This window comes from Maylandia zebra, linkage group LG23 (genome assembly GCF_041146795.1).
Source record: "Maylandia zebra isolate NMK-2024a linkage group LG23, Mzebra_GT3a, whole genome shotgun sequence".
NCBI lineage: Eukaryota > Metazoa > Chordata > Actinopteri > Cichliformes > Cichlidae > Maylandia > Maylandia zebra.
This window is the reverse complement of record NC_135188.1, coordinates 23,169,660-23,446,931: the sequence shown is the minus strand read 5'-3', so window position 1 is coordinate 23,446,931 and position 277,272 is coordinate 23,169,660. Positions and strand designations below refer to the sequence as shown.

At 41.7% G+C, this 277,272-nt stretch overlaps 5 protein-coding genes and 1 non-coding gene across 12 annotated transcripts; 5 read left to right on the top strand and 1 right to left on the bottom strand.

Annotated features, from left to right (window-relative positions):
* Positions 1-62,360: 62,360 nt before the first annotated feature.
* On the top strand, positions 62,361-64,556 carry LOC143414987 (uncharacterized). The gene is made up of 2 exons (XM_076880170.1): positions 62,361-62,846; positions 63,093-64,556. Exons 1-2 carry the CDS (start codon positions 62,439-62,441, stop codon positions 64,554-64,556), a joined length of 1,872 nt encoding a protein of 623 aa, XP_076736285.1. The 5' UTR covers positions 62,361-62,438.
* Positions 64,557-75,879: 11,323 nt separating this feature from the next.
* On the top strand, positions 75,880-75,952 carry trnar-ccu (transfer RNA arginine (anticodon CCU)). The gene has a single exon. It is a non-coding gene; the product is annotated as a tRNA-Arg (tRNA).
* Positions 75,953-79,097: 3,145 nt separating this feature from the next.
* On the top strand, positions 79,098-87,877 carry LOC101465790 (cyclic AMP-responsive element-binding protein 1). 2 transcript variants are annotated; one of them, XM_004562557.5, is made up of 8 exons: positions 79,098-79,288; positions 80,197-80,294; positions 83,300-83,446; positions 83,569-83,669; positions 83,882-84,021; positions 85,503-85,676; positions 85,787-85,940; positions 86,035-87,877. In XM_004562557.5, the coding sequence occupies exons 2-8, from the start codon at positions 80,208-80,210 to the stop codon at positions 86,177-86,179; spliced, it is 948 nt and encodes a 315-aa protein (XP_004562614.1). In that variant the 5' UTR covers positions 79,098-79,288; positions 80,197-80,207; the 3' UTR covers positions 86,180-87,877. The 2 variants fall into 2 exon arrangements, with proteins under 2 accessions (XP_004562614.1, XP_076736883.1); XM_076880768.1 differs by lacking the exon at positions 79,098-79,288 and adding an exon at positions 79,300-79,455.
* On the bottom strand, positions 87,878-89,960 carry mettl21a (methyltransferase 21A, HSPA lysine). Its single transcript, XM_004562558.5, has 3 exons — positions 89,540-89,960; positions 89,333-89,444; positions 87,878-88,321 (listed from the first exon to the last, which is right to left on the bottom strand). Exons 1-3 carry the CDS (start codon positions 89,720-89,722, stop codon positions 87,924-87,926), a joined length of 693 nt encoding a protein of 230 aa, XP_004562615.1. The 5' UTR covers positions 89,723-89,960; the 3' UTR covers positions 87,878-87,923.
* A 429-nt stretch (positions 89,961-90,389) lies between these two features.
* On the top strand, positions 90,390-97,522 carry LOC101466371 (cyclin-Y-like protein 1). The gene is made up of 10 exons (XM_004562559.5): positions 90,390-91,319; positions 91,526-91,600; positions 91,690-91,724; positions 91,868-91,968; positions 92,979-93,014; positions 95,004-95,055; positions 95,137-95,256; positions 95,366-95,532; positions 96,456-96,618; positions 96,809-97,522. Exons 1-10 carry the CDS (start codon positions 91,160-91,162, stop codon positions 96,923-96,925), a joined length of 1,026 nt encoding a protein of 341 aa, XP_004562616.1. The 5' UTR covers positions 90,390-91,159; the 3' UTR covers positions 96,926-97,522.
* Positions 97,523-128,899: 31,377 nt separating this feature from the next.
* Positions 128,900-255,866, top strand: tns1a (tensin 1a). 6 transcript variants are annotated; one of them, XM_024798865.2, is made up of 35 exons: positions 128,900-129,865; positions 158,705-158,819; positions 162,011-162,048; positions 195,718-195,756; positions 201,161-201,202; positions 207,891-207,940; positions 209,389-209,560; positions 209,738-209,788; positions 209,876-209,998; positions 211,333-211,397; positions 211,936-212,019; positions 219,693-219,805; positions 219,953-220,013; positions 220,133-220,208; positions 220,345-220,474; positions 221,103-221,168; positions 222,390-222,515; positions 237,060-238,700; positions 239,743-239,823; positions 240,172-240,335; positions 241,648-241,732; positions 245,889-245,963; positions 246,388-246,414; positions 246,668-246,749; positions 248,389-248,945; positions 249,034-249,120; positions 249,207-249,335; positions 249,426-249,521; positions 249,637-249,714; positions 249,930-250,001; positions 250,983-251,057; positions 251,375-251,543; positions 251,823-251,891; positions 252,075-252,104; positions 252,746-255,866. In XM_024798865.2, the coding sequence occupies exons 1-35, from the start codon at positions 129,770-129,772 to the stop codon at positions 252,873-252,875; spliced, it is 5,094 nt and encodes a 1,697-aa protein (XP_024654633.2). In that variant the 5' UTR covers positions 128,900-129,769; the 3' UTR covers positions 252,876-255,866. The 6 variants fall into 6 exon arrangements, with proteins under 6 accessions (XP_024654633.2, XP_024654629.2, XP_024654630.2 ...); XM_024798861.2 differs by lacking the exon at positions 128,900-129,865 and adding an exon at positions 136,140-136,495; XM_024798863.2 differs by lacking the exon at positions 128,900-129,865 and adding an exon at positions 136,141-136,495 and having other exon boundaries at positions 251,031-251,057.
* Positions 255,867-277,272: the final 21,406 nt, after the last annotated feature.

The window sequence follows — 277,272 nt, the reverse complement described above, 5'->3', positions numbered from 1 at the left end:
TCTCTCTCACTCAATGATTGTCTCATCAGCTGGAGTAATTTGGGTTCCTGGTTATCGCGTCATTTCTGATGCCGACGAGGGGGAGAAACGGGGAGAGACGTAATTACTTCCCTCGTCAGACAGATGAGGAATCGGGGAGTAATTAATAACTGGCTGGTACCCTACTGGAGCGGAGGCTACCTTCCAGCACCGCTGCCACCTCCTCTGAGAGTGAGAGAGAGACTTTACTCACTGTGAGAAACGAGTGGGAACATACTCCAGCTGCAAGCCTGATGGATCAGCAACAGGCATTTCAAAGAGGGAGAAAGAAAAAGAAAAGAAATGGCAAAGCAAGAGTGGAGGAGGCGGGGGAGGCAGCAGAGGGAAGAAGATGAGATGGAGGAGTGATAGGAGCTGAGGAGCGGAGAAAAAGTGAAGATAGGGGATGAAGTGGATGAATGGCGAAGGGACAGATTGGCCTCGGCTTTAGTACAGCTGAGAGGCAGGGGAAGAGAAATGAGGGAGGACTGAGGCGAGCAGGTAAAGAGAAAAGAAGGAGCGGAAAGAGATGCCAGGCTAGTTGAGTAGGTGGATTACACAAAAGTAAGAAAAGGAAAAAAAACAAAAAAACTTCACTTTTGATAAGAGGTTGCCAAATGGGCTTTTCTCTAACTCACTTTTCAGCTGAATTAATCAGGAATATATTACAAAAGGACAGTCTTTTTCTTCCTGACTGTTTTCATTTCCTCACCTGTGTTTGAATAATGTTTGCTTCTTCCGCTCCCATCTCCGGTATGCATAGATTTGTGAAGTTCCCTGGCAACCACATTCACACTGCCGCGCGGGCTTCCTATCTTATCGTCTCAGTCTGAGGCGTGTCGCTTTAGCCTTGACAACACATTAGCCTCCAACACCGCTGAACACACTCTTCTCTTTCTCTTTTCCTCGGCTGAAGTGAGTTGTGAGAAACCTTCAGCAGAGCTGGCCTTGCTGCATAAAAGGGCATCATTTCTTTAGTAATTTTTTTAAATTAAAATCCTTCCCAGCCTACCACCTCTCTGTGTTTTTTAACTCATGATGTGAAAGTTTGTTGAGCTTCCCATTCTCATTCAGTACCATTTCCCTCTCTCTGTCTCTCTTTGTGTTTAATAAGATCTTGGCGACAGTGGCGGCGGCGTTGTCTGAAGTTGGATGCCGACAACAGTGCAAAATGATCGGCGCTGTCAAAATACAATCTGGAGGCTTAGGTGAAGTCAACAAGATGAGAGGTGGTATCTGAGCGGGAGACGAATGGAGGGCCCGGTGATGATGTTTACCTGTCTGACTGGTGTGTGTCACACAAAAACACACGTACACACACTGCTAAAGAGATAGTTATCTACCAAAGCAAGAGTGCAAACATAAGCCGATAGCAATTGCATGGAATACAGTATGTATAGTGGACATGCATATCCATTTAGAACATATGAGAACACACAAACAGCGATGCTTATCTTCCTCACAACAGCACAAACAGAGGCTGATAGCAATCCCAGACACACTCATAGCATGATAGACCATTTTCATAGGAGCTCCTCATGAGATGCGGTGATGAATATTGTGTTAGAGGAGCATTGCTGCACTCTAATATTCAAAGACGAAGCATAAAGGCTTATTGATGATCAGTGCTGATAAAGCCACAGTCAAACAAAGAGGAACTGAAAGGCAGAGGTAAATGAGTTTGAGTGCACTGAAGAGGCTTGCATTGTTACAGGAGTGTATCAATCAATCACACTCATCAGTGTCTCTGAGAGGTTTTATTAACAATTCAGGAAGCAGCCGGACCCATTTTGATCATTAGCGGAATCCTGCTCTACCGCTCTCTATCTGCATCTATTTTCCAGCTTCACTCCTTCATTTTGTCTTATGCCCAACAGTCTCTGAATCCATTTTCCGCACCAATCAGAAGGCTTTCTAAAAGCTAAGATCTGGGCTATTGTAAAACAGAAAAAATTGATGTGTTCTGTGCTGCACTGTGCCTAATCTTCTACAGCCACGCAAAACTGTTAAAAACTTTCAGGTCACTTTCAATTCAATTCATTTCAATTATGTAGCACCAAATCACAACAACCCCAACAATCAGAAAACCCCCTATGAGCAAGCATTTGGCAACAGCGGGAAGGAAAAACAGCTCCCTTTTTAAACTCCCTTTATACTCGCTTTATAAAGCATATAGTGTATATACTGGTTTTTATATTCACCATATAATGAAGCTGCAAATTCAGGTCAGAGCCATGGCAATGAAATTTTCTTCCCTTGTTGGCAACCCATACAACTATGGCTTACCGCTGTTGGGCCTTAAGCATACTCATAGAACAAGAGTTATATATAATAACCCAAATTTTTCTCGCAGAACTTTTTCTCTTCTCATAAATTTTTTCTACACTAAGACATTTAATACCTCAACAGCTTATGTAATCATCTCAAAGATTTATTGAAAAATAAATAAATATTGTACTTCATGTACTTGCACATGAACTTCTACACGCTATTACAGTGCACCTCGTGCATGTGACAGTTTATGGGACAAATGGGAGAGTTTAAACCAAAATTTGCTTGAAGATGGAGATGAAGTAAAAACGGCAAAGCCAGTCCAGCTTATGATACAGGGGTGTTATGGAGAGGAAGCAAAGGCTTAGACAGCCAGCTTTTAAAAGCTCCGAGGAGACTGGGAAGGTATTCCCAGTTGTACTAATTCAGTCTGTCTACCAGGAAGCTGCGAGGTAACCGACAGGAATAATCCAAAGGCAATGAAACAGAGGAGTGATGGTTGGGGAAAATGGGCCTCAGAACACCAATATATTGATTCCATTGTTTTATTATAATAGGTGAAAAGAAATGAGCTTTTCTTTCACAAACAAGGATGTTTCTAAGTGTCCACAAAAATTTAAATGGTCGTATGAAATACATTCTTTGGCCTTTTCACTCTCCTTGTGTTGCATTTCAGAAAAAATGCTGACAAAATTGGCACTGAGACATTGTTCCAGAGCCCTGCGACAGACTGGCGACCTGTCCAGGGTGTACCCTGCCTCTCGCCCTATGACAGCTGGGATAGGCTCCAGCGCCCCCCGCGACCCTGAAAAGGATAAGCGGAAGCGAATGGATGGATGGACATTGTTCCAGAATGATCACGCCGCTATTTTACAAAAGTCTAAACTTGTGTGTAGACTCTTTATACACTCAATTCCTGAGTTGATCTGCAAACACAACCAGGTTCTTTTCTTTTTCAGTAATATCTCTTATTTCCAGCCTGGTGGTTATATACCTGTTAAGCCAGTGTTTGTGCACAGCTAAATCTCCAATGGGTCCCAATGATGACGCCAGGTTTGGTTGCTAGGTGATTTATGACGCAGCGGACTGCAAAGCCTGTGAAAGTGAGCAGGTAGGAGTGTAGGATCCTCGGCAAAAATACAGACTATCGCAGGGATTTGTAAACCTCTGTGAGCTGCACTCCACCAGGTAACAGGAGGATCGCGTGTTTGTTTCCCTGCCTCCTCTTCTTGTATCCTCTATCTGTTGACAACACCTGTGGAAGGCAGCTGGCTGGATAGCAGGGTGCTTTGCATCACATGTGCAGGCAAGCAGAGGGGGCTGGTTAAATCCACTGGGGTTACAGGGATGTTTCACACCATGACAACAGTCAGAGGCCCCGCTGCTGATGCAACTACCCACATGGGACACACAGACAGGGGCAAACAGAGAAAGGTGTTTGCATGTGTGAGTAGGTGTGTGTTTGTCATTTTCTCTGTGTGAGTGCACACTAAGATGGGTACGTGTGCGTAGGTGAGATACCTGCATCTGTTTAAGCTGAAGAATCGGTGGCAAGCTGTATGTGATGTTTCATATCAATAGAAAGAATAAGAGAAAGCAGAATAGTGGGAAAAAGTATATACTGCTACCTTTTGGTTCAAGTGAAATATTATTGGAACTGTATTGACATTGCTCTTTAAAAGGTTCTGCTATAATGCTGTTCGCATAAAAAATGATGGCATATCATAGTATGGCGTCTCACGAAGGTAAACAATGTTAAATAAGCTAATTTAAGATATTATATATGAATATTACCTGGAGTATCAAAACTGGATGTTATCATTAGCATTATTGATATCAAGCTAAACGTTTTTCAGTGAGTATCAAGAGAATCACACCCTAATTTTTGTTGTCACTTTCCATTAAAGGGGTAATTTTATGGACTCTCACCAGTGACCTGGTTGGTGTTTACAAAATTAAAGGATACAAGAACTTCAGTGATGTAGTAACTCACCTGGCTTGTGATTTAATCACAATTCACAGGTTGTTGCCCATAAAACAAAATAATATGACCTCTGCCTTATGTGCAGTTTGAGCCAAGACCCATTACGTGATCACCATGTCTAAGTTTCACTAAAATAAGAAGTAGCGATTCTTGTGAATTGTGGGACTACAGACAGATGCCTTGCAGGTTGTTCAACTAATGAGTTGTTCATCAAAAAATAATAATTGTGCAATAAATAGATTGTTATATAACTTTAAAGGTGCAGAAGAAGTGTTTGTTTTCATTACTGTCAGTAAATGTGTCCTCTTTGTTGGCAAGAAAAACCTCAAAGAACTGTAGCTAATTCAAAATGCTACTGAACTGACTGCATTGCATCAATACTTACTGCCCTTCACACACTTCCCTTCCTAGAGTGCAGAAATGTTGCATAACCCAAGTGCTCTTGAGCTTCAGGGCATGAACTGATGGCCGGACATCCTCCTTCAGGATTTTCTGGTAGAGAGCAGAATTCATAGTTTCATCAATTACAGCAAATCGTCCTGAAGCAGCAAAGCAGCCCCAGACCATCACACTACCACCACCACGTTTGACTGTTGCTGTGATGATCTTTTTATTTATTTTCTAATGAAATGCTGTTAGTTTTATGTCAGATGTAACAGGACTCAAACCTTCCAAAAGGTTCATCTTTTGTCATCAAGATGTCATCAAGCAGGTCTTCTACTATTCTAAAGGTTGGTGGTTCAATGCCTGGCTGCTTCAGTCCCCATGCCAAATATGCCAGATACTAACCCCAAGTTGTTCTACAATGCATCCATAGAAGTGTGAATGTTAGATAGAAAGCACTTAAGCACAGGTAAATGAGGCATGCTGTAAGTGCTTTGAGTGCTCTGGGAGAGTAGAAAAGTGCCATATAAGAATCAGTGCATTTACTGTGTACCATTCTGGTAAATGTGAGATGAGCCTTTGTGTTCTTTTAGGTCAGCAGTGGTTTTCTCCTTGAACTCTCCCATGGACGCCCAATATTAAAATTAGTTTGACGACCTGAAACATGCAAGTGTGATAAATATGGACAATAAATGAGAAATCAGGAAAGGAGATACACATACTTTTTAACAGCGCTATAGATTTTTTTACGCTTCTATTTGACCTTTCTTAACTAAGAATCTTACATATTGCACCTTTAGTCCTAATTTATAACATCTTGCATAGTTTGCTTGTCAGCTCAGTGTGTATGATATAAGTCTGAACATAAATATGAGGTTGTGCTTGTTATCAGGTTTCATATGCAGCTTGAGGTTCAGGGATATATAATAATAATAAACCAGGTGCTCAGCAGGAGAGCTTTGATAGTATTACGACTTGTGCCCTGGGTTGGGCATAAGCCTCACAGGCGCCGATGCATAACTTACCCATGTATGCATTTCATAAAAGACATACCCACATGAACATATGCACGCTTCATATACATGTACCGCATAAAAGCAAATACAGATGCGGAAAACTGACAGATGTATTCGATTTTCATACAGAAAAGTATTTAATTCATGAAGATTTAGAAAACTCTGGAAACAATCACGACTATTCTTTGTTGAAGTATTGCTCAATCCCCGCTCCCCCGTCTGACACGACAAATCCCCCTGGCCGGAAATCCAATCCTGCCTCTATGTGGCCGGGGAGGTAGCGTGACGGATGGCTTGTAAGCATCTCACCATGTTTCATCAAGCCTTCTTCTCTCTTTGTCAGGCCCAAAGACTGAAGACTTCCATGCAGCGCCTCACCTTAGGGATGCTGCTATGTTCAATAATTCAGTGGCTGTTGCTTCGGTCCTGTGGAGAGCACTCATCAGTGACCGATGAACATCCCGAGTGGGCCTCAGCCTGTCAAGGCTTTTTTTTTCCCCCCCAAGTAGTTCAAAACTGATAGCAAATTTAACTGCTAATTACTGTATTCTGTTAAAATTAAATAGAGTTTCTGTTATCTCCTTAAAAAAGAAAGTAATTATTCATACAGTCAATTGTTGCTTTGGTTGAGAACACCTTTCAAGGTTGTGTGTGCAGACTGTGTATTTGTCTTCTTCCTCTCTCTCCCATCTACATTTACACCTTCGTGTGATTATCATAACATTTCAAACTTCAAGATTTAATTAATGAAAAGGAAAAACTTGCCTCAAGCACCTCTCTTTTGGTATTTGATCAAGGATTTCACCTTTTTTAATATCTGAGTGAACATTAAAAGGCAAAAACAATGCCAAACGCTGTTAAGAGTATATCAAATTAACACATGGCAAGGTTAATTTGCCACATGGCAATATAACTCTAACTGTATAGAAATGCTGGCCAATCAGAACACATAAAATAAAAACAGGCAGCACAGTCTGACAACAAAAAAGACACATAGGTACACAGCTTTGACATTAAAAGATGAATTCTTGTACCATTTACCATTAGTATGCACATAAACTAACCAACTAAAGTCTACACCTTGAAGGTGTAGACTTAAAAATCCCTTTTATTTGTTTACAAAGAGCCTCAATACATCAAAAAAGTTACATTTATTGAAATACCCATGTATAAGTAGATTTTAGCTAATTACAGAAATGCTGTCATGTTGTCAGAGTTGTTATTGCTTAGTAGTGTTGGGATCGTTTATGCTATAAGACTGACTCTTACTCTGTTGCTTTGAACAAAAACTTCAGGCCAAAACGTAAAACAACACAAACTATAACACAACCAGCCAGTTTAATTATTATTTTTTATAAAAAGACATACAATGACCGTTAACTGGATTATGTATCTCTTCTTTTCCAAAGAGCCTTTAATGGTCTTTGTCACAGCAGATGTTTGACTTGTCAAACGTCACACCACAGGTGTTACTAACTGTGTTAATTAAGGCTGGCTCTGTTCTGTTCAAGTATCCCAGGCTGTGTTTGAATTGTCCACTTGTTCACTCACTCATCTAATATATTACTATATAGTGGACTCACGAGAGAACAAGAGCAGGCAGCTGTTGATGCATTTTGGACACTATTTCAATATACCACTGAGTTACGCACCGGCTGTTTGTAATTATCTCTGTCGCATAAACAAATGGCAGAACATCTGCACCACATTTAAGACCAAGGACACCTCATTATTGCAATTTCCAGATAAATATATGTTATGAATTGGATATCTCTCAACACTGAAAAAGAAAAGCATTTATATCATAAATTAGCGCATTTTTACATACTTTGGGTGAACTATGACAAAAATGATCACAAGTGTAGCTATAACTGCTGCTCTATCATTAATATACAGTCGTAAAAAAAACTGATATGCTGTGTTTTGTGGCCAAAAATCTCCACTTTGCTTTGCATGTTTGGACATTATTCCCAGTGTGAAGAGTTTTGAGTGAAAAGAGGTTTTCTTCTGGAAACACTTCCAAACAAGCCATGCTGATGTTGCCTTTGTTTTTTAAAGTTTCGTTGTGCATTGCACAGATTGATCTTGGGGTGAATGTACTGGGACGCTCACTCCTTGGAAGATTGTGGCTGTGTGTTAACACACACCTAAATTCTTCAGAGAAACTACCAAAGCAAACTACCAAAACTTCAGCTTTTATAGAGGTGCTCACACTTGTTAATGATCAGTTAGCAGTGTGCAGGCCTTTTCACATGTCCGCAATGTGGAATTCCAGATTGTAGAGTTCATTGAATGATTGATTTTAAGCAGCTGCACTTGAAAAACTTGATAAGATGGCTAAACTAATTGTCATAAAAAGCAACAGCACTAAGCATGCTGACTGATTTTAAGTGTGCAGTACTTAGGTTTAATAATTCATAAGAACTTAATAGTACACTGTACCATAGTAAAGCACCTTTAAGCAATTTTAAATTAAATACACTTTACGTATCATTTCATCCATCCATCTGTTTTTACCTGCTTATCCAATTCAGGGACATGGTGGGACCAGAGCCTATCCCAGCTACCACAGGGCAAGAGGCATGGTACATCCTGTACAGAAATACATCTTTATAATATTTATATTATGTGTTAAGCGACAGAGAATGCTGTTGGATTTATGTGCCCCATACACCGCACAGCAACACTGGAATTGGTTTTTATTTAAGATCTGAACACAAACAGTGACTGGGAGTCATTAATAACCACAGGAGGCTCATAGTCATGACTAAAATTTTACTCGTGAACACTGGAAACCACTCGACACATTCAAAATAATCACAGTCTAAACACAACATCCTTGAAATTATAATGAGACACATTAAGTTTACATTATTAAATGAAACAACTTTGATTTTTCTCCTAACCCTGCAATCAAAGGAGCTAAATGGGAACCACTGCTTTTATTATATCCTGCTGGCGAGTCAAAATGTCCTTCTTTGAAAAATGGCCTGCTACATTTTACTAGCTAGATGATCTGCTAAGCTCCGAACTGAATAACAGCCATGTTACTCATTCATGTCACGGACAATTCTGCAGGCTTCTCAGAGTTTTCCAGACACTCTGTAAATTTTAAGGTGTATTTTCTCACATCACACCTTTTTGAATGTTCTCTTATAGAAAAGATTGTATGGTTTTTATGCTCTTTATATAGTCATTTCATGTTTGTGTGTACAGTGTGAGTTTAATTGTGTGTTACTACAAAAAGTTGAATTCTATTTATTTTAAAATGTAAAAGTAATGTGCTTCAACAAGTGATCACTGATCAGTATGCCTTCTCTTGGAGGTTTTATGTAGAAGTGTTGCCAAGCCTGACAGTAAGCCAAAGTTCATCCTCAATCTCTTTCACTCGCTGAACCTCTGGCGCCTGATTCTCAAGCTACAGGATTAGTGTTTTGTGGGAAAACTGCTGGAGAAGGGGAGGAATCAAAGCTGACAGGCAGACAGAGGGAGACGAATGGAGAACTGGCTGGGCAGACTGGCAGAGGCAGGGCAATGTAGAGGTTGACCAATTAATCGCCACAGGTGAGGTTTGAGTCCTCGGGGGGTTTGGGAGTATTTCGGAGAGCTGGAGGTTAATGTGCATCTGTGGAGAACACAACGGATAAAACCTCCCCCACTGGGAACATCCTGAAAATCAATGCTTTGCTCCACTCACCTCAGTTTGATTCATTCCCTCATTGCCGCTTGACTGGCACTGTGGTCAAAATTTTTTAGCAGTTCTGTCCAAAAGTTTGGTGTACATCACACCTTCCTCCCACGGTGATGATATTCACCATGTGGATAGGGAATTGCTGGCTACTTTCTGTTAGAGAGAGAGAGAGAGAGAGAGAGAGAGAGAGAGAGATACACAAATTTTAGAAATCTGTTGGGGTTCGTTCCACAAGCCTTCAGAATAGCTGCACTGGGGTTAAGGTTAATTCTTAATGATCACATCCTACCTTCTTGGTGCCCATACACACATTTTGTGGTCTTGGTAATAGGGAGCCCTTCCTATTCTCTGACTGTCCTCGAGGGAATTTGGACAGCAGTAACTTCTTGCCTGCAACATTTATGTACAAACCCTTTAACTAGGCTAGCAGCCAGGAAACAGCCAGTGAGGGAACATGGGAGGATTCCTAGGTGACAAGTTAGCGGATCTGCTTCAGGCCTTGTTAACTGACTTCAGGTGAAGAAACATGGCAGAGAATTCAGAAAATGAGGATAATAGAAGATAAAAAAAAGCATAATATACAGAGAAGAGGTTGTGAAGAAAGAGAGGTTAAAAAAAGACGTGTAACTAACAAGAGTAAAAAATGAGGAGTGGGACTAATAATAATAATATAATAAGAATTATTGCTTGGATTCAAATCATGAATCACAGCAAGAATTTTACAAAACAACAAGAAACAAGGATCACTGTCATAGTGAAAAAATAAATTGATCCCAATGAGATGCTTTCCAGATAGTATTCCATCAAAATCAAATGTGCATCATTCATAATTCCATCAGTATTAACAACACCACAACACCAACACCAACACCACTGGCCAAAAGGTTATCTGTTATATGTAAGCAAAACATTGGTTCATTCCTTGAGTGACAGTAGGAGACATTTGTATGACTTATAGTCAGTGTTAAGTGGCTTAACAAACAAACAATATTTGTCTGAAAAAGGACTGGACTGAAAATGTGGGATAAATCAATCAAGGAAACACTTTGAATGACCTTCAGAAAGCCTGGAGAGCTGTTTTTAAAGACTACTATTATAACATTACAGGAAAGTGTAGCTGCTTGAAAACAAAATATAAAGAATGTTGCGCAGTATCACTTGTAGTAACACTGAAGTGTGGAAGTGCATTACTTCAGTTCAGCAGGGTGAAACGACCTCTTGTGAATAGGATAACATCGCAGTAGTTATGGGAGGCTATCCAATGACCGATAACAGCCATGCAATTGCTGATAACACAACTGGATAGTACAGGATATAATGCTTGGATGGGACGCTCGGGTGGAAAAAGACTGGAGTTTATAGCAGCCCAGTTTCCATTCAGTCCTGGGATCCCTGAGATGACTTTTTGTGCACGATTCCTGACAAAAATGCATGACAACTTGACTAAACCAACGTAATAACAATAATTTGTTCCAATCTATAGGAAGCAGCTTTATAAAGGTTTCGACATGCTGAATTACAGCCTTCACAGCAAGACTCAAGTTCTACAGAGAATTACAGCAGCACAAATGATATACATTCAAATGCAGGACGGCGTTCTGAAAACTCTCAGAACAAAAGGGGGGAGAGAACAATCACAACACATTACACTTTATTGTTTTTCTAACCACATTAAGGGTGGATGGTGCCAGACTCTGGAGGTGGGCTGTAGGATGCCCACGTAATTAGAAGTTAGAAATGGTACCCCTGTTTTCAGTGGGTTTAGCCTCCTGCCCATTGTTTGGACCAGCCTAGAGACAGACAAATGTGGATAACATGGATGTAGTTTTAAAAAAAAAAAAAAATACACAAAACAAAACTCATTATTGTTAATTGCTAGTTAAAACATGTACTGTATGTTCATCGTTCCTATTTGGCCATTTGGCACTGACCACTAGAGCCAAATAATGCGGCTGCTGCGGTGCCTGAATAGCCCAACAATAGCATTACAACAGAGTCAAAAAGAAGCTTTGTTTTCACATTACTGCCCATCAAAAGGGTTGCAACCACTGTCAAGCATTTGCACCAAACAATGCAAGAACAACTGCACAGGCATGATAACCATTTCCACTGCTTTGTTCTTTTTCAGCTGCCAATCTCTCTCTGTTGATCTATAGGAGACACATGAAGCATATAAAACATAAGCACACACATTCGTGGGGGCTCTTTGCTCCCTAGTCCAGCAGTGTTTTCTCAGTCGAGGGCTGAGGAAACAGCATGATCTAAATAGCTCATTAACTTTTGATGACTGGGTCCTTTGGCTGTAGATCTTGAAAGCAAATGGGAGCTAGACTCCTTATGGCTATTGATTTAGCAACACCCCCCTCTGCACATCCCAAGGAGGGCTACTAGGGACACCAAATAATTCATGCCAAGATCTGTGCATTTGTTAATGACAGATGGGGACAATGTGCTATTTAAAAGTGCAAACCACATTTGTTACAGCATCACTAACAGCTTTAACACATTATTGATACACTCACGCTGAGACTAAAATAACCCAACAGAGTGTTCTTAGCGATAATGTAAACAGTGGTATTTGGTTTTCAGCTAGGCCAGTGTGCCAAGCACTTTGAATCATAGATCCTCGAAATAGAAAACTTTCCTCTTGTTGCAAGAGCAGTGAGCATTTTCATCAACTCCATGTTGATGAAACCCTGGATTGCTTTTGAATAGAGTGTCATTAGGGGAAATGCCTATTAGTCTTCCACTGATGCAACATACCTGGGGTTGTTGGGAAGACATTAGAGTTGGAGTTGTGTTATCCAGCGATGAAACCAAATGGGTGAGATGTTTGACTTGTAATAATAAAATAAAAACTCGCACATGTTTGGGACTGGAGCCTATCATGTGTCATAGTCAAGATGATTCCAAAACGACAGACTTATGTGGCTTAGTAAGAGCGGTAAAGTTAGGTTGAAATTCCAAACAGAATAAAACATGCACAATCCTAAGCCTGTAAGAAGGTCTTTGATCTTATCCAGGTGACTTCCAGGTTAACTCTTTGTTTTCTATACGACGAAGGCAGTTCACCTCTTATTGGGGTACATTACTATGGTAACATATGCTGTTGACCTAACCTGCTTTGGAACAGATTAGCTCTGCAGGTATGAAATCAACAATCAATTTTCCAAGAAGAAAAGAAAATAGTGCGACCATTCCTGGAACATCCCTAGGACCCTTCTACATGAATAGTGGGAGGGTCTAATGTTTTTCAGTTGTGTCTAATGTATTGACTTTCCCTGATTGATTTCATCGATGCAATGTTATACTGTAATTTTTATCCCTGTTCAGGCAAACAATTTTAGAATGTTTTTGTGCTATAAGCTTTAATACAAGATCCTTAAAAATAACTAACCCTACATGTGAATTTTGTTTTCATATTTAGTTTACTTGCTCTCCAACTCTTAATTACCATCGGGGTTGTAGATGACAGAAATTAACCACAAAACTCGATTATAATCCATTGAATTCTCCTGAGTCTTAATGATAGTGCTGTACTCCTGAAAAGTATTTCAACTTACATTGTTGAAATTTTGCAAGAGAAAATGCCTCCCCTTTCATGCGAATGCACTCGTAGCACGATTGATAACGCATGGGTTGCCTGAGTGAGTCGATAACCAGCTTAACCTGATTTTAAGATAAATGTATTCAGATGACTGCATAGGCTGAACTTGCTTCACCACACAGAGCCCAGAGGAAGCAAACCAGGGAGCACATGAGGGCAGATACACAGACAAAGAACTAAATGGAGACCGCATACACACACAGACGGCTAATCAGAGGAAGTGGACGCAGGACAGAAATGAGTGTGTGCTGACAATCAAGATAGCTGTAGGCAGAAGTAAAACACAAAGCAAGACACGCAATAAATAAAGCAGGAAGTAAACCTGAAGCTGCTACAGAGGTAAGACTCGAACGGAGGGATAGAAGTTATTAAACACTAAAAATAGCTGGAAGTGAAATACAATACGGACCACAGACTAAATGTCCTGGAGTGTAAAGGAAAATTAAAACCTCAAACAGGCAACAGACGTAAGAACATGGAATCTCAATTAAATGAATCAGAAAATACCAAATAATAAACCAGGATATTAAACTCAGAGGAACTCAAAACCCTGGGAAACAACCAACACATCCCACAACTGGTGGTTTAAAGACAGCCTGGGACCAAATTCTAACAATATCAAAAATGTACAGCGATCATCTCACAGTGTGACTGCTGCCTTATCCCGCATCTACTAACCGACTACTAGGAATGCAGAGTGAGGTGTACTCCAGCCGTTGCCTTGACCCCACCGAAATGGGTCATCCAACTGAAAGAAATAACAGAGGAAGTGCACCTGCATGTAGCCTACAAATCAGTATTAGCAGTATTTTTGCACAGTCCACATGTATGAGATCTGATGTTACACTCAGGTTTATTCAAGCTGTGTTGCACAGTGTGGTCTGCAAAAAAACCCTTCTTGAATCTCAATCTGAGGTTCCCTGTACTTAGAATTTTTTCCGGTTTTGCCACAAAGAGGATATATGAGATGCAGACAATGTGTACAATTGAGGTTATCATCTATTCTGACATTCAGGGAACTGGGCAGAAATCACATCGTGTCAACACCCACCATGGGCCTTCGCAATGCTTTGTTTTAATTAAACAGTGGGACTCCCCTGGTCCGCACCAGTTCTAAGTCAGTTGCCGGATGCCGGCTGGTCATGAGATGGGTATCACAGCTGAGGTGATCTGTAAACAGGGTCCAGAGCCACCGCTGGTGGTGGACACTGCCTAATGAAAACCCAGGTCATGTGACTTGCTAAGCACCACAGACATGGTCTCTACAAGGAAGGCCATGCACCAGTGGCAGACAGAGAGGAAGGCAACAAGATGACTGCTCCCCCAGCCCCATTTCTTACCCCAACCCAACCAGCCCAGCCCTTAGCAACAATCTTTATCCCGCAGTGATGGATTTGGCCTGCTGACTTCCTTTAGCTGCCCTGAGGTAACATGCCAGAAGCTTTTCACCTTGAAGACAAACACCTTCACCCCTAAAATTTCCAAGGGCCAGTGAGAGCTCACCGGATACCGCTGGAACCACGACGCAGGACAGATTGTTGACGCGTGACAGCCTCGCAACATGATAAATGTCAGAAAGCCAAAGGATGGATGGACTATTTTGCTACAATCCTTATGTTGTTTCATTATGTCAATGAATGGTGGCATATTTAAATATATAAAATAGGCTTACACAGCATTTCCTTTTTTTAAAAAAGCAAAACTAAATATTTAATGCTCTAATAACAGGTATAAAATTCAGTATGTGGGTTTTCTTATACTGAAAAAAAGTTAATATCAAGAAATACACGTGAAAGTAAAAGATGAAAGGTCAGTTAAGCAAAAATCAACACAAAAAATTGCTTAGCGAAACAAGATTTGAACAAGACCTACTCCAATAAGAGACAGCTGGACCCAGGATAAACTAGCTGAATAAACCATTTTGAGGGCAAAGATGGAAAATAACCATATGGTTGGCCTTGTAAATTGAGTTAAGCCCATTTAGTTGGCCTCTGTATTTAAACCACCTCCACCCCTCAGCCTCCTCTTTTGTTTAAACCAGGAAGGACTGGAACAGCAGACAGGTAACTCCTGAAAACAGAGAAAAATTAATGTAACCTAAAAATCAGTGACAAAAGTGTATAACTTATATGAAAACAAAATATCCACATTAATTAAAGCAACTGTTTGCAAAAATGTAAAATGAGGAGGGAGGGTAAAACCTTAAATCTGTGTCTGATTTATATGAATGTGAGATGTGAATAAATATCACTGAATTTCAGGTGTGTGGTTGTGGACACCACCATCACAAACACACAACTACAAATTTAGCTAAACTCAAAGATACAGCTATAAAAATACACACCAAAAAGGTTTTTTTTTTGTTTGTTTGTTTTTCCTAAACCCACAACCCTGCACATTTTTGCTATTGTTGAGATCTACTGAAAAATGTAATTTTTTTCTTTCCTGTTTTTGCATTTTTATTTAGTTTTTGGCAGTTTTGGATCTCGGGTCAAAACCATGTTTGTATCAGTTCGACACAAAGCCCAGTGTTGGGGGTTTTTTGCATGGGGGAAGGTGGGGGTTCAGTGCTTTTGATGGAATACCAAACGGAAGTGGTGTATGTAAATTTGGATTAAGCGGATAAGGCCCCTGTCACCTTCAATATCCACTGTTGCCATTATGTGTGAGTGTGTGCATTTCTGTTTGTGTGCAGGTGTTACAGCCAGTTGCTTTTGGCTAAAGAAATGCATATAAATGCACTTTTTACCTGCAGCAGCACTTCAATTAAAGGCCGCACTTAGGCAAGCTCATAAATGAAGTGGGCATGTGTTTTCTTCAGGGATACTGAAGTGTGTGTGTGGGCTTTATGAACATATGTCTCTCTATACAAGCCTGAGGGAAAGAACAGTCCGCGGTTTTAAATCACACCTTGAACTGCTTGATGACTGCAGGCTAACAGGGTCCGTGTCCGAAGCTGATAGTGTCGCTCTATGACTCAACCTATATCTGGCGTTTGCGTTTTTCCGGCATCACGTTCCCGCACGGCGCCAGGGGAGAAAGACCAAGGGACCGAGGAAAGCGCTGATAAGACGTGGAGCTTGTCGTGTAGAGGGTCAGTGCGGCAGGGAGATAGGGCAGCTACATGGCAAAAGTAAGCCGAGCGTGACCACTTTCTTACTCTTTCACTCATCCTTTCCTGTCTCCCCACCCCTCCGGTCATCCTCAGTATGGTCTTGTTATCTTGCACAGCACTGATGGCTGCTGTGAGTGTGTGTGTGTCTGTGAATGAATGTGTGTGTATCTTTGCTTGTGTTTGTGCTCCTATTTGTGTATGAATACATGCACACCGCCCTGTCATTTTTTTGTCGCCCTTTTTGTCACCTCTGTATTCAGTCCCCTAAACATCATTTCAGCCTCTGCCGGGGACCGCAACGGCGGGCACAGAGGCATCTTTTCAGCTTGAACAAAAACGTGAGGATGAGACGAGGTAAAGCCCCCGCGTCAATTTTTCACCCACTCTTAGGCTGCAGCTGTCCTTGAATATAAATGATGGTGTTTTAACCCACTCCTCTCTGCCAGGGTCCCAGAATTCTGTATGCCTATCCTAGCAAGGATCTTCCTTATTTTTCCAAGCTTACTCAAAAAAAACCAAAAAAAAAAACCCTGCTCTTCTCACATCCCCAACAGCAACTCCAGGATAGACCTTGACATCTTGTCTCATCACCGAAACTCATTTTTGACACCCAAGAGGGAGGCAAACGGAGAGAATTTGATCTCTGTGAGTCTCAGGGAGCGAGTCCTCTAATCTTTCTCCCGACCAATCCTGTGGGGCAGGGACACTTACTGTACAATTCACTCATCTCCAGCGGTTAGCTTTGATTCTCTCGCTCCTCTCTGCTGATTTCGCATAATCAAACGGTAATGAGGTTGGCTGCGGTGCGCTGGCACGGCCCCGGTGCATGGCTAGCTTGCGCTCGCATGTTAAGGGGGTTTTAGTTAAGAGGAAGGAGGAGGAGGAGGAGGAGGAGATGGAAGTAGAAAAAGGTCTGGAGCCCCCTACTTTGCAAGCACATTTGTTAGAAATACAATTACACAGGCGCACAGGAGCATACCGGACTCTGCAATGATTTCTTCATTCTCTAGCCGATGGAGCGGCTAATTTCCTTAGCAGCTAAGTACTTATAGATTGCTCTGTAACAGAAGCTTGCGACAGTGGACAGGGGTAATGTAACGCATGACTGTTTCCGCCTCATATCTGCCATACAGTGAGGCTGGTTCTGAAGCGTGGGCCACATTACGGCGTTACACACTGAGTAGATAAACATTCAGGCTCAGGCTTTGATTTGCACTCCTGCTTCAGGGGAAACAGGTTAAAATGACAGGAACACCATAGAAGGTAATGCCATCCAATAAAAGTGCAGGGCTATTACGCTTACTTAATTTCAAATAGCCAACACTGGACAATAACTAATTGGATATATATCACATAAGTAGAGTTTTATGGCACATGTGCTTTTCTACCTCGTCCAGCTGAACACTTAGAGCACTGAGCGACCGGAGCATGCTGACTGATGCAGCGTTAATAGTGCAAACAGACCATCATTCCAGCACCACTTTGTCTTCATCAGAGTCAAAATCATTTGCAGTCAAATCAATCTCTGTGCTCCACTTCCATTTCCCCTTCCCCTTCGAAAGTTTGCTCTCCTTGAGAGGAGAAAAAGCACCTTCAGCTGTATATTGCTGCCAGATGCACAATGAACCTTTTCCGGTGCTTAAAACTTCTATTTGAATACAATGAATTACCAACCTTTCTCATGAGGAGTTTCCATCCAAACAAATTCTGAAACTTGTCCCACTAAACAATTCTTTTAGGAGGTTACTGCTGAAATCAGTGGAAAGATTCTCTGAAAAAAAGAAAGAAAAAACAGTCCTTGGTCCACTAGACCTGGTAAAGAGAAGCAGTATGCGACTTTTGTCTCTTTTTCCAGGTTAAAGGTCATGTTACCTAGAGAAACTATGCAGCGTACATCATTCTCTCAATACTTGGGTAACACAGCAGGGTATTAAATCCACTGTTTTTTGCAGTTGGTGTGTCTTTTTTGGGCTTAATGCAGCCCTATTCAAACGATGCATACAAAACACAATTAATTTATTTTAAATTAACATCCTAAAACAGTTGGGCACTGTAGCTATCAACAAGCCTTGTTGTTTGAGCAGGAGTTTAAGCAGATGCAGATAAATACAAATTTAGTGACACCGGGGGACACCACAGTACCCACGTTCATGACTTACTAATGGTCCATTAAGTTCCAACAATATCATCTTTTGAATAAAATTTTGTTTAATTCGTGAATTTCTGTCCCATAGAGGAAGCAAAATCATTTCAACGCACAAAAATAACAATAATTTATTCACCTCTAAATGTGCCTCGTCTTTTCAGCAGCATTTGTAAGTCAGTGTCCTATTTACCAGATGGGGCCACTCTTATTTTATCATTCCACTTAATATGCAGTCAGATCAGTGGGACAAGCCATACACAGGTCTGTGCAGGCTTGTGGGTTTTGTGTGAATATCTCATAACATCACAAGTGTGAGGCGTCCCACTGAGAGTGGACATGAGGTGACGGACCGCTGCGAGCTACTGTCAGACTCTGCGGGGGGTGTCGTTTACCCATCATGCAGTGTTGTGGAAAGTGAGGCATCGCCGACCGTGTCGTTAACCCTTTACATTTGGCTGCATCTCAGCAAGCAGACATCAAATTGCATTTCATTTTGACCAGCGATACAGTGGTACCAATTTATTGGCATGTTGTAATGCAATTCAGTGTGTCAGACCTTATATGTGGCCACAAGGATGAAACTGGAGACTACTTGATTGACTGAGCTTAACCTTTTTGGTGATTTTAGCTCAGAACAAGATGTGTTTGTTATCAGCTATTTATTTAAAATTCACCAACATCTCAAAAATATGTGTAAAATGTTCTAAAAAATCTAGAAAATTATAATATGATTCTAATGGGGTGTAGCATGTTAAACAACAAAATATAACTAACGAAAAAACAAAACCTGCTCTAAAGGGTCAATTCTACATTAATAATTTAATTTAAAGATGACAAGTATTTTTTTAAGCTATTCAGAACATTTAAGATTAGTACATTTCATCATCTATTTCTTATTATCTCCTTTTCCACTCGAGCATCTGTCTCCTCCACCACGACCCTCTCTCCTCTCTTGTGTCTACTGCTCTTCCTGGTTACCTTGAGCCTCATTTCTTCAACTGAAGTCAAGACTCTAACTCATGAAAATACGCAAAAACAAGCTTATTTATTCCAATTATTCCAATTACTCATTTTCAGGAGATTAGACTCTGGGTGGCTGAGGACAAGCCGGCTAAACAACAATAGCTGGTTATAAGCTAACATAATGCTAGCTAATGTTCGATTTGAATGTCCTAAAAATCTCACCTTTCCCTTGATAAACAGTTTGATTACACTCTCACATCCTATGATAGGTTATTCACTAAGTGTCAGAGTCCAACAATGTTAGCTCCACTTCAGAGAAAGTTTCACTAACAGGGGCTAACAGCGCTAAATACACAAGTGCTTACTGTTTAAGGGTTCAACAACTCATCTCTGTATTGCTGTCACTGGAGAGAAGTTAGCTTCATTGACTCACTGACTCGTATTCGACTTGTTTCACATAGTTTTACAGCCTTTGTGATCTGACAGACTACACTCACTAGATGAATGCTAGCTAGCATATCTGTGGTGATTAGTGGATCAAAATGTAAAACATAGCAAAATATTTAATTGTCACACTTTTTAAATTCCAAATTTATTGCAAAGTGTTGATATTATTAAAATATATAAAAAATATCATGTGTAAAAATGTTTTTATGCACAAACATAGCCATTTTACGGTACAGAGTGTGACTATCCCTACTGTACAGAATGATATGAGTAATCTTTGAATTTTTTGTAGGTTTGTTTTGTGTAGCCAGATTGTTCGGGTATCAAAACAAAGATAGTTTTATATCTTTGGTTTGTTTACTACAGTATCTAAAAACTGAATAAATATAATTTAAGTGTGGTATTTTTTTTGTGTGGTCATATAAAAGATGGATAACCAATAGTTTTTAAGCTTTGACTTTTTCTTTGGTTTGTTGATTTTTATGTATTTATTTTTCCTTCTTTTGAGGCCAGACTCAAAGTGCTAAGTTATGAGCTAATGCTACATAGCTTATTTATCAAGGTCCAATCAAAGACTTTATGGGTGCATCACATGGACACAGATACCTGCTAATTAGCAGTAACATGCAGACATAAAACTAGAGCTCTCCTCAATGAAAACCACCCCCAGCCTGGTCTAAGAATACAGTTCAGTGACTCCGATTAACTGAGGTGAAGCCCAGCAGACAGCTGTCAGCACCCACCTGCCAGTCAAAGTAGCCAAGATGTGAATAATGCATAATTTTAAGCCTTAATACAATCTAAATGGGTAGATTAAATTAAATTATAACAAGGGGAAAGGTTAGCTATAGACACCAATGTATATATTTTATTTTATTGTTAAGTATGTTTGTTTGTTTTTAAATGATGTATTTCATGTGTTTTTTTAAATTTGTGTTGTAAATTATTTATATATTTTTATTTTTGTTTAGTTTCAAATTATTTATCAGTGTTTAAACTTGAGATCATAATTTCATAATTCTGTTTTATTGTGCATTGTATGCCATCTTCAGTGTTATAGTCATCAATAGACGGACACAGGCCATTGTCTGCTTATTAGATTTTTCCTTTTCACCAGAAACTAGCAATGACAGGGATAGAAACACATTAGTTAAGAAAAAAAATCAATAAATAATTATCTAAGATGAATTCATTTTCATCATGGTTTGTCCTGTCTTCATCATTGTCACAAGCAACCAAATGTTTCTGAGCCTAATGGCTTTGCCACGCATAAACTTTAAATGAACGCATTTAATTGAGAATGTTAAATATCCATCTGGTTTCTGTGTGTTTTGTTCAGCTTTTTGACTCCAGTGAGAAATTCATTTTTATTATGAAACATGCTGTTTGCAATAAGAACTGTGTTTGACTGACTTGAATGCTCTAAGCTGATTAAAAGCCTCCTACCCAACTACACACACACACACACACACTCCAGCCTACCCCACTGACCTGCTTTCTAAACACAGCAGATACACATAATGTTCTCTCTGCCTTGTTCTTTCTCTTTTCCTTCTTCGTTTTGACTCAAACACACACACACAGATGAGTGGGTGAAGTGTGGAGAGGTCTTGTGGGTGCTCATCACACACACTTGACAGAAGCAGTGCTCTTGGCAGGGAGGAGCTACATGATATATGAAGATGGCCACTTTGAGCCTGCCACACACACACACACACACACACACACACACATGTGCTCCTCACAGGGGCCCCTGCCCTCCAACAAGCTCTTGAGACTCTGATGGTGACATATATGGAGCGCATGCAGACTGAAGCCTTTTAAATATTCATGTCTCGTCTGTGTGCCAGCAAATAGCCGTGTGCATCGCAGACAAAATGGGCATGCTTGTGCATGTGTGTGCATCCATACATTTGCACACATACGTCAGTCCAGGCTCACGGGTGGGTACAGGTAGGCTGCATATTGGTAGATGATTGAATATTTACTGTGCAGTGATGGATACTCTGCAAACGTTTTGAAATTGAATCGCCGTCAGCTGGCAATCCTTTCTTAACATCTAGTCTTGATTGAAAAATTGCTGTGCCAACATCAGAGACAATACCTCGCCATCTGCTGGAAGTCCTTCTTTGGAGAGTCTAACGAGTGAAAGTTTGCATACAAGAATGGTTATTTATTGTTCAAAACAAAGCATTTTACCTTGGGAGACGAGGAAGAAACTCGTGAAAAGAAGCAGATTCAAACTGACTTAAATGCAAGGATGGTACACACATAAACACATAGTGGGTGGAAAAGAAACAATCAGTTCATCATGGGAACCCTGAGTAGCCTCGGTCCATTGCAATGCAATGAGGGGCAGGGATAGCTCAGTAGATAGCGTGGTCACCCCGTGATCAGAAGGTCGGGGGTTTGAATCCACTGATTCACGGCTGCCCACTGCTTCACTGCATAAATGGGTTAAATGCAGAGAGAAGCATCTCATACCAGTTGTCAGTGTGGTGGTAGAGGGTGATGATTTGAGTTTGTTTTACAGCTACAGAACCTGGGCACCTTGTAGTCACCGAGCTGCTCGTGAAGTCCTCTGTATACCGAAGAGTCTAATATGAGGCCATCTGTCTGACAGGTCTGATAATGGCCCCAAGCAAAGCAAGAAATCCACAACTGAATGGCTGAAAGAGTAAATAACCAAAGTCTTGCAATGTCCCAGTTAAAGTGCGGACCTCAACCTGATTAAAAAGCCTGTGGGACCTTTAGAGAGCTGTGCATAAATCAGTGCTGTCATACATCAGTGAACTGATGTGCGCCGAAAAAATAAAAACAAAACAAGGACCCTTGCAATTGCAGGTATTGTTGCAAAAATACAAGTGTTGGAGGTTTTTTTTGCCTTGTAGTACGACTGCTTTTTGAAGAATTAATATCACTGTCTTAGAAGTGTTTGCTGGGTATCTATTGTCCTACATTTCATCTGTAAAACTTCAAGCTGAGTTTCTCAGACCCACTGTACATAGAACCATGTAGTTAACCTTGGAAAGTAAGGGAGAGTTTGCATTCTTCACACTGACAGACTTTATTTCTCTGAAATTAAAGCCATAAATGAAATCTATTGCATTATTTCGGTCCTAACAATGCCCCCGGTGTTAACATTTTATATCTGCCTTTTTGGTTGCTTACTTGTTGCTGTGGGCGTCCAATGTGTTATTACCCCAGTGCATCATGTCATTCTGCCAGATGCCACTAGCAAAGTTGTGTTTCGCGCTGGTACATTGATGGATGCCATGATAATTTTGGACACTGAGAAATATCATTTAAGGTTTAAGGAGTGAGAATCCTATAATTTTATACCAATATGCCATTTACAAGTATTCATACGTGTTGAGGAAATAGTTAAGTGTAAAGTTGTGGTCAGAAGTTTACTTGCACTAATTACGGAAATGAATGTCATGATAATTTTGGGCTTTTATTGATTTCTTTAAACTGTTCTTCTTCCAGTGTGGAATGACTACACAACATATCTTTAATGACTTTAAAATATAAGACTTTGGTGAGGTTTGAATTTAATTTGGATTTTCTCCAACCCACACAGGGTCAAAATTATACGTACAGGTTCAAATATATACATGACTGAACCTCGACCCAGTGCTTTTGGTAATCATCAACAAACTTCTGGCATAATTTAGGATATTTGGATATTTGACCACTATTCTTGGTAGAATTTGTATAGTTTATTTAAATTGGTTGGTTTAAGCGTAGTCCACAAATTTTCATTAGACTTCAGGTTGGGGTTTGGGATCATTGTCCTATTCAAGCAACTTTTTCCAAGTTAGCTGCTGATCTGAGGTGAAGTTGAAGAATTTGGAGGTAGTTCTGCCTTATTATTCCATCCACTATATGCAATGTACCACATATGTACCACTGGCAACAAAACAGCCTTTTACTTAGGTATGGTTATTTGAACCGATGATCTTGGAATCTGCAGTTTCTCAGAAATGGTTCAGAGACCTTCCCAACTTGTGTAAATATACAATTATCCTTAGATCTTCACTGAGTTCCTTGGACTTTCCCATTGTTCTGAGAACTGTCCAAATCCAGTCAGTGCTGTCAAAGAAATCCTTTTTATGCTACTCCAAAGAGAAACTACCAGCTGTAGTCATGCTCACGAACAAAGCGTTAAAGGCCCTTGTCAGGTTTAAAGACATTGCAGAACCTTCGGCATCACAAAAGATTTGTGAGACCCTTTGACCCTGTTAATCCAAAATAAACTCAAAATAAATTCAAAGTTTTGGGTTTTTAAATACATATGCTGTCATTTGAACCTGAAAAAAGACATTTCGAAGAAAGCCCAGTTTTACCATGACATCCATGCACATGATGAAGATATGTGCATTTCTAATCACAAATCTACATCACTTTTACTTTAACCTGCTGTAGTGCATCACAGTGTTACAGCAATGCACAACTTGAGCCTGTGAAATGCAGCAGCTTTGACAGAACAGCAGTAGACAACCTGGGAATGAGGACCTTGCATAGCAATGAGCCATCTCTGTTCTTCAAGCATTCTAACAATCTGCCGTGCTCTAACACATCGCTGAAATAAAACAGCTGCCCGCTTTGGATTTAAATGCCTGTACATGTACTGTTCTCCAAACCACCTTTAATCCATTCGGGTCTTTTGTAAGACACCGTTTTAATGAAAGCTTTCGCCCCAAGCTCTGTTCAATGCCGTAATGTATGTTCAAGTGTCTAGGCCTATTTGCCGTTATAACACTTAAATCTAATCAGGGGATAGGCCACTTTTAGAGTGTTTGGAGAAACCACTTGTGCCCACAGGCAATCAACACCTCATCAGAGGACCCCCTCTCATGTAGAGAGAAGGGGGCACAAAGCCCAGCAGTGAAGAGCACAATTTTACCTCCTTATCTTTCCTCCCCTTTCTTCTTTTTGGGTACTCTTTGTTGTTTTTCTCAGTTCTTGTCAAACCTATTTTGGAAAAATGCAAGCAATACAACAAACTGCATATTATAGTGATCAAATGCAAAACTGTCTTGTGGCTTAAAACTGAGAGTTGATTTGCAGATTTTAACCACCATCATTTCCTAATTTCATTTCTCATGAGGCCAATATTCAGCCAAGATGAGTTGTCTTCCAGAAGGAGTGCTCATCAGCAAATGAAACGCTTGTAATCATCTTCAGAAAAATCTCCTTTTTGATTTGCAGCATGTGAAATTGTGTTTTCTGTTCGTTTCTGCAAGTAAATGCATCCAGAAGAGGTTTAGAGGTGTGTGACACGTGAGCTGAGGTGTGCGCATCCAGTCAGGGCGCTCAAGCTGTCTACATGATATAGCAGTGGATTCAGATCTTTTTTCTGATGTACCACCGCAGACTCAAATCTATCCTTTCAATGTTTAACGAATAAAACTGAACCTTTTAGCTTGCAGTGTTTTGTAACAATATAAGCTGTTTATCCACACTATTAGCCAGATCATTAATATTTTTTGTTTTACTTATCTCGCTTCTTTATTTGGTCTTTAAATCTATTTTCTTTGGCAATGATTACATTTGAGTCATGATCTAACTAATAGTACTGCAGTTAGCAACGATCACAAATAGTAAGCTATTACGGTAAAACTTTTCTTTAATGCAAAATAATCTTTTTATAACAAAAGAAATGATTAAACTTTACTTTTTTCCAAAGCTGGCAAAAGCAAAGTTTTCTGTTCTTTAAAGAGTAACAAATAATTCACTTGAGTTGTTGTACATCAATGTTCACCTGGCATATTTTAACTTACCAGACAAGGGCAGGTGTGACAGATTTAAACAAAGGTACTAGACCACCAACCTCTGTAAGGTTTATGCCACAGCTGCTCTAAATTAACAGTATTGGCAATTACAAAAAATTATTTTGATGTTTCAGTAATGATTACCTAATCAGTATGCAAGAAAATTATTATTGTTCTTATCCATGAATATTCAAATTTGCTGTTTTGCAAAAAAGGGGAGAAAAATAGTTTAAAAAAAAGAAAAAAAGCACATTGTTATTTTTATATTAAGACGACAACTCCAGGCCTGTGTGCCATCTCAAATTTGGGTCTAAAAATTTTGTTGTTTTTTTAATGTGCCTAAAAAATAAAGAGTTTTAATCAATTTTTTAACAGATTTATGTGAAATCTGGCATTATTATTTGCACGTTTCCAATATTGTTATAACTTCACCAGATAACAGGACATCGACCAACTTTTCACTTTCACTCATTTCCATAATTTTCCTCCTAACTGCTTTGATCACAATGAAGCCGCTGCCTCATGACCAGCTCTGAGGTCTGGAAATTTTTAGCCACTTGGCCTTTGTTAGCATTTTTTTTAAAGAGCCTCCACGCTAATGAGGCCATGAGAATGAGCACGAATATTTGTCTGTGTCGCACACTGAGAACATTCGATACTGGCCAGCTTCGGTCTCTAGCTGCTTCACCATTATGTATCTACTTTTTTTTTGTCATAACTTATCATTTTGAATTATTGGTGCATTTATTTTGGCAGTCATCTTGAACTTAGTAGAAATGACTAAACTAAACTTTCAGGTATGCTTCAGGTATTGGAATAATTGAGCTAATCTCTACATTGAGCTGCCTCTGCATTTGCTAAGGAGTGTATTTCCATACACTCCTTAGCAAATGCAGAGGCATCCCCATCATCCACGACTGGGAATTAGTAATATGTTAAGTTGCAATAATGAGTCTAAATGAGAATAAATCACAGTTGCTTGACAAACACTGGGTGTGAGCTCCACTGGGAGAAACCGTACAACTTCGACCAAGAGTGAGATTCACTTCATTTCCACAGAGGCAATAATCTACACTTTCCCCATTGTCACCGAGTAGCTGTGCGTATCTCCGCACCCAGGCCCATTGATCTGCTTCTGAGACATAACAGAGGGAACGTACGATGTCTGTTCTCTCTGAATAGTTTTCCACCTGTTTCCCCACGATTCCCGTCGAGAGAGACAGACAGAAAGGAAGTGGGGGAGAGGGTGAACGAGGTAAGAGAGAGACGAAAGGAGACGTAATACACACAGACAGAGACACACTAATGATGTTGTCAGACAGCCTTCGGGCCTTTGAACGCACTCTCGGTTGTGTTTGCAAGTGCGCTTCTGCTTGCACATGTGCGGACTAACACATCATTGTATTAGACAGGCACTCCATCACTGTCAAGTGGCAAATTTGGAGGGAGAGGCAGCTTCCTGCAGTTGCAACAAATCTCAAAAAGCCCTTTTGTGTCTGTCAGTCTAGAAGTCTTTCATTTTGACAGCACAGAGAACCAACAACATCAGACTTAAACAGCGCTCTTTTCATCTTGCCGCCTGTAAATGGAGGCAAACAAACTGGTTACGTTCTCTGTCTCTGCATCACATAGTCCGATGTTTTATGGAAGCTGCAAATGTCGCACGGAGATTCCTGCCATTTGGATCTAGTGCGATTGTCTGACTGGTGTTAGCATCTCAAGTGCTGTTTAGTGGCTGGTATACAGGATAATCTATTGTTATAGTCTCATTGTTGTGTATTTTACTCACAAACTCAACAATAATTATATAAAATTAGGGTTTTCATTTTACATTATAAGAGTCACACTGTTTCAGCAACCACCACAGCTCATAGAGAACTTTATAGCGACCTGCTCTCGCTAATGTTATTCATGGCCTCCCTGACTGACACATTAATCAAAGCACCATCTACTGTTATCAGACATGATCAAGTGTGAGGCTCTTTGTGTCAAATGCCCCGACCACTTAATGTAGATTTTGTAGTTTAATAGGTGCACTGAGTCGGGGACAAGTAAACACAATCAGTTACAGTGGTGGCACACGGCTAACAGATCAGTATCTGCTCAATGAGAGCAAGGAAAAAATAACTGCAGCCACTACTGCAAATATTACGACACAGTCTCGTGGCACTTTGTGAAATAAACACAAAATTTAATCTACTGCTTTGTGCACAGAAATGGAAACACATTTTCTATGAATATTAAATGTGCCACTAGTATTCTTGCTTTAGTATCTTTAAACCAACTCTTGGGAGACGGCATACCACTTTTAAGGACATTTACTGTGTCACTGCATCACCTTAACGCTTTTTGAACTTTTTTCCCCCCAACTGTAAAAAGATAATCATGTACACAGTCATGGTGAAAAATGTACACTTAAATTCTAGAGTTTTCCATATAAAGAGTAAGTAGCAGCCAGGTGCTTCTCATCAAATACTTGACTGATTGATCATCAGAAAGTGTGAGCACCTCTATAAAAGCTGAGGTTTTTTAAGTCTGCTGGTCTGAAGCATTCAGGTGTGTGTTAGCACAATATCAAGGAGGAGAGACATCAGCAATGATCTCAGAGAAGAAATTGTTGTTGTTCTTCAGTCTCAGAAGGGTTATAAGGGCATTTCCAAACAATCTGAACTTCATCATTCTCCACTGAGAAAGGTTATTCACAAGTAGAAAACAGTTGCCAAGATTGCTGCCAATCTTCCCAGGAGTGGATGTCCCAGCATATTCACCCCGAGGTCAGACCGTGCAGTGCTCAGAGAAACTGTAAAAGACCCAAGAGCTACATCTCAGACTCTCTAGGCCTCAGTTAGCATGTTAGATGTTTAAGATCATGATAGTACGATTAAAAAAAGACCAAACAAGTATGGCTTGTTTGGTCAAGCCAAACGAGACTAAATGGAGATGTTTGGACATAATGCACAAAACCAAACGCAGCCTATCAACACAAACACCTCATACCAACTGACAGAACGGTGGTAGAAGGGTCAGGATTTGGTCTTGTTTACAGCTACAGGATCTGGGCACCTTGCAATCAACCATGAACTCCTGTATACCAAATTAAACTAGAGTCAAATGTGATGCCACAAACTTCAGTAAATCAAACAATAAATTGAGCTGTAATGAAAACTAGGCCAGCACCATACACGAGACTGTTAAAATCAAACAGAAAACGATTACTTCAGCTTATTACTTAAGGTGGTTCTACAAATTATTGAATCACGGGGTGTCTTTAGTTCCTCATAATAGTAAAATAATTACTCCCACAAAGTATATAAAGATAAATATGTCAGTGAAAAACTTAGTTATGGCCATCATGTAGATTTTGCTTCTAATTTTGGTGCATTTTTAAAGAAAGAAGGAAAAAACAAAATCAGTTTTTAATAAAATTTGAAAGCGAGCAATAATATGTACTGCAGAGGAGGTTTAGCCAACCAAAAGTGTAACCGAGAAAATATAAAGTGGTGAAATAATGTAGACAGAAAATAAAAACATCAACAGTGCTGATAATCAAAAGTTCAGGGAAAAAACAACAGAAGTGGCTACAACAGAGACACATGAGAAACAGAAGGAGACATCCTTCTTCTCATCTGTCAGCTTCTCTATCCTTTATTTCTTTGCTCGTCTCTCAGACCCACCCTTTGGAGATGTTTGCTGATGAAGATAGAAGAACTGAGGCAACATCGGTTTATCTTCAAAGTGACAACTTGTATATTTTGGCGCTACTTTTAATTAAATTCTCGCTGTAGTACAGTATGGCAGGATATCACAGCTTTTTTTAATGGCCTATACAAATGCGGACAAGTTGTTTGTACGGTCACTCCATAGTTTGTATATTCCAGTTGTTCAACTCTCTCCGCCAGATGCCTTTTTATGAGGAACTGAGACATCCTTCAACATGGCGTTCTGAGTTACTTCCACTGGCAGGACGACAGAGGATGTTGCAAAAAGCAGAAAAAGGAAACACATGAGACTGAGAAGGTGGTGAAGAGGGAAGGAAATCAGCTAAATAAATGTTCAATTCTTAACAAAATAACATTTTACTACTTTTTAGAAGTTTTGCTGTTGGTAATACTTCCTTCAAATGCCCAACTTTGTGACTAAAGCACAGCAATTTGAGTGCCGCTGTCACGGCTGCTGCCTCAGCTCTGATAATGAGGAGCATATCAGACAGAGGCCTAGAACTTTATGTAAAAAGGAGACGATGACGCCACATTGTTTAATTAGTTTTCAATAATGCAGCAGAGCTGTTAGCAAACCAAATGCGCAACAGAAGAACGACAACAAAGCGTGATACAAATCTGCTATGTTGTGTCTCGTGTGGATGGATTGTTTGATACCCCCACCCTCCCCCGCCACCACACTTCCACACACACCCCCAGTTCATCAACATGCTCGCCACCACCACCCCTCCTCATCCTCCTCATCCAACTTGAGAGACAATCCCTCTGGTCCTTAATGATGTCTGTGTGGGAGGGGCTTTTTTCTCTTTTTTTGCAGCATCAAAGACAAGACACTCAAAGGCGAGTATAAGAAATGACTTAATCATTGCAACAGCACACAATCTCTCTGTCTCTCACCCCCCCTCTCTCTCCCTTTTACTGACACTCGCATTCACACACTTCTCTCCTTCTGTGTAACTTTTGCTAGAGGCAGCGGCTTGGCACCTCTTTCTTTAGAACATTCTCGCACTAATCATTGGAACCCTGTCCTCGCCCTGCACACAAGGGGCACGTGCGGGGCATGAATAAGGCACCAGGGCTCAGAGCAAGAAAATCAGCCATGTTCCCTTTTTCTACCCCCCCCCATCCTGAAAAACATCCCAAACCCAACCCCTTCGCTCTGAGCCCTCGGTGAGACTTTTTGGAAACTGCACCCTTCTTTTTGATGTTTGACAACTGAGAGAGAGAGGAGAGAGTAGAAGGGTTAAGGGATGTTGGAGCGGGTGGAGGGTGGAGGGGCGCGGGGGCTGCACCTTTTATCCGCCGAGTGCTGTCCTAAAGGGAAAGAAACGATGTGAGTATGCGAGTATGTGACTGTGCAGGCCAAGGTCGTGTGAAATAAATTACACAAAATTACACCTGGAGACTGCAAAAGATTGAAATGTAAGCTTCTGAAGCAAATTACCAACAGGTATAATCAGCAAAACTTCCTCCCCCAGTAAATCACAAGAAGAATGGAGGTGAATAGATTTTGCTTTTGATGCTAAAAACTTTCATGAATGATGAAAATTGGGACCTTTTGAAAGCAATACGTGGTAAAGATTCAACAAACTGTCTTTCTGTAGTTTTAACTGCATTTCAAGGTTCTTGCCAGTCAAATCATTGATCAGGACTGTGTGGTGACCGTATCAGAAGGATAGACACTTGTTAATGGGCACTTCATCCTTTCAAGTGGTAACTCCCATGCCTGTAAATTTTTAAGCAATTTGGAAGCCCCCCAAATGAAAATACTTGAAGTACTTTAAGCTAGCTCCAAAAATGAGTCAACTCCTTGGGACTCCCATGCTAAAATAACCAACTTTAGAGCATAAAAAACATTTTCATGAACTGGTACAAAATAGTTTGTGTCTTTTTGGCTCATCTACAGCATCTGTATAAGGAATGAATTAAAAACAGGGGAGAAAAAAACTTGAATCATATTAAGATTTAAAGTTTGTAATACTGGCTCCATGTTCGCGTTGATCATTTGATGTCAACAAAAGTTGTAGCAGCTAGCTGAGGGTCCTAAACTGGACCTTCTAGCCATGTTTATGTTTGTGTTTCATCTTAAAACAATTTTAAGGACAAATGAAATAGCCAACTAAAGATATTTGCTCTAGTTCTGAGCAGTGAAATTCTAGTATTTTGTCTCTTCCTTAACACGAATTACAAAAAAGGCTATCTCTGTGTGATGTCCCAAAAAGTCTACAGCTTCCAAGTTTTGGCTAATAACTTCCTCAAAGCCATAGTTCAGTTTTACTTCTGTTTTTTATTATTATGGTTTTGGTTCATTAGCTTGTTTTTTTTTTAGATGAATTTCGTTTGTCTGAATTACCTCTAAACATCATTACTGTCAACAGGCTAGCATGCTGTTATTTACTTCAATCAAATTCAACTTTATAAAATAGAAACAACTCACAATAACAGTCGACTCAAGGCACTTGATATTGTAAGGTAAAGACCCTACAATAACAGAGAGAAAACCTCAACAAGCAGACAACTACCTATGAGCAAGCACTTGGTGACAGTGAGAAGGAAAAACTCCTTGTTAACAGGAAGAAACCTCTAGCAGAACCAGACTCAGGGTGGGGCAGCCATCTGCCACGAACCATTAGAGGTGATGGAAACCAGACAGGGCAAAAGAGACACTGTGGAATTGAATTTATCTATAGCTATGCAGAAAGAGGTTATTGAGATACAGTAGGCTACTGCAGATGCTTTTAGTGTAGTTTCAGTCTTGGTTTCAAAATTGTTACACCCCTAACAAATATGTTCACCAAGACATTGAATTTCACATGAAACCATGAGAGTGCTGATTGTAGACAGGAATGAAGCACTGTACCATATTCAATTCAATTCAATTCAATTCAATTTTATTTCTATAGCGCCAAATCACAACAAAAGTCGCCTCAAGGCGCTTCATAGATACAGAGAAAAACCCAACAATCATATGACCCCCTATGAGCAAGCACTTTGGTGACAGTGGGAAGGAAAAACTCCCTTTTAACAGGAAGAAACCTCCGGCAGAACCAGGCTCAGGGAGGGGCGGCCATCTGCTGCGACCGGTTGGGGTGAGAGAAGGAAGACAGGATAAAAGACATGCTGTGGAAGAGAGACAGAGGTTAATAACAGATATGATTCAATGCAGAGAGGTCTATTAATGCTTAGTGAGTGAGAAAGGTGACTGGAAAGGAAAAACTCAATGCATCATGGGAATCCCCCGGCATATCAATCACTAGGCAACAGATACACAGCAGGAGTTATAAAAGTATCATTATAGCATGGTAATAAAGCATGGTAATAAAATGGATTCAATTTGAGAAGGTCAGAAGTCATTTACTGTGAAATCTGGGATGTGCAGTGCATTATGGGATGAACAGCTCCTTCATCATTAAAAAGTAATTATGTAAACAGTCAAACCTTTTTCTTTTTAGTTTTTCTTATTTTTGTGAGCCAAATCAAATCTGTTTACGCTCATGAGTCACCTCGTAGCTGGTTTAAGGCTTTTGAAACACCAGTGGAGAGAATAAATGGGAAATTCACTTCTGGAACCGGAGCCCTTAAAACGGCAGGTGGTCCCTATTGAAATCTTTTGTCCAAAAGCCAGCGAGTGTTGTCACAGCGGGGCTGCATCCACCTTTTATATACAACATATATGCCTCTTTTCCACTGGTATCTACTTTGACTCACCTCACCTCGGCTCTACTTGCTTTCAGTTGTTTTACATTACATTGTGAACTCAATGTGCATGAGGCCTAAAACCCAGTGACATCATTTGTATGCAATCTGATGCATGCAATCAACACAACAACTTGGCGATGGTATACTCGCAGCTCAGTCTATGGATTTTGTCAGTTTCTGGAACCACAGTGCTGGTTTTGTGCAGCCAGTTCCTTCATTCCCTCATTCAAAAATGGCAAGAGTCACCCTCATGATTTATTGAGAGGCATGCAACCCCTTGATGTCATGTTTTCTGGTTGACTCATATCATTTGGAGCCGCGGCAGAGGACATACTACAATAGAACCAGATACTAGGAACAACCACCTAATGGAAAACAATAAAAACTAAGTGGAGTTGAGCCAAGTATGTGAAACATTACTGAGAGCAATAACAAATGTTCACTGTGATAGATTAACCCCTTTAGATATGACAAATAAGAAGCTTATATGCTGTAGAATCCCCAAAGAATCTCTCAAACTGGCATACAAACAAAAAAGAATAATCAAAAGTACGAAGTAGCACTGAGTATAGTACATTTGAAATAAATGGCACAAAACTTCACAAAGTTCCTCGGTGCAGGAGAACATCACGCTCACACCACATTTTATGAAACAAGACTGATGTGTCATGCACAGCTGTGTGATACCCCGAGATGAGGATGTTCAGTAATGAACCTCAAAATCCACGTTCGACTGTGTTCTGTGCACAGTGGGGGTGACGACACGCTGGCGCCGTCCCTTCACTAAACAGAAAGCAGAAGAGAATTGAAGTCACATGTGTCCTTGTCCCCAGGTGGAGGCTCTTGTCGTTGTGCAGCAATAGGCCTATGATCTCCCTCCCTCTCTTGCTCGCTAACATAAAGCCCCCTCAGGCTCCTCTTTCGCCCACCTAAGGTTTCAAGGTTGCTGCTCTGCTGTCAAATTCTGACTGTTAGCTTCTGTCTTTTCCCTTTCTTTTTTTTACCTCCTTCCCTCTCCTGTGAAAAGAGTACTCACCTCCCCCTCGCTGACTTCGCTGTAAGCTTATCATTTCACCAAGTTCAAGCTTCTGTAATGTCAGTTCATGTATACAGTTCCTTATTCTGCTATATATTTCTTGACAGAATGTTACACTATCCCTACATTTGTTGCTATAAAAGCAACTCATCTTGTCATCGCACCCTTGATGTCTTTGTAGATCAGCACAAACTGCATTCATGTTGCACAATGCTCAGCTGTCTCGCTCGGAAACATCCCGAACACAATGTATGAGTTATTGCAAGCCATTCTTTATCCACTCCATCCATTTTCTTAACTGTTAATCAAATTCATGGTTGGGGGTGGGGGAGGGGTTGAACCCATCTGAAGCTATCTAGAAGAAAGAAAGTGTACTTTATTGATCTCCGTGGGGAAATTCCTCTCTGCATTTAACCCATTCACTCAGTGAAGCAGTGGGCAGCCATTGGGCGCCCGGGGAGCAGTGTGTAGGGACGGTACCTTGCTCAGGGGTACCTCAGGGTAGCTGTTAAGGGGAATCAAACCCCCGACCTTCCGATCATGGGGCCACCACTCAACCTACTGAGCTATCCCTGCCCTAGGGATAGCTCAGCCCTCTATTATGTTGAACCTGATGTGACATAATATAAAAATGTCAAGATCTCTGTGAACTGCGAGATGCTTTATGGTTTAGATATAGTTTTTATAACTTAAGCTACACCTTTATTGATCCTACACCGCTCAAAAAAAAATAATGGAACAATTTAAAAACACAACAAATCTCAGTGGGAAAAATGTCAATCTGGAGTGAGCACAGTGCACACTGGTGGATGTTGGGTCCTCATGAAGTCTGTTCATAAATGTTGGGTCAGAGACATTCAAACCACTGGTCTGCTGGAGGTCATTTTGTAGTTTTGGCAGTGATCACCGTGTTTCGACGTGCGCAAAAGATCAGATACTCTCAGATACTATCTCCTCCATGCTCTTAAGACTGTACTGGGAGACACAGCAAACCTTCTGGCGATGTTATGTAATGATGTGCCATCCTGAAGGACTACCAGTGCAATTCCTGTGGGGTCCGGGTATTGCCTCATGCTACCAGCAGTGACTCTGACCGTAGCCAAATGCAAAACTAGTGAAAAAACTGTCAGGAAGGATGGAAAGGGAAAAATATCTGTGACCTCCACATGTAAAACTATTCCTGTTTTGAGGGCTGTCTCATTGTTGCCCCTCTAATGCACCAATTGTTAACTTCACAAACACCAGAGCACCTGAAACTGATTAACAGTCCCTTTGCTACTTAACTGACCAGATCAATATCCCAGTTTAACTGGCTTTTTTGAGCAGCCCAAACCAGTACTCCACCTCCACCTTGCTGGCGTCTGAGTCGGACTGGAGCTCTCTGCCCTTTACCAATCCAGCCACGGGCCCATCCATCTGGCCCATCAAGACTCACTCTCATTACATCAGTCCATAAAACCTTAGAAAAACCAGTCTTGAGATATTTCTTGGCCCAGTCTTGACGTTTCTTCTTGTGTGTCTTGTTCAGTGGTGGTCGTCTTTCAGCCTTTCTTACCTTGGCCATGTCTCTGAGTATTGCACACCTTGTGCTTTTGGGCACTCCAGTGATGTTGCAGCTCTGAAATATGGCCAAACTGGTGGCAAGTGGCATCTTGGCAGCTGCACGCTTGACTTTTCTCAGTTCATGGGCAGTTATTTTGCGCCTTGGTTTTTCCACACGCTTCTTGCGACCCTGTTGACTATTTTGAATGAAACGCTTGATTGTTCGATGATCACGCTTCAGAAGCTTTGCAATTTTGAGACTGCTGCATCCCTCTGCAAGATATCTCACTATTTTTGACTTTTCTGAGCCTGTCAAGTCCTTCTTTTGACCCATTTTGCCAAAGGAAAGGACGTTGCCTAATAATTATACACACCTGATATAGGGTGTTGATGTCATTAGACCACACCCCTTCTCATTACAGAGATGCACATCACCTAATATGCTTAACTGGTAGTAGGCTTTCGAGCTTATACAGCTTGGAGTAAGACAACATGTATGAAGAGGATGATGTGGACAAAATACTCATTTGCCTAATAATTCTGCACTCCCTGTACAATGTGCCCATGCTCTGCTTGAAGGCTGCAAATCTGAAAGCATTCCAAGTCCTGTTTTGACCACCTGCACTTGCACCCTTGCTGAGTCAAATCCACCAGCATATTTTGGGAAAGAGGAAGATGTCACGGGGAGCCAAATGTAGCAGAATGGGGCAGGTGGTGAGCGACATCTGGTTTAATATGGTCAAAAATATGTTGTTAGTGAGAGCATAATAGCACCAAACATTTGAACCAAATGTTCTCCTGTAAATGCCTCAGGATGTTTCCAACAGTTAGTAGAGTTCCTTATTTTGGTCAACGAATTTCTCCTTACAAATCTGTAGAATGTGCAGGGACTTGCATCCTTGTGAATGTGCACCATAAGAACCAAAATGGGAATCATAACTTTGGAAAGAGAAGGTGCATTAGTGCAGAAAGGCAACACATTCACATAACGTCAGCTTATTTTCAGACCAGGACAATGAAAGAGAATAAAAAGTAATACCAATCAAAATCAGTGCAGAAATTTAGTTGCTTCAGGTATTAATATTGCATAACGTTGAATATGTAAAAAAATAATAAATAAAAAGAAACTGGCCTAAAACTATTCAATAATGGAAACCTACCTTGCATTTGCAGGTTAATTTAATCCTCGGTATTGTATTTTTCTTGCTCTGCTGAAAAAAACACAATGTTTTGATGTTGAAAACCCTTTAAAGTCTAAAATATAATTTGTCAAAAATGTCACGATTTTGTCATTGTCTGAATGTTCAGCACCCAGTAAGCAATTATTTGCTGGGGGGAAAAAATTCGACACATCAAAGAATGAGGCTGCATGCCTTGAAGATCAGACAAAGATTTATTGCTATATGAGAGTATCTGAGGGCGGATCTGTCTTTTAAGTCCCTCTTAAAGTGTCTTTGTATTGCTCCTCACTTAATAAACCCACTGGAAGCGGACAGTGTCATTGCACTGAATGAATTCAAACAGTTTTTAGGAGTTTCACAAGGTCAGCAAGTTCGGACACTTAAGAGTTAGGACACAGACATGCTCACACGCCATAAATCCAAGCATGTCGGCCTTGGCGCAGTAAAACCAGCAGTCTCTCCTTCTGTCTCTTTATCATTCCTTACAGAGTCGTCACACACCTCAACACATTTGTCCCCTCTCCATCTCTCTTTTTGCCTACTCTTTACCTACATTCACACTGCCCAGACCTTGGAAAAGTCATAACTGAATGCAGTCAGAATACCTTTCTCGCAAGATAACCTGTTGTAGTCAAACCTTTCAAATATTTCAAACCACATCTTGAGCGCTATAAAAACTTTTTTTCAGGATGTCTGCCATACATTTAATTATACAATGAGTTTGGAGAGGCTGGAGGTCATAGAAATTCTTCAACCCAAGGAGAACAGTCACTAAAAACTAGGGCTGTGTCCCAGTTTCATATGAATTCTAAGCAGGTTCTGCAGCCCACCACCTCCTAGAAATTGTGCCCATATTGGACAATTCTGCACCTCATTATTTATATTCAGTGTCGAAGTGCAGCACCAATGCACACAATAGACTGCCCTTTATATAGCAAGTTTAAAAGTAAGACCTTGGAGGTTGGTGTGGTGAATTGGTCCATAGCTTGTCAGAAGTTCAGCAGACATCCCATCACAGAGATGAAGTTATAGTCTGTAATCTTTTCCTGTCGTGGTCATGGTTCTGGACTCAGGCTTTTGAGTTTTGGTCTCTGACTTCTTTTAGTTTTATATAATCGGTTCAGTGATCATCTTTTGACTTTAATGTACTTTGTACCTTTATAATACCAGTTTGTATTTGCAGTAATTTAATCGTTCCTCAGTGTTTGATTTCTTTTAGTTTTATCCTCACAGTTTTATCATATTTCTTAGTTTTCTGTGCCCTCCCCTTAAGTGTTTTAGTCTTAGCTATACTCTGTTTCTGTGAGTATTGTTCTCGCCTCCTGTGTAAAGCTCTCTGTTTTCAGTATGTCAGTTAGATATTTCCTGTTATATTTTGTTAATCAGTTATGTGTTATGTTATTCACCTGTGTTTTCTTCTCACTCTTCCTGTATCCGGCTCTTCCCACTCCCTGATTACCCTTAGAGCAGCGGTCCCCAACCTTTTTTGCACCACGGACCGGTTTATGCCCGACAATATTTTCACGGACCGGCCTTTAAGGTGTCGCGGATAAATACAACAAAATAAACCTAGTACCGGTACCGAAAAAAAGAAAATTTATTCATAACACACGTGAAAAGACCCAGGAAAACCAAGTTAATGATAAAAACGATAACAAAATAACACTGAAAACCAATAAAAACCCTGAAAACCATACATTTCACACCTGAGCCTCAACTCTCGCGGCCCGGTACCAAAGGACTCACGGACCGGTACCGGTCCGAGGCCCGGGGGTTGGGGACCGCTGCCTTAGAGTATATACAGTCCTATGTCCCCTCTGTTGTGATTTCACCTGTGTGTATTTAGATTTCCTGATTACGTTTAAGATTGCGTTCTTCTTTATGGACATGGCCATTTGGCCCAACAAAGAGGTTTATTTTTAGTTATCTAGAATGTTTGTGACTACATTTAGGTATTGCATCCTGCTACAAACCCTGACATTTCCCTATACTTTAACTAAGTCTTTTCGTTTATCGGGCAGATCATATCACAGTCATATGAAAACAAGTTTGGATATGTCTCTAAATAGTCCAATAACTGCAAGTTTGGTTTTTTTTGTCAATTCTCTGAGCCTTGCACTGCTTCACCTTTGGGTGAATTTGCTGGGATGCCCCCTCCTAGAAAGAAATGCATTTAATTAGCACAGACAGGCTGCTACTTACGGCCTGCCTCTTAATTCCTATGTAAGCAGCAAGGTTGTACTTAGTTTTCACATGACTGTATTTTTAAGCTGAAATATTCAAGAAAAAGCATTAAAAACATATATAACAAAGGGCTTTGCTGAACCATCCAATCTTGTATAGCCGATGTGCCTCATAGTGAATGGGTCCATTCATACTTATTAGAGCAGCTACATGTAGCATATTATAAGTACTTGATTGCCATACCGATAACGGTAAAAACACTGAGTGTGTGTTATATGCTCGGTGCTTGTTATTACCGCCACAAAGGGGAGTGACTAACAACCAATTTTTAGATTTGTGATTAGAGGCTTAATGAAATATAAATGTTTGCTAAATGCAGTATACTGCATGTAAACACAGTCAAATTTAGCAAGTATGCTAATAGGTACAGTGTATACAGAAGTGCTTTTCCTAAGAAAGACACGATGAAGAAGGAGTTGCAGTGTGATGTGTACTCACTATACAAAGTGAAATGATTGTTTGATGTACAGTATCTGTGTATGTGGCATGCAGTCAAATAGTTCTCAGTCTTGGTCCATAGAAATAAAAAAATATTCCACAAGAGGATGTCCTTGATGGAAAAATAAATCAGATATTTCTTTATTATTTATTCACTTTTTGCCTGATTTTTCTGTTACACACAGGTATGTAGAATAGGACACATTTATAAAAACTGGGAGCATAAAGCATTATGTTCTAATTCTGTTCACCTCTCTTTGCTGTCTATAAAGACGTAAATCTGCTGGGGTTAAATATATATATGTTAGCTAACCATGACCCCTTAACCTCCTCATCAGCCTGGCTCTTTTGTCAGACTTGTGAAATTAAGCCTGTGATCTCGTCTGTTACTGTTATTTCTTATATTAAATAAACATTTATCATTCCTTACTCTGACATATTCAGTGAAAAAGACTGTTATTTACATGATTGAAAAACTTTGAATAAGGTTTTTCTCTTCATGTCTTTCATTAAATTACAAATTAAAGCTAGATTAGCTATAAATTTAGCTTTCCCGTCACACTCCCCCCCGTGTCCTTTTTCTTTAATGTCTTCATTATATATCTCTTTATATATGTCTGTCCCTCTCCCTCTTGCCCACAGTTAAATGTGCACAGTTGTATTTTTACAAGGACATATACAGCCAGGATGAAATACTGCCAGCAATTTCCTGTTGCCTTGTATCACAGTATTCTTTCTCAAGTACTGGCTAAAGTGCTAATACTCAAGCACCTGTCACATATGGATTTAAAGTGTCATTTGATCATCAGGTATCGAACTTGCAGTCCTTCAGCAACAAAATACCTGTGGGTTCCTCAGTGCATGTGCTGTCAGTAAAAGTGAAAAAGATGTGGAGTAAAAGGAAAGAAAAACCGAGTGTAGAGGAGCTTGAAGGAGGAGTTTATCTATGTGTAGTACATGATATTTTCTTCACTTTAAGACTCTTGAGCTGTCAACATGATGGATAATGTTTTAGGGCCAGTTCTCCTGGGAGTGATCTGTTGTCTGTACCATCAACTGCGGAGAGAAGAGACTCAAAAAGAAAGAAAGAATGAGAGAAACTGACAGAGGGCAGCAGACGGAGAGAGCAGAACCAGTCCTCATTACAGCTAAATCCTGCTGGGGGTTGACCAAACTGGGCCGATTTGAAGTTTAAAGTTTAAAGAATTTCCCCGTCTCTTTCTAGTGCTGTCTTTCTGTACTTTAATAACAAAGAGAGACACACACACACACACATACACGCACATGCACACAGTGCCCTATTGTTGGCCTATGGGAACTCATTATCTTCCCAGACGAGTGGTGCCACAAGTTGCTGAGTTGGTCTCTCGCCACCGTGTCACTTTGTGACACTGGGTTCAAATATATGGGTTGTAGAGACACTTGGGTGGGACGAGGCAGAAAGACAAAGCAACGGTTGACACACAGGGCCTGGTTTTAGTCTTTGGGGGAATCACATGACGCCCATAGAGATTTTGATGATTCATTTGCTGGGCCATTTTCAAAATGCTAATATTGGAAAACAACATGTTCATTTAGATTATTTACAGTGAGGTGCAAAACTCTTGAGCTACCCTTCATTTCTTTTTATTTTGATAAGAAATCGGGCATAAGGTGCAGAAATTTACTGACACATGTGCAAACATGCATAGAAATACAGTACATAGGGCAAAAAATGGCCTGGTAAATGGCCTGTATTTGTTTACTAGTCCCTAAGGACCCCAAAGCGCTTTACACATCCAGTCATCCACCCATTCACACACAAAACCCCCCCAAATCTCTACAATTATAACAAGCTTGAAAGTCAATATTTGGTGTGATTATCTTTATTCTTCAGCACAGTCTGAAATCTATTAGGCATCTTTCTCATCATTTCTTTAAGTAGTTTTCAGGAATAGTTCTCCAGACTTCTTTGGACGCTTCTGCCTGTCCACATGATCCCACACTGCTTCAATAAAGTTGAGGTCCGGGCTCTGGAGAGGCCAATAGTGTGTTTTTCTACCCAGGTATGATTTGTTTTGATTTGGGATCATCGTCATGCTAAAAATTGAAGCTGTCGTTAATCAGATGTTTTCCAGATCAAAATTTTATGGAACTTTTCTGTGTTCAAACTTTCTTCAGCTAAATGAAGACTGAAGTTCTTCTTTGTGCTCCTAAAAATTTTGTACCTAGTGTTATGGAAAACTTGGGTCCACTTGCTACATTTGCAAAACCGTCTATCAGGAGCCTTGGTGTTAGTATTGACTCAGCTCTGACTTTGGATGCCCATGTCAAATCTTTGGTTCGCTCCTGTTTTTATCACTTGAGAAACATTCCTAAGCTGAGTCCCATTGTATCGCGCTCCGAATTAGAAATTGTCATTCATGCATTTGTTTCATCTCGTCTGGACTATTGTAATTCTTTGTTTACTTGTTTATGTAAAGCCTCTTTGGAGCATCTGCAAGTTGTTCAGAACGCCGCTGCAAAGCTTCTGACCAAGTCCTCCAAGTTTTCCTATGTCACACCCCTGCTGATTCAGCTGCACTGGCTCCCCGTTAAATTCAGAATCCAGTTTAAGGTTTTGACCTTGACTTTCAGGGCTCTGCATGGACAAGCACCAACATATATAAGTGAACTTTTACATCCATACATTCCCAGCAGGTCCCTGAGGTCATGTGACCAGGGCTTGCTTGCTGTCCAACACACGAGGCTGAAAACAAAAGGCGACAAAGCTTTTGGGACTGTGGCCCCCAGATTGTGGAACTCTCTCCCTTTGAGCCTGAGATCTGTGGACTCAGTGGTCGCTTTTAAAAAGCAGCTAAAAACTCATCTTTTTAAACTTGCTTTTGGTTGATTTTGATTTTTAGGTTTTAGCTTCTGTGAAGCACTTTGTGATTTTTATCTTGAAAGGTGCTATATAAATAAAGTTTTACTTACTTTACTTACTTCATAATTTATCAATTTTGACAAGATCTCCAACACCACTGACTGAAATGCAGCTCCAGCCCTGGCAGAGCCTCCACCTGAAAAATGAAGCCGTTGAATGAATTTTGAAATTAAGCTGATGGTGTATTTCTTAGTTAAAAATTCCATCAACTTTGACAAGATCTTCCAAGCCACTGGCTAAGATGTTACCCTTCCCTTCTTGACAGTCACCCTTCCACTGAGACCATTTTTGATGGGGGTTCAGTGAACAATAGGTGGGTCAGCTGAAGGTCCAACTGCATTTCTCAGGTTCTCAGGTTTTGTTGGATTTTCTTTCCTCTTTCTTAAGGACATGACTTTCAGATACGCTTCATCTGCTGTAGAAAGTATATGTTCTCCAGTTTCCTTAGTTCTTTAAGGACACACTGACAGTGTGTCACGGCAGGGTACGCTGGTGTGTTTTGTTGAACGGACCCAGAAACAGACACTGAAGAGACGAGTTGCAGGTGAACAAAAGGCGAGCCTTTATTTCTGTTGCAAACAGCAAAAACCATGAAAACTAGACAAACTATGAAAACTGAGGCTATGACAGACTATGAAAAAACTGTGAACACAATGATAAACTATGACTGACTATGAAAACTGACACAGTGACACAGTGGTGTTGAGATCTTCTAAGTTTTTGTCTGAAAGCTCCTTTGGAATCATGTTGTTGGTTAAAAATAATAATAATAATAATTATAATAATAGTGTTTTATACTGCCTGTCAAAGTGTGCTATGGCTGCCATTTTTTTCATAGGTTCAGCTAAGAAATAGGAATTATGTGTCTTTGTAACAGGGTGCAAGCTACAAAATGCCTAAAGGCACAACAACTGGACTGAAAATGACTGACAAAAAAAACCAATGTCCAAAGAAAATCTGTGAAAGACCTTCAGAAAGCCTTCAAAACTATTGCTGAAGACAATGTTTAACATAAAACTACAAGAAAGCCTGGCTCCTTGGAAGAAAAATATAAAGAAATTGGGAGTAGTATAAGGTTTTTGAATATGTAAAGGTAAAAGAATATGGGAATCCATCAGCTACTCTGCTTGCTAAGTCTTACAGGGTAGGGGGCAATTTTCTTTTATGGGACTTCTGGTATAGTGAGCAGCTATTTGGGCCAATGCGTCCTATTCCAGTTGCTGACCCTTGTTAATTAATGCATAAAGTTAATAAAAAGCTGAATACTTTTCAGGTAAAAGCTGACGGTTTCAATATTTCATTCCGCCAAATACTCTTAAGATTTTTATCCCATTATTACTTCTACAGTACATACTATGGCTAAACACCCTGACCCTTAGTATGCTGGATCAGAACCCAACTATTTTACATTGTGATATTGTAGGTAGCACTTTAGTGCGGGTTAGGGTCATTTTAGGCAAAAGTACTCTGCTAGTGTCAACAACGACCGTGGTAATCAAGGTCATGCAACTGCTGTAATCAAGGACATGCTGGAAAACACAAACTAATTTGAAGAGGTAAGAAAAAAACAAAGTGTCTCCCAAACACAACTCAGATTCTCATCATGTTGGTTTTATGGTTGGAGGTCAGTGTGATTATCCTTTCCACAGTCCCACCTGCCTACAAATGTGGACTTGTCTTCACACAGGAAAGTGATGCTAAAGGGAAACCCTTCATGTTTAAACATGATGAGTTGCATACTGACTAAGCATCAGCATGCAGTGATTTAGGTGCGAATGTGCTGGGACAGAAAGCAGCCTTGCCCAAAAGTGACAGGCTGACCAAATTCAGACTACAAACAGAAATCATAAAGCTTCAGGTACAACAAAAATCTTGTCCCCTGCTTACAGATATCTGCATATTCATAGGAGTCGAAAAGTCCTATCTGAAATCAAGTCTGTAAATGAGGGTGCATAATTTGTTTTTGATTTGTGTTTTAATAATTTCTGTTCCACAAAAGAATAATCCAGATTTGATCCAGCACATTCGGTTTTCACTATCGTGTCGAGATAGTTAAAATTGATTTATTGACGCTCAAAATGCTTTAATATTGCCTACAGCAGAAACAAAAGCATCACTCATGAATTCTGCGAAGAGATTAGCTGGATGCTCTTTTTTGGTAATTATGTTTTTCTTTCATCTATGTGTTTAAGGGATAGAACACAGACAATGAGGTTTTTTAAATTGTGTTTGCGCTCCAATTTATACAAAACAGTAAGCCACTAATACTGTGCAAATTGCTTTTACATTACCTATGAGCCCTCAAAAAAGCAAAAGTAACCGTAATTTCTTTTAATTTTCACGATATTATTATTTTCTGGCATGCACATCATCCAAAATTCACCCTTTTATCTCCATAAGAGCCTCTTCAAACCATTGCCAGTTTTTTTGAAAATCTATAAATGACAAGTAAACTCACTATATCAGGAACAGCAGCGAGCTTTAATGCAGTGACCCTGGATGCAGGTTACCAGGTCATCCATTCGCTGTTGCTCAGATGATCTACGTGCCACAGAAGTAGGTCGATAGCATAAACTAAATCCAATAGTAATATTGCCTTGCATAGATTTTTTTTTACCCACCTTGGGAGAATACAAACATTTCAGGTAATGGATGGATCCTCATCCTTGTGCGTGTTTGTATATGTGCACATGCATAAACACATGATGGATAAAACCACCGATGATTGGTCGTTACAGTAGGCGTTGACGAATGCCCTCGTCACCACAGTGAATAGAAATGTAATTCTTCTTGGACATATAGGAGACATAACGCGATATAAGACTATAACTTAGAGTGAGAGTGTTATTATTAGTGTGGCTCACTCGCCCGGCCACTGCTGGGAGACACAGAGGAGAGATATTTGTTAAATGCCACTACTACTGTACCGGGGTCTTAATTGGATTTCCTCTAATGCTCAGAACTTCCTTCCATTTTTTTATGAGAATGACCTCTGAGTATGTCACACTCAGCCACTCTCTCTCCAACAGTCACAGGCACAGTTAAATAGACGTATTCAGGTCTAGATACACATGCAGTCTTACTATGGGGAAAATATACAGGGAAGTACTAGGAAACAAGTTTTATTTTTTTAAATCTCTCAAAAGTTTATTTTTGATATAATGTCTATAGAATATTTGACATGCAAATCTGAGTGTATGGTCAAAGACTTTATAGGATTTGGTCATCATTCTTTGCAGAAATAGCGATGAAGGGTTCAGCTGGTAAACATCACAATGAGTGAATGCTTAATTAATCTGGAGCTGAGGGGATTGCAATATTTGTGTGCTTTAGGATGGTGTAGTGTATAGAAATGCAGGATTCTGATGTTGTCTCTAGTAAGGGTGACCCTTTTGCTTTCTTTGTCTTAATGGGCTTTCACAAAAAAGAGGGCCAGTAGCGATGTGGCAGCCAGAGACCACAATGGCAGGTACTAGCAAACTTGCAAGCAAACATATATCAAATTTGAGCCAAGTGATCAAATTGTCTGCCTAATTTTGCTGACTGAGGTATGACATTGTAGGAAATATAAAAAATTCTAATATATACCCTATATTTACAATGGAAATGTACTACACGATAATGTGCACAACCATATATCCATTATTTTGTGATGGCAGCAGGCTAAGGATGGCTTTCCATATGTCCTTCTCCCCAACAACACTTCCCAGTTCCTCCTGTGGGAACCCTGAAGCATTACCAGGCAATATGAGCAGGTTCTGATCTACCCTGGGGTTTTTACCCAGTTGGGCATCCCTGGGGTCTCTTCCCATTTGGGGGTCCCTGGGAAATCTCTAAAGGGAAGCACCCAGGAGGCATCAAAATCAGATGTGTGAACCACCTCACTTGGTGCCTTTCAAAATGGAGGAGCCATTAGTCTACTCCGGCATCTGCTAGATGTATAATGTTCACATCATATCTCTAAAGCCAGGGTTATACTTCCCACGCTGACGAATTTGCTCGGTTCTGAGTAACAAATCAATAGATAGTGAGTATGGAGGTCCATTCAGATGTCTGTGTTTGTGTTTGTGACAGTGCAGACTTGTCTGCGGAGAATGTGCCAACTATACGTGTGCCCCAGGCAGTGGACTTAAAGCCAACTAAAAAGAAGTATAAGAGGAATGACTATTCGGACATCAGCTGTCCATGTCCACAGTGGAGTATAATCAAGGCTTAAGGCAGAGCCTATACACCCTGGAGGAACTTATACAAGCAGTAAGACTGCCACTTGTATTTGCAATCTTACTCTTTTGGTCATTATCCAAATCCCATTAACATGCAAGTTATATGTTAGTCTCTGTTGCAGGTCTCTGTTGTAAATGACACACTGAGTCTCAGTGGAACTACCTGTATAAATAAAGGTTAAATAGTTCTTTCTTTTTAAAGTTAGGGTTTGAATATAAACCAGCTCTCTCTTCACCAACAACAGGCCAGTGTGAGACAGCTTATGTTCCACCTCACCCTCTTGTTTGTATTTTATTTTTTATTCAACCTTTATTTATACAGGTAGATCCATTGAGACTCAATGTCTCATTTGCAAAAGTAAGGAATAAAATCCTGGGAGACTCCCTCGGTTGGCGCAGCCTCTCTGCCCAAACCCAGAGGGTTGCACCATTTTCTGGCAAAGAACGCTGGCCTCTTGGACTTGCAGGTGCTGACCGAAAAGTCCACTAGCAACAAACGATCATCCACAAAGTGAAGCACAATGAACCTTGCCTCACTTGTGCATGACATTGCTTTTTATGGGGATATGACCTCCAGCTTTCCTCTGTCTAGGTTGCGGTTGTCTGTTTATGGGAAATTTCAGTAGACAGTTTTTTCAAAATGCCTGTTAGCATTGACTTTGCATCCTAGCTGTGCAGATTGTCGTTGTCTTTAACCTTTAGAAAATAAGAAAAGTAACTCTGACACAATTGATCCCGTGTCTGTAGGTCTAAATGTACATTTGACCTTAACGTGACCTTTTATCTAGTATCATAAACCCAACAAGCTTTTCAACTAACAATGATGGTATTTTTTTTTCTTGTCTGCAACTTTTGCTTTCACTCAGTATTTACTTCCACTTTCACTTATTTAAAGATTGGCACAAAAACAAGCACCTTATCCAACTAAACAATGATATGAGTCTGAAACAACCTTTGAAAGTACCTTTGAAATAACCTATTTGATATTTTCATAAAAAAGAATGTGAAAGTCAGCATGAAGAGGCAGATGGGGTTGTGGTGGTGGTAAAAATATAACTTTAAAACTTGATTTGGGGTATAATCCAGGGATATTTTTGTGTTTTACTTTTACTTGTCATTCTGTTAGCTCTAGGGACCAAAATTACTGAATTGGAATTGGAAAAGATTGTGATCAGGGTTAAATGCATGTTTTCAAAATGTTAACAAGATGTCAGAGAAACCTCAATTTTCTAAGCTACCAGGGTGCCAAGCTCCACTCCAATTAAAGGTGATGAAACCAGAGCACATTTTACATGCACTTATTCCCACAGCTGCTAGAGGTCAGTTAAATTTAAAACCCAGGTTATAATAACAGCTTGCACAAAAGACCTATGGGGTCTGCAGAACTGGCTCAATATCGTTCATGACAGCAGGTTCTGCTGGATGTAATAGACAGTAATGAGTGCTCTAGGCAAGCACTTAAAGGTGTGCATGGTTAATAATGTTGCTTAGGCTTATAAATCGCCATGAACAATGAACATGTTTCCACTCAACTTGCATAACTGTGTCTCTAGTCTGATGTACTGAACTTTTAAAAATATCCCTTTCTAATTAAAATAACACTGTTTTCTTGTATTTGTGCAATATCTCTAAAATTAGAAACATCCTGTCTCAGAGTGATGCTATAAAACTAGTTCATGTATTTATTACTTCTAGGCTGGACTATTGTAATTCATTCTTATTAGCATGTCAATTGATCCAAAAAGCTGCAGCAAGAGAACTAAAGACAGCCATACTGGCTTCTCTTCATTGGCTCCCTGTTAAATCCAGAATCAGATTTTATTTTGTTGGAATTTGGCACTATAATAAATAACATAATAAAATTGAATTGAATTGATGTCATTCTACTTTCACTTCTCACTAAATTAACCTGCTTTTTAACAGGTTTAAACGACTTTGTGTCATGATCTGGAGGTATGACTGGAAAATTCCATCAGACACCTGAGTTCCTTGGTCTCCACCCCTGGGCGGAGCCATAATCTCTCCTGCAGTCCTGAACACCTGAAGCTGATTCTGGGTAATCAGTTTGAGGATTAAATCTCCACTCACACTCTCCTTCGCCACTGGCTGCACGTTGATTTTGGTTTTCATGCTCTTGCTACTTGTTTTGTCGCTTACCTTGTTTTCCTGTGCAACAGATTCCCTGGACCTTCTTCGCCACTGCCTTCAACCTCAGGTCTGGGTGAAAATGCCTCATTGATGGCTGATGTCAGAGAAGAAATACCAGATTGCTTTGAGTTGATGGGAAGGCAAGAGTAACTCAAAAACAAACAAATGTACTTGTTACAACCAAGACATACAAAAGAGCATCTCAATAGACGCAGAAGAATACCACTGCTGTTAACCTGAGTGTTGTTGCTGACCATATCCATCACTTTATGACCATCATATAACTTTACAAAGTTCAAATTATCTCCAACTGGTTTCTTGAGCATGAGTTCAGTGCATTCAAAATGGCCTCTGCAGTCATCAGATCTCAGCTGAAATACAATGTGGGATGACAAGAGATGGCTAGGGATTATATGTTGGATACACATGTGCATATATTAACTGCCTACCAATACACTGAAATGATGTTGCCTTCATGCTGGATTACACACATCTTTACTGATGAGTTTGGAAAAACAAACAAAAAAACAGAGAGAAGCCAAATTGCTCTTAAGGCTTTAGTAGCAGCAACCATACCACAATGTTAAAGACAGCAGTACTGCTGTTTAATAACCCTTCCACTGGGCTGGCCTACCAGCAGCTCAGTCATTACAGCCTCATGCTGTGAGGCCAAGCATTGTTCAGTCTGACAGCACGTTATGCTAATGTCTAATAAAGTTTCTAAAGATACCAAATACATTAGGCTTAATTTACTGGAAATGTGTTTAAAATGATGCACGAGACATTTGCATTCTGTCATTTGCTCAAATGGTGCGGCCATTAAAAAAAACTTGGAGTAAACATCACACAGCTTCAGTAGGGATGTACAATACGGCAATAAACATGCTTTACAAACTACAAAGTTGCGTATTGTGGGGGTTTTTATGTGACAAGGGGTCTGTAATGGATCTGGGTCATGTCACAGAGGAGCATGCGCAAGTTTTCTTTGCATAGTGCAATTTCGTCCTAAACTGTGGTTGCATTGAACAAGATCACACAATTCCACATTCAGCAATGCCGTTGTGGCAAAGGGGGTTTTATTCAGTTCTTACATGCAAAAGGTAAAAAGAACAGACAAAAAATCTCAACAGCAACAAAAGGAAAAAAATCCAGGAATACAGTCATTATCCTCATCTGAAGTCTGCCATCTGCAGACTTTATTTGTTTATGCTGTTTTTACTTGCTCCGTCTCATCATCCTGGAAACAAACCTGTCCGCCTGTTTACAGATGGCAGAACTCAGAATAATCCTCATCTGCACCCACACACACTCTGCCTTTTGTACATTGTTTTTTTTTTTCTCTTTCCCCTCTGATACATTTTCAACTCCTACTTTAATAACTGCTCCAGTAATGCAGGCTTCAAAACTCCCACACATGGGATGCACGCATACTCTTGCCATATGTTTGCACTTATAGAAGGTTGAGCTGGTTTTCTTTACAGATCCAATTATAGATGCTGGACACAACGAATCCTGAAGACGTGTAGGCAAAACCACAGGTGCGAAAGATCGGTTTGTTTTCTTAATTAGACTTAATTAATGCTAACGAGGCTATCAACGAGGAATCGTGTGCGTCTGCAGCATTTAATTACCGAGCGAATAAATAAAGTGAAACGTTAACATGAAGTCGGCATATTGTTGACTGTTTATATTTGGACGAAACTGATCCTGCACGTGTGTTCATTTACATACATGATAAGAAAATTGCACTGCTCAGCTATTAGCATGTAAATGGCCTCATTCTCCGTGTAGCCCATTGAGGCAACAATCAAAGCTCTCTGCATGCTGTGAATGCAGGTTTCAAGATGATTTAAATATAGTTTTATGTGGTGAATTTCAACTACGATTGATTCAAGGAGGAGTGATTAACGTGGCAAAGAACGATATGATCTCGGCGGGAAATAAACGGTGGCCGTTTTTACCCCAAATTATTATTCCCTCTGTCTCTTTTCTTCTCTCGCTGTAAGCGAAAGACAGAATGTCACATTTAATATTCACAACAAGCTTCTTGCCAATCCCCCAGAGTTCCCCTGTGCCAGATGACGAGCAGGCTGTCAGGGGTCACCCGGCAAACCGGTCACTCTCTAAACACCCGTCGGTCCTCTGCGGAAGTGACCTAATAACCGTGCCAGGCCCCTGCCATCTCTGTCGCCGGCGCCCTCTCGGCGGCCACAGATCACCATCTCACCCCGCTGCCATCGAGGATTACAGCCCTCCCCTCCCTCCTCTTCTTCGCCCACTTTTTCTCCTGCCTCGAGGAATCCTCACTTTCTCAGATCGGCTCAACAGTTTTACGAGTTGGGTGGTTTTTATGAGCTTCATCTTCTTATCCCCCCCCCCCCCCCCCTTCTTCCTCCTCTTCTTTTTTACTCTAACAGACGTTTCCGCAGACAGCTTTCTCAGCTCATTTCCATCGGATGCCCTACAGGGAATCGCCGAGCGTAAAGTTGTGTCTATCCCTAGACGCCGCTCAACTTCGGCGCCCATAAAGCAAAATAAAAATGCGCTTTAGTGATTTGTCAACTTGTGTCCTCTGGGAGATATAATCTGAAGAAGGGCTATCCTTGGAAACTATTATTTGGAGATGCAGCTGGAGCCATCTTTCAAAAGTGTTGGTGTGCACGCGCTACACTTGTACGCTGTGTTTATCCCTTTTGATATGATCTATAAAGTTGCTACCATTTATGTGTGCACCATGGCCATCGCACATCCTTCTCCTTAACTCGCTCTCGACATGCGTCCAGATGAAAGACAGCTTCTGGTGACCTCCTCTTATCTCCTCCCCCATCCCTGCTCTCCCGTCCCTCCCTCACCGGCCTCTTACCGTCAGCCAGACCGCCACGTGCTGCCGCGCCCCCTCCCTTTTCCTCTCACCGCTCCGCCGGGTGGCAACAATAGAGACAGGGAGATCCAAAATGGCAGCCGCCCATTACTGTCTGGCCCGTCCCCCCCAGGGGGCCCCAATCGCATATCGGCCCAGCCAATCTTAATGCACGTCTTCCGCAACAAATTGGCCAGTTTACTTAAGAGTCTGCTGTGGCCCATGAATATTTGATGTGGTCAGGGCTGTGGAGTGAAGGGATACAATGACAGGGTCTTATCTTATTTAGCCAGACAGAGGAGGTCGGTTCCTGGCCCGACCCAGAACACTCCACTGCTCTCCTGAGATCTGGAAGAGCCCAATCCAGGAGAAGGAGACACCATGAAAACATTTTTTTCCTCCATTTGTCCACACCTTTGAAGTGTAAAAAGCCCAGCTCTTGAAATGGCACCAATCACTGCTGTTGGATGAAAACCAAATTGAGAGCAGAATGCTTTTTTTTTTTTTTTACCCCCCACCCACCCCTGTCTGTGATTGACTTTTGGGGGAATCAGACAATGGGCTTTTAACACATTTAATGGACCCAAGAGTGATATAACACACCCTGGCATGTTCACTGGACTCACTAAATAGAAATGTAAATTTTAAACGAGTATAACAAATAAAAAAAGGAACCATGTCCATGACATGCAGGGACTGCTGGAGCAGTGCAGCACTCGTCTTACATCTTCTGTGTAACACGAGTGCTGCACTGTGGAGATTTGATTGTAAAAGCAGAAGAAGAAAATGCAAGCAGAAGTGTGAAATATGTTATTTCTCCCCCATGATAAAATCCACACAATGTAACAGGGGTGGCAGGGAGAGGAAACAAAGTAAAGGATAGTTTTCCCAATTATCCCCCAACTCCCCCCCTCTCCTCTCGCTGTACCTTCTTTCTGTCCCTCTGGGCTCGGGGTAGCTGTGTGATTTAAAAAAAAGGCCTCTCATATTGCCTTGGCTGTGATGGCTAGTAATACTGTAGCCTCCAAATCAATGGAGCCTGTCCTAGATTTCGCTGCGGTCTCAACTCTCTCTCTATAAAGGGATCTGGAGGGCACTCTATATTTTTATTACCTGCAGAGAAAGATGGAGAGGCCGGGACCTGGATCTCATTTCAAACACTCGCACGTTCGTGTACAGTATGGTGTGGTGTGCTCATTCATAGGCTTGCATGCATCTAGACATCATAATAATGATAATAATAATTTAAAAAAATCACTCATGCATGACCACATGAGCAAAAGAACATGTGTTCAAGCGTGCAAAAAAAAACAAAAAACAAAAACCATACACCAACTGTCCACCTACTGTACCAGAGCACTCTCATTGCTTGGAAAAAGAGACCCCAGCAGAGTCTGTCTCTCTTCATTAGGAGTTGAGTGCACACCCATACAGTACACACACACACACTCACGCACAGTCACTGAGGGGCATGATGCAAATGCCACAGTGGGTTACGCTGACTACTCTGCTGACTGTGCACATTGGGAGGCTGCAGCAGGAAAGGTTGCATCCAGTTTCTGGAGTTAAGGGAAGGAGGCAGAAATGAGACGTGCTGTATGTTGTGCTGCAGCACAGCATCCTAAAACTTTGAAAAAAACAAAACAAAACAATAAACTGCTTTACTTCTTCAGCAGCACACGATTGAGATATATCTTATGGTGTTTGCATACCATGTGTTGTAAGGAAATTCCCTTCTGTAGCATGCTTACCATATGACCTGACAGCGTGAGAGCATCTTTGAAGTCTAAACCCACTCATAGTGTGGCTTTCAAATGATTTTTTGTTAAAGTATTATGAAGTATACAACATTAAAAGATACATTTGTGTCTTTTGTGTTTTTCTTCAAAAACTGACGGTAAACTACTCTGCAAACATCTTGAGTTTATTGGAAATAATTGAAAATTTTGGTTCAAATGATCATCAGTATGTAGAGAGGAGATCAGGAGAGAGGTACAACAGTGAGTGTCTACAGCCATCTGTGATGGCACCACTGGCATTTCAGCCAATATTTTGAATGGCAGCAGCTTCATTTTTCAGCATGACAATGATGCCAAACACACTGCTAATGCAGTAAAATCATACCTGGATAGAAAAACACACAGTGGAGCACTATCAGTCATGGATCGGCCTCCCCGGAGCCTGGACCTCAACATTATTGAAGCAGTGTGGGATCATGTTGACAGAGAACAGAACAAAAGGCAGAAACATCCAAAGACGAGCACTGGATTAATTAATTAGATTACTAATGCATTATAGTGTGAGATCCACGATTCAAGACCAACAGATGACACCACAAACCCACATAGCAAAATTGGTATGGCCCGGATCTGGCCCACACAATGTGCTTACACATGGTCCACGTACCGCAGAGAATGACGGCCCTTTGGTGGCCCACACATGAGCCAGCAAAAGGCTAGTTGTAGACACACTGGTGCTCCTGTGCTGGCCCATGTGTGGATTACCTCTGGCAAACCTGATCTGGGCTACCAAAGGGCCATCATTCTTTGTGGTATGTGGGCCATGTGTAAGTTGTGTGCAGCCACAGGCCAGTTGTAGACACAATGCTGGCCCAGAACAGTTTCAGCTCTGGCCCCAGATGTCAGCCTAATGTGTACCTTAATCGAGCCATGTAATAACAACATGTGTCAGAACATAATAGTGCAAAAGTAACATGACAAAACTATGTTCAGACAGTGAATGATTCTTATATAACGCTTTTCTACTCTCCCAGATTACTCAAAGTGCTCTATACAACATGCCACCTAATCACACACTTGCTCTAAACTGAGTGCGTCTTAACTACATTCAAACTCTGGACATGCAGACTAGAGGAGCCAGGGATCGAACCACTAACCTTCCAATCAGTAGGTGACCTGCTCTGCCTCCTGAACTACAGCCACCCGCTGGCAAAGATGAGTAAACCGTCACTAGGTTTTGGGTAAAGTGTACACTCACAAACCTGTCAAACCTGCATTTGAAATGTTGGCTACCATAGCACTATAGTATTGCAACATGGTATTTGTAGTGCCATCATTGCCAGACCTGGCCCACATCTGGTGGACATACACCGTGCCATGACACCAGTGAGTCAGAAGTGCCAGCTTGATGCCGGATCCGTGTCAGACCTGTTTTCTATGGGCCTGGGCCACATAAACCAAACCGCAATTGAGCTAGATATGGCATGCCACCGCATAGGCAGTGGCATCATTGCCAGGCCTGGCCCATATCTGGATGACATACGTCTTATCATGCCAGAAGTCAGCCAGCAGTGCCGGCTTGATACCAGATCCAGGCCAGACCTGCTTGCTACGTGGGAAGCTGCCTCCATCTTATTTACACCAATCACCCATAACATGATGACCAATGACAGGTGAAATGAATAAACGCTGATTATCTCTTTATATGGCACGTGTTAGTAGGTGGGATACATTAAGGAGCAGGTGAACATTTTGTCATCAAAGTTGATGTGTTAGAAGCTGGAAAAATGGGGAAAAAGTGTAAGTATTTGAGTGAGTTGCAGCACTTGTGGTCAGTATCTATGAAAAATGGTTCAACAATGTTGAACATTGGTGAGGAATGTGGGTGGCCATGGCTCACTCATGCACGTGAGGATCAAAGGCTGGCCCATGTGGTCAGATCCAAGAGATGAGCTACTGTAGCTCAAATTACCAAAAAACTCATGCTGATTCTGATAGAAAGGTGTCAGAATACACAGTGCATCACAGTTTGTTACCGTTTTGGCAGCTAAAGGGGACGAACACAATACTTATACCTGACCAGTATAAACGGTCTGTCTTAAGATTATACTGACATGCCAGTCTGCACATTCAAAGAGTTAATCGGTTGTTCTAAGTACATTGCGGGTCCAAATTAGACAGTGCAGTGCTCAGTGCATCTTACAAAGTTCTGATCACATTAGTACAAATTCCCTCTTTCGATCACCAGATCTTCTGCATCTTAGTAAAGAGAAAGAGGAATAATTACAGTGACTAATTCTACTCCTTTAGTATATCCAGCACACAAGATCAATCCTTCAACGTTCACAGGCTGAACGCATAAAATCAATTTCTCACACAGTAGCAGTGCACGCAAACCTCTGCCAGCTTGTCAGCAAACGCTGCTCACGCTGTCAACATCGACGGGTTGAAGGCAAACAATGCTCGTCTCCCCCAATGAGCCTCTGCACCCAGTCTACCCACCCGACTGCCAGCCAGCCAGCCAGCGAGCAATCCGGCCAACCTTCGTCAGCAGCTAATTAAATCTACCGCTATTCATTTGGCCCTAATGTGCTTTTAATTGGATTACAGGATCGGTCACGGGGAGGGTTCAGGAAGGGGTGAGGAGGACATCACAGAGCGAGGGGTAAGGTGAGGGGACGGGGGAAGGGAGGCTGTTTAACATGAGCGTGAGCCAGGTAACCTTATTATTTCATCTGAGGGAGGTAGTCGGAGCACGGGATACGAGGGAAAGGCTGAAGCTTTCATAACGATGCCACGAGTGTTTATTTTTTTTTGAGTCAGCAGGATGTGGGCCTTACGAGAAACTTGGCACATCTGTAACAGGCTCAGGGGAAGTAAGGAGAGGGAGGAGGGTGAGAAGAAGGAAGGCTGGAGTGGAGAAGATACTAGGCTTTGATGTTGCAATACGAAAGTTACAGTATGTAGGTATGTTTTGGCATTTGTGATTAAAATAAGAGCTGGAAAGAAAAACTCAGTGATAGCCAGAGAGGGAAGAAAAGATCAGAAGAGTAGGTGGAGTGACAAGAATACAGATGGTGGAGAGAGGAACTAAGGGTTTGGTGCAGCAATGAGAAATGTATGAGTTGTTTATTGTCAGAAGTAAAACTCCTCGGGGTCTGGGAGATGCAGAAAAAGCCAGAGTTGCAGCTTTTAACAGTCTTTTTTTTTTTTTTTTTTTTTAACTCTAAAGCCGGAGGAAGAAAGGAGAAACCTGCATCTTCGGCATGACTTGTTTAACTTTTTCCACAATAATAGACCCAAAATTTGACTCGTTGGTATTCAAGTCACTACGTCCAGCAAGATTAAAAGGAGGGATTTTCAAAGAACGGGGTCAATGTTTAATTTTTACTTGAATTGATAAATAAATTACAGTCGGATCGATGGAGTTTTAATCTGCGGCCGGTCTTGACAGGCAGCCAAATCTTGCTCCCCCCTCCCACCCACCATTCACAGCCAGTGTTGGCTGCCTGATTATGAATGAAGCTGGTGTCCGGCAGGCTGACCCTACACATCTTTAGTGCCTGGATCGCTTTGAGCCAGGCAATAAACACAGAGGGAATTTTTTTTTCTGCTTTTCAAAATCTTCAAGGTTGGCGGATTACGTGAAATGCAAACAAGGTAGAGTGTAGTGACAACAGAGAGTCATAACCATCAAATGATCTGGATTGGTGTTCCAGATCATTCAGTAAATGATCAATGAAATCGCATTGGCAGATTAATGCATAATACAGTTAAGTGATATATTTTTTTCCTATACTGCAGCCTGATGTTGCTTTCAGCTGACAGTATGCAGGTACTTGCTCAAGAAAATGACATCCCACAGTCCTGCTTAAACCCTCAACACCTGCCCTTTTACTTCTTGTCCCTGTGATGGTGCAAACGTCAAAGTTGTGTTTGAAGTGTGTACTTCAGTATTTAGCAGAATGACATTTGTTGCAGAATGTAATTTCAAATGGATCATTTAAAACAGCTCAACCAGAATCCGCAAACACAAACTACGTGGACACAGTTCAACAGTGTCACTGAAAAAAAAAATCATGTCTGTTTTTTGTAGAATTTTTGTAAATAAATATTTTTACATAAAATATTTTGATAGATGTACGGGCTTAGGTGTGCTGTGAAGTGAAAGTAAAAATAAAAATTGAATTTACTAATTTATGTCTTTAAAAAAAACGCATTCTCAGTGGGGAAAAAAATCACAATTACGAGATCAAAATCAGGACTGAAGTCATTAAAGCCAGAATTCAAATTTTATTGACTTTTACTCTGAGAAAATTCTGAGATTTGAGATTGAAGGTATTATTCTACAATGCTACCATTAGTTTAGGAATTCTGAAAAAACAGAAGGCTACCACCCAGTATAGTATTGCTTTCTGTTTAAATTAGCGAAACTGCTAACATTCTGATGTAAAGCAATATTGTGCAGTCTGGCTTAGTGGCCCACAATAGAAATGCAATGCAGGGGTTGGTAATTGGTCTCATTTGTTTATTGTAATTAAGCAAATGACTGAATTAATCAATGCAGTAATGATGCATTGATATTTAATAGATAACACCAGAGTCATTTATTTCTGGCTTGCAGACACTAAACAAAGTCTGAGCCCACCAGTGGATTTTCTTTCTCTAGATCTATCGTACATTCACCCCTGCAGGTTTGTCTTACCTCCTAGAGCTCCCAGCCACCCATTGTTTTAAAAAAAATCCATTAATGGGCATCTTTTTCATTTTTCCTATTACAGTGCTACATTACATACTTCTTTTGACTGTCATAACAAAAACTCAAGGCAGAGTGCCAAGCAAATGTAGGTGGAGACGTGCATTGATTTCTTCGTTTCCAGTTCCAGTAGAGTGGTCAATACAAAACGAAATGTTTGTGACTTTATGGATCTGAAGCTAGGTTGGTGAAAATTAAAAGGGTCATCATCCATCAAGTGATGAATTGCATTTTCTCGTGTGGTAACTGCTTTAGTGCACTTTTGAAAACAATGGGAGACTTTGACCTCCGGGCTGGAAGGCTACCCTGCTGTGGGACACATAGTCGAGTAGTCCTCCTCTTTTTCATAGGTTTTAAAAGGGAACAATAATAAGGGTTATATTATTCATCAGCATCAGCTGCATCAGCATTTAAATATTTTAGGGTTAGTGCAAAGTTTTCCTGTGTTATCTGTCATTCTTTTTACAAGTTTCTGTGATAGTGAATTCTCTACTTATGCCTATAAAATACTAGCTTAATAAAATACCAGTACTTTATCTACCTTTTAACTACTAGTGTAAAATAAATGATTTATAAATTATATTTTTAAGCTGCATGAAAGTACTTCAGCTAATGTGTACACCGTCCTGGACTTCTTAACCATGTTTCAGGCATCTTAATGCTAGCTAACCAGCTGATGAATTAGCACTAATTTAAAATTAGTATAAAATGTGAATGGCGCTAGTGGAATGAAAAAAAAATCAGAAGTGCCTTAACCCTGCATTCCATTAGAAGGCCATTAGATGGTGACAGCTATGGTTAAAAAAAGACTTCCTGCTTTGGGCCAGTAGAACCCCAAACCTCTGGGTGACCAGCAAGGCGCAATGTGTCATAGGCAACCTGTCTTTAAGCATCCAACCAGAACCATGAATATTCACCGTCAACCATCAGCTATAACAAGAGCCATTAAGTGCTATATATGTAATAAAGTGGGAATATATAATTTACCCCTAACCACGCCTGTTGCTTCACTGTTCCAAAGATGGGATTACTTCTGTTTTAAAACACCCGCCTGTATTGAGACAATAAGCAGACAAATTCTAAATTAAAGATTTTTTAAATCTAGAACTTAAGAACTCTAGAACTGAGTGGCCAACTGTTAAGGAGTACTCTCCTTTCACTTTAGGTGTCTATCACTTTGCCTTTCCCCTTCCTCTTATGCATAATAAAGTTTCCACAGTTGATGCAGTTAGTCTGTTATCCAGGATTTCAGCTACCTGGGAAAATGTACCCACAGACGAGCGATGGAGATTTAATACCAGGTGGCAGACAGAAATGCATCTTCCTTATAGGAAGCTGATCTAATTGCCAATAGTGTCATGATGCTACAGCAATTACATTGTGAAATCAACCTTTACCTTCATCAGCAAAAACAACTTGTCTGACTTCTCTGTTAAATACGACAGCTTGGCTGTACAGTTGGGACCTCGGTGACCCCATAAGCCTGCTGACACAAACAAGGTGACACTCCGGTCGCCTCGGTTTAAGACCCGGCCTCTAAAGCACATCCAAACCAGATGATGTCAAAATCAATACGCCAATGTCATCAGGCCTTCTTCTGGACGAATGATGGTCTAAACCTGCTCTAAAGACATGCACATGCACACGCTCAAACACCCCCTCGCCGCTCCCCCACTTCTTCATCATATCATCGAGCCCATCAGGAGGCTTAACGGGGAAGGGATCGATGCATCGCGGGGGTCAGGGCGAGCCGGGCAGGGCTCGTGACACCCATGCTAATGGTAACGCAAACTAACACCGCTTCACTCGTCACTGTCTCAACTCTGCCCTTACCATCCATCATCTCCACCCTCAGCTAAGCCACTCAATGTCCCTACAGGTGACCGACACATCAAATGATAACAGACCAAAGGTCAATCCGTCCTGATACCGCTGTGTCTCTAGTTAAGTTTGAAGCAGTACATTCCCAATATCCACATCCAGCTCTTGGTAGATTCTGTTTCTTGGATCAAGTAAACGCATCGGAAGAAGCATGCCCGCTCGGCTTGTTGGCTAGAGTGCAGGTTTATGTTTAGTCTGTCCCCTCGCCCTAACCCCTCATTACAGCCAGTTTATCATGCCAGGAAGAGAGTGGCAAAAACAAATTAGTCCACAGGAGGGGAAAATAGCTGGGGATATCGATTTCCCCTTTTCATGCCAGAGTGGAGCACAGAAAATATTGGGCTATTAAAGGGAAACAAGGATATAAAGCCATTACTGCGCGCACTTAATTGATCCCACTTCCCATAACAAATTAATTGAGCGGAAAATGGCAGATGGCTTTGATGAATGTCATAAAAAAGGCTTGTCAGCAAGCCATGTGTACGCGACCCCCTCGCTTGCTCGCCGTGCCGCATGAAGGAGCCGCTCAGAAAGGAGTCTCGCAGGAGTGTACTATGTGTTTCTTCAAGTATTTACATCTCAGCGATCCGGATGTTAATCATGCTGACTTACTGACATCATTGCTAATTGTCTGCTGCTTTTTTCCATCCTTCTTCTCTGCTGTGTGGTTCTTTTCACCCTCTGCGTTCCCTACAGCAGTCGGCGTACAGGTGTGCGCTTGTTTCTTCCCCGCCTGGGTGCTTGTGTGTGTTTCGCTTCTATGTTTGTACTGACAGGCTGCTGCCCCAGTAGGAGAACAAATGCTAATTTAATCAATTGGCTATAAATCCTACTGGCCGCTGACTCATGCATCTCCGGCCCTGGGGACCCCAACAAAAATCCTGCCAGTGCAGTTTGTTCAGCATGCACACACATTTGCAGACACACACAGCATCCAGACAAGCATCCATCTTTTCCCTCTTGCATCACTGCCACATCAGAGTTATTTCAGAGGAACCGGCGAACACAAACGCATGCACGTGTTGACACGTCCCGATAATTGCTGTTTCTTTTTTATTTTTTTCTGTCGGCTGAAACTTGCAGGTAGAACAAGATCCACACTGGCACTCATAAACACACTCGCACATATTCACAGGGGCATTCATCTCCCAGCTAACTTCCCTGCCACCCATCTTAAACAGAGAATTATTTATTGTGAGCATATATCTCCTCACTCCTATACACACACACACAGCACTGACACACCTGCAGTTTCATGACATCCAAATCTGCTAAAGCTGCTGAGACAGCGTCTTGAGTTGGGTTAGTAAGTGGAAGGTGGAGGGCGGTTGTGAGACTGGTTGGGGAGTGGGGGGGGGGGGCAAAGAGTGACAGAAAAACAGGAATGCAGGAAGTGTCAGAATGACAGAAAGAAAGGGGGGGGGGGGGGCAATGGCAGGAAGAGCAATAGAGCGATAAAGAAAAGTCAGGGGGAAAAAGATAGAAAAAGGGGTGACAAGAGAGAGGGGAGAGGAGCTGGCGTCTGCTGGCAGCATAGCCGACCGGTGCGCTCAGGCTCTGTTCAGAATTCTGCAGGGCCTCCGCGGCCCCCGTGTTCCCCATCAATCTCAGCCCACTCTGGCAGCCGCCAGCAGCTGCATCTTAATCTGCTGGGGCTGGACGTGAGGACGGACAGGTCGCCTGGGCCGCAGAGTAAATAACCCTGCTCCTGACTGTCCCCTGCTATTCCCCTATGCATACATGGAAACGGCAACACAAACACGCACACAAACACACAACCTGGATGCTCTTTCTCCGCACACATATTTTATGATTCCTTTCTTCTGAAAGACGGCTGAGCTGAGCTAAGTGCTTGAGATGGGATTTCAGCATAAATTCTTTGGACATAAACCGTAATTTTGTCTCAAATGTTTTAGTGTTGATTGTATCAGAAGGGTTAAAATGGCCCCGTGTGCATCAGATAATGCAGATGTTTCAGGTTTGCTCATTTTGACACTCTGCATTTAACTGGTCCACGGATTTGTATATTTATATGTGTATGCGCTACTAATTTATGCTACTTACAGGAAAAGGGACTGGTTCTTATATAGTGTCATGGTCCTGGGTCGTTGACCCAGCGTTTTGTGTTTTGTGATTATTTCCCTCTGTTCTAGTTATTCTGTGTCCTCCCCCCTTGTGTCCGGTTCGGGTTCTAGATTTCCTGTTTTGTTCTGAAAGTCTGTGTCTGTTGTCATTGTGTTCAGCTTGTGTCCTCCAGTCATCATGTGTATTCAGATCAGCTGTTCTTCCCTCCTGTGTGCGATTACCCGATTACCTTGTGTGTGTGTGTGTGTGTGTGTGTGTATATATAGTGGGTGTCGGTCTGTGTTCGTTGTCGGCTCGTCTGTGTTTCTTGGTTTCCTGGTCCTTGGTCTGCGTCTCTCTGCTCCGCTCCGCTCTCCGTTTTGTAAGATTTCAGGTTTGCTCTTTAGTTTCTCCCAGTTTAGGTTTCCGTTTGTAATTACTCGTGCTTCATTGCCTGTTTTTGCCACTACCACCCTGTAAATAAAACGTCATTCGTATCATCAGTTTGCTGCATTTTGGGTCCTCCTTTTCCTCCACACCACACGGCTCCCTCCCCCAGCCGTGACAGTACGAGCCGACCAAACATGGACCCAGCGGCATCCGCACCTCCCGAGGAGCTTCGGGAGGAACTAATTGACTCTGTTTCCAGGTTGGTTAACCTATGGCTCGAGCATGAGGGGGAAGAGTGTCTCCGCGCTGTAGAAGCCAGGCTACAGCAGCTCATCTCTGCTCACTCCTGGCTGCTGGACTCTCTTCACCCGCTCGCACAGGACTTCATACTCAACGAACTGCACCTTCACCCACCAGCCGCTACCGCTTCCCAACTCAGCCCGGCGGCGAAGATTTTGCCCGGCCCGGCGGCGAAGATTTTGCCCGGCCCGCCGGAGGTTTTGCCCGGCCCGCCGGAGGTTTTGCCCGGGAGGAAGCGACGATCGCGCCGTCGGCGCATCACCCCACAGCCGAAGACTAGGACTTTGGAACTGCCAGCTGTGGTGAGTGAAAAGGACCCTTTTTCTGTTTTGGACTGTGTGTCTGTTTATTCCGGGGCTGTGTTTTTTGAGTCGGCTGCCCTGCCGGTAGCTCAGTTAGCTGCCCAGCAGCCACTAGCTCAGTTAGCCACTCAACCGTCACCCCCATTACAGTCACAGCCAGACCTATTAGACACTTAGTTACAATCCATAGCTCAGTCAATAGCTCAGTTGACAAGAGACTCATCCGCCTTATTATCACCTATTCAGCCATCGTTGTCACCAACTCCTCCTGCACAACAAGTTAAGTCCATCCAACCCGGAAAGAACTATTTTTCACCTGTTCATGTCAAGCAGAGAGACACACCACATAATATTGTAATCAGTCCTCAAAAGCTGGCCAGCCCAGAGACTGTGACACACTCCAGGGCCTCCCCAGAGGCTGGGTCCCAGCCCCCGGCCGACTCTGGACCCCTGGAGATTAAGAAGCCAGCTGAGGACTGTATCCGGCTGTCGCTGCCCGAGCTGGGTCAATGCTCTGTGCAGCTGCAGTCTGCCTTGTGTTTGCCAGAGGCCCGTGCGCCTGCTGGTTCTGACCCGTACCTGCCAGAGGCCCGTGCGCCTGCTGGTTCTGACCTGTGTGTTCCAGGGGCCCCGGTGCCCACTGGTCCAGAGACTGTTTTCGCTGGGGGGCCCGAGGAGCCCGTCCAGCCTCCTGCTTCGCCTGCTGGGGGGCCCCAGGAGCCCGTCCAGCCTCAAGACTCGTCAGCTGGAGGTTCAGGAGAACCTAGCCAGCCTCCTGCCTCGTCAGCTGGAGGGCCCGAGGAGCCCGTCCAGCTGCCAACTGCAGCCTCATCATCCTCGCCAGCTGCAGCTTCATCCACGCCACGGGCAGCAGCAGCTTCTTCCACGCCTGCAGCGCTACAGTCTCCGGCTTCCACGCCGTCGCCTGCTGCAGCCTCATCATCCTCGCCAGCTGCAGCCTCCGAGCCTTCATCCTCGCCCGGTGCAGCATCGTCATCTGCCTCGCCTGGCCCGGCTGCAGCATCGTCATCTGCCTCGCCTGGCCCGGCTGCAGCATCGTCATCTGCCTCGCCTGGCCCGGCTGCAGCATCGTCATCTGCCTCGCCTGGTCCGGCCTCTGCTTCAGCCGCGCCTGGTCCGGCCTCCGCTTCAGCTTCAGCCGCGCCTGGTCCGGCCTCCGCTTCAGCTTCAGCCGCGCCTGGACCGGCCTCCGCTTCAGCTTCAGCCGCGCCTGGACCAGCCGCTGCTTCGGTCTCGTCTGGTGCTGCGACGGCCACGCCACCTTCGGGTCCCGAACTGCCGCCTCGACATCGGCGGTCATCTACCAGGCCGCTGGTGGAGCGTCATCGTCAATATGGACGACCTCCTAGACGCCGCCGCTGCCTTCCGCGCGGTCGGCCTCCAGACTTGTGTCATCGTCGCCATTGCTGTCCGCACGGTCGGCCGCCTGAACGGTTTCCCCGTCGCCGCCGCTGCCGTGTGCACGGTCGGCCCCCTGAACTGCCTCCACTCCGCCACCGCTGCCTTCCGCTCGGTCGGCTTATGGATCTACGTCGCCGACGTGGCCGGCCTCAGAAGATGAACTGTCCTGGACTTCTGAGTTGTCAGCCTCCGGGCCGGCCTCCTGAACTGTGTTTTGTTCTCGTGCTCCAGCATGTGTGTTTTTGTTTTGGACAATTCTCTCGGTTCGCTGGAGCTTGTGTTTTGTGATTATTTCCCTCTGTTCTAGTTATTCTGTGTCCTCCCCCCTTGTGTCCGGTTCGGGTTCTAGATTTCCTGTTTTGTTCTGAAAGTCTGTGTCTGTTGTCATTGTGTTCAGCTTGTGTCCTCCAGTCATCATGTGTATTCAGATCAGCTGTTCTTCCCTCCTGTGTGCGATTACCCGATTACCTTGTGTGTGTGTGTGTGTGTGTGTGTGTGTGTGTGTGTATATAGTGGGTGTCGGTCTGTGTTCGTTGTCGGCTCGTCTGTGTTTCTTGGTATCCTGGTCCTTGGTCTGCGTCTCTCTGCTCCGCTCCGCTCTCCGTTTTGTAAGATTTCAGGTTTGCTCTTTAGTTTCTCCCAGTTTAGGTTTCCGTTTGTAATTACTCGTGCTTCATTGCCTGTTTTTGCCACTACCACCCTGTAAATAAAACGTCATTCGTATCATCAGTTTGCTGCATTTTGGGTCCTCCTTTTCCTCCACACCACACGGCTCCCTCCCCCAGCCGTGACATATAGAGCTTTTCTCCTCTGCTGGAGCACTCAAAGTGCTTTTCAAACAACATTCATACAAGCACTTTTTCATTGCTAATAGCTTTCTATCTAACATTAACACACTTTCATGCTTCTGAAGCATCAGAGAGCAACCTGAGGTTCACTATTTTGCCCAAGGACACTTTGGCATGCAAACTGGAGCAGCTGGGGATCGAACCGCTAACCTTCCAATTAGTAGATGACCTGTTTTACCTCCTAGGGCCACTCTTACTGCTGTCTTTGTTGGACACTAGTAAAAGAGATTTTTCATCTTTAGTCTAATTTTCAAATAAAATAAACACATTAAACACAATGAAAATAAAACTAAGTGAAATTTGAATGTGTATCTCTTTACATATTATAAAGAAATTTAACCAAGTATTCTCATCTCTGTCAAACATAAGGCATAAGACAACCCCTTGTCCTGAATACATTCTTTTAAATTTACATGATATTTGTGACACTTCCTGCCCCATGGGTACCTTGCTCTCTATTTTAGGGGGGCCATTGTAAAGGCACCTCTTACATCTATCAGTTTTCATGTGTATTTGTCACTCACACACACACACACACATACAGACACACAAACACGCACAAAGCCAGCATCATCCTTGCAAGCAACAGTGGTGACAGCTGCAAAGATCTGACACAAAAGATCCGCTATCTTGGAAACACGGAGGAGGCGAGGTGAGAGAGACTGCGGATTAGAGAGCGGCTATCTCTCTCGCCCAGGGCCGTCTGACATCCAGGAGGCAGTCAGCACGAGTCACTGAGCTCTGAAGCTCTAAGGCCACTCCGCCCACAACCTCTATATGGCAGTCCTCAGCCAGGATCAATTGAATCTACAAGCCTGTGCAGCCTTCCACCACCCACCCCACCCCACCCCTCCTCTTCTTCACTGCTAAGACCTCACTGGGTCAAAGGTTAGAGTATCTTCCCCACCTGCCAAGCGCGCCTGCACCGATGGCTCGAGGGCAGAGCGCATTGTGTTCCCACTGGGGATATGGCAACCTTTGAACTCTGCAGCGAGAGAAGGTGAAGGGATGAGAGCGGGGTAGGTATGGTAACGGCATGAGTGACAGCTTCCCCTCGTCTCTCCACAGACACACAAAGACCGAGTCACATCCAAGCTGTAAAAACACAAAAACCACGTATACAGCCGGTCTAGATGGCGGAGATATACAAGGGCACTGACACACTGCACACTCGTCTCCTCTGCGTGACAGATGACCACACGCCCCGTGTCGTGGGGCTCTGCTGGGAGTATTAGAGTCCTGAATGACACGTTATGACCAAGAGAGAGAGGGGAGCAGCGTATCAAGCGCACACACTCGAAGATCTAGCCCATCATATGTGTGTGGTTGCCTTTACCACTGTCTTGCCCTCCCGCCGGCTGGCTGAAAGAAAAAAGGCAACAGGAGGTGATTGAATGTCGATTTCCACTTAGGAGAGAAAACAAGCTGAAAAAAGTCAGAGATCAGAAGCTGAAAGTATGTAAAAGCACTTCTGTTCTTTCACCGCGAGGATGTTTTTTTTGTTCTTCCTCACATCTCATATCAGATGTATTGAACCGATGTCGAACGAGACATAAAAGACAGCAGGCTGATATCACCCGTTCTAACATGATGTTTCTTCCTTCTTTCCTTTTTTTACTTCGCCAGATCATACAGTATTTTGAAAATGTTGTGTTCATTGGGGTAGAACTTCCTTTACATCCATAAGATTCTTGCAGGGCTTGGACTACGTGTTTTACCTCCAAGCACGCATACCTGTATGAGCAGTCATCTATTCCCACAGAACCCTAATTAAAGAAAATATTCAGGTCTCATTGCGCACTTCTGGAATCTTCACAGAGAGAAATGGCTTCAGCTGAAACTCTAAGTGAAAGAGAAACAACAGAGACTGGCTTCAAACTCTCAGCAATCAAAATTCAAAAACCGAAAATAGGGAAAAGAGAAAAGAACGTGGTTCTTAAAATAAATGAGAATTGGCAACCTTCACTACATATCGTGCTGTTAGGCTCATGTTTTTTCAGGTGCCAGGTGTTTCAGGTGAGATGATGAATGACCGGTTTGACTGTACACATCTGTGACTCTGTGTCCCATAAGAAACTGCAAACCTATTTATAGCACAACAACTTTGGAAAGTTATCACAGTGGCAAATATTTTATCTTTTTTTTTTTTCAGACGTGAGCTCCAGCAAGTGTCGGCAGAATGGGATTCGGATATTGTCCGCATCAGTCCTGTTGTACTAACAGGAGACACCCTGCTTTAAATGCATTCGTACTGCGAGGGGCAGAACACGTGATTACACGTGATGTCTGTACACTGTGAATTCATCAGCCTGCCACAGGTACAACCTGACTTGACTTGTCAAGCAAGTTTATTTATATATATATTATATTTACAACATCCAATGTGAAATCATCGAAAACTATCCAAATGATTTAACCATTTAAAGCACGAAATGGAGTATTTATTGAACCTTCCGCAAACCTTTTTGTAAATCAAATAAATATTAATTTGCATTTATGAGTTTTAATTTTTATCACATTTGCTATATCTGGCTTTTTTTTTCTTTGCAATTTACTGCCTCAAAATCTATTCTACCATTTATTTTGGTTTTTCAGGAAGAAAAAAAATCACTTTAATGGTGTAGAAGTCTCAAAAGCTTATAAAAACATATTTGACATGTAAATCAAATAGCCTAAAATAGACTGGGCGTTGAAGAGTTCAAACAAAAAACTGATAGCAGTAAATAATAAGTGTAAAAGAGATGTAAATTGAACTTCCGGTCGAGTGTACGCTGGCGCGCTTGGCTGCCGCTGCTCACCGGTCATTATTATTATTATTATTACTATTTTACTATTATTACTATTTTTACATTCTCCTACCCTTCCCTCCCCTCAGGTTAAGTTTGGGTGTCATACTTAATAATTCATTCCAGTCTCACATTAATTACATAACCCGGTCTGCTTACTTCCACTTACGTAATATTAACCAACTCCGTCCCTTCCTTACTCCCCATGCTGCTGCCATCCTTGTCCATAGTCTTATTATGTCCCGTATTGATTACTGCAATTCCCTCCTATTTGGTCTACCTAAAAGGTCCCTTCATAAACTCCAACTTCTTCAAAATTCTGCAGCACGAGTCATAATTCGTACTCCGTTAAGAGCTCATATTACCCCAATTCTTCAGCAGCTTCACTGGTTGCCCATAAAAGCCAGGATAAATTTTAAAATCTTACGTCTTACATACAAGTGTGTCCATAAATCTGCTTCTTCATATTTGTGTGACCTGCTCCATATCACCACTGTTTCCCGCCCTCTCAGATCATCATCTGCTATTCATCTTACTGCTCCGTCCTCACGCCTTATTACTATGGGAACAGAGCTTTCAGTCGCTCTGCTCCTCGGCTCTGGAACTCTCTTCCTCCTGCCACAGGAAATATTGACTCCCTTTCCGTATTTAAGTCACAGCTCAAAACACATCTGTTTAAACTGGTTTATTCGCTTTAGTGCTGATTTTATCTGTTGTCAAGCTCTGTTTTGCAATTTTAACTTATTTTATGACTATTGTTCCTTTTATTAATTTTGTTCTTCGTAAGGTGACCTTGGGTTTCTGAAATGCGCCCTCAAATAAAATGCATTATTATTATTATTTAAATGAATCCGTAACTTAAAGCTAGTCTGAATAAAAACAAGTATGTAGTCAGTGTTTTACTGAGGTAAATGACCTAATCTGGCGAGGGAGATGATTCCAGAGTTTTGGGGTGTCACTGGAAGCCAATCGAAAACTCAGAATTTCTAGAAGGTGGTGATCAACAGATGTAAGTAAGCGTCATAGGACATAGGTTTGTAAAAGATTTGTTCAGTCATGTGGAGCGAGCCTAGGGAAGCGCTTATAAGTGATAATTTAGAATTGATCCTGTACTTCACAGGAAGGACAGTGCAACAATTCAGGAATTAGAAAGCTAAATATGATCAAGCCTTCATGCACCTGTCAGGTGTGTAGCAGCATTTTAAACCAACTGCAGTCGTGCTGTTAGTGTTTTGTTTAGTCCAACACATAACGAGTTAAAGTAATCCAATTTAATGTCCTATCTAAATGATTTAGACATCGGCGTTTTCACACAGGCCTTCATCAGGTAATGTCTAGAAAAGTTCAAGGCTGTGATACATGTATGGAAAACAGCGTGATTGCGCTGCACTATGGTTGAAGCTGTGCCGGGTTTAATAGTATATTTTTTACAAGGCTAAATCAGCTTCGATTGCAACAGTCCAACCTTATTTCTCTTTAAACTAGGATGTCTGCTGATGCCAAATACAGGTCCCTTATCACTGCTCTTTTCTCCAAACGTAAAATCGATGCACCTCATTGCATGAAACGGAAATTATTTTTTATCTTTAAACTAAAGCCACGTGTCGATGTAGAAATAAATTATACTTTCAGGCTTGAATAAATGTAACAGCTACTAGAAGGAGTGATGTTTTATAATGAAACTGGGAAGAAGTGTCATTTGTTGTGGATTGGTTTCATCCTGAGCTGCTTATTAAGCTTGGTGCTAATATCAATCCAAGGTACTTATTCTGTGCATTTAATTAGGCATTCTTCCCCCTAGCAGCTGCATTTAGGTTTATTGGCAATGTTCTGACCCTACAACAAACCTCGACATATCACTCCATTAGAGCTCAGCAAGAAAATTCTGTCCATACAGTAAGAGGAAATCCACAAAAAGGACCATCCATTTGAAGGATACCAGGATACCCATTTGATTTAGTAATCTCAGAATCCATTATCTAATCTCTTTGGCTGAGCTGCATCTATGATGGAAGCGAATTGCAGGGATGTAGCGATCAGAAACCATGTAAAGTGAATAACATTTGGTGACTTCAAGCTACTATCGGTGAAATAAAACTGAAGAAGCTACCATTGGAGTACAGAATACCACTGACTGACATATGACCTGGTAGTAAATACACTATTTATAAAAGTTTTACTGACATTCAAACACACACACACACTGGATGCATCTGGTCAGCTCATGGTTCAGGATCTTGCCCAAGAATATTTCAACATGTGGACTGGAGGAGTCCCGGATTGATCACTGACCATTTGATTAGTAGATGACCCCCTCTAACCTCACAGGAAGCATAATGCTTTCAGTGTGCACCTTGCTTTAGCCTTTCGGGACAAACTGGGAGTAACCTCCTGAGAGGAGTACTAGTGGCCACTTGATGGTGGCTCCAAAAGAGAGTCAATGCCCACAGACTCCCATGTGAAAATATTTAACAGCATTAAAAACTCTCCCATTCTAATTCATTTGCTGGGTAACTGAGCTTGGTAGGCAGCTATAGATGATAGTCATACAAGGCCTCATTGAGTCATTAAACTGGACAGAGCCTTTTGTATCATTTTAATGGTTAATCTGACTAATATTGTGGTTTGCTTTGTGTCCATCCACAAAGATATTGCATTAATTAATCAATATGTGTATCTCTGTGCATTGTAAAACTTGCTTCCAGGTCGGGAAAATGAAGAAAAATGAAACCAACAATGACGTGTCTTAAACCTGCATTCTGTCTGAGAACCAATAGCTGTGATGGCAATAGCTATGGTTTCAAAAAGACTTACAGTCCTTTGGAGATTAGTTATGGTCCTAAATGTATGGAGCTACTAGCTTGGTATTAGCTGATAAATTTGTGCTCCACCTTTTCATCCAAATCAAAAAATAACACAGCGGTAGCCAAAATGCTAATGTTGAAGATTCAGAATGAAAAGTCCAAAACCAATAGGCAACGTACCTTTGTCCAGTTTTTTATACTGGCTAAAGTTATTAGCTTAGTATTATCTCACGAATTAACAAACCACTTTCTCATCCTTCAACAAAACCAAAACAGTGGTAGCCAAAATGCTAACACCGAAGCTTAAAAATAGAGTGTCCGAAACCAATCTGCAATGTCACAATAGCTTTATACTGTCTATGAAGTTGCTAGCTTAGTGTTAATGATAAATTGGTGCTACACTTTCTCTTCCACACAAAGTAACTTCTGGTTTAGATAAAAACAAACAAGCAAAAACAAAAACAAAGATATAGTGCTACCCAGAATGCTAACATCGATAGTTTAAAATTCAGAGTCCAAAACCAATGATCATGATAGTTACGTGTATATTTTATACTGTTAGTGAGAATTGCAGCCAGTAGTTCAGAATCAGAATCAGAATCAGAATACTTTATTGATCCCTGGGGGAAATTATTTTTTGTTACAGTGCTCCATTTTAAACCAACATTAAGACAAGACAGACAATACGCTAACTAAGAATAGTACAATATATACATATATATACATACATACATACATAAGTCACTTATAAATAAATATTTGGAAAAGAAACATGTGTAGTTGTAGCAGCAAACAGTGTGTTAAGTGGATGCGTTGTACAGGGAGATGGCCACAGGCAGGAATGATTTCCTGTGTCGTTCAGTGGTGCTTTTCGGTAATCTCAGTCTCTCACTGAACGAGCTCCTGTGACTGACCAACATGTCATGGAGTGGGTGGGAGGTGTTATCCAACATTGTCTTTATCTTGGACAGCATCCGCCTCTCCGACACCACCTTGAGGGAGTCCAGCTCCATCCCCACAACATTGCTGGCCTTACGGATCAGTTTATTAAGTCTGTTGGCATCTGCGACCCTCAGCCTGCTCCCCCAGCATGCAACAGCATAGAGGATCGCACTGGCCACCACAGACTCATAGAAAATCCTCAGCATTTTCTGGCAGATGTTGAAGGACCTCAGTCGCCTCAAAAAATAGAGACGACTCTGGCCCTTCCTGTAAAGTGCTGTGGTGTTTTTAGCCCAGTCCAGTTTATTGTCAATGTGTACTCCAAGGTATTTATAGTCCTCCACAATGTCAACACTGACCCCCTGGATTGAAACAGGGGTCAAGTGTTTCCTGGTCTTCCTGAAGTCCACGATCAGTTCCTTGGTCTTTGCCACGTTGAGCTGCAGATGATTCTGCTCACACCACGTGACAAAGGAGTCGACCACAGCCCGGTACTCTGTCTCATCATCCCTGCTGATGCATCCAACCACCGCAGAGTCATCAGAAAACTTCTGAAGATGGCAGGTCTCTGTGCAGTGGCTGAAGTCTGTGGTGTAGAGGGTGAAGAGGAAGGGGGAGAGGACAGTCCCCTGTGGTGCCCCTGTGTTGCTAATCACCTTGTCAGACACACACTGTGGGAGACGTACATATTGTGGTCTTCCTGTCAGGTAATCAACAATCCAGGACACCAGAGAAGCATCCACCTGCATCGCTGCTAACTTATCACCCAGGAGGATCGGCCTGATGGTGTTGAAAGCACTGGAAAAGTCAAAAAACATGACCCTCACAGTGCTCGCCGGCTGGTCCAGATGGGTGTAGACACGATTGAGCAGGTAGATGATGGCGTCCTCTGTTCCGAGACGAGGCTGATAAGCGAACTGAAGGGGATCCAGATGTGGTCTTACTATGGGTCGCAGCTGGTCCAGGATGAGCCTTTCCAGGGTCTTCATGATGTGGGAGGTCAGTGCCACGGGCCTGTAATCCTGGGGGCCACTGGGACGAGGCGTCTTTGGTACAGGGACGAGGCATGATGTCTTCCACATCACCGGGACCCTCTGCAGACTCAGACTCAGCATAAACAGTTTATGAAAGACTCCACACAGCTGGGGGGCACAGGCCTTGAGGACAAGGGGACTCACTCCGTCTGGTCCAGCAGACTTGCCTGAGTGAAGTCTCCTCATTTGCATCTCAACCTGGTATTGAGTGAAGGTGATGGGTGGGGGAGGGGTGTCAGGAATCTCACAGGAGGCAACATGTGAAGAGAGAGGCTGGCACAGTGGTGTGGCTCTGGATTCCAGGCTGACTGCAGGTGAGGTTGTGGGGGTGGGAGCAGACACTGTGGTGTCGAATCTATTGAAAAACAGATTCAACTCGTCGGCTCTATTCTCACCTCCCTCAGCTCCCCTGCTGTTGGTTGGCCTGAATCCAGTGATGGTCTTCATGCCCCTCCACACCTCTCTCATGCTGTTCTGCTGGAGTTTCCACTCCAGCTTCCTCCTGTAATTGTCCTTAGCCTCTCTGATTCTGATAGTTCCCGTTAATTCTGGAACTACTGCAGTCTGGGCTTCCTGTTCCTGAAGCATGTCATGATTTTGATTTCTTTAAAGCTTATGTAAAACTAAACTGCATTCAGCGGATAGACAGTTGTTTTACGTGTGCATTAATTTGGTCTCCACATGGACCCTTCAACTGCATTCAAAGCCTGCATGATTGCGCATTATTAAGCAGGCTTCAAACAGAAAGGGATAATTAGAAGATACCTTCCCACCCTCCCACCACCCTCATTTAGATATGTGCTTAATTAAGAAGATGGATGGAAAGATGGATGGATAAATGAAACATATGAGCAAACATTCAGTCGGTGATAACTTTATGAATCTACTTACGGCCATGGGATTAGAAATGAAAACATGTAACCTTTAAGAATAAAAAAGCATCAACGATTAGATGGTCAGATGAAAGAGGCGGGGGGAGGAGAGAGAATGAAAAAAATCCTTGCATGGGGGGAAAAGGTGGGGGCGGCTGACACTTTGACGGATCGATTGAGATTGCCCAATACACGGTGTTGCCTACAGCCTAGATTAGCGAGAGGTCCGGGTCAGCACAATCTCTCCGTGTTAGATAACTTTCCTGCCTGGCAGCTGCAGCTTGATACCGCACCTCAACACCACAATATTTTACTTGATATCTCTGAAAGTCACATCTTCAGATTTGCAACCCGCCGCCTATGTGTGCACGATAGAGAGAGCAAGAAAGAGCGAGAGACAGACAGGCTGTGGGGGCCCAGTATCCATGGCAACCCCAGCCAGGTGCTCAGGTTCATATGCAATTCAGGTAATTCAACCTACAATGAAAAGCATGCATATAAGGTCACTGGTATTCAAATGCGCTGCATGTCTTCCTCCCCCCGTATTCATATTCAGCTTCTCCGTGGATGGCGGCCCTCTGCACGCCCCGTATGAGCTGACCTCTCCCACAATGCCCCGGTTGAGTGGCAGGTATGATATTTCCACACAGTTTGATTGAGTACTGCATTTAACAACAGTGTTGACAGACTGTATCAGGCACGGTATTAATTCAGTCAATATTATAGCACCACGCAGAGGAGACATGCCAGGGCTCAGAGGTGTGCTTGTTACACGCACCGCCTCAGGCCGTGGTTTGGTGGGAGTGAGGATGGGAGGGTCATGATTTTTCATACAACTGCATGATTTAAAAAAAATCACACGCAGGTATATATGCAGTGAAACAGAGAAAGAGGTGAAAACAGGCAGGAAAAAAACTGGGCAAAGAGGGAGCGACGTAAGGGCTCGCTGTCGATGGGGGTTTTGGAGACTTGTGTTAAGCCAGGGGCTTTGACAGCTCGGTTTAAGCAAGGAGAGGAAAGGGCTGCGGGTTGAAGTCAGATCTCTACTTCATATTCTGAAGATTGATCTCCCATCCTCCTCCTCCTACACCAGTTTGGACATCTGTGGCATCATTTTACTCTGTTGTTTGTGGGTGTTTCAGCAGTGATTTACAGTCAGGGTCATTGCTGCGGCGAAGCTCTACTTTCGCAACCAAATATTCTGCATTTGAAGCTCACCAGCGTTAACAGCCAGATTCAGATTTTGGTACAATCACCAGGCATGCCGCAGATGAGAAAATGTGATGGCTATGTGACAAAGAAGTGAGCTGTGCAGTGAATGATTGTGCTTGTGCCTGCTTTCAAATTTGATATGGAAAAATTAATGTTTATTCATACAGAGATGAAAGCAGCGAAGGTTAATTGAGTCACAGAAATGTAATCAGTGAGATTAATAAAGGATTGATTCAAATTGTGGATTTGTGGTATTTAAGGCAAAAATACCACACATTTTCTGGTTCTAGCTTTTCATATCTCATTATGTATCTTCTTTAGCTTCATCTTTCACAAAAAGAAAAATTGATCATCTTTCAGATTTGGATTTATGTGTCTTTAAAATGTAGTTTCATGTTCTGTCTGCATTTTTCAATAATAAATGGGACCTTTTATGTTAATTTCAAGTTTTGCATTTTTCTTGGATTCTTCTGCATCAATCATTCATTCATGGGTGGCTGTAGCTAAGGAGGTAGAGCAGGTAGTCTACCAATCAGAAGGTTGTTAGATGGCCCGTGACCTTATATTGCATTATTTTCATTGTAGGTTGAATTACCTGAATTGCATGTGAATCTGAGCACGTGGCTGGGGTTGCCATGGATACTGGGCCCCCCACAGTTAACTCATTGTCATGTTCAAGAAACCACTTTGAGATGATTTGAGCTTTGTGACATGGTGTGTTATCCTACTTGAAAGAGCCATCAGAACATGGGTACACTGTAGTCATAAAGGGATGGACATGGTCAGCAACAATACTCAGGTAGGTTGTGGAGTTTAAACAATGCTCAGTTGGTATTAAGGGGCCCAAAGTGTGCAAGAAACCCCTTTCACTGTCTTAACTCTTTTTGACATAAATGAAGCAAAATGCTTCAAAGATTCTTTAAGAGTTCAAGCTTAATGTAACTAGAGCCGGTGATCCAGAGCTTAGTTACTCTCTGGTCCTCGTGTGGTTTTATGAATCTCCATAGACAACAGAAACACCACCAAACAAATAGCAGCTCCATTGTGCTGCTATTCACAATGGATCAGCTGTACACTAAACAATATGCAGCATGTTTGGGTTCCCTGTGTGCAGCCCCAGTGGCCTAATGGATAAGGCACTGGCCTCCTAAGCCAGGGATTGTGGGTTCGAGTCCCATCTGGGGTGCCTTTCAGCAGAGTGGCGCAGCGGAAGCGTGCTGGGCCCATAACCCAGAGGTCGATGGATCGAAACCATCCTCTGCTAAGATTTTTGACAGCTAGAGTTCCTACATACACTCACATATCATATCTAGTACCTGGTTGGAGTCTCCCTTAACTCTTCTTGCCATAAATTGAACAAGATGCTGGAAAAATTCCTCAGAGATTTTTGTTCCACTACATCCCAAAGATGCCCTATTGGATTGATATCCGGTGACTGTGGAGGCCATTTGAGTACAGAGAACTCATTAACATGTTCAAGAAACTAGCTTGAGATGATCAGACCTTGGTGACATGGTGTGTTATCCTGCTGGAAGCAGCCATCAGAAGATTATCACTGTGGTGATACACTGTGTGATGGACATGGTCAACAACAATACTCAGGTGATGATGCTCAGTTGATGCTAAGGAGCCCAAAGTGTGCCAAGAAAATATCCCCCACACTATTAAATCGCCACCCAGCAAGATGGATTTGTGCTTTCATGTTCTTTACACCAAATTCTGACCGTACCATCTGAATGTTGAGTCTCTTCAAAGCAGGGGGTGTTTTTCCTGTCCAGTCTGATTCTGGTGAACCCATGTAAATTTTAGCCTCGGTTTGTTGTTCTTAGTTTACAGGTGTGACACTCTAGTCTGTTTCTTTCAACATCTGACATGTTTTGTTGTGCTCTTCTGCATACCTTGGTTGTAACGAGTGGTCATTTGAGTCACTGTTGCCTTCCTATCAGCTCAAAGCACTCTGGTTATTCTCCTAGGACCACTGACATCAACAAGGCATTATCACCGAGAGAACTGCTGCTCACTGGATATTTTCTCCTATTTGATCCATTCTCTATAAATCCTAAAGATTGGTTGTGTGGAAAATTCCCAGTAAATCAGCAGTTTCTGAAATGCTCCAACAAAGTCCCTTAAATCTCCTTTCTTCTCTATGCTGATGCTCAGTATGAAACTTAGCAGGTTGAGTTGCTGATGAGCAATTGGCTGATTAAATATTTGCCGGACCAAGCAGTCCAATTTGTCCATGCCTAATAGACCTTTAATGGCATCCACCATTGTAACGACAAGGATACAGATATGAAGGGAAATAAAGTAAAGAGTAACAGATTCCCTGCTAAATAATTAGTCAAGCAACTAATCACCATCATTAAATAATTCAGTTTTTCTCCCTGTCTGTAGCAACATTCAGTAATGTGACTAATACATGTGTCAGAAAGAATGATGCAAACAAGCAAACTGTGATAAAAAAAAAATCTTGGAAATATTCAAACTGTCGTGCACATGCTTGATTTCATGTTCTCTCGGTGCGCTGTGTGTGTGCGTGTCATCTGTTTCTGCAAATGCAAAACAATCACAGGCATATAAAGAGACTCATTTTCTCAGAAACACTACACACAATCCTAAAGATGCACAGCTTGCAAAGCCCAGTGTACATTCATTGATAACTAATGAAGCCTACCTGCTGATGCAGGCTAATTACGGTTTGCTAAGGCTATCCTATGGTGGTGGTCATTATCAAGGGAAATCAATGTCCAATCAAGTCCTTAACGGGGACTCTGGATCAGATAAAAAAGGCCGCTTTGTGACAAATATTTATTACATTTGCTATGAGAGGTTTTAATAATGAATAGGTGACTGCTGGTTCATTACTGGTGCTTGGAAGGTTTTCGCTGGCAGCTTCTATTCGGGCAGATTTTATGGCAAAGGACAGGAGATTGGTTTGGTCAGCAGTGCATATGTTTACACCAGTGGCGTAGTCAATCACTCAATAGGTGAAGATGCGTATGTTTGACATCTGTGTGTGTGTGTGTGCTTGTGCGTATTAAAAGGCCTCCGAAATGACCTCGCACATAGAGATTATAGCCATAAATTGGTCTGAAGTCTCATTTCCCCCACAGGATTTTGACCACCTGCCACAGCTTTGAACCCGTTTCACAACAGCTCCCGTCCCTGCGCTCAAAGTGACAGAGTTAATGAGTACATTTTATGGCAGGAGTCAACGACCAAGGAGAAGCAAATGTGATGCGAATGAGGGCGGTTGTAAATAAGTATAATAAGTAAAGCGGGTACGACAAAGCAGAGTTTTCTCATTAAAATCAAACTGCTGTTTGGTGGTACGAAGCTGAAACCACTGTTAGCGCTAATCAAATTCACAGATAACTAATCATATTGAGCAACAATAAAAGGAAACGTGGCCAAACATAACATTATGGGAGCAGCGTTGATGCTGAAGGTGGAGCTGGAAAAGAAATTAGGAAGGATTTTGCTGCCACCGTGTGCACTGCAAGAGAAATGCAGTCAGTAAACTGTAAATGTATCCATGTTTTATAAATTAAAACGAACATTGAATTTTATAATCAAATGAATAGAAAATAAAACAAATTTAAAAGTAAAGAGACATTTAATTTAATAAAAAGAAGAACTAAAAATAAAAAGAAATTGATTGGTTTGGTCTATCACCTTTTCAAACTTCCACTGAACACATGCGTCATTGTGCTGCTCCCTTTAGGGTGCATTGTAAAGTCCCTTTTTCGCTCTAACTGAGCATGTCTCACTACCCATTCACATCCAAGTGCTTTCTATCTAACACACATACTCAGATGAATGCATCCGGAGCATTCAACAGCATTCATAGAGAGACAGAAGATTTGTCCAATATCAAGAAATCATACCAACGGGTGGACAAAGCTGGTTTGAAAGAGAGCAAAGAGGCACTGAACATGGCAGCACAGGAACAAGCTCTCAGCACAACATCCATAGAGGCTGCGGTCAACCACACCAGGCAAGACCCCAGGTTCATGCTGTGCAAAGATGCCCCTGAGACAATCCAGCACATAACAGCAGTGTTCAAGATGCTAGCAGGCAGCGCAAACCAAATGACTGCCCTTGTATACAAAATGGGATTAATAATATTCACATTGCTATATATGTTGTCCTACGTATTCCATTTTATGCATTTTAATCATCTCTCCAACCTTTTTCTATTAAGCCAGTCGCAAATTCATGAACGGAAAACACTGCGCATGCTCGGACAAGTTCAGGCAGCCGTTTTCCTCGTCAATCTCCGTGGCTTCCTACCCCCTCCCGTGTCCTTCGGTAGTTTCCGTAAACTTCCGCCCCTCGCCGTGTCCACTCGAGTCCTTCCGGAGAAGCTGATTTTTCGTTGTCGTCGTCTCCCTCGTCCTCCTCTCCGTGTTGTTGTTCTCGGTGACGCGACGGAGGTGTAGCCTGACGCGGTCTCTTACGTGTCGGTCTGAATAAAAGTGGAGCTCCGTAGACCCGGGAGTGACGAAGCGAGTCCGTGTTGGTAAGAGGATACGCATCCGATGTTTGCTAAACAGATAGATGGCTGCCCAGAGAGGTTATTTGCGCCAAAATATCCGCACAGAGCCAACAAAGAGATCATGGCGGCGGTGTTGCAGAGGCTCACAAAATGAGTCAGTCTCTGCAAGGCTCGCAACACAGCAGACATAGGTATTAATGTGGGAGTGGGCTTGGATCTTTTTTTTTTTTATCAAACTTCTCTAGAAATAAGTCACAGAAGCAGCTAGCCACTTAAAGTTACAACCACGTCACCTGAAACCAGTGTTTAATATTAATTTAAAAAAGCAACATCAGTGAATTAACTAGTTAGTGAAAGTGGTGTCTCCTAGTTGCAAAAAAAAGCATACAATGCAGACATTTCCCTCCATAAAAACCCACAGCTAGCAACCTAATGGAAATTGCTAGTGCAGACTTGTTTGGACTACAAGTTTCTCCTTTCAGCAAAGCCTTAAACAGCGACAGGATTTGAAATTAAAGAGCCGAAATTGAGACACGATAAATGTGAAGTTTGTGTTGCACTCCCGTTAGCATGTTAGCATGCTCATTGGAGCTCATTCTGCCTGAGAGCTAGCACGCTAACTCTTAACTTGGTAACACTAGCCTTAGCTTTAGCCTCCGGCGTTAACTGCAAGCGTGAGCCTGGATAAACAAGCGGCTCATTTCAGTTCGCGTTAATGTTGTTGAGCCATAAGTATAACGTTCCGTCTTGCGTCATTTTTAAAATAATTTCGGCTAACAAGGAAACAGTTGAAAATGAGCTATATGCTAGCATGTTAAGCTAAGCCACACCCTCCTTTAAGACCGAGCAAGTTTTTGAATGAGTCTGGTGTTCCCAGCATGCTGTTGCATTCACAAATAAGCCGTTTCTCACTTTTGTTTTCCCTCCATCAGCCAGATTTTAAATGACCATGGAAGCGGCTGCAGACACACAGCAAAGTGGTGAAACGGCTGTTTCGGAGTCTGAGGCCCAGCAGATCACCTTGGCACAGGTAGTACTTTTTATTCTCATGCAGAGAGTGCAGAACTAGTGCAAGGAGTATGAATTTAAGTTTTAATGCTCGACCATTTTCAGTTTGCGTGAAAATGCTATGTTTCAAAGTTTTGTGCTGTGAGATTTTGGCTTGTATATCAAATACTACAGGTGAGATTCAGCAAAGACCCCATGATATGATATTGTAGCAGTTTATGCAGTTATGCTGAGCACTGCAATAACAAATACTGTGATTGTGACTGGAAATTATGCCGTCAAAGTTGAAACTTTGTAAATATCTGTATTATCCAGTAAGATAAAATTATCAGTCTGTTATCTGTCTGTAAGTGAATGTGGTCAGTCTTTCTGATAATACAACAGTTAACTGAGATAAATGTGTGTTGCTGTCTACAAAGTCAGAAATTCTGAAATGCTGATTAAATGTAAGTTTGCTCGGCTAGCTTTATCTCAGGATCATGCATGAGATGAGCCTACGGTAGCTCGTAGTGTTCTCCGACTATTTTAATTAATTAAATAAAATATTGATATTTGGTGTCCCTGTATTGATGTTAGGGCTGCACGATTTTGCATAAAATGAGAATCAAAATTTTTTTGGCTTAGAATTGAGATCACGATTCTTTCACGATTTTCTTTTCCAATATAAATATTTATTGCACTTATTAACTGCACATCAACTTCGCAACAGTTGAAACTGAACATAAAAACAATAAATAAACATAAAAACAACAAATGTCTCACGTTTTGTTGTTGCCGCAAAATGTTGTACTGCTTGAAATTCCATCTCAACCATTGCTCGACACTGCGTGTATAGAGCAGGTAGTGCAACAATAGAAAAAATAGTTGCGGGACGGCACAGTGTAGCATTTGTCTAGGGCATGGCTATTCAACTACGAAGTTAGTTGGGCCAGATTTTCAAACCGAGGAATTTATCTGGGCCAGATATATATATATATATATATATTTTTTGAAGCCAGTAAGCAGCAGATCATGATCAATTTCAAACCCACACAACTGTATTGAAAAACAAGTATTTTTTTTTTTATTCCTTTTCTCCTGTAAATCTGGTGACCTCTCACAAATGCACACCAATAGGTCCATTTAAAAAAAGGGAGCTATAACTAAACTATTTTTTGCACATTTGAAATAATAATAACTAAAAACATTTTGATAATTCCTTTTCAAATTAAAATAAATATTTCGCTAACCACTCGCTGTTCCTGCCATGGATGGAGCCCCATCGGTCACAAGTATACAGACACGCTTCATATGCAGACCATTTTCCTCAAAAAGAGCTTAAATCTTCTCAAACATCATTTCGCCAGCTGTGTGTCCCTCTAACGGTAGCAAACCGAGCAATTTCCCATCCAAAAAACAGACATGTACGCACAACTGTGCATTATCAGTTCTGTCTGTGATCTCCTGCTATGGACATTACATCAGTTTTCTTCAGGTCATCTAACAGCATTTCAAACTCCTCTGACGCCAGAACTTCAACTCTACGAATATTTGAACTGTCCTACAGGGGTACGTTTTTAATAGCAGATGTCACACTTACTTTCATTTTTTCATCACTTTTCACTGCATCCACCACGGCCAGCATGCAGTATTTCACTGTTTCAGAATCTGTGAAAGGCCTTTTCTTCTTCGCCAAGAAGCAAACACGAAGGGAAGATGCTGCAGCTCTCTCTTGGGCTGTACAGGACCCTCACCATGGTAGTACAACTCCGGTTGTAAGATTATTAAACTCGGTAAAATGAATAAGTATTTGTCAGTCCAGGCAGGGTTAAACCGACAGTTTTCATTGTCACTTTTGTGCTTTTGGAGTGAGAAAGACATGCTGTTGTCGCATCATATATTACGATGATTGTTTAATATGTTTACATCACGGTGCATTGTGGGTTAAATATTGCTAGGCTACTAGGAGTGTTGCATTCACAGTCTACACTACACTGTAGGAATTTTTAATTTTTTTAAAATTGATTAATGAATTAATTTTTTGCGTTTTCTCTGTGTTTCTGCCAGGACCACAGGCAGGGCCACTCGCAGGTTGCTTCTGGGCTGCATTTGGCCCGCGGGCCGCCATTTGAATAGGCTTGGTCTAGGGTGTTGATCATTTTCCTAAATCCCTGGTTTTGCACAGTGTTGATGGGAGCCATATCTTTGGTCAGGTGATAAGTGATAGCCTCCGTAATTTCTTTGTGCCTGCGGGAGTTCGACGTGTATAGGGAAGCGCTGTATAAGGTTCCCGTTATTGGTGTTTGGGTGGTTGACCGGGACGGATTTTCTCCTGTCACTTTCTCGTCATCCCTGACGTGCTCTCCGTTGATTTTTCCCTGCTAATTTTAGCATCACACGGCACAGCTTCTGTATCACGTGGTATAAGGCTCCGCCCTTGTCATTTGTTGAGCAGGAAGAGTGAGTGCTTGTTTTCATGCAGAGTACGTCCCGGATCAAAATGCGGTACAATCGCCGTCGTCTTTTTTTTTTTTTTTTTTTTTTTTAAATCGTTGTCATTTGGAAATGAGATCGCACATAAGTATGAATTGAGATCGCGATTTTCTAACGATTAATCGTGCAGCCCTAATTGATGTATTATCACCATGCAAACCGTCACAATACTAGGCTGTATCTGCTGTACCAAATTACGTATCCTCATTCATGATTCAAGAAAGTGAAAATTTAAAGCTTTTCTCTTTAGTGGTCCTTGAGATATTCATGTTTAAACACGACCTCAGATTTCAGGGTGTGAAAAAACATACCTGAAGTGGGTCAACAGACCATTTTTAAAATATGTATATATCTTGGAAAGTATTTGGTATCTTACATATCCAAACTTAGCACCACGAATTGTTTATATAGATCTAAGAAGGTCGAGCAGAAGGCCCATGTGGATTTGAGATGGGATTGAGATTGAGGTTACCCAAGAGTAAAATAATACCAGTTGCTGTGGGCTGTTTGTAACTATGCACATGTGTGGTTATACAATGTGTTTTATATTTTCAGGCATCCATAGCAGCAGCCCAGGTGTCCTCCAGTAGTCCCACAGTCACTCTTGTCCAGTTACCCAATGGTCAAACAGTCCAAGTGCACGGTGTGATCCAAGCCGCTCAGCCTTCGGTCATTCAGTCCCCACAGGTGCAGACGGTACAGGTAAGAGGAGAGGGGAAACTTAATCTTGCAAGTAATGACTGCAGTAGGGGATATGAGCTGAACATGATGGCTTTGAAGTTTGTAAATGAATTCAAATTGAATTTGAGATGATTTCCTTACAGATTTCGACTGTCGCTGAGAGCGAGGACTCTCAGGAATCTGTCGACAGCGTGACAGATTCTCAGAAGAGGAGAGAGATTCTGTCCAGGCGGCCTTCCTACAGGTCTGTGTGACACGCTGAGAAACTGCAGATGCAAACAGCATCTCCTTAATCTGTACTGCTTCCATTTTGTGTCTGTATGACGTGTTCAAAGCTTAGAAGACAATGACTGACACTCTTTCATTTTTATCAGCTATAAATAGACTATTTGCAGATATGAAACGAGGAGAAAATAAAAGGTTGCTAAGATTTTTCTGCAAATGTTCCTCTTACAGAAAGATCTTGAATGACTTATCATCAGATGCTCCGGCAGTGCCTCGAATTGAGGAAGAGAAATCAGAAGATGACTCAGCCCCTGCTATCACCACGGTCACCATGCCCACTCCCATCTATCAGACCAGCAGTGGCCAGTACAGTAAGTACTTTGAGACATAGATAGCTGGTGGTTTTTGTTAAAAATAAGTAGGTGTTAACGTAATCGAGCATTCTACTTCTGCTGTCGTGCAATGAGACTATTTAAATTCACTAAATCAAATGACCAGATTAAGCAGACAGGGAACCTATTATGCTTTTTCTACATGCTGTTACAGTGGTGGATGATCATGTTAAACAAGTAATCCCAAACCTGTTTTTCAGGGATTGCCAATCAGAAAAAGGCCACATTTGATGCTTTGATTCAGACCCTGTTTATTTATTTATTTAATTTTTTTTTTTGCCTGTCCCGTTTGGCTCTTTTGCCATCAGAATTGTTGTCTAAAGGCGAAGAAAGATGCCCAACGGATTTACTTTACCAAATTGACCATCCCAGCCTTGCCGTAATGGTCCATTTGATTCACCTTTTGTTTAATTTATTTTTACTTGCTGAATACGGGACAGACTTGACTGGGGGAAAGAAGGGGAGAAAGAAAGAGGGAAAGAAAAACAGCTGAGAAGAGGGACGGGGGAGAAGGGCAAAAAACAAAAACCAACAGAACGGGCAGGGGAAAAAAAGAAAATGCATATATCGATCACCTGGATCACCTGTTGAGAAAGAAAAAAGAAAACAAGCAGAAGAGAACGAGTAATAGAATAAACAACATCACAATGATATATGGGAATATGACAGTAAATACTAAATGTTAAACATTATTGTGCAGCACATAAGATCAACAGAACACAGTGTGCTTTGAGGTAGGAGCCAAAAAGGGTGTAGTTTGTGGGTGTGATCACCCATGTGTACACCTGTGAGCATGGACGCGCTTGTTTTTTTAAAAGGTTCCTTCATGTAATGATCTGCTAGAGGGTGTGGGGGTGTGGGGGGGGGCACAGCCCCGTCCTCCAGGGCATGAAGCAGGTATGGAGGAGATCAAAACTCCAGACATCCAGAGGCCTCCAGAACACAAGAGACCAAGGAAGACCAACAGAGGGGCAGCCGCGCCACTGTCCCAGAAAGAGCTGAGGAGAGTCCCAGATGAGGGCTCACTCAGCAGCCGCGGAGCAGAAGCCAGGGGGGGTTGCAGTGACGCGCCCGTGAGCTCCGCCGGCAGCCAGCTGTGCCTGAGTGACCGAGCCCCAGGCCGAGAGGCCGGGGGCACCCCACCTCCGAAGTGGCCCGAGTGAGCCCCAGGCTCCAGGCCCCGATTCAGACCCTGTCTAATGTTTCCAACATTAAAGACCAGTGTTAAGATTATCCTTGACCTGTACAGACTTAATGCAGTTTAGAAAACCTGTGGATATTGTGAATGAATGATGTTAAGTCCAGTATTTTCCTTCTTTTCCTCCTACAAAAACAGTATTTGTGATATGACAGTTTGTGTGGAGCCCCATATCCAGTAATGTTTACAGTATTGGATGGAGGAGAACAACACAGAAAGCAATTGGTTAAAAGTCCTAATGCACAATTTTATCCTTCTGCAGTTGCCATTACCCAGGGTGGAGCCATTCAGCTGGCCAATAATGGCACGGATGGCCTGCAGACGTTCACCATGGCCAACACTGCTGCAGCCCAGCCTGGTGCCACCATCCTGCAGTATGCTCAGACCAGTGACGGGCAGCAGATCCTCGTGCCCAGTAACCAGGTGGTCGTGCAAGGTGGGAAAATGGTTTCCACAGTGTTTAGAAGTGAAGTTCCACAAAACCTACACTATTTGTAAAGCTTTGCTGAATGAAGCACTGACTGTTTGTCTATCTTTGTTCACCAGCTGCTTCTGGTGATGTCCAGGCCTATCAAATCCGCACAGCCCCCACCAGCACCATCACTCCTGGGGTGGTCATGGCAACTCCACCCACAATCAGCGGATCAGGAGCCACTGAGGAAGTCACACGCAAACGGGAGGTCCGACTGATGAAAAACAGGTATGGCGAGGTTAATTAGTAACTCGTACTCAATTGCTTCTGTAGGTGTCAAGCTGATGTGAGCTTCATGTACCCGCATCCTCTTGTCTCACAGGGAGGCAGCCCGCGAGTGCCGTCGGAAGAAGAAAGAGTACGTGAAGTGTCTGGAGAACCGCGTGGCCGTGCTGGAAAACCAGAACAAAACCCTCATCGAGGAACTGAAAGCCCTCAAAGACTTGTACTGCCACAAATCAGAGTAGAATACACCTGCCGGTGGCTTGACAGGTGATCCCCAGCACTTGTGTACAGAGACTCAGCACAGAGCCATGCATCTGGATGCGCCCTCCTCTTTTCTACTCTTCTGCTTTCTTTTTAAAAACTGCTGAAAAATGTGTGAACGTGACTCACCAGGTATAAAAAAAACAAAACAAAAGCCCCATCCCACTTTGGTAAATTGAAACCTTGTCCCATTTGGGCAATTTAAAACCCCCATCCCATTTGAGCAATTTGAAATCAACCACCAGTTTTCCCCCATTAAAAGGATCAGGCGGTGCTCACAGTGAACGTGGAGGAGACTGCAACTTAAACAGGGTCTGCGTGGCAAGGTGACAGAGCAGGGAAACTAGCTGTTATCGCCAAGGACACCACCGAAGGGAAGCATTCCAGTCACTGGTGCCCGGACTACCCGGGCAACATCACCAGCAATGGGGGAACTGACCGCAAGCACCACCGATAATGATGATGATGATGGAACTTTTTTCTTTTCTTTTCCCTTTCGGAGAGTATAACTTCACGTGAAACATTTCTATCTGTAACTCTCGAATTAACATCTGTTACTTATTAATGCTTATACTTATAGGTGGCCTGTGTCTTGGACGTTTTTATCTTTTAAGATGTGTGTTTTGGTTTGTTCTGAATTAGATTGTGCTTCTACAATGCCATGTTTCTTTTTTCTTTGTTTTACCCAAGTATATTTTTGCTTTTATACAACGTGAACAAAAAACTAACCATTTAGTTGTAAAATGTTTTTTTTCATGTTAACTGCAGCACAGTGAGGAGATGGTAAAAGTTGGGCAGCAGTGAAGTTGGGGGGGGGGACTTTTTGTCTTCATTTTTTTTAAAACTTCAGAGACATTAAGTGGAAAATTGCGTAATGGTGTCCTGTTAATTACCAGATTTTGGTGGTAAAAACAAACAAAGGCAAAATAGGCCTTCGACAGTACAGGAAGTGGGAATAACGGATAAATAAGCTGCTGCACGTTTATCAGAGATTATATACTGTAAGCAAAACCTTTTTCTTTTTTCTCTCTCTCTCTCCATAGACTCATGGATTATTTTTGAACAATAACCAAAAACTTAATGAGCCTTACTTGTTATGCAATGAAAGAGTTTTTAAGCAGAATTCAGAGACAAGTGGATAAAGCACTGGAATCATGGAATTACATCAGAGGGGGGAAATTTGCCATACCGGGCCCCTCTGAGGCCTCGGTCACAGTCTCTTAATTCTGTTTATAGTAATATGAGCTAGCATGTGCACTTTCTTTGCATTTACAATCCTTCAGCATTTCACCGCTTTCTGGGTAAATCTACCACTCATCTGCAGTTAATCAAATGTTGTTGCATCAATGTGTTTGATCACTTCTTTTTTTTGTAAATGGAGCATCAAAGCTCACCAGATACAACTCAACTGCACCCACTTTGTGAAATGACTGTAAGATCAGGTGGTGTTGGTGGTTCTAAAAGAAAATATTTTTGTGATAATGGGATGCCATATTGTATTCTTTAGGTATTATGTATAGTCATGATATAGTATGCTTTTTATGTTGCTTCTCGTTTATTTTTTTTGTATTCACTATTTCTAAATGTCAGCAACAACTTGTATAATAATACAGTGCATTACGTTAGAGCTATTCAGATATGACACTTTTGGCAGCTGTTAATAAATGTGTTTCTGGTAATCTGATTTTAAAACATTTTATTTCATATATTAAAACGAACAAATGGTCACAAGTCTCTCTTCCGTGTCAGTTTGCAAGCTTTGTATAGGTGTATGTCTCTTTGTTTGTCGTAGTGGACTTCTTCGACGGTGAAGTGCTGCTTAAGCATGCCTAGGAAGTTCGTGTCTCGCTCATAGCGGAGCTTGCAGGCCAGTAACACCACAGTGGCGTCTGAGCTCAGGTGCTCCAGCGTTTCCAGCAGAGGCAAAAATGTGTCCTCCAGGTAAATGATATCCGCACCCAGAACCACATCAAACCCTCTGGCTGGGTATCGCTCGAGGCCCTCGCCCCAGGTCAACTCAGAGACCACCACTGATTGTTGGGAATCTGGGGGCAGGTTTGCTTTCACGTTAGCAGAGAGGAAGTCCAGCGCAGGCTCTCTGTCAGTGATGGTCACTCTGGCACCTAGGGAAGGGTTAGAGTAGGACTATCACAGCTTTCCTTGTTCACCCGCCACACTCTCAAGGGTTTTTGATAGTGCTATGAGATACTGCAAATTTTGGTATCGATCTGATACACAGTAAATACAGGGCCAGTATTGCTGATATCAATATGGATACTTTAAACCTATGAAGGGAGATTATGTAGCGGAGAGTAGTGTGTCATGATGAATCCTGAACAAATTTTAATGACCACTAAATCAATTTGATTTTAATTTTCCACAATAATGAGTTAACACAACAAAAAAACACCTTCAGTTTTTGGATAAAGGTGGGCAGATTAATCCAAATATCGATGGTATTAATATCCTTCAATACTAGCCCAATAGGATCGATACATACTGTGACATCTCTGTGATATATAGCCTGTTGCAGCACATTTAAACAACTGAAGCTGACCTACAGTGTTTTAAACACATGCATATTTAAATTCAAGGTCTCCAAAAAACACAGTTTCAAAATACACAAAGTGCTGAAAGGTGTGTTTTTTGTGTTAACTCATTATTGTGGAAAGCAAAAATTTCAGTGATTTAGTGATCATTAAAATGTCATCAGAATCTACTAATTGATGACAATTTATCATAAATAATGACACTGCTCTGACCTTTATATGCTGCCTCCACAGGTTAAAAGTGTCAGCATTGCTGTCTTCAGCATTAGCCCTGTATTTATTTGGTATCACACACGACTAGTTTTGGAGACAAGGAATCCAAATGAGCCTGTCTCTAAAGCATCTTGGGTCAACTTCTGTTGTTTTAATGTGTTATATATGTGTGTATATTTTTCATTATTTTATATTAATTATTTAACACAGTTCTTTTGTGTACATACTGAACTTAAAGGTTTGAAACCAAAGTGCTGATCCTTTTGGGCTAGTATCGATCTGATACCAATAGCAGCATTGGTACTGATACTACTGATGTTTGGAGTGATCCGACCACCTCCAGTTTTTGGTGGTTAGTAATTATGCACTCACCTAGCAGAGCTGCTACAATGCCCACCAGACCAGTGCCAGCTCCCAATTCAATTGCTTTCTTCCCCTTTAGCTCCACTCTTCCCAGCTCCAAGTACATACACATGACCACCGCCTGGGCAGTAACACAAATGCAATAGTAATGTATAAATCTAATGAAACATGGAGGAATTATTGAAGCTAAGCACTGCTGCCACTGTTGTAACGTACCGCATCCCACACAACTGCCGCCACACCGAGCTTTTTCCAGTCCTGAGCGAGTCGGAGGTCGCGGTTGGCAAACCTAAACTGTGCTGATGAATTGTGGAGTTTGGAAAGCGCAGGCAATGGGTTTTCTACATAGGGAACGAGAGCCATGTTTGAAATAAATAAAACCCACACTCGTTTACACATGCGCAGTGCGCTCCTCCTTCTTCTTCGACGTTTTCCCTAGGCTGGCTCATTGATTCGTTTCCGCCATCTTCTGGAGTTATTATATAGCTATTATTTAATTCGTTTGTTAAAGAATGTTCTTAGGGTATATGAACCAACTTTTAGCGTTGATAGTTGGCTTGTTTTCTTTAATAAATACTGAAGCGCAAGAGACCGATTCGCTTTCAGGCAACTGAAGACGGCAACCCGTGTTGACGTCAACGAACAAATTTAGCCAATCACGTAACTGCCCAGCTAAAAGTGACCAATGGGAAAAGAGTAAGTCTTTGCGATGGGCGTGTCTGCAAGATTTTCTTAACGGGGTTGTGTTTTAGCTAGGAGGGGGCGTGGTCTGAAAAAACCCGCAGGTCTGTAAAGGTAGCAACACATAGCAGCGATGTAGCTTCCGGTGTACTGCAAATAAAGGGTTTTTGAGCTGCGTGAAGAGACTCACTCTGTGCTGAGAGTATAGACATAAGAAATAAAAAAGAAAAAAAATACATATTTTCATCGAATATGAAAAGGCTGCACAGTGGTGGGTATTTTCTTAGTAAGAACCTGCCACCAATGGCATCTATTGCAGCTACAGGTCCATGGACGTTTACTTTGAAAACCTTAAGCAGGAAATTACCTCTGAACTTACCTGCTACGGTCGCTTTGACATCTAAAGCTTGTGTCCCGCTAGTGCGACGGGATGAACGCCACCTCCGGCCACCGCTTTGATACCCACTGGCCGTTCACTTTCCCCGTTTCCTCTAAAAACCCTTCCGGCTGGTGAATTCGCCCGGTACTGTCGCTGAAAGGGCTGCAGCGGTGACACAGACTTGAGCCGCAGTGAAAATGGATTGAGTCACGCTGCTGGAGGAGCCAGCAGTGGATTGAGGTGCGGAAGCTAGCGTTAGCCGGCTAGCCATGGAGGGAGGCAGAGGAACGCCTGACTTCGTCTCATTAGACTGTTTTCCGTAAAATGACTTGGTAGCGGTTATTCTCAGCCCCAAACCATGCAGCCCACGCACGCAGTTCATATTAAAGTGCGCCATCCGTGGGTTGCGCACACACCCTGAATATGTCAGCCGTCCTGCACATACCGCAGATACTTACTTGGCTGTCCTTGCATAGATCCCGTTCTGCTCTGAAGCGAGATCGTTCACTTTGCAGCAAAAACACAAGGGCTGTGCTGGTCCACAACACGCACATTTTCAAATAATCCGAACACTTCCAGGTTGTGATTGAACCCGATCTCGCCAAGGCAGAGCAAAACTAGTGTTTTATGTATTTTTCCTAACAACCCCTTGTAAGGTTTGGCTTAAAGATCTTGCAGACCTTCCTGCAGCTTCAGAATTGCCAGACTAGCAGGTGGTCCCTCCTCAATTGTATGGAAAGCGGTGCTGGCTGTTGCAGGACTTTTGCAGGTCAGCGATGGGAGGTTCGGTGTCCTGCTGCATCTCTCCTGGAGAGAGCCCCAAGATCCACAGGAGAGAGGTGGAGCTGGAGGAGTGTCCCATCACCACTACTGAAGATGTGAGCGAGGACACTGGGACATACCTGCAGCACATCAGCGACAGGGAGCTTCCAGATGGTGTGTGGAGATTAGTTTGCTATTTTTGGAGATGTGATTGCATGCAGTGATGTTGTCCTGTCCTGGTGCCGGTTTACTGCAAGTGATTCAGTTTAAATGTTTTACATGCTTTAAGAGCTGTTTAGCATTAAATCAGCAGCAGCGTGGCAGCTCCTAGACAAACACTGTAGTCTTATATGAAGACTTCTAACACTTTCCTTCTACAGAGCTGGCCCAAGAGGCCAACCCATCCGACCACCCCAGAGCAAGCACTCTATTCCTCAACAAGTCTCAGACAGATGGTCAGTATTTCTCTGGTGCTTTAATACTTTACCCCATTCTCTTCTGAAACTCCTACATCTCTTTGATTTTGTTTTTTTTCCAATTTCAGTCCGCGAGAAAAGGAAAAGCAACTACATGAATCACGTAAGTTACGGCTCTGCGTGTTCTTCGTGGGTCTTTTTGTTGCTGAAATGATTCAGTCATACATCTCATTTCTCTGGGGTTGAATGTGTTTCTATAACCCGTTTTCCCCTCCATTCTGTCTCTAAACATGCTTTCGATGCCAGATGTCCCCGGGACTCCTTTCTAAAAAGTACAGCTCGTGTTCAACCATATTCCTCGATGACAGCACCGTCAGCCAGCCCAATCTCAAGAGCACTATTAAATGGTAAGTGACCGCCCTCACCTCAGTACTGCTGCAAGTGCAAGTACAAAAGAAGTTGGGACGCTGTGTAAAGTGTGAATAAAAAACAGAGTTCAATGGTTTGCAAATTCCACAAACACAGTTTTGACTCACTTTAAAACATTTTAAACTTATCATATGTTTATTTTGAATTTGATGGCAGCATCATGGCCACGTTTAACGCTGTGTAGCATCCCATCTTCTTTTAATAAAAGTGTGGAAACTAAAAAGAGAGCTTTGCTGGACATTTGGGAGAGGAATGATGTCCTGATATAAGATTCTAGCTGCCGCTTTCAGCTGGTGAAAAGTTCAGCATCTGGACTTCTTTACCAGGAAGTCATGCTCTTGTAATACATGCAGTATGTGGTTTAGCACTGTTTTACTGAAATATGCAAAAACCTCCTTGAAGAAGCTCTCTGCACGGCAGCATATCTTGCTCTAAAGCCTTCATATGCGTTTCAGCATTGATGATGCTTTTCCAGATGTCCAAGCTACCAATTCAGTAGGCACTGATAGATACTCCTGTTTTTAATGCAGTGCCACCTGAAGATCATGGGCACTGATTTTTAGCCTTGTCTTTTGTGCACAGATATTTCTTCCAGTTCTGTGAATTGTTTAATATCACTATGTACTGAATATTATTAGATATTCAAAGTCTCCTCATCTGTACATGAATTTGTTCCCCAATTTGTACATAGGCTTTTTTGAGATTACTAAACCTTGGCCCATCTTTACTTCTGAGAAACTCCGTCCCCTTTAAGATCCTCTTGTTATACACAATTATGTTACTGACATGTTGTCAGTCTACTGTTTAATTATTTGCAAAATGTTTCTGTTTGTTTGTCCTGAACTGCAGGTAACATTTAAAGTCACCAAATAGCTGCAGTTGAAAAGATCTAAATATCTATTTGTAAAGTAGAAGTAAAAATAAAAAGCTGTAAAAGGGAAAATCCAGCTCTAGTGTTTTATTCTTTGTTGATTTCTGTCTCTTGCAGTGTTGCACTGGCCATATACTACCACATAAAAAACAGGTAGGAAACGTCAGAAGTATTGTCTCTTGGTAGTGCAACGTTTTCTTCATTGTTGTAACCAGTACTTAGATATTTACAAACATTAGTCATCAAGTTTGTAAGAAAGACTGATTTTAGTACTTAGGCTAATTTTTAATTACTTCATCTAAGTCCTATAGGAAATGCTACTTGCCTTGTCTTACTGCTAAATACATCATGCATGAATGACAGACGTATGCAGAAGGTGGATATCAACTTAAGTGCCAGATGGGTACAGCTTTTTAAGATCATCACTGGTAATGAGAGCCAGAGATTTTTAATTTTTATTAGTCCTTTATTTATCCAGGTAAAAAATCTCATTGAGATTAAAAATCTCATTTCCAAGAGAGACCTGGCAATTTAGCTCTGATTGACAAACAAACCAGAAGGTGGCTTGCGTCAGGTCAGAATTGCAAAAAAAATAAATAAATAAAAAAAGAGGTTGTGATTGCTTTTAAAAAAAAAAAAAAATTAACAGTTTTTTTCATCTCATGTCTGCACATAATAGGTTGAAAATTGAGTTCTCTGTTTGCATCATCTCAGTTTGAAATGCAATTTATTTGCATTTTAAATATAGTAACTGTCAAAACATGACTTTAAGGAAAGTAGGAGCTACTTTCCTTAAAGTCATGTTCTTGGAAGTGATCCAAGGATGCAATTTTGCCTAATTTAGGTCAAGTATGGTTTTTGAGTTTTATGGCCAGAGTCATAGCACTTGGTGGTGGCAACTCAAAGAATAGATACAATGTGGTGAAGAAGTATTTGCCCTTTTCTGATTTCTTAGTTTTTTGCATATTGGTCAAACTTACATGTTACAGATCATCAAACTAATTTGAATAATAGACCAACATAGCCTGAGTAAATACAAACAAACAGTTTATAAATGACTTTATTTATTAAGGCAAAAAAGTTATCCAAGCCTACTTCGTCCTCATCCTGTGTGGAAAAAAGTAATTGGCCCCACTTGATCCACAGATTGGATCCACAGTGAGAGCCATTATCCAAAAATGAAGAAAACTCGGAACAGTGGTGAACCCTCCCAGGAGTGACCGGCCTATCCAAATGACTCCAAGAGCACAGCGACAGTTTCACTTTTGGGTCACAAAAAACCTCAGAACAACATCTAAAGGCTGCTTTGCTGTTTCAGGACGACTTGCTGTAATTGATGGAACCATGAATTCTGTTCTCTAGCAGAAAATCCTGAAGGTGGATGTCCAACCACAAGTTCATGGCCTGAAGCTCAAGAGCACTTGGGTTATACAGCAGGACAATGATCAGAAACACCAGCGTGTCCACCTGTGAATGCGTCAAAAAAAAAAGAGAAAGGCTTTCAGCGGCTTAATTGAAATGCTGATTTAAATCAGATGGCGCTACTTTAGCACAACCTTAAACAGGCCGTTCATGCTAGAAGACCCTCCAGTGTGACTGAATTTAAACAACTGTACAAAGAAAAGTGGAGCAAAATTCCTCCACAGTTCTCAGAAACACTTGATTCCCATTCTTTTGGCAAGAGTGACACAACCACTTACTAGGTTTAGGGGTCAATTCCTTTTTAACATAGGACCAGGCAGGTTTGTATTAACTTTTTTCATTTACCGTAAAAACTAGATGTTAAATGCACTTATTATCTTTAACATTAAAATTTGTTTGATTATCTGAAACATTTAAGTGTGACAAATACACAACAAAAAAACTAAGAAATCAGGAAGGGGGCAAATATTTTTTCACAGCAGGTGGCCAAATTAGTTTTTTGGACATCAGTGAGTCAGATACTTAATAATATAGGAAACAAAATGTTTGTTAACATCAATGCACATCAATGGTTGTAATCTACAAAGTATTTGTAGAACTCAACGAAAGATAAATAACTGTTGTGATATCTAACACCAAGAAACCCCAGTGAATAAGCAATGGTAGTTTCAAACCATGAGAAGTTACATATCACGTAACAGTGGCTTGTTGCATCTACAGAGATTCAAACCGCTCGCTGGATATATTCGACGAGAAGAAGCACCCACTGTCGGTGAGTTGAGGTGGTTGATTACACCAAGCAGTGATATTTGCTATATTAGTGGACCGCTGATGATGACCTTCTGCCCAACAGCGAGAAAAGGTTCCAGATGACTACTCTGTGGTTGACCCGGAACACAAACTCATCTACCGCTTCATAAGAACGCTCTTCAGCTCTGCTCAGCTCACCGCCGAGTGCGCCATCGTCACTCTGGTAAGTTCAAACATCCACCACACTGCAGAGAGTGTTGAATGATGCAAAGAAGTATTGAGAACTATCACCCTTTCTGCTTGTGTGAATGGATGGGTTCCTTTTGCCTTAGGTGTATCTGGAAAGGCTGTTAACGTATGCTGAGATGGACATTTGTCCTTGTAACTGGAAGCGCATTGTTCTTGGTGCCATCTTACTGGCCTCCAAGGTCTGGGATGATCAGGCTGTGTGGAATGTCGATTACTGCCAGATCCTCAAAGATATCACCGTGGAGGACATGTAAGTATTACAGTAGTTTTTGTATAGCACTGCCAGATCTACAAAATGACCTCCAGCAGGCCACTCGTGTCAGTGTCTCTGACCAGACCATCATAAATAGACTTAATGAGGGTGGCCTGAGGGCCTGACATCCTCTAGTGGGCCCTGTGATCTCTGCCCGGCACTGTGAAGCCCGATTAGCATTTGCCATAGAGTACCAGAAATTAGCAGGTCCATTACTGGCGCCCTGTGCTTTTCACAGACGAGAGCAGGTTCCCCCTGAGCACGCGTGACAGATGTGAAAGGGTCTGGAGAAGCTGTGGAGAAAATTCTGCTGCCTGTAACATTGTTCAGCATGACTGGTTTGGTAGTGGGTCAGTGATAGTCTGTGGAGGCATATCCATGGAGGAACGCACAGAGCCCTACAGGCTAGGCAACAACACCCTGACTACCATTAGGTATCCTTGGACCCATTGACAGACCCTACGCTGTTGCAGTGAGTACTGGGTTCCTCCTGGTGCACAACAGTGCTTCATGTGGCAAGAGTATGCAAGTAGTTCCTGGAGGTTAAAGGAATTGATACCATTGCCTGGTCCGCACGTTCACTTGACTCCCTGTTTCATTTTCACTTTGAATTTAGCCCTCTGTAGGTTGATTATTTTAATTTCCATCATAGTGGCATTGTGATTTTATTTTCTGAATACCAGTGCATAAGAGTATAGATATCCAGACGTGCTTTTCCCCCCCATTGAGATTGATGCATTTTCAAAGTGTTCCTTTAATTTTTTTAAGTAGCGTAGTTTCTAGTTCACACAGTGCAAACACACGGAAAGTGGGGACCACCTCCAAGAGTTATAGGAAAGCCCTCAAAAGGTTCCTGCAGCCTGGAAAGGACCTTTTGTTTTTTAATAAAAGCTCGTGAACCTTTCCAAACTGTTTTGCAGGAATGAGATGGAGCGTCACTTTTTGGAGCTGCTCCAGTTCAACATTAATGTCCCAGCCAGCGTCTACGCCAAGTACTACTTTGACCTGCGCTCACTGGCTGATGACAACAACCTCAGTTTCCCTCTGGAGCCACTCAGTACCAAGCGGGCCCAAAAACTCGAGGTGAGTAATTTTCCAGGGCTGATTTTATTTTGCAGTTTGGAAATGTATATATTCCGACTGCTGAACTGATTAAGTAAGTGTTGGTAGAACTTGTTATGCTGTGGCTGCTCTGCTTGTTCTGTCGTAACAGTTTGAAACTTCTTCTGATTATTATTGTTTTTTATTGTTCTTATCTTTCTCTTTTTTGTAGGCTATCTCCAGGCTATGTGAGGACAAGTATAAGGACTTGAGTAAATCGGCCATGAGAAGGTCTGTCAGTGCAGACAACCTAGTTGGCATCAAGACTGCACAGGCCGTACTCTCTTAAGTCTGTGACAGCCATCTATCATTGGAGCAGACTGCAAGATCTACAGGATATGATGCCACACATGCTGAGAGACATTTCCAAAGTAGATTGCATTAATATCAGCAGCTGATAAGTTTCATTACAAAAGCTTATGTGCTCATTTTGGAGAGGAACAAACGATTTACCGTAAAGTATCACTACAATATAATGAAATCAGTCTTTATGTGTTCATTACAAGGAACTTTGGCTAACTGCCTTTAAAGCATGGTGATATGGTGAAAAATATGTTGTATTTTAAAGGTGGATGTCTACAGCTGGAAGGAATCAGCATGAAAGCACTACCAGAAGCCACACATAACCTTTTTTCCCGTCTTTTTTTTTTTTACATTATCCAGTCTTTTGGGGAGTAGGATCTGGCTATGGCCGTCTTCTTCCACCAAGCAAACTCCCTCTCCTATATTCAAATGATGACAGACTGTTTTGGAGCTACCCTGTGGTGTAGTTCTGCACATGGACAAAGAGTAGACTTTATTTTGCTTACTATGTAGGCCCCTATAGCTGTGAAATGTACAAGATTTTATTTAATTTAAATAAATTTCACTTGCTGTTTCAAATTCATGCTGTTTAAGTGGGAAAGTGTATCATGGTGGTTTTTTGTTTGTGGAAGATGTGAGATGTGAGCACAGAGGTGGTGACGGTGCAGAGCTTGCCCACAGCTTTGAGTACCAAACATCACATATTAGGTATAAGTTAATAGCGTAAGATATAAGGTCTTGTGTATAATATGTGGCAGCATGTAAGGAAAAAACAGAGTTTATACAGTAATAACCTAAAAGTCAATATTTGGTGTGACCACTTTTATTCTTCAGCACAGTCTGAACTCTCTTAGGCAGCTTTCTTGTCATTTCGTTAAGTCGTCTTCAGGAATAGTTCTCCAGGCTTCTTGAAGGACATTCAAAGCTCTTCTTTGGATGTTTCTGCCTTTTGTTCTGTTCTCTGTCAACATGATCCCACACTGCTTCAATAATGTTGAGGTCCGGGCTCAGGGAGGCCGATCCATGACTGATAGTGCTCCACTGTGTGATTCTCTATCCAAGTATGATTTTACTGCATTGGCATTTTGGTTTGGGATCATTGTTGTGCTGGAAAATGAAGCTTTTGCCAATCATGTTTTCCAGATGATATTGCACGGTGGATCAATATCTGATGGTACTTTGATAAATTATTAATTCAGAAATTTTGACAAGATCTGCAACACCACTGGCTGACATGCAGCCCTGACAGAACCTCCACCGTGTTTCACAGATGGCTGTAGACAGACAGCTGAAAGTCCGGAGGCATCTCTCAGGTCCTGTGTCAGGTCTTTGCTGGGTTTCTTTCCTGTTTCTTAAGGACATGAATTTATATTCAGCTACTGAATATACAGTGGGGCAGAAAAGTATTTAGTCAGCCACTGATTGTGCAAGTTCCCCCACTTAAAATGATGACAGAGGTCAGTAATTTGTACCAGAGGTACACTTCAACTGTGAGAGACAGAATGTGAAAAAAAAATCCATGAATTCACATGGTAGGATTTGTAAAGAATTTATTCGTAAATTAGGGTGGAAAATAAGTATTTGGTCATCTCAAACAAGGAAAATCTCTGGCTCTCACAGACCTGTAATGTCTTCTGTAAGAAGCTTTTCTGTCCCCCACTCGTTACCTGTATGAATGGCACCTGTTTGAACTCATCATCTGTATAAAAGACACCTGTCCACAGCCTCAAACAGTCAGACTCCAAACTCCGCCATGGCCAAGACCAAAGAGCTTTCGAAGGACACCAGGAAAAGTATTGTAGACCTGCACCAGACTGGGAAGAGTGAATCTACAATAGGCAAGCAGCTTGGTGTGAAAAAATCAACTGTGGGAGCAATCATCAGAAAATGGAAGACATACAAGACCACTGATAATCTCCCTCGATCTGGGGCTCCACGCAAGATCTCATCCCGTGGGGTCAAAATGATCATGAGAACGGTGAGCAAAGATCCCAGAACCACACGGGGGGACCTGGTGAATGACCTGCAGAGAGCTGGGACCAAAGTAACAAAGGTCACCATCAGTAACACACTACAACGGCAGGGAATCAAATCCCGCAGTGCCAGACGTGTTCCGCTGCTGAAGCCAGTGCATGTCCAGGCCCGTCTGAAGTTTGCCAGAGAGCACATGGATGATACAGCAGAGGATTGGGAGAATGTCATGTGGTCAGATGAAACCAAAGTAGAACTTTTTGGTATAAACTCAACTCGTCGTGTTTGGAGGAAGAAGAATACTGAGTTGCATCCCAAGAACACCATACCTACTGTGAAGCATGGGGGTGGAAACATCATGCTATGGGGCTGTTTTTCTGCCAAGGGGACAGGACGACTGATCCGTGTTAAGGACAGAATGAATGGGGCCATGTATCGTGAGATTTTAAGCCAAAACCTCCTTCCATCAGTGAGAACTTTGAAGATGAAACGAGGCTGGGTCTTCCAACATGACAATGATCCAAAACACACCGCCCGGGCAACAAAGGAGTGGCTCCGTAAGAAGCATTTGAAAGTCCTGGAGTGGCCTAGCCAGTCTCCAGACCTCAACCCCATAGAAAATCTGTGGCGGGAGTTGAAAGTCCGTGTTGCTCGGCGACAGCCCCAAAACATCACTGCTCTCGAGAAGATCTGCATGGAGGAATGGGCCAAAATACCAGCTACTGTGTGTGCAAACCTGGTAAAGACCTATAGTAAACGTTTGACCTCTGTTATTGCCAACAAAGGTTATGTTACAAAGTATTGAGTTGTATTTTTGTTATTGACCAAATACTTATTTTCCACCCTGATTTACGAATAAATTCTTTACAAATCCTACCATGTGAATTCATGGATTTTTTTTTTCACATTCTGTCTCTCACAGTTGAAGTGTACCTCTGGTGCAAATTACTGACCTCTGTCATCATTTTAGGTGGGGGAACTTGCACAATCGGTGGCTGACTAAATACTTTTTTGCCCCACTGTAAATTCAGAGGGGCCGATGGCGCGATATGGCAGCCTCGCTTCTGTCAGTCTGCCCCAGGGCAGCTGTGGCTACAACTGTAGCTTGCCTCCACCAGTGTATGAATGTGAGAGTGAATGAATAGTGGTATTGTAAAGCGCTTTGGGTGCCTTGAAAAACGCTATATAAATCCAATCCATCATTATTATTATTATTATTATTATTTAGTCCTGATACTTCAAATTTTCCTCAATTTTTTTTAAGAACACACTACACACCATGCTGGGATATAAAATACAATTTTATGTCAAACTTTGGCATTTTTCATAGCTTCAACTAAAGAAATGGAACAAATTATGTTTTCACAACACTGTTTTGAAGAAATGAGCATAGACTTGAGACTTTTGCTCGTGTTTGTACTGCTGTGCATCGTTCACCAAGAGAAGATGATGCATTTCTCTTGCCATAAAAATTTGGTATGAAGGAATAAATATGATTCGTATAAAGCAATTCAGACACTCAAGACATCTGGCTAGCACGCGGGAGTCAAAAGTAAGGAGTTCCTTTGAACAAAAGCAAGAAAGAGAATCCGATGTGAACAAAAGATTGGTACTGATTAGTATCTGGCTGCTGGTTTCATGCACATACTGGCATCATCTTTCCAGAATGCATGCATGCCATCCGTAATTTCTCTACCTGAGAAAATTGTACAGGTAAGGTCTTTTACCCTGGCAGGTGCCACTTCCTCTTAAACTGCCCCTCATATCAGACAGGCCACTTTGCTGTTGCAGGGCCTGGGTAGAGCACTGTCAACTGCTACGGTGGAATCAAGAAGCTACTTAGTGACTGCTTTTTCACCGTCTGGAAATTAAATCAACAGGTTTCTCAAGTGGTTTGGCCATGCTACACATTTTCAGAGTGACTGCGATTTAGAAACGGACCTTCAAACAGCTCAGTGATTCTGCTTTCCAAAGATTTTCTCACAGCTATAAAGGAAAGGCTACACAGTGAGACTGAGATTCAAGTAAATGTATAAAAAAATAAGTGCACTCAGTCTTGACATTTAAACTTTATTCTTGAAATTAATTGTTTAATGACTGTGATATGCCAAATATCAAATTCTTTAATCTCCATTTGTGGTCATGGTGGAAATATCTTGGATTTGAACTGATGAGGGCAGAATCATTTAGGTCAGTCACATGACTTTGCCATCACCACTAAGCTCCTGTTTTGGACACCACAGAACCGAATGTCCCCACAAATTTCTGTTGTCTCGTTTATTCACTTTCTCTGAATTCCCAAGTGGGATATTTAATTAAAATATTTTAAGTTTTAGAACAACACAACTTGAACATGTCTAAAGCTTATGTTAATTGCAGACTTTATGTTAGGCATCTAATGGAAAATCCATAAAGTCCACTGACTTTGAGAGAACAGAACAGGAAATTCAAAAATAACTATATTGGCACCATATGGGGGATTTAGGGCTGCTTCTCTAAATACCAGCTGTCTTTGCTTCTGAAACTGAGACAAGGATAGCAGTGAGAGAGAAGGATCTCTTCTCCGATCTGTTCACAATCACGCCTCATCTATAGTCTTCCCATCCCTGAACTGCATTTTAGCTCTTCGTCTTTAATCCATCCAATATACTACCCATGGCTGTGATCAGTATGGTGGTACGCAGTGTTGGTCAAGTTACTTGAAAAAAGTAATCAGTAACAAATTACTGATTACTTCCCCCAAAAAGTAATCCCGTTACTTTACTGATTACTTATTTTCAAAAGTAATTAATTACTTAGTTACTTGTTAAAAACACAATTTACAACCTGAATAGGTGATAAAGTGATGGCTCTTTCAGCCCAATTCTACTTTTTCTACATAATCCATCATACAAAATGTAATCAAATGGAAAAGTCCCTTTTTAAAACTTGTTTTATTAGTTTTAATATTTTAACTTTATGCATCAAGCAAAAATTTAATTATATGCAACATTCTCTGACTGGAAGAAATTTGTTTAATATTTAAACCTATTTTCTACACATTCCAGCACATAAAATAATTTTTTTGTGTTATTACTCACTCTTTCAAATAGATGCAAATAAAACACAGCAGAAAATAAATAAAGTCAAAGACTTTTGCTCTATTTTCACCTGTAAAGCAGGAGTAGGGTAGGCGGAGGTTTACATGGTGCAGGTGTGCTGCAGCGCTCAGTTCTCTGTGAGTTTCCCATTACGTCGTAGCGCACTCGGTGCTTGCTTGGAAGTTTAGGGGTTTTTTCGCTGTAAAAAGACGTTTTCTTCCCACGCACAACGGACACTAATGTTTTTGTCACTTTTTACGGAATCAAACTCAAAATAAGGTCAGTCCTTCCACGCTTTAAACGCTGCACGCTCATACTCTCTCCCGCACTCGATATATTATCCATTGTTGATCTGCACCATTGACCACAGCTGTTGTCACGAACGTCGCACTTGCTTATGTCACTGTCATGAGACATTCTCGCAAAAAAATCACGGTTTTAGTAACGCAGTAACGCAGCGTTCCTACGGGAAAGTAACGGTAATCTTATTACCGTTTTTTAGTAATCCCTTACTTTACTCGTTACTTGAAACTTACAAGTAACGCGTTACTGCCCATCTCTGGTGGTACGTGCAGCTGCTCTTCCTGAAACTTTCCTTCTTCTAAAAAAAACTTTTTTCTTGTCCTTTTTGTAAGTTTGCTCTTCTCAGTTGAAGTAAATTGATTCCTCTTGGTTCTGACATCTAGGTATAAACAGCTGCTGTGGCGATCACAGTATATATTCTACTACAAAACCTATCAGTTTGTGGTTTGAGAATCAGATGGCCACCCCTCCCCGAGCCTGGTTCTGCTGGAGATTTCTTCCTATTAAAAAAGAATTTCTCCTTCCCACTGTCACCAAGCGCTTGCTCAAAGGAGGTTATTTGATTGTTGGGGTTTCTCTTGCCTTACAACAACAGCACCTTGAGGTGACTGTTGTTGTGATTTGGTGCTATTTAAATAAAACTGAATTGAAGTTGAACTGCATAGCATAGTTTTGTATCCTGTGCTGTATTTTCCTTTCCCAGATGATGGCTGTAGAACGCTAGGTATTCATTTGCATTGGCATCCGACCTCAGGATCATCACCGACTGCAGTGCTCACATTACCATAGGACTCATTTGGATGGTCAGTGTGGCAGTGAGCTTTCACTAAGTGTTGATGCCAAGCAATTTAAAGCATGACTTGCAGCAGCAAACCACCGGACTCCTGCGCAATACTGTCACTATAAAGGAACACATGCCACTTTCTGGACCTCGTACTGTCTTAATTTTTTATTTTTTTTTATTTTGTGAGACTCTCTCTTATTATTGTTTTTGCTGCAGTTGTCATCAAAGATATTTTTTGTCATTTTTACAATGATAGTGAAGAGAACAGCATCCTCATGTAGGATGATCAGTCCCATAGTGGCACCAGTGCTTTAAAATAATAGGTTCTTGCATCAGTATAGCTTTTCTTTCCATCTGGAACCCTCAGATTAGGCAGATAGTCTTTCACCATGAATCCTACTCTGCAGTGATGGCAGAGGTGGAATGACTGCAGCAGAGCAGGCATGCTGACCAGATTCGAAAGGAAACATGTCAAGTTGACCAGAAGAAAGAACTGGAGATGGATAACATGGTGACTACACCTACACAACTAAACCGCTGACAGTCATTAGATGTGTGAATGATTTATTTCCTTGATTAATGCTGTATATAAGGAGAATGATGTTATGGCTGAATGACAGTAATGGACATTCTTGGTTAATGGGACATAATAAATGAATGAAATTACAAAGACAGTAGATTATTTTATTGCCACAGAATCAAATACTTCTGTTTTGTGAAAGCTACTGACATCTATGGAAGCTCGTTTCCAGCACAGAAAAAAGGAAAAACAATTACCATCACCAAGTCAAAGTTTCCAGTTAAATTTTGACTTACGTAGAAATATGTATTTGTCCTTGTTCATTATTTCATCCACTTTGTTAAATGTACCAGTACTACTGGCAGCAAAACAGACTAAAAGCACGATGCTACCAAAGCCTTGCCTTTACTCCTCCAAATACACCTCTTGTATTTGTTGCCAACTTGTCTTATCTGAGCATAAGACCTTTCTCCATAAAAGTCCTATCCATGTGGGCAGCTGCAAATTTCAGCTGGGCTTGATGATGTCAGTTTTGGAGCAGAAGCTTCTTTCTTGGTCGGCACCCTCTCAGCCCTTGATGATGGAGAACTGGCTTCATTATGGACAATGACATTGATGTTCTAGCAGTTCCAAAATTAAGGCTTGAGCCTACGCAGTTTCTAAGTTGTTCCTGAACATCCTAACCAGTTTCCTCTAATCTTGTGAGTTGACACATCAGAATAACTTGTAATGAGATACAGTTGTTTAGAAATGGCTCCAAGAGACCTTCCCAACTTGTGTAAATCTGCAGTCCTCCTTTTCAGATTTTCACAGAGTTCCTTGGACTTTCTCATTGTTCTGAGTATTGATCAGTCCGATGACTACTGTGAAACAAATCCTTTTTATGCTGCAACAAGAAACTACCAGTTGTAGTCCATCATGATCACTAACGAGAAGTTAATAGTCCTTTCAAGTGAAAATACAGTGTAGGACCTTCAGCAACACTTATTAAAAGATTCAGGTTTCTATATGTATATATTTGAATCTATATGCACACATTTGTCCATGATGGGTATATGTACATTTCTTATCATAGCTATACATACATAAATTAAATGTCTTAAATTACATACAAAATATGATTATATGGATGACAGTGCCAGCTGAATTTGATTAGTCCAGCCCTCTTGTCCAGACTGAAATGCCTGCATGGAATGAACAAGTAGTACCCATTTCTGACCTCTAAGGGGCAGTGCAGCAGTGTGTAAGACAGCGGAGCTGACTGCAGGTGTGAGAGTGGTCCATGTGTTAATGCGACATCCTCCTGACTCTGAGTTTTGGTGCAGCTTGCTTGTATCATCGCCAGACCAGAGGATAGCGACTCAACCAGGCCTCTTTCGTCCGAGGAGCAAAAATTTGCTGATGCCTTTTTTTTAAGCATTTCTAATGATGCATTTTTGAAGTAGCATTAGTGACCAATAGGCAGGATGCATGGTTAGATGTTTCCATTAGTATAAGACACATCTTACTTAAAGGTAAATCTTCTACCGGATTTTATTTAGGTGATTCTATTGAAGTCTATTGTTACATCTGCACATGCTGATGAGATTTTTCTTGTATTTTGTTGACTGAATAAGCGCAGGATTCTATATGACAACATTTAACCTTTTCACAACCTGAGTACCATCCTCAGTGCAACCTGTAAAGCTCATATCAGGGTGGGTACTAGAAAACTGTCATAATCTGAGATGAACAGTGTGTGTGCATGTACGCCGATGACTGTGTGTGTGCGTGTGTGTGTGTGTACGTCCTGTAGGGATCATAGTGCCAGTGCAGCTTCATTAATCTCCCAGCATCGTGGGACTTGTCTGAACTCTAAAAGAGGGCTAGAGAGAACACGTCGCAGCCCCAGGGAGTCACTCCGTTTACCCTCCACACACTCAGGTCACTCTTCATATCACACACTCTTCAGCTGTACAATGTCAAAGCAGTGCTGCTGCTGATCTGCACAGAATGTTTGCGACGAGGGTATTGCTGGTGCATTTCTGTGTTTTTCTGTGCGTGGAGTGATAGTGTTGCTGTGATGGTTTCTTCAAGCAGCAAAAGGCAAAACTGTGGCACGACAAGATCATAAATGTTTATTTCCCTTAAATAATGGATATGAAGCTAGGTATAATGATTACATTATGAAATATACTCCTATAAATGTTACTATGAATATCTCAAGATTTGCACATCAGTTAACGTAGAGCAAATCAGAGTTAGACCAACATATTATCAGAATGTTTACCTATTGATGAAAATTGTATGTCTTTCAATGTATTCCTGCTCAAGTACGAATTCATATGCTTTCCTTCCTTTCTTAAAGCACTGCAGATTAATGCCAAGTGTATTGACCACAAATCCTTTTCCCAACAGCACAGTGGAAGCCACTTTCCCATGTGGAAGATAGATGAAGAAATAGATGGCACTGTTAATTAAGCTGGCCTGGGAGGATGTAACTCACACGGCTTCCATGCTGCTCTGATCCACCTGCCAGTCCCTGAAAAGGTGCCTCTGCAATTTGCACATGGCATGTTGGTGTTTATGATAACAGCTTCTTCGTGAATGGTAATTAATTACGCCACAGTTGCATTTCAGATAGGACCTTTATACAGACAACATAGTTTATATGTGTCTGCATGGCTCTATTCTTTTCATTTGCATTGGTGGAAAGCAGACAGGACACTGAATTCAGGCAGAGCATGTAAAGGAGCTGGGTTGCAAAGCAGCTTGTAACTGTGGGCAGGCTAAAGCAGCTGAAATAGTGTGCTTTGTCTGAGATTTGCAGGAAGCTTTTCTGGCCTTGAATTCATCTAACAGCACCAACATTGTCTTTGTCAGTTAAGTACATCATGTGTAATCTGCTAATTATTGTTTCATCCCTTTATTTATACTTTTTGAATTATTCCATTTCAGCAATCTTAACTTTTGTTTTGGAGATTATGTATCGGAATTTCAGGACCACGCCTCCAAACACCCTCCTTCCGGTTGTCATCTATATAGGTTCCCCCAGTTCTGCAAGCTGTTCATTCTCATTTACGTTCCCCACCCTCCCTCCCTCCTTGTTCTCAACTTTAACTTCTTCACTCCTATTGAGTACACGGGGATCTGCCAGGCCTGGGAGCCGTCGCCAGTCCCCTTCGAGGCCTTCCCCAAACCGCAGCTCAATTCATGTCCAAGCATTCACCTTTAACTACTAAAACGCTGTCAAACCTAAAATGAGGAATCTATTTAACTGCCTGTGTTGGGTTTGAGGAGAGGGGTACAGTTGTAGGGGTAGCATATTTTTTGCCGACTGTCAGCTGGGATAACCAGTTATGTTGTGTTTAGGTAGGTTTACCGTAGCTGTTGTTTGATTCTCTTAGTTTCTTGTGTTTGATTTTTTTCAACAAAGATTATCAGTTGTATGGAACCAAAAGTTACACAAAAGTATTGTGGATTATAGTTTAAAAACAATTTTTAAATTGAATTTCATACGAATTTGTTTCATGTTTGGTTTTCTGCATTATTTTGCTTGAGTTTCTGATCCAAACCCATTACATGGCAAGTTCCTTCTCATGGCAACGCTTCCATTTCAACTTTGGCGCCCCACTGTTGGTGCTGCTGAGCTGGCACAGGAATGGTATTAGACTGCTGCTGGTTTGTCTCTCCTTTAATGAGCTTGGTGAATGATTCAAATCTTGTTTTGCACCCCTGGCCTCTGGCATCCAAAAAACAAATACCAGGAAAGCCTGTCTGACGCTGTTAAACCAGACATTAGACAGATGCCAAAAGACAGCTGCATCCAAAGTAGAGTCAAAAGCATTTTGATATTTAGGAGTGGAAAAATTATGGCTCATTTCATGTTAACCCACGAAACCATGCTGCAGGCTTTTACAATAAGAAAGACGGTAAAGACAACTAAAAAAAACCAACGAAAAAACTCTTCCTCTCTTTAAAAATACTAAAGTTTGTACAATTCTAACAAACTTGAAAGTCATTATTTGGTATGACCACCTTTATTCTTAAACACAGCGTGACCTCTTAGACAAGGTTTCTCATAATTTCTTGAAGTAGTCATCAGGAATAGTTCTCCAGGCTTCTTGAAGGACATTTAGTGGTCTTCTTTGGATGTTGGCTACATTTGTAAACACAGCACTGGTATGTGTTGTTATGCTTAAATGGTCAATATTATGTGGTTTAATAATCATAGAAAATGAGTGAAAAAACAAAACAAAAAAACAGCAAATGTCCAAAGAAGGACTTTGAAAGCCTGGAGAGCCAATGCTCAGATCACGTAAAAAATACAAAACCATTTATACTTTAACAAATTCACTAACAAGCATTACTCTAACAACACATTTATTTACCTTCTTCACAGCTAAAGGTTACTATTTTCAGAGTACCCAAGTTCCCAATACATCCATCCACCCATTCTCTTCCGCTTATCCTTATCAGGGTCGCAGGAGGGTCGGGGCCTATCCCAACTTTAATAGGGCGAGAGGCAAGGTACAGCTTTTGGTATCATGTTTAAAAACTTTAACTTCATGTTTTTTTTTAACAGTCATCATTCAATTAGTCAAATGACTATATTTAAATGTTTTGGTCTAATAGCAGAAGCATGGATATATGAGAGACATTGTAAAAAAAAAAAGCCAATTACCAACCATTTAATTCTCTTTTTTCTTCTGCAGTAAGCTGGCCATTGCCAAGGTCATGTTCATGTTTTAGTCCTTGATGTTTTGACATTGGCATCGCATAGGCAGCACAAGGCAAAAATACAGACATGGTAGCTTAAAAATGTTTTACAACACATAGGGATTAAATACCAATTTTCTTACATAAAACCATTTCATTTGAAGATTAATTTCTGCTGACAGTTACAACGGTCCTGACATAATTATAATTAATGTTAAATCATAGAGCATGACCTAGCCTTTAGAAACATTTTGTTCTTTGATTATAAGGTCAAATACCGGTTGTGTTCATCTATGATCTAAGGATGGATAACTGACATCCAAGCACCTTCTGGTCCTTCTTTCCTGTTCCAGTGTCAAGAGAGGTCCAACTGACCTAAAGGTGTGAAGAGAGACTTAGAAAGAGAGAAGTGCTGGCAGGTTTTGGATTCAGTGGTCCCCTGGTGATAAGCAGGGCTTGTGTTTTAATGTTCCTCTGTGCACTGTTATCAGCAGATGCATCAGAGCGATGATAGCATGCTGAGTAGAACAAAACTGTTTAATGGGCTAGAGGCTGAGCTGCTGTGCTTTGCTGGATCAGAGCACAGGGAGGTGCAGGTGAAATGGGAGTGTTTGTTTAACAATGATGGCAAACTGTAAGAAATCCTTTATATATCTGCAATAATCTTCTTGTTGTGTTCTTAATAAATTTGAGTTTATCTACCATTCAAAGTACTATTGAGCATGTAAAGCAAAGCTACTTTTGGAATCTCTATTATTCTTAAAGTATTTGCCGCAGCAGGTAGCCCAAGTATTTTAAGTTAGCAGATTTGTATGCCAGACGACATGACATTCCTCACACAACCCCAAAGGGAGTTGTGTGTCCTTTTTCTTTCACTTCTTAGGCAAATGTGTAAACCACTACACTATGGAGTTACCTAGTATTGAGCATGTGAATGTATCTGCCATGAAACATTGTGTGGCGAACATAGAGGAGACCCAGATGCAAGACTTTCTGCTAGCTAGTAACTATTAGCTATTAGCTAGTAACTAACAGTAACAAAAACAAGGCAGGGCAGGAGTTAAACAGCCTGAAATCTTAGACTCCAGAAAAACAGACAGCATAAGGAGTCAGGGCATGACAGAGAACACAACAAAGAAAAGAACCAAACTGGGGGTTTAAATACACAGGGGGAGATAAGGGCTGAAAGGATACACCTGGGGAACACAGCTGAACAGAATCTAACCATCAGGAAGCAAATCAAACATGGCGAGGGACTATCACAATAAAACAGGAAACAAAGACTAAGACACACGAACTTGGGAACTAATAAAATTAAAGTCATTTATAACTAGAGACATAATATAATACAATAGGGAACTAACACAGGGAAAATAAAATTACAAAAACTCAAAGCACTGGGTTAAAGACCCAGGACCATGACAGCAGCTATATGTGCATGGGATCTATTTAAAATCTCACTTGTTGTGCACAGTTATTTTAATACCGGCTTGGAACTGAGACATTTATAATATAAAGTAAAGAGTTCAAAAGGGGTTTGTAGAACTGTAACATTTACAATTTGGCCATTCTGTTTTAATCTTGTTTCCGTAATAAATACACATAATGATATCCTAAAAATAAAATATTTTCTTTCTAAACATATATTTAACACGGCCGAATGATGAACATGTAAACAATGTCAATAGCATCATGCAGATGTTTATCATATACCATTATTGTTACTACAACAATGGCTGCTATGTCCCTAGCGATTGACTTCTGCTATCTATTGCTAGAGGCATAGCCTTAGCCACTGACGGTAGAGGTCTGTTAGTGGCTTGGGGAAACCCCTAGTGCTGTCCACCAAACATTATCAAAGCTGAAATGGATCTTTTGTTGACCTTTGTGATCAAGTGACTGTACAATAGCCTGATTCTTCAGGTAAGAGACGGTAATAAAGCTAATGGAGCAAAAAAAAAGTAGTGAGAATAGGGGGAGGAGACCAGGGATGCATATTTTTCTAGTCCAGCCTGCTCTCTGTGACATAAAGGCTGCGCGTATATGATATCTTGCCATCCATGTCAGCCTTTACCGGCGCTCTTCCATTTCTCTGTCATCCTCCTTCTCTTCAACTCTCTCTTCTTTCATGTCTGCATAATCCTCTTTTGTATGAATCGTTCATACACTCTGCTTTTTAATCAGGATAATTAGGCTTAGGCTTCTCCCTTGCCATTCCTTTCCTACAGAAGACAGTGGAATGTGTGTACTAAATTATTCTCTTATTACTGAAGGATAATCATCTAAAAATATTTAATAGCGGTGAAGGTTGAAGACGAGGCAGTAAGGAAGGGGTTTATGGTCCATGATGTCTTAGATTGTCCAGAACAAAATCCATTTTACTCACAGCAGTGCACTCGACAGCAGGAAATGAGACGAGGTTACGAGGCTGCGTCACAGGGTTCTGCTCAGATTTGCATGAATTCTGCCTTTTCTCATCCCATTTTCTCTCCTGCTCTTAACAAGATATTGATCAAGTGTAGCACAGGTCAGAATTTTCAGAAGCAAAAGCTTAAAAGAAAATATGTAAGGCAATGGAATAAAAAAAATGAGCTCTCTTTAAGAGCTTAAGGGCACGTCTTTTTACTTTTAATAAGCTTAAAGAGCAAATAGATAGTTTTAACTCTATTTTTTCAAATTCAGCTGATTTTAGAGCAACATTTACTGGTTCATGGCTGTTGTAGTGAAAAAATCATTCAATGAAATGTGTCCTCTTGCTATTTTTCCTTCTCCTCAATCAAAGCCTAACATAATCCCGTTCCATTTTCTCGATTCACTTGTTTCATGAAAATAAAAATAAATCTAAACACTCCGTGAAAGGACTTTTTTTTTCAGTGCATTATTGCTGAACACTTATGCTGCTCAGCAGCCGCAGTAACAGTTAACAGGATTAGGCATGGCTTACATAAACATCTCCCATAGCAACAGTGCACCAGCGCCAGGCGAAGGCAGGGGGAAGAGCCGTCACCGGAAAACATCATCACCATTCTGGTCAGCTGAGCATCAGCTGGACAAATCATCAGATTTGGACACTAAAAAGTGACTCATTTATTATGGTTATACTTAAAAAAAAATACATATACATCTTACATCTCTGATTTGCTAGAAAACTCAATGGCACTCAATGGATGCTCCTTCTATGTTCATGTAGCCCCTGTGTAGTCTCTGTGGACTTGAGTGTTTTGTGGCCTGCCAATGTTGTGACAGTTGGCAGCGATGCCTGAAGATGTGTCCCATTGAATATAGTGGGCCTTTGGAATGGTTCATTTCCCATAATTCCCTCGGGAGAGACACATTTCTCACTGTCTCTCATGGCTTTGACTCTGAAGGATAGTGAAGGTCTCTCTCTTGCTTGCTGTTGTCCATGAAAAGTCTGTAGTACTACTATATTAATTCTGTCAATGAGAGAGGTCAGATGTGATGGAGCTGTTAAGGGGCTCAAATGGAATTTTGTATGGACTTTGCTATCCTGCCTGCATAATTTTGTACCAAAAGTATGCAATTTGTACAGCAATTTGATTGGCTGTTCAGATAGTGTGTAGTGGCTTGCAATAGACATATTTAGAGTTTCCAGTGCCTAAATATACAGGGGGATGTAACCACATTTGGCATTCACATGCCCACAGTTTTGGGGTTATAGGAAGATTAATTAGCTGTCTGAAAAAAGGCCCAAAGCCCACGGAATAATAAACACTTTGTCACCCAAGAATGATGCAGTTCAGGTCACCTTGTTTTGTACTAAGATGAGACACCACATCACATGTTTAAAATGGCAAAACATAGTGATAGAGAAACTATCTTTGAACAAAAACACAACAAAATTCCACACCACTGGTGGGTTAAACTCTCTCTTATGTTCATGTCTCCTTCTTGTGGCTGTGTGATTAATGATGTGACAGTGTTCTAGCACCGCACAGTCTATCAGGGAGGAGCTCAGGTGTTGGGACCCAAGAGATTACCATTTTGTGCTTAAAGCAGAACCTATGTTTCGTCAGGGGTAGCATACGCACCCGTCCACCTGCACAGACCTCTTTTGTAAAAGTATGTGGTAAAACCGATCTGTGGGCCACTCTCGATTGTGCTGTTGTTGTTTCGTCAACCAGCTGCGGATAATTATGAAGCTCTGACACACAACGGCACTGTCTGTGCTGATTATTTTGTAGTTTTTGATCTGCAGTGTTTGTTTTGTGCTTGTCCTGCTCCCAGTGAACTCTGATGTCACACCCTTTCCTATTCTGGCCCATTGTCAACCAATCGGCATTCAGCAGACTCCAGATTTTGGAGACAGACAGACACATTTGGATAATAATGAATGGAAGTCTGAACCTCAACATTTTCCATTTTTTCTTCTGGTGTGTCAGTGATTCTGCTTCCCTGCTGTTTCAACCCCTCCACCACCCTTACATCCACGTGCAGGCTTTCATCACACTTTATTTGTGGCTAGCAATTAACCTGGAGCTTGATGCCAAACTCCAGCTGCTCTTGTAAAAAAGCCAGGTATTTCCAAGCTTAGATGGTGGAGACTAAAAGCGAAGGTAGAAGAGAGCAGGTTTTGGGCTTAGGTAGACACAAACATGACTCCAAAAGAAAGGGTTATGCTGCTCTGTGAATGCCAGATATAGAAAAAAGTGTCCAAAAATAACACTAACTCATTACTTCATGACTTTGACATTTTAAGTGATTTTCCACCAGCATTTTGCCTAACTATCTCATAAAATGTATAATGGTTACCCAGAAAGAAAACAAGGTAACAACGTGGAAAAAGGTCTTTCTCATTTTTATGACACCTTTGGCATTTTTTCTCCTTCACTTTGACTATTTCAGGAGCCTTTTTTCCTCATAACTCTTTCACCCACCTTCACTTTCTGCTTGTTCGCTCCTCTTTAAGCTTTTTTCTCTCTGTTTCTGTCTGCTTTGTCCCGTCCTACCCTGTTTGTCCCTTTGCTTTCTTTCCTCTGACTCTCAGCTGAGATAAGATTTAGAAAGGCTCCAGTGTCTGACGGGTGGGAAATGTTTTGCCTTTGCTTATTTTGTTTTTAATCCATTTGTACCTTTTTGATTAGGAAACAGTCTAATTTCAGTGCCACTGTATAAATTTAAGTCTTGGCCATGTTCAGTATGTCTTCTTTCCCTCATTTACTTTGAACTTTCTTTTTTATCCCTTCTCAAGGCCACAATGTACTTGCTGTTGAAAGAAATTCCAGTTCTGCATCTGTTGTAACAGGAAGGATAGCAAGAAGCAAGAGAGACTTGTTACTTGAAACTCTCTTTTGTGTTGTGGACAAGCTTGTTTTGTAATTAAAACCTGCAATAAACCCTCATCCTACTGCCTGGGGTAAACTTTAGAGGTATATTTTTTTTGTCATATCTCATAGTCACTCACTTTGTTTCTAATAATGTAACATCATTGTTTTCTATTTCTGCTTTCATTAGCACCTTGAACCCAGCCAGAAACATCCAATTCTTCCTTTGAAGTTTTAAAAAATTGAACTATTTCTTCGGTTAATGTTTGCCATGCCATGGGTCATAAATTAGGGTATCACACAGTATCTGTCAGTATTTATAGAGAAGAAAAACTCTTGCTGTTGATTCATTCATTGCCTGCACTGGGGACTTCCCAGAATGAAAGTTATCAGAATGGTGGAAACGGTGATCGATCTACCTGAGATGATGCCAGATCTGCCTGAGACAGCTGGAGCACACATGAGAAGGAGAGCTGTTATTACCACATTGCAAGAAAGTTTCAAATTTCTTTGGATTTAAAAAAAAAAAAAAGAAAGTTGTGGGAGTTAGTGGTTTGTATTGCCAGCAATACGCTAAACATGTTCTAATGGGTGTTGGTGTCTGCTGGGGCTACCCTTAGTCATCATTTATGGGCAGAAATTCTAGCAACTATTTTTAAGGGTAAAGGGTGGAGGGTGTTGGATTCAGTGGTTTTGGTCTGATGTCTGTTTTTTGCAGATAATGTGGTTTTGTTGGCTTCAGTAAGACATGACCTTCAGGCTGCAGTGGGTCAGTTTATAGCTAAGTGTGAAACGGCTGGGATGAGAATGAGCACCTCCAAGTCTGAGGCTGCGGTTCTTAGCCAGAAAAGAGTGAAATGCCCACTTCAGGTTGGGAATGACTTATTTCCCCACGTCTAGAAGTTTAAGCATCTTGGTGTTTGTTCACGAATGAGGAGAGAGTAGACTGGGACACTGACAGATGGATTGGTGCGGTACTGCCAATGATACAGATGCTAAACTGGTTTGGTGTGGTGAAGAGAGAGCTAAGTGTTTGAGTGAATCTGTCGATTTACTGGCTGACCTATAGTCTCCCCTATATCCGCAAGGTCTAGGCAGCAGCTGAAAGAATAAGACCACAGATACAAGGGGTAGAGATGAGCTTCCTCTGAAGGGTATTTGTGCTCTGCCTTGGTCACTTGGGAGGAGCTCAGAATAGAGCCACTACTCCTCTTCATCAAAATGAGTCATTTGAGGTGGTTTGGACATCTAAGCAGGTGTTTCAGGCAGGAGGCCTGTGACAGATGGAAGACATACTGGAGAGATTGCGTCTTTGGGCTTGCTGGTCGCGTGTTGATTTCAGTTATTTTGAATTGGGCCTAAAATGACCCCAATAGGTTCCATCCTTTTACTCATGGACAAATATATCATCCACTGAATCACTGGTTTTTGAAATGGCTTACAATTTAAAACAAGAAATTACATTAGAGCTTTAGGATATGAAGGAACTATTGGCATAAATATGATGGACCACGATGGCAAATGTGTCATTAAGCATGAAAAACAACACACACAGAAACAGCTGGTAGTTTGGGATAAAGTTGCTACTGCGCCAATTTTGGTGAACCCATTTGAGTTGTAGCATCAGCCGCCTGTTCTTAGCTGACATGAGTGGCAGCTGGTGTAGTCCTTCGGCTTTGAGGTTTAACGTGCTGTATATTCAGAGATGCTCTTCTGGTTGCAACAAGTGGCTATGGGAGTTACTGTTGTCTTCCTATCAGCACAAAGACGTCTGGCCATTCTCTTTTGACCTCTGACATTTACTAGGCCTTTTTTTCCCAGAGTACTGTCGCTCATGGGATATTTTCTCTTTTTCAAACCCATCCACTATAAACTCTCGAGATGGTTGTGTGGGAAAATCCCAAAAGATCAGCGGTTTGTTAAATATTCAAATCAGCCCATTTGACACCAACAACCATGCCGTGTTCAAAGTGACTCACTTTTGTTCCCCATCCTGTTGAGTAAACATAAATTTAGTGTAAGGAATATACATTTGCAAGAACCACTAATGAGAGCTGCCATTTAAGGCCTCATTATTATTATTTTTCCAGTGTGTTTCGGCCTCATGCAATCTAAAATGCATGTCCTATGATTATCCAGAACACAGTGGTTTTCTACTCGGTGTTCTCTCCCTCTGGTTTCATGGCTATTTTCTCTAATCTTTATCATCCGCACAGTAAATTGTCCCTATCCTGATGTCACATTGCTGAGTCTTTTTTTTTTCATGGATGAACTGGATTGCGCTGAACTGTCACTTTGCCTTACAGAGTCTCTGCGGTCCCTTCGAATTCAAGGCTGTGATTGGTGATAAATGCGTATAATTAGACTGAGTAAAGGCCCATAGTCTTCCTATCGATTTCTTTCCTCATTTAGGGAATTAAGGGGTCTGCAAATTCCTAAGCACAGCAGACAGGACGAGGGGATTAAATGCAGATCCCATCTTTCAGGGAGAAAAACCAGCCTTCCTGCCTACAGATACTTGCAGAAATTCTAATGTTGGATGTTAGATTTCACAATAAAGGATAACCCAGACCCTTTTTTTCTTTTTTGTTCTGGTTCAGTGCGTTCTTTGTCCCGTCTGACTCTGAATAAATCAATCACAGCTGAGATGTGACTCTCTGACATTGTTGTTTCTGTCCTATTTATTATTACTGCCACATCTGAAGGGGGAGAATATCAGCTGAACACTGTGTTCACCTTGAGATGTCTCCCCTGGCACTGGCGTGTTTGTCGACCACGAGGGGGTCTTTAACCTACATTGGTAGCTACATTAGCGGGGCTAAAAGCACACCACAGACCCTACTGGAGGACAGCCAAGTCAGCAGCGGGATGTGAGCTATGAGTTGGATGTTTGGACATAAGGGGGGGTGGTGGTGGATAACCTCCCTCAGGCTTGTTCCAAGATTGCTCCAAATGAAAATAGCCACAATACAGGTTCCTGCTGTTGTGTTCCAGGCACTCATAAGACGATGAGCTAAAGTAGGTCTTAGAGTAAGTTAGGTGTTCTAAAGGGGATATTGTTTTAGCCATATTGTCAGATTTTTACAGTTAAATAACCACAAGCAGTTTTGATTTTCCCCATTTTAATGTGGTCATTTCATTCTTAGAGGGCATGATTGGGGAGTGGAAGTGATGAGAAAATAATATGTAAACAGCTCTAGCTGTGATAAAACTCAAAATCAAATGTCCTGTTAGTGTAATACTACATTGTAAGGTCCACTAAATGTTCAAACCTAGGCCCTTTTTTCTTCCCTAGGATGGTAAGTGGAGAAGTGAAGTAGGTAGTCTCTAGACTTTAAAGAGGTACAAACCACAAATACTCAAGAGTACCTCAACAGTATCTTAGAGAGCACTGCTGCAAAGGTTCAAGAAGTGACTTTACTTTCCATGTTCCCCACTTCCTTTCTTCACTTTTTGACAGTTTCCAAAAAAGCCTAATAAGAATCAACCTGTTCTTCTGCCCTTAAGCCTCGTCAGGGTAAAAGCTGCACATTGCGGATGATTTAAAGTTATGGAGTGGAGAGCTGGGGTCGATTCTAATTTGGACTCGGACTGCAGCTGATTGCACGATAAAGGTGCTGTTGAGTTGCATTAAGCTACTGTCGTCTGGCTGATACCTGATTGCAGCTTATCAGGGACGTTTGCATCACTGATTACCTCTTGCCTTCAATGGCCAAACCCAAATCTGCTGTCCTTGTCCCGACTGTAAGACAGTAAAACTAAAATAAAGCCCAGTGATGGTAGAGCAGATGACTTGAGAATGTGACGCAGCAATGAAAATGAAAATACAATAGAAGAAAAACAGAACACAGCGTTAGCAGATAGGGAACTCCATATTTAGGGTAAAAGTTAGCAGAGCAGTTTTCCCATTTAACTTTCATCAAAAGTCAATGCTGCACATTTATCTATTATGTAATAGGGAACAAATGATATTGGTAACACTGAGCATACACTTATCCTTATATCTTCAGCATATTTGCCGCACTTCCATGTTTCAGATCTTCAGTATTATATATGAGTATTATTATTAGACAAAGATAACTTGAATGAATAAAAAATACCCAATACAAAAATTCATGGTAGGTTGGCCACTCTTGGGAAGTTTACCACTTTTTTCTCCGTGTGTGGATAATGGCTCTCACTTTGGTTTACTGGAGTCCCAAAGACTCAGAAATGTCTTTGTAACTCTTTCCAGACTGATAAATGTCAATGACTTTGTTTCTCACCTGTTTCTTTAGATTGTGACATGATTTTTGAGATCATTTAGCCTACTTCATTTAACATACAGGTAGGGATGGGTATTGATAAGATTTTCACGATTCCAATTCCATTTTAGATTCTGTTTAACGATTCGATTCTTTATCGATTCTCTTATCGATTCTTTTTAAAAAAGGAGAACACTAAGGTCGATTAGCTTAGAACTTTGTTTTATATCTTCTCTTTGAACAAGATAGAAATTTAGGAGTAACATGGCCTTACAAACCCAACAGTGAGATCTTAAGAGATCCACAGCCTACGACTCTTCAATGGGGTGTCACAGGGTCCCTGGGAAAAAAATTGTAAATGTAAAATAATAAAATAAATATTCTCCTGTAGCAATAACAAAGTATAACATAAATTATTCTGTAGCAATTACACAAGAATATCCAGTAATGTCCCTGCCTACAATTAAACACATTCACTTACTGAAACTCGAGGGCATCTGCTGTGGCAAATGGGTGCAAGCCTTTTACCACAAACTTAGTCACTGCTCGGTGACATTCGTCTATCCTGGCCTGAAAGGAGACGCTACCGGTAGACTGCAGCGAGAACTGCCAGCGAGCGCCAGCCAGACTCTGTCTGTCTCTCTCATCATGGTCACCTAAATGCACAGTAATGGCAGGTTTTGTAATAAGGCAGATCGCGCTAACATAATATGCACTGTTAGTTGATTATTTACCTGCCGCATTAACGGGCAACGGTGCAAACGTTACCGCTGCTGCTGGGTTGAGATTCACGAGTCTGGAGCGGAATTAAAAACACGACATTCATTTAAGGTCATCGTGTGTTTTGTGAGCAAATGCTTTTGCATAATCGTAGTGTTTCCTCCCTTAAATGAAATATCTACTTTGCAAGTATTGCAAGTTGCCCTGTTGTCATCCATTCTCGTAAAGTATAACCAAACTTTTTAGCGTTTGAGCAGCCGTGTTTCCTGCCATGTAAATGACGCTCCGCAACATGGTGACGTCATTCGGGGCGATTGGAATCGATAAGGGAATCATTTGCAAAAATGGCAAAGAATTCCAAGGAAGTGAAACAGTGGGAACCGGTTCTCAACAAGAACCGGTTTTCGATACCCATCCCTACATACAGGTTCTACTTAAGTGATTTCTTGATTCAACAGGTCTGGCACTAATCAGGCCTGGGTGTGGCTAATGAAATTGAACTTGGCACACTGCCAACTATAAATGACAGCAAATGGAAATATCAATCGTCTGTTGACCATAATGGCCCTGATCAATGGTTATCAAATGTACTGTTGATAAGGTTGGTAAAAAGCCTGCAGTTAGCTGAGATTGAAGAAGTCACTTGGATGTGTGATGAAACGTTTCTCCCACTGAAAACGCTACTTTCAGATGAACAGAATCAACTTTTTGGGATTTCCTTACCTGGATAATTGAGCATGCATCAAGATATATTGGTCCTGACTTAATTGAGTTCATTGAACCTGTCTGAACATTTGGGCTCCTTCTTTATTGTGCCCCGTGGGGAAATTGCTCTCTGCATTTAACCCATTCACTTAGTGAAGCAGTGGGCAGCCATTGGGCGCCCGGGGAGCAGTGTGTAGGGACGGTACCTTGCTCAGGGGTACCTCAGGGTAGCTGTTAAGGGGAATCGAACCCCCGACCTTCCGATCATGGGGCAACCACTCTACCTACTGAGCTATCCCTGCCCCCCTTATCCTGTCCCAGATATAATTTATTTCAAGAACTGCTAAAACTTCCTGGAGCTGCCTTTTAATGTTTGCACCACTAATCAGTTTTGTAAATAAAACTAAATGAAAGTAAAAATTGATTATATTGTTGAAGATGTGCTTTGGGAGTGCAGATATACCTCTCTGTCAATAGTTTCATCATCACCTCTCCCATTGTTCCTCCTCCCTTTGGTCATAGGAAAGGTTGGAAGTGCGTGTGTGCACCGGGAGAGGAGGGTAGACGCTTCTAGATAACTGAGTTTCCCTTGGCAGCAGGCCCCGGAAGTGTCACCGCTCATAGACTTCCACTCTAACCGAATCCAAGGGCTTCCCTGTCCCTGCACATAATTTGCTCCTGCTAAAGATGAACCTGTCACCTGGAGGTTTTTCCAAGTAGAGACTTGGACTCCAAACCCTGAGAATGCAATACTACGGGATATTTATCCTCGCTTTCTCCTATCATTATGACAAGATGCAATTATTCCTCAGACAGCTGATTAGAGAACAAAAATGTAACAGATTTAGTATGATCCAGTGTGGCAGAGAATTACTGATCATTTAATAGACTGAATCATTGATCACAGGCCATAAGGGTCACCCCTGCTTCCACAGGGCTTTCTCTTGGATTAGCTGTGATGAAGAGGAACATTTCTGAAACAAGGAGGCGTCGCCATCATTATGTATTACTCTGCATGATGTATGGCACAGTGCACCCCAGGGTCGAGACTGGTATGCCTACAGTGGAAGGACATTAGAGACTGTTACTCCATATAGTGAGATTTAATTACTTTTTTAACACCACAAATGTACCGAACCAGTAAGGAGAAAAGCGGAAATGGGAGAGAAATAAAACACATGAGAGAAACTGGAGTAGAGGCAAACGTGAAAAGAGGTAATTTAAGGACGAGTGGTAGAGAAAAGGAAGGCAGATGAGTCTACGTGTTAGTGAATGATGAGGTGTGTGATGGGAACTAATCTGCTGTCTGCTCAGTACAGTGCCCACTCTGTGCACTGAATGTGAATGGGATGCTGGTGCAGAAAACTAAACCCTGCACCTCCCACTCTCTCCTGTTCCTCTTGCAGCTCATATAGCAGACTGTCCGGTCATTCTTCACAACTGTGCCCGAGCTCCCTCCACTGTGGCCTTTATGACATCGAGCTAGCCAGCAAATTCTGGCCACGAGCTGGTTTTGCTAATTATATTGATTGTGTACTTTCATTAGAAACAGAAGTTTTTCACAAATGCTGAATCATGTTTTCAATCCTTGTAATGGGAAATTGTCTTCGATCAGTCCAAATGATTTCAAAGTCATGTCAAATAATCAGGTACATGCATAAAGTAAATGAAAATATCTTCTAATCAGCTTCTCCATGATTCTCGTGTTTGACATTGTGAAAAAATATCCTCTTAGAGAGAAAGTTTATACCAGTCTCATGTATACTGAAGCTTGCTACCTTAGTTTTGCACTATATTTGGCTTGGCTTTGTCCACAGGTAGCCTAATACGCTGAGTAGTGTTAAACGGTCAACTAGCATCTATGTCATGCACTTTTTCCACATAAGCCCTGTTATAAAGCCATTTATTTAACCCATTTTATTGGGTTAGGTGAGATACAATATGTCACCTTTGCAAGGGGCTTGGATTTTGTGACATTTGAATGGTTTATTAGTTTCAGGTTGGCCATTCTTGTATTTTGCTCGTTTGTGTTGTTGTGTTTGCACATCTCTGTTGCTTGTGGGGCTCGCACACAAGAATTTCACTCGCATGTGCTGTGCCAGTGTGCCTGCACATGTGATGTGACAATAAAAAGTGATTTGATTTGATTTGATTTGATTTGGTAGCAGGCTAGCTGCCCCTTCACAGAAGTTAGCACCAAGTGCTAATTGCTGCTGATGGTATGAATCCTGAGAAAGTACTTTCAAAAGATGCCGAAATAATCCTTTAAAAACTCTTGGGAGGGCATGAGTTAATTAACTTTCTAATCTTCAATTAGGCTTATAGCCAAACAAACGTTTGTGTTTTGCAAAATCATCAAAAACAGATTTAAACATGTCTAACTTTAGCAGAGAAGAGCGTCACATGAGTTGGACTAAGCAGAATTCTCTCAACATTTTTTCAAACTGGGGTCAAATTTTTGAAGCCACTTTGAAATATCATGTGATTTAATAACCAACCTGTGTTACAGAAAGCTTTTCCTCATCCTCTTCTTTTTGCTTCTACCTTTAAGGGTTCACACAGCAGATTATCTACCTTTATCTACCTCCATCGCACCCTATCTCTAGCATCCTCTTCTGTCACACCAACTCTCTGCATGTCCTCCTTCATTACATCCACGAATCTTCTCTGTGGTCTTTCTCTTTTCCACCTCCATGGAAGTCCCAACATCCTTTGAACCTTGCCTATGTATCCACTATCCCTCCTCTGCACATGTCCAAACCATGTCAACCCAAGCTGTCCCTCGATGTACTCATACACTAATCCTGGTCATTCCCAATGAAAATCTGAGCATCTTCTGCTCTGCCACCTCCAGCTTGGCCTCATGTCTTTTTGTCAGAAGTGTGACCTCTAATTATATTCACTCAGATTTTATTTGCATGTTGTAATGAAAACTTGACCCAACCTTGCTCCGAGCAAATACAAAAAGAAGCAGAAGATATGGGTTATCAGGCAAATCTTTAAAACCGAAGATAAATGTGTTATAACATCACATCTACAGTCATTAAAGGTTGTTGTCATTGTATAATGTACACACAGCAGTGTTTAAATGCCGACTTAAATCAAATCAATGTAGAAACGGTAAGAAAAAAAATCTATTTAAAAAAACATCAATTTTCAGACATACAATGCATCATTCAGGTACTTACATGATTTTATATACATTGCTACCAGAAGTTGTGTGAATGTCAAATAAAGTGGTGTTCTGGCTTTTTAAAAATTCTCCAGCAAGTCCAAATTATTGTCCACAGAACAAGCATGACAAAGCAGGATCCCGTTGTATTTACTGTTTACCCCTCACCTACTCAGCCCTTTAAAACACCAATGTGATGACAACGGAAATTCTCACTGGGACCCTACTAAACAATAGCTGATGTTACACCGGCTTGGCCCATGTTTCATACTGACATCTTAGTGCTGACAGACTCATGCCTTGCTGTCTGCCACACCACTTACCTCATGAAAGGCATCAAGTGATGCTAGGAACTAAGGACCTAATTCTTGCAGCTAGCTGAGAAAGCCCACCCTCTCTGGCAGTTTAGGACTGTCGCAGAGACTAAGACCTGCTGCTAAATGTCCACTAGACTCTAAATGGGTCGATCCAGTTCTTCTTATGTTTGACTTTGGACGGACTGGATGCCATAGTCTGTACAAGTATGGATGAGGATCCATATCTTGATGAAACCTTTCCATAAACTTTGACTAGGACAGTGTGAATGCCAATATCTATATGGTGTATACAAGTACTTTATACAAATCCCACAGTCATATATATTTTTGTATTTGGTAGTTCAGTTGAGCACCAAAATGAGGCTCACCATGGGCACATTCATTGACCTTTAGTGTGCGCATGCTATTTTTGTTTAGTTTGTGCATGTTCTCATTTGTTAAATCATGTATTTTAATGGTCAGCGCAATTTTTATTTATTCCCAGTGCAGCTGAGCAGCCGCTGATTATCGATCACTGAAATACGCGGCTAGAAAAATACTAAAAGTCTAGAAAAGTGGAGCAGACTAAGTGACAACAACGTGGGGATAAGAAGATGAAGTTTGTGTGAGCTTCAGCATGTCATGAGACACTTTATGAAGCAACATATTGGATATTAAATCTTCTTTTCTTTTTTTTTTTTTTTGCCTGTCCCGTTTGGCTCTTTTGCCATCAGAATTGTTGTCTAAAGGCAAAGAAAGATGCCCAACGGATTTACTTTACCAAATTGACCATCCCAGCCTTGCCGTAATGGTCCATTTGATTCACCTTTTATTGTTTATTTTATTTTCACTTAATGAATACGGGACAGACTTGACTGGGGGAAAGAAGGGGAGAAAGAAAGAGGGAAAGAGAAACAGCTGAGAAGAGGGACGGGGGAGAAGGGCAAAAGACAAAAACCAACAGAACGGGCAGAGAAAAAAAAATGCATATATCAATCACCTGGGTCACCTGCTGAGAAAGAAAAAAGAAAGCAAGCAGAAGAGAACAAGAGTAATAGAATAAACAACATCACAATGATATATGGGAATATGACAGTAAATACTAAATGTTAAACATTATTGTGCAGCACATAAGATCAACAGAACACAGTGTGCTTTGAGGTAGGAGCCAAAAAGGGTGTAGTTTGTGGGTGTGATCACCCGTGTGTACACCTGTGAGCATGGACGCGCTTGTTTTTTGTTTTTTTAAAAGGTTCCTTCATGTAATAATCTGCTAGAGGGTGTGGGGGGGCCACAGCCCCGTCCTCCAGGGCGTGAAGCAGGTGTGGAGGAGATCAAAACTCCAGACATCCAGAGGCCCCCAGAACACAAGAGACCAAGGAAGACCAACAGAGGGGCAGCCGCGCCACTGTCCCGGAAAGAGCTGAGGAGAGTCCCAGATGAGGGCTCACTCAGCAGCCGCGGAGCAGGAGCCAGGGGGATATTAAATCTTCTACATCTATAATTCATCATTAATGTTACGATGTATATTCATGTTACCTTAATGCATTCTTCATTTTACATATTTATACTGTTTAATCAGTATTGTTCTGGTAAATCTTCCACTATATTAATCTTGACTTAAGTTTTTGCTAGGGTTTGCTAGTTTCATAAAAAGGAAGGATGTTAGTTTGATCCTCAGTCAAAGTATTCTTGGGACAAATACTGACCCTGAGATTCCCTGTTACATTCATCTGAACGTAAGCGTGTCTAAATACTAGACCAGACACTTAAATATAGAAAACACTACTTCTGTGAATGTGTGTGTGATTGGGCATATGAGGTTATGAGTAAAAAACACTTTGAGTGCTCAGTTATAGTAGAAAAGTAAGCAGCAGTCCATTAACGACATAAATCCTGTCCTATGGATATGCATTAAGTGTTACTGTGAAAATTATAATTTGAAACAGTGCGTAGACTTATTTGGAGGGTAAAACTGCTCACATTTTTAAAAAGTAAGACTAAAGTATATTTTTAATAAAACTAAAAGAGGAGAATATATCTAATTGCACTTAAGTTACATAACGTGTATAGTTAATGAAAAGTCTTAGTTACTGATTCTGCTCCACAATACAGCAGGAAGTCACAGGGTGAGATGTTTTTTGGCAGCCGGCACTTTTTCACAGGGTTTCCAGTCAAACGGATAGACATTGTGACAGGCCAGTCAATAGAAGTCAGCAGTGATTATGCAAGTTGCTTATGCCTAATGAGAAAGGTCAGCATTGCCAAGAGAGTGGGACACATGCCCAGTCCCACACTGAGATGTACGGCACACAGTGTTGTAGAATATTGCGATGCACAGATGCATAGTCCTCCTCCTTCATATTCCTCATGAATCTGTCCTGCAGGAAACTGAAATGTTCTCTTTCAAAACACCCAAATAATTCCAGCCCATACATATTTAAATTTTTATTTCAAACTTGTACAAAAGTCAAATATTTGGTTTCATAGCTAAGTGATTTCATGTCTCTGTAGAAATCTTCTAGATGTGTTGCTGCCCTTGCAAAATAAAACAGTTCAGCTTAGAAGCGGAAGGTCCACAGGACATCATCAATAATCTTGATGTAAAGGAGAACTACACTAGTTGCTTTGAAATTCTTGGTCCATTTGCTTTTGGCTGAAACATTTTTCTTGTACCTGCAAACTGGTGGCCAGTCATATGTGCAATGTTACACTGAGGTTTCCCATCCATGCCTCAGTCCATATCCATATATATGTCAGAGAGTGGAGTCAGACAGTCAGACATTCAGGGATTCTTCCTTTGGAGATGCCATTTCTTCTAGTGTCATGCCTTTACAGCAAAAGAAAGTGCTAGTACCTTTTGGAGGATCCATCTATCCTTCTATTCATTTTCTTATGCTTATCCAAATCATAGGGTAATCAGGATAGGCTGGAGCCTATGCCAGTTCTCATAGCGTTATGGGTCACCAATCTGTTGGAGGGCTAACACATACAGAGAGATAATCATTCACACTCATATTCACAACTACAGCAAATTTAGAATCACCAATTAACCTAAAATACATGTCTTTGGACTGTGGGAGGACGGTGGAGTAGTGGCAGAAAGCCTATGCATAAAGGGGGAGAAATCCATCCTGGATTCACCCGTTTGAACAATAGGTAACAGAATTTTCTGACAATTATTTTGTCTTGCTCTGAGGTGTCACTTTTAGTACCAGGAAAATCAACATAAACCTTAAATGGGTGATTCAAAACATGGAAAACAGACACCAGTAGGGGAAGGCATGGTTACGATGCCAATTTTTCTATATACAGTGGGCTGTAAGAATATTACATCCCCACAGGATTGCATTTTTTAATCCTATTTTTCCATCTTCAACAGTAGCCACTAACAGCTCACTCACACTACAGTAAGAGTAGGATGGCAACTTTCTTTGAATATTTGCTGCTGTAGACCGTTTGGAAGTAATTGTGGTAATGAACTGTCCACCCAGTGTTTGAGGGTGCAGCAACCACAACCTGTCTCAAAACAATCAAAGTCAGACAGATTGGCATTTAATTGCCTTCTAATTTATAAACTCAGACATATTGCAAACACTCTGCAATCAGTTTGAGTCTAAGGCTGCACTGACATATGCAATGTTCTGGAAGGTTGCCTACTGGTTGATTTCTGGTTATATTCCTATATAAAAGACAAGTTTGCTGAGCATCTATGTTGTTTTCCAATTAAATTACCATCCTGCATCAACTATGTCGGTGTTGGAGCACAAATCTGTGAGTTTCTGGCTGGAATCTGAATGTAAATAGTCAGTTGTGTTTCTGTTTATGTCGATATATGCAGTTTGCAGACCCAAATGCAAACGTCACTGGTGGAATTCTTAAACCAAGAAATTTATTTTTATCGAGGTGAAGCAAATTATCCATAATAAAGCAATTACTAAATATACTCCAAATCCACTGAACACACACACACACACACACACACACACACACACACACACACACACACACACACACACACACACACACACACACACACAGTGAATGGTTAACAGATAACACAGGATGACTCAACAAGGAACTAAGGCAAACTGAGGATTTAAATACACACATAAGGTAATCAGGGGAGAGGGGAAACACAGGGGCAACAAGACACAGCAGAAACTACTATGTCTAAAGGGAAGTGTGTAACAGAGACACAGACTTAACAAGGGGAAAGAACACTCAGGAGACCAGATGAAAGTAAAATACAAGGAATCAGATGTATAGTATTCTAAAATCAGGTCACAAATGTAACAAGAACAAATTAACGACAGAGTCAGGCAGTTAAACAGAAACAAGAAGCCATAAGAAAGAGTTGTGAGTGGCTCAGGAGGTAGAGTGGTTCATCTACCAACTGGAAGGTTGGTAGGATGATTCCTTGGGTTTCTCTAGTTTCTGGTGGTAGTAGGAAGTCCTTTGGGTGCTTAGTGAGAGAAGAAAAGAATATACCCCTTACACCCACGACATGCTGACAAAATTACAGAATGAAAGAAAACCTCAACTGCAGACTAAGAAGTCTTAACAGAAAATTCAAAACAACCCAACCAGACCCACAGACCAGGACAGGACAGTTTAATATGAACTTCTTGAATTTGTGATTATACGAATCTGTGCTTTTTTTCCACTTTATCGTGGTTGAATGCTACATTATAGCATGTATTTGCAGACTTGACTCCATTCAATTTTAAACTGATAGCAGACTGACATTGTCTTATTGCCATTTTATTGCCATCTTGATGCACCAAAGTTGCTTTGAAGACAGCGACTGACTGCTAGTGGGGGCAGACCTGGTCTGCATCTTCGAAGCATCCATTTCAAAGACAACAAGATAGTGAGTTCATTGCATGGGGTCACAGTGATTTTGGTCCTGCTGCAGTGTGCAAACACTGTTTTCCATGGTGTTACTGTAACATCTGGGAAATATTGCCTTGCTCAAAAGCATCACTTCTTTTGACAGGATATTAATACATTTTATTAACTGTCATGTAGCTTTCTTTATTCAGTAATGCTGAGCATAAAGGCTTACTCTTTTAGATGCACTTCATAGCAAGACCCGACTCAAGATCGATTTCAATCAGTCAACTTTTATACTTATCTTTTATCGCCTGCACATTTGGATATCGCCAAGCAACTATTATTGCTATCCCCCCCCCCTCCCCCTTCAAACATCCAAACATCTATACCCCACCCCTCAGTTTCAGCTAGCTTTGGTTGACAGAACAGTATCCTCTCTACACTTTATCTCCCTCGCTCATTGCTTTGATGTGTTGTGATTGCGTTTGTGTGGCAGTGGTGTGCTGGGTGGGAGGGGTCGGGGATTGGATGGGTTGTGGGGTTTGGGGGGGGGGGGGGGGGGGGCAGCGTTCTGCAGTGAGAATGTGCTCCCACTGAAGCGTAGAGAGACTGCAGCAGAGTGAACGAGCCTGTGCACCACCTGCAGTCGTGTGTGTGTGTGTGTGTGTGTGTGTGTGTGTGTGTGTGTGTGTGTGTGTGTGTGTGTGTGTGTGTACATATGAGAAAAGGGGGAGAGAAAAGGGAAATAATCACCCAAGACACAATGATTCAACACCCTTCTCCTCTCCTGTTCTCTCATCCTCCATCCTTTCTTCCTCCTCTCCTCCCTCCTTTGCTCCGTTCGACCCAGTTCTGCACACACACATGCACACACACACAAAACAATCATCACCCTGTGCCTGCTTTGTATCAGCCTTGCACCGTGACGGCTGCCGCGTGTCCCTTCATGTGTGTGTGTTTGTATATGCTGCGCACTCTCTGCTTTCCCTTTTTTTTATGTCATTCTCTTCCTTCCCCCGATGCCTCCCGTCCATCCATTTTGACTCCTCTGTTCACTCTCACGGTCCTTCCTGTCACTCCTCCACCTCTCGTAGCTATCACTAGTTGATGCGCACTTTCGTTCATACACGTGCACATTACCGCCTTCTCGGTCTCCTCACTGACTCTGGCGTCACCCCTGGAATATAAACACTGAATGAACACACTCAACAGAAAGCCTCTGTCTTATCGTTTTTTTTCCCTTTTTCTTCCCAGTCGTTTCTCCCTTTCTTCCTCCCCTCCTCACCTCCACCTCCTCCTCTTCCTCTTCACTCTTTTGCTCCCCTCCTCCCACTCTGACTGAGTAAGTGCTGCAGCATCGATGTATGTGTGAGAGAGCAGCACAGACCGAGAGAGGTGGACAAGTGTGTGTAAGCGGTGTGTGAGTGCGAACCACCGGGGGATCCTGAGCCTGGAGGGGAGCCTTGTAATGAGAGAGGGGGGCTCTTCTGCCCGTGGATGTATGCACCACCAGGACAGTGTTATTCGCAGGCGAGCGTATGTGTGTGCGTGTGAGAGACAAGTGAGTGTGGGCATGCCAGCAGCAGCGGCAGTGCGCGTGTATGTGTAACAGTGTCGTCGATCAGCGTCGGGCTCTTCGCGTTTTGCAGCCGGCGGTGCTCATCACACTTTGAGGACTGACTCATCTAGACCCGGCTTTGGAAAGCAGGAGAACAGAGGAGGAGTGAGAGTGGAGGTAGTCGTGGGAAAGACGGATGGATGGGAAGACAGGGACTCAGTTTTAGGCTTTTGAATGCTGTGGATCCCTCTAGACCATCTGAGGGTCTAGTCATTTTTGGGACGCCAGTAGCCCCAGTTATCTACCCCACCACCGCTGCCGCCACCACCACTTCCCTTTCAAATTGGAATTGCAGACACACAGCCAGACAGGTTTCCCGAAAACTGCCAAAGACCACCACAGAAGGAAAACGAAATCTCCCCCACCCCTAAACTACATCTGACTTGAAGGAACATTTTCACTTCGCACCTGCTCAACGGACTAGGACGAGAAGGTTTCGTGACTCTTTGTGATCTTTTTCCTCCTTGATATCATTGTTCTTTTTTTTGTGGGAGGTGGGCATAGTTGGGGGTTACAAGATCCTATTCCAGAGCTCTGAGGGGTGGGGGGTGGGGGGCTAGAGCGATAAGAGGCTGGCAGACAAGACGGGACAGACGCAGGCATGGCTCGCCTCAACTGGTGCCTGGCTGCCGTCATCAGCTGGGGCAAGTTCCTCTTCGCCTGCTTCTTTCCTCTGCGGGGGGCCAAACGAAACAAGGTAAGGCTTCATACAGTGAGAGAGAGAGAGAGAGAGAGAGAGAAGGATGCTGGGAATGGGAGACTGAGGAGGAATTCAGTGGACTTAGAGGACAAATTCTGCACATGTAGTCTTTTGTGGCTTGCTTCGACCTTTCTTCTGCAAAGATTGGCAACAAGAGTGTGTCTGAAATCCTCACGCTGCATGAAATATTCACAAGAACAGGCCTTCCTAAGAATCGCCACGCTCAGCTGTAGCATGCACACAGCTGGCTTTGGTTAAACCATCAAATGACGTAGCTGTGAAAATGAGCTTTTGATGACCGATCGTGGACCGCGGGCCTTGGAAGACCGGTTGGTGTGCCTCTCTCTAAGTGCTGTTTCAAGGTCAGTGTTACATCTCCAAGAGATCTCCAGGCAGGTGCTCCAGATAATAATGGTGGCGACAGAGATGGAATCACGGGCATCAGGTTGTGAATTTGCCTCTAGAACCAAGCACTTGGACCTCAGGGTTGATACGGGTCACCTTGCTTTTACAGCAGCAGAATGGTAATGCACCATTATTCAGTGGGGGTGAAAAAGCTCCTGATACACCCCCCACCCCCAATTCATCTAATGCTATTGCTTGCCATCCTGGAAAGGAGGTTGTACGCTTTCATCCATACGACATATTCCGATGGTCATGTGGAAGTTGGTGAATGAGATTGACCAAATGCACACTCAGTTTTATAAGCTGTAACTTCCTTTAGGACATAATCAATCATGTGTAACAACTCTCACATGTTTAAATAGCACTGTTTCCTCATGTCCACAGCCGCACACATGCGAAGACACCACACAAAATGCTTGGGGTGATCTTTTTTTTAAGGTCATTTTCTTTCCCTGATACTTTTTTAAACTGCATAGCAGTTGTCCTAAGGCTAGAAACAAATCAGCGTAACACACCGCATCCTCAGCAGTAAAATTATATGTCTCCTAGCCAGAATGTTCCCATAAGGAGAAGACACCTTTTGGAATTTTCACATGCCCTCGCATCCTTCGTTTCAGTCATCGTCTTTGGCCGAACGTGCACTGTGAAAGCGTTTGATCACAGACACACATCTCAGTCAGAGGGTTTTGCAGCTCGAGCGCTGCAGTGCTGCGCTCCTGTGAGAACATTTAGAGCAGCAGTGGCGTTCCACAGTCTGGTGACGGTGGGGTTTTTTGGTCCTGGTGACACCGTAGATTGCTGCAGCCTCCCATCTCTTGAAGCCCCAACACGTTCCCACCAGCGCCAATACCAGAAACAACCCCCCACCCCCACACCTCACTGCCGCAGCTCCTTATCTCTACACCCGCGCTTACTCCCCCCCACCAACCCCACCACCACCACCGTCGCACTCTCTTGTATGTGTGCGTAAATGTGTGTGAAGCTTGCTAGCGCTTCTACAATGAATCCCCCAATTCATGAGGTTTATTCAGACGCAGTTTTTGCTCAGTCCTGGCAGCACCAGCTGTGTCTTCATTGTAGAGTAAAAAACTGAATGTCTCTCAATCTCAGATCCACTCCATAAATACAATCTATAAATCGGTGAATGAAGATTTTTTTTTTTTTTGAATGACCCTAGCTTTTATTGGATGCAGTTCTTGTATCCGTACTGCAACAGGGGATAAATGCTTGTCATCAGGGATATGATTATGGATTCACTTTACATAATTAAACTATGTCATTCAAATCGTTTCAAGTAATTGAGCAATTAAGCAGAACTGTCTTCTGGACTCTGTAGCAGCGTCCTCTGTATAGACTTATTTCTAGAAACTTCTATCATTAATTGAAAAAGATGGGGAAGGTAGTTTTCACTTATTTTAAGAAAACAGGCTCCACAGCAACCAAATAAAGAAACAATTGAAGATATTGGGCTTTTTTGCATCCCTCATTGGTGAGCAGGTGTGACACAAGGAAGATGTAAGGAAGCTTTAAAGTCTCTGGGGTGGATTTGAATCATTCCTGCTGCAGCAGATATTTTGGGTGCATTTACAGTGTGAGCATGTACTACCTCTTCCTGCCCACCAACTAAGGACCATTATCTTAAAAAAATATGATTACATAATCAATGCATAAAAAATTACATAAATATTGTAGAACAAATCAGTGGCAACAGATATGAATTTAAGTCAGATATGACATGAAAGAAGGAGTTGGGTTGCAGAGTGGCTGGCAGAATCACAGCAACTGTGAGCAGGTGAAGCAGTGTGCCCTATGCCCCACTGGCAATAAGACAGCCAGTTGGGCATGTAGGAGGCTATAACCTAGGCTCACCTTGACATCTTGACAGGGCGTAACTTTGTTCAACATGTTTTACCTGGGAACACCTCCACCTTATCTGAACCTGTAGGCCATCTTGGACTTTTCTGAGCTGTGTTTGCATGTTCTCCTTCTTCCAGCTTGTGTTTCACACAGGTAATTTAGTCCAAGTGTGCTAAATTGGCTGTAGATGTGGTTTGTATTATCCCAGTGTTGTCTCATCTTCTGCAGTCAGCATTCACATTCAGTGAGTTGTTACTTCTGCTGCTGCCGCTCTGCCACTCCAGCTGCAGCACTAGAGCTGGTCATGTGACTGACTGGGAGGTGAAAGTGGAGAGGTATGGCTATGTGCGCCTTACCCCCGAGGGCTGATGTGAGGTTTTCAGTTTCCATGGTAACCCGGCTCACACGGTCGCCGTGGATTGGGGCTGGGTTACTACAGGAGATGCAGCTGGGGATACTGCGGGTTTGTGCGTTTGTGACTGTGAACGTACGATGAAAGAAAGACTCGGGAGAGTGAGGGAAGCTGTGCTGGTCGTATGTGTTACTATGTTTTGTGTTACGCAGCTCCCTCTCATTCACACATATATCCCTTTCTTTCTTTTTTCATTGACTAAACGATGTCTCACTTTCCTAATACCCCATCGTCTTTTCCTCTCTTCCTCCTTTTATTTTCTTTCTTTATGTCCTTCTCCAGTCTCCCATCTCCTTCCTCCTATTTCATCTAGCTATCTTTCTTTTTGCTGCCTCTTCCTTTCCTTCCGTATTCTAAGATTCATCCTTGCATTTTCCTTCCTGTTGATTCTTCTGTCATCTCCTTTTGTCCTCGTCTTCTCCGTCTTTTATTCTCGCCTCTGTTTACGCCTGTGTCCACTTGTATTTATCTCCTCCACCTTCTCCCCCTCCTGTCCTGTATATTTTATTTACTTCCCTTCGAATATGTTTAACTCAAGTCAGCCTGAGCTGTAAATTCACATCAGTCTGTCAGCTCTCTGGGCTCTGCCTCAGTAGGATATGCACAAAAACCTAATTCATTGCTTGTTGCATTTACCACATGCTCCTAAGTTCCACAGCAAACAAACAAAAAAAATGTTGGCCAGCCTTGGTGAACAGCGCACAGGTACCGCACCCAGGGAATTGCAGGCTTTTGCCCTGAATGGCTCTCTGTATTCTGGGGCATTCAACGTGATGGATGCTTTGTTATTCTAGCATTAAAGCTTTAATGTGATGGATTCTCCAGCGACAGAAGAAGAGACTCCAGAGGAGTGTGGAATTCATATCTTTGACTTTTTTCTCTCTCTCTTCTCTCCTTTCCCTTTTGAATTTTTTTTTTGTCATCCGTTTGTTTACATTAGTGGAGCTAGTGATCAAATGTCACCATCATCAGTGAAAATACACATAAATCGGAGTTCCTACAACCTTTAAAAAGGTACAGTGGTACACTAATGCCTTTAGTGTAGTTTTTTAAAGGGAATTTTACTGTCCCATGGCCTAAATCTGCTTTTCCATGGGTGCAATTCAGTGGGAAACAATGTGTGTGTGCGCATGCTTGTGTGCTGCCTGCCCGTCTGCCTGTTTCAAAGAGCTCCGGCATGTTGCAGTGGGAATAAGGGAATAAGAACCTGACCTAACTGTGCAAAAATGTTGTACTGAGAAAATCCAGCACTCCCAGTAGCGGAGCCAAAATCAATGTGCTTCGCAGGTAGTAAAGTATCACTTAAATGGCTACTCTGGCTCCATCAGAGGAGAAAGGAACAACATGAGATGCATGTGTGAGCCCCAAAATTTAAGAAATGCTTTCTGGTGCTCTTATGAGTGTGTCTCAAGGTTGGTTGAAGGCCACTAGAGGCTGCTAGCAACCCAGTTTAGACCAGTCAGCTGGAGGGAAGTGGAAGTTGTCTTGTATCAAACGCAGACACTGAAATCAATTTTTAAAAAAGGAGTTCAGGACAGCCATAGAACACCCTGCAGTATTTCCCCCATGTGTCCTGTTTGCTGACATTATGTTAATAAAATACTTGCAAAGGCAGACCCACACATAAACCCACACACACACGGATTATGTGTCAGGTTAGCCTATGGATTGAGGTAACTGTTACAGTGTAAGTGATGGAGAGCAGCAGGGATCAATAGAGGGTGTTTTCTCAAAATGAATTGGCTCTTAGCCCTTTATGGATCTGACTGTGGAGTGATGTAATGCACCTCCACTGCTGATTTAATGTGGATCCAGTGCTGCGGTTTGCATACACATACATGTAGCAACCCCCTTGTCATGCGCTGTGCAATGTTTACATTCATGCAGATAGAAATGTGTGGCATAAGTGGGGGCGGTTGTAATGGGAAGATGGAAAGCCTGCACAATTTGTTAGATATGTAGTATTTAAACAACCAAAGTACTTCCACCAAAATTTGCTATTCAAATTTTGTGTTTATGGGGGGCAGCCAATCCGAGTAAAGTGGTGCTCAAAGGCGGGGTAAATGAAGCAACAAACATTAGTTTCAGACCAGGGCCTAGCATGTTCGAAAAGTTTTCATAGGATGTACACTTCCACTGTAAGAAAATGGAGCTAATTCCCTATAACAAGCAAATTGTCACAACAACAATGACGATATGTATATATATATATTTGTATGAGCAAGTATGTGCTCGAAACTCTGTATGGATACTTGGGGCTAAATGCCAAGGTCACAGTCATGTAAAGCACACCACCACTGGACCCTAGAGCAGCGGAGACTTGTTCTCTGGAGTGACAAATCACACTTCTCTATCTACAGGAGTCTGGGTTTGGCAGTTGCCAGGACAACGGTAGTTGTCAGACGAACTCTTAATGCTTTAGCATGCCAAGATTTTTTGGACACTTTCATGCTTCTAACTTTGTGGAAACAGTTTGGGGATTGTCCCTTCCTTGACTGGCCTGAACAAAGTTCTGACCTCAACACGACAGAACACCTTTGGGATGAATTAGAGCGGAGACTGTAGGCCAAGCCTTCTCGTCCAACATCAGTGCTTGACCACCCAAAAGCACTTCTGGAAGAATGGGCAGAAATCCCCATAAACACTCCTAAACCTGCGGAAAGCCTTCCCCAAAGAGTTGAACCTGTTATGGCTGCAAAGGGTGATCTGACTTCATGGGATGTCACTCAAGTTTATATGTGTGTGAAGGCAAACTAGTGAATACTTTTGGTATGCTACACCAGGTCAACTAGACTGGCAATTTTAGGACCTTATTACAAGGATATATTAAATTATATATATTTAAGAAAAATCACTGCATTGAAAAGTCTCTTTTAAATACGGTACTATTAAACACTTTTATTGGAATACATGTTAAAAATAGACAAGAACAGACAAGACGAGAAGGGTCTTAAGGGGAAGTGAATTTCTGGTGTCATACTAGTTTGGGCATCGCTCCCTTAGCTGCATTAATTATGACCATTTGTGGGTTTTTTTTCAATGTTTCTTCCATAACTGAACCCAGCTTTGTGGGGAAAATTGCTAGCCTAGCACTTTTGGGGCATCGGAACGAGGCTTAATACTAATTTTGCCACATGTTAACTATTGGGAGCATATGTGCACCTCGGCTCCTGAAGGACGTACGCATGAGGTTGCATGTGCAGCGACAGAAGCGGGTACCTGCTTTTTTTTTTTTTTCCATGTAAGCTGTTTGCCTGGCCTCCCTCAGCTGTGTCATGACAGCCGGTGAGTCCTGCAGTTATTTTGGAGTAGAGAGCGAGAGGATCTGGAAACAGGAAAGGGGGTTGCCGATGAAAAATTGAAGTGACATTAGCGCAGACATGAGCGAGCATGCTTGCAGAAGAAGAGAGGTGGAGGGGGAAGAGAGGTGAGGTATGCCATGTAAGGAAGCTGAAGGAGGGTGGAGGGTGGTCAATGAATAGAGTGTATATGTGTGTGGAGAGGAGGGAAAGGAGGGGTTAACAAGGATCATTTGAGGAGAAGGGAGTTTTGGAAGGGAGAGGGAAAAAAATGAAGACTCACCTCCCCCTTTGCTCCACGGAATAACGTTACCACACTTCAAGAAGGCAGGAGTGAGTGAGAAGGAGCAGGGATAGAAGCAAGAGAGGGAGGGAGCTCACATGAGAGAGACAGACTTAAGGCCATCAGAGTGAGAAAAACGAGAGCAGGGTTTGCTTCCCCGCCCTCGGTGCACCTCGCACTTCTGGCATGGATTTATGCGGCCTGTGTGGAACTGCCGGGAATTTCTGGGAATACTGTGGATTTCAGCTGTGAGGCTGGGGAGCCCCCTCGAGTGGCATCTTTTTCGCAGGATGCCCTCCGTGTCTCTGCCGATGCCCTCTGCTCTGGCAGGGAGGGCCAGGACCTGGGTTTGCCTCTCCTGCATGTTTTGGGTAAGAGATTGGAGAAGGGCATGCGTGCAGGTCTCAGGCGTCAATCTTTCTGTAAGCAACAAAAGAGATGTGATATTTGGCAGAGGTGGTTCCAAACGTGAAGTTTTACTTATCTTTTTTTTTTTTTAACATGCTCTGTGACCTTTCTAGATGTTGTCATGTGGGTGGTTGTGTTTACATGTGGTGGGTGAAGGTGTGGACAGTTCAGCTCAGCTGCTTCCTCTGTTTTATGTGTTTAACATAGCTGGAAGTTGGAAGGTGACTGCTCCAAAATTTAAAGGTCTAATGGCCCTTTAATCCACCCTGAATGTTAGATCCCTCCTCTAGCGTCTTTTATATTTTTTGGTTACTAAAGGTCAAGCTCATCCCATCGGATAGCTGCACGGCAGTCAAACCCACAGCAGTCCGCTTTATGCTGTGATGCATTCAGGGATAATCTAGTTGACTGCTCAGTGGCGACTTACATCGCCATGTTCTTGCGCCGAGTCCACGCGGCCTCGGCATTAGAGCTATTTCTGGGTTCTCCTGTATAATTTAATCTGCTGCTGCTCACTTCTTCTCCTATCATGGACTGACTGAGTGTGTCAGGAACCAGGGGCAGAAACCAAAATACCAACAAAACAGAAAAGAAATTAAGCAAAAGTTGGGCAGGCCAATCCCTGATGTGGGGGAACATTAGAAACAAGAATTTCTCTCTTGCATAGTTGCATAAAATCAGATTAGATTCAAACAGTTCTTCCTAAACATGTGAAATGTGGCGTTTTTGAAATGACAGCTTTTCCATGTTGATATATTGACACATCAGATGCTTAAGCTTTTTACAAACCTAGCTGCAGCACCACCTTTATTGGAGAAGGAGATGAATTTCTTGCTTTTTGGGGGTGTTTGTGTAATGTATACACACTGCTCAATGATTGCACCCAAGTGTTAAATGAGGCATCTGCCCTACTTTTCTGTAGCTTGCAGCAGAGCAGAGAGCCATTTAGATGCAAGGGGAAAGAGGCAGAGCGGAGGAAAAGCTCCCACACACTCAAAGTGAGGCATTGAGTTGTCCAGATGCAAAGCTTCCAATTCCAATATTATCACATCCACAAAAGGAGACGAGGGCTGAAAAGGGAAGGAGAAGGAAACGGAGATGAATGTCGTGAGGCGTGACGTTAGCAGAGGGAGGAAAGAGGAGTAACGAGCAGAAGCTGAGTGACGTGCAAGAAGCAGGTTCTAAGAAAGCTCCTCAAATACACGCTATTAATAATTTATCAGCCCCACGCACACAGGGAGAATATTAGATTTGACATCCTGACAGAAACAGCCACAAATGCGGGCTAGTTCCTATAGGACTGGCCAAACACTTCTGTGAGCTCATTACTGCTCCACAATATGCTAAGGAACCCTGCTAAGAATAACAACAACTGTTATTTGACACAGCAGCCGGCGGTATATTTTTCAACAAATTTGCAGAAGAATTTCCTGCCCGTGTTTATCAGAGTGCAACCAGGGTGCCCCAGGGTTTATGGACAAGCTACTTTGCACTGTTGCACATTGGACTGTAGACCGCCACTCTCTGCTTCATCCTTTGTCTTTGCTAACACTTACAGTGTCTTTACTAAGCAACATCTTGGTATTGCTTTTTCATAGTGTAGTCACTTTGGAGCCAAAGACCAGTGGTTCCAAACCTTTTCATACAATACACCCAATCAGAAAGACTAAAAAACCCTTTCTTAATAACATCTTACTTACTTTTACCTGGAGCTGAACAACTTTCAACTTATTATGTATGAATTATACTCACTTATCAACTAAAAGCTTACCTTTTCATCCACTCACCCACTACTTGTAACTACTGTAACATTTAACAGCGATTAATGTCATTACACCTAGTGGCCCATTTGAGCCATTATGTTTGTTCTTGCTAAACTGGAAGTAGCTACGGTGCTGTCATCCATTGCTTTGTGAAGTCCTGTTTTGAAGATGACCATTTTGACTGTAGCCATCTTGGTGTGTTGATGAAAGACGTAATGAGAGGGATGAAGCTGACAGTATAACTGCCTCCTTGGTGAAAGACAAAATTACCAAACAATGACATGATGAATAATTCAGTAGCACTCTAAATTAGTGACTGAGCTCATAAATACATGTAAGGAAAGTAATTAGAGAGATCAAGTTTATTAAGGACTTTCGTGTCATAGACTTTCATAGAGGTTTTTCATGTGAAGTCAACTGCACATTGCTCAAGAGTTGCCCTCCAACCTAATGTGATACAACCACCAGTTGTGAAGCAAAGACGACTATTCCCAGACTGGTTGGTGAGAGTTCCTGAAGGTTCCTACCTGTTGCCAAGTGAAATCAGTCTCACATAGGGTGGTGCACCTAAAGCCTCCTCCTATGTCACAAATCAGAATTGAACAATGTTCATCGTCGAAGTAAAATCTGTTCCTCACTGGTATAGCTAGGGATGGGTATTGATAAGATTTTCATGATTCCGATTCCATTTTCGATTCTGTTTGACGATTCGATTCTTTATCGATTCTCTTATCGATTCTTTTTTTAAAAAAAGGAGAACACTAAGGTCGATTAGCTTAGAACTTTGATCTTCTCTTTGAACAAGATAGAAATTTAGGAGTAACATGGCCTTACAAACCCAACAGTGAGATCTTAAGGGATCCACAGCCTATGGCTCTTCAATGGGGTGTCACAGGGTCCCCGGGGAAAAAAATTATAAATGTAAAATAATAAAATAAATATTCTTCTGTAGCAATAACAAAGTATAACACACAAGAATATCCAGTAATGTCCCTGCCTACAATTAAACACATTCACTTACCGAAAATCGAGGGCATCTGCTGTGGCAAATGGGTGCAAACCTTTTACCACAACCTTAGTCACTGCTCGGTGACATTCGTCTATCCTGGCCTGAAAGGAGACGCTACCGGTAGACTGCAGCGAGAACTGCCAGCGAGCGCCAGCCAGACTCTGTCTGTCTCTCTCATCATGGTCACCTAAATGCACAGTAATGGCAGGTTTTGTAATAAGGCAGATCGCGCTAATATAATATGCACTGTTAGTTAATGCACTGCCGCATTAACGGGAGAGGACGTGCAAACGTTACCGCTGCTGCTGGGTTGAGATTCACGAGTGGAACTAAAAACACGACATTAGTTTAAGGTCATCGTGTGTTTTGTGAGCAAATGCTTTTGCATATTCGTAGTGTTTCCTCCCTTAAATGAAATATCTACTTTGCAAGTATTGCAAGTTGCCGTTCTCGTAAAGTATAACCAAACTTTTGAGCGTTTGAGCCGCTTAGGCACCGTGTTTCCTGCCAGGTAAATGATGCTCCGCAACGTGGTGACGTCATTCGGGGCGACTAGAATCGATAAGGGAATCGTTTGCAAAAATGGCAAACAATTCCAAGGAATTGAAACAATGGGAACCGGTTCTCAACAAGAACCGGGTTTCGATACCCATCCCTAGGTATAGCTGACATGTTTTGAAAGCCACAACTTTTACTTTGAAGACTAATGATGGTCCCTGTTTCTGGTTTGTGTCACATTTTTCAAAGTTTCACTACTATGGACAACCACAGCAATCTACTAGCCAACAAAGAAATCACGTAGAGATATTTGCCAACCAGTCAGGGAATACACATTTTTCCAAAGCAATGAGTGGTTGTCAGGGAGTAACAAAGTGGTCTGTAGGCCTGTGGGCCTTATTCACTTTACCCTGCATCGTTGCCACCATGATTGTCACGCTAGTGGTGGACAGGTTGAAGGTGGCTAGCGGTCATGCAATTAGCTGTAACTATTAACTCCCCAAAGTTTTGGGGACTGATTATGTCTCTCTGTTTGTACCTGATCGTACTTTTTGCACAGTGATGCAAATGGTAGCCACCTCCACGTGTTTTTCCGCTGCACATTCAAAGTGTAAGTTTTGCGGTCCTCTAGTGGGCCGTACAAAAATATTGAGGGTTGTAAAAAAAAAAAAATGCTTTAAAATATTTACAATACAAGCACAGTATCAGAAAGAAGATATTATTTATATATTGTGTATTGTGTTTTTTCTTTTTCATATTTTCATTTCTTTCTTTCGTTTTTTTGTTGACTGCTACTAAAAATTGTGATTGCAAATTTTACAGAGTACTTTGTAACACATCACATAGCAAACCTTCCATGATTTAAGCACTGCTCAATTTCATTCTGTGTTGTAGTCCAGTACATGGCAGCTGATACACTATAAGGAAAGATGTATGGTAGATCCATCATGCCTCCAGTTGTCTAACAGAGTCCTTTATTGACTGAACAGAATCCCCAGTGAGCTCTGAAAATCAATCCGGCTTTGATTGGACCGTTACTGCCTGCCACGCCTCTGTGTGTGTCACCTCTGTATTGTGTGTGTGTGTGTGTATGTGTGTGGCCTGGTTGTAATAACAGTGTGTCTACTATCCCTGCTTAGTAATTAACATGTGTTGAGTGAGGAGATTCTTGAGAGATTAATCTCTTTCAGCGTCTGTATGTGTGGTATCTAATTCCCCACAGCATAATGTTTAGCCCTTTTATATATACAAGTCCAGAAAAAAACAGGTCAAGCTTGAATAAGGTTTTTAGTCAGACACCAATCTAATAGTTTAAGATTTTTGAAAAAGAGCAACAATGCATTGTGTCTATTGTATAATAAAGACTGTTTCATTGATTATATGAGAATGAAAACTATTACAGTAAACATGAAATACTTTAATAAACCATCAAAAACCATCCTAACAATCCGCTTAATTAAACATAAGTTTGTATGCAGCCATCTCGGCTGGGGCAGCATAAGCCAGAGTTCTCCAACTGTTGATACCAAACCTGGATGGGTGGGTTGCATCAAGAAAGGCATCCAGGGAAAAAAAATCTGTCCCTAATGAAACATTCCAATCATCAAGAGAGTCCTGGATTAAGTAAAACCATCTGGCTAACAGGAAGCCAGTGAAAACTGTGCTACCTTGGCTGAAGACATTTGACCTTTGAAAGTGCTGAGGGAGAAATATGGGGAATGTCAACGGGAGCTTCAGTTTGTCTTTGTGGATCTAGAGAAAACATATTATAGGGTGGCAAAAGAGGAACTGTGGTACTGCATGAGGAAGTTGGGATTGTCAGAGAAGTAAGTGAGGGTGGTGAAGGACATGTATGAGGACAGTGAGAAAGTGGTGAGCTCTGTGGTAGGAGTAACAGATAGATTAATGGGGTTACATCAGGGATCGGCTCTGAGCCCTTATTGTTTGCAGTGATGTTGGACGGGTTGACCAATGAGGTCAGGCAGGAGTCTCGTTGGACTGTGATGTTTGCAGACGACATTGTGATCTGTAGTGAGAGTAGGAAACAGGCGGAAGAGAGCCTGGAAAGGTGGAGCTTTGCTCTGCAGAGAAGAAGAATAAAAGACAGTACAATATGTGGAAATGAGAGGGAGACAGGTCTAACAAGGAGCAGAGGTAGTTAAGGTAGATGAGTTTAATATCGATGATCAACCATTCAATGAAACAGACAGAGAGTTGAAGAAGAGAGTGAAGCAGAGATAGGGTGGACTTGCCCTCCTTGAGGAACCAAGACATGCAGAGGGTTGGTGTGGCAAAGGAAGCTCCAAGGGTTAGGATGAGATGGAGGCAGATAATCTACTCCTAAAGAGAGCAGCTAAAAGATGAAGAATTGTCCTATTTAAAGGGCTTTTCTGTGACTTCATCACCTGCTGTATTATTTGAAGTCATTTCCAAACTCCATTGCTTAAGATCAATGAAAACGTTCCACATGGTTGTGATATTTGCTGTTTTGATGTCGATACCCACCTCCAAATGACATGAAACTGCACTCAGACCTAGTTTTGGTTTAACAGTCTCCAAAGGGACCCCATGTCCTGTTCAGCTGCCACACGGGCTGACTGTCCTCAGCCAGAAATCCCTCCAACCAACTCTCATCGGAGTTTTCTCCATGCTCTCGTTTTCTAACCAGTGCATTTCCACTTGTGTGCGTCTGTGTATGTATATATGCATCGAGGCGTGCGATACTGTATCTTCAAGACTCAGACTGTCCTCAGAGAGTGTAGCTGTCACTCTGGCTAAACAATTCTCTGTGTATCTGTGACCAGGTGATTTATATCCAATGTGACTGGTTGCCTTCCTCCAGGCCCTTGGGCTATCACCAGCTAGCCCTTGACCCAGCTTCAGCACACTTCCCCTGGGTACTGTGCACTACTCTGCCCCCGCTTCTCATCCCTGAGTCTGAATGTCTGCCTGTAAAGTTTAATGGATTCTGGCTGGGATGTTGCAGATCAGTATGTGGATCATTCAAACATCAAAAAGTGTTAAAGGTTATAGGTGGCCATTTGGGAATAAAGATGTAGAAATAGATGAATTAATAAAAGTACTGTATGACAAAAAAGACAGCAAATCAAGCGTGTCTTCCATGTAGCATTTTCATGATGAGTCAGTAGTGAAAACCAGCAAATCCAATGAATTAAATATTTCATAATTAAATAAAAAGAATATCCTAATTCTTTTTTTAAAATAATTGGTTAAAGTGGTCGATATAACATTAGCTAATCATTGCTGCATCGATTGTGAACATCTGGATGGATACCAGTGTTTTCCTACAAAACTATACTAAAACTTTCTTCCTTTGTGAGGGAAACAAAGAAATCTTTAATCTAAAACTAATCTAAAAAATAAGTGACCCACCTTAAACCAGAGTCATGATAAACAATATATATGCGTTTTTTTTTCCTGAGTGGTTTCATCACGTTTACTGTCTAAGGACAGCAAGCTGTGCAGAACTGATGTAACACAGCTACCATATCCACATGGTTAAATGCTGTTTCACTCGCTGGGCCCACGTCCTCATTTGAGGTTTGACAGTGTTTTAGTAGATAAAGGTGAATGGCTTGGAGATGAATTGAGCTGCAGTTTGGGGAAGGCCTCAAAGGGGACTGGCGGCGGCTCCCAAGCCTAGCAGATCCCCGTGTACTAAATAGAAGTGAAGAAGTTAAAGAATTGAAAAGGGGAGGGAGGGTGGGCCACGTAATCTGGGGGATAATATATAGATGAGAACCGGAAGGAGTGTGTTTGGAGGCGTGGTCCTGCTTCTGAAATTCAGGTACTTTATTTCCAATTCACTTGCTAATATTCAACATCCAAAAGCAATATGTGATTAACATATATTGATTCTGTAGATGTTAAAAATAAATCAATAAAAAGTAATAATAAAGATGCAAATTCCCCATCACCCCACATTCCAACATTCTCTAAGTGAATCAAGTAATATCCCCAACACCATTACACCACCAACAACAATATGAATTGCTGATCCAAGGGATTTATCCATGCTTTCATGCTGCTAACACCAAATTCTGACACTACCAGCTGACGGTTGCAGAAATAATTGAGATTAATTAGACCAGGCGATGATTTCTCAATGTTCTGTTGTCCAATTTTGGTAAGCCAATAACTCAGATTCCTGTTCTTGGCTGACAGGAGTGGCACCCAGTGTGGTCTTCTGCTGCCTATCTGCTTCAAGGACTATTGTGTTGTGCATTCAGAGATGCTCTTCTGCATACCTATATGAGTGGATGTTTGGATAACTGTTACCTTCCTATCAGCTCGAAGCAGTCTGTGCATTCTCTCTTTTTTGAGTTGCTACTGTAGACATTGGTGTTTACGGGCAGTTGAACAGGTATACCTGATGAAGTTGGTGATGGGTATACACGACAAACAAAATCAGCAAACACTCACATTTGCTGAGATGAAAATAATATATGTATTTTTTTGATATAACTGCAACAGTCAATAGCTTAAACTGCTAAAGCTACTGCTAGTTGACTAATAAATTAATCAGACATTAATAGCATCTATAAGTAGTAGAAGTAGCAGAAAGCTGCAAATTGAAGGTATATGAAAGAGAGCATCTTCAATAACATGCACAAAGTTGTAATGCGCATTTCCACATTTACATTTCAAAGCTGCATCCTTGTTGTGTTCTTGTCCTGTACTCGCTATGATTACGTGTTTGTTTGCTTTTTAATCCCCAGAGATGGACTCAAAGAGAGGAGAGCTCATTAGCAAACATGGATTCTAAGTTCATTAGCAGCTGACTAATGATTATAAGCAGCTGAGACTTCATGATCACAGCCCAATGATCTTTGTGTCTCTCAGTCTGCCCCTTGTATTGATTGTATCGCGAGCTCGTGGAAACAGTATTCGCCCACAGGTTCACGCACAGATATACATGTTTCTAGGCTGCACACACATAAGCAGTGAGGAGAACGGAGACACATACCCACACACACACACAAGTGTTCCTCAACTTGCTGATGCTTGATGTTGGGATATACTACAATCTGGCAACTGGCCCACAGTGTCAGTGAGTCCGCTGGGGTTGTTGGCTTCAGCAGTATAAATAAAATATCTTGAACTCCTGTCTTTTGTGTGTTCTTTTACATTGATTCATATGCCCACAGTGTATAGAGGTAGACAGGAAAGGATATATTTTGTCTGGTTTTGTTCTTAAAGTGTTGTTTGAGTAAACTATGTCTGTAGATTGTAACAGTCTCTGATTATGGGCACTTCTTTCCTGGCAATCACTAATGTAGCCATAATCACAGTGAAGAAGGCCCCTTGGGGGTTATAACCAGAATAATGACTATCCTGATAAGGCATTTCACGCTCCCTTCTGTTATTTACTATAAAAGGAAATGTTCATAAATGTTGGGGCACGGCACAACATCAAACTGACAAGGATCATGTTGGGAAACCTTAGTTTTGTGCTGCCTAAAGCTGGTGAAAGAAGCAGAGCAAAGCTTCTTGAGGACTGATGATAGCCAAAGTGCTAATTTCAGCTGTTTGATATGCCATCTGTGTGTCTGAGATTGCAGTTTCAGAGAGAGTTCGAGAGCGGAGGCTGGCAGCAGGAGCAGAGTTTACAGTGAGGTGATGCAGAGTTTAAATGTGAACAAAGTCTGACGCTGACAGAAATATTCAAAAGGATTCATGGCTCACCAAAGTTGGACAAAAGGAAATTGGAAAAATCTTGCCTGGTTTGAGGAGGTTCGATTTCTGATTGATATCAGACATCAGATAGTAGGGTCTGAATTCGGAACAAACAACATGAAATCATGTTTCCATCCTGGCTTGTGTCAGCGGCTCAGCCTGGTGGTGTAATGGTGTGAGAGATATTTCCTTGGCACATTTTGGGCTCCTTAGTTCCAACTGAGCATTGTTTATGACCTTTATGGCCAGGATAATACAGTGTACCATCTTCTGATGGGTGCTTCCAACAGAATAACCATGTCTCAAAACTGGTTACTTGAACTTGAAGATGTTTTCACTGTTCTCAAATGCCCTTCACCAGATCTCAGTCCAACAGAACACCTTTGGGACGTGGAGGAACAGGAGATTCACATCATGGATGTACAACTGCGAAATCTACAGCAACTGCATGATGCTGTCATGTGAATATGGAGCAAAATCTCTAAGGAGTGTTTCCATCCCCTTGTCAAATCTAAGCTATGAAGAATTACACTAATAATTACACAAAAGGTGCTGTTTAGCTGAGTCTTAGGAAATAGGAATTTGACTCATACTATGGCCTAAAACTCACAATATCTCACCTGGTACTCTGATGATGGTGACAACTGTTTCTTCTACCTCTTAGGAGAGTGTCACTTTTATGAAACTGCTATGATAAATTGCTGCAGGGCTCTTTAAACAAAAAACAGTGAACAACTAGTCTTTGAGATAAAATGTAGAGTCAGCGGTTTGTTCACACAGTCTCAAAAACAGCAATGTAGAAAAATGTCTGAAATGAAGACCGCAAAAGTGCAAGTGGTTTGCGTCTGTATGATTGGAAAAAAACTGACTAGTTAACATTACATAAAGATCTTAGGTTGGGTTAAAATACACAATTTTATGTTAGAAAGCCGCAAGTACTACCTGTTCTACACACAACAACACCTGAATGTATTTTACATGCAAAAACTCAAGTAATACTTTAGTACCGGTATTTGACTTGCGTAGTGTACTTAAGTACTTAAGTCACATGTTACATGCAGCAGAGTACAAGTATATTTAAAGTATGAAAGCATCAGATAAACAAACGTAAGACTCTGAATTCCGTGAAAATGATCACAAATAGCGTATAGAAGTGTTTCCTGCTCTTCACTCAGATTCTGGTAAAGACATCAGCTTCAGTAAAGAGTTATTGAACAATCCATTGCACCACCATAGCTTTCATGTGTTTAGGAAAACTTTTTTTCTACAATAAGTAATTGCTCAAACCATGTAAATGCTGTCACAGACTCTTATATACAAACATTACAAATGTCATCCTGGTTCTGTAGTTTCTTTTTATGTTTCTCCGTCTTGTTTGCTCCCGCTCTATGTCTCACAAAGGCGCCCATTGTTCCTGACCGAATTTCAATTTGGTTGAAATTGAAAGCAGGTGTGGCTCTGCTTTTTCATCTTGTGGGGGGTGCTGGGCTTTTCTATTTCTGTGGGCCTGTTCCTCATGCTCGTTTCATTGAATCATTGACTGGTTGGTAACCCCCCTCCCCCCACAGTTTGTTTTTTTTTTTTTTTTTTTTTACATATTGAGTCATTTGCTCCATCTGTCCGACTCATCTATCAGCCAGGTAGTCACTCATTCGGAAAATCATGTCTCATTTCTGTCTCACATGGCATTGCTGATAAGCATTCTGCACATTTTGTTAAATATGATGCAGAAAACCCCTAACCTTCGGGTAAAAATGTCTCCAGCTAGTAACTTTAATTTCTAAATGATTGTATTTACTTCACTATTGTCTCTTGGAGATGTTTATTGCGCATAGGGGGACACTTGCTGAAAAATTAATTAGCTCCAGGATTTGTGTCAAATTACGTCATTATCCAGGATAATACTGCACATCTTTGTTCCTTCCTCCAACCATTCTTTCAATTCATGCAGAAAGACTTTCCTCTGACTGTGCTATAAGTGGAACCATATGTGGAGGTCTGCATGAATATGGGAATGAAGCTGGATGTGGGGACATTTATGTTCCTATATATATGTGTGTGTGTATGAGAGAGAGATTCCAGATTTGAACATCCGGGATTTATGCGAAAAGGGTGCCTTCTGAGCTGCCAGATGTAGCAGCTCAAAAGGCACCTTGCATAAACAGGATGTGTCGACTACAAACACGTACCCTTACACTGAGGCTTTCTTCTCTTGACAAATATTGGTATAAATATGTGTAGGCTCTCTGTAAAGGGCTTCTTGAGTTTGGTGCCATACTTTATTCAGACAGAACTGGTGACCATAGATGGGCTATAGATGGCCATATGTTTCATTTTCTTATATCATAATAAATAATAATAAAAACATAGCCAGAAAAACAGGTTCAATATATCTTGATGTAAGAAAGATATAGTAAGATTTAAGCTACGTACCCAACAAAAATATTACCTATGCCCCAGTTGTGTTTCAGCACACGTTAGTAATTTTTTAGTAAATGTAATATGAGAGCTTCCATTTTATTAGGTTTTAAAATGTAGTCTCTTGATAATGTAAATGTAGCATATTCACAGCATTGTTTTTCTTACACTTTTACATTAATATTATATAACGAAGGAAAATTATTTCTATGCTTCCTAACAGATTTTGTAGCTACAAGCTAGCTAAATGTATCAAGGCTAAAATATAGTTTTTAGCATAAACAGCCTTAACATTTTAACTTAATATAGTATTCAAATTAACTAACCTTTAATTACGTTTTGGTTATTTAAAAAACTGTAGTGTCAGTATGGCCTATATACAAAATATGGACAAAGCCACTGTGACATTAGCAATTTGATGCATGGTCTACCTTTTTGAAGCTTTGAGTTTGGCATTTTGGCCAAACTTCGTTTTTAGTAGCAAGAAGTGAGAAAAGGCTGGAATGTTAAGTCATGAGCTAATGCTAAAGTAGCCTGTTGATCCAGGGATCCAAACTGTTCAGAAGGCTCTAAATGGTGCCAACACCTCAAATTGCTAAGCAGCCACAGATTTATGTAGCTAATGGCTGTTAACTTGTTAGCAAATGATTTATATTTTCTGCAAATGATGCAAAGCAATATTAGCAGTCAGCTGGTTTGTCTATCTGCCAATTACTTTCTTTTAGCTTTGTATTTGGCTTAGTTCATAGAAGTTTTTCTTTTTTTTTTCCTGGGCAGATGCAGTAAAGCAAAAAAAAAAGTTTTCACATAACTCAAAACAGTGCTGTAAAAAAAACTATGTACACCTATACTGCCTCCATAGGAATTAAGAGAATCAGTAGTAGTCATCTGCTGGTAATCAAATGTGCTTGTTTCCTGATTATTAGCAAGTGAGATAAATATCTGGTTCATGCGATAAGATGATCACTTCAGCAAATCTGTCACAGAATGGCTGAAAATGAAAACAGTCAAGGTGCTGCAATGTTCTAGTCAAAGTCCAGAACTCAGCCTAACTGAAATGCTGGACATTAAGTGAGCTCTGCATAAATTAATTCAAACCTCAATAAACTGAAGTAACGGTGCATAGAAGAGTGGGCTAAATTTCCTCCACAATGATCTGAGAGACTGATAATGTCATACAGAAAACAATAACTTCAGGTTATTGCTGCTAAAGGTGGTTCCTCACAATACTTTAATATACTCTTCAAGTCCTGCCACGTGTGGGTATCCATGTGAATCACTGTGAATATAAAAGCAAGATGCTTTCTCGAAATACACGAAGCAGTCATCCAAGATACAAACGATACAAATGTGTCTATCACCAACAGTCCAGCATGTGCATATATGTGGATTGATATAAATGACTTTTATGCGTGTTTTCCAGGACTAGTTCATGTTCATGTATAATTTCTGATCAGAAGGACAGAACGATGCCTTTGAGAAAGTCGTCCCCCCTCTCCTCCTCCCACATCTTTGCTCTAAGTGGGGTCGCGGTCGAGGTGGCGTAGTGATGCTTTTCATTAGCTAAGTGCAACTGGGGGAGAAGAGCACACAGCCTTGATTTACTGGGCCTCCTGTCTATATGCCAGGACACACATACTCAGAGAAACCCCTCCTCTCCTCTTTCAGCCTGTCCACTCTGTCCCATTATTCCCTCTATTTTTTCTCCAGATCCATCCATTTCCCTTACCTTGAGCCTCTCTTTTTCTGTCTCGGTTTCTCTGTCTCTCCACATAACTTCCTTTTCCATTTTCTCTCTCAAGCCTGTCGTGGGAGTCTCCTTCTAGCACGACACAGAGGACAGCTTTCTTTCTCTTTTACATTGCTGTCCTCTGCTGTGTGCTAAAAATGTCAAAATGCATTTTTTTAGGGTCATCACAATACCACTGAAAGTAACATCAGCTTTCCATAATGCTGAAAAGAAGGCATTTTGCTTGGGTTCATGTTGTATTCATGAAAAAGCATGATTCAAGTTGGATTTTTTTTTCAACTTGAATCAACTTGAGGTCAGATCACCTCGTGGTTTGTAAAAGGATGTAGACAATGTAAATGCTCTGGTAAACCTTAATGTTTTTATATGCTGGTGCTGTCAGGTTTCGGGAGAGATTACCAACATCCTGAACGTTAATTTCTTGGCGAAACTTTAGCTTCACAGGAAGCAAGTTGTTTCATACCATATGATACAGTCTGACATGGAAGATTAAGAAACTGATGGCATTCATTACTGAAGCAGCTTTTTGATTACATGCCTAAGTGTGAGCTTGAGATATATTTTTCATTCCTAGAAAAGAAAAAAAGAAAAAAAAGAAACTCAGAGAGTCGTTTCATTTGTAAACGCATGATCTCTTTGCTCATTACTAGCCATTTCAGCTTCTGAGGCCCTTCCCCTCTTTCTTCTCTCTTTTTAAAAAAAAAAAAAAAGTTGAATCCCAGATGCTACATGGCAGAAATCCAAGTGCCATTTGCACTTCTGTTGTCTCGATATTCACAGTGGGCCCGTGCGCCAGGCTGTGCATTCATGTTTATACGTGTGTGTGTGTGTGTGTGTGTGTGTGTGTGTGTGTGTGTGTGTAAACTTGTGGTTGTATGTTTTTTCTCCCCCAGCCCATCTATCATTGTTTGACAGGACATGTTGACCCCAGTTGCTGTGGCAGCCAGGTAACCATGGCACCTGACTGTGACACAGCTGGTTACGTCTGATTGGTTTAGCCGCCGGCTTTCTGCCAGTTCATCTTTAACATCGAGACTTTGGAGCCTTTAAAGGCTATTTATAAGCTCAGCGAGTCCCACGCTGCAAAAAATGCCAGTCTTAAGCAGGTGTTTGCTCTCATGTTTAATCTGAATGTCTTTCAGATCCATCCATCCATCCATTCGCTTCCGCTTATCCTCTTCAGGGTCGCGGGGGGTGCTGGAGCCCAGCTGTCATAGGGCGAGAGGCGGGGTGCACCCTGGACAGGTCACCAGTCTGTCTCAGGGCTAACACATAGAGACAGACAACCATTCACACTCACATTCACACCATGGGCAATTTAGGCTACGTCCAGACTAGCCCGGATAGATTTCAAAATGGCGTTTTCGTCTGAAAACGCTCCGCATCCACACTACCGTTTTCAGTCTTTTTCACAGAGTTGCGCGTCCACATTGAAACGGCCGAAAACGCTTACGTTCCAGTCCTGCACATGCGCAAAAGCGAATGAGGATTACATAATTTGAAGAAAAGCTATCTGGAGCATGTACAAACTGATATTAAGTGTAATATGAAATGTTACTGTAAAACTGTTAACTAGCTAATGTTACTACAATTGCTAGCCACTGTAAAAAATTGTCTTGATTTACAGAAGCACTAAAAGGTTTCTTGAATTGCCACCAAAATGGCTTCAAAAGTAAGTCACTCGCCATAGACTGCTGTGTTAACATGTCTAGCTCTATAGCAGAAATAAATGTTTATGCTACAGCATGCTACAAAACCAGTTTCTGTCTCTATAACTTAAAGGCTATTTTATAAAAACTTATGTAATTTTTAATATAAAAACCTACTCATTTTAACTTTATTAAGACTGAACTTACACTATACAACATAAGAGGTGAAGCTTTGAGAGATGAGTAGGTATAGCCACTCTCTGTTAGATAGCGCCTTAGCTCCTTCCCTCCCCATCTCCAGCTGCCTCCCTCTTCCCGCTCCTCCACAACCACCCACACATGCAGGGCCTTGGAGTGGGGGTATGTCACCAGGGTGCAGAGGAGGCTACCCCCCCCCCCCCCCCCCCCCCCTGTCCCCTTCTGGCTGCCTCTGCCTCAATTTTATCCCACAACTTAGACATTCACATTATTCACACTCTCATTACACATACATATAGGATCTTGGGGGTGGGCACAATCACGGAGTCCAAATCACCATCAGGGTGTATACCTCACCCCTGACGTCGTTGCCCACCTCTCAATTTTAAATACACTTAGTCATTGAGGGTTAGCAGGAGGGACTATGCGCTTACCTGCTGCTCCTTGGCAGGTAGCTCCATGCCCTCCTGGGTTTTAATTGCACCTTAGAACACATATGCATCAACACTACAATGAGCGGGTGAAGGGAGGTTTGGAGTCTTCTCCCACCCCCATTCTCTGCGGCCTGCTGGAGCGGGAGGGCTAGTAGGAGGAGTTGGCCGTCCGACTGCGGTCTGGGGTGTGGGGCCTCCCTGCTGCTGCGGAGTCGGGGTGGTCTGCCTCTCCCCACCGCAGGGAAAAGGGTAACACCACCTGGGTCTGGGTGCAATTCCCCCCTCCAGGGGCAAGGGTACCTAGACCCGGTTTGTAGAGTACGCTTGGGGAGTGTGATTGTGTGTACAGCGTCTCTTTATGTCTGTCTCCACGTTGGTTGAGTGTGGAGTGAGTGCATATGAGAGCATGAGGGTGGGAATGGATGTTTGTGTCTGTGTGTGCCTGTATGTCTGTGTCTATATGTCAGGTTGGGTATCAGACGCCACCTCTCTGGGGACACCTCAGGCCCTCCAAGGTTTGGAGGCCTATCTCCACCCACCACCACTTCCCCTGCCGGTGGCGGACTCCCTCAGGTGTCGGTGTGTTGGTGGTTCTTTGTGTCTGGGGGTGGGCGTCCGGGTACACACCGGCTCACTCCTTGGCGGCCGCTTGTCGGGGCCTGGGGCCTGGGGCTCGCTCGGGCCCCTTTGGAGGTGGGGTGCCCCCGGCCTCTCGGCCTAGGGCTCGGTCACTCAGGCGCAGCTGGGGGCCGGCGGAGCTCACGGGCGCGTCACTGCAACTCCCCCTGACTTCTGCTCCGCGGCTGCTGGGCGAGCCCTCATCTGGGACTCTCCTCAGCTCTTACTGGGACAGTGGCGCGGCTGCCCCTCTGTTGGTCTTCCATGGTCTCTTGTGTTCTGGGGGCCTCTGGATGTCTGGAGTTTTGATCTCCTCCATACCCGCTTCACACCCTGGAGGACGGGGCTGTGGCCCCCCCACACTCCCTAGCAGATCATTACATGGAGAAACCTTTGGAATGCAAGCATGCTGATCCACACAGGTATGCACACATGGGTATTCACAGACGCGGACTAAAGCTTTCCTGGCTGCTGCCTCAAAGCACACTGTGCGCTGTCTATCTTGCGTGCTGCACAATATCGTTTATTACTTAGTAAATACTGATATCTATGACTAGCTAGTTTATTGTGATGGTGCTTTGTTTTCTCTATTATTATGTTGCTCTTTGTTGTTTGCTGTCTCCTCTGTTTGTTTGTTTGTTTGTTTTTTTTTTTTTCTCCATACAGGTGATCCAGGAGTTGTTTTTTTTTTTTTTTTTTGTCTCTCTTCCCCACCCTTCTCACCGTCTCTTCTCCCCTTTGGTTTTCTTTCTTTCTCTCCCCCTCTCTCTCTCATTCATTCCCCCTGTCCTATTTATTAAAAAAAAAAAAAAAAAAAAAAAAAAATGACAAAGGATGAACTGAAGCTCTGCCATCACGTAATGTCGCATACTGCTGTTTCTGATGTCATTTAAAAAAAAAAAAAAAAAAAAAAAAAAAAAAAAAGATAGCGCCTTAGCTAATTTGTTTCAGTGGGCTGTGATTGGGGTGTTGGTGCTTTTTGGAACATTTTCAATGCAAAATATGTGGCTCGCTGTATGGTTAGCAGTAAGAAGACCATAGAAAAAGGGTGAGCTTTGAGTTTTGGTGAGTGACATTCAATCATTTAGGTTTTTTTTGCATGTTACTTAGCAACAACCCATTGACTATGTTATGTCCAACTATGGGCTATGCATGTTGAAAACGAAAACCAGAAAGTTTCTAGGACCAAATATTACATCCACTACCTATAGATAATACCAATTCATATGACAAAATCTGTTTATAGCAGGTTTAGCAGATTTCAGTGTGTATGAAATTCACCCCTAGGGTTACTATATATTCTTAATTTTATCATCTTCAAAACAAAAACATCACAGTGGGCCAGAAGCTAACAGTGCTAGCTGTGTGGAGTTTGCATGTTCTCCCCGTGTCTGCAGGGGTTCTCCCTGGGTACTCCGGCTTCCTCCCGCAGTCCAAACACATGCAGTTAGTGGGGATAGGTTAACTGGTCAATCTAAGGCTATGTCCACACTAATCGTTTTCTCTCCGTTTTGGCCTCCCGTCCACACTGAGATGGCGTTTTCCGCTCTTGAAAACGCATACATTTCAAAACGGAGCTGCCCCATCGCACTGTGGACACTCGAAAATCAGACTTTCTAAAACGATGACGCATTTTAGTCATGTGATGCAGTCATGTGACCAATTAAACAAAGATAGCGGAGTGCATTATACAGCAGTTGTTTTGATTGCTCTCAATTTTGACAGCCCTAAAAAAGATTAAAGTCAGTGCAAACAATGTTGAGGAGATACTCGTTATACCACTATCAAGCAATACTTTAATTTTTTTCCTATATCATGTTTTCACCTGGCACAGTACTTTTGAATCTGTCCGTTCAACCAATTCTCCATTAATCAGTACACAGTATATGGATAAAATGTTTAGTCTGCCTCTGTATCAATCTGAGCTGCTGCTGTTGAGCAGAACAAACAAATGGAAGAAACAAGGTTGTTTGAGAGATAGATGTTGCAGTGGTTCATAATTAATTTTTTACATGAATTATCACCATGCATGTAGCATATTGTTTGTTTGAAGTTACCTGTTCTAATATGCTGTGTGTGCTGCTGGCTAGCCAAGGTCAGCCAGGATTCCTCTTTGGAACTTATAGCGAGAGTGTCACAGTGTGACAAAAGCCATTAAGATTTAGGGAGATATGGGAGCGAAAACGCTGAGAAACACACTTTTGAAAAGAGCTTTGAGCCAAATTGACTGCAGCACACGGAGGAGGGGAAAAAAAGACCAGGGAGCTTTGGAAAGCAACAGGAAAATGAGCTCAAAGATGATGAAGCAAAGGATTACATGACTTAGTGCAGCTTTCATCAGTGAGCCTCATCATACCTACAGTCCTTTGAAGATGTAGTAGGTCTAGTTGTAGTTGAAGTGATTAAAATTAGCAATGGGAAAAAGCAGTGAGCTATAATAATGTGCAAAAGTCTTGAGCCACTACTTGTTTTTATATTTTTCTGCCAAGAAGCCAAACTTTCTTTTACTTTTTTTAAAGTGGTTTCCATCAATAGTTCTTCAGGCTTACTGAAGTTTGTTTAAAGTCTTTCTTTGAACACTGGCTTTTTTTCTTTTGCTGATTTTAAGTCCAGTCTTTGTACTACCAAACTGACCACCTTCAGATCCCCCCTGCCACCTGCTCCTGGATTAAAGATTTCTTCACTAACCAGCCTCAATCTGTCCGACTTGCTGATTGAGGCTGGTGCTTGGACAACAACATGAAGCTGAACTTCATTAAAATAAAAGAGCTCATAATGGACTTCAGAAGGCACAGACAGGTCACTCCCCTGCCATTGTAAAAGGATAACGGGTGGAATCTGCCTCCACCTTCAGGTTTCTGGGCACCCACGTCTCCACTGATCACACCTGGACCAACAACACCAACGCCCTGGTAAAGAGGGCCCAGCAGTGACTGCACTTCCTCCATATCCCGAGGAAGAATAACCTGGAGAAGAAGCTGCTGCTGGCCTTCTCACACACCTCAGTGGAGAGCATGCTGTCCTACTGCCTGAGTGTTTGGTACTCAGGGGCCACTACTAAGAACAGGAAGGCTAAGCAGAGGGTAATTAATACCACCCAAAAAGTCAGTGACTTTCCTCTGCCACCCCTGAAGGCCATCACCAGATCCCCCCGTCTCAGGAAAACCAGGGCCATCACAGGTGACCCCTTGCACCCTGCCCACCACCCGTTTGACCTGCAGCCCTCACGTCAATCAGGTCCGACACCTCTAGACTCACAAACAGGTTCCTACCCTGGGACATTCAGACTGTTAGCAAACAACATCCCCCCACACCCCCAAGCCATGGCGTGAGTAACCCTTCATCACTCAGGCCACTCAAAAACGAACTCTGTACTCAGACCAAGTCTTTTCTTTGCACTACTTCCAAGCACTTTGCAACTATTTTGTTTACTAGGTTGTGGCTTTTTCTTATTTTTGTATATATTTCTCTTGATTGTATACATTTCTCCTGTTTGCTATTTAATCCTGCTGTCTTACTATTTATATGTCATTGTACATGTTCAGTGACAATAAAGGGCTATTCTATTCTATTCTATTCTATTCTACTTCACTCTCTGGAGTGTGTCCTTAAAAATTTAAGGAAATGGAGGACAAAAAAAGTGGCAGGTCTAAATCCAGCAAAGGCTTGACACAGATTTTGAGATATTCATCTGGCTCTTCAGGTAATCCATCTACTGTTCACTGAAGCCTCATCAGAAACAGTCTCAGCTGATAGGTGGCCATCAAGAAGTCTTCTTAAGGAAGGGGAAAAGAGAGATAATGTAAAATCATACCTGTATAGAAAAACACACAGTGGAAAACCATCAGTCATGGATTGGCCTCCCCAGAGCCCGGACCTGAACATTATTGAAGCAGTGTGGGATCATGTTGACAGAGAACAGAACAAAAGGCAGAAACATCCAAAGAAGAGCTTTGAATGTCCTTCAAGAAGCCTGGAGAACTATTCCTGAAGACTACTTAAATATTGACTTTTAAGCTCATTCGAAGCTCATTAGACATTTTCTTGTATATTTGCACATTTTTCGTAAATTGATCCCCATTCTCCTTGCAAAATGTTACAAAATTAAGGTTTTCTCTAGTCTGTTCCACAGCACGGCATTTCAAACAGTACTTGTGGTAGAAGGTTATGTTGTAGGTGGCAGTAGAAGCTATCTGTTGCATAGTGGTCCTAAGTAAGACGTCACTTGTTCTTTGGTTTAGAGATGGACCACAATCTCTGAGTGGTAATGAGTAAATTTCAGGAGCACTGTGGACACGTGCACATGCATTTCCTGTGCATTTTAAATAAGCTGCTCTGAGCTACTCTTTCTACAAGAACCTCCCCTCCCCCAAACAGCTCCTCATCGTTGGTGCTCTGCAAACGAAATCAATTACTGTGTGCTACTACAGAATTACAGACTTACCTTTAGACATCAACACAAACTGGTGCAAGTAGAAACAATTAGCGCGTTTATCTACTTAAAGAAAGACACAGAAAGCAGAAAAACTTAAAACCGATCACTCCTCTGTAGGAGAAGTGATCAGTGATCTATTTACAGTGAGCAACTTGCACAACATGATGTGGCAGCAATGTTGCCTATGTTGAATAAGATAATCAGTTAACTGTTCAACTGTTAATCTGTTAAAAACAAAACAAAACTATGTTTGCAGGTATAGACCCTGTCACCTTAAGAAAGATTGATTTCTCCTTTTGCCAGAAATAAATATTCCAAAGCCCTCGCAATGATTTATATTCGTGGGAATGTTTGAGGAATGTCTTAATTCATTGACTCATTCATGCATCCTTTCAAGGTGATATCTGGAAGGAGGTGTATATAAAATACTGTTTTCAATAAAGCAAACTCAGATTTACAGCCCAGCCGAGCTCAACCCAAACCAGGCCAGCTGCACAAATACACAAAGGAAATGGCATCATTATTATGACTCACAGAGGAGGCTGTTAGGAAAAGTGGGCTCTGGACAACAGGGAAAGAGGGAGATCTAGCAGGGTGTTTGCTTTAAGTGCAATTCTGAGTGATGATGTCACATGATGAAATGACAAAAGAAGAGATCTGGGATTTGCCTGTTGTCTTTTTGGCCATACGAACTGGGGTAACTGCATCAAAGCAACCCACAGACCTTTGTATGATAAAATAAAACCAGATCAAACCACATAAGCAAGTCAGAAAGAAAATAAAGGCCTAAAACATTCAGAAACCTAAACCAACTCGTCTATTCTGAGCACATTTTGAAGCGTTCATCGGCTGGTTTCCTTCAAAGGAAAAACTCGTGCGTTGAGTGCATTTTCCAAGCTGCAGGACAGACTAATCAGATCAATTCTGAGTAATGTGCAGCTGTTTGGAGAGAAACCCACATTTTAACACAGCGTTCGAGATGTCATTGCATGTCAGGAATAAATTACACAAGTCATGGAATTAATTTTGCAAGGGTCTTTTGGGATCCTCCAAGTTGTTATCCTGGTCATGAGCAACATGCTCGCAGCAGCTGCAACCCCATCTTCTTCTTCATCATCATCAGCATGCGTAAAACAATATTTTTGATTTTTCTTCTTCACTGCTTTGCACAGTTTCTCGAGCTGTTGTGTCCTCAGGCTGCTCTGAAATGAAGCCCCGGACACACACTTGCAAACAATACTGCACACACACACACACACACGAACACACACAGGCAAGCATCATTCCTAGAGTTTTTTAGGTTGCTGGCTGCTGTAAGGCCTTTTTTTCACTCCATCGTTAATTAGTCATTTAATTAGAGAACTTCAAAGTGAAAATATCCTATGCTGTTGGGTGGGCTGTGTCTCTGTGTGTGCGTGTGTGTGTCAGTGTGAGTGCACTTATTTGCACGCAACAGTCTTTTGGGCCTTATAAGGTAGAAAAATGACTTGTTTGAGTTGCATCACTGTTTCGGACATTAACCCTCCTATTCAGTATAACAAAGACACAAGGAAACAGCTTAGCTGAAACCAAAAATCATCAAAAGTTGAGGTGAAACTCTCACGTGCAGCCAGATGTATCGAATGTGTTTTGATTGGCTTTGGATCTGCTTCCATCGATTTGTAGCGATGCACTCCTGATCTCGTTTCCTCTTCTTCCCGCAGCCCGACGAGCTGGAGGGCGTCCACACGCACACCTTTAAGCTGAAGCCATTCAAGAAGGCCAAGAGTTGTGATATATGCAAGCAGGCCATCACCAAGGAGGGCCTCATCTGCAAAGGTGGGTGTCTAGCATGTTGGCTTTAAAGTGGATCTGAGCAGACGTAAGACAGTAGACCGAGTAAATTATGACCAGGCAGGGGTTGGATTCCCAGAATGGCTGAGGGTGAGATTCATTTATAAATATAAAAACTGACCATTTTATAACAACTGCCTTCCTTAGACTTCACATGAATCTTCCTTAGACTTGCTGCTTCTGCAACCTGGAAGTGGCAGTAAATAGATGTATATCAGTTATGTTATGAGTTATGACCCAATTTTACTTTAAGAAACATTATTATAAACATTGTCAGTCTGTGAAAAAATAAAGTGTGGGCAAATAGTTTAACAAACCCCTAGACATCTTTATTACAGAAGTTAGCACCATCGCCTGACTAAAAGAAGGTCCTGGACATGGTCTTGTGCTGCTGAGTTCAATGTGTTGTGCATTCAGAGATACTCTTCTGCATACCTTGGTTGTAAGTGTTATTTGAGTTACTGTTGCCTCCCGGTCAGCTCGAAGCATTTTAGCCATTTTCCTCAGACCTCTAGCATCAAGAAAGCATTTTCTCTCTAAAAACTGCCGCACAGTTCAGTTCAGTGCAGGTCAGCTAAAGCTTGATTCTAGCATAATTTAAGCCATTCAGGTTTACATTAAAGAAAGGTTTAAAACAAAGTTTTATTTGTATTTGAATGTTTTTTCTCCCCAAGTCTATTTTTAATATACACATCCTTTTTGTTTACGCTGTACGCTCTATTTATGTATGCATTGGTCTACTGTTTTAGCTTTGCTTTCTCTCCCTCTTGCCTTTGAGCCCCTGCCTCCCCCTCTTCCTCAATGATCCAGTCACATGTTTTTGAGTCTAATTTTAGAAGTACTAAAGGTTTTATTGTCACTCCAAGAAAAGTCCAAGGGAAATTAACATTAGAAGACTCCCAGGCAGCCTCACATTTCCTCTGTTTCTTTTTCTCTGGTCTCCCTCTATCTGTCTTTGCACTCTTTCCCTTGCTCTCCCCATTTTTGAACTACAGTACAAACAGAGTGTCTTTAGCAGAGGCCAGATGACAAACGGGGAGAAAAGCCCAGCAGTAGGGGAATGGGCTTGTATAGGGCTTTGGCTGAGGATTTGGTGTTAAAATTAGCATGGCTGCTGCTGCTGCTGCATTAGCCTAGATAAGAGGGGGAAAGAGGGGGAAAGGGATGAGTGGTAGGGGAGGGGGCCAGAGCTAGGGTGAAGAGTGAGAAATATGGGTAGCAATGACGCTGGGTGATAGATATGGGTACAGAAAAGAAAAGAAGGCATACGCTTTTATTTATTGTACTTTCTGTCCTGTTAAACTAGAGCTATAGTGTACTATATGTTCACAAGCACCTGGACAATTATAATTATCTAAAACTCCTTGTTGTCCTTTACCAGGAAGGGTTGCTATGCAGCACATTGCTGGTTATTGTAAAGGATTAGATGTGACAATAAGACTATGTGCTGTGCAATCGTCCAGATACATTGCTTTAAAATCAGCTAAAAAAACTCTCAGGGAGGCCCTTTGAATGTCAAAGAATGAGATAAACAAAAGACATACAAAAAGGTTAATCTTTGCTAAAGTGAAGCCATTTCTCTGTTTTAGAGACTTTGACAGAGCTGTTCATGACTTCATTTCATCTCGCCTCGACTACTGTAATAATCTTTACTCTGGTGTTAGTCTGTCATCAGTTAGCCGTCTACAGCTGGTCCAAAATGCTGCAGCACGGTTACTAACTGGCACACGCAAGCGTGAACACATATCTCCCATACTGGCATCATTGCACTGGGTGCCAGTTAGTTTTAGAATTCATTTTAAGATTTTTTTTTTGTAAGGCATTAAATGGGTTAGCACCCTCATACCTTTCTGATCTTTTAAATTGGTACACTCCTGCAAGATCACTGAGGTCTGCGGATCAATTGCTCCTGGCTGTCCCGAGGTCCAGATTAAAGCACAGAGGAGATCGGGGCTTTGCTGTAACTGCTCCTAAACTGTGGAACAAACTGCCCCTTCACATCAGGACCTGCCCAACATTGGACACTTTTGAAACCCGTCTGAAAACCCAGTTTTATTCCTTGGCTTTTAAATCAGAATGAGTTTGTATTACTTTTAACTATGTTATATCTTACTCAAATCTTCTAATTTTATGATTCTTTTTCTTTTCTTTTATCATGTCTCCCTATGTTTTTATGTCTTTTAGTTATCTTAATTGTACAGCACCTTGGTCAGCATTTGTTGTTTTAAATGTGCTATATAAATAAATTTGACTTTGACTAAAAATGGGGGAGAAAAGTCATATTAAGCAAAGTCATAAAGCAAGCAACCCTGTGTATTTTACCCTACATAGGACTTTGTTTTGTAAAATAAGCATCGTGTTGTAATCAGTAACACTTCAAACTAATGATTGGAATCCTACGCGTATCTTCAAAGTGTTTGGTGAGGTCATAAATCCATAAAGAAGAAGGTTTGTTTCCTCACATACCTATATACCTGTTTTCAAATAGAGGATTCACCCCCTCCTGGTAGTTAAAAAGAATGCAGCTTGAAGGTTTCTGTGCAAAGGCTTAACCTTTCTGACCTGAAACTTCTGACCATCTTTCATAAAGAGTGTTTGCTTCAAACATGCAAAAAGACAAATTTGCATTAATAAATGAATAAAATTTGATTACAGACTGTTACTATTATGTGCTGAGGAGACTTGTACCACCTTGATTCAAGTGTGACCCATTAACAGTCTAGAACATACATTAAAAGTCCAATTTATCACTGTTTAATCAACATTCTGTGTTCATTTCAATCACTTTGGCTTGCATTTGCTATTGATTTTTGCATCAATGTTTCACCTTTTGCCTGAAACATTAAGGTAGTGAAATGCAAACTGATGGATGGATGTTTGCTTCATGTGACCACTTGAGGGCAGCACCACAGCATGTTGGCATCAGGGATGGTGCTGACCTTATTTCAGTTTCAGTGCATTCAGCAGTACAGTGCTGCAATTCTAAACTCTCCACACCATCTAAGCACTTTAATTGTTTTCCAATACTGAGCACACATCTACAGTTGCTGCTTTCAGCTTCATTTTGTGATCTATGTGAAAGGAAACATCCATTAATCTCTTTACGGTTGTTAATGGTTTTTGCTCCTGTGGGTGTAAATCAACAACTGCACATAATGCTGCCTCTTTTATTTCAGCGTGCCGGTTGTCCTGCCACAAGAAATGTGAAGTGAAGGTAAGACACGATCTTCACTGTCTTCTTTTGTTACTGATGAGACTGATGTCTTCAATGTGCATTCTAGTCTTTGTCACACCTTATTACTGTATAGAAGTACACATATTTTTACTTATTGTACAAGCACATACAATGCACCACACATACAGCAGATAAACTGTGACTGTGGTCATTGCATCGGGAATAGCAGGAATTTAAAAGTTGCTTTTCTACACGGTTTTTTCCCCCTCCTGAAGCACTATTGCAAATGTTAAGCGAAGCCCATTTATGGGTTTTTTCAGGCTGTTTAAATCAATTTTAGCACTGCATGGAAAAATGCACAGTCCGGCAAAAAAGCTTTAACCTGCCTGCCTCAGACTGCAGTGTGACGTCATCCAGAGCAGCACGCTGGCTAATAAACTTCATGCAAGTGCACATCTCCACTTAGATTTCTTTGTAATTCACACACACATTCACACACTGAATGTGTGTGTGAATGGGTGGATGACTGAATGTAGTGTAAAGCGCTTTGGGGTCCTTAGGGGCTAAGTAAAGCGCTATACAAATACAGGCCATTTACCAGTTACCATTTGTAATGGTGTGGGTTATAGTGCTTATACGGTCATCTACGGGGGACCAAAACTGCTGAAATCATCAGCACAGGTTGAAAATGAATAATTGAATCCATGAAATACAAAATTACGCAAAAGGCAAAATAAATGAGGGAGTAGATAAATGCAAAGACAAGAAGAAATATCAATTTGCCATATTTTGTAAATTAATACTAACATTTTTGTTTAGATTGTTTTGGTGCATCTGATGGTTCAGTTATTTAAGTATTTAAGATTTTGGCTGTTTGATCCAACACAGAGAATAAAAAGACTCATGATTCTGATTACTTTTGAGTAGCATGTGACATGTCCTTACACAAATAACGTTATCAGTTTAAATATAATTTAAAACAATTTTATATACTTAAAAAAATCTTTTGAAAACATCGTCGCCTCATTTGTACTTGGCAGCCCTCTGTTTTTTTGTGTGGTTTCGTTTCGTTTTCCCACAATTATTTTTCACTGTAAATGATCGCCCACTCAGATCAACCCCTAATTTCACTTCAATTACACCTCATCATTCAGAAACTGCTGATACTTACCAGCTATGCATGAAGCATTATTATTAGTATAGTGGCTTTATCTTGTACCATAATCAGCCATAACTATGCATTGCTAACAAAATAACTTTGACCATTTGGGGCATGGAGATCGGACCTCTCGGGGTATCCTGTACGAGGACTTTGGCATCATGGTCTTCAGCTCCTTTGGATTAGCAGTGGGGCCCTACTGGGATTGGATTTTGATAGTGCTATTGAACTGGGATCATAATTTCGGTATATTTGTTGTGTTCCTCGAGCTGTCACTGAGTATATTTTGAAGTGGTGTGAGGCGTATTGTCTTGCTTGGTGGTACATATCATCGTGACATCCACATGAATGCCAAAACCCAAGGTTTCCCAGCAGAACATTGTCCTATAACAAGATGATCAATTTTATTCACTTCACTTGTCAGTGGTTTTTAATATTGTGGTGGATCAGTGACTTCAAATATATGTGCAAAAAAAAAAAATAACTACTTGGGGGCAAATACGCCATGTAAGGCTTTATTTCTGCCTCTTGACTGACTGTGGGATCACAGTTCCACTCACCACATTTGATCCCAATCAGCGGTAACAAAAAATAAAGAAAAAAGGGGAGAGCAAATGAAAAGGAAGGAGCGGAGAAATGAGTGAATGAGAAGCAAGGGAAAGGGTGGAGGGAAAGAGTGTAAAAAGGCTGTATACTTAGTGGTTTTAGTTGTGACTGGTGGGGAAAAATGTTGAAATGTCTCCCCTCTCCTTTATTTTCCTCTCCAGTTCATAACTCCTCTCCCCAAAAAACCTCCCCTCAAGCCATTCGTCTACCCAAATATTACTATAGGAACAAAAGTTATGTGTTCCCAAAACATCCACGGAGAAATCTGCCAAATACCTCTAAAACCGGGCAAAGTCATTTGTGGTGGCAATTTGGGGAATAATCAGGATAGCGTCATGAGTCATTCGTTCTGGTGGTGACAGACAGCCGACAGGAAATGTTTTGAGAAGAGAGTAGGTTTGCGTGTCAGAAGGGAAAGGACTGTAGATGGAGGGAAATTGTAAATCTGGATGAAAATTAGAGATGCGTTAATGTGCAAATGCCAATATTGACTTACTTGGGAGCAAACATTTGTGTTGGCTTTATCCAGGGAAATGACCCTTGAACAAAAACAAACAGGACACAAATATGCCAGCGCCGTGCTCGTTGTTTCAGGTTGTAAAAGTGCGGTTACGATTTGTGCAAATACGAATGTGAATTTAGGCAATGCTTTGGGCCGCCTCTTCGCTGACCTTGAGCAGTAAATTTGTCATGAAGCACAATGAGGTTTGTTGCCAGCAGTTTGCAGTTCACCAGACATGAAGATAACTGCAGCGCTGCACTGATTTCATTTTGTGTGTTTATTATTTTAATTCGCCACAACTTCCCCTTTATATGCCAAACACTGCCCAGGGCATTGAATGACAGTTGCTTGAAGGTTTTAAGGGTTTTTTATTTGGGTTTATGAAGCATTTCTGTGTTTTTATAGTATTTTAATGGCACCTATACTGATTTTTATGAGGGTGTGATGATGGTAATTGTTTTAACATATGCTATGAGATAATATTTGCATAATCTATTTTGGTGCCTGCTACATACAGTGGGGCAAAAAAGTATTTAGTCAGCCACTGATTGTGCAAGTTCCCCCACTTAAAATGATGACAGAGGTCAGTAATTTGTACCAGAGGTACACTTCAACTGTGAGAGACAGAATGTGAAAAAAAAATCCATGAATCCACATGGTAGGATTTGTAAAGAATTTATTTGTAAATTAGGGTGGAAAATAAGTATTTGGTCACCTCAAACAAGGAAAATCTCTGGCTCTCACAGACCTGTAACGTCTTCTGTAAGAAGCTTTTCTGTCCCCCACTCGTTACCTGTATGAATGGCACCTGTTTGAACTCATCATCTGTATAAAAGACACCTGTCCACAGCCTCAAACAGTCAGACTCCAAACTCCGCCATGGCCAAGACCAAAGAGCTTTCGAAGGACACCAGGAAAAGTATTGTAGACCTGCACCAGACTGGGAAGAGTGAATCTACAATAGGCAAGCAGCTTGGTGTGAAAAAATCAACTGTGGGAGCAATCATCAGCAAATGGAAGACATACAAGACCACTGATAATCTCCCTCGATCTGGGGCTCCACGCAAGATCTCATCCCGTGGGGTCAAAATGATCATGAGAACGGTGAGCAAAGATCCCAGAACCACACGGGGGGACCTGGTGAATGACCTGCAGAGAGCTGGGACCAAAGTAACAAAGGTCACCATCAGTAACACACTACAACGGCAGGGAATCAAATCCCGCAGTGCCAGACGTGTTCCGCTGCTGAAGCCAGTGCATGTCCAGGCCCGTCTGAAGTTTGCCAGAGAGCACATGGATGATACAGCAGAGGATTGGGAGAATGTCATGTGGTCAGATGAAACCAAAGTAGAACTTTTTGGTATAAACTCAACTCGTCGTGTTTGGAGGAAGAAGAATACTGAGTTGCATCCCAAGAACACCATACCTACTGTGAAGCATGGGGGTGGAAACATCATGCTATGGGGCTGTTTTTCTGCCAAGGGGACAGGACGACTGATCCGTGTTAAGGACAGAATGAATGGGGCCATGTATCGTGAGATTTTGAGCCAAAACCTCCTTCCATCAGTGAGAACTTTGAAGATGAAACGAGGCTGGGTCTTCCAACATGACAATGATCCAAAACACACCGCCCGGGCAACAAAGGAGTGGCTCCGTAAGAAGCATTTGAAAGTCCTGGAGTGGCCTAGCCAGTCTCCAGACCTCAACCCCATAGAAAATCTGTGGCGGGAGTTGAAAGTCCGTGTTGCTCGGCGACAGCCCCAAAACATCACTGCTCTCGAGAAGATCTGGATGGAGGAATGGGCCAAAATACCAGCTACTGTGTGTGCAAACCTGGTAAAAACCTATAGTAAACGTTTGACCTCTGTTATTGCCAACAAAGGTTATGTTACAAAGTATTGAGTTGTATTTTTGTTATTGACCAAATACTTATTTTCCACCCTGATTTACGAATAAATTCTTTACAAATCCTACCATGTGGATTCATGGATTTTTTTTTTCACATTCTGTCTCTCACAGTTGAAGTGTACCTCTGGTGCAAATTACTGACCTCTGTCATCATTTTAGGTGGGGGAACTTGCACAATCGGTGGCTGACTAAATACTTTTTTGCCCCACTGTAGGACAAGAAGGACAAAAGTGTGCTGATTATATAATGACTTACAAGTTTACAGTCCTTGTAGCTGACCAGTTATAGACAAATGTTTTTTGTTTGTTAAGGCGCTTAACACTGACTAACACTGAAGCATAAAAAGGCTCCTAATCTAAGATATGAACCAGCGCTATGTCAAAAACCTGATATATGGTATGTAAGATATCCTTAAAAATTTTTGAGGACAAGCTGAGGGCCAAAGAAGATGTGTCAGGTTTAAAAATACTATTTACAACAGATTAACAGTATTCAGAAAGCCATGTACTTAAGAAACAAGGAAAAATCCAGCAAAGACCTGATACAGGACCTGAGAGATTCATGTGGACCTTCAGCTGATCATCTACTGTTCAATAAAGCCTCACCAGAAATGGTCTCAGTGGAAGGGTGGCCATCAGGAAGCAATTCTTAAAGGAGGGAAACTGGGAGAAAAGACTGAGCTATGACAGCTACACAAGAACTGTATTGAAAATGAGGGCAAAAGATCTGATGGCGTGATTAATCCAAGTTTTTTTTAATCTGTTCAAATGATTGTGTTTGGAGGAGATCAAGAGAGAAATACAGTGAGTGTCTACAGCCATCTGTAAAACACGGTGGACTCTCTGATACGGTTTGGGCAGCATTTCAGTCAGTGGTGTTGGAGATCTTGTCAAAATTGATGAATTATGAACTCAGAAAAGTACTATCAGATATTGATCCACCACGCAATACCATCTGGAAAACATCAGATTAGAAACAGCTTTCTTTTTCAGCACAACAACGATCCCAAACACACTGCCAATGCAGTAAAATCATACATGGATAGAAAAACACACAGTGGAAAACCATCAGTCATGGATCGGCCTCCCCAGAGCCCGGACCTCAACATTATTGAAGCAGTGTGGGATCATGTTGACAGAGAACAGAACAAAAGGCAGAAACATCCAAAGAAGAGCTTTGAATGTCCTTCAAGAAGCCTGGAGAACTATTCCTGAAGACGACTTAAAGAAATGATGAGAAAGCTGCCTAAGAGAGTTCAGACTGTGCTGAAGAATAAAGATGGTCACACCAAATATTGACTTTCAAGCTAATTACAATTTTACAAACTCTGTTTTTGCCTTATATACTTTTTATCACAAAATATAAGGAAATACATAGTACTGAAAATGTTTTGTCATTGGGCTCTTCCATAACATCCATAAGCCATTTTGCAAACACCGCTGTAATCTTGTTGTCAGTGAAACAATTAGCCTAATTCTGCGAAATGTTGAAAGTCAGTAACCACATGCAGTTCAGTCATTAACTTTTAAAGCTTATGAAAATGTCAGTATAAACATGCAAAAGACAGACATCCACTAGCATGCCTTGATGAAGGCAGCTAATAGTTTCTGGCTCCTTTTCATGTTCTGTTTTTCTTTCAGTTCTTTCTGTTTGACCACAGTCATCTCGCTGCGGATGTCTGTTATTAGAGCTCTGAGGATGCTCCACAGCACACAGAAGACAAACTCTACAGGCTTCTATCTGCCAGTATTGCACCTATGTTGATGAGGAGACTTGTTTGCACAGTGGCTGGCGTTTTGCCTAAAGTCTGTCAGGAAACCTAGGCTGAGTGTTGGAAACAGAGGCTCTCTGTTAGACAGAAGACTCCTGTGTTGATTCCTCATACCACTCTCTCTCTTTCAACCTGAGCTTCAGATAAACAATGTTTAAGAATTTTAAATAGATATCAATTTGGATTAGTGTTTGTGACCACCTGATAAATGAGAGTATTATTATTATTATTATTATTATTATTATTAATAATAATAATAATAATAATAATAATAGTATAGCACTTTGAAAAACAGTTACAAAGTTCTGCACTGTTTATCTTTATTGTCACTGAAAACAAATTAGTGCATCCAAACACTTGAAAACAACAAACTTACTTTCCATGGCTCTATCACTTGTTGTTTGGCACGTTTTGCCGTTCTTATGTGCTTTGCCACTTTCTGCTCTTGGGACTGTACATATCCCACTATTGTCACCACTTATTCAGAAGTTTTTAAAAAAGCCATTGCGAGGTCATAATTTGTGAAGTTGGAAAAAATGTGTTAAGCAAAATGTAAAAGAGTAATAATAAGAATAAATATAAATACAGTGGAACCCCGACTTACGAATACCCCATTTAACGAAAAATTCAAGTTACGAAGGCACTTAACGGCAATATTTCTGCCCGTGTTACGGCAAAATGCCCGTGAAATGAAATCCGCTGGCTCTGATTGGCTGAGCCCAGAATGCCTACAATGCCCACAATGCCTTCTGAATCATGTGACAACCCCCTTGGCTTTCGTACTTGCGCTTCGCTGTTCCACTTGAACGACGTATTGTTGTTGCAGTTAGCAATTAGCCTGTAGCCTATCGTTCACTCAAATGGCGTGATGGGTGCTTACGAAAGACCCTCGGGAACGAATTAATTTCGTAAGTCGGGGTTCCACTGTAAATACATCTCATTAGTTTTAGACAAATAGGTGGTTGACACTTGATTAGCCATTGCTGTGGACCTTTCTTTGGAGTGGGGCATAATATCAGTACAGCAATATATCCTATATCACTTCCTTACATTAGTGATAAAGTTGCACCAAATTTCATTTTTTAAGACATACATGCAATACTTTACTAGTAATGTAAATTATTTTGTATAGAAGTAACACCTGACGTGCTTAATCACTTTTAGGAGTATTTTTTTTTGTCATTACCTGTACACATGTAAGGTTATATCCCATGATCACCACAATACTATCAATGTATTATGAAGATATCATCCTTTAAGTAACTCTGTGATTCCTGCCCCTACTTGCCGAAATAGACACGAAATTTCCAACACCTTTATTTTTTTTAATCTTTATCAAACTAGAAGTCAAAGTATGTCATTAATGTTAAAATATTGTCTATCTCATGCTAGTATCGGTATTTTAATCTATTTGTTTATTCTGGGTTTTAAGATTCACTGCGCAAAAGAAATTGAGATTCATTCGACCGGGCCAAACCTCTGTTGTGTGTCTTTGGTGAACTGTAGCCTCAGTTTCCTGTTCTTAGTTGGAAGGAGCAGCACATGATGTGACGTTCTGCTGAATATGCTTCTAGAGTCAATGTGTTGTGCATTCAGAGATGCTCTTCTGTATTCCTCAATTATGACGAGTGGCCATTTAAAAGTACTGTTGCCTCACTGTCAGTTCAAAGGAGTCTGGCTCTGATCTGTGGCATCAACAAGGCAATTTTGCAAAGAGAACTCACCTGATATTTTCTCTTTTTCAGATCGTTCTCTGTAAAACGTAGAGATGCTTGTGTGGGAAAATCAGTAGATCAGGAGAGTCCACAAATACTCAGTCCAGACCATCTGGCACTAACAACCATGTTACGTTCAAAGTCACCTTTCCTCCTTCTGATTCACAAGGTTCACCGGGTGGTCCTGACTGTGTCTACATGCCTACACATATGTTGCAGCCATGTGACGTGCTGATTAGATATTTGAATTACCGACCAGTTGAACAGGTGTACCTAATAAATTGTCTACTGTGTGGACTTAAACTATATTTATGGAAGTAGTATGTACCTATGTTTCAAGGACTGCATTTACAACGTTTTTAGAGTACTTTTTCAGTTGGCTTCATTCTTTTAGGATGTAAATCACTGCCTCTCAGTTCAGTCTGGCATCAGTGCAACAGAATTATGCAAACAGATCCACCCAGTAGTATATCATCTCTCCGCTTGAGTACATGCGTGTTTGTCTTGTTTTGATGACTGGACAGCACAGCATCTGTAAGCTCTCTGTTCTCGCTCACCCTTCATGGAAACAAGCCCTCATTATTCCTCATGATTTATCCCTGCCATGTCTTGGAGGAGCTTCCTGGAATGCTCTTGCAGTGGTTTGTGCTGTTCGATGGGCTGGCGGGTTGGAAGACACAGGGCGAGGTTTGGCAAGGAAAGGTAGTGGCAGAGAGGAATGATGGGAAGGGGTTGGACGAGGAAAGTACAAGAAGTTTGAATATTTCTCATATAAACAACAATGTTGGAGAATGCTTTATAAAATTGTGTTTACCCGTTTGTGTCTTTTTTCTGTACTAAATTCATGTGGTCCTGTCTGACATATTTACTGCTGCAATTCTACCTAAGCTGCAAGACGAATTTGGTTGAAAAACCTTGAAGTACTAGGAAATCTCTGGTTTGTCAAGCAGTAAAACATTCAAAATATGCACAGAAAGATAATCTCTTGTCACGGTCCGGGGCAGCGGCCGTGTGGAGAGCGGAAGGAGGACTCAAAACGCAGCACTTATTCAGGTGTGAGGGTGATTTATTGATAATATCCAATATAAAGTGGGGATGGTAAAACAGAACTAAGGATGAACTAACTGGGAGAAACTACACAAAGAAATAGCAAACCTGAGCATGAAGGGAGAACAGCAGGGAGAGCACGCAGGGGATTACACCAGGTATGAACACAGACGACGCGACGAGGAGCAGAGGAAAACACACACTAAAGTACACAAAGAGACACTGGGAAATCACACACAGGTGGGAGACACAGCTGGACCTGATTAACCTGATGAGACAGGGGAACACTAACACCAGGGACCAATAGAGGGAGCACAAACCCAAAACCCAGTATCTAAAATCCCAAAACACAAACCATCCCAAAACAGCCCAAGAATAATAAAGAGAATAATAACAATAAGGAACACAAACACAAAGTCACTGAGTCATGGCCGCAGGACCATGACAGTACCCCCCCCCCCCTCCCCCCCCTCAAGGGCTGGCCCCCGACAGCCACAGAAACACACCACCAGATCCGGGCGGGCGGCAGGGGGCCCAGGACGGAGGGACCGGGCCAAGACCAAAGACGGAGGCCCCAGAGTCCCAAACAAATGTTCACAAAAAAAAACTCACAGGGGAGCAGAGTCCAAAACACAGTTCAGGTGGCCGGCCACGAAGAAGGCCGTGGCGGCGCGTAAAGAGTTCGGGAGGCCGTCCACGAAGAAGGCCGTGACGGCGCGCAAAAAGTTCAGGGGGCTGACCGTGCGGAAGGCAACGGCGGCCACTCAGGCGAAGAGGGTCCGGGGGCCGGCCGTGCGGAAGGCAACGGCGGCCGCTCAGGCGAAGAGGGTCCGGGGGTCGGCCGTGCGGAAGGCAACGGCGGCCGCTCAGGCGATGGCGGTCCGGGGGCCGGCCGTGCGGAAGGCAACGGCGGCCGCTCAGGCGATGGCGGTCCGGGGGCCGGCCGTGCGGAAGGCAACGGCGGCCAGTCAGGCGACGGCGCCCGGCCAGTAGCCTAGCCAGTGGTCTAGAAAACGGCCGTTTAGCTCCAGACCCAAACGAGGCTGGGCCAGGCGAGGCTGAAGGCACGGAAGCCGGGGCCGCAGCGGGCGAAGATGCTGAAGACGCTGCTGCAGGCGATGGTGCGGATGCTGAAGACGCTGCTGCAGGCGATGGTGCGGATGCTGAAGACGCTTCTGCAGGCGATGGTGCAGACACGGAGGCTGGACCAGACGAGGATGCAGACACGGAGGCTGGACCAGACAAGGCTGATGAGGATGCTGAAGCTGGACCAGGCGATGCTGATGAGGATGCTGAAGCGGAGGCTGGACCAGGCGATGCTGATGAGGATGCTGAAGCGGAGGCTGGACCAGGCGCAGTGGGTGAAGATGAGGATGCTGTGGCCGAGGATGCGGGCACGAAGTCTGGACCAGACGAGGATGCAGACACGAAGGCTGGACCAGGCGATGCTGAAGCAGAAGCCGAAGCCGGACCAGGCGTGGATGAAGCTGGAGATGAAACCGGGCCAGGCGTGGATGAAGCCGGACCAGGCGTGGATGAAGCTGGAGATGAAACCGGGCCAGGCGTGGATGAAACCGGGCCAGGCGTGGATGAAACCGGGCCAGGCGTGGATGAAACCGGACCAGGCGATGAAGAAGCTGTAGCTGAAGCCGGACCAGGCGATGAAGAAGCCGTAGCTGAAGCCGGGCCGGGCGAGGACGAAGCTGTAGCTGAAGCTGGGCCAGGTGAGGATGAAGCTGGACCAGACGAGGCTGAAGCTGAAGCTGAAGCTGAAGCCGAAGCTGGGCCAGGTGAGGACGAAGCTGGACCAGAACCAGGCGAGGCTGAAGCTTCAGGCTGAGGCGTGGCAGTAGCAGGAGGCGGCGCTGCAGCCACAGGTGGAGAAGCAGCGACAGGTGGAGAAGCAGCCACAGGTGGAGAAGCAGCCACAGGTGGCCGGACGGGATCCTCGGGCCCCCCAGCCGACGTGGCAGTCAGTGTGGCATGAGGCTGGACGGGCTCCTCGGGCCCCCCAGCTAGCGAAGCAGGAGGCTGGACGGGCTCCTCGGGCCCCCCAGCAGGCGAAGCAGGAGGCTGGACGGGCTCCTCGGGCCCCCCAGTAGGCGAAACAGGAGGCTGGACGGGCTCCTCGGGTCCCCCGGCACACATGAAACAAAACCAGTAGGCACGTGGGCCTCTGGCACACATGAAACAAAACCAGTAGGCACGTGGGCCTCTGGCACATATGAAACAAAACCAGTAGGCACGTGGGCCTCCGGCACACATAAGGAGGGCTGCAGCTGCGCAGAGCACTGACCCTGCTCAGGCAGTGACAGCCCGGTGCAGTTCACAGCTGGCATCTTGGCCTCCAGGGGTCCAGAGTAAGCTGAGGGCAGAAACCCAGCCTCTGGGGAAGCCCCGGAGTGAGCAATAGTCTCTAATGTAGCCAGCTTTTGAGGAACAGATCCGTAGTGAAACAGTTTGTCTCCCTGCTCAGAAACAGCGGTGGAAAAACAGTGTGAAAATTGTGGCTTAAGGGAGGCTAATGGTTGAGCTACAGACTGGGAAGCTTGTGGCTGGACACAGAACTGAGCCGGAGAATGGCAATAAAGTCCTGGCTCAGAAGGAGCGGCAGAGACACAGTCTGTCAGTTTTGCAGCGGGTTTGTACACGCCCACTTGGGAAGGATCCGTTACCACGAAGGTAGGTAAGCGATCCATACAGTCTCCCATCCCGCTCTGAATAGCCCCAGAAAACAAAGTCCCGGAAACTGGGGAAAGCAATGCATCCCGCTGACTCACCGCATCGGGCTGCTCAAAAGTGAATGCAGATGGGGGGTGTAGTCCAAGGTCCAAAAGGAGAAACTCCCGCTCCCACGGACATAGCGAGCCTAGAAGCCATGGGAGACCGGTCACCAGACGCTGTAGCCGCCTCTCTATAGCGCGCTGGGACTCCCCGCCCGGGTTTTCCAGCCACAGGTCAATAAGCTCCTGTGTGGCATCGATTAGATTCTCCCGTAGCTCCTTGGACGGGTTAAGCGCTGCTGGGTCCATGTTGTAGTCGCGTCGTACTGTCACGGTCCGGGGCAGCGGCCGTGTGGAGAGCGGAAGGAGGACTCAAAACGCAGCACTTATTCAGGTGTGAGGGTGATTTATTGATAATATCCAATATAAAGTGGGGATGGTAAAACAGAACTAAGGATGAACTAACTGGGAGAAACTACACAAAGAAATAGCAAACCTGAGCATGAAGGGAGAACAGCAGGGAGAGCACGCAGGGGATTACACCAGGTATGAACACAGACGACGCGACGAGGAGCAGAGGAAAACACACACTAAAGTACACAAAGAGGCACTGGGAAATCACACACAGGTGGGAGACACAGCTGGACCTGATTAACCTGACGAGACAGGGGAACACTAACACCAGGGACCAATAGAGGGAGCACAAACCCAAAACCCAGTATCTAAAATCCCAAAACACAAACCTTCCCAAAACAGCCCAAGAATAATAAAGAGAATAATAACAATAAGGAACACAAACACAAAGTCACTGAGTCATGGCCGCAGGACCATGACATCTCTATAAACAGATATCTGCATGTGAACATGCACATTCTGTAAGCTAGGAACAAACTTTTTGGTATCGGAACATTTATGGTCTGCTTATAATCTGAGTTGATTGGCCAATCTTTGACATCAGTCAGTGTGAAGTAAAAAGGAGTATTGTGTTTGCTGAAATGCCAAAAGGTAGCTGACTAGCTTTTGATTAGCATCGTCTATTAGCGTTATTTAATTTAGCTGCCTTTCTAAATAGTGACCAGAAAATGGGATTTGAATTCTTGGCCCAGATAGCTGCAAAGTCCACCAAAACTGCTGAAAAATAATAGTCTGAATCATTTGACTAGCTGATGGATTTCTAAATTGGCAGAAAGGGAATTCCATTGTGTTACGGTTGCTAAGCATACAGGCACAGTATAGCTATAGAGTCAACTCCAAACTGTGGCTGTCATGTTTCTGACTTCCCCAATGTCATAAAAGTCTTGAAATAGTGCCATTAGTCCTTGTGGTTTTAAGGTAAACTCTATTTCAAAAAGACTTTTCAATTGGAGCTGCACAGTAGTTTGATGGCTAGCACTGTTCTGTTCCACCAGCCAACTGGGGCCGATCTGGTGTGGAGTAGGAAGACATGGTGATTCTAACTTGACTGTAGGTTTGAATGTAGACTGTGAACAGACAGTGTTTCTTTTTGACTCACCTTCTATCACTCACTATTTTGTATTACACAAACTATTGTATTTAATTGTTAGCAACTATCAAACTCCCTGAGCCTGGTTCTGCTGGAAGTTTCTTCTTGTTAAATGGGAGATTTTCCTTCCCACTGTTGCCAAGTGCTTGTTCATAGGGTGTTTTCTGACTGTATATTATTGTTGGGTTTTTACCTTACAATATAAAGCACATTGAGGTGATTCTTGTGAATTGTTGCTATATGAATAAAACGGAATTGAAGTGCCTTAAATTGACAGAATATGGGCAAGACTACAGATGTCATATATGTAAATGAGACTTAAAAAAAAGAACAAAAGCCCACCTAAAGTTAAGTTGTTTTGGGGGATATTCTTTGTTAGCAAACATTAAATCAAAAATATTATCTCAATATTATAGAGATACTATTCTGAGGACAGTTTTCTGCTGCTAATGCAGTTGCTCTACATGTATCTTGATACATGCTCAATCATCCAGGTAAAGATCCAAAAAGATGATTCTGTTTATCTGGATGTAGCGTTTTATCCCACTGAAAATGCTACGCTACTTTTTGGGATACTCTGCAGGTAGAGACAATCTCTAACCGCCACCATCCAGACTGTCCATGCCAGGCAATACCAAGTTTTTGTTGTTCACTTATCGCTGCTATCAGCTGAAGCTGAACAATGTGCTCTAGCAATCAGGCTTTTCCACTTCCTGTAGTTGTAGATGTTCACAGATTCTGGAGCTGCAGCAAGGGTAAAACAGAATGTCAAGGAAGTGAGTCATGATTGCATTCAAAGAATAAAATAATGAGGCCATTTTAAAACCAAACAAGCATATTCTGGTTCATGTATTCATCTTTTGTCACTAGTTTCTCAGCCACATATGCCCTATTTATAATTTTTCATTTATTCTGTCTCAAATAGGGTGAGAAGAAGAAACTTGGCTTTTGGTTAACAGGCCCAAGTTTTGAAAGTGCAGCCTTGTCTTAAAGCTGCTCAGGTTTGGCAGAAGATCTGGCAATCCAGTCGTTATTTTTAGGAACTCTAATCTCTCCTTTGTCATGTGAAAGAAAATCTTGGGGATATTACTGCTGTGAGGAGACTTCGACAGTCCCATTTCATCTCTTCTGGCAAGAAATCCATGTCAGTCAGCCTGAGCTTACATAACATAGGCAGCATTTCAGAGCAAAACTTTAAACTGATATCAGAAAGCTCTTGGGAACTTTATCCACAACAGAAAGATACTTTTACTTAGACAAAAAAACAATGTCCTTTAAGCACAGTTTGCAAGAGTCTATGGATGTGCATTCCTACCTCAGTTAAGCCTAACAAAAGCTAAGCTGGGTCTCCTCCAGTGAAGAGTTTTGAGGTCAAGGGTTTTTGAGGTCTGAGCTTATAATCCTGGCATCCAAACATTTTAATCCACATCCAAACATGTGTGGATGTGTGAAAACTGGGAGAGTCCTGTAATTAGACCTCTGGCAAATGACATGGTCTATAAAATGCAACACAGAAGCTCTTTAATGTCATAAGATGCATGGTTAGAACCCCGTTTTATCACCTCCTGTAAAACTTGGCGCTATTTATGTAACTTAGAAAGTGTGTGTTTGTCTGTAGTGCAGAAATTCAGATCGACTCATGGAAACACTCTTGCTTCTCTGTAAACTTTGGCTACATTTGCAGAGAACCACTAAAACCAAACCATTTCAGTTTAACTACATTTGCATTAGCTAATACCTACCGTGTAACCTTTGTAGCTGCACTGACTAACAGCTAGACAGTAGCCAGGCATAAAAGAGCCACAGGGTTAGCATTCTTGCTAATTTAAATATTTATTTTATCCACAAACATGGAAACATTTCCTCCAAATTAAGCCCCATTATGCTTGCACATGCAACCTGTGACACAACACAGAACCATAAAATGTAATACTTACACTTGAAGGGTCAATAACTCGCTGTGGTCTTTTTCTAAATAAATGCTAAGAAATATGCACCAACGGAAAAACAGGAGAAGAGGTAGTGGGGGGATAGGAAACAAATACAAACAGGTTTTCTACAGGAAGTTTCACCTTTTCCTATTGTTTCAGCTTACTTCCTTTGCTTCTGTATTAATTGTTTGCAAAAATAATTATAGAGAGGGAACTTCTCATTCAGTTTTTATATGGCCCAGCTGTGCTCCACACACAAGACTACAATAACTGTGAAGCGTACAACCAAACAAAATCACACCACGTTTGTTTCATGTTTGTTAAAACTTTAAAATGCTTCAAAATTATGTCTCTGAAAGTCACAAATGATCAGCTACATGCTAAGTGGTGTGGCCTTACTCCTGAGAAGTATTCCTGAAAGCCACTGCTTACAAACGCTAGTTTTCCTGGGCTTGTCAGAAGCATGTTTTTGCAATTCTTCTTATTATGTGGAGTATTTTATGTCTTTGTTTCATAGAAATACATAACTAATGAAAGAACACTATAAAAAAGATCTTGGCTCAGATTCATAAAGAAGATAGGATGTCACCATATTTGATCTAAACCTAATACAGAGTGATGTAACAGTTTGGCCACAAGTTCAGTCCATTTCAGTTGCCACTGCAGACCAAATCTGTTAGTTTACTAGCACTGGCGAACAGCAGCTAACAGAAGTTATCAGTAAGCTAAGCTCACCTAAGCAATGCTGCCATGAATCAGAAGTGAGCTTCTCTGACTCACTGACCAGGGTCAGACTGCTTTCACAAGGTTTTACAGCCTCTTGCAGAGCAAATAAAAGGTGGACACTTCTCATCCAGCATTGACAGCTGAGGTAAACAGCAGATTGACAACTTTCCACAAAAAGGCGAATCCAAATCAGATTCAAGCAGTAGTAGAAACATGCTGGTCGGTGTTATGGGGTACAGTCTAAATTTAATATTTTTGATCTCTCTTGGCTGAGTAAAGCATGTTTGTCCTATAGCATCCACTGCAGGTAGGATTAAGCGCCTGAACTGGGAGGGGTGAGGAGACAGAACTCAATTGTAATCTACTGAACTCAAACAGTGACCATGGATAAGCAGAAGAAAATGGATGGATAGATGGATGCTGAAAGCTATGAATTCTGTCTCTTTTAACAGATTCCAAACAAGCTTTATTTTGATCTTAACTACATGGCTATATGTAGACGTTCCATTACTTCATCTTGCAAAACTGCAATGCCACTGTGTAGACAAAAGCTTTCCAAAGAAAGACATTTCAAAAGTATTCAAAAGCAACTTTGTCGTTCTTTGCACTAAAACAACCTGTCTCCAAGAACGCATTTTTCCTTGACGCAAACACTCATGCACTGATGTGCAAGGTGAAAAAGGATATATCAGCTATTGCACTAACGCTGGTAATAAGTGACCTCAAATTCACTTTTTCAAATTTAGCACAGAACAGCCTTTCATGGCTCCTTTTAGTGGTGTTGTTGTACAGGCTTTTTCCTTCTAAGGTTCTCCTCTTTTATCTGCTTTATCTCCCAAAAGGGAGAAAGTGGAGCAAGACCAAAAACACAGTAAGACGTGCACAGAAGCAGGGATGGGGAGCGTACAAGAATGTTGGTATGGAAAAGAGAGCATCAAGCCAAGCATGAAAGTGAGAGAGAGACAGAGGGGTAGCAGAGGTGAGGCAGAGAGAAAGTGATGAGACACACACATGCACAAAGTTGCCAGAGCCAAGCCTCCTCATTCCTCAGCAGCCCTCACAGAAGCTACTCTGTTTCCCTGGTGCAAACGCGTCACATCAAAGAGCCATCACAGCACGTCTCCATAGCAACACCCTTCAGCAGTATAGATGCAGCGCAGTAGTTGGGAGATAGCGTTGGCAGACAAATGGTACGGACGGTCTAATAACCGGGCGCTAGCAGATGACTGATGGCCCTATTTACCATTCCTTCTCTGAAGGTCAAGAGCTAAGTTCATCCCATGAGCTTGAAACCCCGAAGGAGTCAGCCAAATATTTTTCTACAAGTATTTTAGAACAGAAGGATCTTGAGATGGCCTGTTTGTTGACCTTATGTTTCTTTGCTCTGGAGTCAGTGTGCATGTCTGCGCATTTTTATAGGCAAAAGTACAACTGTAGCTTTTCTTCAAGTCAGAGTGAAAAATGTTCTGTTTGCATACTATTTGTGCATTTTAAGGCAGCATGATGGTGCAGTGGTTAGCACTGTTGCCTTTGAAACAACCGGCTGGCCAGGCGCCTTGCACTGGAGATTGCATGTTCACCCAGGGCTTCCGTGGGTTTCCTCAAGTACTCTCAGCTTCCACCCACAGTCCGTGCATGGGTTAGATTAATTAGCAATTCTAAAATGACTGTAGATGTGAAAGTGAGCGTGATCTGTCTTTCTGTGTTAGCCCTGTCATGTACCCATAACCTGTCCAGGTTGTTTTCTGCCTTTTGCCCTACAACAAATTCTGAATTGGACAAGTCAAAGAAAATGAAACAAAAGTATATTCAAATTAAACATGTAAGCTCGGTCTGTTTTTGAGTTTTTCTTCCCGTTAAAAGGGAGTTTTTCCTTCCCACTGTCGCCAAAGTGCTTACTTATAGAGGGTCAAATGATTGTTGGGTTTTCCTCTGCATCTATTATTGTACAATCTACTGTACAATATAAAGCGCCTTGAGGCGACTGTTGTTGTGATTTGGCGGTATATAAATAAAATTGAATTGAATTGAAAATGTAGACTTGAGGGCAAACTTAATAAACAATTGACTAACTTTTATTTAGGCATGGGAAAAATCCCAAACAGCAGAAACAGAAACTCTAGTGATGAATAAAGCATTCAGGTAGACACACAGTGCAATCAGTGCAACAGAACAAGGTACTGCGAAAAACTGAGGGTTCAATGCACACAATGTAATTAGAGAGGACACAGCTCCTCCCTAATTACACAAGACACAGCTGGTGAAAACATGACACAGGTGAACAAAGTCGTATGGTTACGGTGTAACCTTGGTTCTCTTAGTGAGAGACTGTCTCTTCACACTGTTACATATTCCATATGTACGGAGTACAACCCCCCTTAGTCGTGGCGTGTGGATATTTCTTTTAAGACACTCCAGCATGCCCGGCTCGGCCCCACAGCTCACGTATAAAACAGCTGTGCAGACGTGACACCGGTGATAGTTTGATCGGGACGCGTCTCCGAGCAGCCTGATGGTGGAGAGATAGTCTCTCACTAAGAGAACCAAGGTTACACCGTAACCGTACGTTCTCTAGCATATCGAGACTATCACTCCACACCGTTACATATTCCATATGTACGGGGTATCTCTGTAAGACACCCCGCGAGGAGACAGTGCAATCGAACTGCTGAGAGTGAAGGTGCCGGGAGTCAGTGATAACACACCAATAGAGACACCACCCTGGTCAGGGCTTCGCAATGTGAAGGCCGAGCCAGGGGGCGGAGGCAGCAGTCTGCAGAGGCTAGACTGGCTTGAACTGGTCATGCAGGATGCAGGACCGCAAGTGATCGGCCGCTCAAGGTCAGCTCGGGAACCGCGAGGCAGACCGCCAGGGCACGCGGCACATCGAGCTGCCAAGTAGCATCCCGCTGGTCGCATAGGCCTATGACATGCGGGCAATGCCAGACAGAGAGTTGGCGCTACAGGCTGGAGAACTCTCACTCGCCACAGCGAGGCCTGAGTGGCGTGTAAGCCGGCGAAACGGGCAACAAGCCAGGGGAACACAGCCAGCAACTGCAGGTGAAGCTTGGGATGTGACCCATCCATCCTAAAAGCCGAAGCCGCCCCGAGCTGTAGACAGACAGGGAGGGGGGGCTGGCAGCCTAGCCTGTGTAAGTGGAGGGCTGAGCAAGGCGATGACATGAAGGTCCACCCCCAGCACCGTCACCACGTGCTTGTCCGCTGACAGAGGAGCCTCAAGAGTGAACTCACAACGAGACACTCGAGGTCAGACACAAAGTCCCAGCTACTGGGTGTCCCCATGCTGGCCGTGTAAGTCCGTGACACACAGGCAAGCACCAACAGGGAGCCAGCAGTGCAAGCTGGGGACCTCTCACTCACTGGCTGAAATGTCAGACACAACAAGTTCCGACAAGCGCAACCCATGGCACGCGATTGGAGCGACGGAATGCCAGAAGCACATGCAGTCGGCTAGGACGAGCCTGTGCGTACGCTCCCCAAGGATCTCCAGCTGGAGCCTTCGGCTTCTGCCTAGGGCCCAAACCTGGAATCCCAGGACCAGAGAGAGGAGAGGAAGCGTAGCTCACTGAGCCACTGAGAGGGGACCCTACTAGGTGCGCAATCCTGCAAGAAGCGGGCAACCCCAGACAGGGAGCTAGCGCCACAGGCTGGGGAACACTCACTTGGCCGGAAGGTCGCCGGTTCGATCCCTGGGCTCTCTGTCCTGGTCGTTGTGTCCCTGGGCAAGACACTTTACCCTACTTGCCTACTGGTGTTGGCCTGAGGGGCCGATGGCGCGATATGGCAGCCTCGCTTCTGTCAGTCTGCCCCAGGGCAGCTGTGGCTACAACTGTAGCTTGCCTCCACCAGTGTATGAATGTGAGAGTGACTGAATAGTGGTATTGTAAAGCGCTTTGGGTGCCTTGAAAAGTGCTATATAAATCCAATCCATTATTATTATTATTATTACTTGCTGGTTGAGGCATCAGACACAGCGAAGACCGACCAGCGGGCAAGCCGGTGAATGCGGCAATACGCCAAGGGAGCTCAGCCTGCAGCCGCAGCAGCCTATATGCCAGACAGAGACTGGTTAAAGGAGGCCAGTCTCTGTCTGGCCATCCACTGAGTGGATGGCCGAGGTAGGACAAGGCTCAGGGCCTGTCCCAGGAGCAGAGCAGCTGACCTGCACCATCCAAGACAGGGGAGGGGCTGGTGGCACAGGCCACTGAGGGCCCAAGTGAGGACCAACCCAAGGTTCGTCAGGGCATAGCAGCCACTCTGTGCCATCCGTAGACAGGGGGCCAGCAAGAGTGGGCCTGATGAGACACTGGCGGACAGTTGGGGGGTGTCAGCTCACTTTGCACCTGCTGGCCATGTGACCCGCGACACAGCAGCAACGCACTAGACAGAGAGCCAGCGCTGCGTGCTGGAGAACACTCACTCACTGGCTGACGTATCAGACACAGCGAGGTCTATGGGCTCAAATTGTGGTCATAAATATTTTGTACTTACCAATTCCCTACTGTTTATTCCCCACAGTTTTAAGCAGGCCAACAGCGAACGCTTGATACGCTGAAGCCGTATCCCCTCTGTGTTAACACATATAGCAGCCGAGCTGCACTTTGCCCAGGCGACAGCGTTTGCTTGAACGCTGAAGCCGTGTCCCTGCCGTGTTTCCTCACTGTAGCCGAGCTACTCGCTAGCCAGCTAGCCTTTTTTTTCGAGGCGATAAGCCGGGGAAGGGAGACCAACCAAGGGGATTCAAAGGGCCAGCTAGGGGGAACCAAGCTAAGGGATACCAGGGCATACCAGGGGAATACTGGGGAGAGGCAGCACCCATGGAGGATGCCGAAACACGCTCCTGATGGATGCACATACATACAGCACTCTCAAGGCACTCACACACACACACAACACAAGTGGAGATCAAACAATCACGGGTGTCACATCTGCACAGCTGTTTTATACGTGAGCTGTGGGGCGTAGCCGGGCGTGCCGGAGTGTCTTAAAGAAATATCCACACGCCACGACCAAGGGGGGTCGTAACCCGTACATATGGAATATGTAACGGTGTGGAGAGATAGTCTCGATATGCTAGAGAACTAACTAATGAGACAAGAGGAAGCAAAATCAAACAAGGCAAACAGCACAGCAGACTAGCAAAAATAAAACAGGAAGTAACGAACACTGAGACAGTGACATTGACATACAAACTTGACACAGAAGGGAATGCCAAGAAATAACAAAACCCTATACAAACTAACGCCTAAGCAAATTACTAACTGAAACCGATTTACTGAAACCAAAACCCAGGATTAAGAAGTTTTTTAAATAATAATAATAATAATAGTTCATATAAAGGTATGGCCATAACGAAAGCAACACAAGAAATGTTTTAATAGTATTGACATATTGGTTTTTATAGTAATATCAATTAATACTGATGAATGTGAACTGATGAGAGTTTTCTGCAGTGCAAAAAACCCCCAGGAAAGTTACTCTTTCTTTCTTCCCACTCTGCCTCTCAGTTTCTGTCAAGCATGTGTCAGCAACTACAGAGAGTCTATGAGGAACAGGAGAGAGGAGGAAAAAGAGAGAGAGAGAGAGAGAGATAGGCTGTAGGAGCGAGTGAGCAGAGGGAGGGATACAGAGGGATACAGTTACTGTCTGCCCCCAGACGTCTTTTGCTCTCTCGTTTTGGGTACCGGAATCATAAGGAGCCCCAAGCCACTCTCTTGGCCTTATATAGCGTGTTTCAACATTTCTTGGCAGTTGAAAAGAGAAATCAAAGCCAGCAGTATAAAGAGTGTATCCTGGTCCAGTCCAAGCTGCACAGACATCCACATGTGAGCACTCATATACACAGAATCGAGTTCAGTAGCAGTTCTGGCACGCGTTTGGAGGAGGAAAGTGTCTGTATTTGGTACTCCCTCTGTTGCCCTCTCTCTCCTAGAGAGGGAGGGGGGTCTGAGGGCAGGGAGAATGCAGAGGTAGAAACAAGGCAGAGGGGGAGAGAAGAGAGAGCGTGAGAAAAAGTGGCACCAGTGTGCAGGTAAGAGCAGACTTTAAGATGCACAGACTGATTCATTTGCAATGTACTTGGTCTGCAATTCGAATAAATGGTGTGTTTAGCAAGTTTGTTGGGTTATAAAATTATTTCTTTTGTGGCTTAAAAAGTCTTGAGATGAGAATTGTTTCTCTAAACTCGTAAAGAAGCTGCTGCAGTTGCTGGGTTATGTATCTACAAGCAAGAGGGATGTTTTTGGATGTCATTTCAGTTAAAGCTGATTTTCTCTGTATGTTTTGGATGTAGGCTACTCTCCCACATGCTCATGGGAAAGTTGGTCCCATGGGAAGTGGGACAGGCAGAGTTCATGTAAGTTGCAATTTTCTTTGGGGGGGGCTCAGGAACCTTTTTATGACTGGACAAGCGGAGATTTGTAGCAGCAAAGTCAGGGAGCAACGCAGGTGGGCGAACACGTGTTTTCTCTCTCAGCATGACCTGCATCTGCTGTGGTAATGCAAGAGCAAAACAGAGCAGTTCTTAGGTAAAACCTTTGCAGAAAAGTAACGGCATCTTCCCTTTTTTCCTTTAGTTTTCTTCTCTTTGTTTATCTTTCGTTGAGTGAGGATGCAGAGTGATGGTAGTCATTCAGCTCTGACCTTGAGCTAACACAAGGATGGCAGTTAAACACAGGTGGTCAGGATGTTGCTAAAGCTTAAAGAGACTAACAAAAGAGATAAACGGTTAAAGTTAAACCCTTTTTAGACTATAAATCATTTTAATGAGAACTTATTGAAATCTATTTCAATACATTACATCACATTGCATGTATTGTGTTCTTGCCCTGTGATTGCACCAATAAAAGGGGAAGTTGACCCTTCCATACCATATATCCACCTAAAATATTTTGGTAGATATTAACTGAAGAGATATCTGCCTTCTCTTGAAGATAGTAAAACTTTAAAGGCACTTGCTTTGTGGAGCTCAAAGCAACTAATTAAATACAAAATAAGCATGGATCTACTCATGACAACTGCTAGCAAGCTACACTATAAGAATTGTGACATAACTAGATAATTATATTTGGAAAACACGTTGCTTCTGAGTGTTTTTTTAAAGACTTTCACCCTTCCGTTGGCTTCGGTTCAAAATGAGCCCTTTGGCCTGTTTGCCAAATGGGTCATTCCAACCCCTGCCTAGGACATCAAAAGGCATGTACCATTTCTATAACTGATGTAACCAAAGCTGGGTCACCAGTACTAAAACAGTGGAGTGAATAGATGGATAAACAGCACTACTGTCCAGAAGACAAATGTGTCAATTTGATCTAGAGTTAATTGCCCCTTTAAATTGATCGTAAGTCTCAAAGGAAAATGTTTTTCTGCTTTCGTTCTCTTGCCCTAATCCTCCTATCTTTTATTTAGCATAAGGTATAAGTCTGTTTTCCCTTTAGGTTTATCATGTTTTGACTTATCAGAGAAGTGAAACTTTCATGGATGTCACTGAACTTTATTTCCCAACTACAAATTCCTCTCAGATTTCTGTGCAGGTACAGCCTTTATTTTCCTATGTCATGCATCAGAGTTGTTTTCTAGATCGAAGATGTTATCCACTGTAAGTGTGCCTGGTAGAACCACTGTGATGCATCAGCTCTCAAGTATGTGCTGGGAAGTATTATAAAAGCAGTAGTGACCAGAGAGGATGGCATTTAACATGTAATCCCACAAGAGGACGTGGCTGAAATAGCAACGACTCGGCATGCTCGCTTACTTCTGTCAATAAGTGAGGGGCTAGAGAGGAAAACCCAAAAGCAAGTTTAGATTAAAAGGAAAGTTCACTACCAGAAAACACAAACAATCTACTTTGACATTTACTCTGTAAGGAGAGTGCAGACAGATGCATAAACTGAGGCCTAATTTATAGCAAAGGAGTGTTCACCAATTCTTCTAGTAAGCCTATATTTCATTGCATTTTTCTGCATGTATATCATTGATTTTGGCTTGGCGTTGTTTCTTTATTCTTGCTTCACTGTGCCATTAGTGGTTAAACGGCATCCTGCGGCCACACTTAATTAAACAGGAAGTGATAGGCAAACGGTGTAAGGAACAGGCACATTTGCACGCTCCAATACTGGCGCAGTCCACTAATGATGAAAACATGATTGTTTTCGACCTCCACAGAAGCTCAGTCTTTGAAGTGTTATTGCATGTTATTAAATCTGTGCCAAATGTGAAACCTCTTCCACTACTGAAGCCGCGATCAAATGACCTAACCTTTATGGTGTGCGATCATACCCCCTGTGTGTAAAACTCCAAGATGGACTTTGATAGTTGGAGGTTTTCACCCTGTGTCCAAAGTGAACCACAGTTGCACATCTGATATTCATCACTGCTATGTTTAATGGGATATTTTGTCGTCTGCAGCTTGCAGTGATTGGGTTGTAACCGTACAAAGGGGTGATGTAGCCAAGCCACTCACTGTGGGTTGACCATGATCAAATAGCTGCTTCCTCGGAGATCCATGGTCTTTGGCCTCCTGCTCGTCCACTCAGGCCTCAAACATAACATCAGCATCTTGGTTTCGAGGTGAAATAATGCAGTGCCTTCTCTGGTGAAGGCAATTCAGTGAGATGGATCTCGTAAATAACCTCCTGGGTGTTGTGGTAAACTTTGTCTGAACCATTTAGGGTTGACGCTAACACTTATGCTTGTTGGACAAGTTTTACGCTTACTTATGGTGTGTTAGCCATGTGGTAGTGATTTTGTTCTCGTGTACAAAAGAAAAAACTTGTTCTTTTGTTATTCACGAGATTTAAACAGTGGATTTGGCATGAAAAAAAATGGAAAGCTGTCGCTTGATGGATTTCGTGTTTTCATCCTGTCACGGTCTGATTGTTTGTTCAACCATCACAGGATGGTTTTCATGGAAGCTTATGTTTGTGCGATGCTATCAGGCATTGATGGAGTGCAAAACAGCTGGTGAATAGCGTGTTTTACTTTGCAAAAACAATTATTTAGACGTTCTATGTACACACCACCCTTTTCCATCCTGTTTGGATTCTCTCTGAAGCTGTTCACCTCAGACTGAAGGTTTTCAAAATGTCCTTTTCCAAATTTAGATATCCACTGAACAGCTCAGTCAAAATTCCATGTTTACAAAGTGGATTGTCCATTTTAAAGGATATTGAATCATGACTTTGATGCAATGGCTCTTATAAGTGATGGAGAGCATTTTAGTGACAAATTATCCCCATGCAGTATTCTCCTTTGGCAGCAGCGAGTCCTTTATTTTGCCATTATTTTACTACAGTTTGTTTTAAGTCTCCTTTCAGATATTATTTAACCACAGGCGACGTTCAGTGCTGCCAGCAAGCCGCTGCCAGCAACACAGTGCCACCCAGTTGAACATGGAGCATTACACACTTGACATTATGTCAAAATGTCAAACCGGGAAAGCAGGAACATGCACTCCAGCATCACAGGACTCAGCGGATTTATTAGGCCTCCAAGTAAAACAGAAACCCAGCCGATGTATAAATCCCCCCAAAAGGCCTGTTTGAGCTCCAGTCCTTATTTGGCCCCCGTTTGGAAAGTGAAGAATTTAGTTTCTCAGGCAAACTGCCATCGATGCGGCAGTGACTCTTGTGTGGGCAGAACGAGTGCTTGAGGAATTTTGAATGTGGTCAGACCCATGGCAGGCTGATTTATTGGAGCCAATGAGATGATTTATTCACAGTGGCAAAAGCATGCTTTCTGCCATCACTTAGGATGAAGTAGATGAACCAAGATCACAGTCATTATCCCTCAATCGGAGAGGCAAAAGGGCAAAAAAAAAAAAGAAAGACAAAACACAGCAGCTCCAAGTTAAGAGAGTCAAAAAGTAAGAGTAATGAAAAATGAAAAAGGTGAAACAAACGATGCAAAAGGTGCTGAGTAAATTACTGGCCAGTGTTATACTGCAATCATGTTAGACACCTGTGCAGCTTCCCATTAGTTGTTTCTGTGTTGACTATTTGTCCAGTGATAAAGTGTAAAGTGTGCGTGTTAGTCCCCATAGGGAAATAGTTCCTCTGCATTTAACCCATTCACCCAGTGAAGCAGTGGGCAGCCGCCAGTGCAGCGCCCGGGGAGCAGTGTGTAGGGACGGTACCTTGCTCAGGGGTACCTCAGGGTAGCCGTTCAGTGGAGTCGAACCCCCGACCTTCCGATCATGGGGCCACCACTCTACCTACTGAGCTATCCCTGCCCAGAGCTAAGAAACCTTACCTTAGACTATTTAGACCTGGAGTCTATTTGGAGGATGCATTTGCAGTGGAAAAGATCCTAGTTGGTGAAATGGTAGGAAAATAAAAAGGCTGAAGAGTCAAGTTTAAGAGTCAAAATAAGAAACACTACATACTGGAAACAGAGTCATTTTACAGACATTGTTTAACCTAATCTATTGCACTGTGTGTAATTAAGAATGATTTAAAATCTTTTAAATCACTGTCTTTTATAAGCAAAACATATTTTAAATGCTGCACTGTGTATGTCATTGCACACAGATTGGTTTGTGGTGGCTAATGTTAGCAGTGCTAGCAGCTAGCATTCTTTCCTTGCGTTCCACCATGTAGTTATTTTAAGTCGCAAAGACAGAAATATCTGCTTGTATATTTTAGGTTGAGACCAAGTACAACCATGACAGTGAGCTTACGTACAACCATGATTTTTCTGTAGTACTGAAGAACTGCACTGGTTTCTGCTGCTGTCATTTGTTGCGTTACAATGGAGAAAAAGAAGAGATGCACCAACTGATAGGGCTGCAGGCTCAACTAGAAATACTTGACAAATTAACTTTTTAGATCCAAAAGTTAACTATCAGTACATTAAGAGAACACGAATAAGTAATTTAACTCACTGCTATTTTCTGGTGCTGAGTAGCAAGAGCAGCAACATTTAGTCATGTGCCTGATTACTTGTACACATCCATAATGTGCAGTATTTATCCTACAGCAGTCTGCAAAGGCACATCCACATGGTCACAACAAAATGGATGGCACTTGGATATCTAAAGTTCCTAATGTTTAATGAGTTATGATGGATGTGGAAAATATAAAAGTGGTGTAATAAGAACTACTTAGCTGCAGCTGTCTGTGGGCACATCTGTGAGCAAGTATGATCCTGCCCTTATTCTTCCTCTCTTCCTCTTCCTCTTATCAGAGGATGCTTGTTCCAGCCTGTTTGATGTTTGTCAAACCGATTGAAAAACAGCTCATCACTTTCCTGCTCTGAGTGCTACGTGTTTACTCATTATACAACGATTCAGCTCGGTGGATTGGGTTTGAGAGTCTTTCTTTGATATTCCAGGTTCTCCATTCCCATATAAATCCTCCTTGAGCAACACTTTTCTGAAATCATTACAGCATTTGCCACTCTATTGATATGAGGCAAAAGGAGATCTCGAAAGAGAATGGCAGCACCATGAAGGTGTCAAGTCTCATCTGAGATGCTTGATTTTTGTAATTCAACAGCCCACCTTAACCTCTGTTCACTCCTCAATAAGACCTCTTAGCTGGGGTGGGATTGCAGAGGGACCCCAGTGGCTCAGTTGACTCCTTGTTCTAGCTCAGTAGCTTCCCAGACACCCCTCGTGACTTGACGTGATTATAAGCTCCCTGTAAACCCACTTTGACCCTGTCTTGCTGTTGGAGAGTTCTTTGTGGTCTGGTGCTTTGTAACTACCCAGTCGAACTGAAGAAACTTGTGCAAAGGCCAACGAATGCTCTTTGCTTGGTCATGAGTACAACAATGGACAATGAGTTACGGTCTTTTTAAGATCATGTAAATTCTGGGTGGGGTGAAAATATGATAACAACTACAGCATAGCATGAATCCCTTGAAATCGTCCAGTTGCAAGGAATTTTTTAGTGTAAGTGATCCGCTGCAGAAGATGCATCGATAAAGAGAAATGATCAGATAAACGCGGGTTTCATTTCTCAGGCATTACAAAAACAGCTAAATGAGCTGGATAATTTCACAGATTTTGAGATGGAGCTGCACAAACAATCACTGATGGATGAACCTCAGGTGTTAGTCTGGCTGGATGCTGCGCGTGTGGTGGGGCCTTTCTGAGATTCCTGTGCTTTACCCGTCTGAGCTGGTAAAAACCACGTGAGACCTTCCAGCTGCAGCTGCCATATATGGACGAGGTAGCTATTCTTTCACTTTCTCACATGGTGATCTGCTGAGGATTTTCAGTCTCACGGAGCCGCAGTATTTGAAGGAATTTGAGATGAGCAGCTATGAAGGTTTTGCTTGTAATTTCTTCTCTGCCAGCAGTGTAGTACCTCCTGTACACATGTGATTTCCGACAGTTTGGTGTCTGGATGTAAGCGTTTGACTCAAAGTCCAAATCCTTCTAAGCTTTAGATCAGTGCTGGAAGGAGTCATCACCAGGACAGAACCTGTGAGCTGCACATAAAGGCAGATATTCTTGGGCTCAGTGACGTGTAGCATCACCAGCACCAATTAATCAATAACAACATCGTCTTCTGATATTAGATGTCCGGTACAAAGCATAAATAGGTCAACTGCCGGGGAGTTCTGTTAGCATCTAATAGAATTGGGATAGGTGTTGATTCCTCATTTTGTTGAAGTCCACTAGAGTTACATGCAAGCTGCTTTTTCACCTTGAATCTACCCTGTGTATAACAGAGATAATAAAACTGCTGCAATGATGCTCAAAAAACTGTGTAGGCGTAAGAATCACTAAAGGCCTATATACAGGCTGATGACTAGGGATGGGTATTGTTTAGGTTTTATCCGATACCGGTGCCAAATCGGTACTTTTGAAACGGTGCCGGTGCTCAAACGGTGCTCAAACCGGTGCTTAAAGAATGGAGAACACAAAATTGGTCCAAAAACCTCTCATGTTCAGCTGTTTTTTGTAAAAAGATAACAATGTTAGCCTTTTCTGCAGCTATGGGGCATATATGGTATCACTCTTAGCTGGAAGCAGTGCTTAAACAATGGAAAAAATACAAACTTTGTCCAAAAACCTCTCATGTTTAGCTGTTTCCCTCTTTTTCTTTGGTCATTTTAGCCTTTTTGGCCAGGGTGAAGGGAGTATCTGCCATCAAACAAGAAGACAGCCGCATGTAGCTATGATGGTGTTTGCTAGTTCACCTTACATGCATTAATGTAATAACGTGGTTAGCCTACTCAACGTAAATTACACACGAACAACATTAAGCTACTCACGCAGAGAAGAACGGCTGCTGCTGCCATCAAATACGGCGCATTTCTCGGCTTTTAAAATAAAAACGCTATGCGTCGCCAGGTGTTTCATCGGATTCGAGGTGTTACTTCCTTTGACAGTATCACAGTATCAGCTTAAAGCACTTGTTGCAGGCTGCTGATTTTGCATATTTTGCTGTGAAGTACAGCCAGACTTTTGACCGCTTCGCCTTGGACATTTTTAATCTGTAGCTCTGCATAAAAGAACGTACGTACCTGGCCCCGCCTACTGTCCTCGGAAACGTAAAATGATTGGCTAGAAGTGTATCACAGCTCAGGGAAAAAAAGCACCGAAATAAAGCACCGAAATGTGCGCTGCTTTTCGGTCTGGTTACTACCGTTTATGTCAGAACCGGTGCCATCATGGCACCGGACACCGGTACCCATCCCTACTGATGACTACACCAATGTCAGTAAAATGCTTACTGACATTTTAGAAAAGATACAAATTTATGCCTTTAAAATAACTTTAGTTTTGATTTACACAATACACATGCAAAATCAATGTAAACATAGTTAACCATGATATGGTAGGGCTAAACTTGGATTCGGTAGTACCAGATAGCCATCATCTTGGTGGTTTGAGGCAAATAGAAACCGTCTGAAAAATACACAATTTGTCTTTTAAAGAGATTTTAAGCCTTCAATCAGGACCACAACAGCCAAAATAACATCTGCAGCCTTACCTATTTACAGTGCTGTGAAAAAGTATTTTCCCCATTTCTGATTTTTATAAATTTTTTGCATATTTGTCACATTTGCATGTCTTAGATTACTAAAAAAAACTTCAATATCAGACAAAGATAACCTGAGTGAATACAGAATGTTGCTTTTAAATATTGAATTCCGTTATCAAGGAAAAAACACTATCCAAACCTTCCTAGCCCTGTGTGAAAAAGTAATTGCCTCGTAAACCTAATAAGCAAGCTCTGTGACTAGGACCTCTTGGCCCTTTTCAACTCTCCACACTGAAAGCCTGGGGCAGGTGGCGAAGCAGCAAAACAGTTCAGAGCAGGCGTCATTGACAACATGAAAGCGATTAAGCCAGACAAAACATGAACGAAGGAAGGCGGTCTTCAAAGCAGGGTGTTGTCAGCAGTTCACAAATGATTTGTGAGATTTGACAAGAAGAGGCTAATGTGGGCTATCATTTAGATCAGCTGATCAGCCCAGAGTGTGGGCTGATTTTAACCGTGTGGCTTTCCTGATATGAAAAGTCTTACCGTATGTAAGACAACCTGGCAGTTAGTATAATAAAAGGCTGGTAACAGTGTCTCTACAATGTGGTATGGTCAGCTTCGTCTATAGATGACCTGCTTCATGCTTTTTTTGGTAGCACTGACTGGTGGATTGATGCCTTCACATTGCACATTAGCATGCTTTGGGTGGGATCTTTTCTGCTGCGATGTTATCCCGCTACTGTATTCTGATATGCTTGATGATAGCATTACAAAGTCAATGAGTCCTTTGTTTTCCCAGAGCAAACTAATTATGGCCGTTTCCTTCCTGCCCCCGTCTGCTGTATGCTGATAGCGCGCTCTCATCTAAGCCCTCGTAAACATCCGTCAGCTCACAGCGCACTGGCATAGTGGCTGCTGCACGCACTTAATTAACCATGCATGTATCTGTACACACTAAAGTAAATACAATCAGATGGACGTCATACAGCTCGCTGGAGAGGTGCCTGTTTATGCATCGTAATCAGTGATTTGTGGTGCAGAGGGTAACACAGACTATTAGGGGACATACTTGCCTGCCATGAATACTATGGACAAAATGTTTTGAAACCCAGTTTAGCCTGGGATGCCCTGACTGCTATTTAAAGATGCTCCATGTGACACTGCAACATCAGGAAAGCAATACGGCTCTAATTTTGAGGGGATAGTATAATTAGGCTACAAGTGATACTGTTGCTTGGGAGGTCTGGCAACAGGTACTGTCCCTTGGCTCTGCATTTTTTAGTACTGGTGTAGACACATTTGTTGTAAATCCTGCTGTTGTTTACTGAAAGGAAAACATGATGTTGAGCATAAAGTGGGGAATGATGCTGAGACAAAAAGGAGCGGAAACCTCCAGCTGCCCGTGAAGAGAAGTATTTGGATGGTACAAGAATTTTACGCTATGAGGGCAAAAAAGGGAGTGGATCATAAAAAGAAAATCTCCAGCAGTACCAGCTCAGGTCAGGTCTCATGCAGTAGTTCTGGTGCTTTGATTATGTTAGTAATGCCTTACCAATCAGCCAATCAGAACCTTTTTTTTAAGAGGGGCAATTAGAAGACAGGGGCAGGACCTATAATGGCTTGTTTCAGACGGAAGCTATACTAAAGTTACATATTAATATAAGGATTATTAAGCAGAAATGGCTAAATAAAAAGTGTTTAATTGTCATTTATGCAAAAAGTCTTGAGCCACCTCTAATTTCTTTAATATTAGGGAAAATGGCACATATGTGTGGTCAGTATTTGGTGTGACCACCTTTATTCTTTAGCACAGTGTGAACTCTCTTAGGATGCTTTCTTGTCACGTCTTTAAGTCACCTTCAGGAATAGTTCTCCAGGCTTCTTGAAGGGCATTCAAAGATCTTCTTTCTTCTCCACCACACGAATCCACACACCAACATGCTCGTAATCCAATGCAGGAAAGAGAGCAGCAGGTCTGGGGAGACTGTTCACACAGAGAGAGAAAAATCTCAAAAGCCAAACTCACTCACTCACGAAGTATCACGAAAGCTAGGAACTAACACTAACGTGTCTCATGCAATCATCCAGCGATGACAGGATCTGAGCCCCAGCCTTAAATAGCCATGGAGTAATCAGCTGTGCAATTAGAGCCAGGTGCATGGGCCAAAGGCAGGACCCGACAGTGAGACCGCCCAGGCAGAGCGACAAGGGGGAGAGAAAACCACCATAACAAATGTAGCCTCGCGGGGCCAGCCGGGCAGACACAGGGACCATGACACAATAATGTTGAGGTCCGGGCTCTGGGGAGGCCGATCCATGGCTGATACTGCTCCACTGTGGTATGCTTTGACTGTATTGGCAGTGTGTTTGGGATCATCGTCTTAAAAAAATGAAGCTGTTGCCAATCAGATGTTTTCCAGATGGTTTTGCATGGTGGAGCAAAATCTGATGGCACTTTTCTGTATTCATAATTCATTAATTTTTACAAGATCTCCAACACTAAATGTGGTTTCATCTCTACATCAGACCTGTTGTCACTGATTTTCAGTCCAGGTTCTTGTGTTATTTTCCTTCCTGAGGTTTTTCTCCCCTTTTTTCTCCCCTTCATTAAGTACTGCTTCTTGACAGCCACCCTTCCACTGAGACCATTTCTGATGAGGCTTCAGTAAGCTGAAGGTCCAGATGCATCTTTCAGGTCCCGTGTTAGGTCTTTGCTGTAGTTTTCCTGTCTCTTAAAGACAAAACTTTCGGATACTGTTCATCTGCTGTAGATATCTGTTTGGGCCTGATGCTTCTTTTTTGGTTTTCTTCCTCAAATTTGTTAAGGCTATCCCGAATACAAAATGCCAAGTTTCTGACATAACACTGGTTCATCCCTTGATTTAGGAGCCTTTTTTATATTTCAGTGGTTAAAATATCAGTATTACGTGTCTTAACAAACAAAAAACATTCATCTGAAAATGGTCAGATACAAAGATGGTGACTGAAAATTAGTCAAAAAAGCAGCCAATGTCTGATAAAGCTTCAGAAAGAACTATTGCCTAAAAGCGCTTCAAAAAAATTGTTTTTAAGCCTTCTTCTTTTGTCCTAGATGTTTCTAGTTTCTGGAAAAGTTTTTTTAGAAACTGTTTTTTCACTTTTTTTTTTTAAGGAGATACTACAAACGATGTTTTTCATCTAATAGCTCCTTGGGAATCACCTTGTTGAAAAAAAATGCTATTTTATTTTATTCATGTCAGAATATGGGATCTTTGGCATCTTTCACAGATTCAACAAAAGAAATGTGAACAAATGATGTGTTTTGGGAAAGGGTGCTCATAGCAAAGTGCCTAAATGGTTCTTTGCTAACTTTTCTGTTATGTGGCTGTTAAGACTGCTTTAGAAAATTACAAGAATGTCAGGCTCACTGGAATCAAAAGAAGGAAACAAGGGGTGGCTCAAGAGTTTTGCACATGACTGTAGCATGCCGAATATTATACACTGTCTTTTGTTTTGAAAGGCAAAACTGTTTGTCAGTCAGATACTTGTGTACAATTCTGTTTCATGTAGTGCATATAAGCTCACTTAGGCTAGTGATGGTGGTAGTGTGTAACCTGGATTTCTGCCATGATATCTGAGTTGTTATTTAACACAAGCGAAACCACTTTGTACCGTGTTTTCGCCTGGATTCTCGTATACAGACTGACCAAGAAAAGCGGCATGCAAAATAAATGATAGTCATACTATAATGTAATGTGTTTATCCATGTGGGAACTGAGTGTAATGCAGTGTTCATTAGTTTTGTGGTGTTCTCTGGAAGCATTCTCTCAGTGTGAGTTGACTGTGAAATGTGATTTTTGCTTGGAATAGATATTTCCCACACAGAGGAACAGTCAAGGGTGCTTTCTTTTTTATAGGCAGTGGTTATTTCTGTTCTGTTGGGAAACACTCAGGCATTCAAGAGGAAATATTCAGAGATGTCTCTCCCCCGCTGTCTCTACAAAAATAAATGCAATTCTTACAGTAGTGTTTTTAAAACACAATTTAAAGCACTTCAGAGAACTGAGGACACTAGCTGAGTCATTTTTCTGCTTCTACCCTCCTTTACTTACCTATTTTTTACGCGCTCTCCTTAAAAGTCAGACATGACTTCAGCTGGTTTCTCTCTTTCTCTTACAGGTCACCACATCATGTCAAACAAATACCAGCTATGAGCCGGTGAGTATGACATGTGCATGCATGTGTTTCAGCAATCTGTGTGTGTGTGTGTGTGTGTCAAACAAGACCATTAAGGAAACATTTAAAACTCCTGTTGACCTCTAAAATCCTTTTCCTAAATTTGATGGCCCTTCCTAGAATTGTGTCAGAGCCACACACAGCTCTGTGAGGCCGTTGCTGGATGTCAACTATAAAAGCTTCCTCTCATCTCATAAATGCTGTTTGTACAAGGCAAACCAACTCAAACTGTGTCCTGTAGAGGTGATAATAGCAGTTGGTCACAATCACCATGTGACTGACAGATCAAACCTAGCCAAAGGTAGAAAATTAATATGCAAGCACAAAGAACTATTCAGCCAATATGTCTGCCAGGAGCACTGGGACATTTCTTGGTGTCCTGATTGTTTTGTTCTGCCATGAACATGAAGATGACCTGGTATTCCACTGTAGCAAGCAGTGATAAGTTGTCAGAGTTCAGGCATGAAACTCACACACTGTCCACAGGCAATGACAAGACATGACAGGCAATGCATGCAGTGTCTACTGTAGGGGTTTCTTTGCAGACAGATTGACCAGAAAAATGCATGGTTTGAAAAAAAAAAAGTTAGAGTAGAACGTGAGAAATAACAATAACAAGCTAAAGCTTGTAATACTATATTTTAAAATATATAATACTATATTTTGTATTCAAAATCAGTTTAATTAAAGATCTTGAACATACTGGTGGATTAAAAATTACAGAAACATAAAAGGTTAATTTGGTAATATCCAGTGTTGTTAATTTAGGGCAGATGTGCCATAAACCTTAGATTTAATGGTCATCTGACAAATTTGTTAAGCAATGTATGTGCTGTGATTGGTGTTTCCTGGCCAGTTTTTGCAGGGTGTTTAGCTGTCTCAATGACTTTTCTAAAAGATAAATATTATAACAAGTTTGTTACCTCATAACACAAAACATATACTTGTAACACTGACAATAAAACATTTAAGTCCAAGACGAAATGTGCTTGATGCATTCTTTTCAAGTTAATTGCAAAGCTGCCCAAAATGTTTATCTCATGTTAGTGGTTTTCTTCTTCACTGCCTCTCATGACAAGGTGTCAGTTTACTGATAACTTATCGCTACCTGTGAATGAGTGGGAGTCTGCAAAATCATTGGCACATATGTCCGCCCGCATGTTTAAACATGAACAAGAAGGAAATGAAACCGGGGCTCCGTCATAGTGTGGTTGTGTCACAGGGTCCTTTTTAAGAAATTTTCTAGGCTGTCACTCCTGTTCTCTCACTATGAACTTTAAAGAAGTCCAGACGCTTTTCTTTCCAAGCTCCTTAGACTGTGATGACCTGAATGACTGAGAACCTCCATCCATCCATCCAACCATTCATTTTCTTCCGCTTATCCGGGGCCAGGTTGCGGGGGCAGCTGTTGTAGTCTAGAGATATAATCTCTCCAGCGTGTCCTCCTCCTGGTGGGACATGCCCAGAACACCTCTCCCAGCAGGCGCCCAGGAGGCATCCTTGTCAGATGCTCGAACCACCTTAACTGGCTCCTTTCAATGTGGAGGAGCAGCGGCACTACTCTGAGTGGCCGAACTTCTCACCCTATCTCTAAGGGAGAGGCCAGCCACCCCTCGGATGAAGCCCATTTCTGCCGCTTGTATCCACAATCTCGTTCCTTCGGTCACTGCTCAGAGCTCGTGACCATAGGTGAGGGTAGGGTAGGTACTGTTTATCAACCGGTAAACAGAGAGCTTCGCTTTTACACTCAGCTCTCTCTTCACCACAACAGACCGGTACAGCATCCACATCACTGCGGCCGCTGCACCTATCCATTTGTTGATCTCCCGCTCCCTTCTCCCATCACTCATGAACAAGAACCCGAGATACTTAAACTCCTCCAGTGGAGTGGGCACTCCACCCTTTTCCGGCTGAGGACCATGGCCTCAGATTTGTAGGTGCTGATTCTCATTCTCACCGCTTCACACTCGGCTGCGAACCGTTCCAAGGCGAGCTTGAGGCCATCACAGCATGAAGCCAACAGAACCACATCATCTGCAAAGAGAAGAGATGAGATCCTGAGACCACCCAAGTGAAAGCCTTCCGCCACTTGGCTACACCTAGAAATTCTGTCCATAAAAATTATGAACAGAATCGGTGACAAATGGCAGCCCTGGCAAAGCCCATCACCCACCACGAACGAGTCCGACTTATTGCCGGCTATGCAGACAAAGTATCCTTGAGAGGATGAAGAGCTGATCCAGTGTTCCACGACCAGGACGAAAACCGCATTGTTTCTCCTGTATCCGAGGTTTGACTAGCAGCAACCTGGCATAGACTTTCCCAGGGAGGCTGATGAGCGTGATTCCTCTGTAGTTGGAACACACCCTCTGGTCCCCTTTCTTAAAGATGGGAACCACCACCCGGGTCTGCCAATCCAGGGGTATTGCCCCTGATCTTCACGCAACATTGTAGAAGCATGTAAACCAGGACAGCCCTACAACATCCAGAGCCTTCAGTAACTCTGGGCGGACCTCATCCACCCCAGGGGCTCTGCCACCAAGGAGTTGTTTAACTGCCTCAGTGACCTCACCCTCAGAGGTTGGCGGTCATCCCCTTTGTCGCCAAACTCTGCTTCCTCCACGGAAGATATGCCAGGGGATTAAGGAGGTCCTTGAAGTATTCCTTCCACTGCCCAGCAATTTTCTCAGTCAAAGTCATCAGCACTCCACCCGCACTATACACAGTGCAGGTAGAGCACCGCTTTCCTCTCCTGAGTTGCCTGACGGTTTGCCAGAATCTCTTCAAGGCAGTCCTCCCACACCTGAGTTTTTGCTTCCGCCACCGCTCGCGCCGCATTCCGATTGGCCTGTCGGTACCTATCAGCTGCTTCCGAAGTCCCCACAGGCTAACCAAGCCCGGTAGAACTCCTTCTTCAGCTTGGTGGCTCCCCTCACCTCTGGTGTCCACCATTTGGTTCCGGGATTACCACCACGGCAGGCACCAACTACCTTGTGGCCGCAGCTCTGTGCAGCAGCTTCAGCAATGGAGATGCTGAACATGGTCCATTCGGACTCAATGTCCCCTGTCTCCCTCGAAATGCTGTTGACTCAGGCTCCTTCCCCACCAGAGAGGTGACATTCCATGTCCTGATTGCTAGTCTTGGTAGCCAGGGATCAGTCCGCCAGGATAACTGAGAACCATCACAGACATATTCTCTCACTATCCCCTTATCCAGCTTTACGTCAATCATCTTGCTTAATACAAAAAGAAAGTATAAGGATTGCAGTAAAGGGGGTGGCTTTTACACACAGACTTTTAAAAAGCATCCACACATCCTGTGGTGCTTTCAGTAATTTGGTATGAGCTATGCGGATGCTGCCACACTGAGCAGAAGAGGAACGATAGAGAGCCTCAGTGAAAATCATTATTCCCTTTTCCGTTAAAGCTTTCTGTTTTAGAGGATAAAATGGGATTTATGCACTGCGACAACGAGACTTGAGCCATTTTCATTTTAATGAGCTTGAAATTGGAGTTTTCATTCATTTCCACAAAGAATGCTTGCTCAGCAAATGTTAGGTCATGATTAGAAAACCAGGAGAAATACCAATTTGATCATTTCCCTTATTTGTAGTGAGTATTTAATGAACTCAAATATGAGAGGGATCAGTTGGTCCTGTTTTATATTTTTATGATTAAACCACCAATAGTTTGACCAAATTTGGAAGATTCCAGGCTACAATAACTACTTTTCACTTATTTACTTTGGGCTTTGGTCTTTTAAAATCACTGCTGCAGCTTGTTAAACAGTCCTTCGGATTTGTTTACAAAGGTCACTGCAACCTAAGACCCTGTACTTAACTCAGTTAAGAGATTTTCCTTAAAACATGGATCAAGCTCTGTATCTCTGTGCCTCTAATTACATACTTTCTTTTTCTTTCCTTCTTTCTCCATCTCTGCCTTGTTCAGGGACAGACATGCACAATTTAAGAAACTGATTTGAAATTTTAACTCTTTATATACCTTTGAATGCAAATACTGTAAAAACTCACAAAATGTCATGAAATTAGTCAGCAGAGACTTCATGCAATAGGATTTAATTGAAAAGTATGACAAGGAAAACTGGATCCAAACATACATCTGTATTTAGTTTGTCTCAGTTGTTAGTTTGGTCAACCCTAAACACCCAAATACCCTAAAATAAGGACATTTGAACTGGCATCAAAATCTGAAGTAACCTCAAAACAACATTTTTTAAAAAAAGTGACTGATAGTAGATTTTTCGGAGCTAATACTGATGCTAATACTATGCTATTGCTATACTGAACAGAGAAAATTAAGTATTCATTGTTTATGGACTTTCCAACAGTGTTCTAACTTAATATGTAGTTGGCAACTTACCGTGAAGATGCAGATTATCTCCACTCCACCAAATGCTAAGTTGTGATGCTACTCTGCTTTGTGTGCTACAGACTCTCCTGAGAGTTCTGTAATCAAAGGACTTACTGCGCTTTGCTTAATAAACTATAGGATGATGCTATTGCTCAATCACCAAAAACATATTTGTTATGCATTATGCTCCATACAACAGAAAATATTTTGGCAATATTTATGCTAATATGACTATATCTTTGATAGGAAAATGTTGGCTGATTATATAGAGAAATAGAAATGTTATGGTTTTTGTATTTTCACAAAAAATTAAAAACAAAAGAAGGAATAGTTACTCTTTGTGCTTTCAACAGCGGCTGCAATTTACTTTACATTTGTTGCCTATCTTTTTGCTTTCTTGAAGGGTAAAACATACCTTAAAGCCAAATAATCATATAGCATCTGCTAGTTGGGGTCATTGTTCAAAAAATTAATATATTAATGTAAAATGTAAACATTACTTGTTACTTCTTGGTTCTTAAAAGTATAAGAGAACGTTAATTAGCAATTTGTTTAGCTACACTTTATGTTACGCTTATGGTACTCTGTAACATGATCTGTCTTAATGATGACACACAAAAACATCAATAAAAGGCTGTGAGTAAACATGAACAGATAGCAATAAAGGCTACAAGCCTGCCTGCCTTTGTTACCTGTTGAAGATCAGGCTCTGACTGCTGGGCTGGAGTCTGCATACACTCAGCTGAATCTAATTTAATACAGTAATGCATTACATTACTGTATTACAGGCAAATGTAATGTTGCATTACATTGGAACATGTTACGACTGAAACCTACACACACTGAGTGAGTATGGTAGGTGACTGTCACCCAGGCAATAAGTGAGAGCGGGACATCCAGCAAGGAAACCTGGTTCTCACATCTCCTTCTCATCTTTTTTTCTCACCATGTTGTTTCTTCCTTTGTGTGAAAGAAACAATGATTAACCCGCTGACTGTCTCACTTTTCTCTCCAGCCTCCCACTCCTCAGCTGCCATTAAAGCATGTAGATACACCGGTAAGTAACACTTCTTCTGCGTAAGTGTAATGCCAAGAAGACATGCTTTAAAAGATGTTCATTCATAAAAGCTGCTATTGTTATTGCAACAAGACGCTGGAATAACAATCCTCAAGTACATTACTGTATGAAGCAAAACATACACAGACACCTGGATAGATACAGCTATGTACTTTTTTTTTCTCAAGGTTCGTGCAAGACCCCTCAGTTCCTGCAATTACAGAAATAGCACAGTTCCATATATGTTGCACCACATGCATGGAACTGAGGTCTGTAGAGAAATGGTTTCCCCAATTCAGTGTTGAAGTACTTGAATCACTTTCACAACCCTATATAACACAAACATAAGCCAAACATTACTGTCAATTATCACAAGCCAGCCTCAGCTATTGTGGCTGAAAGGGAGCAGTCCAACCAGGTTTCATATAATTATGGAAAACCTTCACAGAATAGCGGAGGAGCCGATTAATGCCAATGGCTAAGGTTTTAATTTGAGGCGTCCACATACAGTTTCTCAAAAAATCCAATTATTAAGAAGCAATAAATGTAATAACAATGACTCAGCAGGCACTGAAATATGCTGTGCTTTGAATAGTATGTTTTGAAATAGAGAAACATGTGCAGCAACCTACTGTAGAAACAAATGCTAACTACAGACAATATACAGTGCAAACTGCACACATGAGCTCTGATATTTGCATTAATTCATGTAAAATTACTTATTACTAAATTAAACCAACTAAGGAGAGTCTCCATCTAGTTGTATATTTATTAGCTTTGAATCAATAATTTAATCAGGGAATAATTCTGTTAAGCCTTGATCTCAAACATGGTTCACTTTAAATCTTACAAACTGCAAAAGGTACAAACTGCACCATCCACTACATTTAGAACTCAGTTTATAGACCCTTAAAGACTGGAGCATATTTTTCCAATGGATAATTTCAGACTGCATGTTCAGATGTTCAGGTTAGCTGAGGTGTCTGTTCTCTGCCACTGTAAATGAATATGTGGTACATACCTGAAATTAAAAAAAAATAGTAAGCTGTAGAGACATATGTTTCTGCCAGTCCACTGCAAATTTTCTCTTATTTGTGCCAGAAATCAATGCCAAGTCCTGGCTAGAGACTAGGCATGCTTGTTCTGTCTGACATTGCTAACAGTGGAGAGTGTAGGCATAGGTGGCGGGGACCCAAGAACGGAAGAGCTAAAAAAACAAAACAAAGAAAGAACAGAGAAGAACACTACCAATGTAAAACGAAAACTGTTATTTAATGCAAACCAATCCAAAGGTCGCAATTAATTCTTTTTGACTAAAAGGGTTCCTTTGTCTTTGTCTCCTTTTTCATAAGACCAGAGGAATTTTGTATTTCAAAAGATAAAAGCAGAATTCTTACATCCTTGTTTTTCGTCCTCTCTTTTTTTGTGTGTCTTAATGAGTCCATGTCTACATCCAATGTCCCCCGAATGTTTAGATCAGAAGCAGGAGATGACTCAGAGTGGGATTATTAACACAGATCGGCATGTACACACCAGCTTATATAGAGATTTATCCGCAGTTTGTGCCTTGGGAGATAGAATGGAAGATGATTATGTCTAATGTGCTATATGCAAAGAACAAACAAACAAACTAAAACAGACAAAAGCACAAAAACACCGTCAAAAAATGAGAAACAATGACCAGACACATTTTATCTTGCTAGCTAGCTTATACAACGTAGTTAGTGTCCTCCTATTGCTGTCCAGGAAGTATGATTGAAACACATCCAGAGGTACACAGCTTTAGTTTATCAAGAGCATTCTTTAGTTAGCTTTTTGCATTTGTTGTTAGCTACCAATCTAAGCAAACATAAGGCTAAAGTAAACAGCACATTGTGCTAGCTAGCAACAAATTAAAGTGTGTATTTAGCCACAAGTACTTAACTGCATGCAGAAATTTAGTGTTTAGCACATCCTGAGGATGAAGTTGGTTATGTCTCAGTGTTTTGAGCAGCTTTTATGGATGTTTTAGAGTGCCTTTTTATTGTGAAATTAGGCTAGTGTTGGAAACCATTCCAACAGCTATGAATTGCAGCTCACTACATCTTGTCAAACACAATAAAACAAGCTGGAAACATGTGAAAACCTCCGCCCTCCTCTTATTGTTCAATGTTTATTAATCAGCGATACTTTTTAATATTTTTAACATCATTCTATCAAAATATTTTTTTTTAAAAACTGCATTTAGAAGTGTAAGTTATATTCATCCTGTTCAGTTAAATACAAGCCATGTGTTGCGGCTTCATGTCATCTTCTTGTGTAAACAAGCAAGCAACTGAGATTGTGAGGAAATAAGGCATACTGATGAGAAACACCAGCACTAAAAATACAAAGACAGAGGCTACTAATTGTATTGACTATGGTCTTGTTAATCTTTTTAAATTGTAACTATAAAAAGTTGTCACAAACAGTTTGACAGTGGCATACTGGTATTTGGGACTAAACATATACAGTCCCTTCCAGACATTTCCAATAAAAATTGTGTTGTATCGTCAGCTGAATTTGTGATCCTAATGTATCAATCATGCCTTTTGTTTAACCAGTAAGATCTCTGTTGTGGTTGTCATGTATTTTTATAGCATTCCCAGTGTTATCCCATTGTATCAAGTTGCCTTTTATATATTTCACAGATATAGTGTTATGCTTATTGGTTAATATGTTGAGGAGTTGTCATGGTATCCTCTTCTCTCTGTACTTAAATCCTGGAGTCATCATTTATGAGGTTTTCCGTGTATGTGTGCATCTGTGGTGTGTGGACCAACATGCAGATGGAATATTTATTTGGTTAGTCCATGCAGGATACATGCATTGTGGTTTTGACTCAAAATGCACCATTGTGATTATAACAGAGTCAGTGTGGGGCCTACTGAGGGTCATCCAACGGTATAATGGGGATTTTTGAAATCAGTATTTAGCATGGAAGAGTGGATGCACAGATGTAAGCTCTACCTAGAGAAGAATCAAACATAATTCTAACAGACAGAAAATGTTATAAGGGACGATCGTGGCCCAAGAGTTGGGAGTTCGGCTTGTTATCGGAAGGTTGCCGGTTTGAGCCCCGGCTTGGACAGTTTCAGTCGTTGTGTCCTTGGGCAAGACACTTCACCCGTTGCCTACTGGTGGTGGTCAGAGGGCCTGGTGGTGCCAGTGTCCGGCAGCCTTGCCTCTGTCAGTGCGCCCCAGCTGTGGCTACAATGTAGCTTGCCATCACCAGTGTGTGAATGTCTGTGTCAATGGGTGGATGACTGGATCTGTAAAGCGCTTTGGAGTCCTTAGGGACTAGTAAAGCGCTATACAAATACAGGCCATTTACCATTTTATCATTTTATTTTTATTCCACACTTTATGTAACCTGTTATTCCATGCTGTTGACCATATTCTTAAGGGTAGTTAGGAACAAACATTTACAGGACCCAGACACCACACAAGCACACAGGATGGTGAAAGATATGAGCTAAGAAAAGCTGCAGGGGAGAGAGGGGCAGTCAGATATAATGAGAGATAATAAGACCAAGGGAGGAGTAGTTCCAGAGAACAGAAAGTGGGTGGGAGGGAGGAAGAAAGATAGAGAAAGTAGGGAGAAGACAGCTGAGAAGGAACGAAGAAAAGGAAGATGCATCATGATATATTACATAATCGCTGATCAGGCTCGGCACAAATGGAAGGGACTCTAACATCTTGACCATGAGGATGTTGGAGAGAATGAACGATTAAGCTTTGACCACCTGGATAATCAGTTGAAATCCCAAAAAAGAATGAGATGTACAACACCAAATTTTTCTTGGATTCTTTCGATTTTATCAAAAAGCCTGGTATTTGCAGCTTTATCGTTGCTTAGAAACAGAGAGCAGTGGGTCCTCGCCATGCCTTTGGTCAGCACCATTCGAATGCATTTTGCCAACCTGCTTCCTGGCTGGAGGTGTAGTACTGGGTTCCAATTTGGCAAGGTAGGCCACTCCCATGGAATAAAGGTTTTTTTTAAATTTATGATTAAAAGTTGTAAAATAACTCAACTTAAATTTCTTAGTGCCTTTTAACCTATGTGTACTGCATTCAGTCTTCTCCCACTATTTCTCTATGAGATACGTATATTGTAAATATAGAAATGAATTACTCAAAAATCTTTCTAAAATATTTTTAAACTGAGAGGAAAATAATTTATTTGTGATAATAAGATAAGTAGTAGTCTGTGGTAAAATGACAAGACAAGCTCAACCATTAAAAGTATTTAAAAAATGGAAAGGAACTAAAAAAGGAATTTGTCGGAAATGTTAACGTTTAACAAATTAATGGCTAAGCATTAGAAAATTGAAAACAAAATACATTAATTACAAAATACATGAACTATTTATGTATTTTTAAATATATAAAAAATGTACAGTGTATAAATATCTAATATATAAAGTATCTAAATATACACAGACACAGGTGTGAATAAACAATTGGCCTATCATGGGTGGGAAACCAGAAGGCCAGAAGTAAAACAAACAAACAAAAAACTGGGTTACAGAGTATATAAAATAAAACAAAACAAAGTAACCAAATGTCAGTGTCTTACAAAAAAACTTCACGTCATCACAAACATGATGAATGAATTGGTATAGCAAGACAAAAGTACATATACGCATTTAAAAGTTCTTAACTTACAGTAAAAACAAATTTGTTAGCATAACTGAAATTAAACTGAAGCTCCTCCTGAAACAAAAGCAATTAAAAGATTAGAACAATAAATCAAAATTAGTACATATGAAAATTAAACTATTACTAGATTAAACTGCATGTTAATAATACAGATTAATACTCCATTCCAGATGCCTCGAAACTAGGTCAGAACTTGGGAGTGACATCTCTTAAGAGTTCTTGCAAGTTCCAGGAAAAGTGATTATATGTGATTTTTTTGCACTTGAAAGAACACATTTAAAGATCTCATTACTGTTGTGCTTATTTAGTGAGCCAGAAATACAGAACAGATTAAAAGTTTAGTTCTACTACAGTTTACAGTCAGCGCCACCATCTTGGATTGCTAACTCAAGGTATGCTAGTCTACTTCGACTGTCCAAATGGGAAATCTGAGTGAAGGGGGTCTTCTGCAAAAAATGTGCAATTAGGGACTCAATTGCAATTTGGAACTTATGATTTCTTACTTAGTCAGGAACACACCATAACAGCTGAAAGAATACGACAGATAAACATTTAGAATTGCCCAGATGCCGAGCTGCTAAATGGAATAGTGTCTAAAAATCATGGATGAATGTTTCAAATTGGAAGTTATGGAATAATAAAACAGATGAATAAAGCTGAACTCAACACATTTAAACATAAAAGGTGTTTAAGAAAAGCTTTTTTTTTCAGTCTATTGGCGCTTAGGAAACACTTGGATAGAAAAAAGTTGGGAACCACTCTTCTCCTTTATATTTATAGTAGAAGCAAGATTGAGTCAAAACACATTGCATTGGTCATGCAGTGGCTGTGGCTTGTGTTTTTAATAGTGAACATCAATAGAGAGCTTGGGTACAGATGTAAGTGTGAGGTAGATGCAAAACCCGGTGTCACCGGGCAAACAGTGAACGTTAAATCTCAGAGACGTTTACCCCACTTTACATGCAGATTGACTTTCATTTATGTATCTACGTTGCTGCAGGCTAACAGATTGTCCCTGTGATGTGACATATAACATCGCAACACTTGTGAAGCCTTGTGTGAACAGGCTGTTTCATTTTGCAAACACCATCGTCCGTGGTGCGTTTAGCATCTGGTTCCTGTCAGATCACTTAGAATTATGTGACCATTTTGGCTCATTGGGGTGGGGGGTTGCATTAGCTTTTTCTATGGGAAGCCACTCGCAAGCAGTAAGAAGAGCCATGGGAGCTCCGTGTTTAACCTTGAGACACTTCTTGCCAACATCACTTATTTAACCTCTTCAGCGGTGAAGCCGAGCGCTCACTCTTTATGACAATGTGGGGGGGGAAAGTAAAGTATGTCACAGATGATGTCCGCGGAGATTAATTCAGCAGTCGTTTTGTCTTTTTGGATGGCTTCATCTTCCTGACTCACACAGAGTTATCCCCTCAGCCGACAGGCAGTAAGAGGAAGAGCCAACTCTAGCATCTATTATGCAGCAATTCCTCGACAGTACAGCATATTTAGTAACATTTTCCATCTGCAGCCCTGTCACAGTGAAACAACCTGTTCTCACTCTTCCCTCTGTAAATATCTGGGTAAAGGACAGGATAATTAATTGTGTGCTCGAGTCTTGACAAGACCCCAGTTCAGGATGGTTTTCTGTTAAAACACTCCTCGTTTCTCATACTTGTTTTTTTTTTTTTTTTTACACCTCTTATACTTTTTCGTTATTCTTTGTCTTCTTTCTGTTGCTCGGTTTCTTTTGTCAAGCGTCTTGGTTGAATGCCTTCTTTTGTCAGCTGCTTCTTTTACTTTTCATCATTCTGTTTCAGATGATTCTTCTCTCTCCATCTTTTCATAGCAGTTTCAGTTTTGTGTCTGTGATCTGACTTTTCCCTAATAGCTTATGTCAGACTGTAATTCAATAAAATCATCATGACTACCAGATGGAGTTTGCTTATGAATCATTTTCCTCCTCTGACTCCCACCATCTGCCTGTGTGTGCCTGTGTGTATGTGCTCACCAGGGATCTACGAGGTCCTGCAAGAGTGTGGAGATAAGGCAAAAGCAGTCGCGGTAAGAAAGCACCATCACACAGCCATGTTGTATTGTTGTTCACACTGCTTTCATTAGGAGAAATAAGGGTTCCATAAGTGGAAAAAAATTAATCTATTTTTTTTCTACAATCTAAACAGCATGACTTCTAAGATTACCAAATTAGTCTTTAATAAGCTCTTTAAGTCATTACAGTCCTTGATTATTATTAATGAAGATTAGAAACTGATTGTTTGTGCTGGGTGTGTAGGAATGTAAATTTTCACTCCATATTCTCCGCTGTTTGTCGTTCTTGAAGCATGGCTGTTTCTCATGCAGGGCTTTACCGTATGTCTGCTGACCAAAAACAAAACAGAACAAAAAAACTGCGCTGTTTGGCCGGTGAAATAGGTTGCGTAATATTGGAAGAGGTCATGTCAACAGTCACAGAAGGACTGAAAATCTTTTCCTTTCCAAGAAATATAAGAGTGAGCTGCAGGAGTTTACATGTGATGAAGTGGATGTTTGTGATAAACTCTGTTGGCTAATCCCAGAGAGAAATCAGAGAGTTCAAGAAATGTTCTCACAGCAGCTGCAATCCTGCACTCGAATAGAACTGGAAAACTTGTGATTGGTGCTGATAAGGTTAAAAGGTCAAAGCATCCTTTACAAGATGTGTCCTTCTAAATTGAGTTGCCTCTTAAAGATTTCTGGCAACTATACAGTAACTATGTTGAAACGTACCAGTATATTTTATTAATTTATATTTGTATTTATCATAATGAGATGTAATAAAGATGGTCTTTTTCCCAAACACAACAAAAATGTAATTTTACAACAAGTCAGAAACTGCATGAAAATGAGAAGCTGGGATGGAGATGGTTGCAAAGCGGTTTGCACCGGCAGCTATAACTGTAGATAGACTAAAATAATTACCTATAGTGTGCTATGTAAAGCTTGGCTGATATTAGCTGTTTGCCGATGCACTGGATTTGGCATTTACTGTGTCTACTGTGTACAAGCAGCTTCCCTATTAGCAACAGAGTGACTTAAACTTCACTCTCGCCATAGTATGGACAACTACACATATTAAATATTAGAGAACAAGGATATGTTTTGTATGTTTCAAATGGAAAATAAATGGTCTGATGTTTGTGATTTCTCAATTATCAAATATTGGTATCATTCTTAAAAACCCTTTACTGGTTGGGGGTCTAAGCCTGTATGACACTATATGACATGTGACAAACTCAGTAGGGTTTGCAAATGAATATTGCAGACTGAGCTTAACTCTGTGGACTCTGTGATTGAACTCTGATCAGTGCAGATCTATCAGATCTATATACAATAGAGTTGACCATTCCCTTTGAAATCACAGCTTATGTTGCTTCGAAAAGAACTTGTTGCCAATCAAAAATGTAAAATGGTGCTGTGATATAAAATCTGCCACTGCCAAGCTTCAAGACCTTCTGCACCTTCTACCTCTGCAGGAGTCAGAGTGTGGTTCAGGCCATGGAGGAGAGCTATGAGGTCGACCTGGTCTACATCACAGAGAGAATCATCTCTGTCTCTTTTCCCGCTGGGGCCGAGGAGCAAAGCTACAACACCAACCTCAAAGAGGTGGCGACGATGCTGCGGTCAAAGCATGGCGAGCACTATCTGGTAAGAAATACCCTCAGCTGAAACTGGAGCACAGGACTGTATTGACACTTTTGTTTGCTGTTCGTCAGGTTTTTTGGAAGATGGTTACAGTATATCCTTGAAAACAAAAAACAAAGATTTTCTAAAATGCATCACATGTCCATCAGTTGCTTTGATATACTCTCTTCCTGATTTCAGGTGCTCAACCTGAGCGAAGGACAGAGCGACTTAACAAAGTTAAACCATAAGGTACAAACATGACATATACTGTATATTCATGGTTAGGAAGAACAAAATTCGAAAGCGAAAGCTCATTTGATGGATAATCATTCTCAGGTTCTTGAGTTTGGCTGGCCGGACCACCATGCGCCAGCACTGGATAAGATCTGCAGCATGTGCAAGGCCATTGACATGTGGCTCAATGGAGACACACGCAATGTGGTGGTACTGCACAATAAGGTAAGGCAGAAAAACAAAGTGTAAAAACATCTGTTATAATGCGGCGGTGATGTGCTGGAACATTTATTGGCTGGGCATAGAGATTGTAAAGTTTCCCTCTAAATATGGAAATGTGATTATTTTTTTCATTGCTGATCTCATAAAATCAACATAATTTGTAGTTATTCAGTTTCATAGCTTGACATAAAACATAGTCACTGTGAAGTCACACATTGAGCTATGGACTACTGTTTTAAGCTCATCTAGCTGAAGGTCCGTTAACCTTATGCCGTGGTGAAACGTCCCCACTGAACATGTGAATTTAATCAAAATAATACACCGTGATCACATAATTGGGTTTCACCCAAAACTGTTATCAAGACAGTGGCTTATGAGCCGGATGAGCTACTGTATCACCGGTGTTCTTATTATGTATTCTGGTTGTCACTGTTTTTAACTCATTCACTGCCAGCTATTGGCAGTGAATGAGTTAAACCCATTGACTCATTCACTGCCATTGACGGCTATAGACGTCAATGGCAGTGAATGAGTTAAGGTAATCAGAAGTGAGCATAATTGGGCTAGAGCGCTAACACTTGGCTAGCTTTGGATAACTCTGGCTTGCTTGGTTAGCAAGCTTAGACTTTAGAGATACACAGGGATATCTTATGTATTAAAACTTCTCCAAAAGGTAAAATATCACAAAAACAATTAGGAGTTTCAATTTACTTTTTCAGCTTTGATAGGCAAGTCTAGTAAATGGCATTCAACCTATTTCATAGCCACCAGTCATTCAAAGTATTAAAATTTAAATTGGTTACCACCAGTAAAGATGTTACAAAAGGGAAAATTAGCATTAATTTAGCATTAAATTCTGCTAGTCATTTTAACTATGGCTGGTAACATGGGCATGTACAGGAATTGGCTGCTTGTGAAGCGAGCCGAAAGTTGAGAAACTACAGTTTCTTCATCTTTCAGCCTTGGAGGCTGCCGATTGTTTAGCTCTCACATTTATGCAATGAATCCTCTGTTGTTTCAGAGAATTTGCACATGGTATCCAGATAAAGCAGGACAAGCAACAAAGTTTATGCTCGAATTGAGCCAACTGCTTTAACCAAGCAGAATGATTAAACATTATTATTTATATATAGCTCCAACTTTTGGGTTTCAATTACACGTGAAAATGCTTGAAGACCAATTTATTACCATCGAAGGGGGATTTGTTTCTGCTCTGTTTCTTGATCATTAATTCAATGATCCTTTTGGAATCTTCCCTAAGTCCCATCAATTTTCCTGTTACCCATCTTGACTCTTTATATCATTTAAACAAGCCCTGTTTTGTGTTTCTTTCACAGGGGAACCGAGGTCGAACGGGTGTTGTGGTGGCTGCTTACATGCATTACAGCAACATATCTGCAAGGTATCAAACATGTCATGATCAGACACAGCCTAAAACGTGTTAAAATGTAGTTTAAAATGTAGTGTTACATATTAGATTGCATTGGTGTTTGAGTTTAAACAGAGGTGAAGATTTTAGGCTGTCAGCACTGAAAAAGTTTGATCTGCGTGCTTTGATCCTTTAAATCGAAGGGTTATGTAAGGACAGGAGCAACAATCCATCACGGTTAGACCTTGCAGTCTGGGACTTCAGCAGCCTTGAAAATTAAACAACGATGTGATTATAACAGCTAAACACTCGACTCTGGCCAGCTCATTTTTCTGGCTCTGTGAGAAGAAACGCTCTGAAAATGTCATCGTTCTTTAATGCTACCAGATGTTAATAGGTGGGAGGGTTTCTGGGGGAATGAAAGCTGCTTCATAAATGATGAAAGCTGGGGGGTATTTCTAAATCTCAGCAGGTTTTCCAAAATAAAGGCTGTTCTCCTTGTTGTTTTGTAATCTTCAAATTGTTCTGTGGTGAATGATAACATCACTTACCCAGTTCTTGTGTCTCTAAGTGCTGACCAGGCACTGGACAGGTTTGCAATGAGGCGCTTCTATGAAGACAAAGCACTTCCTGTGGGTCAGCCATCACAGAGGAGGTAAGTTATTACCTCACTTCCTATTGACATCTGCTATGAGGTGAACTAGTCTGAACACTGTAGCACTTTGCCCACATTTCCAAAGGACTCTTGCAGCCCATTTAATACTGATGCTAAGGCTCTGAAGGGTTAGTAGAGGATTCAACACTTCTTAGTATTTTTACACAGTTCTACTGTACTTGAGCACTCATAACACTTTATACAACATGTCTCATTAACCACAGCATTTAGGTCAAATGCTTTCTAACATTCACACACATTCACACTCCGATGAACGCATCAGAGAGCAACTTAGGATTAGGACCCTTTCCTAAGGGTGCTTTGAAGTGGCCAAGGGTTGAAGCACTAACTTTCCGATTAGTAGAGTAATAAATCCATGTTTGACAGGATTTATTCTATATACCACTAATAAGAATGCCAATAAGAAACTAGTTACCTGTATCTAAAAATAGTGCAATTGCAAAACTCAACTCCAGCAGACAAGGCTATAGCTACAGCCGTGAAACTGAGATTCGATTTTTGGATTTTGTTTTTGGAAAAAAGGGAAGAAAAAGTCTCAGCTCCATGCTTTTAATAGTGAGTGTGTTAACTTAATCTCTCCCATTTAGATTTAGAAAAATTCTACAGAGGAAATTCTTTCTATTTTTTTCCGTTTATCACCAATTTTGTTTTAATTAGGGTAATTAAGAGGAAACAGCACCAAGAGAGGCCATCTATCTTGTCTTGTCTGTCTGAGGAATTCCACTGGTGTCTCTGGGGAGGCTGCAAGGCTTGCTGACAGTACATTCTTGTCTTTTAAGCATATCAGAGCATATTTTCTGTGACTTCATCTACACTTTTTTGCAATACAGTGGTATAACTCCAAACCAGAGCCAGTCAAACCAATCAAGAACAGTTAAAAAACATTTGAGCAATTTATTTTTTGTTGTAATTTTCACTCAAGGGACACTGTCTTCTTGTTCTCTAAGTCATAAATCTGCTCCTATTACATTATTAGCTGCCTTTGCATATTAGGCAGGGAGGTGCTAAAAGGCTTGACCCCTCTCAGTTTCCCTTCTTCACATGAGAAGATTGGTGTCTTGATCTGGGCTTTTCAGAAAGGATGAGCAGGAAAAAGGTTATGGGGGATATGCGAAGGAACACAGGAAACACCAGGGGACTTAACACCACTTCATTTAAGCTTGTGAATTAGTCAGCCAGTCATTCTTTAACAGGTCTATAGGCTTGCCCTCTGCCCCGCTGCTATTTCCTGCTTTGGATATAATTATCTCTGCCCCCAGAGACTGGCAGCATTATGGTCTGGAATGTGTGACATTAACATCAAGAGTGGGAGATGATCTTAGGCCGCTGCTTCCACGAAAGCCAGTAAAAGGCAGGATTAAAGGTGTTCCGTGTAGCACGGAATCATTAAATGATTAGTGTGAAAATAGTAGTATGCAGCAGAAAGCACAGTGAACGTTTGTGTAGAGGATTGGAAGTGTTCTGATTTAAGTTATGGGACAAAACATCATTAATCTGTTTTATGTGCTTTTCTAGTTGTTCACAAAGAACTTGAATGGAAATCACAGGAATAAGGGTCACAGTACAGTGAAGTGATGGCATTAGCAGAACCCCACATACCCCAGCTTTATCTTACTCCTGTAACTTTCAAATTGGAAATCTGTCTGGCTAAAAATATAGACTCACTGGTCACTTTGCTAGGTGTAACTCACTAGTACCAGTGTGGACCACCTTCAGTTTTTCTTCATGGCATAGAGTTAACAAGGTGCTGAAAACACTTCTCAGAAGATTTCCGCCCAAATTTATATGACAGCATCAAACAGTTGCTGCAGATTTATTGGCTGAACATCCATCATGTGAATCTCACACCCCAGAGGTGGTCTGTTGGATTGAGATCTGGTGACTGTAGAGTTCATTTGAGAAGAGTGAACTTACTGTTAGGTTCATGAGTTTTGTGACATGGTGAGTTATCCTGCTGGAAGCAGAAATTCAAATCAAATTCAAATTCAAATTCAAATTTTTTTATTTGTCACGTACACAGTCATACACAGTAAGATATGTAGTGAAATGCTTGGACAACTGCTCGTGACCTAAAGAAAACAAAAAAGGAAAAGGCTATGAATAAGATAGGAAATAAATATGAAAAATTAAAAAGGGTAAATTTAACTAGGAAGGAATAAAATATAAATTAAGGTTAAAAATGAAATAACTGTACAACACAAATTAGAATGAAGGGTAAATTTAACTGGGAAGAATAAGATAAAATATATAAATTAAAGTTGAAAATAAAATAACTGTACAACAAAATACACAATATAGAACTATATAAGAATGTATGAAGAAATATAAATAAATATATACACAATAACAGCAGCGTGATTTAAGTAATGAAGTGAAACAATGTCCAGAATGTCCAGTGTGTGTAAGAACTGTATGTGTGGGTCAGTACTGTGTGGTGGTGTGATTGAGAGACCGTATCGCCTGCGGGAAGAAGCTCCTCCTCAGTCTCTCTGTGTTGGTCTTCAGGGAGCGGAATCGCTTTCCTGACCTCAACAGAGAGAACAGTCTGTTGTTGGGATGGCTGAGGTCCTTCACGATCTTCCTGGCCTTGGTCCAGCACCGCCTGCTGTAGATTGAGTGCAGGTCAGGGAGCTCGGAGCGGATGGTGCGCTCAGCTGACCGCACAACCCTCTGTAGAGCTCGTCTGTCCTGCATGGTGCTGTTCCCGAACCAGGTTAAGATTTTTCCCGTCAGGATGCTCTCTATGGTGCACGAGTAAAAGTTCCTGAGCACCTTGGAGCGCAGTTGGAAGCCTCTCAAGCGTCTGAGGTGGTAGAGACGCTGATGGGCCTTTTTCACCACGGTGTTGATGTGACAGGACCATGACAGGTCCTGCGTGATGTGAACTCCGAGGTATTTGAAGCTGTCCACTCTCTCCACTGGGCACTCGTTGATGACGGGGGTCTGGTAGTTCCTCTCCTGCTTAGTGCTGAAGTCCACTATCAGCTCCTTTGTCTTACTGACGTTTAGAAGGAGGTTGTTCCTCTGGCACCAGTTCTCCAGATTCCTAATCTCCTTCAGGTAGGCCGTCTCGTTGTTATCAGAGATCAGGCCCACCACGTCGGTGTCGTCAGCAAACTTGATGATGGTGGTGGAGCTGGTAGTGGCCACACAGTCATATGTGTACAAAGAGTACAGCAGGGGGCTCAGAACACACCCCTGGGGGGATCCAGTGCTGAGAGTGGTGGAGGCTGAGACATGTCCGCCCATCCTTACTGCCTGTGGTCTGCCAGTTAGGAAGTTGGAGATCCACTGACACATAGATGAGCTGAGTCCCAGATGCTCCAGCTTGGTGGTGAGTGTGGAGGGAATTATGGTGTTAAATGCAGAGCTGTAGTCTATGAAGAGCATTTTAACATAATTCCCCCTTCTAGTGTCCAAGTGAGTGAGTGATGTGTGGAGGAGATGAGAGATGGCATCGTCTGTGGAACGATTTGGACGGTAAGCGAACTGTAGTGGGTCCAGTGTGTCTGGTAGTGAAGAAATGATAAAGTCTCTGACCAGGCGTTCAAAGCACTTCATCACTACTGAGGTGAGGGCTACAGGGCGATAGTCATTGAGAGAAGCAGGGTGGGGTTTCTTCGGGACAGGAACAATGATGGACTCTTTGAAGCATGTGGGGATCACCGACTGAGATAGAGAGATGTTGAATATCTCAGTGAACACAGGAGCTAGCTGGTATGCGCAGTCTCTTAGGATACGACCTGGGATGCCGTCTGGTCCTGCTGCTTTCCTGGTGTTCACTCTCTTGAAGGCTCTCCTTACTTCATGCTTGGAGATGACGAGCACGTTTCCGGTGCTGGCAGTATCTTCCTGTCTGCAGCCGTTAGCGCCGCTAACACTAGCATTGTTGGAGTCCTTAGCTGCAGCCTCGAAGCGAGCATAGAAAGTGTTCAGCTCGTCTGCCAGAGTCACGGCCGCGTTCGTCATACCAGTTGTTGGTGCTTTATAGTCCGTTATTGTCCTTAGTCCCCGCCACAGGCTCCTAGAGTCACTCTGTTGGAGTTGTGACTCTAGTTTCCTCCCGTAGCGCTGCTTCGCCTCTTTCACCGCCCTCCGCACGTTATATGACGCGGCTTTGTACGGGTCCATGTCCCCCGTCATGAGTCCCGTGTTGTAGGCAGCGGTGCGGGATCTCAGAGCGTCGCGGATGGTTTTATCCACCCACGGCTTCTGGTTGGGAAACGTTGTGATAGTCTTTGTCTCCACGGTATCATCCGCTAGTTTCCCGATGAATCCCACAACCGCTTCCGTAAACACGTTGACATCATCATCGGAGCTGTTTCTGAACATGCCCCAGTCTGCGTCATCGAGTGCATCCTGTAACGCGGCCACCGATTGATCCGTCCAGCGCGCGACCTTCCTCTGAACCGGAACTTCCTGTTTCAGCCTTTGTTTGTATTTTGGGATGAGGAAGATGGCGGCGTGATCAGATTTGCCAAAAGGAGGGCGGGATTGTGCCTTGTAGCCGTCCTTGACCGTAGTGTAGCAGTGGTCCAGTGTCCTTTCACCTCTGGTGGGGCAGGTGATGTGTTGATAAAAGTTCGGCGCTGCGCGTTTGAGGTTGGCGCTATTAAAGTCCCCCGTCACAATAAGCGCAGCGTCCCGGTGTTGTGTCTGGTGCTGTGTGAGTGCCTCATGCAGCTCGCATAAGGCGGTGACCGTGTCCGCTTGTGGTGGAATATAAACGGCACTTATAATGACCGATGTAAATTCCCGAGGTAGATAAAAAGGACGACACATGATGGACAGTAGTTCCAGATTTGGTGTGCAGGAGCGTGTGAGAGGAACAACATTCGCACTGTTGCACCAGTTGTTGTTCACCATTAAACACACGCCGCCTCCCCTTGACTTCCCCAAGTCCCGTGTCCTGTCCATGCGGTGAACCGAGAAGAACTCGGCCGGCTGGATGGCGTGGTCCGGCACCGCTGGGTTCAGCCATGTCTCGGTGAAGCAGAGGAGATTGCAGTCCCGAATGTCTCTCTGGAACTTTACCCTGGCCCTGAGGTCGTCAAGCTTGTTCTCCAGTGACTGGACGTTGGCGAGCAGGATGCTAGGCAGAGGTGTGCGGTGTGCACGAGCTCTCAGCCTGTTCCTGACGCCGGCTCGCTTCCCTCTAGGCCGCCGCCGCTTCCCTTTGTTCTCCCTCAAGATCTCACTCGGCCAGCTCGGATCCGGAGTTAAAAACTTCGAATTGTGAGTACATTGTAAACCAATAGAAACAAGAGTGTCACTGTCATACCTAATGTACCCAATGGTGGTGATTTTGCCGATTTAGAAACGCTGAAAACTAACTTAAAAAACAAAGACAAAGAAAAAGTGGTCGGAGCAGTTGTGACGGCAGCCGACCTGACCGGCGCCATCAAATCAAGGAGAAATCAGAAGAAATCAGAAGATGGTACACTGTGGTCATAAAGGGATGTACATGGTTAGCAACAATACTGACCATGTGAATACTGACTGTGGTGTTTGAACAATGCTCCCGTGGTACTAAAGACCGCAAAGTGTGCTGAGAAAATATCCTCCACACCATTACACCACCAGAAGCCTGAACCGTTGATACCAACGAGGATGGATCCACGCTTTCATGTTGTTTACATGACCCTACCAACCAAATTTAGATAAGCATGTCTGGCACCAACAACCGTGTTCAAAGTCACTTAAATTGTCACGGCGAGTGAGGTGAGCCGTGTGGAGGCAATGAAGGAGGATCCAAACGCAGGCAGTCGTGAAGGTGTGAAGGTGGTTTATTGAGCATGAAAGTAAATACAAACGGCAAAGGGAGCTATGACTAACTAGACTGGGAACAAACTAACTACAGAACACGAACCTGAACATGAGCAGAAACACTTGGCGGTTGACAGCAGGGAAACACACAGATGACGCAGGGTGGAATACACAGACGGACCAGCAACTACAATGACGGCACACATGACTTAAATACACAGAGAATCACAGGGGAATTACACACAGGTGGTGGACACAGCTGGGAATAATCAACAAGACGAGACAAAGGTAAAACTGAACACACTCACATGAGACGCAGACCATCACAATAAAACAGGAACAAGCAACCATCACACTAAGACACAAACTCGACATAGAGAGACAGGCAGAAAATGGCACATGGAGCTAGACAAATACTAAGCAGACACAACTGAAGAACAAATCCTAAACACCACAGAAACATGAAACTCAAATAATAAACATCATCATAATCAACACTACCAGAGAACAAGAAAACAACCCCTGATGCAAACTAAAACCAAAACATAATAAAACTCAAACTACTGGGTCCGACGGACCCAGAACCGTGACATAAATGATCTTTCTTCCTCATTCTGATGCTCAGAAGTTCAGCAAGTCATCGTGTCTAAATCACTAAATGCAGTTTTTTGCTGCCATCTAATTACCTGGTTAGAAATTTACATCAACAAATGGTGGAGTAGTTGTACCTAATATATCACTGAGTGTATCTCTGACATTAGTAGATTTTTTTTAGGTTTAATTTTAATATGCACAATGAGATTACATGTAATTAAATGTGCTATATAAATACAATTGCTAGCAGCATGAGTTAAAAAAAGAAAATCAACTCAACAGAAAATGACAAAAAGACGTTGTAATGGCACTGCCTCATCCAGGACCTTCATCACAGGATGTTTTCTTGTTATAAGACAAAATGTAATTATGTGTCATATCGCACACACACATATATGGCATACTTACAAGCCTTTGTTAATCTCAGTACTGCTAACATGGCGTCCCAGCTCGGTCTAATTGAATTTCACAGAGGCAAAACCATCTGGCCACTGACAGCAGAGCAAGGAAGGCGTGTGCATGTGGCAACCCTGCGGTCAAGGTTACGTTCGGTACCATCATCATTATCATCATTAACAACCAGACCACAGTAACTCAGCAGACCCCCAACTGGCCTCCGTACACATCAACTCAGTGTGACGTTTCCCAAAGTAGATAAAGGCTGTTTAACGAGTGAAATTGTGTTCTGGCTGTTTTGTTGGAGCTCACAGGCGGTAAAGGTGAACCGCACCGAATGAGCAGGATGAGGATTTGGCGTGTAACTTAGCCAGGAGGTGCTTAGTGGGAGGATAAAGTGATGTCTCAACAAGGAATCGGCTGTTTGCCATGAGATTTTGTGAAGATATTCATGATCCCCAGAGAGCATTTCCCCGTAATACAGGCAGTCTTCTAACATTCATTCTATTGTTCACATCAGGTCCAACGAATCCCTTTATCAAAGGTTTGTTCAGTTACAAGTGACTAGTACCGATAACAGAAGACTTCTAGTTCCAAAATAATCCATCCAATCTTTTTACTTCTTTGGCTGCACAACCTTAACACCCGACGCTATCACCCTTAGTCTGCTGTTTTTAGTTTTTCATTCCCTCTCTTACTTACACTCTAAAGCATTTACATGCCTTGTAATAATAACATGTCATTATGGGTTTTTCTAAAGCATTGTTTAAAATAAAGGCCTATGAAAATTCAAGTGAATGGAGAGAGGAAAACCTGCAGTTTTGTTATCTGTCCTCATCTTTAAGCTTGATCTGTAAAGACTTTGGGACTGAGTGCTTACTTTTCATTGTGTCCAGGTATGTGCGATACTTCAACGGCCTTCTGTCAGGACACATAAAAATCAACAACAAGCCTCTGTTCCTGCATCACGTCATCATGCACGGCATACCTAACTTTGAGTCCAAAGGAGGTGAGCATCTACCAGTAAAGCGTTATACAAATACAGGCCATTTACCATTTACCACTGGCAGATTTTTTTAAATGAAAATTTTAAAAAACTAGAAAAAACTGTTTTTCTTGAACACATTTCAGATTTCTTATTTATATCACTTCACAGGTTGCCGTCCTTTCCTGAAAATCTACCAGGCAATGCAACCAGTCTACACGTCAGGAATATAGTATGGGAATTTTTATTCTAGTTCAGCGTGGTTTGTGTTTGAATTCAGGCATAAAATGAACCTGTGAGGTGAAAAGTAATTTTATTTTAAAGGTTAGTATTTTGTCTTTTTAACTGTAGCAATGTGCAAGGGGACAGCAACACCAGTATCTGTATCACCATTGAACCTGGACTGCTTCTTAAGGGAGACATCCTGGTAAGATAACAAAAAATGTTTCCTTACTTAAACAACAGTTGCCTTCCATTTACCTTTTTTTCTTTACATTTTCCTAATATTATATAGAGTCTCATGATGTTTCTCCATTTTTTTCTCTATTATCTGTTAAACGTAGCTCAAGTGTTACCACAAGAGATACAGAAGCCCAACCAGAGACGTTGTGTTCAGGGTGCAGTTCCATACTTGTGCCATCCATGATCTTGGGGTGGTTTTTGGGAAGAGTGAGCTGGACGAGACCTTCAAAGGTAATTTTAATTTGCTTGGATTTACACAACACACTGTTTGACACTTAAAAACATACAGTTGTATAGAGTTTTTGTGAATCAAGGTTATGCATCTCAAAAAGGGTTATTTTTTTAAAAATACACAAGATTAGCACTGATATGACAAAAGCTTTATGACTTGTGTATTTATACACAAAAGACTGGTGGTGTTCACTGTCCTAGTGTTGACCTAGACTCATCAAAATGCTACCTCAAGACTGTATAATGGCTTCAGTGTCTGACGCTCTACTATCTGCTGCTTGGATCTCTGGTTTGCAGCATGGAAAAATTCATGGGTCCTGATGCAGGAGGACAGTGTTCCCCACAGTATTACAGTAAACAGGGTCCTCTGGTGGTGAAGCAGAAAAGCATTCACTTACAGTAACACTGTGATTATGGTGATAAGTAACCAGAGATTTCTTATTAAAGGAAGATCAAATTAACACTAAATTTGCACAATTGATTTGAATTTGGATAAGTAATTTAAATTCATACACAAAAACTGTAAAATAATAAATCCTATGTATGATAAATTGTAACCGTGCCTTTGTTTGATGTGAAACCCACACATGCGTTCATGGTTTTAATTTCTCGTTGTGTATGTCTGCAGATGAGAGGTTTCCAGAGTACGGGAAGGTGGAGTTCGTGTTCTCATACGGACCGGAGAAAATCAAAGGTAATCCATTTTGGGAAAGGAGAAATTGATTGTTAGCATCACATGTTTTTTTTTCAACATTTAGAACTGAGATCTGATGTATTAGCCGCTGCAAGTTTTTTTATTTTTATTTTCAAAATTTAAAAAAAGAATTTTCTTAAAATGTATTATTTTAATTGAAGCGCTCGGAGAATACCAGGGGTTCATAAGTGTGCATGTATACAGGCCCTGAATTTATTAGACCACCTGTTATAAAAATAAAACAGGAAAATGGATATATGTAAACTAACTAAGTATATATAGTTATTTATTAGGTAAATAAGATACTGAATGCACGTTATCACCCCCAAATCTGAGCCGGCACACTGGACTTCTCTGAGAAGAATTCAGAAATGAGTCAAGCAAAACATCCAATCACCTAAACACTTGTTTTTGTTTAGGTAAAGTAAAAGTAAAGCAAGTAAAAAACAAAACAAAAAAAACAGTGATATCAGCTCTTAATCAAAAAACAATAGTGTGCTTTACTTTTTTTCTGCTGTTTTGTTAAACAGCAAATTTGAAAGTTCATGGAAAAGAACAATATTTTTGTGCACAAATGTTTAACCATTACAGATATGTAAGAAACGATTTTTGTAATTACCAATATTGTTAATTTAGGGCAGCTGTGGCCTTACATTGGGTGGTGGTTTAAATGTGTGTCAGTGTGTTAAAATATGATACTTCTTTCTTTTTTCATTTTTAAAAAATTTGTTTATAAAGGAAATATTTACATTAATAAACTTGATACGAAAGCATAATGTACGTTAATGTAAATGCATCAGAGTCAACCAAAGAGTCCCTTGAGAGTAAAAGTCATGAGAAATGTGTTAGCATAAAAAATAAAATAGCAAAAAGAAAACATAGTGATAACAGAAGATTTATCCCAAACAAATCAATGTTGTGTTTGAAAAAACACTATTTAAGAATAAAACAACATTTGTTATTTAAGCGTAATGAATTTTATACACAAATACCTTAATATAAAAATGCTGATTAATCAAAAGTGGTTTTCCCAATAACAGAGTGTAAGTCAATATAGCCACAAACCACTGACAGAGGAACTCCATTTCAAATGTACAGACTAATAGAAGATAACTTATTATTAAATGTTTTAGGCCATTCCAACCTCAAATATTGTCGCTGTATATAAACGTTCTAATATGACAGTGCCCTGTATGATGATGTTACTTGTGTGAACCACAGGCCTGAGTCACTTGGAGAATGGGCCGAGTGTTTCAGTGGACTACAACACCCAGGACCCTCTGATCCGCTGGGACTCATATGAGAGTTTCAGCCATCGCTGTGAGGAAGCTGCAGATGCTGACCACGGTATGCAAATGACATACAGTGACTATTTTGGAGAGGCGAAATTCTAAAAAGGGAAAAATGTCAACCAGGTAACCTGACTTTTCTGAATGAACCACCTGGATAGGAGATTAACGCTTTTTGTACACACAGGAATATACAAATATGAAGAAGACTGAAACAGAAACAAAATCATATATATAGTTTGTAATGATAATAATAATACATATAAGTACCAACCTATCTTTCACAGATAAATCAAGTTCCTCGCCCTTATCAGATCAAGATCTAGAGCCTTGACCAAAGGGAAGGATTTCCTGTAAAGCCCTACACCCTCCTCCTCCTGCTACTCTCTCAGCTTGTCAGTTAGGACTTTAAATAGCTGCTGAAGAAATAGGGGGCGTCAGTCACCCTGTTACTGGCTGCTCCCTCCCTGAGGGGGGTGTAACTTAAAACACCACCAGGCCTAACTCCCGCAAGTCCCCCTATTCATTTCTATCCACTCTGAGCTATTGCTTCTGTGCCAGGAGTCCAGAACTTAAAATGCGGGCACTCCATAAAATGCTAAACACCCATTATAGAAGCTGTGTTTGTTTTTTTTATCTAAAGTATTTTTACTTCAGAGCCCTGATTTTTGAAATATGGCACAAAGAAAGGAATGTTTGCTTGTCTGATTGTCAGCCATGTAATGCAAAAGTACGCATGTCCTCGTAGCTTATGTTGTAGCTTTCTCCCGGATATGCTACAAACCTGCTTTACATAGTGTTTGCCTTTTGTTAATGTTTATATATCCAGTGTGCAAATGAACAACTGGAGAAGTGGAATCACTAACACATCATCATCATCATCACTGCTTCTGCAGTTCCTAAAATGTATTTTTGGCTACTTACAATAGCTGCCAGTCTGGCACGGTCCCTTGGATCCTCTCAGTAATGATGAGATTCATGATTACTGCTGTTAATCAAAGAAATCTGCACAAACAGGAGGATGTAGTCACCCTTGGTTGAGTCAGGACTTGGCAGTCTTTGTAGTGCTGCGTCCACTTTTATATATGGGATTTTTTTCTTCCAGCTTTGCAAAGACCCATTTCATTTTTATGAACATCCCCAGAGAACCGTTGCAGTAATTGCTGTGCTGCAGGAAGGTCAGTGGGAATCGCCAGGATTGCAAGTTTGAGCCTAATTGAATGGGCAGCGGTGTTCGCAGCACTCAGCAGAAAAAAATAACGAAAAACTCCCAGCCAGTGTATTCATCTCTCTAATTGCAGGCTTCGCTCTTACACTTGGATGCGGGCGTGTGGATGCTGAGTCGAGACTTGCGCAGGAATATGGTGTCTGTATTCGCAAGGTTTGGATCGACAGAGGATGCTCTGTACCTTAGTTGTTTTGGAAGACACAAAACTGAAAATGCAAGATTCAAAGAATTAGTTAACACAAGACTGGTGAACAAACGTTTTTTTGGCGTTTGATAAAATATAACCACCTCTGTGAAAAAAGGTTAATCACGTGTACGATGTACATTTGAGTTGGCAAGCCCACACAAACTCTAAACTCTTATAAGCTCTATGACAGAATGGCCTATTTTTAACTGCTCCAGCTCAGTGGACAATGATCACTCGTCGGGTCTCATTTAAATAATTGAACAAATGCTTCATCCTCAGGTGTTGATGTCTGAATACTTTTGAGGTTTGGCGAGCTCTTCCTGACGCCATTTTTAACAGAGTCCACTGACCTTGGAAATCCAGTTGAGAGAACTCTGTGAAAGACGGGCATCTTAAAAAGGTCTGAAGGATTTGGTAGCTTAGAGATGTGTGTGGTTCATACTGACGCACAGGCACATGGACAAAAAAAGGAGAGGAGTCTGGTATGTGCCCGGCTGTTTGTATTATACAGTGTTTTTTGCTCTATATGGGCATGCAAGCTGGTCTGTGTGCTTGTAAATATTTGCATGTTAGTGTAGCTCTGTTGCAGTTTTTCATGAGGTATGCAGGAGTGCATGTTTATGTAGTGCACCTTGTGTTTGTCGGCTTCCCTTTGCTCCACTAGAAGCCCTGTGGTCTGGAGGCAGCTGTTGGCCCAGAGGTCAAATCAGTAAAAAGGCAACCATTTGGCCCAATGGGTGGCCGTAGAGATTTGTACCTCAGCTCGGCTGCTAACCCCTTAAGAAGACAACATTTTCCAAGGATCCACTAATAATCCTAGCTCCGAACCTCTAACTGGTCTGGTCTTGTCATCACTAATGGCCTGGCTAAAAAGCCAAGGAACACGCTATTGTAGCAGAATTGAGGGATTTCATGACAGGTGGGGGGTAGAAGACCTGAGCCATCACTCATTGCTTTACATTTGGCTCGCAGGGAGTCAGATTTTTCTTGTAATTTTTTTAACATTGTCTTGAGCAACAGCTGTCCAACTTTCTGAAGGTTTTTCCATGTTTTTCTTTGGACATTGGCTGTTTTTTCACTCATTTTCAGTCCAATCCTTGTACGTGAACATTTTCCGGGTTGTTTTTAATGTATATAATTATTAAGAAACTTAACACTGACCTATGAGTTTTTAATAATTAACAAAAAAATATTGATTAAATTGTATTGTATTTTAAATTGTGAAAACTTGGTGTATCTTGGCATTTTGCGCAGTGGCTGGCCAAAAAAATACCTACAGCAAATGAACAGTATCTGAAAGTCATGTCCTTAAGAAATCAGAAAAAAATCCATCAAAGGTCTTCAGCTGATCCATCTACTGTTCACTAAAGCCTCAGTGGAAGGGCGGCTGTCAGGAAGCTATTCTTAGTGAAGGGAAACAGGGAGACAAGACTGAGGTATGAAAATTACACAAAAACTTGTCTGATGGAGTGTTGAATCCAAATCATCATCAGTATGTATGTTGGAGGTCAGGAAAGAGGTACAACACTGTCTACAGTGTCATGGTTTGGGATACATTTCAGTCAGTGGTGTTAAAGATTTTCTTAAAAGTGATGAATTACAAACACATAACAGAACCACCAGAGTTCGATCCAACATGCAATACCAACTGGAAAACATTTTATTTAAAAATGAACACTGTGAATCATGGATTGGCCTCTCCACCTTAACATTGCTGAAGCAGTTTGAGATCATCTTGACAGATAAACATACTATATTTACATGTATGTTTAAACATTTTAATAAATCACTGTGCCTATACCGCATTTTCCTACCAAAATACAAAGGAATGAAGGATGACTCCAGACTTTTGCAGTAAAGGACATAATATGTTTGATTTAGGCATAATTAGTCTCCATCAGTATCAAAGCACTGATACAAATATCAAATATATTTGGACCCCTTTCGCTATATTGTATGAAGTCTAATGAATTAACACCATCATTTGGTGCTGGATACATTTGTGTTTTGTAATTCAGTCCTTAAGAGTTTGCAGTAACATTTAGAGGTGCTTCCTCACCTTCATCAGGTTTTCCATAAGTTTCTAAAGAATCATAAGAGCATTACATAAAATGATTGTTAGATAACTCATCTATAAAGAATGAAAACAGCCTCTAAAAACAACCTTGCCACTGGAGAGTGTGTCTGTGTGTGTTTCTGTGTCTGTGTGGTGTACAGTAGGGCAGCATGCCCACTGACAGCGCAGGCCGCCTTCCTCGTTCGCCGGCCTCCTCCCATATTTGGCTGGGGCTGAGCCCTGAAACATGTCTGGAATAGCTGGATAGAGACCGACAGAGAGACAGAGACAGAGAGGCTGAGAGAAGCAAAGACGTTTTACATTTGAGGTGTAATACAAGTGAGGATTTGATTTGAGACTGTGAGGTCTGAGCACATTGGGAAAAGAAAAAAAAATTAGTGACAGAATTAGGAATGACATAAAGTCAAGGACAGAAGAAGAGCAGCTGGAAAGCACTGACTGGTGAGTGGTTCTGTGTAGTCTTTCAATTACAACTAGCAACTTTCTTAACTTTAAATCTCTGTCAATCTCAAGTAATTGTGCAGTTGCCCTAGTCAGATGTTTTCAAGTTCTATATTTGTTTTTTATTATATTGTTGCTATGTTTTTCTCTGGATAAACTCTTTTTTTATGGTATTTCATTTTCTATATACATCACTTTGCTTTTAGACTAGCATCTCCTTGCACTGTTGCCCAGAAAAAATTACAAGAGTACACATTTCTGTCTATTCGGTCTATAGTCGAGTCTGTTTGTCTGTTTATTAGGTTTCCATGTCAACAGTGTTGCTTCCTGTGTGTTTGGCACCTATGTGGTATAAAATGACTCATGGAGCGAGCAATTTGTGTGTGGAACATTTTATGAGCGGGCTGCAATTTGGGTACACCAAAACTATTAGGGACCTCGGTTGGCTGGTAACGTCGTGTGAGCTGCAGAAAGCTTGGACTTTGACACAGTTCATGTAGGAATGAATTTCTTTTTAAAACGATGTTTGAACAATCGTAACTTTTGTAGTGAGTTGAAAATTTTGCCGCATGAGATGATACAAAATTATACAAAATTATATTCCAAGATCTGTTTAAAAACTGTTACGCGAGATTAAACTGTTGAGTCTGACTTACCTTCAGTTGCTCAGCAGATACTCATTGACAGATGATCCCTAATTAGACTCGACTTAATCATTCTCTCTCTGCTTGAGCGGGCAGCGGTGTGTCTGAAGCACACAGGCCGACACCAAACAGCTGTTCTGACTTGGACAAACACAGTGTGTGGTACTGCAGGCTGATAGTAACCTCCCTGCCTGTTATCCTAACGGAAACCCAGCTTCTGCATTCTGTGTCGCTCCAGTGACAGACAGACACTGGTGGTGGTGTTTTTTTCCTCAGTCATTGCCATTTTTTATCATTAAAAAGCCTAATTACAAAAAATTAAGCTATATAATTGAATTGAGAACATTTACTGACAGATCTACTGTACACATTAAACGTTTGCAGAGATAAAACCCTGAGACATGGAGCGCAGTGGGGTATTTTAAAAGCAGCCTGCATGTGTGTGCCTCGCATGACCGCATAATGCTTCTAGTTAGACTTCTTGCTGACAGCACGGTGAGCGGTGGCAGCAGGTTCAAATCCCAGCAATGGAAACCCTGCTGAGCGTGTCCCCATCTCTTAATGCCTCCTTTCTCCTACTGTCTGCCTCGATGTCTCCGTGTAGCTTTATATAAATTCTCGCTGTCTGCCACCCTGCTTTTTCCCATTTTTCAAACAGCTTTGGTCAACGCAGGCTCATTTATGACTGTTAGTATCCAGTATTTAACATACATTTTACTCATGTTAAGTTGTCAAATATTAAGAAATGTGTCATAAAAAACAGAAAAAAAAACCCACATTTGTATATTGGTGCTATAGGAATGCAGCAGAGGTAAATATGGTTGTGGAAAGCTCTGACAGAGTCAGGGGATGACAGACCGGCACCTGTGCAGACAGCATGCAGATGATGATGTCTTGATGATGTCACGTGTGGCAGTTAGCAGAGCACGCCACGTCCAGAGACAGGCACGCCAGATATGCTGGTGTGATTCTAATACTGATGTTCTGCTCATCACATACTGACGCTTTATTGGGACCTGTTGCTGTCACATTTGAATGCCCTGACATGCAGCATTTTGCTTTAGAAAGGCATGTGACAGGATGATGAAGCCTAGGAAAACATTACATTTCAGGACAAACATAGCCTTTGACAATCTTTTGCCCTTGACCCTGAACTGGATGGATGGATGTTTGGTTGGATATTACACATTACTCATTACTTTTCTTGAAAGTTACTTAATTGCATGCCAGAGAACGTAATCGGCTACACTACTCCAGTGTTAATTTTGCTGACCAAATTTTCTCCCGCCAACCTTTTATTTTTTGACAAAAACAAGACAATAGCTAAGTAAAAACTCTCGAGCACAAAAACTGTGATGAAAGGAATAAAAAGGAGATGAAAATGTTCTGGAGTGATGAGATCCAGTCATAACTTATTTAGTTTTGTAGAAAGCTGGGAAGAGTTTGGAAATGACCCAATCAGAAGCAATCTCCTTGTAAGATTGGATGCACACATTTGATTGGTACAGCTTCAAAATTTTCTCTCAAAATTACCACACGTTACTTTTCTTAAATTACCCAGAAAGCAATATTTACCTGTTAATTGTTATGTAATTACTAAATGTAATAACAGTAATGTATTATGTTACTGTTACTTAAAAAAATTACTGTTACTTAATGACACTTGTTATTTTGTAACTGCTCACTACCTTGTTGTGCTTAAGCAGTTTCTGCTTCCTATTTTTGCTTTTCTTCTCGCCACTTTCATTTCCTCTTCTACCTTTCCAAACGTTGTTGTGCATTTCAAGTTTAAATTCTACATTTTCATGATTTCTAGTGTTATTGGTCTTTGTGCGGCCTTGTGCATGTTTACTGGAACTTGCCTTTCAGCAGTGTTCCTCTTCTGCATGCGACCTCTAGATTGGGAATAAAGATTTGGATATTTTAACTTTTACTTGTTACTGGTATTCAGAGCTCCTGTCTTTTTCTCCTGCAGCAACTAGAACAGGTGATCAATTATACTGTAGAATTCAAATTCAAATTTTATTTGTCACACACACACAACCATACACAGTATGACATGGGGGTGAAATGCTTGTAACTGTACAATGCCCGACCATTAAATGACAGAAGAAAAGTTTTACAATATTTACAATTTACAGTTTACTACAAAATTTACAAATTAACTTTACATTAATTTACAGTAAAGAATGTGCAAATAGCAGAAGAGATTATAAAGATTATAAAGATTACAAATTATAGGAATATAGGAAATGTGTGGTGGTGCGTGTGGGAGTCCAGTCTTATAGTGACACAAAAACAAAACAGCACACTGAAACATTGAAAAATAAATTCACACTTTAAATCCCTGCTAATGACATTTTTGTACAGATGGACCCACGTTGCAACACAAATTTGCAATAATGGTACTTCATGGCCTCCTATTATTGTTATCGCCCTTATTTTACACCGAGCTTCACCCCAAAATGGTAAAAATGGTTCTTTGAGGTTTAGCTTAACAAGAAATCCCATATCTTCCAATCTCCAGCTTGATCTGACAGTTCTTCTCTTGCATGAATAAAAATGAGTTGACATGAATCAGATGCTGCTGGCAGACGGTCAGACACAGCTTTTTATGACAGTTACTCAGATGACAGAGAGACAGATGGATGACATCACCCTGAAAGTAATCTCAGAGACAGACACTGATACAGACGCATCACCTCAATTCAAACTGTGACAGCCGGACAGTGACAGATAGACCAAGAGACAGACATGGCAAATATAAAACCATGGAGGCGACAGTTTTCCTTGTGCCAGTCACTGATACGCCAACCATGACACCTTTTCACTGATGGACTGTCACATCATCCTGTCTCACTTTCTCTCTAATTTTCTGCTGTGAAGTCCAGGACGTGGCTGAAATCTTTGTTTTTAGAAAAGTAAAATAGCTCAGCTTGGCTTTAATAGATTTGTATTTTTTCAGGAATTTTCAATAAAAAAAACACACGTATATGTCTTAAAATGAATGATTCCATAACTGAAATTGATGCACAATAAAGAGTTTATTTGCAATATCACCCTGTTTTGAGCCCCCTCTTCTAACATATATCTCACGCTCACACACATGAACACAGCTCTTTAGGGCAAGTCAGTCATTTGTCAGTCAAACCCAGTCACCCTCTGGTGGCATGCAGACTTGCTGTCGTCACAGTGGTATGAAAGCTGTGAAGGTGAATGTCACATCCTCCTGTGAGACATTGGATGAGTTGCTGACATCACCGCATGTATGTATATAGATGTTTGTGCATGTGCAGGCCTGCCTCTGTACGTTCAAAGCTTTGTTGCCAGTCATGATCTTATTGGATCATTTAATATAGTCAAGTAAAAAATGTGCATAGCGATTCAGGAGCTTATAGAACCACCTTTAGCAAAATTATTGCACTTTGAAGTGATTGTTTTATGTGCATGACTTTCACATTATTTTGGAGGAATTTTGGCTCACTCTTATTTACATTGGCGTCAGTTCAATGATATTTGCAGGCAATCGTTCATGCACAGGTTTCATAAGATCCTGCCACATTATTTTAATCACACTGAGGTCTGTGCTTTGACTGGACAATTTTGATACCTTCATTCTGCCATTCTGTGGTAGGTGTGCTGCTGCGCTTGAGATCATTGTCCTGTTACATGACCCAGCCAAGCTTTCGCCATTGGGACAAATGGCCTCACATTTGACTCTAGACCAGCGGTCCCCAACCCCCGGGCCTCGGAGCGGTACTGGTCCGTGAGTCGTTTGGTACCGGGCCGCGAGAGTTGCGGCTCAGGTGTGAAATGTATGCTTTTCAGGGTTTTTATCGGTTTTGAGCGTTATTTTGTTATCGTTTTTATCGTTAACTCGGTTTTCCTGGGTCTTTTCATGTGTGTTATGAATAAATCTTCTTTTTTTACGGTACCGGTACTAGTTTTATTTTGTTGTATTTATCCGCAACACCATAAAGGCCGGTCCGTGAAAATATTGTCGGGCATGAACCGGTCCGTGGCGCGAAAAAGGTTGGGGACCGCTGCTCTAGAACACTTTGCTATACAGTGGAGTTCATGGTCTAATGCAAGTTACACAGGTCCTGTGACTGTAAAACAATCATCACCCCTCCACCACCATTCTTGAGAGTTGATGATGAGGTCTTTTGTGCACATGTGCTGGGTTTGTCTGCACTTTTGTCTAATCTGTCCAAAGGACATTGTTCTAGAAGTCATTGGGTTTGTAAAGGTTCACCTGTGTAACCTAAAACAAACTGTCATTTTTAAAATAAGGTGTTTTTCCTGGAAACCATACTAAACACACTTGTTCAGCCTTTTTCAAATTTTACCCTCATGAACTTTCACATTCAGCATGCTAACTGAAGCCTGTAGAGTCTGAGGTGTAGCTCTTGAGTTTCTTTGCAGTTTTTCTGAGCATTGTCTGACCTTGATGGAACATCCACTCCTGGAACGACTGCGGCATTGTGTTTACACACCTGAATGCTCCCATCCAGCAAACTGCCAAAACTCCTCACTTCACACTGATGATCAATTAATCAAGTCCATTTTGTTTAAAAACAGAAGCTCTTAATTCCTGTGGAATCAGCAGCGATGTAATTACACCACTGTGTGCATAGAGTAATGTAAAAACTTCACTGTATGTCTTTGAACTTATTCTACAGCTAAAATAAAGTCAATTATATTTAATACATTAAATTACCAATAAAATGTACACCTTAGAATTCTAAAACTATTGTATTACACAGAAAATAGAAACATTTACAGTTACAATGCTTCCTGTTGCAAAACAGAGTGAAAATGTTTTCACAGTTGACAAAGCTAACTGTTAGGCAGACACACTCCCAATTTCAAAAAGACCTTCATTGAAGAGGTAACATTATCTGTGTCCACGAAAGCTATAATTTCACGCCTCTTCTCTAAGTGGGTGAGAGACACGCCATATGGGTCCATTTAATCTTGCACGTAAACTTTAAATGTGCTTCTATATTTAAATCTGTCTATTTTGAAAAAATGGCTCCTATATTTTAGAAGGTCACGGTCTGCCCTTTAGGCGTGTTCAGCTTATCTTAAGGTTGCAACCCTTGAACACCACGGCACAGCTGGGAATCTGTGTCATTTTGTATAGTCAGTAATTTACATAGAAAACTGTAACATCTGTATAAAAATTACATTCAATATGAACAAATTGACCAATATTCTATCACTATGCCAACAAATCAAGTTTGAACTCTACTTAAATGAATCATGACTACAGAGAACATGCTGGATAACTAAATTATTTTTGTTTTGTAAGAAAAAAAACAATACATGTTGGAACAGAAGTATTGTACATATGACATGTTGACAGTATACAGTATCAAATGATATGCTAACTATGTTTTAATTGAGATATAGGTATGTTGGCAAATGGGACACTTCAATCAACCTGTCTGCTAATCCTGAATGTACTAACAATGTGTGTAATCTCCATCCCAGCTGGATGGATACGGCAATAACAGTTTGTGTAGCACGTTGTCTATTTATAATAAGCTATTGGACGCAGGTGTTTAAATGGCTTTTTAATTGTTTCCAAGGCTGTGATGTAGCAATGAGACACTCAAGTGAACACTTAAGAGAATACAGCTCAGAGCCAGGTGCTACGTGTGGATGTATGCGTGTCCACGTGCAACACAACATGAGTAATGCCTCTGGCACTTTCGTGAAAAAGGACAGCACCTGTTACTTGAGGGAATACAAAGCATGCACAGGCACAGGTTTGAGTCAGAGTGTGTGAGTAAGAGAGACTGAAAGACTCTGACAAAGTCAAAAGCTTTTTTTTTCTTGCTTCAATATGTTCAAATATTTCTTTGAGCTGATTTGGCTTCATCTACATATTAAAAATAGTAGTAGTGATGGCATGGCATTGTCCTTTTGCAGCAGAAGGAATGGCATGTTATACTTGTTAACTGGTGTAAGAAGCAAGCTGTAAGCTATTTGTGTTAGCCAAGGCTTGGTGACTCAACCAATCTAATTTGAGGCCCACTGCAGCTATTTATCGACACTATAAGAAAGCAATTTGTTCTATGCAGCTGGAGAGCTGCTTGTTTGTGTCATTCATAATAATGGTCACTGGATTAAATACCACACTGGAGCTCTGCTCCCTAACATTGACAGTTCTACGATAGGCACCAGGCTGGCACATGATATATCTTTTGACTGTTGGCATAGTTGGACATTAAATGTATTACTATGTCCGTATTTCATAAGCAAAGTCAAATCTAGGACATGTCATTTTTAGTCCTTTGGCCAGTGCTGAGACTTAAGTAGCTTCTGATAAGTTTGGCTATTCATATTTCTAAATCTTGCAAACATAAAAAAATCCATATATTCTTGTATTAATGCCCTTCTCTCAGGCAGTAATGATGTTATATGAATGTTATAGTAACTATAACGGTCTTATAATATCACATAATTGCTGGACTTTTCTGATGATAGAAGCTCTGACATCCCGAAATTGATAGCTGACTGCCTAAAACATGTGACACGTTTTCAGCCAATGCATGAAATCCTATTATTCTGTCAGACGTTGCTTGCATCTTGGAGAAATGAGTGAGGAGTGCTCTGGATCCTGTGTCTTCCCATACTGGCCAGGAGATGGCAGGTCAGATTGTCTGAAAACTTTCATTCTTGCAAGACAGTAGTGAAAACAGTAAATTTTCTATATGACAGATTCCCAAAAACATCTCAGGTTTAGCAGAACTTGCATATTCTGAAACAGAAACAATGATCATTGCCTGGCTGAAGGGAACTCTGGCAGGCTGGTTATTTGCAGCATGCTCATCCCTTGGTATTCCAGATGAAGGTCAAGCTCTTTTAACACTAGTCTACCCCTCTTCCTTTACGCTACATCTGGAGCAGATATGCATACCACTTAATGTTTGTCTCCCAATGTTTGCACATACCAGCGTGAGTCTGGGACGAGTGTAAAAACGTAGTGAAAGTCTCAAATTCTTTGGTTCTGTTCTCTTCAATGTGACATCTAAACAAGTTAAAAACAAAAAATACCAAAAATAAAAATACCCCAAACCATCTTTAAAAAGATCAAATTCACTACAGAAACAATCACCCTGTGAGTCAGAGACTGATTTCACTTTTGTAATTTTATCCCACTGGCTCATTTAACATCTGTTAGTTGGCGAGACCAAATTAGGTATTTGTGGGTCTGTTAGATTTTTGATCCACTGGAAGCTGATACTACACTGTTACCCAGATGCTGCTGCTCTGTGCGTTTTTAGTTTGTCCTATCTGAGCCATAACATGGCAAATGTCAGTGTTTGTTCCGATGATTTACAATCACTATGGGGTTAAATTGCAGCTGGAAAAGTGCCATCGTGGCTTAGTCAAGTCTAAAAGAGCATGTTTTATCAACCAGAACAAAGGCATTTTCTAGTCTGTTAAAGGTCAGAAGGAGGAAAAGACCCGAGAGCTCAGCTGGTGGAAAATATGCACAACCGATCTCTGAAAAGTCTTATGGTTCTAATATAATTAATAGAGTTTATGGGATTCTTTTAAACAATAGAACCTCCCACTTATTAAGGATTTAAAGTTTAGGATGTGGGGGAGTGAGTGAGATGCACAGTAAAGGGATCCCCCTAATGGCATTACCAGGCAGACAGATGGTGCAGGAGTTGTAGTTTTTTTTTTCCAGGCACATGGGTGGAGGTAGAGGTGGTGACATTGGTGGAGTTCCTCCCCCGCTGCCGGGAACGCTCAGTGATCATCCCAGAGTGCCAACTCACCCCTTGCGGGTGTTTCAGTGGTACAGCCCCACCTCGCTCCAGAAGAGCACATGTCGGGTGACATGAATCAGAGAGGACAGGGGGAGTGAGAGAAGAAGCTCAGAGGCAGAAGGTTTAGTCACTGAGAGACTCCGAAAGGACTTCCGAATTGTAGATTGAAACGGAATCACTGTTTTGAAAAGGAAATATTTAATCTTTCCTGATTTTTTTTACTTAATCATCACAGAAAAAAAAAATTGGAAGTTTGATCTACAGGTAAGGATGTTTACATGAGTTTGATTTAAAATATAAATATGGGTTTTAGAACTTGAAGAAACTTAATATAAGAAACATGAATATTTAAAGTGTATATATTGCTGGCAAGAACAAAAAGATTCATTATTTTGGCTTAAATCTTTATGCGTAAGGCTTTGGAGTAATTCCGCAAGTCCAAACAAAATGTAACTGTAAATCTGGAATTATGCTTTCATAATGTGCCAACACTAAAAGCAACCACAGGGACAAACTGTGATTATGGCTTCGTCCCCTGTCCTCTCATTCTTGTTGCTACTGTGGCCGTGAGCTGTTGTTGACATGGGTTTGGAAATAGCTGAGGTCTGAGTGATTCACCATCTGTCCCCAGGGGTCGCTCAATTTGGAACACCCTACATATGAGCCATGCTTCTGTATATGTTGTGTATCACTCTGCATATGCACACTAGATACTGAAAGCCACTGCTGTCGCATGACTTTCCTTCTTGTAAATATGTTGGTAGTACCACAGAATGATTTGTTGCTGGTGTAAAACTACATTTTTAAATAGCTTATCTTAACTTTTTAAAATACAGTTTAAAATACAATTAGACTGTGTATTTATTATATGGATAAAATATTGGAGCATATGGCATAAGACCTATCTTTGGTGTTCATGTAAGAGGTGAACGGGAAGAAAACCTCCAAGTGATATCTCTGTAGTAGCCAGGGGGTGCTTGAAAAGATTAGTTCGGTTAATGTGAAAGTAAACTTGTGTTTGCAAATGGTATGGCTAAACAGTCGAAATTGTCAGCCGAATATAACAATAGCTAGCTAAAAATCTCAATTTAATAATTCAATCGTCTTAGCGGAGTGTTACGCTCAGTAAGTATCGATGTACCTATGGATGCAACTTCCCTGTTGGCAACACATTTTTGGAAGACTACAAGCACAACAACCAGCTGATCTGAGCAGAGTCAGGCCGAGCATAGACAAGTAATACACAATAAAGCAGGTTTATTTTTAAACTGTATTGTTGTATTATATTGCTTGGTGTGTGTTATGGAAATCTGTATCTGTTTTGTATATCTGATAGGAAAAAATATCACCTGATTTTTAAATCACAAAATATAGGTATTGGTAAAGCTCTAGCTATCAGTTAATTAAAGTTTGTTTATTACGAAGAAATTATGATGCATTTTAGCTAACAGTGTAAAGTTTGAGCTGAATAGTTGAAACTGTTTTAACACCCAACCAGACCAACCATAGCCAGACCAAAGGAATTTAGTTTACTTGTTTGGTTCAGATGAAATATTACCTTGTCTGATTTGCTATAAGTGATAAACACCACAAAATAAATGATAATAATATGTCCACCCATACATGGTTTGCACATTCTTGTAAAGCGTTAGGTGGCTACTTTTATTCATAGCATTGCACAATATGTACGCAATTACTCTGGTTTTGTTTTGCAAGCATGATTCAGCAGCAAGAAATCAACCTAAAGACGACAGCTCCTCTCATAGTCCAACTCTGGGGTTTCAAACTGGCATGACTCCTTTTCCCTTTGGCTGACACAGACCAGTTGTTTCGGTGTGTTGTGCAGAACCCACCCATGTTAACGTCAGACCATGTGGGCCTGCACTGACGCAACGTGACAGGGGCTTTAAGATCTGAAAATTGGCTATTAATAGAGCTGCAGGGGTTGTGTTGCTGGTGGCTGGGCAGCATGCTGCAGCTGAGAATCAAACGAGTTGAGTGCAGAGGGGGGTCACTATGTTTGTGGTGTCAGGGATCCAGTCCCATACAAAAAAATGACTTGATGATTGGGGCCCATTAACCTTAACGTAAACAGTTTTTTCCTAAACACAAAATTATTTATATGAAAGTATTTTTTTAATTGTGTTAATTCCATTTCATGAACTTTAGAGTTGAGAGCTGTTTCATAATTTTAGTATGTTGTTTACTATATTGTGTACTCTTTCTCTCTTTCAGATGTTGTTCATACCCAGGGCCCACTTGATGGAAGTCTTTATGCCCAAATCCGGAAAAAAGACTCCCTGGAGGGAGTTGTCACAGTCAATGGCCTCCCAGTCCGTGAAAACCCCTTGACTAACGAGAACCCATTGCAGCACACCAACCATCCCCTGCAAACTACTGACCACACCCTTCCTGTGGCAGGCCACACTTCCCTCCCTGCTGTCGACCATACCCTGTCTGTGAGCAGTGACTCAGGCAATTCTACCGCATCGATCAAGACTGATCGCACAGATGAGCAAAGCCAGTCTGTGCAGAGTGCTGTGAGCCACAACAATCCAACAGCAACTCACCCACCACTCAGTCCGCAAGAAAAAAGAGAGCTCGACCAACTTCTGAGTGGCCTTGAGGCACCAACTAAGCGGCAAGCCTACCTGCCTACATCTACCTGTCCAGGAGGAGGAGTACGACACTTAGTTCCTGCACAGGTGCATGTCAACGGGAGCCACACCAGGTTAGTGGGCGCTCCTTCAACAGAGGAGCGTGAGACAGATATTCTCGACGACGAGCTGCCTAATAGTCAAGAGGGAAACAGTGTGGACAGTTTGGGCACCATCTCATCCCTTGAGGGCCAAGCAACACCAGCTGACTTGTACTACCAATCACAGACTCCTGTCAGTGGCCAGAACGACGAGCCATACCTTGATAGAAGCGAGATGCCGGTGCATGGAGTACGAACTCCTACAGCGATGCAAGAGAGATCCGTGGACTCACCATCGCCACAGGGGGGTTACAACAATTATCAAAATGGAGGAGGGATGTATCGTTCACAGTCCTTTGGGAACCCACCTGCCAGCAGCCCTGAGACCACCCCAAAACTTATGCCCAGGGCCCCTGAGAGGAGCACCAGTAGCCGGGATGCTGTACAACGAGGTCTCAGTGCCTGGCATCAGCATAGCCTACCAGACGATCCATTTGGTCCTCCTCTTCAGTCAACTCATAGCTTGCCCCACTTTCCCACCTCAGCTTCACAGCGTGACATTGAGCAGTCAATCGAGGCACTAAATATGCTGATGCTTGACCTAGACCCAATCAACTCTCACATGTCTAAGTCCCACAGTGCGCCCCCTGGTGAGAACAGCCTCAATTCATCCCAGGTGCCATTCTCCCAGACCCTGGCCAGGCCATCATACCAAGCAGACTCTGCTATCCATGGCTACAACAGCTCTGGATCAATTGGCGACGGCATTCATCAGCCCCATCGCTCATCTGGGAGAGTCAGCCAGAGCCCAGTTATGGAGTCTCCAGTGCATTCTCCCCAGAGGCCCAATGCTGGCTACCAACACCAAAATATCACCCCAACACACACTCCTGAGCCCTACCTCCATACTCGCCATGCACCCCTTCATTACACCACTGATTCTAATTTCAATCAGCAGACCCCAGTGAAGCCCATGAACTCCCACCCAAGCAGTGGCACATCACACTCCCCAGAACTGCAGGGCTCGTCTCCGTATCCAGGCTATAGTGCCTCATCTTCACCCCTTCCCACTGTAACTCCACAGCCCAAGGACACATCTTCTTCATCGTTGCCCAGAGAACAAGATGCAGAGGAGGAGACGCTAAACTTGGAAGGCCTGGTAGCACACCGTATTGCAGGTAAGGCTTCAAGATATTGTCTGGAGTTAGTGTATGAATAAGGAAGGGACAGAGTGAGTGGTACTGGACTTGTAACTGTTGCAGGATATTATGCTGTTCTTTGTTTTTTTGTGCATAAATTAATTCATTTACAGTTGATTATCTATTACGTCTATTATGGATTAGCTTCAAAGTTTCCAAGTTTTTTAAGGTTTAAAAAAGAATATGTGAAATCGTTTTTTGCTATTCTTGTTTTCAAGGAAAAGATTGCACAAACACACATATGTCAGTATTTGTGGGTTGTTGGACTGATGGTGGCATGTTGTAGCCCCTAAAGGGGACTCAAAGAGCAGGTTAATACAGTCATTAGCGATGCTCTGTTTTGGAGGTTCAGGGAACATTATGGATGATTTGCCTGAAACTAATGAGCAAATAAATAAGCATAAAGATGTAAAGCAGATTTGTAGCATATGATATAGCCTAAAACACTTTTGATATTCTGAAAATGATATTCAACAAAACTTATATATCCAAAATGGCTAACACAATTTACGCATTATCTTGAAGTCTCTGTAATCTTAAGAACCAAGTAGAATGCCAGCGGTGCAGTTTCTATAACCGATCCATTACAGGGTGTTGTATTAGAGGAATAAGCCTTACTCATAAAGTTAGCTTCTCTGACTCAGAGAGCTGTGCAGAGCTGCTGAGAGTGGAAATGAGGTGAGAGTAAGAATAGCCAGGCATTCAGAGATCCCAGCTTCCATGCAATGTCGGCATGCACGATTTTCTTTGAAATGATTTGGAAGCTCTAAAGTGCCTCCCAGTGGAACAAAAATGTAAGTTCCTTTTTTAGCTAGGGGCTTGCGTGTCATCTCATTTGGAGAATACTTTTATTTATCCATTTCTGCTCTGACTTTTCTTTTCCTTTTCCATTCAACCCATCTCTTCACTGTATGGAAACCCTACCCTCCACTGCTTCTTCCTCTGCACTCACTCTCCTCCTCCTCCTCTACCTTCACCTGCTGCCTCCCTTCCACCACTTGACATCCCTCCCCGGAAACAGAGTACAACGCTCGTATTCGGGGCATCAGTGAAAGCATGACACCACAACAATCTGACCGCCATCGCTCCTATTCCTTCTCTGGTTTGTCCACTTTACCCCACCTTTAAATTCTGTCTTTGTTTCATTTTATTTGTCTTGCATTTCTAGAAACTTTCTCTGCTTCCTCATCATTTTCCCAATTATTTGTCCTTTCCCACTGCTTTCTTATTACTTGCAGCCACGTTTTTAAACATTGAGAATCTTTCTCACTGGCTCTGCCTCTCTTAAAGAGGGAATGATGCTGCCCTTTTATATTGATAGGATGCTTTCTCTTTAGCTGATACATCTTTGAACAAATATCCCGGGACTACACAAGCAACATAAAAAGATGTTAAAAAAGGGCATAATGATTTGATGATTCCTCATACTCAAATATTTTGGGGGATACAGGAGTTCGTTCCAGAGGGATGACCCCAGAAGTGACACAGGAGACGGGCAGGCGTCGGACCACGAGTGAGGGACAGTACCAGAGCGGCCATGATAGTACGTCAGCAGTGGATTCACCAGACTTTTCCAACAATCTTGCTCTCAACCCAGGAGGAAGACCCAGAGAGGTACAGCACTTGATTTTATGGTTAAGCCACGAGCACATGATTTTGTCACTAATTTTGTCCCCACTGAAAATCATGATAAATCCTAGAGGCTGACTGTTGTAGGATTTTCAAGACCAATACCAGCATCAGCTGATTTAAAAATCTGAAACTCTAATATGTAAATGCATATTCTTTTAGACAAGGAAAATAAACCCTTTACTTGATATTTGTTATGTGTAGTTATTCATTTACCCTCTGCCTGACTCTGCACTGGTCAGCAGGCTGTGCACTGCCCAAAGGGAAGTTGCAGAGTGCCCTCTGGTGGACAACCTATCCAATGTCAACACATGTTACATAGTTGACAGATGTCTCTGCTCTCTCTCCTATTTGCTTTTTAAATTCTATTGTGCCATTAGAAATGTTGCTTCTGATAGTTCCGCAAGTAGCTATTATTAGCCGATAAGTTCATATTTGCACTGAAGTAGTTTCATTTTATGCACGAAGGGGCTATAGCGACATATAGCGACATGTTTTTAATTGGGGTGGTGCAGGAGGAAGCAAACAGTCATACTTCATGCCCAGCTTTGGGCCTATCCTGGTATTATGGAAGAGAGTCCTAAACAATTTCCCCTTCAGCATGAGGTGAGCTACAGTAAAACATCGAGCTCTCGACTGTTTATTGTTCATAAAAGTTCTGACTTCAGACCTACCCCAACCAAGCAACAAACTAGCAGTGACTGCTGATTTGGATTTTAACTTTCTGTTCTGTTTCTCTTATCTGCGGAAAAATGTGCTTGAACTTCAAACTCTGCTTGCTCTGAGTGAGACAGAGAAACTTACGCATGCTTTTATATCAAGCAGAGCTGACTGATGTGATGACGCAAAACTTTTGTAAAGTACCCACAGCTGACTGCGAACGCTGCAGAGGAGGAATAACACAGTACACTGATGTTCCTGCACTTTCCATATTTTAATTTCTTTTACTTGTTTTTAAATATCTTCGTGGTCTTGCTCTGTTTTATGTGTCCCATATGCTCACGGTGTAGGAACTTGTACAACCCCTCAGGCATGTCTGCTAGTCAATCTAAAGTTCTGGGCAAAAACCATTAAAGAGAGGCAGGGTTTAGCTTTCATGTCTTTTTGGTTGATCCATTCTAGTTTGATTTTTCTCTTTTTTTTAAATTATTTTTAGCTTATTAATTACTCTGTCATGATATTGTGTCTTGACTCTAATCAAGTCAAGCTGCGTTGATTTTTCTGTAGACTAATTATACTTTTCTTTTATACTTCCTGACATAACTCCATATCTGTGTGCCTTGATCATCTCTTTCAGGGTCCAATGCACAGCTACCGAGAGACGTTTCAGGACAATGAAACAGACAGGTTTGCCAACAGTTCCACCTTTGGAGGTGGTGGAGGTGAGAATTTATTCCATATTCCATATTCTCCATCCCCTAGTCATAGCCACAACACACATAGGCTCACTCTGTCTAAGACATTAGATAGAAATTGTTGGTCTGAATCTAAATTACATTTATTTCTTTATTAAAAAATGCACAAGAAAGGCTGCTGGAAAACACTGAATTGTGAACAGAGGCTGAAGTTTAAATTAAGTAATTTTGTTTTCATTATATATAAATGAAACAAATACACAGCAAAGAACAAACTCCAAATAAAATAGAAGAAAAAAAAGATAAACAACCAAACTACAGTAAATAAAGGCTTTAAATGATTTTGCAATGGAAACAGCTCAGTAGCAAATAAAACTGAGTCTCTTCTCACAGTCATGAGCCCTCCAACTACTCAGATGCCCTCCTGTCTTCTGTAAGGCTGCACACTTCATCTTAGCCTGCGGACACAATGGTTTTCCCCCTTCATCCCAGGCTTCGTAGTCCATCTCCTGCCCATCCACCCAGATCCAGTCCTTAGATAAGAAGCGCAAACCAATCCAGACATGTTTAGTGGTGTGATATTTATTCAGCTCTTTCTGGATCAGCAGCATCTCAGTTTCTGATGCCACACTGGCCAGGTCATCATGGTGCTCCCTGCAGTACTCCAGAGCTTCCTCCCAAGTCTTTTCCTCTTCCACCACTACTGTGCTGTAGCAGAAGACAGGGTTGATATGGTCTGCATGTGCATCACGCCATTTTTTGTTATCAAAAAGTCCATAGTCTTCATTGGGTCGGTTTTCAGGTTGATCCTGTTTCCAGCAAAGCTCAGTCACCTGTCCACCTCCTGACCACAGCCACTTGTTTTTGTCTGAGAGATTCCTCAGCAGTCCTAACCAGATGTAGTCATTGAGATTGTGAGAGAGCTCCTGAAGCTTGAGGTTATCCCGTTCATTACTGACCGGGGCCAAGTCTGTGTATTTCTGCTGACAGTAACTTAAAGCTTTATCCCAAGGCATTTTCTCCTCAATGTAAACATACAGTGGGGCAAAAAAGTATTTAGTCAGCCACCGATTGTGCAAGTTCCCCCACTTAAAATGATGACAGAGGTCAGTAATTTGCACCAGAGGTACACTTCAACTGTGAGAGACAGAATGTGAAAAAAAAATCCATGAATCCACATGGTAGGATTTGTAAAGAATTTATTCGTAAATTAGGGTGGAAAATAAGTATTTGGTCACCTCAAACAAGGAAAATCTCTGGCTCTCACAGACCTGTAACGTCTCCTGTAAGAAGCTTTTCTGTCCCCCACTCGTTACCTGTATGAATGGCACCTGTTTGAACTCATCATCTGTATAAAAGACACCTGTCCACAGCCTCAAACAGTCAGACTCCAAACTCCGCCATGGCCAAGACCAAAGAGCTTTCGAAGGACACCAGGAAAAGTATTGTAGACCTGCACCAGACTGGGAAGAGTGAATCTACAATAGGCAAGCAGCTTGGTGTGAAAAAAATCAACTGTGGGAGCAATCATCAGAAAATGGAAGACATACAAGACCACTGATAATCTCCCTCGATCTGGGGCTCCACGCAAGATCTCATCCCGTGGGGTCAAAATGATCATGAGAACGGTGACCAAAGATCCCAGAACCACACGGGGGGACCTGGTGAATGACCTGCAGAGAGCTGGGACCAAAGTAACAAAGGTCACCATCAGTAACACACTACAACGGCAGGGAATCAAATCCCGCAGTGCCAGACGTGTTCCGCTGCTGAAGCCAGTGCATGTCCAGGCCCGTCTGAAGTTTGCCAGAGAGCACATGGATGATACAGCAGAGGATTGGGAGAATGTCATGTGGTCAGATGAAACCAAAGTAGAACTTTTTGGTATAAACTCAACTCGTCGTGTTTGGAGGAAGAAGAATACTGAGTTGCATCCCAAGAACACCATACCTACTGTGAAGCATGGGGGTGGAAACATCATGCTATGGGGCTGTTTTTCTGCCAAGGGGACAGGACGACTGATCCGTGTTAAGGACAGAATGAATGGGGCCATGTATCGTGAGATTTTGAGCCAAAACCTCCTTCCATCAGTGAGAACTTTGAAGATGAAACGAGGCTGGGTCTTCCAACATGACAATGATCCAAAACACACCGCCCGGGCAACAAAGGAGTGGCTGCGTAAGAAGCATTTGAAAGTCCTGGAGTGGCCTAGCCAGTCTCCAGACCTCAACCCCATAGAAAATCTGTGGCGGGAGTTGAAAGTCCGTGTTGCTCGGCGACAGCCCCAAAACATCACTGCTCTCGAGAAGATCTGCATGGAGGAATGGGCCAAAATACCAGCTACTGTGTGTGCAAACCTGGTAAAGACCTATAGTAAACGTTTGACCTCTGTTATTGCCAACAAAGGTTATGTTACAAAGTATGGAGTTGTATTTTTGTTATTGACCAAATACTTATTTTCCACCCTGATTTACGAATAAATTCTTTACAAATCCTACCATGTGGATTCATGGATTTTTTTTTTCACATTCTGTCTCTCACAGTTGAAGTGTACCTCTGGTGCAAATTACTGACCTCTGTCATCATTTTAGGTGGGGGAACTTGCACAATCGGTGGCTGACTAAATACTTTTTTGCCCCACTGTAGTTGCTAGAAGTTCCAGAAAAGCTCAGGAGGAGCAGGGTCCAGACGAAGACCTGATCCATCATTGTTTTGTTTCAAAGAGTGTTGCGAGCTGTGAATACCCAAAGTGTCAAAGCTATGAGATGTTTGACAGAAATGATTTGCATAGGCAGGCTCTGTCATTCGCTCAACCCATCAGTATTGTCGAGGGAGAAGAGAGAACAAAGTTTCAAGGAAAGAAACAGACTATAAAAGTCTTTCTTAAACACTCATTATTATGTCTGTTCTGTGCACTCCTCGTCCAACATTGCCCATACGGAAAAGAAATAGTAAAAACATATGATTTACTCATGAAAGTGGCCACTTTCTCATTACTTTCATATATTTTTTTAGTAAGTATCCAAAACATACAAGTTTCATTATATAATTTTTCAAGGGACCTTATATGTGTTTTCACCCTTGTATGCTTTTCATACAAGTTTCATACAAGACAGATACAAACTTTATAAGATGTATATATATCCTTTCCATATGGGTGGTCTTCTAGGAATGTAATTTTGGTCTCCATATTTTTAATTAAATTCAACAGCTATTTGATTTCTTTAAATTTCTGTCATCAATGCACTTCAAATATATCAAAGAAAGACACAGACATGAAGCCTGAGGTTATTGGGAAAGAGCAACTAATAGGGGTTGCGTGACTTCACAGCCGACAAACGAATCAAAAGAAGGATTTTCCATGTTGTTAGTGATTTCTTTCAAATGCAAATGTAGAGGTCAAGAGAAGAAACTCAGTGAGGGCTGAAAGAAACAATCTTTATTACTTCTGCTTTTTATCTTTCTATCTTTCCATCCTTTTGCTTTTTGTCATTTTATTCTTTGGCCATGTTGGTGCAATTAAATATAAAGTAATGTGGACTTAGGTGTATTTTATAATCTTTGAAAAACTCTCCAGGTTTGGGATAACATAGGATATATTTAAGCTATTAACATTAAATTATAATCCTATCAACAACACTGAAAAAGAGATCTGTCCTTTTCACTGCCTCCATCAAACCAGGTGTGTTTTTATAGTCAAAACAATCAAACTTACAAGTCATCTCACCAACCACTGCCCCCAAAATATATGTACTCAATTCAGTTATAGCACTGACCTCCGTGTTCAGACAGTCTGTGTGATACTGATATTTGGGAACCCCAGAGTCCTCTCTCCTGTCATTAGTCCTGAACTCACAAGTGTTCTAATAAGAAGGTGTTCTTTTGCACAAACATTCATATTTGCCCACCTTTACCCTTTACCATGCAATTACCATGTAATTGGCCCGCAGGCCAGAGTTTGACACCTATGAGCCTTCAAGTGTTACATATTCGTACATGTAAATCCACCATCTGATGAATTTCCATGTTGCATCATACTTTTGCAAAAGGGAAAACCTCTGTGCTTTCATTCCTTGTATTAGTCAGGGTACATTATTACGTATTCTCATATGTCATCACTAATGAGAAAGTTTTGCAAATACAAAATTTTTAAGAATCTTTTGAATCTCTTTCTTTCTCGTAGCTCGCTCTCCTCCAGATTTGAGCAAGACTCCTGTGTCACCGCTGGGATTGAAGCCTCATCAGCAGGGTGCAGCAGGTCAGTTTACCAGCATTAAATATATTTGTCTTCATTTAGAACTGACAGTATATATACTACAGATGATGTATACAAAATGATATTCAGTTCATGGTACAACATTCAGGTTTTCAGTATTTGCATCCAAAGAATTTGAATCTCCCAAATCATAATTAGATTTGACTAAAAGCACTTTAGCCATCCAGTGATAATTATACAGAAGTGTACAGTGCACAGAATCCCTGCACTATGTCATACTGTAGCTGACTGAGTAGAAGGTTGCTTTAATACTTTGCTGCCCTCTAGTGTGTAGAATTGTTCCTGCAAATGCTTCGACGCTAACAGTTCTTGCTCTGAGCTCAAGTGCATCTCTCTTCTCTCCTCCTTTTCCACACACCCTCTCTTCTTCTGTTGGTGTCTGCTTCTTTTTTCTTCTTGTGGTCAGACTTTCATTCTAATACTGGAGAACAAGGTAAGCTTACTTTTTGTGGCACCACCAAACCCATATTTGATATTTCTGTGCTCGACTATACATGAATTTGTCTTTGTTTTATGATGATTGATGTTAGATTAATTTCCTGTTTCTGTCAGTTTCGCCTTTTCCAAGCTTCTGATGCCTGTTAACTGATTTGTCTTGTTACGTTCAGGGCATCCAACTGTTGCGTGATGCACCAAAAACCGATCTGACCATACACATGTATGTGTGTGTCTGTTTTAACACGCAGATAATCGAGGTTTTGGCGACTCCAGGGTACAACCTTTGAATGCTCCTCTCTCCTCCAGCAGTCCCATCCACAGCACTGATGGGTGAGTCTTCTGTCACTTATTTTTCTTGGATAAAATTTTTAGCCAGTACATGTTTTTTATACATATTAAGCAAATGTTACTTTTCTTTTTTTTATACTCATATCCAGGATGTCATTTACGGAGTATGATGCTGAAAGTTTCTGAAGAACCCTTGTGATTGAGGTTAAAATAAAGTGATTTCGCAACTGGAGCGTGAAAAGCCCAAATTTTAAATTAAAATAAAAGTTTCCGGTTCTAATACATTGACACATATGGGGACATACTGCTGTGAAAGTACTTCATTTCATGCATATAGATAGCTTGGAGACCCAAATTAGATATTCAGGTTAACTGAGCAAGCACTTGGCGACAGTGGGGAGGAAGAACTCCCTTTTAAAAGGAAGAGAGCTTTGACAGAACCACGCTCAGGGAGGGGCCAGACAAGTTATAGAGTGTGTGAGGACACAGAGGAAAGAAATGAGAGCATAGAGACATGAGGACAAAACAGAAAAGATAGAAAAGAGAAGAAAACATTTAATAACATGCTGTAGATGCATATAAACACACTGTGTTTGAAGAGAGGTGAGTGAAAAAGAAGTGCTTAGTGCATCATGGAGAGTCCTAGCATCTACTTCTAAAAACCACAAGTAAACCAGCAGTCTGAGTGCTGTGTTAGCATAATAACATAACGAAAAGTATTTAAGACATGACAGAGCCTAAATATTCAAGACTTTGCTTGTAAGGATTTACACTGAGAAATTCCACATCACTTCCTGTGTATAATGTCTTTCATTAGAGAACAATCACCAGTCACATTTCATGTGGCCTGTATATGATGTATCGCAGCATTATCCCAGCAGTGATAGAAATAAAACCAGTACCTCAAACTGAATTTTTGTTATTACTGCACCCACCTGCAGTACCATCACAGCTCACTAGGGGGCTCCAGCTCACACTTTGGGAATCACTGGACTAAAGCAATGGTGTCATCATTCAGTATGATGCTGTAGAGAAGTGAAAGTGATGCTGAGAATAGATTAGCAGCCAAACATCCAGGAAAGCAAGCATATAAGTGATTACAGATCTTTCTCGTTGAACTTACAGATTAGCATCATCATTGCATTGGCGAGCAGTTGAACAAAAGTTCAATAGCCTTATTAATTTAGTATCAAAGACTGAGCACAGATGGAGTCACTCTGTTTTCTATCTATATTTAATCCACATAAACAGCTAAATAGAGTCAAAATTGCAGATTCAATTCAAAATGGCAATCAGATTATAATAAATAACTATCCACACAGATACAGACAAAAATGAATGCATATTCAATGCCACTATTTAACAAAAACCCAAACCGCACCCCCGAAACTGATACAATATGTTCATGTTTAGGATCCTTTCAGAGGGCGACGAACCAACCAAAAGACCTAATAATGCTTTTAAAATAATAATAATAACATTATACAGTGGGGTAATTTTCATTGAGGTTACTTAGATATGAGCTGCCGATATCATCCACAAGATGTATTTTACGAACTGGAATAAGTGCTGAAATGTCAACATCAAGTCAGCTTGAGCATCCTTATCACATTTAATGTTCGGTGTAAGGATCAGGTACAAAAATACAATAACATACCTTTTCTCACTTTTATGATTGTAGAAGAAGAACTAGTTCTTCAGATGCCGTCCCACACAGCCCCGCCTCTATTCACCCCCACAGATCTGCTTCCCCAGACGGATCTCAGGTCAACATTATGGGCGTCCACACAGTCCCCGGCAGCCCTAACACCCTCCACCGCACAGTGGCCACCAATACTCCTCCGAGCCCTGCACTGCAGAGACGCCTGGGTCAAGCCAGCCCCTTGCTGGGCAGGCACCCACCTCCATCTGGTGTTCCTTCAAGTCCTCTGATTGGCCGAAACCCTAAAACAGCAGCTGCCGGTGTGCCACCTAGCCCTCTGATGGGGCGCCGCACGGCAACGAGTGGACACAGTACGCCTGATGAGCTGGGCGCTGCCTCTCGCCAGGGGGGCATCCATCAGCCTGCCACGCCTGCTTTCCCAGTCTCCCCACAGCTGCCAGAAAAGCGACACATGTCCAGTGGAGATGCAGACAGAATGGAGAACAAGAACCTGATGCCAATACCGATCAGTGTTAGCAGCACGCCTAACCTGTCTGGGACACACACTCTCCCAGACGTCTCCAAGTCTATATACGGTAAAAGGGAACTTTTTTTTTTTATACCTTTCATGAACCTCATGGGCTAAATATCACTGATTTTCTTCACCTAATTTCATTCAAACAGACGGTTATCCTGACATCAAGATGAATGTCAAGTTTGTCCAGGACACCTCCAAGTACTGGTACAAGCCAGACATCTCCAGAGAGCAAGGTGAGAGTCAGGAACTTCAACCAATTTCAGCTGCTCATCCTCTCATCATTGCTTTTCTTTTTATTCTCCTCATCTTCTTCTTGTAGCCATCAGTTTGCTGAAGGACAGGGAGCCTGGGGCTTTCGTCATAAGGGACAGCCACTCTTTCAGAGGGGCCTATGGTCTGGCTATGAAGGTGGCCTGCCCACCACCAACTGTCCAGCAGAACAAAAAAGGTAAAGGCTTCCCGCACTCTGCTCTTGGCTTGCTTGTGAAACATCTGCCTTCTCCAACAGCTGGATCAGCTGAGTATGTCTTTCTTTTAGTTGGTGACATGACTAACGAGCTAGTGCGGCACTTCCTGATTGAGACAAACCCCAAAGGTGTCCGCCTGAAGGGCTGTCCCAATGAACCCTATTTTGGTGAGTTTCTGCTGGTGTTTTTTTTCTGTTTGCAACATCAAAATCACAGGTTGAAATTTAATTTAATATCAGACTGATCCAGTCTGACAGAGAGACCATTGCTTTCTGTTTGTAGGCTGTCTTTCTGCTTTGGTGTACCAACACTCAATGACCCCACTGGCTTTGCCATGCAAACTGATGATCCCCACCAAAGGTAACTCTTGTTTTTTTAACTCTACTTTCTTAGTTTCTTTAACATTTTATGGAACGGGAATCCACTCAGACTTTTAGTACAAACCAAATTATTGATAGGTACTTCCATGTTTTTGATAAAAATGTCAATTTTATTTTACACTTTACAATTTATTTGCTGCAAGTAATTGTATTCAGATGCAAAAATATAACATCTACTCTATTCGGTCTCTCCAGACCCAAATGAAGAGGCACTAGAACTCACCACACCAACTGATCCAGTTGTTGAACTTCTTAAGCAGGGAGCGGGTAAGTGTCACTGAAGTCTACTAGAAGAAAAAAGGGATAAATTATGATTCTACAAAAACTAACTCTTTGTGAAAAGTAGAGATGCACCAATTGCAATTTTCTTGGCCTGTTCCAATTTCCAATTTTTTAGTTCTTTTTTTTAAGTGTGATGTGCCAATACCATTTTTTTTAATTCTGGTTTCTTTCTTAAAACTAAAAATGACAACAAAATCACATTTTCTTCAATGCAATATTCTAAATTATATAGCAATAATAGAAATTTTTAAACTTACAAAATTTTCCCCCAAAACTACAGTAAGTTACCGGGTATTGTCTCACAGAAGTAACTGAAAATAACCTACTGGAAAGAGATACAGATAATTAAAATGACTTCCTGTATATCTAGTTTTACCTGACATATTTCAGCTTGCCAAATAAAACCAGTTGCAAGAGATTCATACAACAAAACAGTTATATGTTTATAAATTCAACAGCCAACATGAAATCAACACCTTTTCCTTTTCACTTCTGTCATAAATTTTTTTTCGTAACTGCTTTTATTCCGCGGGCATACTGAGGTTCATACTGAGGCTGCTAGCATATGGCTTGCGCCGGACTCTGGATAGCTTTAGTTTTAGCCACTTTGCTTTTGTTTGCTTCCCTAAAATATCCATATTCAACTGGATGATGGTGATTTTATGTGGGATTAGATTTGCTGCAAATGTTTTAGTGCCGGTTCCCATGTGGTTTACTTTAAAATTTGTCACTTTACTCACAATGAGGAGTTTAACATCCAGCATTTGGATGTCAGCGTGTGCTGTTCTTTTGCAGATATGTTGCGCATGCATGACAAAGACCAGCTTATAATCAGATATATGTGAAACTGTTTGGCCAGTCACCAGTTGTGGCACAGACTAATGGAATCAGGCCTGTTCTGGTCCCTGAATGGACAATTTGTGCATTTCAAGAAAAAGAAAAAAACTTTTTTTTTTTTTTTTTTAGAAACATCAGATCACTTGCTTACACAACCTTGTCATCCTTACTTTACAGTCCAGAAGGTTCCTGAGGAAGCCCATGGTAAATACTGGTTTGCACTGCTCTGCTTCATCATGGAATTTTACTGAATATGAGTGTGCTCTTTCCCAGAGGGTTTCAGTCACTGTTAACAAATTTTACAACTAAATAAAACTCGGAAAAAACTTGAAATTCATGCATGTTATGTAAAAATATGCGTTGCATGATAACTTGTGTCATAACATTATTCACTGTATGCATTTTTAATTATCCTCACTACAGCTTCCATCACTTTAAGACAAACTGCATGCACACTGTTTTTTGTTTTTTTTGTAGGATCTTCTCTTATGTAGCAGTGTTTTTCCATTGTTTACCTCTAGCGTGCAATGTTCTCTACATCAACTCTGTGGACATGGAATCGCTCACTGGGCCTCAGGCAATTGCCAAGGCAATTAGTCAGACGCTGTCAACCAACCCTCTGCCCGCTGCCACCACCGTCCACTTTAAAGTGTCCACACAGGGCATCACACTCACCGACAGTCAGAGAAAGTGAGTAAGCACGTTCAGGAGTAACTCTAATATTAACAATGGTCTTAATAAGGGTCTGTTATATCTGTTATATATATTAGTATGATAGTCCCTAACAAAAAGAAATGTTTACTGCAAAAGTAATTTTGCACCCTCTAGTGGTAGCCAGTAAACCAGTAATCACATGACAGCATTTTTCAGCAAACACCAAGAGATACCCTGTGCAATGTTTCACATCCAAGCATGGTCTTTTAATGTAATGTTATTTTATATTCATTCATTCATTCATTTTTACTGCAGGCTTTTCTTTAGAAGACATTATCCAATAAACACGGTAACCTACTGTGACATTGATCCCCAGGACAGAAAGTAAGACTTTCCTTTAATGTACTGAATATATATATATATATATATATATATATATATATATATATATATATATATATATGTATATATATATATATATATATATATATATGATTAGTGTAATTACTTAATTCAAAATTATATTTTTTATTGTATTTTGTATTTGATTTTTTGTTTTTTGTTTAGATGGGGCAAAGAAGGAGGCGGCTCAGTGAGGTAAGTTTGCATGCTTTAAAGATAAATGTGTATAAAGAGTTATCTGTGTACTGAACGTCATAAACAACTGAATTCATTTCACTAACCACTTAAAAAAATATTGTTTGGTTTCCTTTTCCAGATGTCCAATAGCTACAGTATTTAACCTTATCTGGCAAAAAGGTTGAGACACATCAAACTTTAAATTTAACAGAAACTTTTAACACAAACTCAACATATCCAAGGGTGAAACTGAGAAATTTGATTGTTTAGTGAAAAATAGATGACATCATTGGTTTAATGCAATCAAAATGTCTCAGAAAAGCCTCGGCTCTTCTTTTAACACACCTAGCAAGCATTTAGCAACTGAGGATATCAACTGCCAAAGTTACAAAAGCAAAATGATTTTTTGATGCTTGCCCCAGCATGAATTTGAAGTTGTTCAAGGTCACCTTAATTATATTTGGACCTGTTGATAGACACTGTCACTGAAGCACACTGGAATATTTTTGTTATGAAAGGCATTCATGTTTGTTTGTTTTTAACTTTGGCACAGTACTTTTGTAACAAGTAGACTGTCAAACTGCTTGCTGACTAATGACTTGTGATAACAGAGTCATTTGCCTTTGTTTAAGTATAATATATGTTTTTCTTGCTTTCAGGCTTTTTGGATTTGTGGCAAGGAAACAAGGAAGCACAACAGACAATGTCAGCCACCTGTTTGCTGAGCTGGACCCAGATCAGCCCGCCTCCGCCATCGTCGGCTTCGTCTCTAAAATGATGCAGCGATGAAACCCTTAACGTTCAAATGGCAGTGGCCGTTTTGCAATCTTCCCTCATTGTTGGTGTCCTCTTTGCCAGGGCTGGATGGAGTCCTTTCCTTCTGTTTTATGTTGGGTTTTTGTTTTCCTTCTCTGTTTTTTCCTCTCTGCCTTGCTGGTTTGTTTTGATCTAATTGAAGTAGTCTCTGTTTGAAGGCTTTGGTGTGGATCGAAACTGGAGCTAGAGGATGTGTGATGCGGAGCTATGCATGTGACAAACATGGAAGCCATTGGAGGGAGAAGATTTATCGACAGGGTAACCTGTGCTTGGAGAACTTAGCTAAAGACTAAAAGAAAAATGCAAAGTCTAGTCAGGGAACATAAAAGGAAGTGGATGTTTCAGGGTTTTCTGTTGTTCTTGTCGATTGATTTACCAAAGGTAGCTGCAATACAAGTGCGAGAATGATGTAGCTGTTAAGCCATTATTATTTCCTCCTTTTAAAAGATGAAACATTGAAAAAAAAATCTGTTTTCTTGAACTCATCTTCAGGAGTAAAAAAAAAATGTTGGCCTTGATGGCTTTTAGCAAAACTGTCTGAAGACATTATGCATGTTAGCTTGATCTTTAAGCTTGACTCTTCTACCTTCCACAAAAGTCATTGTGAAATCCTTAGAGTGGCCATTTCCAGGTCTGTTATGTGTTGGAAAGGGCTCTGCAGTGAAACGACTGATCTAAACTGCACATAACAGACCAGACTTAACAAAAAAAAGAAAAGGGGAGGGAAAAAAAGGACAATAAAACAATGCCACGCTAAGGTCACCGAACTTTGTGTCAGTGCAGCCACTTTTGCATCACCTCAGCATCCAGTCCGAGCCTGATTTCTCTCTCTAAAAACACAAAAAAACCTTGCTTCTTGGATTATCCACCTGATATCGGCAAGCTCGCAATTGCATGCCAGACAGAGGGATTGTTTTATCTAGAAGGTGGAGCCGCTGATTCAGGCCAAGACTCTTTCCTCCCAGAGTCACACAGACTTCGTCATCACCAACTGCTTGATAGACGCTGCCACTGAAACACACTGGAAATCACCAGGGACTGGCCCAATGACCTGGACCTATGCACTGTTCTTTATGCATGTTGTTGTCCCAAAATGCACCCCCCCCCCCCCCCCCCCCCCATAGTGACATCCAACATCACTGAAATCATTCTATGCCATGTGCTTAAAACTAAAAACCTTTAGACGAGTACTCTGACGCCGTATGACTTGTCAAAGACTGCATGAAATAGAAACTTTTTTTGTACTCTTCTCAGAGTCCTACGAAACAAACAAAAAAAGGAAGTAGAACAACCCACTGTTGAAGTAGTCACATGATGGTGAGATGCTATGTTTTTACCTTTGTTTTCATTTAGTTTTCAGTCCATTTGGGCCAGGGTTACCTTTCGCTGTATCAAGGACAGTTTTATGTTCCACGGTGTTGTCAAAATTTACATCTGGATACCATTTAGTGTTAAAAACAAAGAAAAAAAAAACACATGAGAAGTTTCCACACTGTGCGCAATGCCTGCTTGTTGAACACACGCTCAACCATTCACAATAAGCTAAGGGGAAAAAAATTGATATTGATATAAATGTACATAGATACTACTTTGAAAGGTGACATAGCGAAAAAAAGTATTTATTTTTGTTGCTTTGGTCCCTCATGATTACTCATATATACATATATTGTACAGTCTAGATAAAGAAGATTACCTAATAGGGTGAGAAAAAAAAGATATATACTTATTTTGGCTAATGATTTCAAAGTCTGGCGATTTTGAAATGCGTTTGAATATATGGTGTACATTACTTTGTACATGTATATGTTTGTTTTCACCTTGTCATGTATTACTCTTTTTTTCTGCCTGTTTTTTTTCTTCTTCTTCCCAAACGAGGTGGGGCGCAAAGGAGACAGGTCTGAAATGTGTAGACAGAAATATCTGAGTGTGCTTCCTTACATTTGGAAGGCAAACATATCGAAGCTGTTACATTTAAATGTGTGAGAAAAAAAAGGAGGAGGCCAACCTCGAATGCAATATGAAAACAGCTTTTATGCATCCGTTACAGTTACAGTTATAATTTTGCCAAAGATTCATACGTCTATGCTAACTTGCTGCATGCTGCTTCTCAGTTTCCATTTGTTTTGTGTTTCATTCATTTTTCAGTCTAGCTCAACTTGAGCAGCCAGGTTATTATGGGATGTTCGATATTAAATAATTGCAAGACAGCAAGACATTGAGATGTCTTGCAATGACAAAAGTATTTTGGGGGTGGGCAGGCGTTTGTTGTCTCCAAAATGTATTTGCTTAAGATTGAAAAGTCCCACTGTGCCCATCTCAAAGAAGAACAATGAAGTTCTGTTCAATTACCAAAACATTAAATTTCAAATAGACGTCAGTGCTGGAGGTAGATAAAGTCAGACATGTCTCATCGTGATGCTAAAGCTCTGCACTTGCAGCCTTGTCAGACCTCCAAAGGTGTCCCCCCCCCCCCCCCCCCCCCCCCCACCACCCTTTGAGAGTCATTGATTTATTTATTCTTATTTATTCTTTCATTTCCTTACAAATTTCCATGTTTCATTGTCACAGCTTTGCAGTTTTTACAGCGTTAATGATTTTAGGAATGTACGGTGGCGCTTTATTGAAAGCAAAGAGGTACAGTGCACTTAAATCAATGTCATTTGAAAAGAAAAACTAAAGAACTAAATGTTGAAATACAATTTAAAAAAATCTAAACTATATTGTACCTGTTGGCTTTGAGTCAAGAGTTACCTTGTTGTTTCATTGAAATTAAAAAAAAAAAGATTCTGTGACCCCTTGTACAGATGAGACTTGTATGTTGTATGAATGTTCTACTATGGATGTGCAAAAGGGTCTCAGATTTTGTCTACGCTTATCATTTACATTATGCTGTCATGGCTTACCTGTTCCTGAGGAAAAAAATGAAATAAAAACATTAAAGCAATACAGATACATTACGTTAAAGGCATGTGGGTGTTTTTTTTTTACTGCGCTTTTTTAATACATGGGTTCAGACACTGACTTCTTAGTCTGACCCTCACCCAGAACCAGTTTGATTAGAGAGACCCTGGCATGGAAAAATTACCTGGAGGGATCATCTGGGCTGATTTGACATTCATGAAGGCCAAGCTTGGAGCCTCATTTGATATTGCTTAGTGGGAATGTATCTTAAATGCACAGGGCTTGGCTCGGCCTTAACAAACCGTACGGGTCTGTTCTATGGACGCACCACTCACCATAGCGGTCTGGTACTTTCTGAATTTGGCGGTAGTCAAAGGCAATTCAATCTGTACCTGTTTAAACTGGATTTAGGGACACAGGACTGTCAGGTGAGGGGGTTCACAGGAGTGAGTTTATTTTTAGCCCCCCAGCTGCACATAGAGTTTGTCCATAGTGGGCGAGATAATGTTTTTCCTGCACCTTACGAACTGAGTGCCATCACAGATTATGCACCTTTTTTGGAGTCTCTGGTGAGGTGCTGAAAAGCTCCCCAACCGGGGAATCCACGGTCCTAGTGAAGCAAGCCGACATATGGGTGTGTGATTGATTTTGTAATTGTATTATGAGACCTGAGGCCACGTCATGGACACTTGGGTCAAGAGAGGCTGGTGGTGTGGTGGATCAGGTGATGAAGGAAGATGCCAGACTAGAATGCCCAAACATTTAATCAGTGGTCCCCTGAATCCTCAGACCCTGATCTAATCTTATTGAAATTAATTATAGAAAGTTTAGTGCTACTGAACTACTGGTGTGACATACCGGAGTCTGAATATTTATTATTTTTGTCTTTTAATATTTAAATGTGTTTAAGAAAGTACAGAAAAGGTGAATATTATGAACAAAATCTGGAAAATATTTCATATTATTTTTATGTTTTTTTTATTTTTGTTTTTCATGCTTTTCTCAATGAAACAAAAATCATAATAGATAGTGCTTGTAAAATAATGAAATGCTGACTTTGTCACACAATAGAAATGAGACGATTACACATCAATTAGGGAAAATGCAAAGACAGAGATGAGAAAAATAACCAAAATGTATTAAACACAGCAAATAATTTGTGATTTAAATGTATTTTATGAAATAAAGTAGCTCAGTAGCAAATAAATTGTAGTTTCTCCTCACAATTATGAGCCTCCCAAACACCCTTAGTCCCTCGTGTCACCTGTAAGGCACCACACTTCGTCTTAGTACTCGGGCACAGTGGCTTTCCCCCTTGACTCCAGGCCTCGTAATCCATCATCTCCCTGTCTACCCACAGCCAGTCCTCAGATAAGAAGCGCAAGCCAATCCAGACGACTTCTTTTGTGTTATGTTTGCTCAGCTCTTTCTGGATGAGCAGCATCTCGGTCTCAGATGCCACACTGGCCAGGTCCTCGTGGTGCTTCCTGCAGTACTCCAGAGCTTCCTCCCAAGTCTTTTCCTGCTTCACCACTATTGCTCTGTAGCAGAAAAAGGGTCTTGTGTTACCTGGATACGCATCATGCCACCTGCCGTTTTTGTTTATAAAACCACTGTTTTCATTATTTCGGTTGTCAGGTTGATCTGTATTCCAGAAAATCCAGGTCAACGCTCCACCTCCTGACCACAGCCATTTGTCTTTGTCTGAGTGGTTCCTTTCCAGTCCAAACCAGACACCGTCATTGACACTGGGAAAGAGCTCCATCAGTTTTTCATTATCCTGTTTATTACTAACCGGGGCCAAGTCTGTATAGTTCTGCCGACAATAACTCAAACTTTCACCCCGAGTCTTTTCCTCGTTCACACAAACATACTTGCAAAAACTTGTAGATAAGCTCAGCAGGAGCAGGATCCTGAAGAAGACCTGATCCATTGATGTGTCGTTTCAAGCAGTCTTGAAAAGAAAAGGAAGGCCATGGAGAGCTTTTAAAGCAAATAAAAGAATTTTAAAATGAATCCTAAAAAGCGACACTAGTGAAGTGAAGCTAAAATAGGGGAAATGTGCTCAAACTTTCAAGTGCAAGTTAAAAGACGAGCTGCAGCATTTTGCACCCTCTGTAGATGAGTAATATATGATGCGCTGACTCTGATATAGAGTGCATCACAGTAATCCAGCCGAGTCCTAACAAAGGCGTGGATCACTGTCACAAAGTGCTGCCGTGAAAGAATTGGCCAGCTGCCTGAGCTGAAAGAAGCTAGATTTTATCACTGCCTTAATCTGATTTTCAAACTTCAGATCACAGTCCACTTTTTTCCTTTTCTGTCTGGTTGTTCACACTACAAATAAAATGTGACAGCAAATGTGCTCTAGTGTGAACAGTTCACGGCCCTCAAAGTGGCCCGCATGCGCAAAAGAAGACGTCACACACAACGGAAGTAAAAATGGCAGCTACAGAGCTAGTAGGTGTTGTTCCAGCAGTCTATCAATTTCTGCACAGTCGTAACCGACAGAATTTTGACAAATTACTTAGAGAAAGAAGGACACTTAGAAAAAATTAACAATGGCCGCCATGCTTTCTCGTTTGTCTTCTCCAGCGCTGATAATTGGCATCTGTCTTGTGTCAGTGACATAAAAGACAGATTTAATGAGACATCAGCATAGAAAATCTTAAACAAATGCTGAATTTGCTTAATCAAAAACGAGAGACTGTGACTTTGCAGCTGACAAACAACTCCTGTTTGTGTATGCAGACGTAATTTCCAAACAGCCTCCTTTGGAAAACAAATGAAGATCAAAGAAGGACATGATGGCATGACATTCAAACAGGTTGAGGGAAGAATAATATATAGTTATATAAGCTATTTTATATATAGTACACGCAATAATAATATGAGAAACCAACAGAGGGATTTTTAAAATTTATGCATGTAATGAGAAACTGATGTTCTTGCATTTTTTAACCTTTTTTTCTACAGCTTTTATCATTTTTTCCTACAAAAATGAAACATCAAAAACATTCAAGTAAAAGCTTATGTATAAGAGCTTATGTATAAGAAATTAGTTGTTGCAGTGCTGTTACTTACTGTAAGTACATTGTCAAATTATTAACTTTCTTTCACAGCAATTGTGTCTAATCACAAAAACAAGGGACTAGAAACTCTATTCAAGGTGACAAAAGACCATAGTTATTTTAACAAGCTAAACAAAACATTTAATTTGCATAAGGAAAAAGTGAAGTTGTCCTGGCTCCTACATTAGATAAACAAATGAGTTTGCAGGAACAAAGCAAAGTCATTTTTCATGTTGTCGCAATGAAAGGTCAAGAGAATGGACTGAAAAAAATTAATATATTATGTAAGCTGTGTAGAAATCATTGTATTGTTTTTCCCATTTTTGTTGTCCTTTAAACATTCTTTCTTTTTTAAATTTAGCATCCTGGATCATTTCACCCAGTGTTTTGTGTTTTTGGGTTAAGTTTTATTCTGTGAATTATGACTTTCTGTTTTTATCATATTTTATAGCTCCTGGTTGGCAGGTTTCTGTTTTGTTTCTGTCCTAGTATTTCGCAGTTCTGTGTGCTTTAAAGATAAATGTGTATAAAGAGTTATCTGTGTACTGAACGTCATAAACAACTGAATTCATTTCACTAACCACTTAAAAAAATATTGTTTGGTTTCCTTTTCCAGATGTCCAATAGCTACAGTATTTAACCTTATCTGGCAAAAAGGTTGAGACACATCAAACTTTAAATTTAACAGAAACTTTTAACACAAACTCAACATATCCAAGGGTGAAACTGAGAAATTTGATTGTTTAGTGAAAAATAGATGACATCATTGGTTTAATGCAATCAAAATGTCTCAGAAAAGCCTCGGCTCTTCTTTTAACACACCTAGCAAGCATTTAGCAACTGAGGATATCAACTGCCAAAGTTGCAAAAGCAAAATGATTTTTTGATGCTTGCCCCAGCATGAATTTGAAGTTGTTCAAGGTCACCTTAATTATATTTGGACCTGTTGATAGACACTGTCACTGAAGCACACTGGAATATTTTTGTTATGAAAGGCATTCATGTTTGTTTGTTTTTAACTTTGGCACAGTACTTTTGTAACAAGTAGACTGTCAAACTGCTTGCTGACTAATGACTTGTGATAACAGAGTCATTTGCCTTTGTTTAAGTATAATATATGTTTTTCTTGCTTTCAGGCTTTTTGGATTTGTGGCAAGGAAACAAGGAAGCACAACAGACAATGTCAGCCACCTGTTTGCTGAGCTGGACCCAGATCAGCCCGCCTCCGCCATCGTCGGCTTCGTCTCTAAAATGATGCAGCGATGAAACCCTTAACGTTCAAATGGCAGTGGCTGTTTTGCAATCTTCCCTCATTGTTGGTGTCCTCTTTGCCAGGGCTGGATGGAGTCCTTTCCTTCTGTTTTATGTTGGGTTTTTGTTTTCCTTCTCTGTTTTTTCCTCTCTGCCTTGCTGGTTTGTTTTGATCTAATTGAAGTAGTCTCTGTTTGAAGGCTTTGGTGTGGATCGAAACTGGAGCTAGAGGATGTGTGATGCGGAGCTATGCATGTGACAAACATGGAAGCCATTGGAGGGAGAAGATTTATCGACAGGGTAACCTGTGCTTGGAGAACTTAGCTAAAGACTAAAAGAAAAATGCAAAGTCTAGTCAGGGAACATAAAAGGAAGTGGATGTTTCAGGGTTTTCTGTTGTTCTTGTCGATTGATTTACCAAAGGTAGCTGCAATACAAGTGCGAGAATGATGTAGCTGTTAAGCCATTATTATTTCCTCCTTTTAAAAGATGAAACGTTGAAAAAAAAATCTGTTTTCTTGAACTCATCTTCAGGAGTAAAAAAAAAATGTTGGCCTTGATGGCTTTTAGCAAAACTGTCTGAAGACATTATGCATGTTAGCTTGATCTTTAAGCTTGACTCTTCTACCTTCCACAAAAGTCATTGTGAAATCCTTAGAGTGGCCATTTCCAGGTCTGTTATGTGTTGGAAAGGGCTCTGCAGTGAAACGACTGATCTAAACTGCACATAACAGACCAGACTTAACAAAAAAAAGAAAAGGGGAGGGAAAAAAAGGACAATAAAACAATGCCACGCTAAGGTCACCGAACTTTGTGTCAGTGCAGCCACTTTTGCATCACCTCAGCATCCAGTCCGAGCCTGATTTCTCTCTCTAAAAACACAAAAAAAACCTTGCTTCTTGGATTATCCACCTGATAGCGGCAAGCTCGCAATTGCATGCCAGACAGAGGGATTGTTCTATCTAGAAGGTGGAGCCGCTGATTCAGGCCAAGACTCTTTCCTCCCAGAGTCACACAGACTTCGTCATCACCAACTGCTTGATAGACGCTGCCACTGAAACACACTGGAAATCACCAGGGACTGGCCCAATGACCTGGACCTATGCACTGTTCTTTATGCATGTTGTTGTCCCAAAATGCACCCCCCCCCCCCCCCCCCATAGTGACATCCAACATCACTGAAATCATTCTATGCCATGTGCTTAAAACTAAAAACCTTTAGACGAGTACTCTGACGCCGTATGACTTGTCAAAGACTGCATGAAATAGAAACTTTTTTTGTACTCTTCTCAGAGTCCTACGAAACAAACAAAAAAAGGAAGTAGAACAACCCACTGTTGAAGTAGTCACATGATGGTGAGATGCTATGTTTTTACCTTTGTTTTCATTTAGTTTTCAGTCCATTTGGGCCAGGGTTACCTTTCGCTGTATCAAGGACAGTTTTATGTTCCACGGTGTTGTCAAAATTTACATCTGGATACCATTTAGTGTTAAAAACAAAGAAAAAAAAAACACATGAGAAGTTTCCACACTGTGCGCAATGCCTGCTTGTTGAACACACGCTCAACCATTCACAATAAGCTAAGGGAAAAAAAATTGATATTGATATAAATGTACATAGATACTACTTTGAAAGGTGACATAGCGAAAAAAAGTATTTATTTTTGTTGCTTTGGTCCCTCATGATTACTCATATATACATATATTGTACAGTCTAGATAAAGAAGATTACCTAATAGGGTGAGAAAAAAAAGATATATACTTATTTTGGCTAATGATTTCAAAGTCTGGCGATTTTGAAATGCGTTTGAATATATGGTGTACATTACTTTGTACATGTATATGTTTGTTTTCACCTTGTCATGTATTACTCTTTTTTTCTGCCTGTTTTTTTTCTTCTTCTTCCCAAACGAGGTGGGGCGCAAAGGAGACAGGTCTGAAATGTGTAGACAGAAATATCTGAGTGTGCTTCCTTACATTTGGAAGGCAAACATATCGAAGCTGTTACATTTAAATGTGTGAGAAAAAAAGGAGGAGGCCAACCTCGAATGCAATATGAAAACAGCTTTTATGCATCCGTGACAGTTACAGTTATAATTTTGCCAAAGATTCATACGTCTATGCTAACTTGCTGCATGCTGCTTCTCAGTTTCCATTTGTTTTGTGTTTCATTCATTTTTCAGTCTAGCTCAACTTGAGCAGCCAGGTTATTATGGGATGTTCGATATTAAATAATTGCAAGACAGCAAGACATTGAGATGTCTTGCAATGACAAAAGTATTTTGGGGGTGGGCAGGCGTTTGTTGTCTCCAAAATGTATTTGCTTAAGATTGAAAAGTCCCACTGTGCCCATCTCAAAGAAGAACAATGAAGTTCTGTTCAATTACCAAAACATTAAATTTCAAATAGACGTCAGTGCTGGAGGTAGATAAAGTCAGACATGTCTCATCGTGATGCTAAAGCTCTGCACTTGCAGCCTTGTCAGACCTCCAAAGGTGTCCCCCCCCCCCCCCCCCCCCCACCACCCTTTGAGAGTCATTGATTTATTTATTCTTATTTATTCTTTCATTTCCTTACAAATTTCCATGTTTCATTGTCACAGCTTTGCAGTTTTTACAGCGTTAATGATTTTAGGAATGTACGGTGGCGCTTTATTGAAAGCAAAGAGGTACAGTGCACTTAAATCAATGTCATTTGAAAAGAAAAACTAAAGAACTAAATGTTGAAATACAATTTAAAAAAATCTAAACTATATTGTACCTGTTGGCTTTGAGTCAAGAGTTACCTTGTTGTTTCATTGAAATTAAAAAAAAAAAGATTCTGTGACCCCTTGTACAGATGAGACTTGTATGTTGTATGAATGTTCTACTATGGATGTGCAAAAGGGTCTCAGATTTTGTCTACGCTTATCATTTACATTATGCTGTCATGGCTTACCTGTTCCTGAGGAAAAAAATGAAATAAAAACATTAAAGCAATACAGATACATTACGTTAAAGGCATGTGGGTGTTTTTTTTTTACTGCGCTTTTTTAATACATGGGTTCAGACACTGACTTCTTAGTCTGACCCTCACCCAGAACCAGTTTGATTAGAGAGACCCTGGCATGGAAAAATTACCTGGAGGGATCATCTGGGCTGATTTGACATTCATGAAGGCCAAGCTTGGAGCCTCATTTGATATTGCTTAGTGGGAATGTATCTTAAATGCACAGGGCTTGGCTCGGCCTTAACAAACCGTACGGGTCTGTTCTATGGACGCACCACTCACCATAGCGGTCTGGTACTTTCTGAATTTGGCGGTAGTCAAAGGCAATTCAATCTGTACCTGTTTAAACTGGATTTAGGGACACAGGACTGTCAGGTGAGGGGGTTCACAGGAGTGAGTTTATTTTTAGCCCCCCAGCTGCACATAGAGTTTGTCCATAGTGGGCGAGATAATGTTTTTCCTGCACCTTACGAACTGAGTGCCATCACAGATTATGCACCTTTTTTGGAGTCTCTGGTGAGGTGCTGAAAAGCTCCCCAACCGGGGAATCCACGGTCCTAGTGAAGCAAGCCGACATATGGGTGTGTGATTGATTTTGTAATTGTATTATGAGACCTGAGGCCACGTCATGGACACTTGGGTCAAGAGAGGCTGGTGGTGTGGTGGATCAGGTGATGAAGGAAGATGCCAGACTAGAATGCCCAAACATTTAATCAGTGGTCCCCTGAATCCTCAGACCCTGATCTAATCTTATTGAAATTAATTATAGAAAGTTTAGTGCTACTGAACTACTGGTGTGACATACCGGAGTCTGAATATTTATTATTTTTGTCTTTTAATATTTAAATGTGTTTAAGAAAGTACAGAAAAGGTGAATATTATGAACAAAATCTGGAAAATATTTCATATTATTTTTATGTTTTTTTATTTTTGTTTTTCATGCTTTTCTCAATGAAACAAAAATCATAATAGATAGTGCTTGTAAAATAATGAAATGCTGACTTTGTCACACAATAGAAATGAGACGATTACACATCAATTAGGGAAAATGCAAAGACAGAGATGAGAAAAATAACCAAAATGTATTAAACACAGCAAATAATTTGTGATTTAAATGTATTTTATGAAATAAAGTAGCTCAGTAGCAAATAAATTGTAGTTTCTCCTCACAATTATGAGCCTCCCAAACACCCTTAGTCCCTCGTGTCACCTGTAAGGCACCACACTTCGTCTTAGTACTCGGGCACAGTGGCTTTCCCCCTTGACTCCAGGCCTCGTAATCCATCATCTCCCTGTCTACCCACAGCCAGTCCTCAGATAAGAAGCGCAAGCCAATCCAGACGACTTCTTTTGTGTTATGTTTGCTCAGCTCTTTCTGGATGAGCAGCATCTCGGTCTCAGATGCCACACTGGCCAGGTCCTCGTGGTGCTTCCTGCAGTACTCCAGAGCTTCCTCCCAAGTCTTTTCCTGCTTCACCACTATTGCTCTGTAGCAGAAAAAGGGTCTTGTGTTACCTGGATACGCATCATGCCACCTGCCGTTTTTGTTTATAAAACCACTGTTTTCATTATTTCGGTTGTCAGGTTGATCTGTATTCCAGAAAATCCAGGTCAACGCTCCACCTCCTGACCACAGCCATTTGTCTTTGTCTGAGTGGTTCCTTTCCAATCCAAACCAGACACCGTCATTGACACTGGGAAAGAGCTCCATCAGTTTTTCATTATCCTGTTTATTACTAACCGGGGCCAAGTCTGTATAGTTCTGCCGACAATAACTCAAACTTTCACCCCGAGTCTTTTCCTCGTTCACACAAACATACTTGCAAAAACTTGTAGATAAGCTCAGCAGGAGCAGGATCCTGAAGAAGACCTGATCCATTGATGTGTCGTTTCAAGCAGTCTTGAAAAGAAAATGAAGGCCATGGAGAGCTTTTAAAGCAAATAAAAGAATTTTAAAATGAATCCTAAAAAGCGACACTAGTGAAGTGAAGCTAAAATAGGGGAAATGTGCTCAAACTTTCAAGTGCAAGTTAAAAGACGAGCTGCAGCATTTTGCACCCTCTGTAGATGAGTAATATATGATGCGCTGACTCTGATATAGAGTGCATCACAGTAATCCAGCCGAGTCCTAACAAAGGCGTGGATCACTGTCACAAAGTGCTGCCGTGAAAGAATTGGCCAGCTGCCTGAGCTGAAAGAAGCTAGATTTTATCACTGCCTTAATCTGATTTTCAAACTTCAGATCACAGTCCACTTTTTTCCTTTTCTGTCTGGTTGTTCACACTACAAATAAAATGTGACAGCAAATGTGCTCTAGTGTGAACAGTTCACGGCCCTCAAAGTGGCCCGCATGCGCAAAAGAAGACGTCACACACAACGGAAGTAAAAATGGCAGCTACAGAGCTAGTAGGTGTTGTTGCAGCAGTCTATCAATTTCTGCACAGTCGTAACCGACAGAATTTTGACAAATTACTTAGAGAAAGAAGGACACTTAGAAAAAATTAACAATGGCCGCCATGCTTTCTCGTTTGTCTTCTCCAGCGCTGATAATTGGCATCTGTCTTGTGTCAGTGACATAAAAGACAGATTTAATGAGACATCAGCATAGAAAATCTTAAACAAATGCTGAATTTGCTTAATCAAAAACGAGAGACTGTGACTTTGCAGCTGACAAACAACTCCTGTTTGTGTATGCAGACGTAATTTCCAAACAGCCTCCTTTGGAAAACAAATGAAGATCAAAGAAGGACATGATGGCATGACATTCAAACAGGTTGAGGGAAGAATAATATATAGTTATATAAGCTATTTTATATATAGTACACGCAATAATAATATGAGAAACCAACAGAGGGATTTTTAAAATTTATGCATGTAATGAGAAACTGATGTTCTTGCATTTTTTAACCTTTTTTTCTACAGCTTTTATCATTTTTTCCTACAAAAATGAAACATCAAAAACATTCAAGTAAAAGCTTATGTATAAGAGCTTATGTATAAGAAATTAGTTGTTGCAGTGCTGTTACTTACTGTAAGTACATTGTCAAATTATTAACTTTCTTTCACAGCAATTGTGTCTAATCACAAAAACAAGGGACTAGAAACTCTATTCAAGGTGACAAAAGACCATAGTTATTGGAACAAGCTAAACAAAACATTTAATTTGCATAAGGAAAAAGTGAAGTTGTCCTGGCTCCTACATTAGATAAACAAATGAGTTTGCAGGAACAAAGCAAAGTCATTTTTCATGTTGTCGCAATGAAAGGTCAAGAGAATGGACTGAAAAAAATTAATATATTATGTAAGCTGTGTAGAAATCATTGTATTGTTTTTCCCATTTTTGTTGTCCTTTAAACATTCTTTCTTTTTTAAATTTAGCATCCTGGATCATTTCACCCAGTGTTTTGTGTTTTTGGGTTAAGTTTTATTCTGTGAATTATGACTTTCTGTTTTTATCATATTTTATAGCTCCTGGTTGGCAGGTTTCTGTTTTGTTTCTGTCCTAGTATTTCGCAGTTCTGTGTTATTATCTGAGTTCTAGTTCATAGGCTTTGTTATTTGGCTTCCCTGTGTTCTGTGTTGTGTACTCTTTACTAGTGGTGGGCGAATCAATCCAAATATGGATAGTATTAATACCAAGTCGGCATCGGATCGATAATAACCTGGTGAGATCGATTCTTTACTTTGAGTCCTGCTCGTTTACAACGCTGTGCTTTCAGCAAAGACGAAACAGCCGGGTCGCTGGACTCGCCGCTCCTAAGTCAGCGAAGAGCAGGCACACTTTGCTCCCCCCCCCCTTATGTTTTGGTGTTGCAGCCAAGGCTCCGGGTTCACTGTCCACACTGCGACGCGAAAACGTTTTCAAATTTATCCGCTTGGAGAGTTTTCAAAACGCTGCGTTTTCCTTGAACAAAAACGCAGTCTCAGTGTGGACGGAAGACCAGAACGGCGAGAAAAAGATGCGTTTTCAAATGAAAACGAATTAGTGTGGACATGGCCTGAGACAGTGGTGACGCAAATTTGAAGGCTAGAACCCAGCCCACGTAGATTGCGAAGGCCGGCTCCTCCGAAGGATGCAGCCCCTGAACTGAGACACAGCTATAGTGTGTTTTTTCCTTTGCTCGTCACTGGTCTGTCTGTGTTACCTCGGCGTGTCACCCTGTGTGGTATTCTGTGTATCCCTGCATATCATTCTGCATGTCATGATTTTAGGTTTGTTTTGTTAGCTTTCCCAGTTCAGGTTATTTCTTAGTTTCTGTCTTTGCCATCTCCGCTTCTCTTTGTATTCAGACATTTGGAATAAAGCTCACTCGTTGTAACGCCAGTGCACTTGGGTCCTCCTCTCATATTCTCCATTCGTCTGCCACTGCAGCCGTGACAAGCATGTTGCAAATTTGCCTTTTAATACGGTCCGTAGCACGGCAGGCCACAGGAGTGTCCCAGAAATGCAAAGACTTTGTTTCTTTATTTTTCACTATACGCAGTAACGTTGCGGTTTTCAGCTACTACAAACTACTAAATAAATTGTGCTAGAGTGCAAGAATTAGAGTAATGTGCAACAGCCAGCCTCTTCTGACACTGTCCTCTCAGCCTTCCACTCCACCTCTTACTGCAACTAAACAATAGTGATCTGCGAATCATGAACGAATCGTTCAATACTCGAGAATCACTTTACTGACTCATGAATCATGATTCACAAGCTCAACTGACTCACTGACTCATCCCTGTTGCTGTTAGCAGTAATGTATCTAGCTTATAATTAAAATTGTGGAGAAAAACACAACATCCAGTATCGTAACAAAAGAATTTCTGCTCTGAACTGGGAGAAAAAACCCTGAGTAGAAGCTCACATCAAGAAAATAGCTCCTCGGTTCACAGTAGCATCGCTCTGCTAACTTGAGTTTACAATAGGGTTCATTCGCTCGGTCAGCAGGTGGCGGTATCCTCGTACACTGGGGAGTACACTGCCATTAAACGAACAAAAGAAGAAGAAAATCCCTGCACATGCGCGGTACGGATCGGGTAGACCCGATTTGTACGGTCCGACTTTGCACATGCGCAGTAAGGATCGGGAGTCCCGATCTGTCACTATCTTTTTATTTTTTTGTTTTTGTCTACTTTATATTAAATGTTTCATTATCGGAAACATTTTAAAAGATACTTGTTATTCTTAACATCTTAACAGATACTCTGACCTGTAACTATCGTAAAATGCTTCGACCGGAAGTAGACACCTTTCGTGCATGCAGGGTACCGATCGGGTTTCTGGTACGGATCGTGTAGTGACACCCCTCCCTCCTGGCTCACAGCTTCTTCTTCTTCTTGATTGGCAACCAATGTTAAGGCGCATTACCGCCCCCTGGCTCACAGCTCAGTGGACATTTAGATGAGAAAATATATATTTAACACATTTAAGGAAAATACTAATAAAATAAAAAAATTAAAATAAAATAAAATAAATGGTTATTAAGCAATTTTGATAGGAAATTGCTTAATTTTAGAAATGTTTTTGCTCTTTTTTGCTCTATAAAATAGTTGTTTTCTTTTAGAATCATTCATCTTAGCAGTAGGATTTACATGAAAAGAGAAACAAATTAAGTTTGAGTGATTATGTAAATTTTTTGCACTCTCTGGTCGACTGACTCAGTGAATCAAATGACTCAAAAAAATCCAATTCACTTTGGTGAGTGACTCATTAAAACTTGATTCAGTAAAAAAGAATCAAATTTACCATCACTACTAAGCAACAACCACACCCTGCCACAACATGGCTGTTGTTGTTTTTTGCATTCTTGCTTTGCTTATTATACTGTCATTATATTTTGTGTGGTAATGATTTCAGCAAAGATCATAGACCACTCTCTATATATATATTGTGATTTTTTTTATCGTACATTTTTTTCTTACCATATAAACATAATTATGTCAAAGTTGTACATAGAAAAAATAATACTATGAACATTCTGCTTGCTTAATTATTAAATGTTATACCATCTTATCAACTAATAAAAGCTTTTTTTAAATTACTTGCTGCTAGTAGCTAAAAGTCTTTAGCTGAGAGAACTTTGGTGAATGTTTTCTACAGGTGGGTCATTGTACATAAAAGACTCCTAAAAATTCATTTCTTTTATATTATGAAATTAACAAATGTAGAGGTTAGGAGAAGAAACTGGAAGAGGACTGAAGAAAAATAGCTCTATATATTGTTTGAGAGAGATTAATTATTAATATACTTTGTAATTTCCAACTGCTTTTCTCTTTCAGCCATATTAGACATTAATCTTTTAACACATTGAACTGGCTTTTGTTGATTTTTGCATTGTTGCATGACCTATGCTAACATTAATGTGTAGTTTTATGTGAAACTCATATCCTTTAAATCTTTAAATTTCTCTTTCTGTTTGTATTCTATACCTCACACACATTAAAAACACATGCAGGTAGATGTAAAGTGGAAGGTTATTGGGAGTGAAACCACCAAACAAATTTTTTAGTTTGCATACAGCAAAGTGCAAACGAAGTCATCATTTATACTGTCACACCATTAACATGATGGAAAACAACACATGAATGGCAAATTGAAAGACCATTAAAGAGTAATAAAACTTCTAACCGTTCCCATAATTTAATTCAAAAACACAGTGGACAATTAGTATACCTGTACTGTAAACACAATTATAAATATTAAGAGTAATATTTTTAAGGTATTTTCTCTTATCTGCCTTCAAATTGCCTTTTCTTACTTTTCCTTTTTAACTTTAACTTTTATCAAAAACATTTTCTTTTGTGTTTAAGTATGTCTATGACAAAATGTAAAGAAATGTAAAATGTACTTTACTTTTCATACATAAGGCGCACCGGATTATAAGGCGCAATACGCGAAACAAAACAGTCAGATAAGTAAAACTTTACTTAACTCTTTCTTCTTGCTTTCTTGCTTCGTCCACTTCCGTACCATTGATTAATTAATATTGAATTCCCTCACAGCTGCTCTATTCCCATGTTGTTGCAGTATATTAATAACTAACCTTGTATTGTGGATGGATTATCTCAGTTGTTCTCCTGACTGAAGTTCAGCCCGTTTACAGCATTCTGCCATGCGATTGCATTTGTCCCTGACCATTGGAAACCCTTGTGTTAAGCTAGCATTCATCCTTTAACTTACAGTGTGTATGTTATGCTAACATAGCTTTGTTGCTAGCAATCACGTAGCACATTATTATATACCAGCTAGTGACTTAATTGTCACACCTGGTAAAGCAGCAACGCTGATCATTTTATTGAAGATGAAAGAATTTAGACAGTTTTTAACTCTCAGTGATGCTGCAGTGTTCATTTGACTTTGGGACCGGAAGCGGAGTTTGAACCCAGATTTCTCTGCGAGGCTCCTGACGGTGGCTGTAATGCTCCAACAATCCATCAAGCGGTGTGGCTTCGTAGCTTACCAAAGTCGTACTAACACTTTTTGACAGAGTTTTGAGCGCCGTGCACTACATAAAATCAGTTCGAGATGAGTAAGCACAACCAGAATTCCTACATAAGGCGCACCGGATTATAAGGCGCACTGTCGATTTCTGAGAAACTTAAAGGATTTTAAGTGTGCCTTATAGTGCGGAAAATACAGTATATTAGTGTTTTATCATATTATTTAAAAAATTATTCATTACAATGAAATATTAGCTACATAAAGTAACAGAGAGGGCCAGAGTCCACATAATCTGCGTTTTTGAAGTATATATATATATATATATATATATATATATATATATATATATATATATATATATATATATATATATATATATATATATATATGTAGCCTGGGAAATGGTTAGCCACGCAGGACACAATTACTGGGGTTCTTAATGTGCAGTTTTATTGTCAATGACGACTGAATAAACTAAAAAAAAATGTCCTTTGACCTTTACTTTTGTCAAACAGCGGCCATATGGACTTGTACTGAACATCTACAGCACGAGAGGTAACGTGGCAAAGTAACAGAATAGCCTATTAAACAAAGATGCGCCACTACAATACAAGGAATAAAAGAAATGAAATGAAATACAAAATACAAAAATACGGCAGTGGCCTCTGTATTCCACAGAAATCTCTGCTCACTTGCAATACTGGAGCACACAGATGATCTCGCAGCTTATCCCTTGCATGGAGAAAATGGCCGCTCCACGCTGCACATACAGGTCCAACAATTTAACTCCTTCACAACATTCCCATTCCACATCCACAACAAAAAGAAAAGTAAACAGGAAGTCCCAAGATGCATTTCTTGTTAAGTTTTTTTTGGAAAACTGCAATTAACCCTTAAGCACTGCCCCCCCAGTGACCACAATATGCAACTACACAAACCTATAAAATTAACAGCTTCAAGTGCACACAACATGCAGATAACCAAAGAAATAGCACAAGCAATAACATTAAATTACCCAATAACATTCTTGTCTTATCATACATGGAAACAAAGAAACAACATTTTAAGATCCCTTTTTGAACCTTAAATGGATATTTGGTTAACTGAAATGGAAAATATTATTATTAATTTACCACTCGGCTACATTCTCCCCTGCAATCAGTCAACGCCCTCGGTGACTACTAAACCTCGACTGAATGGAAAATCCCCCCGCAGTGTTGTGTTTTGTTTTTTTTTCCCCAAACAGAGCTGCCCCTAGACTTGTTCAAATCTGAGATGCCATGTCAGTGCTAATTGCTACAGCATTGCAGGCAGATTTGGGCAAATGAAACAGGTTTGAATGTGACCCTGCAGTACTCCGCTCACTTTTCCTGACAGCGGAAACAGGCTTAGAGCCTTTGCTACCCTCCACCTCAATCCTGGGCCTGAACTCTGGCCCAATGCAGTCGGAATCAGGGAAGTCACTGCCTCCGCCATCGGAACAAGTCCCCAAGTCTCTCTCTCTCCTAGTCATATCAGTAAAACTTGTTTCAGGTCCCTCTGACCCGAGACCATCTGCCTGTGCTGACACTGGAAAAATGTCCCTCTCTGACCATAAGGACACTTGTGGCACATCTAAACGAGGTAGACGATCAACTTCCTCAACAATGACAAAGTCTGGTTCAGATACCACTGGTTCCTCTCCAACCACTGGGTGAGCATTGGTTTGTAGTTTGGTTTGAGTTCTGGGCTTCTGACCCGGGGCTGCACATGGTCGCAGCTCTGACCTATGAACATTTTTCGTTGGCCCTCCTTCAAAAGGTTCCACAGTGTGTGTGGTGCCTTGGACATCCACTACTTTGTAAATAGTGGGCCCCCAAGCATCCTGGATTTTATGCCTCCCCAAGGGCCGATGGCAAAGAAAAACAAACTGCCCAATGTAAACGGGGGGGCAATGGACTTTCTTGTTTTGAAATGAAATCCGTTCTGCTGCTTTTTGTTCAGAATACTCTCTGGCTCGCGTGTGGGCCTGCTTAAGTCTCTCTTGGTGAACAGAGAGCCAGTTCTGACCGTTGTCTGATACACACTCACGGCCTAACAGTGCATCAACTGGAAGGCGAGGCTCAAAACCAAAAAGAAGATAGTAGGGTGAGTAACCCTGTTGTTGAATGAGGAGTAGCATTATAAGCATACACAAGCTCAGGTAGATATTCTGGCCACTTTCTTTTCTTTTCAGGTGGAAGCGTTCTCAGTAAATCATGAAGAGTCCTGTTATATCTTTCACACTGAGCATTTCCTTGTGGTCTGTATGGAGTCGTCCTGGTCTTTTAAACACCATACAACTTGCAACGTTCTGCTATAATCTCGCTCTCAAAATTTCGTCCTTGATCTGAGTGGAGTCTTTCTGGCACTCCATACTTCATAAACCATTCCCTGAGCAAAACCTTAGCTGTAGTGTCGGCTTTCTGATCTTTAGTCGGAAATGCCTGTGTGAACTTTGTGAACACGTCAGTCACAACCAGCACACTTTCCCGACCATCTGATGCTGGTTCAAGGACAGTAAAGTCCACAGCTACTACCTCCAATGGCCTGGATGCCAGAAAGGCCTGCATGGGGGCATTAATCTTTGGCTGCGGCATCTTAGACAAGACACACCTTTCACAGTTCTTAACCCAGTTCTCCACATCCTCATAGTAACCTACCCAAAAACACCTCCCCCTTAGCAGGTTCACTGTGCGCTCAATCCCCTGGTGCCCCATCTTGTTGTGGACACTCTCTAGGACCTGACCTTTGAGGCAAACAGGCAAAAGCAACTGCCATACTGGCCCATGGAGGGACTCTGGAACAACCCTGTACAACAAACCTTCCCTTTCCTGAATAAGGTTCCACTGTTTTAAAAGTCGTCTCACCAGGTTGGATAAGGCTGCCCTTTCCTTGTAACTAGGTTTCTTTCCACGATCCCAAAAGGTTCTGAACCCTGTGATGGTAGGATCACTGCCCTGAAATGCTAATAATTCCTCTCTGGTATAGCCTGGGAGCGTAGGAGTATTCCCTTGCTCTGTCACCACTCCTGAGCCTGACTCCCAAGCACGTATCTGTCTCACCTCATAGCATTCAAGACCTTTAGCTACAAGATCTGGTTCCAGAGCAGTCCCTCGCCTTACCAGGCTGCAGACAGGGACACAGTCATCAAATTCTGAATCTGGATCAACCTCCGGCTCCCCTGCAAACTTCTGCCTTGAGAGGGCATCTGCAGCAGCATTAGAACTCCCAGGTCGATACTTCACTTCAAAATCGAAAACTGACAACTGGGCGACCCATCTCTGCTCTACTGCGCCCAACTTAGCCGTTTTAAGATGGCAAAGGGGATTGTTGTCAGTGAGCACAACAAACTTCGAACCGAGTAAGTATCCCCTAAATTTCTCAGCAACAGCCCACTTCAAAGCTAGTAACTCTAGCTTCATGCTGCTGTAATTACGGTCATTCCTCTCAGCCTGGCGTAGCCGGCGACTGGCATAGGCTATGACTCGCTTTGTGTCACCCTGTTGCTGATACAATACCGCCCATAAACCATTTTGACTGGCATCTGTTTCCAGTACGAAAGGCTGTGTGAAATCAGCAAAACCAAGAATAGGGGCAGAGGTAAGTTTTTCCTTCAACCCCTCAAAAGCTGAACTACACGTGGGAGTCCACATTGCATCAAAATGGCGGCCTGCCCATCCAGATTTCTTTGCACTTAAGCATTTGTTCACCAGGTCATGTAGTGGCCCTGCAGTCTGTGAGAAGCCTCTGATAAACCTCCGGTAATAGCTACAGAACCCTAAAAAAGACTGGAGCTCTTTGGCAGTGGTTGGAACCTTCCAGTCTTTAACAGCAGACACTTTGGATGGGTCCGTCCCCACCCCCTCAGCTGACACTTGGTGTCCCAGGAACTTCACTGTGTCCTGAAGAAAGGCACATTTTTCGAGCTTCACCTTAAGACCAGTTTCAGCCAAGCGTCTGAGTACAGTTTCAAGTCTTTGGAGATGTTCATCAAATGTTTCAGAAAAAACTAAAATGTCATCAAGATACACAAGTAGCATCTGGAAAATAAGGTCACTCATTGTTGCCTGCATGAGTCGCTGAAATGTTGCGGGCCCATTACACACACCGAAGGGCATCCTTACGTACTCATAAAGGCCAAAAGAGGTTGTGAATGCTGTCTTGGGCCTATCACGTTCGTGCATGGCTACCTGGTGATACCCACTTGCTAAATCTATTGTGGAGAAGAACTTAGCACCCCTCAGCGCATCAAAGCTTTCATCGATTCTTGGGAGGGGAAAAGCATCCCGCCTGGTTTTTGAGTTGAGCTTCCTGTAGTCGACACACAGCCTCAGACTACCATCAACCTTTCTGACTAGCACTATTGGGGAAGCATATGGGCTAGAACTCGCTTTGATTACTCCCTTCCGTAACAACTTGCCAATGTGTTCTCTCACTTCATTGTATTGTGTGGGGGGAATCCGTCTGTAGGGCTGTGTCACAGGTATGTCATCTGTGAGGTGTATTTCATGTTGCACTTTGTCTGTGTACCCTAGGTCTTCATCTTCTGTTGCAAATACAAATGAATATTTTCCTAACAGCAAAGCTAGTTGTGCCTGCTCGTCTGTAGTACCACCAACCTTAAGTTTATGTAGAATGAATTGAACATCTGTGGGTGGTTCAGGCTGCGTGCTTACACTCACTTCATCTGTATCTGCTGAAATTCTCTGAAACTGAACTTTACACAACTGGTCATTGTCTACAGTGTCAACCTCAGTCAAAAGTCCAAGTCTAGTCCTGGGTTGCAACCAGATGTCTTCATCAGACAAGTTCATGACCTGAACAGGAAAAATATGCCTCTCTGATGTTATCAAGGTTGGCACAACTACCAAACCTCCAGGTAAAGGGGCATTGCCAGGTTCAAGAAGCATTAAAGGACCTTTTTCACTGACAGTTTTGAGCCCTTTGGCCATGATGGTAGCCGCAATGAGGCTGGGACATGGACAGCATCTTTCCCAGCGAGCCTGGCACATGAAAGTCTGTTTGCTACACTAACCGTTTGTACTCGCTGAAAAGCCTGCCTCCAGTTACTGTCAAGGTTACCCTTCATTGTGGTTTCAAACTCTCCATGTACTAGTTCTTGGCACTTTTTAATTACATTCATTCCAAGGAGACAAGGCACAGAGCAAGACTGTGCAGAATCTCTGACTATAAGAAACCCTCTTTCTGGGATTGTCAGCCCCATCGCCTCTACTTCCAGCTCCACATAGCCTACACAAGGTATCTCCAGTCCATTAGCTGCCGTGATCTTCAGCCATTCAAAGGTAGAATGGATATTGGTGTCTTCTGCTGACCAGTGTTCGTTGAAAAACCCCTCTGAGATGGCACTCACTTGACTGCCAGTGTCGAGGAGACATGATACCTCCACTCCCTGTAGTTTGATTTCTACAGTCCTACATTCCCCAACGGCCCTCTCTAAAACTACATCTTTGTTCAGTGTTTTAGTTTGTGAGCCAGTTGCTTCCCCTCGAATTGTTTGGCTCATGACAACCGAGGGCTCCAGTTTTCCTGCCCTATTGGAGACACAGGAGCAGCATCACTAGACCCGAGTTTGATTTGTGGACATATCCTGGCAATATGCCCAACCCCTCTGCACTTAAAACAAATTGGCTGACCATCAGGTGTAAATGCAGGCTGTGGTTTAACTCTTGGCTTGGGGTCTGGGGGAGTCTGTGGGGCACGTCTACACAGTTCCGCTACAGCAGTTGATAGTGCAGTCAGTGCTTTTCCTAATTCTGCTAACTGCTCTCCCTGGTGGGCAACAGCCCGTTGCACTTCCTCTAACACTGAAGGGGGATCGTTGTTCGGAGCTGTTTTAGTTGCCGAGCATTGGGCCTCTAAGGCTTCTGATTGAACCATGTGGCTTCTCAACCCTTTCGTGGAATGAGATCGGTAATCCTCCATTTCCCAAAGGAGAGCCTCATCCCTCACCTCTAGCAAACTAGAGTGTGGTTTCTCCCTGACCATTTTCCTTAGTTCACGCCTCAGAGTGGCATTCTTTAACCCTTCAATAAACTGATCCCTTAGGACAGTGTTCTCATCAGATATTGCATTTGTGGACTGTTTCACTACAGAGCTCAGTATCTGAGAAAGTGCATGGGAATAATCACGGAGATCTTCTCCATCTGCCTGCTTACGGTTGTAAAAAGACTGCAGGAGCTGTGTGACACTACGCCTCTCACCAAACGCATTTCTTAGATAGGCGAATAAATCACTTGGCCCAACTGATTGACCCCTCATACATAACCTCACTTCCTAAGTGCTGGCCCACGCAACAATGAAAGTATAAAATCACACTGTTCCTCGGTGCTCTGTTCTCTGGACCTTGTCACTCTTTCAACCTCTTCAATAAATTCTTGAACAGACCTCCCATCCTTTCCCAATTCCCCTGTAAAGACTTGGACCTGGCGTTCACGTGGAACACAAATGTATGAACGGTTAAGGGCACGACCAGCACTGTCCCTTTGAGCCCTTGTTTCATCAGTTAATCTGATAAGGTCATCCCTCAACCTCGTCAGCTCCTGAAGCTGGTTTTGTATCTCATCATCTGGAGCCCTACTTGGTCCTGCCGGCTCTAATGGGCCCTGACTGGATAAATCCCCACCACTGGCATTATCCCCAGCATCTGGAGCACTTGACATGGCGCTTCTAATTCAGTCCACAGTCCAAGCTT

What these genes read in the sequence shown, in the direction of transcription:
- LOC101466371 (XM_004562559.5), top strand. Translation starts at nt 91,160, where the DNA reads ATGGGAGGTTCGGTGTCCTGCTGCATCTCTCCTGGAGAGAGCCCCAAG. An exon ending in CGACAGGGAGCTTCCAGATG is followed by an intron (nt 91,320 to 91,525) that starts GTGTGTGGAGAT and finishes TTCCTTCTACAG; the next exon opens with AGCTGGCCCAAGAGGCCAAC. An exon ending in GATATCACCGTGGAGGACAT is followed by an intron (nt 95,533 to 96,455) that starts GTAAGTATTACA and finishes ACTGTTTTGCAG; the next exon opens with GAATGAGATGGAGCGTCACT.
- LOC143414987 (XM_076880170.1), top strand. Translation starts at nt 62,439, where the DNA reads ATGGACCCAGCGGCATCCGCACCTCCCGAGGAGCTTCGGGAGGAACTA. An exon ending in CTTTGGAACTGCCAGCTGTG is followed by an intron (nt 62,847 to 63,092) that starts GTGAGTGAAAAG and finishes TCACCTATTCAG; the next exon opens with CCATCGTTGTCACCAACTCC.
- mettl21a (XM_004562558.5), bottom strand. Translation starts at nt 89,722, where the DNA reads ATGTGTAAACGAGTGTGGGTTTTATTTATTTCAAACATGGCTCTCGTT. An exon ending in CGGCAGTTGTGTGGGATGCG is followed by an intron (nt 89,445 to 89,539) that starts GTACGTTACAAC and finishes GTTACTGCCCAG; the next exon opens with GCGGTGGTCATGTGTATGTA. An exon ending in CATTGTAGCAGCTCTGCTAG is followed by an intron (nt 88,322 to 89,332) that starts GTGAGTGCATAA and finishes ACCCTTCCCTAG; the next exon opens with GTGCCAGAGTGACCATCACT.
- LOC101465790 (XM_004562557.5), top strand. Translation starts at nt 80,208, where the DNA reads ATGACCATGGAAGCGGCTGCAGACACACAGCAAAGTGGTGAAACGGCT. An exon ending in CACAGGTGCAGACGGTACAG is followed by an intron (nt 83,447 to 83,568) that starts GTAAGAGGAGAG and finishes ATTTCCTTACAG; the next exon opens with ATTTCGACTGTCGCTGAGAG. An exon ending in TCCAGGCGGCCTTCCTACAG is followed by an intron (nt 83,670 to 83,881) that starts GTCTGTGTGACA and finishes TTCCTCTTACAG; the next exon opens with AAAGATCTTGAATGACTTAT.
- tns1a (XM_024798861.2), top strand. Translation starts at nt 136,319, where the DNA reads ATGCGGCCTGTGTGGAACTGCCGGGAATTTCTGGGAATACTGTGGATT. An exon ending in ACAAGAAATGTGAAGTGAAG is followed by an intron (nt 162,049 to 195,717) that starts GTAAGACACGAT and finishes TTTCTCTTACAG; the next exon opens with GTCACCACATCATGTCAAAC. An exon ending in TGGTGGTACTGCACAATAAG is followed by an intron (nt 209,999 to 211,332) that starts GTAAGGCAGAAA and finishes TTTCTTTCACAG; the next exon opens with GGGAACCGAGGTCGAACGGG.